General features: G+C 40.3%; 4 protein-coding genes across 8 annotated transcripts; all 4 read left to right on the top strand.

Annotated features, from left to right (window-relative positions):
* Nucleotides 1–668: 668 nt before the first annotated feature.
* LOC130428661 (nuclear pore complex protein DDB_G0274915-like) lies at nt 669–2915 on the top strand. Its single transcript, XM_056756843.1, has one exon. The coding sequence runs from the start codon at nt 669–671 to the stop codon at nt 2913–2915; it is 2247 nt and encodes a 748-aa protein (XP_056612821.1).
* A 10931-nt stretch (nt 2916–13846) lies between these two features.
* Nucleotides 13847–27479, top strand: LOC130429221 (splicing regulatory glutamine/lysine-rich protein 1-like). Of its 3 annotated transcripts, XM_056757665.1 has the most exons (7): nt 13847–13960; nt 14056–14216; nt 14769–14933; nt 18829–18934; nt 19017–19129; nt 19351–19506; nt 21038–21314. In XM_056757665.1, exons 1-4 carry the CDS (start codon nt 13939–13941, stop codon nt 18859–18861), a joined length of 381 nt encoding a protein of 126 aa, XP_056613643.1. In that variant the 5' UTR covers nt 13847–13938; the 3' UTR covers nt 18862–18934; nt 19017–19129; nt 19351–19506; nt 21038–21314. The 3 variants fall into 3 exon arrangements, with proteins under 3 accessions (XP_056613643.1, XP_056613644.1, XP_056613642.1); XM_056757666.1 differs by lacking the exon at nt 18829–18934; XM_056757664.1 differs by lacking the exons at nt 18829–18934; nt 19017–19129; nt 19351–19506; nt 21038–21314 and adding an exon at nt 26593–27479.
* A 983-nt stretch (nt 27480–28462) lies between these two features.
* Nucleotides 28463–31124, top strand: LOC130429078 (uncharacterized). The gene is made up of 4 exons (XM_056757445.1): nt 28463–28737; nt 28820–28920; nt 29132–29311; nt 30849–31124. Exons 1-4 carry the CDS (start codon nt 28716–28718, stop codon nt 30852–30854), a joined length of 309 nt encoding a protein of 102 aa, XP_056613423.1. The 5' UTR covers nt 28463–28715; the 3' UTR covers nt 30855–31124.
* Nucleotides 31125–33146: 2022 nt separating this feature from the next.
* igsf11 (immunoglobulin superfamily member 11) lies at nt 33147–181208 on the top strand. Of its 3 annotated transcripts, none has more exons than XM_056756566.1 (8): nt 33147–33699; nt 139995–140158; nt 151852–151965; nt 174256–174463; nt 174553–174708; nt 179397–179519; nt 179604–179751; nt 179868–181208. In XM_056756566.1, the coding sequence occupies exons 1-8, from the start codon at nt 33519–33521 to the stop codon at nt 180340–180342; spliced, it is 1569 nt and encodes a 522-aa protein (XP_056612544.1). In that variant the 5' UTR covers nt 33147–33518; the 3' UTR covers nt 180343–181208. The 3 variants fall into 3 exon arrangements, with proteins under 3 accessions (XP_056612544.1, XP_056612546.1, XP_056612547.1); XM_056756569.1 differs by lacking the exon at nt 33147–33699 and adding an exon at nt 151434–151489 and having other exon boundaries at nt 140019–140158; XM_056756568.1 differs by lacking the exon at nt 151852–151965 and having other exon boundaries at nt 33149–33699.
* Nucleotides 181209–205258: the final 24050 nt, after the last annotated feature.

Raw genomic sequence — 205258 nt, 5'->3', positions numbered from 1 at the left:
GCACACACAGCTCGGTTCCGGTTGAACATCCCCTGCAGCTGGGAAACTTTGTGACCGTGAGACGGCATAGTCGCAAGACAAAGCATCACTCAACCGTTCCGATTAAAGTCTCGAACAGGTTTGCCCCGCTCAGTGACGCACCGACTAAGAAACCTGCTGAAAGTGCCCAAGTGATCGGTGATTCTATTGTCCAGACCGTTAACACAGAGGCACCAGCCACCATAGTCAAATGTTTACCGGGAGCCAGAGTGCCTGACATCAAGTCAAATTTAAATGTGCTGGCTAAGGCCAATCGTAGATTCAGTAAGATTGTTATTCACGTCGGCACAAATGATGTTAGACTCCGTCAATCGGAGATCACTAAAGATAATATTAAAGAGGTGTGTGAGCTCGCAACCACGATGTCAGACACTGTAATATTCTCTGGCCCCCTCACTGTTTACCGTGGTGATGAGATTTATAGCAGATTATCATCACTAAATGATGTTTTATTAACAAAGTTCGGGAGGAGCACGTGCAAATAATTAAGCAAATGCACGGCATCAGAAATCACGCAGCTGCCCGGCATTAGCAATCACATCACTTATCCTTCCAAACCAGAACGAGCTCTATAAATCGTGAAACCTCCTTACCTCCTTCATTCATAGATTTTTGCAGCATACAGCAGCATGTCTGAGATCGACAATTCCGAAATGGAAAACAACGACTTCTTTGCCGACCAGGGTCCCTCAGAAAACTCGACCGCTCACCAAAGAACCAGCACAGGACAAGAAGCTGTTACGGGTAAGAGGACAGAGACACCAAGAGGCCGCCAGCCCTCCCGCACCGTCCGTCACACCCCAAAACGACGAAGCAACACGGCGTCATCTAGTCCGCCATCCAGGGCATCAGCAGCTTCTTCCGCCTCTTCCTACACCTCGGCTCAACGCTCGATTCCTGAGATGAGGAAATGGACAGTCGTAACCCTGAGACAGGCTCTAGAAAATGCAGACATCCCTTTCTCCAAGAAGGCAACAAAGGCGGAGTTAAACCACCTATACACCTCCAGCCTGCCCGGAGTTCTAACAACCGCTCCGACATCAAAACTAAAAGCCGCTGACAAGACCTGCAGCACCACAATCCTCCAACACCAGGAATCGTCTACTCCAACCGCGGCTAGGAAGAGGCGCCGTTCACCAAGCAAGCAAGGACGGCACTCGGCCAGCCTAAGCCACGCCCCGGACCACGCGGACACCAGCACCCAGCCGGCTGCAGGATCACCCGAGTCCAGCACCTCCGACGACTCCACGCCGGTCCATCACCACCACGGCGGCGCGAGCACGCGCCCGCCAGCGGCAACCCTCCCTACCCTATCCCACTATCCTCCGTCCCACTTTCCCTCCGGTCTCTGGCCTGCAGCCCCAATGCCTTCAGATACCGCGAGGTTGCCTCCGGCACAGGCGCAGGCCCAAACCTTTTTCAATTTTCCTATTGCCACAGGCTCTGGAGCCGCACAAAGCGTGATGCTGCATCCGTACGCGGCTCCAGCAGCCGCCCCCTTATTCCACAACACTCTATCCTACCCTAGCCACTGGCCTGCAGCCACACTGCCAATTGATAACGCGAGGCTGCCTCCGTTACAGGCACAGGCGCAGGTTCAAGCTTCCTCTCCATTTCCTATTGCCTCAGGCTCTGGAGCCGCCCAAAGCGTGATGCTGCATCCGTACGCGGCTCCAGCAGCCGCCCCTTTGTTCCCACACACCACATCCCGTGCCGCCTTCACCATTCACTCCGCAACACCAATAGCCATCCCCCCGAACGCACCAGCCTGGGAACCTCCTCCCGTAGCCAGCAACATTACGGACCAGATATTAGCCGAAGTTCAGGCAGCTAGTTTCAGAAGCAGTCCAACACCCCACCCTAGTACCTCCCTATTCGTAACCAATATTCCCCTAGGCCACCCACTGAAGCCCCTCCTTGACGTCTCTCTCAGCCACATCATCCTCTCAGTCTCCCCCAGGACCCTACAATCTTATCTCACAGCTTGGAAATGTTTCAAATCGTTCCACGCTAAATTCATCCTAACATTCCCAGACTTCTCAATGCTAGCCATCACCTCATTCATCTCCCACCTAAACACCTCAAAAAACCTCCAAGCCAGTTCCATTAAAGGATACCTAAGCGGATTACAATTTTTCCACAAACTCATTTTCGGATCACCTTCACCCCAAATAGCCAGCTCACAGACCTCCATGCTGATCAAAGGCATCCAAAGAGGCCACCCCTCCCGCCCTGACCCCAGAAAACCCATAACACTAGAAATACTAACTAAGTGCATAATCACTCTCCGCCAAGGCTACCACTCCACGCACACTGCCCGCACACTGGACGCCATGTTCCTATTAGCTTTTTTCGGTTTCCTCAGATGTTCAGAACTCACTATCACATCCAAATTCAATCCAGACATCCACCCCACCATTTCAGATCTCTCCGTAATGGATGACGACACAATATCTTACTTTATTAAACAGAGTAAGACAGACCAAACAAAGAGAGGCCATCTAATATACATATTTAATCTACCATCAGCTCTCCAACCATACCAAACCCTCCAAGCCTACCTCCAGCTCAGAAGCACACAAACCCTAAACCCCTCCGACCCTCTCTTCGTAGACGATTTCAACCGCCACACCACGCGTTTCTGGTTCCAGAAACACCTCAAGCTAGTCTTGATCCAATCAGGCATCCCAGCCGATAACTTTTCCAGCCACTCCTTCAGAATCGGAGCAGCCACAACAGCGGCCCAAAAAGGACTCTCCCAGCACCAAATCCAAACACTCGGCCGTTGGTCTTCAGAAGCTTTCAAAAGCTACATTCGTTCCGATCGTTCCCACATTAAAGAAGCACACCGAACCCTCATCAACCAAAACCGTTAACCCAAGCCCGCCGGCAATCCCCCACACACACCAGCAGCTCACAACCGCAGCCTTTTCCTATTTTTCCACACTGCCGCAGCAGTGCTACCCCAGCAGGGGTCCCTATCCATATCTCACACTGCAGCAGCAGTGCTACCCCAGCAGGGGTCCTTTCCTATATTTCACACTGCAGCAGCAGTGCTTCCCCAGCAGGGGGGCTTTCACCTGCATTTCACACCGCAACAGCAGTGACGCCCCTGCAGGGGCTTTTATCTCTATTTCACACTGCAGCAGCAGTGCCACCCCAGCAGGGGCCTTTACCTGTATTTCGCACCGCAGCAGCAGTGCCACCCCAGCAGGGGTCTTTATCTATATTTCACACTGCAGCAGCAGTGCTTCCCCAGCAGGGGCCTTCACCTGTATTTCCCACTGCAGCAGCAGTGACGCCCCAGCAGGGGCTTTTACCTATATTTCACACTGCAGCAGCAGTGCCACCCCAGGAGGGGTCTTTACCTGTATTTCCCACTGCAGCAGCAGCGCCACCCCAGCAGGGGTCTTTTTCTATATTTCACACTGCAGCAGCAGTGCTCCCCAGCAGGGGTTTCCATCTATATTTCCAACTGCAGCAGCAGTGCCACCCCAGCAGGGGTCTTTATCTACATTTCACACTGCAGCAGCAGTGCTTCCCCAGCAGGGGCCTTCACCTGTATTTCCCACCGCACCAGCAGTGACGCCCCAGCAGGGGCTTTTATTTCAACTGCAGCAGCAGTACCGCCTCAGCAGGGGCCTCTATCTCACACTGCCGCAGCAGTACAACCCCAGCAGGGGTCTTTATCTATCTCACACTGCCGCAGCAGTACAACCCCAGCAGGGGTCTTTATCTATCTCACACTGCCGCAGCAGTACAACCCCAGCAGGGGTCTTTATCTATCTCACACTGCCGCAGCAGTACAACCCCAGCAGGGGTCTTTATCTATCTCACACTGCCGCAGCAGTACAACCCCAGCAGGGGTCTTTATCTATCTCACACTGCCGCAGCAGTACAACCCCAGCAGGGGTCTTTATCTATCTCACACTGCCGCAGCAGTACAACCCCAGCAGGGGTCTTTATCTATCTCACACTGCCGCAGCAGTACAACCCCAGCAGGGGTCTTTATCTATCTCACACTGCCGCAGCAGTACAACCCCAGCAGGGGTCTTTATCTATCTCACACTGCCGCAGCAGTACAACCCCAGCAGGGGTCTTTATCTATCTCACACTGCCGCAGCAGTACAACCCCAGCAGGGGTCTTTATCTATCTCACACTGCAGCAGCAGTGCTTCCCGAGCAGGGGCCTTCACCTGTATTTCCCACTGCACCAGCAGTGACGCCCCAGCAGGGGCTTTTATTTCACACTGCAGCAGCAGTATCGCCTCAGCAGGGGCCTCTATCTCACACTGCCGCAGCAGTACCACCCCAGCAGGGGTCTCTATCTATATTTCACACTGCAGCAGCAGTGCTTCCCCAGCAGGGGCCTTCATCTGTATTTCCCACTGCACCAGCATTGACGCCCCAGCAGGGGTTCTACCTATATTCCACACTGCAGCAGCAGCGCAACCCCAGCAGGGGTCTCTCATCTACATTTTCACACCGCAGCAGCAACGCCACCCCAGCAGGGGCCTTTATCCGTTGTTTACACTACCGCAGCAGTGCTACCCCAGCCGGGGCCCCTTTTATCTATATCTAAATCCGCCGCAGCAACGCCGCCCCGGCAGTAGCTTTCTACCGCCTCAGACGTAGCGTCGTCCCAGTAGGGGTTCCCATACACGTCATTTAAACCACAGCAGCAGCACCTTCCGCACAGGGGCCTCATCCACGTTTCCAATGACCACACCAGTATCCATACCGCACAGAAGCCCACAGAAATAAAACCCCGCAGAGGCTCCAGCCGGGACCCTATTCAAAACGAAGGCCAGCAACTCACAGCTGTAAACCTTGCTAATTTTTGGGGGGGCAATAACGCCCAGCTTTGGCTGCTGTCCTGCACCAGTCGCATTTTTGGGGGAAAGCGCTCGGGGCACGGGCAAACATAGACCAGAGCCCTCGCCCCGAACAAAGGGGGAGCGCTCCGGGGTCGGGAGAGAATGCCGACCCCGGAGCCCTCTCCCCGGACAGCACGCCAAATACGCATACTAAATTCTCAGCGTATCCACGCTGCCCCCCCTTTAATTATTTGCTAAGGTGAACTCGTGAAATGATGTTTTATTAACAAAGTTCGGGAGGAGCACGTGCAAATAATTAAGCAGCTGCACGGCATCAGAAATCACGCAGCTGCCCGGCATTAGCAATCACATCACTTATCCTTCCAAACCAGAACGAGCTCTATAAATCGTGAAACCTCCTTACCTCCTTCATTCATAGATTTTTGCAGCATCCCACCTCCACCCCGACTCCTCACCATAAAAAACTATTTTCTACCCAAAAGGGGGGAAAGCGCTCAGGGCACGGGCAAACATAGACCAGAGCCCTCGCCCCGAACAAAGGGGGAGCGCTCCGGGGTCGGGAGAGAATGCCGACCCCGGAGCCCTCTCCCCGGACAGCACGCCAAATACGCATACTAAATTCTCAGCGTATCCACGCTGCCCCCCCTTTAATTATTTGCTAAGGTGAACTCGTGAAATGGCTGGTTGTCTGAGTGGTGCCTGCAGAATAATATAGATTTTAGTTTAGATTTTTAGAGTTTTGAGGGCAGACCTGACCTGTTGAAAAACAAGATGGTCTCCATCCCTCCTGGGATGGGGTTTCCCTCCTCTCTAGAAATTTGGCACACAGTCTTAATAATGCTAAAGGATGACTACCTGGAAGGAGACAGAATGGCTTAACCAACTGTCTGCTTGCCGTCTCACAATACAGAATACACAAAATATACAACATGTAATAATCCCTTCTCACAAACAGAGACTATGTCTGTCCCCCGGATTAGCAAACATAAGATAATGCGTAAACTCTTTGAAAGTAATTTAATAAATGTTAAACAAATCAGACATGAACAAAATACAGATAATCAACGGTTACGACTCTGATTGCTTAATATTAGATCCCTCTCAAATAAAGCACTTTTTGTTAACGATATGATAACCGATCATAAAATAGACATGCTCTGTTTGACAGAAACATGGCTAAAGCCAGATGATTATATTGCTCTAAATGAATAATTTAGTATATAGAATAATGAAGCTGCACTTCACAATAATTATTTTGCAACCTCTCAGAAGTCTAATTTTGAATACAATTCTTTTTAAGTCATGGTACTTCACGTATCAACAGCTAATACTAAGGACAAAACATTTTTAAAATGTATTCTAGCTATTGTATATAGGCCTCCAGGGCACCACACAGATTTTATTAAAGAATTTGGTGGGTTCTTATCAGAACTAGTACTGGCTGGAGATAGAGTCCTTGTCGTTGGTGACTTTAACATCCATTTAGATAATGATACAGATGCCTTGGGAATGGCTTTCGAAGACACTCTTAACTCCATGTGTCACGGTTCCGTCATTCATGTTTCGAGTTTGCATGCTTTGTGGACGGGACCTTGAAAGTACCATGTCTTGTTTGTGTTTTGTTATATGTGGAGACATGTGGCGGTATGTTTTGATTATTCGCCGCGTGTCCTCCTGTCTTCCGTGTAGCTCCGCCCCCTTGTTTCTCCGTTAGTGTTTCATATGTGTCACCTGTCTTCCTTTAATGTTTAGTATTGTCACCTCCCCGTCTCCTTCGCTGTGTAATCTCCCCTCGTTATCTGGTCTCTATTTTGTCCCTCTGTTTTCCCCTCACGGTTCATTGTAAATGTTACTGTGTTTGTGTTACGTTTGTGATTCATTGCATCAAGTTCTTGTATTGTCTTTTCGAGTCTTGCCCCCAGTTAACCTTCCTGAGGTTTTGTGGATTTACCCTTTTTGTGGGTTTACCTTTTTCCAGTTTTCCGCTTTGGATGTGTTTCCTGCCCGAGAATCCCGTCTCTGGATTTTGTGTGGACTTATTATTTATTTTCTGTTTTGTGAGTACGAGTCTCTGTTTTGCCCCATAGTGGGTTTTGTTTTGCTTTTATTAAAATAAACTATTGTTGTTACCTCCACCTGCCTGCATTTGGGTTCTGCCTTACACAATCCTGACATCCATGGGCGTTAGTCAACATGTGTCAGGACCTACTCACCTTCGTAATCATACTTTAGATTTAATACTATCTTATGGTATAAATATAAATCGTTCAGCAGAGTGAAGACATTTGGGATCATTATCTGATATTATGTTCGCTTCACTGCCCTACGGCTGCAAATCAAACTCCTTGTTACAAATATGGTAGAACGATTACTTCAACTACCAAGGTTGCGTTTCTCGACAATATGCCTGAATTGTCTCAAATATCTAGCATGAGTAAAAACGATGACGATCTTGACATTACTATTGAAAATTTTAACTCTACCTTCTCCGAAACATTAGACACAGTTGCTCCACTGCGTTTAAAAAATATAAAAAATGGCAGCCCAACACTGGGGTATAATGAACACACTCAGGCTATAAAGAAAGCGTCCTGTAAAATGGAGTGGAACTTTAAGAAAACTAATTTAGAGGAATTTCGTATAGCATGGAAGGATAGTACTCGAAAATACAGGAATGCCATAAAAACGTCTAGATCCGCCTACTTTTCATCACTAATAGAAGAAAACCATCACAACCCTAGGTTTTTATTTAACACCGTAGCTAAATGAACAAAAAATAAGTCATCAGCGACTTCAGATTCTGATTATCAGCATAACAGTGATGAATTTATGAACTACTTCACTGGTAAAATCCAAGACATTAGAGAAAAAATTATAACAATGTAACCAGAAGTGAAACCCGCTGAACAAACTAACTACAGCACCCCTAAGGAAAAATTGCAATTACTTTCTACAGTAGATCACGATGAACTCTCTAAAATCATTAGATCATCCAAATCAACAACATGCGTGCTAGACCCTATACCTACAAAACTACTGAAAGAAATGCTCCCGGAAATTATAGATTCTCTTCTTAGTTTTATTAACTCATCCTGACATTAGGAAATGTGCCTTAAGCATTTAAGGAGGCTGTTATAAAGCCCTTTGTCAAAAAAAAAAACTCGACCCAAGAGAACTAGGGAATTCCAGGCCTATATCGAATTTACCTTTTATATCTAAAGTTCTTGAAATAGTAGTTTCAACTCAGTTATGCTCCTTCCTCCAAAGGAATGACATTATTGAAGAATTCCAGTCTGGATTTCGAGCATGTCACAGCACAGAGATTGTTTTGATCAGAGTTACAAATGATCTGCTTTTAGCGTCTGACCGTGGCTGTATTTCGTTATTGGTGCAGCTAAACCTTAGTGCTGGATTTGACACCGTTGACAGAAGCATACTCCTACACAGACTCGAGAAGTACGTCGGCATTAATGGAATACCATTGAAATGGTTTAAGTCTTATTTATCTGAACGTTTTCAATTTGTAGCAAAAAACAATGACGTGTCCCGCAAATCGCAAGCCCAGTACAATGTACCACAGGGCTCAGTTTTAGGGCCTCTGCTCTTCGGATTATATATGCTACCTCTAGGAGATGTAATAAAGCGACACAGAATGAGCTTTCACTGTCATGCTGATGATTCTCAACTTTATATTTCCTCGAAGCCTCATGAAACCCAACAGTTCCATCGATATAAATAATAAAGGAATGCATAGTTGATTTAAAAAACTGGATGAGTAACAATTTTTTACTACTGAACTCGGACAAAACAGAAGTGTTCCTTACTGGACCAAAAACCGCCATATGTAACAACCAAGAATACTGCTTAACTATTGATGAAAGCTCCATAAAATCTTCGTCGTCAGCTAAGAATCTTGGCGTTGTATTCGATAGTAATCTGTCATTTGAGAGCCAAAGGCGCCAACACCTGTAAAATTGCATTTTTTTTATTTTAAGAATATATCTAAACTACGTCATATGCTGTCACTGTCAGATGCAGAGAAATTAATTCATGCATTCATGACATCAAGACTAGATTACTGTAATGCACTTTTAGGTGGTTGCCCTGCAGGCCTATTACAAAAACTACAACTGGTTCAAAACGTTGCGGCTCGAGTTCTTACACGTATAAAACAGTATGAGCATATAACCCCGGTTCTGTCAACCTTGCACTGGTTACCTATAAAGCATCGCATTAACTTTAAGATCTTGCTTATTACCTATAAAGCCCTACATGGTCTAGCGCTTCAGTATTTAAATGAACTTCTATAGTATTACAATCCTCCACGTGCATTACGCTCTCAGGCGTCCTGTCAGTTAGTAATACCTAGAATTTCAAAATCAAGTGCAGGTGGCAGATCCTTTTCTTATCTAGCGCCTAAACTTTGGAATGTTCTTCCCTGCACTGTCCGGGAGGCAGACACAATCTGTCAGTTTAAATCTAGACTAAAGACGCATTTTTTTAATCTTGCATACACTACAGTTCCATAATATTAATCCTCAACGGATTTAGGCTGCATTATTTAGATCAACCGGAACCAGGAACACATCCAACAACAAAATGATGTACTTGTTGCATCAAAGAGTGCAGAACAGTACTCTACTCTCAGCCAGTCTTGTCTTTTGTTGTTTTCACCTTTTTCTTGTTTTTTACAGGTATATGCCTTTAGTTGTTTTTCTTGTATTCAATGTGTACAGCTGCCTCGTAACAATGAAAATTGTAAAAGGGCTATATAAATAAAGTTGAGTTGAGTTGAGGAGGGTGTGAAAGTAAGCCGGTGCAGATCCAGTGATGGTCCTGTAGGCAAGCGTTAGTGACTTGAATCTGATATGGGCTTCAACCGGTAGCCAGTGGTGAGAGATGAAAAGGAGTGTCACATGAGCCCTTTTAGGCTGTTGGAAGACGAGGCGTGCTGCTGCGTTCTGAACCAGCTGGAGCGGTTTTATACTCTTTGCAGGAAGACCAGCAAGGAGAGCATTGCAGTAGTCCAACATGGAGATTACCAGGGCTTGGACAAGGAGTTGTGCCGCATGGTCAGTGAGATAGGGTCTAACCTTTCTAATGTTGAATAAGGCATATCGGCATGACCATGTTGTCTTTGCAATGTGATCATTGAAGGACAGCTGTTCATCAAATATGACTCTGAGGTTCCAGGCTGTTTTGGAAGGAATGATTGTGGTATTGCCAAGATGGATGTTGAGATCGTGTTGCACCTTAGGGTTCATCGGAAACACGAGTAATTCTGTCTTGGCATGGTTCAGCTGTAGGTGATGCCTTTTCATCCAAGCTGAGATGTCCTCAAGGCAAGCTGTAATGCGAGCTGCTACAGTGGCATCGTCTGGGTGAAACGAGATGTAGATCTGGGTGTCGTCAGCATAACAGTGATACGAGAATCCATGGGCCTGTATGATGGGTCCCAAGGATGTCCTGTCGATGGAAAGAAGCAGTGGTCCAAGCACCGATCCCTGAGGGACCCCAGTGATCAAGTGGTGAACAGTGGACAGCGAGCCCCTCCATGACACCCTGAAGGATCTGTTGGAGAGGTAGGATTTGAACCAGCGGAGAGGGGAGCCTGAGATTCCTAGTGATGACAAGGTTACTAGCAGTATCTGGTGATTGACAGTGTCAAACGCTGCAGATAAATCTAGCAGAATCAGCACCGAGGATTTAGAATCCACCTTGGCTAGCCGCAGTGCTTCTGTGACCGATAGCAGTGCGGTCTCAGTGAAGTGGTTCGTTTTAAAACCAGACTGCTTGTCATCCAGTTGTTTGATCGGGGATAGGATAGTAGAGGGGTCCAATGAGGGTTTCTTCAGTAGGGGCGTGACCTGGGCCTGTTTGAATGTGGATGGAAAAGTGCCGGTGAGCAGGCAGGTGTTGATGATGTGAGTGCAGTTGTGAGTATGCTGGATATGGCCTGAAGGAGATCGGAGGGGATTGGGTCAAGGGGACAGGTGGTGGGGTGGCTGGAGAGAAGTCTGATTACTTCAGTGTCCGTCAGTGGGGTGAAAGAGGAGAGTTCTGATCTGCCTTGTTGGTGTTTTGCTCGCTGGGGTCGCGGGTCTTTACACTCGTCGGTCTTCACACGAGGAGAGAAGTCTGATTACTTCAGTGTCCGTCAGTGGGGTGAAAGAGGAGAGTTCTGATCTGCCTTGCTGGTGCTTGCTCGGTGGGGTCGTGCATCTAGAGTCTTTACACTCGTCGGTCTTCACACGAGGAGAGAAGTCTGATTACTTCAGTGTCCGTCAGTGGGGTGAAAGAGGAATGTTCTGATCTGCCTTGCTGGTGTTTTGCTCGGTGGGGTCGCGCAGGTAGAGTCGGGGGTCTTTACACTTGTCGGTCTTCACACGAGGAGAGAAGTCTGATTACTTCAGTGTCCGTCAGTGGGGTGAAAGAGGAGAGTTCTGATCTGCCTTGCTGGTGTTTTGCTCGGTGGAGTTTGCTGGCCAATTAAGAACAGGGATACCATGGTCCTTTAACCAGGTACTGTTAGCTTTGGCACTGTGTGCAGGTGGCAAGTCCTGTTGGAAAATGAAATCTGCATCTCCATAAAGTTGGTCAGCAGCAGGAAGCATGAAGTGCTCTAAAACTTCCTGGTATACACTGACTCCAGCTGCAGTGAATCTCCCCCACATTTTTGAATGGGTTTTGTTTCACAATCCTTTCCAGGGTGCGGTTATCCCTATTGGTTGTATACTTTTTTCTACCACATCTTTTCCTTCCCTTCGCCTCTCTATTAATGTGCTTGGATACAGAGCTCTTTGAAAAGCCAGCCTCTTTTGCAATGACCTTTTGTGTCTTGCCCTCCTTGTGCAAAGTGTCAATGGTCGTCTTTTGGACAAGTGTCAAGTCAGCAGCCTTCCCCATGATTGTGTAGCCTTTAGAAACTAGACTGAGAGACCATTTAAAGGCCTTTGCAGATGTTTTGAGTTAATTAGCTGATTAGACTGTGGCACTAGGTGTCTTCAATATTGACCCTTTCCACAATATTCTAATTTTCTGAGATACTGAATTTGGGTTTTTTATTAGTTGTCAGTTATAATCATCAAAATTAAAAGAAATAAACACTTGAAATATATCAGTCTGTGTGGAATGCACGCATACATTATACAAGTTTCATTTTTTGAATGGAAATAGTAAAATTAATCAACTTTTTGATGATATTCTAATTACATGACCAGCACCTGTATATCATATACTGCAAATAAGATTTTATTAAGACCATATTAATAGGAGCCCTGATAGCAGGATAACGTATTAAAACCATTGAATCATTTGCTAATGCATCGATATTTCCTGTAGCTTAGTGGTTCAGTGGAGCATGGCACTAGCAACACCAATGTCATGGGTTCGATCCAAGGAATTGCACATGCTCAGTAACAAATGTATAGTACAATGTTATTTAAGTCACATTGGATAAAAGTGTATGTCAAATGCATAAATGTAAATGTCACTTTTGCACCAGCAAAAAAGGTTTATTTCATTTCAACAAATCACCATTATTTTGCTGAAACATCTATACAATTTTTTGTTTTGAGTTTTAATGAGATTTCTGGATGCAACACATGAAATAAGTCCAAGGCGTATTTAAATCCGACTGCTGTCTGTGCTGGCTGAAATCTCGAATCCCTACAAATGTACCAACATTATTATTTTTTTAAATTCAGAAAAACATTTATATTCTATAAAAGAAAACATTTCTAAACTTTAACTTGTTGACAAACTACAAAGATGTGATGTAGGGTCACATCACAAAAATATGTTACGTAATTTTATTTATAAAGAGCTTTACAAATTTTCATTGTTACAAAGCAGCTTTACATGAAACATATTGACTATAAGCAAAACATTTAAAGTTATAAAAGTACAAAAAAAAATGGTGAAAGCTCAGAAATCAGACACACAAACCGACTCAAACACCCCACAAACAAAACACTCCACACGCACAATATGCACACGCACTAACACACAGACACACACACAAAGGCGCACACACACAGACACGCTAAAACACATGTACACACAGTGGTTAATCACTGAGAAGCTCACATTTTAGATAAAGGAGATAGAATCATTTTAAGTAAAACTTTAAAATTCTAAAGCAGCCCCCCCGGCCAGTGCAAATCATTATGCAAACGGTGGCGAGGAACCCAAAACTCCAATAGAGAAAAAAAACTCAACCAGGGGATGTGACCAATCTGGAGAAGTTTTTTGGAATAAAAGTGAAAAATATATGTTTAAACTAACAAAATGTTAGTTCTGACATGACGTCAATGACTTTGAACATGCAAAACACACATTAGCACAAGATATCAAAACTTCACATGGATCTGTGTTGTATAAATCACACATCTGAGGTTAAAACCTGTTAGAAAACAGAGCATAAACAGCAAATCATAGAAAGTTTGAACAAAAGAACTGCATGAAATGAGACACACCTAAGCTCTTCTTCCATTTAAAGATACCAGACCTGTGCTGATGGCGGAGCTGGTTATAAACTGGTTTTGTTGGTTAATCCAGTTTATGTACAAGACCATTTTCAAACTTTCAGGATAAGTTTACTTTGACATACATCTCATAAACTTTGTCAAATATTTATATACCAATTCTGTGCAGGTGTACACTCTTGAAGAAACTGTTTGTCTGAATGGATCCATAAAGGACCTTTAACATCAGAGTTTCTGTGTTTCACAAAAATTTCCGAGTATGTTGAGTGAAAGTCTTGGGTGCGTCTCCATACAAAGTAGAATTTGACTTCAAATACACTTCATAAGTGTATTTGAATTGAGAGGGTTTGAAAGCTTTATCAAATAATAAAAAAAATGCCATGTTGTGAGGTCTTCATTGCAATTTACCAATCAGCTAGGTGAATGTCAGGTTTCTTCATTGATATTCATGAGCCGGGCGTGGACGTTTTCACATGCATGTGGGTGGAAACTCTGGGTTGGGTTCACACTGAATAACATAAATCATATAAATACTTCGGTAAAATAAATCCAATGATACCGAGAGCTGCTTTATCATGGAGTTCGATCTGGGGTCAGGTAAACTGAACAGGTTTTTTTTATTGATTGATTGATAGATTGATTGATTTCAAAAGTCAACTATTAGTTGTATTCCCTTTGTGTTTTTCTTCCAGCTGTTGGAGGTGAAGAAGGAGAGCTAAAGAAGGCAGAGGGCCAAGAGGTGGAGGGCATCTTTGGCTTTGGAAAAAAAGACAAGGACAAAGAGAAGGAGAAAGAAGATAAAGATAAAGAGAGCAAAGTCAAAGAACTCAAAGATAAAGAATGCACAGACAAGGTGAGAATATAGAAAACAAATATGAGCATTCAATTAGGTGTAATATAATTCATTAAAACAGCATGTGAAAACACCGTTGAGTGTGACTTTACACTGAAAAATGGTAGATTTTGATGTTAACGTTGACAACATGTTGATGCGGATGTTGATGTGAATGTTAATCAGATTTCTGAATCTCCCATGATATCAAAATCGATTCATATTTACTTTGAGATCATCTATATAGTGGTAAAGGGCTACAATTTGTCAAAATTAAGTGATAGACACAGCATTTAGGCTATCTTCTTAATACAAACCAAAACTATCTAAACAATTATTTAAATATAAAGAAAGATAATGTTTTCAACAGCTACTGAACACAGTTTAAGTTCGAGAATCCTGGCAAATGTCCATGACGAGACAAATTGAGCAACATTATTTATTCAAATTAATAATTTGACATTCCAATCTCAACATTTGATGAGATTCACAATTGAAATGCAGATTCAGAACCCTAAAGGAATGTGTAATAGATGAATGCTGTTGTGACTGTATATGTCAATGTGTCTTCAGAGTGACTGCAAAGAAAAAGACAAAGATAAGGACAAGGAGAAGTCTAAAAAGAAAGACAAGAAGAAAGATAAAGAACACAAAAAGGGTCACGGCCATGGTCATGGGCGTGGACACGGCCGGGGACGTGGTCGGGGACACAGGTCTTCCTCTTCATCCAGTGATGAGGTAAACCCTGTTATGTTACTCCTGAGGATTCTTTAGCTAAAGATTATTGTTTTAAATACATCAGTTACCCAGAGAATGTTGGGTTGGGCTGTGTGTCGTTTAACACGGGCTGAGGTGTGGTCGAAACATACATTTCAGATGAGTCAGGACAGGCATTTTATCCTTCAGGGGATCTTCTGACAGTTCTTTCCCTCTCACATAACATTCCAACAAAATAACAGGGTTGGACAGGATGATTAATTTTAGGTCAAGGTGTCAATGTTGAATATACACACATCCCAACAGCTGAACGCAAGAGCAACAATAAATAAATAATCTTCACTTTTCATTACACCTGTTTAAATATATCATCAGTGACAACTTTTGATGGTAAATTTTGTTTTGGCATCATATATTCTAAATAAGGTGTTAGATTTTTATACTGCAGTACTGTAAGCATTTATATATTTTTATATATAACACATTAACTACCATAATAGGAAAAATAACAATGGCAGAACTGTTTGCTGTCATACATTCTTTAAAATATCTTCCTTTGTGTTTGACAGAACAAAGACATTAATGTAGTAATTATATTGGCTTGACAGAGCCAGCATACTGTTCTTGTACTTAAACTTATTAGTGATGGTTTGAAGAAGCTTCAGAATTACTATCTTGCAAGCATATAATTAGTGATGCTTTGAAAAAGCATCAGTATTACTATCTTGAGAGTTTATTAGTGTTGCTTTAAAAATTTACTTCTTATTATTCTTATTCCGGCACTTTTTCGGTTATTAATGCGGCCTGCATTTTTGGTCGTAAACACATGAATGAGGGCTCAAATCGACATCCCATTAAGCAATGGTGTGCTATGACTTTTATAAGCGATCAGGTGGGGGGGGTGCGATAGGGGTGCAAAAAAACACCCGAAAAATCCCATTGACTCAACTTTGCCCAACTTTGTCGGGTCGCAGCTCTGAGCGAGGATCTCGTAGAAACTTGCGGGTTAGCACATTTGAAGACGATATCAGGCTCTGTAAGAACATCACAATGGGGTGTAAGTTGTACCCCTGGGATGTAAGAGCCTCCCAAAAATTCTGTACTTATACTTATTATGGGGCCACAGACCTCCATTAAAAAAAGAAAGAAAAACAAATATTTATTCGCACTAGACCCATCAATGAGGGCTCAAATCGAGCGTCCTGTTGAGGAATGGTGTGCTATGACTTGTGGAGGCGTCGGATGGGGGTTGTTCGATAGGGGGGAAAAAAACACCTGAAAAATTCCATTGACTTAGCATTGCGCTTAACTATGATGGGTGGTAGTTCCGAGCCAGAACATTGTTGAAACATGCGGTTCACCACATTTGAAGAGGCTATCAGGCTCTATTAGAACATACTTTACAATGGGGTGTAAGTAACAATTGACAGTAAACATGTCCAAATAAGGCGTAAATCTGTCCGTTGTTAAATATCGCTGCACCACAACCACTTAGAGACAAGGGGGTGGGCTCATTTTAATCAGGCAACATTTCAGTGTCACATGATCAATATGAAGCTATTAAGCCATGCCCATAGCAACCATTTACAGAAACCTAGCAACCGATCCCATAGACTCCCATTATAAAAAGTCCAGGTGGATATCTTTGTGACACAGTGTCCTAGAGAAAAGGGGTTGGGCTCGTTTTACTCGGGCAACCAACCAGTGTCCCAGGATCATCATGAAGCTTCGAAGCTAATCGTGTTAGCAGACATGCTAGCAACATTCTTATCATGCTAGCAAACATGCTAATCATGATAGGATTATGTAAGAAACATGCTTATCGTTTTGGCATTTTGCTAGCAAACATGCTAATCATGTTAGCATTATGCTAGAAACATGGCAATTGTGTTAGCCACATGCTAGCAACATGCTTAACATGCCAAAAAACTTGCTAATCGTGATAGCAAACATGCTAATCATGTTAGCATTATGCTAGACACATGGCAATTTTGTTAGCAGCATGCTAGCAACATGCTTATCATGCCAGAACACTTGCTAATCATAATAGCAAACATTCTAATCATGATAGAAAACATGCTAATCATGCTAGCATTATGCTAGAAACATGACAATTGTGTAAGAAACATGCTGGAAACATGCTTATCATGCCAGAAAACTTGCTAGTCACGATAGCAAACATGCTAATCATGTTAGCATTCTGCAAGAAACATGCTAATTGTGTTAACAACATGCTAGCAACATGCTACTCATGCCAGCAAACTTGCTTTTCGTGTTATCATAATTCTAGCAAACATGCTTATCATGCTAACAACTTACTAAGCCGGGTTTTAACACACTGGGGTCACATTATTTTTACCATTATGTTAGAATAAGTTTAACAATAAAACCTTTCAACTATTTTAAACTCTTCAGCACAGGCTTTGTCAAGACAACATAATGTTTGTGCTCTAACTTAACTTTCTAGGTGTTCCTACTATGGTAGTCAAAGGGGTTTAAGAACTGTCTGGTTACACAGCAAATTCAGCCGAGTTAAAATTATGTTAAAAAATGTTTCAATCATTTGTTCACCAATTTCAGATGTCTGCATGAAATGTCATTTTTCAAAACTATAGACTCAAAATTCACAACCGATGATCAAAATGCACAATTTTGAAAACTTGCTTCAATTGTTTGGATACAATACACACGAACCAAATATTATCTGGTCATTAAACTAAAACCACCTGTTCAAAATGACACAACTAACATCGATGTATTCCCATTTCAAAATGCATTTCAAACATTACATATGATGCAGACACTGTCTGTTCATTACATTACAATTATCTAACTTTCAATTGATACAATCTGTAAAATGATTAGCAAAGACTGCTTTATTTTTAATGCATGGTTTTTATGAACTAAGGAACAAATTAAGAACATTACATTTTCAGGATAACTAGATCACTTGACACCAATTATCAAAGAACATGGCCCGGCTGGACACCAATATTATAGATGTAGTATTTCAACATCATTCTTTAACAAACATAGTTTCTATGGTCTGATGCACCATTTTTTACAGACCACATTTTTATACTTGACATATACTGGAGTGGGTGAATGTGGAAGAGGTAAAGATCACTGACCTAAACACTGGCAGCAACAGCATAGGGTTTCTAATGAAATCAGAGCTATAGTTGTAGACTATGTCATTACTGTAAGAGCATAAGTAATTTACATTTACACATTTGGCCAGCTACAGCTATCCAGCTACATGAACAGCAAAATGGCTCTTGTGTATAATTTTCATGTTCATGTCATGTTCTTTAGAAAAAAAATCTTTCATTTCTGTGTGGCTGTGGATAAAACTATTTGTTAAATGAATGTATGAATGAATGAATGAATAAAAATAACGTGTCTAGTGACAAAAAAGTTTAGTTTTCTGTAATAACAGTGACATTTTTATCTCATCACTTATCACCTTTTAGATTTGTGCCAAAAGAGAGAACGAGTTCTGCTTAATACAGCCTGTGTTTTAATCAAATATTATTAAAGAGCATTTTACTAAAAACAATGTACTTGAACCCGCGAGTGACATGAGACGCCTTAACACAAGCATGTAATACTGCAATCAATTTGTATAGGCTATTTTGAATTGTATGCCTATTTTTGTGTGTAAAGTTGGAGTAATTGCAATCGTAACATTTGCCTCTATATCGCCATCTATGTCTTCAATATAACTTGTATTAATGATACATCATCGCGAATATAATGAGATGAGATATAGCCTAATATAATCATATAGCCTACATGTAATGTGTGACACAAAAATTCTAACTATAGATTTGCGTCTGACAACGTGACGACATCGATTTTAAGACAATCGTGTCGAACAAACAATGTAATGAATATTCATGATCCCCACGCTCAGCTGGTCAGGTGGAGGGAGGAGAAACTGATTTAAAAACACAAGTCGAGGAAGTCCTGTGAGGCGAGCGATAAGAAATCTTTCGTCATGTCTTTCGATCTGAACGCAGGTAACTTTTACGACACTCGCTGTTTTAATCCCTTGATTTCACACTGGAACGATTTTAATTATCTGTCTATATTTCTCTGCAGCTGTTGGAGGCGATGAGGTGAAGAAGAGTGAAGGGAAAGAGGTGCAGGGAATCTTCGGATTTGGAAAAAAAGATAAAGATAAAGACAAAGACAAAAGCCAAGGCAAAGATAAAGTGAGCGTGTTAAATTATTATAATGCGTTGAAACGATTGAATCAAAAACAAAACTATTGACATTGTAATTATATGAATCGATTAGCAGTTTCCCGACTGCAGTGTTTTCCTTCTGTTACAGTAACATCAACATGACAATCTGGCTATATTACATAAATAATGTTTATAATTAAAGTCTTAATTGTGCATCTTTAAAAATGTATATCGTTTTAAACATTTAGAGTGATTCCAAAGACAAGGACAAAGACAAACACAAAGAGCATAAAGACCAACACAAAGACAAAGAGCACAAAGACAAGGACAAGAAGAAGAAGAAGAAGAAGGATAAAGAGCACAAGAAGGGCGGCCACAGTTCATCTTCCTCCTCCAGTGATGAGGTAACGCACACATACGGATGTTATAAGTGTATTAGGGATTAATAAATAGTGTTGCACTTTGAAATAAGGAATCAAAGGTGCAGTCTCGGTTTATGAGCACAAAACACACATGTGACCCCAGAGAACCTACGGCAGATAAATGTCATGGCCAATGGATATGGGTTGGGCTCCATAAACACCTGTTCAAACTTTCTTGTAAAACCGGCCGATCTTGAGGTGTGGTCCTGACATGTTTTAGATCTGCTGATGGGTATTTCACCCCCATGCAACATTTAAATGTTTAAAACGTTATGAGATTCTGAGACGCACCGGCAAAAGAGTTTACAAAATAACTGCACTTTATTCAGATAGAGAGGGAGAGGTCTTTATGCAAACACGCTGAATAATGATGCGGAAAGCTTGTCAACAGAACAGTAACCTGTTCTTTCAGTATGCAAACGGTGTCTACTGCTGGACAGATGTCAAGTATTCTCAGTCATGGACCGCTGTGGTCTAAACCCTGGTATTGTGGACAGACTGGTTTATTCTACACGTCGTTTTGTTTTTATAATCGCAGTCACGCTGACAACAGCGCTCAATAATGCTGCACCTCCATACAGACTTTGGTCGTCCTGAAAACCCTTGATGTGTACCCATTATTTTTAGTCTTAACCCTTGGAAAAGTCAAAAATCAATAGGATTATATTGTGCAGATGCCTCTGCCGCATATTAAAAACAAAACGAAATGCGCTTTTGTCCTCCAGGGGGAAATTTGTGTTTGACTCAAGGTGTTTACATTGACCAATCTTTAAAAAGACAAAACGCAACAAAACAAAAGAAAAGAAATTACAACACTCATTCATCATTTAACATTTTGTTTGAAATATGTATAAAATACTTCTTAAAATGAATATACCTACACATTGGGAGTTTGTATCTTCTTCCAGATGGTAACAATTCGTACTCCATATGCAATACATGAAGTTGGTCAGCTAATATTTTATGTGCTTCTCTGGGAACAGACTGTTCATACATTTGAATCAACGGACAAATAGTCTTCATCGCTATTCAAAGTGTCTGCTATAATTGACTAAGTGTAGTTTTACCAAGCTTACCAATTTAAGTTTTACCTGAATTTTAAACGTGTATGAATCTGCAACGTTACAGAGAGATGACTTTTGAAAGAAATTGTACAGGTATCAGTCCAGTGAAGGGATTTTGTTTGTGTTATTTGCCCTTTCAGAATTCAGAGCACGTACTGCTGTGTTTTGTAGTCAACTCGTGTAGGACATTACAGCAAACAGATGCTGTAATGATAAAATCATGTCTGTCAGTAAATGTTCGCTGCTGAGAGAATGACAGAGCTCTCATAAAATCTCACTCTGATACCGTACAGACGCCTTCACGGTTTATTTGATCACTTTAGTAAGGATGCTGTGACTTAAAACACGGTATACAATAAGTTTTCTTTTTAATTGTTACAAATATCGAGACATTACTATGTGTGTGTTCTATTACTTAAATTTGACAATTTCTCTTCCTTTTTTTGTAGGAGTAAAGCAAGACTGAGGACATTAACACAATACTTGATTCCTGCATTTTAATTTATCTAGTTAAACACAATCTGATCATCTCAAATAAAATCAAACCAGTTGAAAGAAGTCCCAGGCCCCATGGAAGAGACCCAGGATGCAATTCAAAATACCTTCACAAGGTGGCGCCACTCACATGTGAAAACTTCACTGTCTCTGAACACTGAAGAAAATGTGGCTGATCTTTATTTTGTTTAAGTGCTTGCTGGTTAAATAAACATGGGTCCTTAAATATTCTGTTTCCATTTTGTCTTTTTATTAACTAATTTTACTGGCTGATAGTTGGTGAAGTTTTACTTCTGTGAGTTATGGAAGTTCTTACGTTCTTTTTTAATGAGATGCAAAATGTACACTTGTTCATCATTGGAAGCTGTTATAACAAAACATAAAACGAAATACAATGTTCAATGTGTAATGCAACGTAACTTTATATGTGGTGCTTAGAGAGTGGTTATATATACACTATGTAACATCATTGGAGGCTGAGCCACCCTAATATTGAAAACCTAGAATTGCCTCTGCCTGTAACGTTAGGCGATTGGTGCAGCGAAAAAAATTCGTGCCGCCTCAAACTCTCGCCAAAATTATGTCGGGTGCATTCAACAGACTGCCATTTATAAATGCAGTTGCGGCATAACGCCACAATGGGAGCGCTGTTTTGTTATCAGCACCAGTGACGCGCTGACGAGGCGCAGAACAAGAGCTATTACGAGCTGTATCCAATAGCATCTGGCTGCAGACGAGATGCACTGTCAGACACATGCACTGTCAGCCGCGCATGCTCACTCGTCACATGCACTCTCAGCCGCGCATGCGCACTCGTCCCATGCACGCTCTAACGTATTTCACAAGGTGAACTGTAAGATTCTATTAATAAAATGTTAAGGTCACTGCTTTTTAAGAGTACCGTGAATACTGGTGGTTCAGTTCAAGGCCAGGTATTTATTATAATTATAGCTGAAATACATTAATGTGCATCTGCACTAATAATGAAAATACATAACTTTATAAAACCTTTTCTTGTACACGTAATCTTCCACCCTAAAAATATAAACAAACCCACATATATACATAAATGTCTCATTCTACAATAAACAGGTGCTTGTTAATCAATGGTTTAATGATAAAGTTTTATTATATAGACATACTATATATATATATATATATATATATATATATATATATATATATATATATATATATAGTTTGTTTATATAAAAATAATTGTTCTAATATTAATTTGTTTTAATATTGCAGGTTAGTTTTGTTGTTTGAAATAAAACATAATTTATTATACAAAGAAACGTGAAGCATTTTAGAAATAATACAAGGGAAGTTGTTCATTTTGTAAAAATAAATCTTGAATAAATCGCATCGTGAGCTGAGTGAATCGTTACATCCCTATATTTGATAGATTTCAACGTCATATTAAATAATTTTGAGAAACACATTGTCAAAAAAATAACTATAAAGTGCAGGTCACCTACAAACGTTCCTGTGAGTTTTCAAGCAACGCTACAAAATTAATTTAGATAACGTTAGTTCTTCAATAAATTACTGTATGAAGAACATGTATCGTTAACCAAGTATCATAGATGCGATATATCTACCATTGATTATGAGGATTAAGTTAGGTTTCGAAAACATTATCTTATATATTAAAACGATACTTTACATCTATCTAATACTGTATGAATGAAATCAATATACTTACAACATTCGTCTGATAATGTTAAAGAACGTTTTCGATTATATTTGTCAAATAATTCATAATAACACTTTTACTTCGACTTGATCTTGTATGAGAATAAATAAATAAATAAATTGAATATTTAATAAATATACTTATAATTGGCCTGTAGGTGCATTTAATTCACACACGTGTCTGACAGTGCGTTTGTTTGAGTGCGCATGCGCGGCTGAGACTGCATGTGTCGGAGTGCGCATGCGCCGCTGACAGTGCATCTGGCCTGAGAGTGCATCTGGTCTGCAGCTAGACCCTTCTCGCTGTATCAGCTGTTTATCACTGCTGTTCATGTGAATCTTCTTACTTTCTTTTGCACTTAAAGTACATTCAATTTCTTGAAAAGGTTTCTTGCATTAAACTGCTGTACATCATTATAATGGTTAAAGCTGTGCACTTAGCTTGTTGAAACTGCGTTATACTGTACACAGCGAGTTCGCCAAACGCAAATTGTAGTCAGAACGATTTGCAAATGTATGCATACATGCCAACCCTCCCGATTTTTCCGGGAGACTCCCGAATTTCAAAGCCCTTCCCGAAAATCTCCCGGGCCGAACTTTCTCCCGAATTTCTCCCGATTTCCACCCGGACAACAATATTGCTACATCCGTCACTGGGCGCCGTTTCATATGAGGCGCGGAAGTTGACAAAAGTAAAGGGAATGCCAAGAGAGGGAGACAACGCGCGCGAGGGGGAGTGAAGGCGTGCGAGAGGGAGTGAATGCGCGCGAACGGGGGCGAATACGCGCGAGAGGGAGCGAGTGTGCACGAGAAAGAACGAGTGTGCACGAGGAGCAAATGCGCGTGAGAGGGAGAGTCAAATGAGTGAGAGTGTGCGCGCGCGCAAATTACCAAATTATAGAAACATTACTTTATTGTTTGATAAATTGTTCGAGATAAATCAAATTGTTTAGTTTTTGAGGTTTTATTTATTTTAGTATACGACCGGTGTTGGATAAGTTACTCTGAAAAAGTAATTAATTACTAGTTACTCATTACATATTCAATAGTGTAATTAGATTACTGTCCAAATTACTCTGTCCAAAAAGTATTTAGTTACTCATTACAAATTACTTTCTATATCCTACATCAACCTTGATTAGTTAAGTGATTCAAGGAGAGACATGAAACGGCTTATTTAATTCATTCAAATAAATAATATTATTAACTGATCAAATGTGAGAATTATACATTAAAGCACAGATTTTAAAGTAAGACTTAGAATTTTGATGTCAATTACACTATTGCACACGGATGTATCTCACAAAGTATTTAGTTTAATTACATCAAAAGTAACTGTAATTAAATTACAGTTACTAATTACTTAGTAACTAGTTACACCCAACATTGTATACAACAGTGTTCCTCCATTAACCTATGGCAATGCTCCATGCTGCGCACATACCCAACCATCCCCCCCCCCCCCCCCGTTGAATATCTCCCTAATTCTGAGGTCTCAAGGTTGGCAAGTATGAATGTATGACTCGTTTGAACACTTGGAATTAGTAATTTAAAGCTCAGTGAATTACAAGAGAACGCAGGATTTGAATGATCTTTGGTCATTTAGTTAAACTGGTCAATTCCTTTGGCTGAAAAATCCGTTTTTAATTTGAAGGAAATTCTGAACGTATAACATTTGCATTCATGTAAATTCACAATTTAGACAGTTTCATTAGACACACATGGATGGCACAAAGTTAACTTACATTTTGTGTTTATCGGTCTGGTTAGATGTTATAGCAGTAGTTCACCCCAATATGTATAACTTTCTTTGTTGGGCAGCACACAAAAACAATATGTTTTGAAGATTTTTGTTAGCCGAACATCGACGGCACCCATTCACTTGCATTGTTTTTATGTCCATACAATAGAAGTGAATGGGTGCCGCTTTTATTTGGTTACAACATTCTACAAAATATATTATTTTGTGGTTTGTAGAACAAAGAAAGTCATACAGGTTTAAATTGACATGGTGGCAACTACGTAATGACAGAATTTTAATTTTTTGGGTGAACTCCTTTAATAATATATTAATTTATATTATATTTAATTAATATTTGTTAGTTTTTTATTAATTGTAATAAAATAATCTACTCTACAGAGACTCTGTTGTTGTTGATTATTTGTGTAAGTCTACTGGTAGTTAAGTTTAGGCCACATAGGGTTTGTCTATTGCCACTGAAATTAATTTTACTGGGGCACCACAATTTTTTTTCAAGTTGTCTATCGTAAATCTACATACAATTTAATATGTATTTTATAAAACTGCAAAAGTATATTTGTAGTAGAGTAGGCGGGGCGAGACCGTGGTTCGAGTCCGGTGAGTAATTGTGAATTAGCGCCAGCTGTGCGCACACCGGCCTCGAATCACGTAGGAGATGGGAGAATATAAAAGGAACGAGCGACCGGACCGTCGAAGAGAGAGGACCGGGCCCGAACATATGTTATGTTTGTATTTATATTATGTTTTGTTCGCCGACGGTCGTCCTTGAGGGGCCGCCGGCTGTTATATTACTTTATTAAATGTTTGCCGGTTCCCGCCTCCTTCCTTCCATTTTATTGAGATTTGTTACATTGGTGCCGAAACCCGGGAGGAAGGAGAGACATGCTGTCGGAGAGTCCTCGCCGCCGAGTGGCCTCGCGGTGCCGGAGAGTTCGGGCGGCGCGGACGAAGGGCGTCCGCCAGTGGCTGCCCGAAGCGGTGGCTCTGGGGAAACGGAAGTGCACAGTGCGGCCACCGTCAAAACTTCGGTGGAACGGCGACCTTTGCTGCCGCGCCCCTGGGTCGAGGTGGGGTGGCTTTCGTCCAAGTGGGAGCGGGGGGGTTGCCGCCGTCCGCCAGAGGCCGGAGCCTGTGTCCGTCCCCCGAGGGGGAGGAGCAGGGGGCGGAAGTGCCGGGTGAGCCACCGCCTGCCAGAGGCCGGAGCCTGCGTCCGTCCGCCCAAGGGGGAGGAACAGGGGACGGGGAACCCGCCCCGACTCCCGGATAAAGGAGGAGCCACCGCCGGCCGCCAGGGGGCGGACGGTCGAGCCGTCCACCGAAGCCCCAGGGCCACCGCAAGGCACCGCGAAGGAGAGTACTCCGGCTGGTTGAGGAACGAGCGGCAGCATGTCGGGGAACCGGATTTTTTTTTTCCTCTCTCCCCTCTCTCTTTCCGGTCGCTCCGAGGGCTCCCGTCTCCGTTGTCTCGTCTCGTCGCTGCATACCCCCACCCCCCCCGAGGGAGGGGGAGGGAGCTTGCACAGTCGCGGGGGTACCCCCCGGCCTGTGAGGGGTGATGGGGGTATGTAGTAGAGTAGGCGGGGCGAGACCGTGGTTCGAGTCCGGTGAGTAATTGTGAATTAGTGCCAACTGTGCGCACACCGGCCTCGAATCACGTAGGAGATGGGAGAATATAAAAGGAACGAGCGACCGGACCGTCGAAGAGAGAGGACCGGGCCCGAACTTATGTTATGTTTGTATTTATATTATGTTTTGTTCGCCGGCGGTCGTCCGTGAGGGGCCGCCGGCTGTTATATTACTTTATTAAATGTTTAAATGTTTGCCGGTTCCCGCCTCCTTCCTTCCATTTTATTGAGATTTGTTACAATATTTTTTTATCGGAGTGCATTATTGAACAGTGTTTCTAGTATTCTTCCCTCATGTATGTACAGTATATGAAGGAGTCAAGATATTAGAAGAAATGCAATTATTTTATGTGCTGTTTATATATTGATGTAGCTCTCTTGAATCGTAATTTTAAAATCTGACTTTCTTTTCTTCCCCTGGAAGCTCTTTATGAGAAATTTGAAGGATACGCATAAAGGTATTGGCCAAAGGAATACCTTCAGGTACCTTATTCTAAATGAACTGGCAGTGCAAAACAAGCAGATTTGAATCAACAAAACGATTGAACCTCCTAAAACACTACAGATTGCAACATGGGGATTTTAGTCGAAACCTGTCCATACCCTGACTCCATACTGATTGTCCTTGTACCTTTAAGACCTGGGGTGCATCAAGGACACATTTGTCCAGGTTTCATCCTCACACCACTGAAACTGTCCACCTCCTTGAATTTACATGCATAATATGTAATTCATGTTTAAAGTGGTTTGGTTTGTGTTTCAATTTCTCCTAGTTTTGTTCATGTTGACCCTGTCAAACCACACCTGCAACTCACCTGTCGAGACCCATGGGCTCTTTTGTACTTTCATTGGTCAGTGTTTAATATAAAAAAAATGAAATGCATGTTTGTGTCCTCATAGCATGTCAATCCACAGAGGTAAATGTGATCGGCCTTTCATTACAGATCTAGTGTTGCAACCATTGCAGCACCACAATGCATTGGATAATAATTGCTTATTGTTTGAAAGGACAAAATGTTATAGTTGTAAGTATAGGAAATGTTGATTTTAATGTATATTCTGACATCCAGTAAAGACATAAGTTTGTTTTTAATTAAAACTTTTCATGAATTTGTAATGTGAACAATAGTTGTAATTCAACTTGAATGTAGAAGAGCTCTTTTGTACTTTTGAGCATTAGTGTTTAATGTTTAAAAGATGAAATGTTTGTGTCAGCAGTCCATGTTTATTTTGAAATGTACGATTTTCAAGGAGTAATTTGTAAAAGTGAAGTGGTATGTCATTAGAAACTGAATGTAAGAGGATTTCGGTATTTAAAAAATAAAGGGTTCATTAATTTTTTTTATTGCAATCACCTTTCACTGTGTTTATGTAAATTCAACCTTCTCTTAATGAGTAACATTTAATATTAATATATTACTAATAATAATTAGGTAGATGAGCAATACCTGCTGTCAAAGGGGAAACATTACCCCGTTTTATTAAGTATTAGCTTGTAATATAAATTAGGTAAAATTTATCCAATTTAAATTAGTTTGTTATAACTTATAAATTTAGGTGCTTTTTACTCAAAAATTAGGGGTAGAATATACTCTTTTAAAGTGAGTGCGAATTGTTAGCTCAATGTTATTGAGTAGATTTTATAGGTTTTTTTTACAGTGTAGTGACAAAAAGTTAAGTTTTCTGTAATAACAGTGACATTTTTATCTCATCACTTCTCACCTTTTAGATTTGTGCCAAAAGAGAGAACTAGTTCTGCTTTATACAGCCTGTGTTTTAATCAAATATTATTAAAGAGCATTTTAATAAAAACAATGTACTTGAACCCACGAGTGACATGAGACGCCTAAACACGAGCATGTAAAAATGCGATCAATTTTTATAGGCTATTTTGAATTGTATGCCTATTTTTGTTTGTAAAATTGGAGTAATTGCAATCGTTACATTTGCCTCTGTGAATTAACGACTCCTGCCTCTCTTGAGGAAACGGACTGTGTCCCGTTTATTAGATTATTTCCCCGGTAATTCGGGGTGGCGTAGTCACTACTAGTCGAGCCACATTTTGCTACATGATAGCAAAACGTGGCTCGACATTAAAACAGCTAAACCGTATGGCTCCGCGGTCTCTTGGGATGAAGGCAAGGGGCGGGCTTTCGACAATGACGCATCCTTGGAGTTATGAACACAGAGTCGATATACGCTAAGGGCCGTACCCCATTGGTTATATACATAATGAGGATGACGTGCAACGAGTCACTCACTTCACCACACCTCTATATCGCGGTCTATGTCTTGAATATAAACGTGTATTACTGATACATCATCGCTAATACGATGAGATATAGCCTAATATAATCATATAGCCTATAACATGTAATGTGTGACACAAAAATTCTAAATATAGATTTGCGTGTGTCGAACAAACAACGTAATGAATATTCAAGACGCCCATGCTCACCTGGTCAGGTGGAGGGAGGAGAAACTGATTTAAAAACACAAGAAATCCTATGAGGCGAGCGGTCAGGTTTCGATCAGAAATCTTTCGTCATGTCCTTCGATCTGAACGCAGGTAACTTTTTATGACACTCGATCGGTGTTTTAATCCCTTAATTTCACACTAGAAAGATTTCTCTGTGTATATTTCTCTGCAGCTGTTGGAGGCGATGAGGTGAAGAAGAGTGAAGGGAAAGAGGTGCAGGGAATCTTCGGATTTGGAAAAAAAGATAAAGACAAAAGTAAAAGCAAAGATAATGTGAGCTTTTTAAATTATTATAATCCATTGAAACGATTGAATCAGAAACAAAACTATCGACATTGTAATCATATGAGTCGATTTACCGACTGCAGTGTTTTCCTTCTGTTACAGTAACATCAACATGACAATCTTGATATATTACATAAATAATGTATATATTTGAAGTCTTAATTGTGCATCTTTAATGTGTATTGTTTTAAACATTTAGAGTGATTCCAAAGACAAGGACAGAGACAAACAAAAAGACCATAAAGACCAACACAAAGACAAAGAGCACAAAGACAAAGACAAAGACAAGGACAAGGACAAGATGAAGAAGAAGAAGAAGAAGAAGGATAAAGAGCACAAGAAGGGTGGCCACAGTTCATCTTCCTCCTCCAGTGATGAGGTAACGAACACATATGGATGTTATAAGTGTATTCGGGATTAATAAATAGTGTTGCACTTGATATAAGGAATCAAAGTTGCAGTCTCGGTTTATGAGCACAAAACACACCTGTGATCCCAGAGAACCTTCGGCAGATAAGTGTCATAACCAAATGGACACGGGTTGGGCTCAATAAACACCTGATAAAGCTTTCTTGTAAAACCTGCTGATCTTGAGGTGTGGTCCTGAAACGTTTTAGATGTGCTGATGCGTATTCCACCTCCAATGCAACATTTAAATGTTTATAACGTTGTGAGATACTGAGATGCACCGGCAAAAGAGTTTACAAAATAACTGAACTTTATTCAGATAGAGAGGGAGAGGTCTTTATGCAAACACGCTGAATAATGATGCGGAAAGCTTGTCAACGAAACAGTAACCTGTTCTGTCAGTATGCAAACGGTGTCTACTGCTGGACCGATGTCAAGTATTCTCAGTCATGGACCGCTGTGGTCTAACCCCTGGTATTGTGGACAGACTGGTTTATTCTACATATTTTGTTTTTATAATCGCAGTCACGCTCACAACAGCACTCAATAATGCTGCACCTCCATCCAGACTTTGGGTGTCCTCGTCACCCATGATGTGTACCCATGACTCTTAGTCTTAACCCTTGGAAAAGTAAAAAATCAATAGTAATATATTTTGCAGATGCCTCACTTGTTTTTTTTATTATTAAAAACAAAACTAAATGCAGTCTATTGTCCCCCAGGGGGGAATTTGTGTTGGACTCAAGGTGTTTACATTGACCAATCTTTAAAAAGACACAAACGCAACAAAACAAAAAAATTGCAACAGGCATTCATCATTTTACATTTTGATTGAAATGGGTATAAAATACTTCTTACAATGATTATACATACACATTGGGAGTTTGTATCTTCTCCCAGATGGTAACAATTCGTACTCCATATGCAATACATGAAGTGGGTCAGCTAATATTTTATGTGCTTCTCTGAGACCCGACTGTTTATACATTTGAATCAAGGGACAAATAGTCTTCATCACTATTCAAAGTGTCTGCTATAATTGACCAAGTGTATTTTTACCAAGCTTACCAATTTAAGTTTTACATGAATTTTAAACGTGTATGAATGTGCAACGTTACAGAGAGATGACTTTTGAAATAAATTGTAAAGATATCAGTCCAGTAAAGGGATTTTGTTCGTGTTATTTGCCCTTTCAGAATTCAGAGTACGTACTGCTGTGTTTTGTAGTCAACTCGTGTAGGACATTACAGCAAACAGATGCTGTAATGATAAAATCATGTCTGTCAGTAAATGCTCGCTGCTGAGAGAATGACAGAGCTCTCATAAAATCTCACTCTGATACCGTACAGACGCCTTCACGGTTTATTTGATCACTTTAGTAAGGATGCTGTGACTTAAAACACGGTATACAATAAGTTTTCTTTTTAATTGTTGCAAATATCGAGACATTACTATGTGTGTGTTCTATTACTTAAATTTGACAATTTCTCTTCCCTTTTGTGTTATAGGAGTAAAGCAAGACTGAGGAAATTTACACAATACTTGATTCCTGCATTTTAATTTATCTAGTGAAACACCATCTGATCATCTTAAATAAAATCAAACCAGTTGAAAGAAGTCCAAGGCCCCATGGAAGAGACCCAGGATGCAATCCAAAAGACCTTCACAAGGTGGCGCCACTCACATGTGAAAACTTTTCTGTCTCTGAACACTGAAGAAAATGTGGCTGATCTATATTTTGTGTAAATGTGCTTGCTGCTTAAATAAACATGGCTCCTTAAATATTCTGTTTCCATTTAGTCTTTTTATAAACTAATTTTACTGGCTGATAGTTGGTGACCTATTACTTCGGTGAGTTACGGTGTATGGTTTAATATTTAGAAATAAATTTTATTGATTTTTCTTTTTTAATGAGATGCAAAATTTACACTTGCTCATCATTGGTGCCTGTTATAACAAAACATAAACGAAATTCAATGCTTCACATCTTACAATCCAATCAAGTTCCTTTTTTTTAGACATTCTGAATTTGTCATGTTATGGGTTCTGAATGGCAACCTTCAGACAAGTTATTTACATTAAGCCATTTGGCAAAGCTTTTATCAAAAGCGACTTTCAGCGCATTGTGACATACATTTACACATAAGTATCTGCAACTATCTGGGATTGAACCCAGAACCTTGCGTTGTTAATGCAATGCTCTTAACACTGATAAATTATACAATCGAAGCAAACCTCTGTCCCAAATCTAACAAAGTTCACTAAAGTAATTTAGCATAACAGAGTTTTGATTCTTTGCTGAATTTCACTATATAAAGAAAATATTGCATGTCCATAATTTAGGTTAAAGCATAGATGCTAAAGTGTCTTCCCTTGTAAGGGTCAAGTAAAAGATCTCTTGGTGACCGGCTTGGCAGCATCATTTAGGCATTTGGCAGATGCTTTTATCCAAAGCGGCTTACATTGCTTTATCCTATACTTTTTACATAGGTATTTGCAATCCCCCGGGCTCGAACCCACAACCTTGCGTCTACTACACAGGAACGTTTCATTTTAGTGATTTTACCACAGATCTGTCTCTTTTAAGCACAATTTGTATGCTTATTCGTAAATATTTGAGACCAGCATAGATAATTCATCTGAACAGCAGGGCTTCAGCTTCCAACCTGTGTTTTAAACCTGTTGCTGGGCTAAGAAAAAACTGTGCCAAAGATAAGAGAATGGACCCATTGTTGCCCGTAGGCGTAGAAGAGAGAAATCTCTCTCTGTCCGTCAGACGATGACATGTCTTTTTCTCTCATTCCGTTTCAAATGTCCGCAGGATAAATACATGTTGCAGTGTTTTTTTTCCAGCCACACCCCGTCAATCTTCGGCTTGCATATTTTATTAAATAGAGCAGTAGAAATGCTAAAAGTTTAATCGGGAAAAAATAAATTCTGCTTGTTTAGGCATTCTGAGATCAGTGAAGTCTGATCAGAAATCAGAACATCAGCAAAATCACAACCCAGCACATGTGCAGAGTACCCTGAGATTTTTTTATTTGTAAGCTTGATGCTTAACAGGATATATTGATTCTCAGTTCAAACAGGTTTATTGATCAGCTCATTTATTGATCAGTTTTCGTTTTTAAAGGGTTAATTTTTGAGCTGTCAAAATTAGACCCTATTGTTTAATGATTAACCAATTGAACACAATTATGAACTTGCATGGTGCATGCATGTGTGCATGGTAAGGGTAAACGCTACATTATGGGAACCAATTAATGTCTCCACATAATCGTATTACCAAGAAATTAAAGATATTTGGTAAATTGCTTCCTTTTAATGGATACTTGACTAAATTGAGGTGACAAATGTTTCACATGATCTTTAAATGAGTGTTCTAGGCGTACGCTTAAATATTTAATATTATTTGTAAAAATTTAAAGATATGATATGATATTAGCAATATTATTCCAACTTTGAAAGGTACTTTAAAATGTGGAAAAAATAAAGAAATGACTGTATAGTACGTTTACATTTAGGTATTTTGCAGACGCTTTTATCCAAAGCGACTTACATTGCTTTATCCTATACATTTTAAATAGGTATTTGCAATTCTCTGGGATCGAACCCAAAACCTTGTTAACGCAATGGTCTTACCACTGAGCTACAGTAATATGTATACTTAATGTGTTTGTTAGGCCTTTTTTTGTTTTGCAAGTAAAATCCTAACCGCACATGTTATGGAAAGGCTCTATAGATTCACTATTAGACTTCCATAAAGTCTCATTCTCACCCATCCTGCGCGCACCTGGCGTGAAGCGCGGTCACACCGGGGCGCGGCACCGCCGCATTACGTACGTCTGTGCTTGCTTGCCTCTAGTCAAGCAAGAGGGGAGCACAGTTACCTCGCGCTTCGGATGGCGTCAGCGGTCTCCAGGCAACAGGCCAACCGTCAGTCAGTCAGTCAGTCAGTGAGTCAGTGAGGTTCTCAATCACGGCGGCAGCGGTCACGGTCCTCTCTCGGATCCAGCGCACGTTTCTTCGGTTCAGTCTCACAGTCATGTGAACGCAGCGCAGGAAACGGTTGGATGTGTGCTGTAGAACAGAATCGAACCCTCCGGTACACACTGAACCGGACACATTGTCGGCAGATCCGCGCGCGCTCCCGAGTTGTCTGAGGGAATTTTACGCGGATGGTAAAGACGCGTTGTCGCGAATTTAGGTGGACTTTTGACGCTTTGTGCTTTGTGGAGAACTGTGTAGAAATTCTGACTGACTTTGAATTTAACGACACGGCGACTTTCCGACAGAAAATGCTGAAATTTCACAATTCTGATCTACGGATTGCTTGGTTGTTCTTCTTTTGTGTCGACGGTAGGTTTATCACTTATGTGTTTTTTGAACCAAAAGTATATACATTTTAACTTGTGTATGAAAGATAAAAGTTCTGTCCACTGTGTGTGTGTACGTGTGTGTGTGGTATAATATTGCTTTAAATTTGTTCTGGCCAGCTCCTCTTAAAATCTCTTAAAATTACTTGTTAGTGATTTACACATACGCATACCCTGGATTTGATTGTTTGTATATTTTGGCACACAACTGTTGTGTGTATTATCTGAACAACACAAAGCTTTATTTTGTCAAATTGTGTCATGGATAGGAAGCAGATACACAGAGACACGGCTCAGAGACGGACGGCTCAAGTCTGAGAGCTTTAATCCAACGAGATTATGGAGAGCACTGCTCCACGTGACACACACACAAATACAAACACACAATTTCCTTTTGCCAACCACAGTGGAATTCAAGTTATAGCGTATGATAGACGCTATACGATTCCCTACTGGTGTCATGATGTCGTTTCTCTCAAAAGTCTCAGGTTGTGGATTTGTGTAGTGTTTTTCAGTTCATCATGGTTTGTTCAAGTTTGCATAATTGGTTGTTTAAAGCAGTTGGTTCTTGTTCAAATTTGTTGAGAAGAGAAAGTGACCGTCTTTTCTGTGGCAATCCATGAACTTTAAAATTGTCTCCTGTTACACGCGAGGAATATAGAATTAAATTTTCGACTGTTGCAGAGCAGGAGCATTTTTCAGTTTTCCTTGATTGTAAAATTTCCTAAATTGTAGAATTTCAAGTATTTGGAGGTGACAAATTCCCCAACCTTTCCACCCCTATCATTTATTGTTTGTTTGTTTCTCAGTGCAGCACAGTGTCTTTGATGACCTTATTGATTTTGTTTTATTGCCCATCTGATTGTCTTCATTATCGGAAAGGAAATAAAGTCTATTGTCCAAAATGAGTCATTATTGTGTATGCTTAACCAAGAATTCGTAATATCTTGGTGAATTTTGTGTATTTTTCTCTCTCTTTTGCCCCGTCTTGATATTAGATTAGATTCAACATTATTGTCATTACACGTATACAAGTACAGTGTAACTAAATGTAGTTTAGGTCTAACCAGAAGTGCAATTAGCAAGTGCAGGATATACAGTGTTAATAAATACAGAATACAATATTAGGAAAATACTATAAATGGGCTTGTACTATGAAAAAAAAAACTTTACAGAAGGAATGTTCTATGAAAATATGACAGTCGATATGTAATATGAACAATATATACAGAAGGCTATATACTGTGAACATTAATGTACAGGTGGTTATGTTCAGATATGTTTTTTTTTTTAGATATGTCTGATTAATACATGCATGTGTGTGATTCCATTTGCTGGAACATCCCTGTGACGACCCCAAAGAACAAATATGCGCTGTTGTCATATCTAGTGCACAGTCCATTTACAGAGCACTTCAAAGTGCTTACATGCGCTCATAATGTATCACGAGAGCTCAGATGAAGCCCCGGGAGTTTCTGCGTGTCTGATGTTATGGATCTCTTTGTGGGAAAGTCTTTGGATTCCATCTTCCAGAACTGCATTTCCCGCTTAACTGTCACTGTCAGTTTAGAGATGTGTCCCGCACATGGTCGCCGGATCTGCGGTCATTAATTTTGCATCTTCTGCCATTAGGAAATGGCCAGGCATGTATGAAGCCACAGAGAGGCTCCTTGAGGGGCATGTGAGATTAAATGGCCATGCTGGCCTCAAATTCAAATTAAAAAAGAAAAGTAGATTGGGCGAGTTACATTCTCTCACTGATCAAGTCGTTAGTAATAGAAGTAAGATGAAAGATTTGTTGCAGTGTTTTAAAAGAAAGAAAGAGAGAAAGCGAGAGAGAGAGAGAGAGAGAGAGGCTGTTATTTGCCAATGAGTCCTAATAATAATTTCTACTTTTTTGACGTATGATTTGCATTGTATATTTAGTTGATAGGTTTTTCAGAGAAAAAGGCTGTGAATAAATTCGAGCAGCCATGGATGTGTTTTATGGATTGTGATTTATGAAAAAAAATTAGCATGACTGTACAAATTTTATTAGCATACACAAATAATAAAAAAACTCTTGCGTATGAATCCTGGGTAGATCATCGTATGATTAAGTAAAGTTAGTTTGTATTTATTTAAGCTTTTGGCCTCTTATGAAACCGAGGTGTTATGTCCAAACATTACAAAACTAATGTGATGCTTTTAGGCGTTCGGTTTGTGTTTTTCAAAGCAAGGTTCAGGATTATGATGATGCCAATATGTGGCTTTTTCCCTAATTTTCTTTTTTTTCTGCTGAAAAGCGGAGCAGCTGGAATGTGCAGAGGACAGATGGAAGTTTCCACCTCGATTATCTTCATCTAAAAATATCCACTCAAAATTAAACGACCATTGGGTCTACTAGCAAAGTGCCTGAGAGAGAGACATTATAAGATTCAAGCCATCTAGCCATCTGTGGGTTCAGAGATGAGGAATGAATAAATTATTTGAGACTTTTGAGAAAGATGGCGAATCACCTTCAAGATGTCGATAGGGGCCGGAGTTCAGATTCTGTGGTCTCATCTCGCTAGAGTCTTACTGTAAAACACTTCATTCGTGATCGGTCCAAAACAATTTTCAAGCAGAGTGTCCTATCCGAGAGCCACCGTCCTCTGTAGAGTTGAATGTAGATAATTGTATGTAATCCTGAACCATGACCATGGGCCTAAATCTCATTTAATAGTAGGGGGGAACAATAAACATAAAATTTCTCAAGAGCAATTTTTGAAAGGGACACAAATAATACAGTCAAAATTGTACTTACTACGTCACAAAGCGACAATATGAGTTAGGTTCATCATGCAGACTTGCAGTCATATTATAACTGAACTGAAGTGTCACATACTGCAATATAAGTGAACACCTAATAAAGCTTTTTCCATTTACATCTTTTTTTGTCTCTGTTATCAAGACAGGAAACAAGTATAACACACTACCCATGATACTACATGTTAACAATGAGTCACTTTTGAAATTTTATCCTGATAAACTTCAACATCGTCTGAGAAAGTCACCATAAATCTACATTAAAGAGTGGTGGTTATTTACCATGTAGTGCACTAGTAGTGGCCTCGGTCATCGAACTATGTTCATGTTTGTGTACCCAAACAGTCAGAAACAGTGACAGATGCTTAAATTCTGTGTTGTACGAAATGTTTATCTTATCTGCTGCGCACACACTGCACAAAATAGATGCTGAGAAAATAGATGCCTTTTTTTTCGACAAAAGGATTCTGAAATTCACTAAATTGTCACGGGTATGTGCGCGACTGTGTGTGACACAGGACCTAAATGGCAAGGATCGGTGGCTTATTGTGGCCGTTAATGTTAACATCATGCCAGGTCACCACAAATAAAACTATGCATGGGAAGCTTAGTAATGTTTTAATCGCTAACATAGCAGATCCATGGAAAAATACATCGGTAATCAGTCTTTTTTGCCACAGCTAATTTATTAATGAATCAGCATCAACTACATTAAAGAGAATCACTTTATTTAAAGTGAATAAATTAGCCTTCTTACTGTAGTTTAACAGCCCCTGACAAACTGACCCGCATACCTGAATAATGTGTAGCCAGGTGAGATGAATGGGGAGAGCAGGCAGTTGGCCAAACCACTGTGAGGCAGGGGAGGGGGAACTCAACTGTTTCTAAACTTAAAACACATTTTTATTGTTTGTTTATTTTTTCTAATTACACAATTAGCTTAGTTATACATAAATATCTTTATCACAATAGACTGTGTGAGTTTTAATGACTTGGGGGGACAACCCCTAGGATAGGGGGGACATGTCCCCTCCGTCACCCCCGGGATTTACGCCCATGACTAACTACATGTGTTTGATCAGGTTTAGAGCAAAAACAACTTTAAACATCTCTAGATAGAGTGAACTTAGTTTAAAATCATTGTCTGTACGGTTGAGTTTAGCTCACTTTAAAAAACAATAAAACTTTAAATGAACTCGCTTTAGAGAAAATTATGCACTATGATATAGTTTACACTCTCCCTCTCTCTCTCTCTTGAAACACATCTCCATTGAATAGGGTTTTCTGAAGTTTGAAAGATCAAAGATCAGCTCTCTTTTGTCTTTTGTTCAAAAATGTAGATGTTCATGGATTCCAGAGGAAGAATTCTCTCTCTCTCTCTCTCTCTCTCCCTCTCTCTCTCTCTGAGAGGGTCAGTCTTTCATGACTAACGTTGTCACTAGTCAGTCCGGTTGAAAACATGTTCATCGGTTTGTCCTTTGCATTTCTATGTTAGCAAGACATTGTATTACGATCTTTAATAATCAACAAACTCAAAAGAGCCACACGTTAGATTGGAAAGAGAGAAGCAAGATTTGATCGCAAGGACAATCTGACATCTGTCATTTTATGGAAGTCTAATACATTTTACACTGCCGTAATTCCTAAGGATTACACATGCATGAAGAGTCACGCTTTATTTAGAAATTCAGAACAATGACAATGTGAAATATCTATTTGGAGGAGACAAGCTGTTGTGATTGTTGTGGCTGTATTTAACTACATTTTATATTTGGATGTGAAGATATTCTAGTTTAAAAAAAAAAAAAACGCAAAGATGTTGAAGCTGTTGTTGGTGGGTGTGATTGAAGAGGCTGATATAGATCAATCGGCCAGAAGTGAGTTTTTAATAATACTGTCTTGTGCTAAATTTCTTATATCTCATTACAGTTTTCTAATTTATAACAAAGACAGCCCACTGTCACAATACTTCATCTGCAGTGTTCAGGAAGAATCTGAAATGTGACTAGCAACACCTTCAGTATTGTTTTAGTATGCAAGCAAAGTGGCACCCTGCGTAGAACACATAATCCCACAATGCAATGCGCTCCATTTTTACTTACGTTGTAGTTGACCAGAATTTATATCGCACATCATTTTCTATTTGTGCTATTTTAATATGCCGGAGGAGAGTTTTGGTTCCTTGCCACTGGCTTACTCACTGGGAGACTACTGATTTAATTTAATCCATAAATATTAACAATTTGCGTTTAACAACACACATGCAGGTTAACATATTTTTACAAATGTATTCTATCCGCGCCTTTTTTATTTAAATAAATGAATTAAATGATGAAAATTCAAATCAGATTAACAATTTCATTAAACATAACTGAATTTTTACGAAGGATTTTAATATTGCTAACGCAATATTTCTGACACAATTCAAATAAAAATGTAAAGTTAGATTTTTATCTTCTCATTTATTTCATTTTCGTTTTCATTTTCAAAGTCATGCAAAACTCACGTAATCAATTCAATTCAAGTTTATTTATATAGCGCTTTTCATAATGTGCATTGTTCGAAAGCAGCTTTACAGGAAAAACAGAAAAGGTTAAACACAGCACAGTGTGTTGTGTTTATAGAACGAGCAAGATCATTCTAATAAATAATATCTAATTAAAAAAATAAATGCAGTCTCCCAGTGAGCAAGGCAACGCTGCCCTGCTGTGGCGACGAAAACAAACTCCAAAGATTGATTAATGGAGAAAAAAAAACTTGGGAGAAACCAGGCTCAGCTGGGAGGGCCAGATCCCCACTGACGTATAATAGCTGCACTCAGTGACCCCAACCAAAAGCCACCGAGCAAATATCCACGAGGAAGAGGGAGAGCCCACCATCCGCAACCCAGAAAGTCCCATTCGTTGAAAACCGTGCAGGTTCAACCCTCTCCCACTCCACGATCGACACCAGAAAACGGAGGAACAACCAGGGGAAACAGTAATGGCATGTTGTAACTTTATTCCTCTGTTGTCCGACATCGACCACAAAACAACACCAAACCGGACCCACACAGCCCCAGCAAATGAATCCCCCGACCACAACCAACAAGCCCCCCCAACCACAACCAACAAGCCCCCCCACTCCCCACAAACACTCACCCAGGAACCTCCAATCAGGGCCACTGAATGCAGCTATAACTTCAAACTGCTGACATGGGATGTAAGTTTAGCATTAAATACCAAGTATTTTAACTTCAGCATTAATGTGACATGCATCCTTAGGCGGAGGCAGAAAGAGAATAATTAGCATAGCTGCTGTTCATTAACCATGCATTAAGTGAAAGCTTGGCTGTAAAGTAGTGTCTCTAATCTAGATTTAAATTGGGAGAGTGTGTCTGACCCTCGAATAGTATCAGGAATAGGGCTGCAACAAACGATTATTTTGATAGTCGACTAATCCAACGATTATTAGATAGATTAATCGACTAATCGGCTATTATTTCGTTGACTAATCAGTACATTTTTAATGATTATTCAGCTTTTGCAACTAGTTAAAACATTGAGTTATAGATAATTTACGTAATGAATAAAATCAATTCAGCTTTTGAAATTTGCTTTAATGAACTTGAACCAACTGGTTACTCTCTTTAAGTTTGCTGATTCTGTCCAACTCGAATCACACAAATACTCTCTCTCTAGAAACTTTTAAATAAAAATAAAAATAAATAAATCAGGTACATTAAAGGCATTTTTTTTTAAAATGTAAACAAATCTCTTGACAGAAGCATTAAGCAGCATTTATATGAAAACAGTTCAGTTTAACTCTATCCCCGTCAGCCTTTTTTAAAAAAAAAGTTGCCAGCCTACGCCAGCGTTTTTTTACATTTTAACCAAACTTTGATGGCTCACACTACATTTTCTGTAAAGAATATATGGACAAACAATATGTCCAATGAAAGAACACAGTCTCTGCTTTTAAACAAACAAAACCGTATTCTTCAATCTTGATTAGATCTTTTTTTATCACTCCTTAGATGTGGGTAGGTTTCTTCAAAAATGCATCACTTTGATTAAAAGATAATTTTGAGTCAATTAGTTTTTTTTTTGTCAAAGATTCCGCACAGATTACACTCAGAACAATCATTAAAAACCGATAAGAAATAAACTTAGGTTCTAGGATTCTGTATTTTCCCGAAATGTGTGTAACAGCGCCACCTGCCGTACAACAGTATAACCACTCATTGCCGTTATAACTCGTTTGGCGGGGAACCGTTTTTTTTAAATGACGAGATAAATCATCAATGATGTCTGTGAAAGAGTTATTGAAAAAGAGCAAGAAACAGAAGAAAATATTTTAAAATAAAGTCAAGATTATATAAGATAATATAAGACTCCAATCACTTAACTTCCCTCTCTTATAATCATTTTCCGCTCATGTAATACCTAATAGTGTTATAATAATCAAAACAGGCTTGACTTTTAAACTCGATCAAAGCTTTTTACTTTGCAAAACAAATAAAAACATAACTGTAATTATATGATTATTGTTGTTATTATCATTACTGTTATTATTGCATTCTCTCATAAAAAGATTTACCGTTAAATTAGTTAGTTAGGTCTAGATTGAGAACACTCGCCTCTCTTCGGCTCATTCTCCGGGATGTTTCCTTTTAAATACTCCAGCATGCAGGTTGTGCTGATGTGAAAGGCAAGTTCTGCCTTGCTTGCATTACACAACCGCATTTTTTTGTTTTCAATTTGGTAAATCTTTCCCACACTTTACTCGTTCACATTCGTTTGTACTCCGCCATAATTCTCGCTGCGTGTCCTTCTACTGCGATAGCATTCGGGAAGGCTGCATTACACTCTAGCGCTGCAGTGCCGTAGCGGTCAAATTGTGATATTGCAGGCCCTTAAATTAAGTCACGTAATCAAACGACTACTCGACAACAAGAATATTTGTCGACAATTTTTTATTGTCGACGTTGTCGACAATGTCGACTAATCGTTTCAGCCCTATTTGATGATTCCCCATTTAAATGGAAATATTGATATCTGTCTGATAAGTAAGATCTGAACCATTGTAGTTCCTGTCCCTGAAAACCGGTATGATTGTGTAGACGATTTAATAGTATTTTTTGGTCTAGACTCTAGAGTATCGAAAGCAGCACTAAGGTCAAGCAGGACTAAGAGTGAGATGTTATCTTTATCTGATGCAATAAGAAGGCCATTTGTAATTCTAACGAGCACAGTTTCAGTGCTATGATGCGGTCTAAAGCCAGACTGAAACTTTTCGTGTATGTCATTATTTTGTAGGAAAGTACACAACTGAGTGCACAATACTTTTTCTAGTATTTTAGACAAGTACGGGAGATTTGAAATCGGTCTATAACTTCCAAGTTCATTGGGGTCTAAGTTTGTTTTCTTGATAAGTGGCTTAATTACGGCAAGTTTAAAGGGTCCTTGGACATGGCCTAGATTAATTGACGAGTTGATAATGCTATAAATGGGCTCAATTGCAACAGGTAGTAACTCTTTTAATAAAGTAGTCAGAATGGGGTCTAATAAGCATGTTGTCGGTTTGGGTGCTGCAATAAGTTTGATTAAATCTTCCTGCTTTATAGGAGAAAATCACTGTAGCTTTTCTTTTTGGGTGATGGTCGTTTTTACTATGTTGTGTCATATTTTTCGATTTTCTCTGTAAAAAATTCATGAATTCATTGCTCCCAAGGTCCGGCAGAATAGCCAGGTCAGGTGAAGTCTGTTTGTTTGTTAGTTTAGCAATTGTACTAAATAAAATCCTTGGATTGTCTTTGTTAGTTTCTATGAGGTTACGGAAGTGCTCGGCTTTTGCTGCTTTTACTGCCTTTTGTAACAGTTTGCACTCTCTTTCCATGCAATTGTAAAGACCTCTAATTGGGTTTGTTTCCATTTGAGCTCCAGTTTACGTGTTTCTCTTTTTAGGGCGCCGGTGGTGCTATTGTACCATGGTGCTATGATCTTTTCATTAATCTTTTTTGACTAAATAAATGCAACCTCTTCAAAAGTATTGGAGAAAATAGTGCCCATGTTGCTGGTCATGTCATCGAGCGATTCTGTATTTGTTGGCAAGGTTATTAAATGAGTCAGATCTGGCAAGTTCTTTACGAAACTATCTTTAGTAGTTGAGGTGATTGTTCTACCCTGTCGATAACGAGATATACGACTGATTTCTGCAGTGCGCAGTGTACATGTTATAAGATGTTGATTGTAACATTGTCGCTTTGAGGTATAATATCAATATTGGTTAGATCGACTCCGTGAGATATAATCAAGTCTAGTGTATGATTAAGTCGATGAGTAGGTCTATTGATGTATTGTGTTACTCCAAAAGAGTGTAGTAGCTGGTGTGGGTGTGGATCAGCATCTGCATTGCTGGGAACGCCCACAAAAACGTCATATCTCTTTATTCGATTGAACGTGTGTAGACGTTGGCAGGCGCTTGGTCTTAGTTCTTTATAATGATTCTGACTGACTGTGCCTGGCGCAAAACCGAAAAGTTGCAGTGTGGTGTTCTTCATCTCTGATAAGTTAACAGATGTCTGAACAGACGAACAAACTAAAGCATTGGAGAGCCCAACATCTATAGTGTGCCCTGAACCATGCCGGAGCGTCAATTTCCCCCGCTGGCCTGCGCTTACATTGTACATTACCATCCATTACCAACCATTACATTGTGACTTCTTTTAAGATAACATAATCAAATTGATCTTTCTCAGCAAAATAGAATCCATCATAATGTTCAGGTTGAGGGTTATTAGGTGTGTTTAATGTGACTTGTGCGATGGGCAGACCAATCCATTTATAATATCACAGTCATACTAGAGCGATATGAGAGTAATGGGCTAGTGTTCAATCGATTATCGAACTGGCCGATTATCGGCGTCGATGTTAAGGATTTAGCCGATAATTGATATCGGTCATTTTCAAAACCGATTTGCCTATAAAGTCAATTAATTTTGAAATGCGCTGTAGTAGAGTAGGCGGGGCGAGACCGTGGTTCGAGTAATTGTGAATTAGTACCAGCTGTGCGCTCACCGGGCTCAAATCACGTAGGAGATAGGGAGCATATAAAAGGAACGAGCGACCGGACCGTCGAAGGGAGAGGTCTGGGCACGAAGTGTTTGTATATGTATTTATGTTCTTGTGTTTTGTATTTATGTTTTGTTCGCCGGCGGTCGTCCGTGAGGGGCCATCGGTTTTTATTATTTCTGTTATTAAATGTTTAAATGTTTGCCGGTTCCCGCCTCCTTCCTTGCCTTTTATGGAGATTTTCTACATGCGCTATTTGGCTTTGATGCAGCCAAGGATTTAGTGAGAGCAGTCGGAAAACACGTCACTCTAGTTTGTTGCCTAGAGTAATGCCCGCCCACTGCCCCTCTGATTTGTTGGGACTAAGTCACGAGTCCGATCAACGCGGAAAAAACATTTGCAGTCTTTTCAACAACATAGACAATAAAGCTATGAAGGCAATTCAATTATTGACACTTATATAAATTCAAATTGTGCTAGTTAATCCAATGATGAGCAAAATGATTAATTGAATAGTTCTAGTATTGTATGCAATGTTTAGGCCTAAGTCATTAGAACATAGTTTTTTCCATAAATACATTTAATTTATTCCATTCAATTCATTTTTTTATTTAGTGGTTTTTACAATGCATTTTGCTTTCCAAGCATCTTTACATGAGGTAAGACAAATAAAACACAGAAAGAGGCAGAATACAATGCGGTGCAATAAATAAAGCAGTGGTGGTTTACAAAATGTTCACAGAATTCTGCTGGGTACTCCCATCTTTCTTTTCTTATTATTAATATGTTTTTTCATAAACATGTTATTGTCATAATAAGTGTTATGATTAAGATTTCTCAGTCACAATTAAAAATGTTTCAAATGTTTCAGAGCCCGTGTTCTTAATTTTTATATAAATTTACGTTTTTACACCATATATATATATATATATATATATATATCGGTTATCGGTCGAATTCACATGTAAATAATCGGTATCGGTAATCAACCCTGAAAAACGCATATCGGTCGACATCTACTCAGTATGCATTTCAAATGAGCCCAGCATACTTAATTATGATAAAGCCAATAGTTATACGAAGCACTGCACTATGTTATGAATGTATGTTTTAAGTTATGCACCTGTTTAAATTCCTCCCTGAAGTTCAGCTGTCATAGCAAAAACACATCTAATACGGATTATTAAGTGCAGGCATGTGCCACCGTGCCATGGGGGAAAAGAAAACATTCATATGAACGTGTGTAGACCTTGTTAAGCACTTACTCTTAGCTCTTTGTAATTATTATGACTGACTGTGCCTGGTGCAATACCGAAAAGTTGTTGCGTGGTGTTCTGTGTCATGAAACTGAGGGAAGAACCCAAATGCAGGCAGCGGTACGGGGTAACAAAAAGACTTTAATAAAACACAAAACAAAGACCCACGAGGGGGTAAAAAAAGACAAGATAACAATAACAATGACAGTACACAGGAACTAGACTAACTACACTTGAACTAACAAAGACTTAATACAATACTTGACAGGACTACAATGGACTAACACACAACTACACTTACTTGAATACAGGGAGAGACACAGATACAGGACATGGAATAAACACACACAAATGTATGTGCTGACGCAATGACCAACACAGGACAATGAAACAAGAGGAGTATTTAAAGGGAACAAACACAGGATCATTAACAAGAGATCAGGTGTGGGTAATGAAACACTAAGGCAAAGCTAACGAGACAAAAGTGCGGAAACATCGACGAGACACGGAGAGAGAGTGAGAGGATCACTAAGGTCCAACCCCTCTCTCTACAAAGAACCTTAGACTATGTCATGGCTCCGCCCCAAGATCAAGAATAAACAAGACAAGATGGCGGAACCATGACAGTTCTGCATCTCTGATAAGTTAACAGACGTCTTAACAGACGAACAAACTAAAGCTTGGACAGCCTCTATAGCGTGTCCTGAACCATGCAACAAATTCGAATAATATGACGTTTTTGTGGGCATTCCCAGTAATGCAGACGCTCATCCACACCCACTGATTAACATGTAGTTTGCATGACTTCGAAAATGAAAATCAAATCAACCCATCAATAATGTTGAATATTTCCATTTGTTTTTAAAATATCGCTTGTAAACAGAACAGCTGCACAAGTATAGCAATTGCAAGTTCGCATTACGTTATATTAAATATACTTACAAACAAACATTTTCAAAAAACGATCGTGTTCCCCTCATATCTGCTCAATATAAGCATATAATATGATGTGTTTTTAGTTTGAACTGTTTCTCTATATATGCTATGATTAGAAATAAGGGTCAGTAATGAGGATTGACTGCATGATCCGATCACTTACCTCCCACATATCTAATTTAAGCCTTTGTTTTATGATTTAAAAATTTGATTTCAGGAAATCACGAATCCATTGTGACTTTGTAAAACACAACAGACATCACATGCATGTTTAATGGTACAATTGTTGTTACTATTTTGTTTTCAACTACACATTTTTGGGTGGATACTCCTAACTCTTGAAATTGGGAGCACCAGTGCTTCTAAGGAAAAAAGTTCATTTCTTGCCCTCGTCTCTATTTATTTGCTTAAATATTATGTATGCAAGTTACCTTTGCGTGCCATTCATTTGTTAGAGAATTCTAAACTTTGCAGTTAGGATAGGGGATACTGTCACCATGACAGTAAACAAGGGCATATTAAGTTAATCAACAGCACTATATCCTCCCTCAGTCAGTAGAAAATTTGTTTTTAAAAATACCGCCATGTACCTGGAGAACACTGTTATATACATTTTTGGTTATACTGCCCAGCCCTAAGGTCATAGGCGTATTATCAGTGTGGTTCATATATAAAACCTCTGCTCGTTCTGCTGTGATTTTTGAAGGAAGGGTTTTGTCAAATCATCTAGCAGATGTGTTTGAGAACATGTTCTGCTGTGTGCTTGTTTGCTTACAGACATGTTTAATGCAAGGTCTTGCTGGCAGTGGGTGAAGAGAGGTCCCGATCGGATTTGGGCAACCTTCCAGTAATGATGCTGAATTCCGTTCTTCCTCAAGTTCTGTATATTCAGAATTTGTAATTTTGGTGAAGTGATTTTGGTCAGGATAAGAATGATGTGTCGGCCGGTTTATAATAATAATTGGTACAGTTTTCAAATTAGGCTATTGCTATTGCCTTTATTTTATAACACAAAAATGACAAAATAACACAATGATAAACAATTCCTCTTAAAACAAAGATCAGGATCACGTCCACCTGTCTTGTGTAGTATTTACACTTGTTGTGTCTACCATGAGTAATCAATATGTTACCACAGAGAGCACTTGATTTGGGTAGTTAACATGAAAACTGCGTAAGGGTCTGATCAATAGCCCTGACTGATATAAATAGATCATTAGTGCAAGTGGACGTTTGCCTCTTCATTTGTGATGCTGCGGTTTTAGGGCACAATGTTAACTTTACTGCTGTACTCCGTTCACCCGGAAGAAAGCGTGGTTTATCAGAGGTTGCTCTTTCATTTTGCATTCTTAATTAAAGAATTTTTTCTTAGGTGAAATGTAAACATGGTCTTGGCAGAATGTGAGAAATGTTGGAATTTCCCATTAGAGTTTATATCTTTTAATTAAAACTTGAAGTTCTATAGACCGCATCAGAAGATGGAAACAAAGCTTGTCCAACGCTGGCCCAGAAGAACTTCCTGTTTCGGTTTTTAACAAACACAAATGTCTGAAACGATGAAGGGTCATTTTTTCTATTTTTTTTCATCATCTGAAAGCTGAAGTAATAAGCTTTCCATTGATGTATGGTGTGTTAGGATAGGAAGATATAATGATATGGTACAACTATTTAGAACTCTGGAATCTGAGGTTGTAAAAAAATATAAATAATAATACCTTGCATTTATAATGTGCTTTTCTTACACCCCAATCGCTACACAATAAAAATACCATTACAACAATATAGCATTACAAAATACTGAGAAAATTGCCTTTAATGTTGTACAGAAGCAGACTTTGGGATAGCATATTACTCACAAAAATAAAGTTTTTATATGTTTACGGTATAAAATTTACAAAATATTCTCATGGAACATGATCTTTACTTAAGGGGGTCATATGACATGGCTAAAACGAATATTATCATTTGTTTCAGATGTAATGCAATGTGACACGATTTTAAGGTTCAAAAATGCTGTATTTTCTACATACCTTGCATGATTGTATCTTCTCTTTGCCCCGCCTCTCAGAAACGCAGAGATTTTTTACAAAGATCAGCTCTTATAAGTGAGGTGTGCTACTGTTATGATTGGCCATTTAACTAGTGTGTAGTGGTTGGTCGAATACCGCAAGCGTGTGACGGAAATGTAACGCTCTTACAATATATGGAACTTCAGGTTCCAAAGCTATTGTAGTGACATGTACGGCCACCTTATTTGCATACACTTGGACGGTCTTAATCAAATTTAAGTAGATTTGTGGGGTGTGGTTACATGAGGCGTTTCAGGCATGTTTTACAAATTATTCTCAGTGTAATCCATCAAAATGACGTAGGGCTGTTTAGATTTTCCGTCACTGGTAAAAATAATCTGTCAATAAAGGAGATGTTTCGATTAATGCAATCTCCGTCTTCTAAACGTCTGTCTGAATTATCACATGATTTATACCGACACAGAGAGACAGATTTCATAACTCTCTCTCATCCCTTCACCATATGGAAATATTGAACAGCAGAGGATCATCTGTTTTGTCAGACCAGTCGTTCCTTCTTCAATCTGTTGATTCTGACACAGGAACCTCATTTGTAAAGGGGCGGGGGGCGAACGGATGGCTCTTTTCTGACTCAAGACCTTGTAAGAGTGCAGCAGAGTCTTTATGTCTGCTTACACCAGTATTTGAAAATAACGCAGAATGGTTTTACAATGGAACACAGCATTTTTATTTTTTAAATCCAATTATAATGTTAGTCCAGGTTTTCTGCAGCAAAACTTTTCTTTGAAAATGATCTTCCCAATGGAAGTGACAAAGAATAAAAGTTTTTTGTTCTAAACAGCCACAACTGTGACTGCTTTAAAAGAGCAAAAATCTTGTTTGACATGATATGAGCCTTTAAAAAAAAGAGCGATATCTCACTTTTGAAGTGTGAGACGTGTTGACAGAATCTGTTAATGAAACTTTCCAGCACATTCACTGCCAAACACAGATGAAAGCACAGAAATGGTCTACTTTTCTGAGACACATATTGAATAGTGTGTGAGGGTGCGTGTGTGTATGTGCCTGTATTGTTTTTCTGCTATATGAGTCATTTGTCTTCATGTTCACACAGGCAATTCATTTGTAGAACATGAACAATCTCAAAGACATTTTACCATCATTGTCTTTCTGTTTCTCTGAATCTGATACACGCACACACACACACACTAACACATTAGTCTCATGAGGGCCATTTATAACCAAATTCACAAACTGCTTTGTCACTTTGACATTCAGTTACACAATTGGAGAAGAATTGACCAGAAGAACTGAGATCATTACGAAGATAATGAAGGAACTAATGACACCAGAACACACACACACAAATGGCAGATATTAATGTCATTGATCTTTATGTGACCATTAGTGTAATCCTAAACAGAAAGGCTTTTTTTAAGTAGATTCAGAGTGTTGAAGAGGCTTTAGTGAGCAGTTGTGTCTGTGTGTAAGATAAAAATGGTATTTTATCAGACAGTAAAGTGCTCCTCTGTGAATTCGGACCAGATATTTTGCTAAAACAGGCTCAGATGAACAGATTAGTGCTCATTGATTTATAGATTATGGATCATTTGTGGATTTGATGTATCATTCAGGCCGATCAAGGCTTTAACATTGATCTGCTGTGCACTTTCTCTGTCTCTATAAAAAGCGTCTGCCAAATGACTAAATGTAAATTTATTACTTGTCTATGGGCCTTACTGTTTCATTTTGCTTCTTATACCACCACAGAAAATAAAATAAGCAAACCTGCAAACTAGTCTAAGTCATCTACTCTCGAGTGTCTGAAATGTCTTTGGTCCAGCACCTAGATTCGTTTGGCCAACCAGAATCAAGATAACAGCTAACCGCGTTGTTTTTTTTGGTCCTCGGGCCAACCAGAATCATGTTCTAAACGTCATGTTTGGGCCAGTGCTGAAAGGGACGACTGCAAAGTGTCTGTCAAAGAGAAAACGGCATTGATATTTATTATTCAGGTCACCCGTTTGATTGAAACGGCTATTTTATGAGAGACAGTTGCTAATGTCCCTTTCGAATATCCACTTTGAGAGCTCTACTTTTCTGAGTGAGTAAGGTTGCACTTGGGTGCAATTGATATTCGTCCGAAGTTTCAGTTGCAGAAGCTGTAGTTTACAGATGATATTTAATAATTATTTTAGAGACTGATCAATTTGCTTCAAAATACGTCAATGTTTTGTCTGGAGCTGCCGGGATTACTTTTGTATTGCTTGTATCTGCTTTTTGACCTTTCTTATTTATGAAAGCTCTAATAACTCGCATCCCTGCACTTTATCTCTCTTAATAACCCTCTTTATTTTCTCAATCCTCCATGTTTTAAAACCAAAACACCAGACACACAAACGCTTTGCTTCCGATGGACACGCATCCAGTTTGTATAAGGAAAGGTGCACCTTTCAGAAAACTTAAACAACTGCAGATCATTTTAGAAGTTTAATTATGACTTGGAGCATTGGGATCGTGAGACGAGTGCAACATATTTAATTTTCATGATAATCTGAAATTCCAACAAAATCCATATTTTTCATTTGATTAGCTGCTGTTCCATTGGTGTCGTGTTTTGCACTTAAAAATCTTATTAAAAAATGACAATACAACCCCCTTATATCCACCCCACAACCCATCCCAACAAACACCACCACAACCCTAACACCCCCCCCCCCGCGTATGGCTGATGTAATCATCAGTATTGTGGTGATTGCAGTCCATTGTGTGTTAAATTTCATCAAAGTCAAAGCCTGTGAGTGGCATAAAGACTAACAGCATGACAAGACACATGAAATCACATGTGATCAAAATCAAGGTTATCACATAAAAAATATATAGCTAAAAAATTAAGCTAAAAAGCTAAAGATAGCTAAAAAAGCTTTATATTATAGCTTTAAAGTGAATCTGCATTTGTTTTCTTTGCATTAAAATTAGTGGTGGGCATAGATTAATCTTGGAATTAATATAGATTAATCTAGATTAAAATGGCTCATTTGAATTCTGCCGAAGGCATTCAGAATATGTGTGCTACCCAAATAATGACTAAAAGTAAGTCTTTGAGAACGGGTGTCTCAAGCCAGGTGGCGCATTAGACCAGGGGCTCATCTCCTGTTTCCAAAATGCATCACAAACTGCTTGAGAAAGCTGTTCTACTATGATAATTGGTGATAAAAATTAATTATGTTCAATAAAATGTACTTGTGTCTACTTCCGCATTAGCTAAGGGATGCTTTGCGTTTAGGTGGTACTTGAGACTGGAAGAGCTCCTACAGTACATTTACATTTAATCATTTAGCAGAAGCTTTTATCCAAAACAACTTACAAAGAGTTAGGGAGCAACAAGCGATATGTCATACAGGAGCCATAATACATTAGGTGCCAATACAAATTTACTGGTTTCAACTAAAGCTAGACCACTACCTGTTGAGAGAAAGTTTTTTTTAAACCAATTTCGCATTGCACAAGGTGAAAACAACCTTAGTCTTGTCGATGTTTCCATTGGGAAGCTTCTTAAAAATAAATTGTCCCTGAAGCAACCCGGCGGCTTCAAAGCTGCATCCATGTTAGCACGTCACGTTTGATGTGGTAATTTCACAGTAACGTTATGTTGTGTTCAGACCAAATGCGAATGGCGCGTCAAGCGCAAGTGATTTACATGTTAAGTCAATGCAAAGACGCGATAGACCTACTTGCGGCGCGAATCGCACGAATGAAGCCCTGGTCATGAGATGATGAGGCGGCCCGAATGACGCAAATTGAAAAATCTCGTTCTCGCCCGGTACAGTGCAATTCAGCTAGGTATACATCCGCGCGACAATATCAAGGTGAAAGTCATCATAGCTTGCGTAGTATAGACCCAGCTCCCAACCCAACTTTGAGAATAGATTAACGGCAACATTTTTTTTATCGCGCTATAAGAGTCTCACGTTAACGCAGCACGTTAACGGCCCACCACTAATTAAAATACAGATTAACTTTTATTTTATTTTCACATGTCTCTGCAGTTTTCATTTTGGGCAAATAATAAAAATAGAAACAAGATTTTTATTTAAAATTTGGAAGAAATAATGTAAGTTGTTCACAGAATGAAAGAAAAATAATAATTTTACCTAAACACATACCCAAAAATAGTACATTTCAAAAGCAGAAAAAAATATTTTGAAGTGGTCTTCAAAAAGAAAGTCAAAGAGAAAAACATGGGGAAATATATATTTACTTATTTTTAGCATTAGTATTTTCTGGATACCTCCTGTGATTTATAAATTACCTCCCCACATAAGTATTTCATGTGACGCATTCACACGGGATGATTTTACTCAAATTTATTGACTTATTTCCTGGATATGATGGCAAGGCTTTGCGTATAGTTTGCATGGCCTATACTTGTATTGCGTTTAATAATATATGACTGTAACTTTCAAATGTTACGAGAGTTTCCATGATAAATAAACAAATGGAAGACTCCCGGTAACTTATGGATATCACCCAGCACTCGAAATAATACCAAAACACTTCAAAACAGCCTCCATTATTCGCAAACATTTGATAAAAAAATTATATATGAGCCCACCAAATCACAGAGATCCCGATTTGCACGGGCTTAAGATCACAGACAACCTCTACAATTAAAACAAATGACTAGAGGTCCCCACGTAATACTTATCTCATGCGAATAGTGCTCAGGGCACATCAAGCGATCTCTAACAAAGCAATAGTGACGCATAGTACACAAATGTTTTACTCACATAAGATTGCTACGTTTTAATTTTAAACTCTCCACAAATTCAGTGTCGACCTGTGCCTTGTTCACAAAGAAATCCTCAGAGAAATGAAACGAACAAACGCTCCATGTTTTTCCCACATGATCTTTAAAAATTTTGACCCTGCATTCCTAATATCGGAATCTGAAGGAAGGTTATGCAGTACTGTATTTTTCCACAACCAGGGATGGCACAATATTTAGCTATCTTTAACGGCATGTTTGTTTATTGCTTGCTCGCTCTATCTGGTTCTGCGCCACTTGTGTTACTTCAGTTCTGTCATGCGCGAACCAGGGAGTGGGGCTAGAGAAGTAGTTGATGATATTTTTCTGTCGAGGTGGTGTTCAACCTATCAATGTAGGTGCATTCCAGAACCTGGCGTTCGCTGGGCCTGGTGTCACTAACAGATGTAATCTCAGTAACAAGGGTGTTTTCAGTTCTGACACTAAAATGATGTTCGCGTGAATACGATTCCCTCTTATATAACAAAAGCTTGGGTTAAAATTGTGATTTTAATTCATGCCTCGTTTAAAATGTTTCTTACACAGGCAAAAAGTACAGGACTAACTTTATAGTGTTTGTTTGTTTCATCAATTCTACAGTAATACTTTGGGTTTTTATTTTGTTTTCTTGCTTTCTTACTTGTCTAGCTTTGTTTTCTGAACTTGATATCTCAGACGTTTCTTTCTGCAGTAAAAACAAAGTACCGTGATGGATGTATTTTCGGATCTCTATACCCAGCTCACTTCCATCCAAGAATATATAGACAGATTTTTCTCATCCTTTCTGTACTAGCTTTTAATTCACTTTCACAAAGTTGTTTGTTATGTGATTTGTATACTTTTGTAAGCAAGACAGCATCTGCTAGAACAGAAAAGCATATGTAAATGACTCGCAGAAACGCAGGGTGACTGACCGTGCATAAATTAGTCTGTTAAAGAGCGAGCTGCTAAAATAAAAAGGTACAACACCATTGAAAAGCAGAGCGAGAACCTGCCGTTCCATGAGCTCTGACTGCAGCACATTACAGCACGTGAGCGGTGCATGAACGCTCCTATTATAGATTCTAAAAACTACTGATAAGTGTGATAAAAGCTTGACTCCCCTTCAAATGATTACACGGCCTCACTCGATGAAAATGAGCCCAATTATAATTAATCCTGCTTTAAATACTGCTGCAGGAATTAATTATACATTAACATAAGCTTGAGTTCTTTGAAAGTCTGTGTAGAGTACAGAGAGAAGAGAGAAAGAGAACACAGTTTGGAGATAAGCTTATATTAATATTTCAGTATTACAACAGATATAGATGTCGGGAGCTGCTATAGGATGTGAAGAAGTTGAGCTTTCTGTGTTCTTGTGAAAGCAGATGGGGATGAGAGAACGAGAGACTCAACCAGGGTTTTGAGTTTTAAGAATGCATTCAAGCGGCTTCTAAAATACTTGTATCCCTAGTCTTAGCACTAGGCATGCAACAAATCAGTAAACAATCAAACCTCAGCTTTTTACCCACAGTTTTCGGTTTGGTTCTGATGGCTTGGCATATTAAAGTGTTTTTTCATTATTCTATGCTTATGTGACAGGAACATTAAGAAGATAAAATACTTTATTGCAATTCTCTTTATTTCACTTGACTTATTTTATTCTCTGTAAGCAAAAATCAACTTGTACAAATTCCTGTTGTACTGAAAAATATAAAATAAAGATATATAGAAGATTCACTCTTGCAGCTCACAGCAGTTCTTTGTTTACCGTTCATCAACAAGCCAGTAAAATAAGCTTCTTGAATAGGTTTATGCGCTTCAGTGTGTTTAAAATATTCTGTATGTCTGTCAATGGGGACAGTGTTGTAGATACTCTCCCTGCATGTGCTGGGTGAGCAGCGCGAACATGCTGCTTTCGTAATGCAGTTTAAAACAGATGAAAAACATTCTTGATTTGCCAAATTCTGACATAATCATATCACTTTGGTACAATGGGCATACAATAAAGCTACTAGGTTCCAGTGCTTCCGATGGCCAGCCCACATCTGTTCATTGCAGGCAGCCTCTTTTCACCACTCAACCTGTGTGAAATTTGTCATCAGCATCTCAAATGTCCCTCACTTTAGTGCATTGTTATTAGATATTTACTTGTGGTGCCTTGTTTATCTTTACAGACAAACATGGACAGAGCCAATTCAGAGAGCAAATTGTTTAAACGAAAAACCTGAAAAAAAACGCAATTCATATGTGTGTATTGAACCATGGAGGTTTTATCGAATGGTTCAATAATATATTGAGAATTGTGGCATTCTTCACAAGTCACATGCTTGAAATTATTTATTTTGGTGTATGTTTATTCACTAGCTTCGCTATTATTTATGATTAAGGGGCTAAACAATTTTTTAGTTTGTATTTGTGCTAAATAATACCTCACGTTTTCAGCTTGTGATGGAGAGGGATGCTGTTGCATTTCACCTGTCGATACAAAGGAATTCAAATCTATGTGACCTGAGCCGTATCTTGAACCAGAATATCAAAGGCTTTCATAGCAACCGCCCAGGACACCCTAGCAACCACATAGCATGGCTTAATTTAAAGTTATTTATTATTCAGTATTGCACTTTGATTTCAGCTGTCTTTTTCGTGGAATATTCAATTTCAGAAATTTTCTTGTAACATTTATTCAACAGTAAATTAAATGTTTATAAGCCACATGTTAATAAGTGATTGTATTAAATCACATTGCATTAAAACCCAGGAAGGCCATGTGAGCATTAGTAATATGTGTTAGGGATGGGTATTTGAATGTTCTGTAGGGATAAAATACCTGCTACTGCTGTACGTTTGTTAAAATGTGTAATAAACAACGAACACATAGTATGAATTACTGTATTATACAATGCACTTGACCTTTAATGTCCAATGTGATGAATGAACCAGAAGTTAGATTTAAATTTCACTCTTCTTCATTATTGAACTAGCCTGAAAAGGTTTCAGAAAATGTTAGACTGATAGTTGGCACATCTCTAATATAGAGTTCAGTATATGCTCTGTTAAATCTGCAGTATGATAGCAGGGCTTGACACTAAAGAGCAAGTAACATTAGATCATGAAAATTACATTTCATGCAGTCGTTTATGTTGCCGTGTTTGAAAGTAAGTCCGAAGGTGAATGAATAACAAAGTTATTGGCCTGTAAAAAAGCGAGTCGACTCTGAATCTTGGCGCGTTCACTGCATGATATGTTTAACAACTATCCATTAAAGATGGGAAAATACCAACTTTATTTGGACCTGTTAGCTCCGCTGAATCAGAACCTGTAAGTGTGAAAGTTACAACCCTAGGTGGAATCTAAGGGTTTTGATGGGGCAAATTTAAATTGAATGAATGAATTCCGTGGTTGTGGGTGGGTGCTGTGGCGATCACAAATGCTACAACCGAATAAAGTGTCACAATTAATTAAACACAAAGGTGCAAGTAGCAATGTATAATGAACATAATATAGTTGTGGGCATAGATTTTTTTTTTTTAATCTAGATTAATCTAGATTAATCTTGGAATTAATCTAGATTAATCTAGATTAAAATGGCTCATTTGAATTCTGCCGAAGGCATTCAGAATATGTGTGCTACCCAAATAATGACTAAAAGTAAGTCTTTGAGAACGGGTTTCTCAAGCCAGGTGGCGCATTAGACCAGGGGCTCATCTCCTGTTTCCAAAATGCATCACAAACTGCTTGAGAAAGCTGTTCTACTATGATAATTTGTGATGAAAATTAAATTATGTTCAATAAGATGTACTTGTGTTACTTCCGCAATAGCTAAGGGATGCTTTGCGTTTAGGTGGTACTTGAGACTGGAAGAGCTCCTATAGTACATTTACATTTACATTTAGTCATTTAGCAGACGCTTTTATCCAAAGCGACTTACAAAGAGTTAGGGAGCAACAAGCGATATGTCATACAGGAGCCATAATACATTAGGTGCCAATACAAATGTACTGGTTTCAACTAAAGCTAGACCACTACCTGTTGAGAGAAAGTTTTTTTTTCTCTCAACAAATCCGGCGGCTTCATAGATTCATCCATGTTAGCACGTCACGTTTGATGTGGTCATTTCACAGTAACATTATGTTGTGTTCAGACCAAACACTAATGGCGCGTCAAGCGCGAGTGATTTACATGTTAAGTCAATGCAAAGACGCGATAGACCTACTTGCTGCACTAGTCGCGCGAATGAAGCCCTGGTTATGAGATGATGAGGCGGCGCGAATGACGCGAATGAAGCCCTGGTTATGAGATGATGAGGCGGCGGGAATCGCGTGAATCCCGCGAGTTGAAAAATCTCGTTCTCGCCCCCTACAGTGCAAGTAAGCTAGGTATACATCCGCGCTAAAATATCAAGGTGAAAGTCATCATAGCTTGCGTAGTATAGACCCAGCTCCCAACCCAACTTTGAGAATAGATTAACGGCAACATTTTTTTTATCGCGCGATAAGAGTCTCGCGTTAACGCAGCGCTTTAACGCCGTTAACGGCCCACCACTAACATAATTATATAATTAAGAAAATTAATATAAAACTAAATGTTATTAATAAAGCAGGATGTCAATAAGAAGAAAATGTGTCTATTTACAGTATATATACATAGTAAATGAAATGCACAAGACCAATTGGAATCAGGAGTGGTGCCAAATCAAAGAAATCAACAAAATAGTGGAACTAACTAGTTATCATTCTCTCTAACCTAAACTAATAACAAAGAAACAAACAGTTTGTGTGTTTTCCGATAGGCAGCTTCACTCAAACAGTAAAACACTCTTAAAATAAACTCTCAGAGCAACTCGGGAGATAAGGTTCATGTGTTCATATCCCCATACAGTGCAGACGCAGATAAATCCTCGACCATCATGTGTAACTGTGCACATAATAAATCAGACAAGCAGAACAGCCAGATGACATCTTTAAATATCAGGATTCCACTTCTGCTCTGGTTGTATGGACTCAGTGCAGTGCACCATTGACTATTGTCATACACAAACAAGCACAACCACGACAAACGCACTTCACACAAACATGCAGCTCTGTCTGATGCACCTTTTCTTATCATTCTACATATTTTTTATTTCTTTTTCAAGTCACTCTCTCTTGCCCATACAAAACATTCACTTGTCCCGGACAAGCTTCAATGTCGAGCCCTTGTGTAAGGTTGGGCTGATGGACGATGACATAGTCCATTGCCGATGCTTTACAGCCATCACGATGTTGGGCTGGCATCGTTGTTCCCCTACATGACGTAATTTTCGTCATCAGGGGGTTCCACGGTCGTCCGCACATCCCGTATGCATATAGCATAACAAATGTTGACAGCCGAGTCCACAGTATGACATTCTGCGCATGTGTCGACGTCGTCCATTCACGCTTTTTTGCGGTCGAGTATGATTTGGTAGCTGCGAAACACGTGTGCGCGCGAGACTTGACAGACTTAGAAAGTGAAAGCAAACAGTGAATCGTAGTAAAGCGCTCACGCTGTGTATGTGTAAACTTGTCAATGACGACCTGAACTGTGCGCGTATGTGATGGCAGCAGGAAACATCAGTGACGCGTGACACGCTCAGTTGACTATACACACACACACACACTGCCTACACTGGTGGGCTCAAGAACTACTCGTCTCTCCACGTGAAATAACAAATGGAAGAAATTCAAAATCTGCAGGTCGTACATGCGCAAATACTTGTTGAAAAGTACGCTGTCTTGAAAACTGGTCGCAAAATGCGATTTGGTGGCAGTCTGGAGCCCTGATAGGTTAATGATTAATGGCCTAATGGTTAGAGAGTCGGACTCGTGACCAGAAGGTTGCCGGTTCGATCCTCAGGGCCGACGGGTAACGATTGTGGTGCACTTGAGCAAGGCCGGGCGTTCAGTGATAGCTGCCCACTGCTCCTGGTGTACGTGTGTTCACCACTTGCTGTGCGTGTGTACGTTTAGTCATTTAGCAGACGATTTTAATCCAAAGCGACATACAGGTGGGGTAAGCAATGGAAGCAATTGGGATAGCATAAGTACAACAAAAGCATAAGTGCAATCAAACAAAGAAGACTGGTCTCATAACACAGTATACAGAGCTAAGTTAGAGTTTTTTTGTTTTTTTTCAAGAGTAGAGAAGAAATAGAAGTCAGAACTGATCAGTCAGGTTTGACGGAAGAGATGTGTTTTCAGACGTTTCTTAAAGATGGCTACAGAATCTGCAGATCTTGTAGCAGCAGGCAATCATTCCACATAGGTAAACCGATCCGGAGAAGGTACGTGAGAGAGATTTTTTGCCTTTATGGGATGGCACCACAAGACGTTGTTCGTTTGCAGCGCGTAGGGATTTGGTGGGTACATATTAGGGATGGGCATTTAAAGATCGATGAGAATTATTCGAAAATTATTCGCACCCCTCCACCACATGGACGCATTTACAGTATTACACACACACAAACGGACAGAGAGAGAGAACATTTACGCTTTAAATCCATATGACTGCACACTGCTTTATGTATTACGGAATAGGCAATCTTACATCAAGCAATACATTGAAATAACGCGCTGAAACATTAATATATCAACAACCGAATGATGGCACTTATTAACAGTACGTCGATCAGCATCAACCACTCATAATGCTAGAACATTTCCTTGTAAAATATGTGCATGCACATTTATACAAACTAAAAAACAGTGTGATTGATCAGGAAAATATATTAAAGCCATAAAGATTTTAGACCAGACTTAACACGCGTTAAAACATATTAACCGAATGACGGCATTTATTAACAGTTCGGAGCGAACTGTTAATAAATTATGTCATCATTTATTAACCCCCTGATGTCATCGTCCATAACGATGTTTCACTGTAGGCATCTTCCGATGCCAATTTGGTAGACATCTCCCAACCCTACCCTGTGATAGTATTTCATTAGAAACCTTAGTATTCATTACAGGGACTGGCAGATTTCTGTGTTTGTTCCTCCAGTTTCTCTCGTGGATTTGTCACATCACTGCTTTGGCCTCAGGTGTTCTTCCATTAAAAGAGCATCAGCTGATATCATTCTGGTGAAAATGCATCATGCCAGCAAGGATTGTTTTGTTCAATCTGTAAAGCTGTGGATTTCAGCTGCAATTAAATTCAAATGCATCGTTTTATATCTTTTGATATCTAGACTAATAATCTATTCATTAAGATGATTTTTTTGCAGTAAAGTTGTTAAATTTTAACTGTAGTTAGTAATAAACCGCAATCTCGAGAACAATTTTGCTTTAACAAAATGGTCTGTGAGAGCCAGGCGCTCCGAATAATGTGGCATTTTCTTCGTACCCTTAACCATGTCAGACATTCTGTTCTTGAGCCGGTTTCCGTGGCGATTGAGAGTTGTCTCCGTGGCAATGGTTGTCCTAGTCCAGACTTTGGAGCCAGACACTGCCTGTGTGCTTTGTTCACTTTATTACCATGTGAATGAATCTCTGAAGCAAAGGTTCCCTGAAACAACGGCTCCCCTGTTCATGCTGCCCCTGCTGCCTTATGGGCGAGGGGTAAACATAAAACTTTAAAACTCTTCATGACGCTCAGTCCTGCGCCTTTAGGGTCTGTTTAACACTCAAAAGTGCAAATTAATTTACTGATCCTTATGTTGTGACTTTTGTTTTCCCATAGAACATAAAAGATGTTTCAGTCTCAGTCAGCATTCAGTTTCATTTTATAAGTCAATGAGAGTGATGAGAGTAAATGAGAACAGAGTCGAATATCATTGCTGTGTAAGAGATTCAGATGAGCTTTATGTATAGCGCATGTATAGATACTTTATATAAATAGTGCTTCATAAATAGTGCTTATATAGATAGAGCTGTATAAATAGTGCTTTACATAGATGGAGCTTTATATATATATAATACTTTATAACGATAAAGCTTTATATATAGTGTTTTATATAGATATAGCTTTATATATAGTGCTTCATATATATTGCTTCATATAAATAGTGCATATATAGATAAAGCTGAATATATAGTGCTTTATAAATAGTGCTTAGATAGAGCTGTATATAGTACTTTATATAGATAGATCTTTGTAAATTGTACTTATATAGATAGAGCTTTATATATAGTACTTTAAATAGCTTTATATACATATAGTGCTTTATATAGGCAGAGCTTTATTAATAGTGCTTATATAGATACAGCTTTATATATAGAGCTAATAAAGACAGAGCTTTATAAGAAAGAATCCCTGACAGAATTTTCTAGGAGTGCAAGTAAAAAAAGAAAGGGGCACACTTTAAATTAGCCTGCAATGCAATTATTCAATTATTTTCCCGTAAAACAAAGCGAAAGGTCTCGTGTTATTACATTCTTATGATGATTCTTATGATGAGTCTCTAGTAATCAACAGATAAATTACGTTTCCTACACTCTTTCTTGGTCAGTTTCGTTTTAAACGTATCTTATATCAAATCGTTTGTTCCTGGGCTCAGGAAATCAGTCATAGCAAACAGCGTGTGTGTGTGTGTAAACTTTACAATGACGACCTGGATTGTGCGTGGCAGTGGGAAACATCAGTGACGCGAGTGACCCGCACAGTTGACTATCACAAACAGCCTGCAGGGGTGGCGGGGTTGTTGTTATACTAGTCTTTCCACATGAAACAACAACTAGAAGAAATTCCAAATTTGTAAGGTCACAAATGTGCGAGTACTTGTAAAAAATGCTTCCGCTGTATATACACTTCAGAGTCAATCCAGAAAAACAAAAGTAATTCCGCCCAGCGAGGGCCAAAGAAAAATCCACCTGCTGAAAACAGGTCAAATGAAAGTAAATCCGCCCAGCGAGGGCCAAGGAAAATCCCACTTGATGATGATGGGTCACTTGTGTAATTCTGCCCAGCGAGAGACTCGAGACGATCTGCTTACGGCAACTTCGAGCGGAAGGCGATGAGCATAACCCTGGCGTTCCCTCTCTATTGAAAGTGGAAGTCCGTAACCTCAATCCCCTCAACCCACAGCCGGCAGAGAACCGAGAAACAGGATGACAGGACTGCGGTCACCAGTGTGGAAAACCAGAGGATTCCACGGGCAATAGGAGGTAGCAGAGAGATCCCTCGAGCAGCGATAACGGCAGCCGGAGATTCTGGAGTTAACAGAGAGCAAGGCAGAGGTAGATACCAGGTGCAGACAAACAGCTCTGGAGCCTAGACAAGACAAGGTGATATCAAAGATGTGCACTCGAACTACAAGACAAGACTAAGCGTGGACAACCTTCGGGTAATTAAACCAAAATGGACTGATGCCGGAGAAGAGGAAACATAAGGAATATAAGGGAAAGTGAACTGAGAGAAAACGAGGTTCAGCTGGAGAAAGAGCGGGAAAATCAGAAAACCCAGGTAAAGAGTGGAAACTAATTATGAAAGAGCAAACCAGGTAATGAGAGGGGTGGGTGAAACGCGGACAGGAATAACAAAATCCACGTGCCCGACAAAACATATCAAGACATAAGTGACCAGAGACTTGACACTATTGGGCAATTAAACTGTGCTGAAATAGTTGGATTATAACACCTAGTCCTATGATGCAAATCATATAGTGCTTTATAAATAGTGCTCATTTAGCTTTATATATATATACAGTGCTTTATATAGATAGAGCATTATATATAGTGCTTATATTGCTTTGGGTAGACCCTTATATAAAATGCTTATATAGATAAAGCATCATATATAGTGATTTATTTATATATTGCTTATAAAAAGGGAGCTTTATATTTAGTGCTTATATGAATTAAGCTTTATATATAGTGATTTCCCAATTCACTTTTTTTAATAATTATATATGAAGAGTTGAGATCCAAAAATGAGATCACTTGTTCTAGTTAGCCGTATTATTTTGTTATTATTGCTTAAATCAAAACAAACCAACTGCAGTTTGATTGTTATTAATTGGGTATGCACAATAAAAAAACATGATCTTTGTAAAATTTTAAAAGGATTATGTGGCACAAATACGCATTTGTCTTTGTTTTTGGTGTGTTATATGCAGTGTTGGGTAAGTTACTCTGAAAAAGTAATTAATTACTAGTTACTCACTACATATTCAATAGTGTAATTAGATTACTGTCCAAATTACTCTGTCCAAAAAGTATTTAGTTTCTCATTACTAATTACTTTCTATATCCTACATCGACCTTGATTAGTTAAGTGATTCAAGGATTTAATTCATTCAAATAAATAATATTATTAACTGACCAAAGTATTACAAATGTGAGCACAGATTTTAAAGTTAGACTTGAATTTTGATGTCAATTACACTATTGGACACGCATATATTTCACAAAGTATTTAGTTTAAGTACATCAAAAGTAACTGTAATTAAATTACAGAAAACATATGAGTAATCCCTTACTTTACTTTTTCAAGGGAAAAGTAATTAAAATACAGTAACTAATTACTTAGTAACTAGTTACACCCAACACTGGTTATAAGTTGCCCATGCATGTATTTGACACGTAAAATTGCAAAAACTAAGGTGTTGAAACAAAAAATGCATTCCGTCTAAAAGCAAATGCTAACCCGGAACTGCCTGAAACTCCTCACCACACCGCTCCAAATCAACATCAGTTTGTGGTATAATTTGACTAAGACTGCCCAAATGTATACGCAAATAAGGTGGGTGTTCCTGTCAGTACAATTGCTTCGGAACCTGATGTTCCAAATATGGTAAGAAGCATTAAATTTCTGTCAAAAGCTTACAGTATTCGACCAATCATTATGCACTGGTTAAATGGCCAATCATAGCACACCTAACTTTTCAGAACGATGAGCGTTCTAAAAGATCCACACGTTTCAGAGGCCGGCCAAAGAGGAGATACAACCATCCATAGTGCGTGAAAAATTCAGTATTTTTTAACCTGCGTGTATACACATTGCATTACATCTAAAACAAATGATAATATTCGTTTTAGCTGTGTCATATGAGCCCTTTAAAAATGGAGTTATCATTTTTTAACTCTTTCCCTGCCAGCCTTTAAAAAACAAGTTGCCAGCCAGCGCCAGCATTTTTTAACATTTTCACTAAATTTTGATGGCTCACAGTATATTTTCTGTAATCAATTTATGGACAAACATTATCACCCCTTAAATGTGGGTACATTTCTTCAAAAATGCATCACTTTGATTAAACAGCTGAGATAATAAAAAAATTGGTCAAAGACTCCACCCAGATTACGCTAAGAACAATCATTAAAAAAAGATAAAACATACAGTATATGTTTAAGGTTCAGAGCTTCTGTACCTTTTTACCAAAGGTGTGGAACAGCGCCACCTGCCGTAGAACAGTACAAACAGCGATTACTGTAATAACTTGTCTTTGGCGGGGAACGTTTTTTTTAATGGTGAGATAACTGAGATGTACATAGCTCTAAGATTCATACTTAACTGTATATTGACCTTCTGGAGATCTGTTTAGGAGAACTCATTTCAGTCAGTCCCACAAATACATCCCATAAATCAGATCCACGTTCACACAAAGGGCCGAGATCAATGACAAACATCAATGACGATGAAGCTGTTGTTTGCTATGATCCAGCAGGAGTCTGTTACAGAGGACACAAGCTGAGAGCGTTTGAATTTCTCTTTATTGATTTACAGACACAGAGACGGAACCACAAACAGACCGATTTTACAGGGACGAATTAAGAGTTGCCATTGATGAGGTGCCATGAGCCTGCTTTTACTGAAGTTTAAAAAAATCCCAGTTTTGCAGTGTAGCAAACTCTTCAGGATATAAAGTTGACCATCGAGGTTTGAGAATATGCATGTTCTGAATACTTTCCAACTTTTCAACAATACTTTATTGTTTTATACTGTTGTATGAGGTCTACTTATGACGGTCACATGGTTTTTACATTAAAAAACATAAACATCAATAAGTAAATAGGCTATTTTCTACCCGGGTTTTGAGGCCAGCTCTACCAACGCTCGGTTTTAAATGGCTGTGCTGCATTGAAGACACTTGAAAGTAAAGGCCCCCCTTTTTGATTGGATAGCAGTTTGCATAGTTGGAGCCTTCTGTGAATTTGGTTAGAGCCATAACGTTAGGTAACACATTAGCACCATTCACAGTTTTTCGCACGGCATTAGAATTATCTTGAGACCTCCTGTGATTTCATAAATGACCTCCCCACATCAGTATTTCATGTGGTGCATTCTAGGGCTGAAAAATTGTTGACAAATATTCTTGCTGTCGAGTAGACGTTTGATTTAAGTGACTTAATGTAAGGGCTGCTATATCACAATTTGACCACTACGGCACTGTAGCGCTAGAGTGTAATGCTTCCCGAATGCTATCGCAGTAGAAGGACACACAGCGAGGATTATGGCGGAGTAAAAATTAATGCGAACAAGTAAAGTGCGGGAAAGCTTTACGAATTGAAAACAATTTTTTTTTGATTTTGTGCAATGCATGCAAGGCACAACCTGCATGCAGGCACAACATGTATGCTAGAGCATTTAAAAAGGAAACATCCCGGAGCAGGAGAGAGGTGACTGTTCTCCATCTAGAGCTAACTAACTAATTTATCTGTAAATCTTTTTATGAGAGAATGCAATAATAATAATAGCAATGATAATAACAACAATAATCATATAATTACAGTAATGTTATTATTTATTTTGCAAAGTACACTCACCTAAAGGATTATTAGGAACACCATACTAATACTGTGTTTGACCCCCTAATTCTACGTGGCATTGAACAATGTCAGAAACAATGCTCAGGTAGGCCGTGGCATTTAAACGATGCCCAATTGGCACTAAGGGCACTAAAGTGTGCAAGACATCCCAAACACCATTACACCACCACCATAATAACATTAATGAGAAATTGAACAGGTGTTCCTAATAATCCTATAGGTGAGTGTATAAAGCTTTGATATAGTTTAGGAGTCAAGCCAGTTTTGATTATTATAACACTATTAGGTATTACATGAGAGGAAAATGATTATAAGAGAGGGACGTTAAGTGATAGGAGTCTCATATTTTGCCTTTATTTTGAAAATATTTTCTTCTGGTACTTGCTCTTTTTCATTAACCGACATTGATGATTTATCTAGTCATTTGAAAAAAAAAAACGGTTCCCCGCCAAAAACAAGTTATTACGGCAATCAGTGTTTATACTGTTGTACAGCTGGTGGCGCTGTTACACACATTTGGTAAAAAGTACAGAATCCCAGAACCTAGAACGTATATTTGTTATCGGTTTTTAATGATTGTTCTGAGTGTAATCTGGGCGGAATCTTTGACAAAAAACGATAAATATCTCAAAATGATCTTTAAATTAAAGTGATGCATTTTTGAAGAAACATACCCACATCTAAGGAGTGATCAAGATTGAAGAATTAAAGATTAAAAATTGGTCTGTAATGTACCTGATTTATTTATTTGTTTTTGTATTTAAAAGTTTGTAGAAAGTATTTGTGTGATTCGAGTTGGACAGAATCAGCAAATTTAAAGAGAGTAACCAGTTGGTTCAAGTTTATTAAAACAAATTTCAAAAGCTGAAATGATTTTATTCCAAAATGTTTTACTCACATAAGGATGTGCGTCATTCCTATCGGATCCAATATTGATGGCACAGCACTGCTTTTTAATTTTAGTCTCTCCACAAATCCAGTACCGACCTGTGCCTTGTTCACAAAGGAATCCTCAGAGAAATTAAACAAACAAATGCTCCATGTTTTTGCCATATGAGCTAGAACATCTTTAAAAATAAAGTTTAACCACGCATTCCTAATAGCGGAGATGGTTATGCAGCTAGTGTATTCTTCCATAACCAGGGATGGCACAATATATAGCTATCTTTAACGGCATTTTTGTTTATTGCTTGCTCGCTCTGTCTGGTTCCACGCCACTTGTTTTACTTCAGAATTGTCAATAACAGTTGTAATCTCAGTAACAAGGTAATTTCAGTTCTGACACTTTCAGTTCTGTGCACTTAAATAAAATTCCCTCTTATATTACAAAAGCTCAAGGTAAAATTGTGGTTTAACCTTTAAAGAACAGTCTGATTAGATACTCAGTTTGACACACGCGTGCACTTTCCTACCTTCAATCTCTGTCCTAAACACACTTTCACAGGTGACATGGTCCATTTGCGTGCACTTGATGCGTGGCTTAATAAAGGTTGTAACTTGACAGTAATGATTTTGACGACAGAAGCAACAATAGAGGTTAAGACGGACACAGTCATTTGCTCAGTGGAGTAACAAAGAACATCACCTGAATCCTAATGAAGCTCCCGCCTCTCATTCTCACCTCATGTTCCTTCTGCTGGCTGTCATTTTATATTTAACTGTGATGAAAATATACGTGCGTATAGCTCGCTTACGTCTAAATTAAGCTTGCATTAACTGTTCTGAGAGGTATTTTGAATGATTAATGATCTTTGTGGTTGAATCTAGGTTGGGTCTCAGGGGATTTAAATGATAACAATATTCATAGGGGAAAAACTTGTATAAGGAGCTCGCAAATATTATTACTAATTTACACAAAAAGATTCATAGGTGAGTACATTATGTTCAAATGTGTTTGGAATTGTCTTCTGTCATTATGAACTAAGAACTTGGCCAAGAAAGTTTTATTTGGGCCAAAAGTGTTGGCCAAATTCTACACGCTTTACCTCAGTAAAAGAGCTGGCATTTCAACACAATTAGTGGAAGAAATTAAGTGTGTCTGACTGAGAATCAGGCTTTTTTGCAATGATATCAGTAACAAAGTGTTAATGTCACATCATGCCCATGCATCGCAACGGCGTGCACGATCTAATGCGCAAACCTCTTTTTGGAGACAGTACTCCCCTTTAATGATCTCCTGTACAGACAAGGAGCTGCTCAGAGCTCCTAACGGATGGGGTTGGGTCTTCCATCAGCCTGCAAGCTCACCATAACGTAAGAGTCTTCGGGACTGAATTCTAGGCAATCAGTGGACACGCAGAATGCTTGTAGGTCCCGGTCCCCTACCCCCTTGATGGAGGCCAGCGCCACAAGGAGAGCCGTCTTCATCGTAAGAGCATTTCCCTGGGGCTCGAAAGGGGCTCGATGTCTTCTCCCGGGGGGCCGCCTGTATAGGGGGCAACAAAGCCGGAGTCTGCGTTGAAGAAGGCCGTGGCTGCTGAGGAGGTGAATGAATGCAGCAAATTTCATTTGCCAATTTCAGTGGCCATTTCTAAGCTACTCACAAGTTGATAGGTTCTCAAGAAGAACCCTATCTATCGGTTTGACACAACGTCGAGAGGGAAGAGGAAGAGCGTTTGTCTCTCCGTTGAGTCTCATTGCTTTCTAGGACAAACACTTGTGATTTCCAAACCGCTTTCAGAGCAAAGAAACGCGCAAAAAAACCTTTGTCACAGTGATGTCTGAAGCTACTGATTTGTGCTCCATCAGTGTAAGAGTACATGGGGGTCTGCGCTAGTGTGCTGCCGTTACCATGGCAACAGACGTTCTTCTGGAGCCGAGCACTGTTAGCAGCTATTGTTTGCTGTGGTTATGGGCTGGAATTCTTGCTAAAGTGAATCAGGAACTGAAATTAACTTAAGCGGCAGAGCAGACATTCAAACATGGTGTACTTACCACAATGCCAGTGACAATAAAGTGAGACATCACTAGAAAAGGCATTCCTGAAAATAAGCATCTGAAAAAAGAGACTGGAAGTGATTCATTAAGTGAATAGGATAGCATGCAACGAAACATAAAAAGACAGAGTGACAGAAACAGAGAGGTGTCTCCCTGGTGATTCCTACTTTGTTTTCTGCCAAGAAATTAGTGTTTGTTAGTAGGCAGCGCTCCAGAGAGCATTCAACTCCGAAGATAGTGGTACCTGGTACCTTTCATAGGAGCATCCGCCTTAAAATACATTTTGATTGACAGACCCTCAAATAATCTGCTCCAGCAACAGATATATAAAGAAATGAAATGTCTAACGTACTTATTAAATATTTTATTATATTGTTATTATTATTTTAAATAATATGCTTAATAAATATAATTTGATAATGGTTTACATTAAAATGTTACCAATCAATACAAAGTCACTTTGTTTTAAGGAATAGGTGTGGGGCTTCATAACTGCTTTGTTCGTTTTCTTATACGATTCACATTGTACAAAATCCTTCTGAAATGATTCTGAAATATATTTTTATTACATTTTAAACACATCCACAGTGAGTCATGCAACGGGTAGCGTTCACATCTGATGAAGGTCCGCTCCAATTCTTCAAACTCCCCTTTTTTTTAAAACCAAGTGCAATTTACAGCCCGTCTGCAGGTCTGTCAGCTTCGATGGGAAATCTGTTAAATCTGTCTGCTTTAAGCATTCATTCATTTTTAAACTCTGGTTGAGCCATTGGGCTGTTTGCTCTAGTGCAGGGGTTCCCAAACTTTTCAGCCCGCGACCCCCAAAATAACAGTGCCAGTGACTCGAGACCCATACTATCCTCGAGGTAGGTAAAGTATACTTTACATTATTCACAACTGTACACATGCACCTATTACTGTAGGTACTGTAGGTCTATCCAAACACGCGCTCAATGACAACACAAAAGAACACAGTCTAACATAATAATATTTTATAGTTTTTTACTCATTACTTCACTTGTTGTTATACATAAACTATGAACTATTACTACCGTTGGTTGAATTTCATCAAACTGATTTGAGTGCTGATGGATGTAGTCTTTATGCAAACTTTTTATCATACCTGAGGACAATGACTTTTCTGACTGCTGCACTTATCCACCCTCCTCTGGTGACCTCCCTGCATTGTCTTTGGTTGATATTAACCAATGTTTAATTTCGACAAATACAATTATTCTAAACTTGAAGCCTGAAAATAAAAACTGTGTGCACATGAGACTGTTAACATGTTGCTGGATAATGACTTGCTAAACCTTACCTAATGCGGATTCTACTGTTGTTAATGTGACGTAATCACTTCAGGGTTCACGATCAATGGGTAGGAAATTCCAAGGGCTGATGGCTTTTTATTTGCATGGTTTTATTTTTAACCTAACTAATAATTTTATATTTTGTTACACTTAGGGGCGGTTTCCCGGACAGGCCTTGAGGCTAGTCCCATACTTACTGAAATGTTAGAGGCGTCTTTAACAAAAACAATTTAAGGATTCAAGGATTCAAAGTGTTTTTTGTCATATGCCCAGTGAGGAAACAAGATTCCCTAAGCAATGAAATTCTTACTTTGCTGACCACAATGAATACCAAGACAGTGCAACGCTCTGCACACACATACACAAACTATATATACTTTACATATATACATATATAAGCTTGACCGACTCTTGCCTGAGATGGGTAATCCTTAGTGAGATCCACTAACTAGCTACCTGTTTAAGACTCTAATAGCTGAGGGGAAGAATGAGTTCCTTTATCTGGAAGTCCTACAATTTACACTCCTGTTCCTCCGTCACGAGGGTAGGAGTGTGAACAGTCTGTGTTGGGGGTGGGCGGGGTCTTTTATGATGGATGCAGCTCTTCTGTGGACTCTGCGATGGTAAATGGAATAAAGAGAGGGCAGTGGAGTCCTGATGATCTTCTCAGCAGTCTTCACCACTCTCTGCAGCTGTTTGCGGTCCCTCACTGTAGTGCTACCATACCACGCAGTGATGCAGCTGGTCAAGACGCTCTCAACAACACAGCTGTAGAAGTTGTTAAGGATCTTTGCTGACATGCCAAATTTTCTCAGCCCGCTCAGGAAGTACAGCCGCTGTTGTGCCTTCTTAACCAGCTGGGGGGTGTTGAGTGTCCAGGTGAGGTCAACGCTGATGTGACCTGTTGGGGCGATATGCGTACTGCAGTGGGTCTAATATGTCCGGCATATTGCTCTGAATATGAGTCAGCACGACTCTCTCAAAACACTTCATGATGATTGGAGTGAGTGCTACTGGGCTGTAGTCATTCAGACAGGTCGGGGGGCCCTTCTTGGGAAGGGGGAAAATGTTTGTGGTCTTGAAGCAGGTGGGGAAGATCCACTGACTGAGGGAGATGTTGAAGATGGAAGTGAGTACATCAGCTAGCTCCGTAGCAAAAGCTTTGAGGGCCCGACCAGGGATGTTGTCTGTTCCTGCTGCTTTTCGAGGGTTGATTTTCCTCAGCTCTTTGTGTACCACAGCTGATGAGACCGTAGGAAGGGGGGGGCATTGAGTGGTCCAAGTGTGTGTCTGCCTCCTCTCTGTGTCAATGCTGGAGGTCTCAAAGCGAGTGTAGAAGGTGTTGAGGTCATCAGGCAGGCTGTCTGTGGAGCTGATAGTAGTGCTTGTAGTGGTCCTGCAGTCTGTGATGTGCTGCATGCCTTGCCATTTCCGCCCGGCGTCACCTTTTGAGTAGAAACTGTCCAGCTTCTCTCTGTACTCAACTCAACTCTATTTATATAGCGCTTTTTACAATTTTCATTGTTACAAAGCAGCTGTACATGAGACACATTGAATACAAATATGAATTCTAAAGCAGCCCCCCCGGCCAGGCAGATAGTGCAAAACAATATGCTGTACTGTCTCTTGGCCGGTGCAATGGCTTTTCTCAGTCCGTACTTACCAGCTATGTACTCTGCCTCGTTGCTTGGTGTAAATGCAAGAGCATTGTACGCAGCATGTGGCGTACCTGACTGTTTATCCAGGGCTTCTGGTTGGGGAACTTCCTGACTTGTATGGTGAGTACAATGTTGTCAACACACGTGGTGATGTACTCAGTCACATACTTAGCATAATCCTGTATGCTAACAGAGGAGTCCTCCGAAGTGGCTGCAACTTTAAACACATCCCAGTCTGTCAGAGCAAAACAGTCCTTCAAGATTCCCTCAGTTTGTATGGTCCACAGATTAACCTGTGTGGTTACAGGGTTTGTTTGTTTGAGTCTTTGTCTGTAAGCTGGGTACATGAACAAAGAGATGTGGTCTGAGTATCCAATGTGGGGCGAGGTGCAGCCCTGTAAGCATTGCGCATGTTGCTGTAAACATTGTCCAGTGTGTGTAACAAGGTTCAATAAAAGGAAGGAGGCGGGAACCGGCAAACATTTAAATAAAATTTAATCAAAATAAACAGACAACCCACCTCCCCTTTAGCCTTACCAGAGGCTGCGGTCCGGTCTCCACGGTGTATGGAGCGAATCTGTAGGTGAATAGAGGATTCCGGAACTTTCTCTGAGAGCCAGGTCTTGGTGAAAATCAGAGCTCACTATTCTGTTATTTCCCGCTGTGATGTAACCCCTGCTCTTAGCTCGTCCAGTTTGTTTTCCAGAGATTGCACATTAGCTAACAACAGGTTGGGTACCGGTGGTCGGATAGCGCAAGCTTTTAGCTTAGGATGTAGTCCTCCCCTCTTGCCACGATGGTGTCGCCGTGTAACGGCAGGCCAGAGAGTTAGGGTCCAACGGTACCCGGAATTAAACCGCTGGCCGGAGGAGAAGAATGAACACGAGTCCATTAGATAGGCATTTCCAAAACCTTTAATAGCGGTGTTCACCCGCGCTCTTTGAATACACATACAAAAGGAGCGGGTACAGAAAAGGGAAACCAAAAACACTCTGGTACCGTCACAAACAAAGAAAATAATGTACACACGTGGTCAGCGGTAGAGCTAAACACAACCATCACTCTCCGTCACCTCTCTGCAACCACGCGTACTCGCACACGAGCCCGTGCATGCGCATCACAGCATCATCTTAAAGGCACATGCACACTAAAACATTAGGTGGCCGTTACAGATTCCCCCTGGCAAAAAAAAGCTGTCCCCAGCTGCACACAACAGAAAACAAGCACAGCTTAAAACAAAATGAAAAGTTGTTGAAATAACCCCACAGGAGATATAATGGAGGACGTATCAATCAGGCACACATAAGCATACATGACAGCATAAACAGACAAAAAAAACCCATAGTTTACTACAACACATGGTTAATGAAAAAAAACATGTAAACAATCAACCGAAGGCACAAACACAGTCTTCACAAGACATTGTTTAGTTGCAATAACACATGAACACAATTTGAACAGTGTCCATTTTTTCAATGGCAAAATTCAGTATTTGTTTAGCTTACCTAGAAAAAGTAAACATCAAGGCCACAGCATTACCAAACATATGAACTCACATTTGCACAATATACATACTATTTAAGGTCCAGCCTGTCAGTGTGGTACACATTCGTCCACCTATTTGTTGACCAATCAGAGGTGATTCTCGGAGCATCCCGGGGTCTCAAGTCATAGCGGCAAATGTCAGGACAGGCGCCAGCATCAAGCAAATTGACGTTTTGAGCATTAAAGGTTTCCTGCGGGTCAGCCACTCCTTCAACACTGTCCACAACAGATGACAGATCGCAAACCTTGGTGCTCCCAGGGGCCGCACACTCATCGTCCAGTTGCAATTCAGAGACATACATGTCAACAGGATCAGCACTAGCGTCATAAGGCACGTCTGACAACAAAACATCAGCCAACGCATCCACAGCAGAACCGTCCGTAGGCTCAGTCTCGGTTTCAACACCCGAGTCCCAGGTACGAAAAGGTAACAGATTCACCACATGAAATACACCTGCGTCCCTTCCTGTGTCCACATCAATGAGCTTATAGTTCACTTCTGAGAGTTTTTGCGAAACACGAAAAGGGCCAGAATAGACAGGCGCCAGCTTAGCAGTGAAGTTTGCCAGAGCATCCGAGCGGGGATGGGTTTTTACTCTGACCAAGTCATCTACAGCGTGAGAAACAGGACGACGCCTCCGATCATAGTACTTTTTCCTTTTGGCATGGCTGTCCTCCAAAATGGATCGGGCATGATCATGTGCTTCCCTGAGGGATGACTCCAAGCTTTCTGGATATGGAATGCCAGGCTCATCGGTGCCATCACAGTTCGGCTGAGTGATAACGTCAAGAGGAGTATTCAGTTCACGTCCATACAGCAACATGGAAGGGCTGTGGCCAGTACTTTCGTGACGAGCCGTTCTCAACGCAAAGCAAATTTGGGGTAGGTAACGATCCCAAGCAGTGTGCTTGTTACCAACATAAGCACGGATGGCGGTCTTCAATGAGCGATTCACCCTCTCTGTTGCATTAGTCTGTGGGTGATAAGCAGTCGTAAGTCTGTGTTCCGACCCCAGGGTAGCGAGTACATGGTTAAAGAGCTCACTGACAAACGGAGACCCCCTGTCTGAGATCAGGTAAGTAGGCGCACCGTGCCGCGCAAAGACCTCGCTTAGCAACTTGCTGGCGGCCACTTGAGCAGTAGCCTCTCTCACGGCACAGACCTCCACCCACTTTGAAAAGTAGTCCACAAAGACCAGGATATAGGCGTTCCCACAAGATGAGCGAGGCAATGGCCCAACGAAGTCTACCCCCGTATATTCCCAGGGTTTTTTCGGGCAGATGGGAATCATAAACCCAGCGGGTTTCTTCTGACTTGGTTTTGTGAACTGGCATACAGAGCAGGAGGCGACATATGACTTAACATCAGATGCCAACTTCGGCCAGTAAAATCTGAGCTTAAGCCTCGCTACAGTCTTTGACATCCCTAAGTGACCAGCCATAGGGTGATCATGGAAATATTCCAGCAGACTCCTTTTCATGGCCATAGGCGCATAAAGTTTCAGGCGCTTCATAGGATGAAGATTACAGGATGCTTTGTCATCCACAAAGTACAAGAGTCCGTCTTGAATCTCAAACTGAGACAACTCTTCACCATTACTCTCATCCGTTCCCTCCAACATCCGCAGAAGGCCACCTGTGACGGGATCATTCAGTTGCATTTGTCTGAGGTGTCCCCGATCCGAAAAAAATCACTGGAGGTAACGTACGTAGATCAAGGCCCCCAATAATGGCGTAATCGGGGAGAATTTCCAAGGGCGCCTCACACGAAGGAACCGGGTTTCGGGAAAGAGCATCAGGCACACGATTGGTAGAACCAGGTTTATGAATGATGGCAAAGTCAAAGTCCTGCAACCGGAGAGACCATCTAGCCAGCCGGCCAGACGGGTTTGGGCGAGACATTAGCCATCTGAGGCTGCTGTGGTCCGAAAAAATAGTCACGTGAAGACCCTCGATATACGGCCGGAAATGTTCCAGAGCCCATATGACAGCCAAACACTCTTTTTCCGGCGTGGAATAAGGCCTTTCAGACTTGTGGAGGGAGCGGCTCGCATAGGCTACCACAACCTCTCTGCCATTGTCGTCTCTCTGCATGAGGGCAGCACCAAGCCCAACGTCACACGCGTCTGCATGGATAAAGAAAGGATTCGAAAAGTCCGGAAATCTCAAAACAGGTGCAGAAGTCAGCCTGTCTTTAAGAAAAGTCATGGCCGCCTGACATTCACCAGACCAAACAAAGGGCATGTCGGTTCTGGTGAGCGCGAAAAGTGGCTCGGCATGGCGGGCGTAATCAAGGATAAAGCGTCTATAGTAGCTTGTTAGTCCCAGAAATTGTCGGACCTGCTTTACACTGGTAGGGGCTTTGAAATCAATCACTGCCTTTACTTTTTCCGAGTTAGGCAGGATACCTCCCGCAGTTATGTTGTACCCAAGGAACGTGAACTCGCTTCTGCAGAACTGGCACTTTGCCAGCTTAACAGACAGCCCGGCAGATTCCAGCCTGGTAAGAACATCTCTTAGGTCAACAAGGTGCTGCTCAAAAGTAGGCGAGGCCACCACGATATCGTCCAAGTAAACGGCGCATGATTTGTATATAAGACCCGCAAGGACAGTGTTCATAAGCCTCTGGAATGTGGCAGGTGCGTTGCACAATCCAAAAGGTTAGACACGAAACTGGAATAAGCCACAATGAGAAATGAAAGCGGTCTTATGCTTAGAACCTTCTGCCACGGACACCTGCCAATAGCCTCTGGCCAAATCAAGGGTGGAAATGAAGTTACCCCTAGCCAGAAAATCGAGAGATTCGTCAATCCTCGGAAGAGGATATGAGTCCTTAACCGTGAGCTTATTCAATGCGCGATAGTCCACGCAGAACCTTGGCTCCCCTGACTGCTTTGGGACAATTACGACAGGAGCAGCCCAAGGACCCGAAGCAGGTTCGATTATCCCTTCATTTAACATGTCCTTGATTTGGGACTCAATGAGTTCTTTTTTTGCAGGAGAAGTACGGTAAGGGGCCAGGTGAGCAGGCTTTGCATCACCTGTATCGATATCATGTTCCACAAATGAGGTCCGTCCCAATCGTCCATCAAATAACCCACTGAAGGTCTCCAGAAGGTCAGATAATTCTACTTTCTGCTCAATGTTTAGAGATGATTCTTCCAGTTTCTCTGACAGACCAGAAGCGCTGACCCCCAAGCATGTTAGATCATGACCAGGAATCAAGTCGGTACCCTCTAGCTCCTCAAGGGGCCCTGGCACATCCCCAAGGACCACTGTCCTGGATGGGACATGAAGTGTGACAGAAGATCTCAACATAAAATCCATACCAAGTATGACAGGAGAAGAAAGATTTTCGAGAACAGCAAAACGATGATAGAAACGTTGACCCATGAAACCCAAAGACAGCCAGAGCATACCCAGTGGGCAGCAGGATGCGCCATCTGCAAGCTGAAGGGGAGGTGCGGACCATGGTTTCGTTTTAGTGTCCCCCCCGGGAATAGTATGTAGAACTACTGACTGTACCGCAGACAGGGACGCGCCAGTATCCAGGGTGGCATCAAAAGCTCGGCCGTAAAGGTTCACTTTCACTCTGAACGGAGTGTTCCAATGGGACGTGGAAACAACATCCTCCATATGACACAGAGTAGGTCGGACATTTATTGAAGCATCATAGAAACGAGGCACACTTACTTCCTGGAGGGAGGATTGCCCCGTCTGAACGTCCTCCCCCCTCTGAAGTTTCCCCCTTGGTCAAAGTCTGAGGCAACATTTCCTTCCACATAGGCCTGATCAGAGCCATCCATTCTTGCTAATTCAGGCACCCTATTTTTAGTGTCACCACGTAGTTGCTGAGGTTCCAATGGGGGCAACTGCGACTTCGCCCTTGGACCACAGTTAGGGCAAGTCCGAGCAGTAAAACCAGGCAAAGAGCATCTGAAACAATAAACAGCCTCTGAGGGTGCAACACCACCACATGTCTGTGATGGAAACCCAGAACTTGGGCCGAGGACTGTATGAAGCTTGTGAGCCCGCAAAAGGAGGTCCATGACTGACTGTATGGGTGCACCATATAGGGCGACTCTGTATTTCTCAAGTACATGTTTCCTTATCAAGTCTATTTGTTCTTGTTGGGGTGGAGGGGACTTTAACTTGCGAAATTCACCCAACATGTGAGCAACAAAAGTTGGAAGTGGCTCGTCCGGCATTTGCATGCGGTCGAGAATGCCTCTTAAGATACGTTCTTGGTTGTCTGAAGGTAGAAAGACAGTTCGAAAGAACTCACAGAACTGTGCCCAGGTGGTCACATGTGTGCTTAGGATTTTAAACCATTTCCTTGGCTCCTTCGACAGGAAACGAGGGAGCTCAAGAAGAATCTGTGCATCCGTTAGATCCAAGGAAGTTCTGTAAGTATTAAGCAACTCAAGCCATTCTTCGGGATTTAGGGAGCCATCAGCTGCAAACACCGGTGGTTCGAGTCGCGATTGGAAGAGCATAGAGTTCAGCACATTGGCAGTGGTATTCATATCCACCGCAAGTGGAATGGTACATATGGGTGTGTTTCCATGAGCAGCACTGACAGGCACTGACCTTAGGGCTGCAGGAGCCAGACCGGCATTGTAAGGCGTTGAGCTGGCCCTTGGAGGCGGTTGTGAAGTAATAGGTTTATCACACTCTTGACGAACCAAACAGCCTTTTTGTAGGTCAAGTGACTCGCGAAGGCATCGCTCCAGCACTGCCATCTCTGCTTGCAACAGCTTAACTTGGGCATGTAGATCATCCCCAGAGTGCCGTGGCCTCACCTGTTGTGGAAGAGAGTCATCGACTGCGGAACAATCAGATATAGTTAGATCATTCTCAAAATCAGGGTGAGTAGCCATTGCGTACAATTAAAATGTCGAATAATCAATGCTACACAATGTTTTTTTTTTCCTCACAAATAAAATTAGTCAAACCCAGCAATACGCCATAGCATAGTGTGCACACCCACAAGAAATATCTGCAATAATTTTTCAGAAATATTTTCAGACAGTTATCATGTCAGGTTCAGAAAAAGTCAGCAAAACAATTATGATTGCACCCCAAAGGTCCTTGGAAGAGGGGATATAGTCCAGAAAAAAAAACAGGGGTGTATGTTTCACGCACAATTTCGCTTGAAAATTCCACAAAGTCCACTTTAAACTGCCGCCCGGAGACTTGTTGCACGTAGCGACGGACAGCAAAAACAAATGTCCTCAATCTTCAGGTAATCCAAAAAACAATATAGGTGAACCGTCGAAAAAAATATAAACACAGTACATTCACATCAATCAAACGCCAACCGCATGCTCTCCATAGTTAGCAAGCTAGTCGCGACACGGTCCGGTGCAGCGGCTTCAGCGCGATCAAAACAACAGCAATGTTCGAGGATGGAATCAAAAAAAATTAAAATAATGGTCGGTAAGAATCCAGTTGTTCGGGCGCCAATTTGTAACGGCAGGCCAGAGAGTTAGGGTCCAACGGTACCCGGAATTAAACCGCTGGCCGGAGGAGAAGAATGAACACGAGTCCATTAGATAGGCATTTCCAAAACCTTTAATAGCGGTGTTCACCCGCGCTCTTTGAATACACATACAAAAGGAGCGGGTACAGAAAAGGGAAACCAAAAACACTCTGGTACCGTCACAAACAAAGAAAATAATGTACACACGTGGTCAGCGGTAGAGCTAAACACAACCATCACTCTCCGTCACCTCTCTGCAACCACGCGTACTCGCACACGAGCCCGTGCATGCGCATCACAGCATCATCTTAAAGGCACATGCACACTAAAACATTAGGTGGCCGTTACAGCCGTCGAGTCAGCTATATGCTCTATGCTTCGGGGCCTTTCTGGGGGTGGTGGTGGTGACTGTAGGAGCAGCTAGTGTGTTGTAGCTCCGGGGTTATAGAACCATGTGACGAGGTGCCGTTCTGGGATCAGCGTCACCTGGGAAACGGCCCAGCAGCTAATGCTGATTGAGATCACCTGACGCCGATTAGCTGCCGGGCATAAAAGCTGCGTGCTCCCAGCACTCTGGGTCCCGAACCATAAGACGCCTAATGCTGGGTCCTTTCTAGATCCCCCACGAGAGAGAGTGCGAGAGGCCAGCGAGGGAAACACAGGACACCAGACTGCAAGAGCACAGATCGGACGACAGCACACCACGAGCACCCCGGACATCACAGTTTTTGACATTCTTTTATGTTTTGTAATAAATTCCCCACTGGGGTTGCTCTGACTTACCAGTTGTGTCTATCATATTCTCTTACCCCGTCACAAACCAGTAAATTCAAGGTGGTTGGCTGAGTTAGCATTGTCCAGTAGTGCCTGTCTGTTGTATGTTAGCAGTGCACCGCATTTGTGCACGGCAGATAAACCAAATAAAATAAAATAAATAAAAAACGACATTCGAGAGTAGAGCGAGCAAACACATCTGCCTCGGGGGGCGCCATCTCTGCAATGGCATATCTTTAAATGTATAAGTGCTTTTTTATCAAGATGCACACCAGTAATGTTTTTTTGTAAAGTATGATTTTTAACACAACTTGAATATCCTAATTTAACTAAGGCCTTGTCTAAGCTTAAGTTTATCCTTGTTCGGGAAACCACTCCTTATTGATTTCATACACTATCTCTAGTAATAATAAAATTTTGCCTTGCGACCCCCTACTTTGGGAACCCATGTTCTGATGTTCTGAGGACATCATACTGCATACTACCCACAGAATATACAGTTGAAAGAAAAAGTATGTGAACCCTTTGGGCTTACTTGGATTTCTTCATAAATTGGTCATAAAATGTGTTCTGGTCTTCATCGAAGTCACAACAATAGAGAAACACAGTCTGCTTAAACTAATACCGCACAAACATTATACGTTTTCATGTTTTTATTGAACACAACATGTAAACATTCATAGTGCAGGGTGGAAAAAGTATGTGAACCTTTGGGTTTAATAACTGGTTGACCCTCCTTTGGCAGCAATAACCTCAACCAAACGTTTCCTATAGTTGCAGATCAGACCTGTACAACGGTCAGGAGAAATTTTGGACCATTCCTCTTTACAAAAGTGTTTCAGTTCAGCAATATTCTTGGGATGTCTGGTGTGAATCGCTCTCTTGAGGTCATGCCACAGCATCTCAATCGGGTTGAGGTCAGGACTCTGACTGGGCCACTCCAGAAGGCGTATTTTCTTCTGTTGAAGCCATTCTGTTGTTGATTTACTTCTATGCTTTGGGTCGTTGTCCTGTTGCATCGTCCATCCTCTGTTAAGCTTCAGTTGGCGGACAGATGGTCTTAAGTTTTCCTGCAAAATGTCTTGATAAACTTTGGAATTCATTTTTCCATCAATGACAGTAATCCGTGCAGGGCCTGAGGCAGCAAAGCAGCCCCAAACCATGATGCCCCCTCCACCACAGTTGGGATGAGGTTTTGATGTTGGTGTGCTGTGCCTTTTGTTCTCCACACATAGCGTTGTGTGTTCTTTCCAAACAACTCAATTTTGGTTTCATCTGTCCACAGAATGTTTTGCCAGTAGTGCTGTGGAACATCCAGGTGCTCTTTTGCAAACTTCAAACGTGCTGCAATGTTTTTTTTGGACAGCAGTGGCTTCCTCCGTGGTGTCCTCCCATGAAGTCAATTCTTGTTTAATGTTTTCCTTATTGTAGATTTGTCAACAAAAATGTTAGCATGTGCCAGAGATTTCTGTAAGTGTTTAGCTGACTCTCTAGGATTCTTCTTCACCTCATTGAGCATTCTGCGCTGTGCTCTTGCAGTCATCTTTACAGGACGACCACGCCTAGGGAGTGTAGCAACAGTGCTGAACTTTCTCCATTTGTAGACAATCTGTCTTACCGTGGACACATGGACATGGGCTTTTAGATATACTTTTGTAGCCCTTTCCAGCTTTATGTAAGTCAACAATTCTTGATCGTAGGTCTTCTGAGAGCTCTTTTGTGCGAGGCATGGTTCACATCAGACAACGCTTCTTCAGAACAGCAAACTCAAAACTGGTGTGTGTTTTTTATTGGACAGGCCAGCTTTAATCAACACATCCAATCTCATCACATTGATTGGACCCCAGGTTGGCTGACTCCTGTCTCCAATTAGCTCTTGGAGAAGTTATTAGCCTAGGGTTTCACATACTTTTTCCACCCTGCACTATGAATGTTTACATGCTGTGTTCAATAAAAACATGAAAACGTATAATGTTTGTGCGGTATTAGTTTAAGCAGACTGTGTTTCTCTATTGTTGTGACTTAGATGAAGATCAGAACACATTTTATGAAGAAATCCAAGTAAGCCCAAAGGGTTCACATACTTTTTCTTTCAACTGTACATACAGTTTTTATAAGCAGCATGTGAAACGTTATGAATTATGCAGTTTCATGTTTTAATAGTCATGCTTTTAATAGTCGGTAGTGTCCAGATATCTCAGAAATAAAAACTTTTGTCATGCATTTTTATTAATTCAGTTTTGTGGCTCTTTTGGCAGTCATATGAAATAAGAAAAAAAGGTGTTAAAAATCAAGCAGATATTAATTTGTGTTTATCAGAAAAGTTGGGCACATTGCATTGTGGGATGCTCTGTTGCATACTGCAGATTTAGAGAAATATAATTGGGCTTTGCTGTACGAAAATGTACATACTATGCACAGAATACAATATATTTGCAGTATATTTGGTGTGGATTTGCAGACGTGGTCCCAGCTGCTGAATCGCACATGGAGAACTAGCAGAGATGAGTTGAGTTTACGCTGCTGTAAGAAACATTTCACCTTCTCATTATATTCCTCCATCTGCATGAAGGAAAGATGTGTGAAGCATATATTTAAAAACACTCATTATTCAGCCCGGAGATGTTTCACTTCAGTTTTAAGTGAATTCTGAGGTTTTCCTGCAGTGTTAATGCAGGTCCTGCGGTTATTAAGAAGGGTGCCTTACAAAGCCAAGCGCTGCAGCCTTTTCTTTGATGATGTACTTCTAACAAACATCTCCATGTTTATTTCTGTTTGTCTCATTTTGTTTATTTGTTAATACAGATGACAATGCAAAGCATTTTATTTTTCATTATATATTTTGACTTCCTTGTTCATGAAAGTAAAGCATATAAATATTATTGCTGCTGTCCTTCTGAAACCTCGGTCCTCCAAATTTTGTCATTTGTCTTTTTTGCCATAAAACATTATTATTAGTCACTCTTTATTTGTATCTTTAGGTTTTGCAAATATCTAAATAAAACATATTAAAAAGTGCTTGGCAACTTTAACAACACAGTATCTAATCATTTAAAAACTTCAGTGTTTTTTTTTCCATTTTTTGGGAACAGTGAATTTGCACATACAAGGTTTCGGAAGGACAGTGACATTATGTGAAATTGTAATGTGTAATCATCATCACCGGGTGTTTGAGGTGTTAATTAACCTGGTGGCTCATCACAGATGAATGTGACCCGACAACCGTACCAAACACGATCAATAACATCCAGTCGCGTTACACACAGCGTTGATTATTCTATGGACAGCTGACAGGAATCCTCACCGCGTCCACAGCTGCCGGAGCTAAACGGAGACCCAGCTGAGACACGCTGCTGATCGTTGGCTGATAATTACATTATGAACTGGAATAGTTTTAATTAGCTGTACAATGAAGAGCATGGCAGAAAAAGTCAATATTTGTCTTGTATTGAGGCCGGTGTAGGCAACATATTGTGTTCTGAAGGAGTGCCATGTTTTTTACCCTAAGGCTCTTTCATGTACAGAGCCTGTGATGTGTTTCCAACAGGAGAGGGAAATCACTGTTCTCTTTAACATCTCGATCGCACTTCCTAGACAGTAGTGAGATTAAGTAGAGATCATATTAAGAGGTTTCGCACTCAAGAGTTTCAGCAGAGATTCATATCTCATTTACTTATTTTTCTATTTCTTAAATTGATGAAACAGAGAACTGCAGTGATGAGCTAAGGGCAGGTTTGTTTAGACAGTAGATGTTGTAATTGCTCTTAATCACTATCGTTTACATCTTGTTAGCGTGACACTTATTTTGTGCTTTCAAAACACTTGTGTGCTTTCACTGTGCGTGCCTGTCTGTGTGTGTGTGTGTGTGTGTGTGTGTGTTTGTGCGTGCGTGTCTGTATGCCTGCTTGTCTATGCATGCCTGTCCGTGTGTCTGCGCATCCTTGTGTGTGTGTGTGTGTGTCTGTGTATATGCCTATGTGTGTTAGTACATGTGCATATAGTGTGTGGAGTGTTTGTACGGAATGTGGGTATGTCTGTTTTCTGTGTTTTCTCCCTTTTCTTGCTTTCACAGGTATAACATTAATTGTTTTTGCTTATAGTCAATATGTCTCATGTACAGCTGCTTTGTTACAATGCAAATTAGAAAAAGCGCTATATAAATAAATTCGATTTGAGTTTTAGGAGTATGAAAACACACTCTTCGCTCAGTGTTTAGACACAAAACGATACACGCTAGAGATCACAAATATATTTTTTCTGTCTCATCTGTATCCTCTGTTTGTTTTCAATCACGTGTAATGTCATATATTCTGTGAGTTACTGACTGTTTTCCGAACTCACTGAAGCTTCGTGACAATGAGAGAAAAAAGCAAGAGGGAAAGTATAATGATATCTCATTCGTGTGTACATCCGTCATTCTGTCTCTCTCTTTTACTCACTCACACATGTACACTCACTCACGATTAATCGTTTAACAGCCCTCACTCTCTCAATCGCTCACTCACTCTCTCTCTCTCGCCCATTCACTTTTGCTCACTAACTTTCTATTTTACTCTCTTTCACTCACTAAATGTGTTCAATTTCAAGATACTTTATTGGCATGATTGGGTGATTAGGGCTGTCGTGGCCTATTGTTCATAGAGTCGGACTCGTGACCAGAAGGTTACTGGTTCGATTCCCAGGGCCGGCAGGTAAGGACTGAGGTGCCCTTGAGCAAGGCACCTTACTCCTACTTGCTCCCCGGGCGATGCAGTGATAGCTGCCCACTGCTCCAGGTTATAGTGTTCACGACTTGCTGTGCATGTGTTCACTACTCTGGAATAGTTAAAAGCAGTGGTCACATTTCGGGTATGGGTCACCATATCAGACTAATAGGTCACTTTCCCTTTTTTTTTTGCTTACAATTTTGCCAAAGCATTGAACATTGTACAATAAGTACAAACATTAGAGTAATATTAAAATACGGTGCTAAGGAAGAGATACAATTAAAATGAAATATAAAATAAAATAAAGTATATGATAATAAACAAATGAAATATAGAAAATAAAAAATGGCAGTAGTTTGTTTCTGAGGATGTGCAGCTGATAGATGAATTCCATGAAAATGTCAACCTTACCATGAAAAAGTTAAGTTTTTACTAACGCTTTTTACTATGGTAACAGCACACATATTAACATTTGGTGGGGTTCAAATACCCATGTGAGATCTCTCTTCAAATTTGTAAAGCATTTCTTTAATTTTTAATGCATGATTTTTCATAGTCAGGTAAGTGCCATTTTCAGGATTGCCACACATTACTCATAAATGCACAGCACTCTGCTGTGAAAATTTAAATAAAATAACTATTTATGTTCTATAAAGAGGCATCTCTTCTCTATTTGTTAGGTATTAATGCTTCAGGATTTTGCATTTTATTTCTCAGAAGTCCTACAGTTTGTCGTCTCCCAAAAAACGTGTCCTTTTTTTGTCACGTCCATAACGCGTTTATTTATTTTTTTAAACAGATTTTTTTTTCACATACTGAATTTTTTATGTTTACACTCTATCAACAAGGGTTTAGTAAAATATAAACAGATGGTTCAATATATCTTTAACAAATTCATTCTCTGAGCATTTTTATGTCACGTCCATACCGCAAAATGTCACGTCCATAATGTTGTACTTGCCCAGCAGCAGCTGATGTGTTTCTCTTCTCCCCCAGTAACATCTGCATTTGCTCTGTTTCTGAAGAGCTATGGAACTGGTATGAGCTTTGAGATTTTGTGGACCCCAAACCTTGCCGCCATAAAGGGCAAAGGGCATGGTAATGCTATCAAAGATTTTACACCAGACTGTAACTGCATTCACTGCCAGACCAAAACCTCCTAACGCTCTGAATTTTAGGCCGAGATAATCTAAGTGTAAAGTGTGTTCTACTGTAGTGTTTTCCAGAGTGAATGTGTATCTGTTTGTTATCCTGTAATCTCTTTTTTTTTCCTGGGAATTCATAATTTTTGTATTTTTTCAGATTGACTATCAGGGCCCAGTTTTGACAGTATTTCTCTAGCAGGTGTAGGTGTTGCTGTAGACCTTCGGCAGTATCTGACAGCAGCACCAGATCATCAGCATACAGAAGACATTTCACCTCGGAGTTGTTTAACGTGAGACCGGCTGTTGCAGACTGTTTCAGTAACTCGGCTAAGTCATTTATATACAAGCTAAACAGTTGGACTCAAATTGCATCCCTGTCTTAATCATTTAGATTTACATTTATGCATTTAGCATACACTTTTATCCAAAGCGACTTACATTGCAATATCCTATACATTTATACTTAGGTATATGCAATCCCTGGGATCGAACTTGAAAATATTAATTCCAAGGGTTTTATACAGTGTTGCAGTGATTATTACGAATAATTTATCCGTGCACACCATTATAAAATATATATAATCTGTACTTGTAATCTTTAATCAAAAACGTTAAACTCATCGCCCCCTCTCAACAACAACTCTTTACCTTTTTTCTAATTTCAGAATCTGTTACACTCGGATTCACGTCACAATACGGAAAAGAAGTCAGTCGCAACTTCCGTTTCTGGTTACTCTAAGACATTTTGTTTGTTAAATAAAGCTTGAATTCAAGTATTCAGGAATTACAGAAAGTCTTCCCCAGATTACTGTTCACACAGATTCCTCAGTAGTTATTTGGGTCCATTTAATCTCCAATCTTTTGTATAATGGCTCTATTAAGACTGTATTCCACGATTCAGGAAAGTGTCTATTATGTTAAATCAGATTAAATAGTTTAAGCACGGCCTCCAGCAGTAATGTAGCACTGTGCTTCAACATTTCTGTTCTGATGTTGTCTAAACCACATGCCTTCCTGGGTTTTATACGGAAGCCGATAGGTTTCTACTAGCTCTATACTGTAACTCTAGCAATATGAAAATACATTTTAATTATGTCAACCATGAACATGTTAGGTTTCATCCTGTGTTTTTTTTCCACATATGTGCAGCCATATGTTTAGGTAAACCTAAAATAATAAAAAACAATGTCTTCTTCGCTTTCGGCTTTAGTGTAACAGGCTGAGGAACAGAATTCCAGAGTAAAATAGCCATTTAATCTTGTTTTCTCATCAAGAACATGCATGTCAACAATATGCAAAATAAATAATATAGGCTACCACAGGATGTCAATTAACATTCTGTTTTGTCTGTTTTTTGTACGTTCTTCTGTTTAATGATTTTGCCACGCGTGGGTTTAAACACAGTTTTTATGCATTTGTCTATTCTAGCCGGCCGATTTGAACAATTTAACGATCAAAGAAAACCATGAAACGATTAAAAGAAACCATGAAACATATTGTAAGCTGCCCGACATGCTTTCACAATCATAACAAACTTTGAAGGACGAAAAAAATTATATTGTTTAATCAATTATTACGTACAATTAACACGATCGACAACAAAGAAAATCGGACCCCAATAATCGTTCTTTATTTATAACTCCACCTACGAATATGGCATCACTGAAATGAAGGGCGTTCCAGCCATTGTGCTTCAGTTAATTGAGTCCCCTGGAAACACTTCCGTTGTGTTGTTGCCAGTTTGCAGCACGTTTCTGTTTTTGTTTGTGTTGCGAGAATTTGCAGCACATAGCCTTAATTGTATGTGTTGCGAGGATTTTCAATGCATTTTTGTGTTTGTTTGTATTGCGAGTATTTGCAGGGCATCTGTCACCAAACTAATGAATAGGCTATGTGAATTTGATGGTGTTTTTCGTAGTTTTAGTTTGTTTAGTGCTTCGTTTAATTGTTTCAAACTATTCAGATAATCTAAAGGATTTTGGTTGTTTTTGATTATCGATTCTATCTGGTTATGTTTGTTTTGTAGGTTTTTCTGATCAGGTGTAAGATTATCTGAGGAGATTTCTCTGAACAAATTTTTATAGAAGTTTTTCCATAGTTCTCCTTTCTGTATCGGTACAGTATAACCTGGTTTTGTTGTTTATTTAGACTATTCCATTTTTCCCAGAATTGATTATTATTAATAGAGTATTGAATTTCATTGAGGGTAGGGTTACGGTAATGTCTATATCACAGTCTATAATGCCTCATTTGAGCTTAAGCCAGATTTATGTTGAGTCCTCTTCTGTATGGATAAATTGTTTTTTAAAGTTTCTTTTTTGATTACCCCTCCAGAGTCTCTTCCATGTTTTAGATTGTAGTTCTTGATGGATGGCAATCCAAGTTCCATGTATCCTGAAGGGCAGTAAGTGTCGATGTCTGATCTGCACCATGTTTCTTGCAGGACAATCATGTTTTTTAGAAACTCAGTTTTAAGAGTCTTGGCCCCCAAGGTTGTGGAGTAGAGGCTTTGTTCATTTCAAGAGCTAGGTCGCTCACTCACTCACTTTCTCTCTTTTACTCTCTCTTTTTCTCTCTTTCACTCTCTCCCTCACTTTCTCTCTTTTGCTCACTCACTTACTTTCTCTCTTTTACTCCCTCTCTCTCTGTCTTGTAAGGGCATTTCTGACAGATGGAGTTTTTCTGGATGGATTTCACTCAGAGAATCGTGGGTGTATTTTAGTCCAGAGTAATCCTGACCATCTGCTGTCTCACTCTCTGCCTCCAACTGCCCCTCTGAGAATCCCTCTACTGCCCATCCGTCCACTTCCCCAACACTTTACTGCCCCAGCCAATTCTGCTTCCTCAATTAATTAATAACCCAAACTTATTATACTACCCCATCTCTTCACCTACTCTCCTGCCCCATCCAGTTCATTCTGTTAAACTGCCCTATGCTTCTGACCTGCTTCTACCGTACAGTATTGTTGCGGTCGCTTTTTTTATATTAGCTAATCTGTTGAACTGCACTATCCTCTAATGGGTTCCCAAATTATTATTTATTATCTGTCTCTAGACGGAATATGAGCTCTCTCATTGGCTGGAGTGATATGGTTTTAAAGAGTATGTAGATACTGTACATCACTGGTGTAATATCTGTTTCTCAATATATCAAAACTTTATTTCTGCAATTCATGTGACATATCAAATGAACACAACCATCCATCATCAAATCAAATGAACTGTGAATGATAATCTACTTATGATAATTACGTCTCTGAAAGTGATATGACATTTACATTTAGTCATTTAGCAAACGCTAATGACAATTAGCAATGGAAGCAATTGGGACATCATAAGTACAACAAAAGCATAAGTGCAATCAAAAAAGAAGACTGGTCTCATATAACCTAACACAGTATACAGAACCATTCATTCATTCATATATATATATATATTTTTTTTTTTTTTAAAGAGTAGAGAAGAAAATAGAGTTAGAACAGATCAGTCAGATGTTGACGGAAGAGATGTGTTTTCAGACGTTTCTTAAAGATGGCTACAGAATCTGCAGATCTTGTAGCAGCGGGTAGATCATTCCACATAGGTTGAACAGATCCGGAGAATGTGCGCGAGAGAGCTTTTTTACCTTTTTGGGATGGAACCACAAGACGCTGTTCGTTTGCAGAGCGTAGGGATCTGGCGGGTACATATGTCTGCAGTAGCGAGTGAAGATAAGGTGGTGCCGAACCAGTGGTGGTCTTGTAGGCCAGGAGCAGAGTCTTGAATTTAATGCGAGCAACTATAGGGAGCCTATGTAGCTTAATGAATAGAGGAGTGACGTGTGCTCTCTTCGGTTTATTAAAGATAACTCTTGCCGCAGCATTCTGGATCATCTGTAGAGGTTTGGTTGTGCAAGCTGGAAGTCCACCCAGTAGCGCATTGCAGTAGTCTAGTCTGGACAGGACCAGAGCCTGTACTAGGACTTGCGTAGGATGCTCTGATAGGAAGGGTCTAATTTTCCTAATATTGTAGAGGATGAATCTACAGGACCGGGCGGTGCTAGCAATTTGATCTGTGAAGTTGAGCTTTTCATCGATCACCACTCCCAGGTTTCGTGCCTATCTGGAAGATGTGATGGTTGATGAGCACAGTTGAATGGAGAGGCTGTGATTAGTCTTTGTATCAGCCGGGATTGCAAGCAGTTCTGTTTTTGAAAGGTTCAGCTGCAGGTGATGGTCATTCATTCAGAGCGAGGTGTCGGCTAGGCAAGCTGAGATGCATGCAGAAACAGTCGGATCGTCTGGGCGAAAAGAAAGGTAGAGTTGTGTATCATCTGCATAGCAGTGATAGGAAAAGCCATGTTTCCGGATGACAGAGCCTAGGGATGACATGTATACAGAGAATAGCAACGGACCAAGCACTGAGCCCTGAGGCACACCTGTGTCGAGATGTTGGGACTCAGACACCTCTCCCAGATACTCTAAAGGACCTACCCGAGAGGTAAGACCTGAACCATTGTAGCACCACGGTTCCCCCATAGTCCGGAGACCCCCATAGTCTTGAGTGTGGACAGGAGAATGTGATGGTTAACGGTGTCAAAGGCGGCAGATAGATCCATATATGATATCTGACTCACAGGAGAAGATGAGTCTAATGTTTATTTCTTCAGATGTAAAGCTACGGCCATGAGGTCTGCTAAATGTGCAGAAAGTTGCTTTTTAATGTGATTCTCTTCAGATCTAATCTATCTGACTGAGTATACCACGTAATTAAATTTTCATGCCTTCATTTTCTTTCAAATATACTGGCTTAAAATGTTTTCGAATGGCTGTGTTTAAATTTTTTAATCCTAATCAAACTTTTGAATCGTTATCATTATAGACAAACACCCACATTTCACAACCTTAATGTCCTAAATTTTGTAAAAAATTTTAATCGATTGGATTAAAATATAATGTCTTTTCCTCAAGGGGAAATCAGTCTTTGGTGAGTGCTCAACATGTACACACTGCATTATCATTTGCCTACATCTGTATTTCCTGTGCAGCACTTAAAACTCATGTTCAAGGACTATACATTGAAGGAATGACATTTAATGATTTTACTTAAAAACAGCTTAATAAACATATTTAGATTTTGAGTATGATTGCACTCTTATTTGATTTTTAAATCTGATGTGTTATGTGTTGTGTTACGTGTGTTCTCCCTCAAGGGAGTGAATGCTAATTTCTGCATACTACATAATTGTTTTCATATTGCAGCAACCTAACAAAAGCAATAACTGTTTGTAATACAGATTCATTAAAAGTGAAGGAAGGAGTCGGGAACCGGCAAACATTCAAAACATTTAATAAAGTAATTTAACAGCCGGCGGCCCCTCACCGATGACAGCCGGCGAACAAAATATGAACATAAATATAAATACAAACATAAGTTCGGGCCCGGTCCTCTCTCTTCGACGGTCCGGTCGCTCGTTCCTTTTATATGCTCCCATCTCCAACGTGATTCGAGGCCGGTGTGCGCACAGCTGGCGCTAATTCACAATTACTCACCGGACTCGAACCACGGTCTCGCCCCGCCTACTCTACTACACTGTTGTTAAAATGTTCAGTTAGAGAAACACAATGTTGATCCTGACACACAGACCTATAACACAACAATCCCACATACAGTAACAATACAGAGCACATGGAACTGGACAATTGACTGTATAGTAGGGCATGTCACCAAAACAATGACAGTTATACCCAGAGAAGGACCAGGCAGTGAACCTCACAGATAATTGAGGTACAATACCACTATTGTCACACATTTTACCACGATATCCCATCATAGATCACAGTAGGCCTATACAGTACACACACTTAATGACAATGATTCAGCATGTAACAGCAGAGAGAGAGAGAGAGAGAGAGAGAGAGAGAGATGGAAAGAATAGCACAAAACATTACAAAACAAAAGAAATACACTTTATCTTGCCTCTATTACCTTTGTTCCGCTGGGTTGGAATGGTAACTCTTATTTTATAAAGAAGCACTGGAACCACAACGTTTATCTTAATGTTTCAGGCAAATTTCTTTTAGGTTTTTGACAAGTATACCGTATAGGGGTGGTTGGCAAAAACACTGTACTGTGTGTTATGGTGCAACAGCAAAAATGTTGAAAACAAACTGTTAATAATATACTATTTTAGAATTTTGTATAATATAAAATAGCATTAGAGAGATTTATCAGATGGTTTTTTTATTTTTATTTGTGATTATATCATTACCATAGGACACATTTATTTGTCAACCACCCATATATATAAAACTACTGTTGAAAAGTTTAATTATGGTTTATTTATATTTTCCCCACATGTTAGACTTATGGAATATACTAGGAACATTGTAAGTTATGTGACTAAACGTCTAAAAGAAATCACAATTTAAATACTTTACTGTACATTTGAACATCTTCAGTGTAGTTATTTTGTGTAGAATTTGCAGAATTGTTTTCTTGTTATTTTATGAAGCACCCTCATGTGGTCTCAGCCTGAGATAATTTTTAAACAGTTAACATCTATTCTGAGCTCTTAACTGCTTTCTCTTTATTTTTCAAGTTGAAAAGGTTTTAATGAATTAAATGTTTAGTTTTGTAATAAATGATCAAAGAAGTACAAAATATATTTTACGTTATGTTATGTTGTGATATGTTACTATTTTTCATTACAAAACTTAACACATACAATGCCGGCCAGAAGTTTTGGGACACTTGAGTAAAATGTTTCTCGTTATTCAAAAAAAAACAATTTATGAATAATGAAGAAAGAGCAGCCAATAAGAACAGAATAGATTAGAACTCCTTTAATATTGTTTAAAAAGCATCTCAGGGTGAGATCAAGAAGCTGCTTGATAAAAACAAGAAAACATTGCTCCTAATTCAAGTAAAAAGGGGACTACAATGAGGATTATAAATAGGATTATTTTTTTACAACATAATTCCCATAGTTGCCTTTATTTTATTTCGTAATTTTAATGAGTTCATTATTATTCTAAAATATTATGTGAGTAAGTGTCCAAAAAGCAGAAGTCTATTTCGTACTATAATGACAACATATTTATAGAGAGAATTTAGATTTTTTATTTGATAGAACAGATTGATAAATAGTTTTGTATTTGTTGTTTTGTGTGAGGAGAACATTTTTCTGCTCTTCCTTCACTGACGTTGGTGGTTCCTGGTTCAACGCCAGAAGGTTTAAATGGAGCCAGTTTCTCTAGCTCAGAACCACCTGTTCTTCAATGGAGGAAACATGTAGAATGACGCTCGATTGGACTGTCATCAGCACTGATACTGAGGCGATTATACGAGTGTGTGAGGGAACACACACACAAGTGATTTAGCATTTTCTGCCGTGCGTTTTCATTAAGACGTTACTTGTAGGTTTATTAAGTCTTGTGATCTTATGATCACGGCCCACTGTGTAGCTGTTTTCAGGTTTATATTTTGCAAGTAAAACCTCACACACACACAATGAGGTTTGACTTCTCTGTCCTCCCGCTATGAAATATTTATCTTCCTGCATGCACAGCATGTGCTGATTATTGTTGAAAATGTCTGTGTGAGATGTCAGTGGCCTTGTTGTCTCAGACAGATGCTCCACAGGCGTGTGTTACAGGAGAGTTCTGCTCTCTCCTGCTGTAGTGTGTCTGCAGAACCGCTTCTGTCCTGACACGCAGATGCTCTGCGAAGACGCTCACTGTACAGGACTTCATTTCTCATAGATGTCACACCTTGATTTCACCTGTTGTTCTGTGTACTCATACTGTGTCCTGCTGTGTTACTGCTCGCATCTGCCTCACACAGACACACACACACACACAAACAGTCTGAGGTTGATTTAGCTCTCTTGCTCTGTCACAGTAATGAGATCTGTGATCTGTCGCTCTGTTTCTGTACTCAGAGATAGACAGCTGTCTTAGAATGCTGTGTGTGAGTGGCCGTTTCTTTACTGCCACATGCAACATGTTTTAACAGTTTAACAGTAATACCAGAACAAGGTGCTTAGGTTTCTTCTGAATAGTTTCATATTTAAGTTAATATTTAATTGTCAATATAATAAATGATTTAAGATATATTTTAAAATGCATAGAATAATACAATATATTACAGTATATTCAATTATCCAATTGTACCTGGTTCCAGTATTCAGTATTTATTATTTTACCTATAGCATTATATGTTTTTGCATATTATCCATGTATTTTGTTCCGTAAGTGTATATACTAATGTCCTACGATTTCAAATAATAAGAAAGGTCTCGTGAACCATACTTGTTTATTGTTTTATACTGTTATATGAGGTCTACTTATGACATTCGGGTGGTTTTTAAATCCAAAAACATCAATAACTAATATGCTATTTTCTACCCATGTTTTGAGGCCAGCTCTGCAAACGCTCGGTTTTAATGGGCGTGACTCATTGAAGACACTTGAAAGTAAATGCCCACCGCTTTGATTAGATAGCAGTTTGTGTAGCTGTGAATTTGGTTCGAGACGTAACGTTAGGTTACACATAAGCACCATTCACAGTTTTCGCAGGGGATTAGTATTATCTAGAGACCTCATGTGATTTAAAAATGACCTCCCCACGTCAGTATTTCATGTGACGATGGTGGAAAAGTACAAAAATATAATACTCAAGTAAAAGTACTACTTCTTTGATGAAATTGTTCTTGAGTACAAGTAAAGTTACCGGTAAAAAAATCTACTCGTTATAGTAAAAAGTAGCTTGTTTACTCCTGTTTTGTGCAACACCAACATTATTCATAGTGCCTTATTTTAAAAACAGGTACATCTTAAAAAAAATGGAATATCGTGAAATAGGTCAATATTTTGTGTAACTCGTTTCAGAAAGTGAAACCCATATATTATATAGATTCATTACACATAGAGTGAAATATTTCTAGCCTTTATTTCTTGAAATTTTGATGATTATGGCTCACAGATGATGAAAACTCAAAATTCATTGTCTCAGAAAATTAGAATATTACATAAGATCAATAAGAAAGTATATTTTAATCAGAAATGTTAGGCTTCTGAAAATGTCTAGGTGTAATGGAAGCCCAGGTTGCTTTGATTGCGGCCTTCCGGTCATCTGCATTGTTGGGGCTGGTGTTTCTCATCAAATATTCTCTATGGGGTTCAGGTAGGGCGGGTTTGATGGCCAATCAAGCACAATACCACCATGGTCATTGAACCAGCTTTTGGTACCTTTGACAGTGTGGGTAGGTGCCAAGTCTTGCTGGAAAATGAAATGAGCATCTCCATAAAGTTTGTCAGCAGAAGGAAGCATGAAGTGCTGTAAAATTTCCTGGTAGATGGCTGTGTTGACTTTGGACTTCAGAAAAGACAGTGGACCAACACCAGCAGACGACATGGCATCCCACATCATCACTGACTGTCAAAACTTCACCCTGGACTTTTAGCAACATGGATTCTGTGCCTTTCCACTCTTCCTCCACTCTGCAAAATGTACTTTCATCTGAAAAGAGGACTTTGGTCAACTGTGTTTTCTTAAATCCACAGTCAAGGCAGCAATCTACAAGGACATTTTACAGCACTTCATGCTGACAAGCTTTATGGAGATGCTCATTTCATTTTCCAGAAGGACTTGGCATATAATAAATAAAGGCTTGAAATATTTCACTCTATTTGTAATGATTCTATATATGTGAGTTTCACTTTCTGAAATGAGTAACCAAAAATATTCCTTTTTAAGATGTAGCTACCTGTATTAAAATGGGTTAAAAGTGCACTGCAACAAAGACAGATTTTTTTGCCTTGTATTGCAGTAATATCCAAATTTTAAAATATAATAGCTTACCTGTAGCTCAGTTGTATGAGCATTGCGTTAACAACACAAGGTTGTGGGTTCGATCACAGGGGATTGCAAATACCTTTGGATAAAAGCATCTGCCAAAATGCCTAAATGTAAATGTAAATGTAATATCGGCCATTATTCACTAGAGTAATATCCGGTAGCGTTTTTTCCCTTGCAATGTTCGCAATTCGCACTGGCTTAAGATCACAGACAACCTCTGCAATTAATACAAATGACTAGTGGTCCGAATTGTGCTCAGGGTACATCAAGCGGTCTCTAACAAAGCATAGTTACGCGTAGTACAAATTCAAAAATGTTTTACCCACATAAGTTGCTGCACCATTCCTATCGGATCCAATTGAAGGCACAGCAGTGCTTTTTAATTTTAAACTCTCCACAAATTCAGCGTCGACCTTTGCCTTGTTCACGAAGGAATCCTAAGAGAAATGAAACGAACGTAAGCTCCTAGTTTTTCCCACATGAGCTGGAACGTCTTTAAAAATAAACTTTAACCATGCATGAATAATATCGGAATCCGAAGGAAGGTTATTTAGCGAATATATTCTTCCACAACCATGGGTGACACAATATTTACCTATCTTTAACGGCATGTTTGTTTATTGCTTGCTCGTTCTATCTGGTTCCGCGCCACTAGTTCTGTCATGAGCGAACCAGTGGGCGGTGCTAGAGAAGTAGTCATTGCTGTTTTTCTGTGGAGGTGGTGTTCAACCTATCAATGTCGTCATAGATAGGTGCATTCCAGAACCTGGCCTTCCAATAACAGATGTAATCTCAGTAACAACAGCGTTTTAAGTTCTGACACTTACATGACGTTCGCTTGAATACAATTCGCTCTTAAATAACAAATGTTTGGGTTAAAATTGTGATTTTAATTCATGCCTCCTTTAAAATCTCTGTTGCACGTTTCCATTAGGCGGTTACAAACTTCAACATTGAATAAAATCATGCTCGCTGTATTGTATTTCTTATAGCATCTTAATTTGTTTCGAAGCTTGTGTTAGTCTCTTTACATCTGAGCAAGTTAAATCATTTTCTGTAATGGATAAAGTAATGGACTGAATTCTAGAACCATGAGTTACTTAACAATTAATTAAAACATTTGCTCAAACGCGCCATGGGGCCTCATTTATAAAGCATGTGTACTGTCAAACGGATTAGATCATAGAGTAGCGTACATATTAAATCATACATTTATCTGGCATCATCAAAACACCATATAGACACGAGAACATCATCCGCTATAGACGCGTGTGTGTCTAAGAGAGAGAGAGAGTTTTGCATTTGATTTTTCTCATCCTTCTTGCTCTTTTGTGTTCAAAACCTCTCATGTCTTTCGCTCGTTCTTTGAATCCCCTCAGTGTTTCTCCTCACAATCTCAGACTGTCTAATCACAGCGCAGTTCTCTGGATGATCTGGGGTGGTGCTGGTCTCCCCACGAGTCACTTACGGCTTCAGCGAACAGGATCCTTGTAAGACTAGAAAACTGACAAATGAGATCTCCTTCATATCACACCCATCGCTGTGTATTCCGTTTATGTTCTGTATCGCTCCATTGATGCAGATTTAGGATTTGTACTTGATTTTTTAAAACCGGAATCAACCGCTGATCATTACAGAAGTTTAACAGAGGAGAAAGATCTTTGATGCAGGATACTTCAATAGAGGTCTTGGAGAGATATATCTCATGTGATTTTACTTTCTTATGGGCATCATTTATCAGAAACGTGATGGTGTTTTTAAGTTTAAATGTGTTACTTTAAAGATTTGTAAAGTTGACCTCATCGCTGTGTTAATTCAGCGTTTTGTGCCGCTTTGTGTTTTGTGCCGTTTGTGTAATCTAGTCATGAAAGCAGAATGAAATTAACACGCGCTCCTGTGCTCTACTCCTCTCTGTCCTTCTGTTTCATCTGAGTCACAAGTTCTCAGGGTTTCATTCCAACACAAAACCAGCATGAAAAGACAAATCAGCGTTTGCTTACAGAGAAAGAGAGCGAGGAATGAATTTAATGTCCTCGGGGGCTTCATTTCATCAAGACATCTTGCAAACGGGACAGATGTTTATATCATAAAAGCCAAAACACAGTCTGTGGGTATAGCTAGAGAAATCTTTAATTGTTTACAGAGAAAGATGTTCTCCTGAGCCTAAATTATTGTCCCCTAGCAACATATCAAATCCACTGACGTATGTTCAATGTTGTTTCAGGAAGATTTAATTGTTTCCAAAAAAAAATGTTTTACTAGAAGCTGCAAAGTTGCGGTTTTATCTAAAACCAGAGATTTTCTTTAAAAAACATAAGTGATACTAATTTTGTGTCAGTGATTTTGTATTTTCACTGCATTTAGCTTACATAATTGACAGATTTATGAGAAAAATAAACATATTCAGCGAATAATATTGACTTTAATCCATTAAATTGAATTGTATATCATGAAAACGGTGCTTGTAAAGTACAGTATCACATTATTTATATTTGTAGAACATTTGGGTTTGTTATTATACATGAACCCTAAATGCTTAAAGGGCAAGTTCAACCAAAAATGAAAACTCTGTCATGAATTACTCAACCCCATATTGTTTCAAAGCTGTATACATTTTTGTATATACATAACTGTATACACAGTTTTGTTGAACACAAAGAAAGGTACTGGGAAGAATATTGGCAAATGAGATTTCTAGGGCACCATTGACTACCATAGTAGAAAAAAATCATTGTATATGGTTCTGTTGAACACAAAATTTTTCAATTTAAGTTGCCTTTCTCTGCTTCTTATCAGATGCTTTATCGTGCGGCACTCAAAACCCACCATCTCCTCCATATCTGTCTGAATATGTCGGATCATTTTAATTTAATCCTGTCACGAATGAACTGTTCTGGTTCCCCAGGTGGGTGGACATGTATTGGCAGGCGGAGAGTTTGCTCAGAACAGTTTAATTAAATATTCCTAAATATTTCTATTGTTTAAATATTTTACGACAGTGGTCCTGACAGAATTACACTGAGATTTTGTTTTGTTTGTTATTGACACCAGACCCAGCAAACTCTAGGTGTCATGGTTCCACTATCATGTCATGTTTTATTCTTGTTTTGTTGTGGAGCCATGGCATAGCCTTTAGTCATGTGGTGGGAGAGAGACTATTTTGGCACCTATTTGGCCATACTCTCTCTCTCTCCGGTCTGCGTCTTTGTTCCCATCATCTCGTTCCTTGTCAGCCTCTCCTTAGTGCTTAATCCCCAGCACCTGTTCCTCGTTAATGATCCTGTGTTCGTCACCCTTTAAAACATCCTCGTGTTCATTGTCCTGTGTTCGTTCATTGTAAACTGTAGCTGTATGCTGTAGCTGTCCTATAGCTGTTTGGTGTCTTGCCTTGCCTTGCCTTGCCTTGCCTTGCCTTGTCTTGTCTTGTCTTGTCTTGCCTTGATAAATACCCCTGTTTAACCCCTACATCTGAGTGTGCCTGCAATTGGGTTCTCCTGCCATGTCTTCCCTGAAGAACCGTAACAGAATGAACGAGCCCCTTGTCATGTTTGCCTTGTCTGTTTGGTTCTTGTCACGGTACCAGTCAATCTTGTCTTGATAATCTACCCCTTGATGAACACCTGGAGGTGTTCATTTAAGGGGGGGCTTATGTCATGGTTCCACTATCATGTCATGTTTTATTCTTGTTTTGTCGTGGAGCCATGGCATAGCCTTTAGTTATGTGGTGGGAGAGAGACTATTTTGGCACCTATTTGGCCATACTCTCTCTCTCTCTGGTCTGCGTCTTTGTTGCCATCATCTCGTTCCTCGTCAGCCTCTCCTTAGTGCCCAGCACTTAGTGCACTTAGTGCTCTCCTTAATCCCCAGCACCTGTTCCTCGTTAATGATCCTGTGTTTGTCACTCTTTAAAACATCCTCGTGTTCATTGTCCTGTGCTCGTTCATTGTAAACTGTAATTTGTACGCTGTCGTATGCTGTCGTTTCGTAGCTGTTCATTGTACCTGTTCATTGTACCTGTTCATTGTACCTGTAGCTGTGTGCCAAGTCGTTGTTCCTGTTTCCCGTTACCCCTGTGTCTTAGTAAGTGTTAGTTTAGTGTTCATATCAAGTGTTTGTTTTTTCATAGTCTAGTCAGTCCGTGTCAGGTACCCTGTCTCGTTTTCCCCTCGCGGGGTTTGTTTGCCTTTTGTATAGTCTTGTTTGTATTATAAATCTTTGTTCACCCCTTCGTCAGTGTGTGCCTGCAATTGGGTTCTCCTGACATATCTTGCTCCATGAACCGTGACACTAGGTTCTGGAATTCACCTATCTATGACGATAGTGATAGGTTGAACACCGCCAACAACTACTTCTCTAGCGCCGCCTACTGGTTTCCGCATGAAAATTCTGAAGTAACGCAGGTGGCGCGGAACCAGATAGAGCGAGCAAGCATTAAACAAACAAACATGCCGTTAAAGATAGCTAAATATTGTGCCACCCCTGGTTGTGGAAGAATACAGTCGCTACATAACCTTCCTTCGGATTCGGACATTAGTAATGCGTGGTTAAAGTTTATTTTTAAAGACGTTCCAGCTCATGTGGGAAAAACATGGAGCGTTTGTTTGTTTCATTTCTCCGGGGATTCCTTCATAAACAAGGCAGAGATCGACGCTGGATTTGTGGAATGACTAAAATTAAAAAGTAGTGGTGTCCCATCAATATTGGATCCAATAGGAATGGTACAGCAGTCTTAAAAAATGTTGTACTATGCATCACTATTGCTTTGTTAGAGATCGCTTGATGTGAGCACTATTCTTACGTGATTAGTATTACCTGGGGACCTTTAGGCATTTGTAATACTTGCAGAGGTTGTCTGTGATCTTAAGTATGTGCGAATCGGCATCCTTGTGATTTGGCGGGCTCATATATCATTTTTAAAGGTTTTATCCACCATTTGCGAATAATGGAGGCTGTTTTGAAGTGGTCTGGTATTATTTCAAGTAGGGATGAGTCACGAATTTCGAATATTCGAATAGTATATTTAACTCTAGAATTTCGAATAGTGTGTGCGATCTTAAAAAATTCGCAGTGTTTTTACGTGTAACGCGTTCATGTAACCAAAGGGTGGCGCTGCCAATAACGACGCACCTAAAACCTAAAGGCTGTCAATCAAGAGACAGTAGAGCAAAACATTTTCCCAAAAGAATTGGTAACGAAGTTACGCACACTGTAGACCCGCGTGACATAACGGAAACGATAAATTGAGACGATGTCAAAAATGTGTTCTGTGTGGGGTCCTTTAATAAAACGAATGACAATAAAGTGCAGTGCAAACTCTGGAATGCAAAGCTGACTTATCATGGATACACAACTACGATGCACAATCATTTGAGGGCGAAGCACCAAGCAGGTCCATCCACAGGTCAGCAATCAGTTGCTAGTTTATGGTCAGAACAACCAATTTGGATGCCAGACGGGCGGAGCAAATAACGGCACTAACTAGCAAGATGATCGCTAAAGATATGATTCCGATCGGCTTTGTCGGAGGAGAGTGTTTTAAAAATCTTATGGAGTTTGTACAGCCTGAATTTACTGTTCCATCTAGAAAAACCATCACTGCCAGACTGGAGAAACGTTTTCAGGACAATAGAAACTGAAGCCTTTTGAGCTGTTAATTCATCAAATCGCTCCGAACTGTTAATAAATGACGTCATTCGGCTAATATGTTTTAACGCGTGTTAAGTCTGGTCTAAAATCTTTATGGCTTTAATATATTTTCTTTGATCAATCGCACTGTTTTTAAGTTGGTATAAATGTGCATGCTCATATTTGACAAGGTAATGTTCTAGCATTATAAGAGGTTGATTCTGATCGACGTACTGTTAATAAGTGCCGTCATTCGGTTGTTAATATATTAATGTTTCAGCACGTTATTTTAATGTATTGCTTTATGTAAGATTGCCTATTCCATAATACATAAAGCAGTGTGCCGTCATACGGATTTAAAGCGCAAATGTTCTCTCTCTCTCTCCGTCTGTGTGTGTATAAAACTGTAAATGCGTCCATGTGGGGGAGGGGTGCGAATTTCGAATAATTTTCGAATAGTTCTCATCGATCTTCGAATATTATTTTTGCTTTAAATGCCCATCCCTAATTTCAAGTGAAGGGTGATATCCTTAAGTTACAGGGAGTCTCCTGTTTGTTTATTTATCATTGAGACTCTTTTGTCCAGTTCGTGATCACAGGTCTCAAAGGCTGACTGGTACGGTCATATATCATTAAACACCATACAACTATAAGCTATACAAACTATATGCAAAGCCTTGCCAGCACATATGGGAAATAAGTCAGTACATTTGAGTAAATCTTGCGAATGTGTCACATGAAATACTGATGTAAGGAGGTCATTTATAAATCACTGGAGGTCTCCAGATAATACTAATGCCGTGCGAAAACTGTGAATGGTGCTGATGTGTAACCTAATGTTACGTCTCTAATCAAATTCACAGAAGGCTCCAACTATGCAAACTGCTATCCAATCGAAGCATTGGGCATTTACTTATAAAGTCTTCAATGCGGCACTCCCAAACCGATCTTTGTAGACCTTGCCTCAAAACCAATGTAGAAAATAGCCTATTACTTCTGGATTTTTATGTTTTTAATAGTAAAAATCACACAAATGTTAGAACTAGACATCATACAACAGTATAAAACAATAAACAAAGGCCAATAAATGAGAACATTAACAGTCTATGTTATAGTTGATCATTACAGTAGTTTTCCACTGTCTCGCTCTTCATATCTCAGACTTTTTTGTGCATGAAAGCCGCAATTATCTGGCCACCCAGCGAGTGGATTTATTTATTCATACGCAGAGCCGAGTGCTGTCAGAATAACCTCGACCCTGCGGCTGAGGAGCAGTTATTCCTCTGAAGCACCACTTCATGCTACATCTCGACCCTCACAGCACCGTATTAGAGGCCTGAAACACGCAGAAATCTCACGAACTTTCCCCTCAGGAGTGCGTCGATTTCAGTGTATTTAAATGCAGTCTGACATACACATTCCAGAAACAATATTAACATGTGAAAACTTTTTTCAAATAGTCATTCTGGTTGGGATTATGGTTGTGTGTGACGCTGGATGAGTGGAGCGCTGAAAAAGCTTTTCCTTTCATGTTGAATATAAAGGAGAGATTGTGTGCTGTGAAATTCCTCACAATGTGATTTAGGACTGACTCGATCACATGTACACCAATCAGCAGAGAGGCCTCACAACTGTCTCCCCATCGTCTTCTCACACACCCGAGCACGAGCTCATACACACATTTAGTCCTTTTTTTTTTAAACACACGTGCTTACTGATGACATGTGTCTCAAAAGTGTGTGACCCAAATTTACTCAGTTTGAGAACTGGACCGTGTCACTCGAGGGTTTGGTCATTAGACGTGTCTCGCTTTCATTGAGTTCAAGGTGACATTCACACCTGGTTCAGCCACACATTCACAATACTCACGTATATCATCATAATTTCTCTGCAAAATACATAAGATTTCAGTGAAAATAAAACAACAGTTTAATGAAAAGAAAGAATATTAGACATCCGTTTGTTTGGCTGCTTAAGCAGATTAATTCCAAAATACAGAAATGATGTATAATGACGTTTTTCTTTTTTTTTCTTTATTTTGTTCTTTGTGAAGAAACGAAGGTTTAAGTATACATTTAGTGATGCTTATTCTCTGTAAAAGTGAAATGTAAAGGTGTTCTCTGTAATTTTCTGCCATCGCTCATGTGATTCTGCTCTTGGGTTTAATTTTATAGTTTGCGAAAAGATTTTTTTCTTTTTCAGTGTTTCTTTCCCAAATGCCCTGCAATCTCATATCAACACCTTAGCACCACCTACAACATCCGATCCGCCGTGTGTCTGTATAACACTGTCTGAGGCAGTGGAGAGATGTTTCATAATGATGAACAGATGGTTAGAGAGCAATATAAAACAACACAACTTCACGTCTGGAGGCATTATGAGCAGAACAGATGAGAGAGAGAGAGAGAGAGAGAGAGAGAGAGAGAGAGAGAGAGAGAAAGAGAAAAAAGTTTTTTATGAGACTCTCATGGGCTATGTTGAGGAGCAGTGATGGACTTTGGGATTGCAGACCTGCACCATTCTCTCTCTCTCTTTCTCTCTCTCTCTCTCACTCGCTCTCTGGTGCCTGGGGCACTCTCGAGTCTCTTCTGCATGGATTGAGGTGATTTTGTGTTCAACTGGCCTGCATGATTTGATTTGAATGCTGCTGTAGTTTTACAAACTTGTATTCTTATTATGCTGTTACCCTGACAAGCAGTCAATGTGAACTATAATATTATCACACACACAAATATATAACAGCAATGACATTTTTATTTATCCTTCATCTTCCAAGGTATGTCCAATTGAGATCAAAAGAAATCTATTCTTCAAAGGACAGTACAAAAATAACAAAGAAGAGAATTAAAGTTCACTCATTGTCTTCTAATTGCCGTTTAAAGACTTGTGAATGAATCACTGACCACGTTTACATGGACATCAGCAATCAAATTATTTGTCTTATTCTGAGGTAAGGTAATATTATGATTAAGGTGTTTACATGAGTTGCTTTAAGAATATACCTTTCATGTTACCGTTTTACATGTAAATCTACATATGGCATACAGTTGAAAGAAAAAGTATGTGAACCCTTTGGGCTTACTTGGATTTCTTCATAAATTGGTCATAAAATGTGTTCTGATCTTCATCTTCAAGTCACAACAATAGAGAAACACAGTCTGCTTAAACTAATACCGCACAAACATTATACGTTTTCATGTTTTTATTGAACACAACATGTAAACATTCATAGTGCAGGGTGGAAAAAGTATGTGAACCTTTGGGTTTAATAACTGGTTGACCCTCCTTTGGCAGCAATAACCTCAACCAAACGTTTTCTATAGTTGCAGATCAGACCTGCACAACGGTCAGGAGAAATTTTGGACCATTCCTCTTTACAAAAGTGTTTCAGTTCAGCAATATTCTTGGGATGTCTGGTGTGAATCGCTCTCTTGAGGTCATGACACAGCATCTCAATCGGGTTGAGGTCAGGACTCTGACTGGGCCACTCCAGAAGGCGTATTTTCTTCTTTTGAAGATTTACTTCTATGCTTTGGGTTCGTTGTGCTGTTGCATCGTCCATCCTCTGTTAAGCTTCAGTTGGCGGACAGATGGTCTTAAGTGTTCCTGCAAAATGTCTTGATAAACTTTGGAATTCATTTTTCCATCGATGACAGTAATCCGTCCAGGGCCTGAGGCAGCAAAGCAGCCCCAAACCATGATGCCCCCTCCACCATATTTCACAGTTGGGATGAGGTTTTGATGTTGGTGTGCTGTGCCTTTTGTTCTCCACACATAGCGTTGTGTGTTCTTTCCAAACAACTCAATTTTGGTTTCATCTGTCCACAGAATGTTTTGCCAGTAGTGCTGTGGAACATCCAGGTGCTCTTTTGCAAACTTCAAACGTGCTGCAATGTTTTTTTTGGACAGCAGTGGCTTCCTCTGTGGTGTCCTCCCATGAAGTCCATTCTTGTTTAATGTTTTCCTTATTGTAGATTTGTCAACAAAAATGTTAGCATGTTCCAGAGATTTCTGTAAGTGTTTAAGTGACACTCTAGGATTCTTCTTCACCTCATTGAGCATTCTGTGCTCTTGCAGTCATCTTTACAGGACGACCACGCCTAGGGAGTGTAGCAACAGTGCTGAACTTTCTCCATTTGTAGACAATCTGTCTTACCGTGGACACATGGACATCAAGGCTTTTAGATTTCCCTTTCCAGCTTTATGTAAGTCAACAATTCTTGATCGTAGGTCTTCTAAGAGCTCTTTTGTGTGAGGCATGGTTCACATATCACACAACGCTTCTTCAGAACAGCAAACTCAAAACTGGTGTGTGTTTTTTATTGGACAGGCCAGCTTTAATCAACACATCCAATCTCATCACATTGATTGGACCCCAGGTTGGCTCCAATTGGCTCCAATTAGCTCTTGGAGAAGTCATTAGCCTAGGGTTTCACATACTTTTTCCACCCTGCACTATGAATGTTTACATGTTGTGTTCAATAAAAACATGAAAACGTATAATGTTTGTGAGGTATTAGTTTAAGCAGACTGTGTTTCTCTATTGTTGCGACTTAGATGAAGATCAGAACACATTTTATGACCAATTTATGAAGAAATCCAACTTTTTCTTTCAACTGTATGTCATTACGTCCCTAAGAACCGCCGTTTTACGTCCCTCCATAATTTCATGTATCAACAGTTTGTCTGCGCCATGGTACCACATACAGTTTTTTGTGTTTCATTTATTTTCTAGAATTGTTGGCATCTTTCTTGTTTCCCGTTCAGACCAAAAATGTGTTTTCTTGCTTGAAGTCATGTTGTTTGCTGTAAAACAAAACGGCTGTCCACAGCCGTTTACGTGAAACCTGTCACTAAGTGCTGCAAAAGTTCCTATGTGCTGGTAATAGTGGGATTAAGTTGTGTACATGTCTATACCGCACTTCGATAATGCGACTAAAATAGAAGTACTCCACCCTTCTTAATTCAATTTGTGTTTACACAATACTGAGTTTAGATGGATTAAGCTAATCAAAAACCTCTCTTTACATGGTCCATTCTTAATCAAATTATTGTCTTAATCGTATTAATATAGGATTATCGTTGTCCAAGTAAACATGGTCAATGACTATGTTTACATGCGCACCAATAATGCGATTATTTCAAATAATCAGAGTAAGAACTTCATTGCAGTATTATGTTTACGTGACATGAGAACACCTCTTTGCTCCCGTTTACATGAGAGTTTTATTAGTCTGACTATTTGCTTTAATAAACAGCACAAATGATGATCTCAGTGACAGCAGGCGTGTGTTACTGGATATCGTTTTAATTTATTCGCGTCAAATGCAAAACACTGTTATGTGGACATATTTTATGGTTATTTGTTACCGTGATGAATATAGAAGAATGATGTAAATGCCTCTGCAATGGTGGTGTACGCTGTCATTGCGTTCGCGCAGTTTCTGTATGATGAAAAGGATCAGAGAATGCTGACAGAGAGTTGACGGTAAAACTTACCATTAATTTGCGCTTAAGATACGTGACAAGCACACGGTAAGAGCAGCATGAATGCGATCAATGTGTTAACATTCCTTCTTATTGCAATTAAAACCGGCATACATTTCTTCGATTATGCTTACTGCGATTATGATCTTAATCACATTATTTGGATCGAATTATTGTGTTTACATGAGGTCAAGTGTAATCGCAATATTGCCAAAATCCTATTATAAACACATAATGAGGGTGCATGTAAACGTAGTCATTTACGTCCTTTGTCTCATTTGAGATCACTATAATGTTTGTCTGACAGATCAGAGTCGACTGATCTGAGAACAGTGTCTATGTTCTTCTGCTGTGTCTAGAGACCCATAACACCCGTATCTGCAAAATTTCTCAAGGCTCATTTAACAGAGGCAGTTTGTGGATATGTGTATGTGCAAGTGTGTTTGTGTATGTCCTTTAATCTCCGGTCGCATGACTGTTGATCCGCACCGGCTCTAGACTCCAGCTGTCCGGACGAGTAGCAAAGTACAGTTCCACTGTTTCTCTTTTTAACTGTCTCTCGATCTTTGTAAGTTCTGCATGCAGACACGTGTCAGACAGTCTCGTCAGATACTGTGTATCAACATTCAGCTACAATATGTATAAATTTGCTACCAATATGTACTATTAAGGTCCTAATATACACTCGTTAGGTTTAAATGTATAGTTATTGAAAGGGTACTGCTCTCGTACAGTGACTGTTTTTGTACATTTTTTATAAGAATGCATGATGTAAATTTATATTAAATGAGGACTTTGGTTCCAGAATGAGATAGATTTTTTAATTTTTTTATGTCTTTTATTATGTTACCTTGTTTTTATTGTGTTAGTAAGCTGTATGTTTTTAGTGGCTTAAATCCAAACAAACCAAATGCATTTTGATTGATATTAATTGGAATACACAATAAAAAAGACAACATTTTGGAACCAAACTCTTAAATACATTAAATTAAGCTTTAAATACAGAAAGGTTTGTGCGAGGGTCCATCAGATCAGTATCAAAACAGTCTGGCAAGACCCCATGAAGAATCAAGTATCAACATTTAAGGTGTTTCTCTTACATTCTCTTGAGAGACATAAAGCCAGATGCAATGAACTCATGATAGATCCTAGCGCAGATCATGAGGTTTGGATAGTAAAGCAATAATGTCATATTGTCATTTGATATTGGACTCTTTGGCAAATCAGAGCACAGTGTGAGACCTGTTTGAGATGTCTGATTCTAGATGCTTTCCTGTAGCTCAGTGGTAAGAGCAACAACGCAAGGTCGTGGGTTCGATCCCAGGAGGATTGCAAATACCTATGTTAAATGTATAGGATAAAGCAATGTAAGTCGCTTTGGATAAAAGCGTCTGCCAAATGCCTTAATATAAATGTAGATGAGACACATGTGATATCAGTGAACTTGTGAGATTTTAATGATAAAAATTTAACAATTCACGATGCGATGCGATACACAATAGGATGTGTTTAAAATTTTTTTTATCGATAATCGACTTTAAAATCTTCACGATGTCCGATAATATCGAGTGTGTTTGACTTCATGCAACGTTGCTCCGAGGATCAATCTGCGGATACAGAGCGGGAGGGAATTCGTCCCAGGACCTGCCAAACAAACACAAAGGCGTGCACACACGCACACACACACGCACACACACACACACACACAGGCGTGCCACGCGCACAAACTAGAGTTGCAGTGACTTCTTTCATTAGGTAGGCCTAAAGCACGCAGATTCACCAAAGCTTTTTACTGTAGAAAAATTAATACTACCAGGCTCACGCACATCAATGTTACGTCATTTTTTTAGCTATAAATAAATATTTATAGAGTGTTGCAGTGTAAATAAATCCTTTGTTTCTTTTATGCTGGAAGGATAATCTGTCAGGGTATTTACGCTGTTAATTTATTTTATGTGTTTATTTTAAGATGGTAGGACTATCTATATGACAGGGTATTTTGCATTGTAAAATCATCCTTTTGTTACCTATTTATATTGACAATCTGGTTTAGATTAAATTAAATTTTGCCCTGCCGTAGGATATATCTGACAGGGTAAGAGAATTTGAACACGGGAACAGCCTCGCGAGCGTTAGATCTGCTTTGCCGAGGCAGCTCGTCTTTCTCTTGGTCTGTATCCCTGCAGTGACTGGCAGAAAACAGCAGCGCATTCAACTGACCCAACAAAATAGCATTTCCAAACTTATGTCACTGATAATGACTGCCTGTGCATATGAACATTAACGTTCACGCTAAAGCCTACATCGCATGATAACGCGTATTTTCCATGATAAATTATCGTCTGGAATCTGTCTGATGTAATCGACATCGAGATATTTGCGAGACATCGGCGATATACGATAACATTGTTACATCGCCCAGCCCTAATTCACAATACTGTTCTCACAATACAATTTTCCAAATGAGTTGAGACAAATTAGAAACGAACAACTGCCCTTTTATTATTTTTCAAATGCTGTGCATTTCTTTGTAAAATAAAAATATATTTTATGTCAAATAGCACTACCAAATTGCTATTTTAAAACAAAACAAGTAAAATAAAAAAATGAATAATACACCTCTTTAATGAATAAGACATCAGACTTTGTCTGTGCTTTTCCTAACTTGGATTTATGTTACATTTAAGAAATATCAGAATATCCACATATACCAAGTTTGCATTACACAATGCGGCCCCTGCTGTTCAAAATATGTATTGCGATTCAAAGGACATCTCAACCGGCTTGTATCATCACATATTATAATCGATTTTCAGCCCGCTCAGAGTGAATCGTTATATCCCTAATAAAAACAGAAGTTTAAGTTGTCCATCTGCTCTCCATCAAATTACTGTAGAAACAAGTGAGACGTTTAAGAGATTTTGTCTTTCAGTATGTAAAAAGGTCAGACTAGATCTGTGTTTTCTCAGAGTTATTTTTAATCCAAAACAGCTGCAACATTTCACAAGCAGAAGGAACATTTGTGTCAACAGTTATTTACAGAGAGAGTAAACTGGCACGGATGCGATCAACGTATGAGCATTACGTCTCTGAAGTGTGTGACTGAAGGAGCTTCCCGTCTTCAGTGTTTCAAACAGTTTCATGTTTCGGGGTCTCGGGTGGTAGCGCTATTCCAGGGTACAGGGTTTAAGATTTCATCTTTGTAACGTTGGAATACCAAGGAGGGTAAGCGTGTCTCCAGAGCATCTAAATCTGATATTGCTAGACGTCGTCTCTCTCTCTCTAGAGTTCTCTCTGCTATTTTCACCTCCGCTCAGAGCCGACAGACCCGATACTGACTGTGTCCAAACAAGGTTACTGAGAAACACATACAAGCAGAGAAACGTCTGCGTCTCAGTTTTTTTCTCCTGAGAAAGAGTCTGAAATCTGACAAATGTCTCTGTCATTAGAGTTTCAGAAGAGATGTCAACAATGTGTCAAACAGAGCTCTGATTTGTCAAATCTGTAATCAAAAGTGATTATTATTGAAGATCTCAAATTGGATTAGATTGGATTAACTTTATTGTCCATTCTGTTTGTCACAGAGCGGGAAATTGTCTTTGACACTGGTGGCATGGTTCAATACAGTGACGTAAACATTACACATAACGTAACAATACATTAACATAAACATTGCACATATCACACATAACTCCCCAATTCCGCAAACACATAATATTTAAAAGAAATCCTTAAAAAGTCATATGATTTAAAAAGATTACTGGACATCGGGACAAATTATTTTTTGTATACATTTCTTATGGCCGAAGGGACTTTAAGTCCTTCAAGGTTAAAATGAAGAGGATGAGTGAGATCTTTAAAAATTGGAATTGCAGTTTTTTCCATAGAACAGTCAAATAAACACTGAATTAATAAACACAAAACATGTCCTGTTATCTTATTTGCTTGGTTTATAATTTGTGATACTTTGTTTTTCTGTTTGACTGTTAGATGACCATACCATGAGACAATATTATATGTAAGGATACTTTCAGTCAAGGACCGGTATACCATAGTCAGGGTGCGTGTACTGGTTTGAATTCTCCTCAGTTTTCAGCGAAGACCAAGGCATTGACTTGCATTCTTATGAATGGATTCTACGTTTAGTTCAAAGTTAAGCTTAGCGTCGATGATTATGCCTAAATATTTGAAATTGGACACCTGTTCTACAATTTTTCCTTTTATGTCAAGTGGTTGGAATACAGGTATTTTACACATTCTCATTTCATTCGGTTTTTATTTCTCCTGAGAGAAACATCTGAGACTAAAATTAAACACAATTGAATTGAAAGATCATGAGTTTAGAGATGTGAAGGTTTTTCTTTGTGTTTCAGTGAGAGTGATGTTTTTAGATCTAACAGAGAATATAAAGATCACATTTTGCATGTATTCAAGGCAGTGATGAAGCAGACGCTTGTTGCTGGCCGTAACGTGTGATGTTTCACAGAAAACGCGTGAAATCTTGCAGACGAGGTTAAAATTACACCGCGTGTGAGCATGCCAGAAATCTTCTTCTGCTCGACACCTGCGTCAGGAGCCCAGTAAAAAACTACATAAAAATACATTCAATGGATTTTTCATATCATAACGATTTTGCGCCGAGTGCTGGACGAGACTTTTGTCTTAAATCTGCCACGTTGTCACGCTGGGTTTGTAATTTGTTTGATGTGATATTATTATTCAGAAACACTGGTCTCAATGTCTCAACCTGTTAGGACACATGTATATGCGCCTGATTGATTTCAACATTTTATATGCACAAAGGCTGCTTGAGAGTCACACCTGATTAAAAATCAGAAGAAATGTGCACTCAGGTGTTGTGTAAGAATGATACTACATCATAAAAATTATGAAATACAGCGTCATTCTTTATTCCTGCCCTCATGTGTTTTCACATCTCTTCTTGTTTTGAGGTTTAATACAGCAGATTGCAGTAATTTATATTCTGAAGTGATTTCAAGGCCTTGAGCGAAATCTGTTTTATTCAAACTTTTCTTGATTATCCAGCTGAATTTTAAAGGTACTTTAACTCAGCAGGTAGAGCGTCTCTTATGAAACATTTCGAGATTCATTATCTTTCAAAGCTCCAAACATAATATTACAGATATAATTTCTCTCTGTCGTGTCAGTCATGTTTATTATTGTTTGCTGCTGATGTTTTGTGACATAGTTTTTCCCTAAATTCCCTTGTTTCATCTCCAAATATACAGTGGTATGCAAAAGTTTTACACACCCCTTGGAGAATCTGGAAAAAGCTGAAACTTTTGGAAAAATAAGAGGATTTTTGAAAATTAAGGTATATTTTTTATTTAGTCCTGCCTTGAGCAAGTTATTAAAAAAAATCTAAGACAGATGAGACTAGAAAACTTTTTCATTTGCTATCTATTAAATCTCTGTGGTGTATAGGATAAATAATTGAGACATTCAAGAGATCTCACCTGTGAGTTTTCTTTATATATGGACAGCAGTTGATCTAATTGTGAAACATATTGATAAAATGATTTATTGCAATTAAAATGGACTGTTTTACCCATTACTGTAGAAATATTTGTAGAATGACCGAAGGAAAAGATCTGGGGGCTTAAACACATGAAAACATATTTCACTTGTCAGAGTCATAGCCTAGGGTGAAGCATGTAGCTTCTGAAGATAACATGGTTTTCAATTCCATCTATTGATTTTTTTTGTGTTATATGTCAGATTTGGACAGAACAATACTGTCAGTCGTGAATTTGTTTACAGACAGGCCCCCATATCACTACCCATCATCCTCCTCTCTTTCACAGCATGTGGCGCTTGTATCAGCAGAAGAAACAGCCGCTGTAATAACAGAACACATTTCTGTGTGTATAAACTCCAGGTTTCCCCATCTGATGTCCTCTCTCTCTGTCGCTCAGCGTTCAAAGGCTCACAAATTATACAAGGGGACGTTGGGCCCTAATAGTGCATAAAACCAGATTACAGGCGATTATGTTTTCCTGTGACCCACCCTTTGTCACTCTCACTCCACCTCTCGGTGGGGCGGAGCTTCTGTGAGTCATACTGTAAACAGACCATGCAGATGGGCCCATGTTAAGAAGCTTAGATTCACATTAATCAAGTGGTTAAGTTGCCATCGCTGGCTCCCCACATACGTGCGTATCAGTTAATGCTGGCGACACAATATGGCTGTTTGTGTCATGCCAGCCTGAACATCAGCTAGCTGATAATAAACATGTTCTCATGATTCCCAAAATGCCACGGTGCAGAATCAATTCTGTAAGGAGCTTTATATTTCACCAGGGAATGGTGACTGATCTCCTTCTCTCTGAAAAAAAAACACTAACCCTTTCTCTCAACAGGTAGTGGTCTAGCTTTTGTTGAAACCAGTAACTTTGTATTGGCACCTAATGTATTATGGCTCCTGTATGAACTATCGCTTATTGCTCCTAAACTCTTTGTAAGTCGCTTTGGATAAAAGCGTCTGCTAAATGTCTAAATGTAAATGTAAATGTTTATATTACCATTACGCATTGTTTGTGCTGACCCGGGTCTTTAGATTCATCCTGACACACAACCTGCAAAAAACATTTATTTCTGACTTTCTTTGTGTGCGCATTTGTGTACAGCTTGAAAGTACACAGTCTGCCGTTTTTATTCAGAAACTAAACATCATCAAAAAGGTATGCTTTGGCAATGATCACTCGCTTGCTTGTGTGATAACTGTATAGGCCCTATTTTAACGATCTAAACGCATGGTTTAAAGCTAACATGCACTCAGGGTGTTTACAAATCTAGTTTTGCTAGTTTAACAATGAAACACGGTTTACGCGCTCGAGCGCATGGTCGAAACAGGTTTTCCCGATTCTCTTAATACGTAATGGGTGTTTTGGGGACCTAACGTGCAGATATCCAATCAGAGTCTTGTGTTTCATTCCCTTTAAGAGCCAGTGCCTGGGTGCATAAATCACCTTAAGTTTTCCACTTAAGTATGAGACTTAAGGGACAATAGGAGAATAGCTTCAGTAAAACTTAAGGTATATTTAAGGGCACACTTAAGGGAAAATGACACTTAAGGTGGTTTTTTCAACAGGGCCCAGTTGCACTCGGGCCATGACGGATTTGCTATTAACACGGTGGAATTTGCAAGGGCAAATTCTTCTCTGCTCATCTGTTTGTTCGTTAGGTTCAAGCGTTTGTGTGATGCTGCGCCTCACTCTATGTAATAGGTACAGTAAGTGCGTTGTGGACCCGCCTAGAGGTGCATTTTCTACTAACACACTCTTTAAATAACAAAAAAATAGCAATTCCCAAAAATAGTAACGCGCCGACAATGCACCTGAAAACACCTCTTTTTTAGACCAACACATCCATGAGCAAAAATATATTTGTTATTTAAAACAACGCGGCGCAGGACGGGAAAAAGAGAACTGCGTCAGGCTGAAACTAGCAATAACACTTTGCGCGGGTGTACGATAGGGCCCTTTATGTTTATTTATACAATAAACTTTATGTGTGTAACAAGCACCTTGAATTCTTATATACCCTGTATGTATTACATTTATGCATTTGGCAGACGCCTTTAGCGACTAACATTGCATTATTCTATACATTTATACATAGGTATGTGCAATCCCCTGGGATCTAACCCACAACCTTGCGTTGTTAAAACAATGCTCTTACCACTGAGCTACAGGAAAGCTATTAAGCATTAGCAGTATTAAGTTAGCTAAAATGTTATCAATTGTTAAAAAGTTAAAAGCACATATCTGTGAGGGAGGGGCATCTGTAGGGAGCTGTTTTCATTTCCATGGTAACAGATACAGTGAGGGAAATAATTATTTGATCCCCTACCGATTTTGTAAGTTTGCCTGCTTACAATAAAATGTAACAATTATGTTTATTTTAACTGATATAAGTATGAGTAAAGATGATTATGAGAAAGGTAAAAGATCAGCCCAGAATTACACAGAAGATTAATGATTTCAAGACAGTTGGGACCACAGTTAACAAGCAAACCATAGGTTACACACTATGCCACAATAGATTGAAATCCTAAAGTACCCGCAAGGTCCTCCTGCCCACGAATGTCTGCCTGGCTCATCTGAAGTTTGACAATGAACATCACAAAGATTCAGAAAAGGGTTTGGCGAAAGTACTGTGACTGCTGTGAGACCAAAATTGACTTTTGGAATTTTTGAACCAACCTGTCTTTATAATTTTTTGTCTTTGTATTTACGTGTGAAGCAACTGCAGGATCTCATTAGAATGTGTGAATCTCAGATTGACTCTGGAAGAGTCGTCTGCCACATCTTAACACGCAGAAGATGTCAAAGATCTTTTGAGCATCTGTGACAGAAATAGCGCGATGAATGCTGAATATGAGCAGGGCAATTATAAAATGAATACAGGCGTTCTTTCACCGGGCCCTCAGAGAGATAAAGACTTGAAAGGTTTAAGCAGTCAGATGATGAATGGATTCTGTGATTGAGGAGGACAGAATGAAAGACAAGAGCATCTCAAGTGTGTGTGTGTGTGTGTGTGTGTGTTCATGCATGTGCTGATATCTGATGTGCTGAATCATATATATATTCCTTCTGCTTTGTGTGTTAAAGCTGCTTTAATATACAGATAAACTAGAGCCGAACTGCACATAACACTCACTGTTTCTTGTTCTTTCCATAAAGCTTCATAGCATTTATACATTTTATTTTTGAAGTCAATTCTCTCGGTATACCCGTGACAATGTTTCAATTAATTTTCTAGAAATTATAGTGTTTTTGATACTCTCTCTTTAAAAGCAAATATAAGCTATGGTTCTTACTGTTTTTAACATACACTTTTAAAAAATAAAGTAATGCATGGGATCTCCTCCAAAGAATTACTTCTTTCTTACCTTTTTATAGGATGAAAAATCGTTTTGCTCTATATAGAAGCTTTTATTCAACACAAAGCTTTTTAAAGGTTCTTTATGGAACCATTCAGCCTGACAATGAACCATTTAAGAAGGTGTATTAGTACGAGTTTACTCTCAATCATGTATGAGTTGTCTGAGCTTGGACTGTTCTCGCTGCACACAGTATCTTATCAAGAGCTCTCACGTGTTATTCCTCATGAATATTAGTAAGTGGGATCTATTGGAAATACAGTCAGGTCCATAAATATAGGGACATTGACACAATTCTAACATTTTTGGTTCTATACACCACCACAATGAATTTCAAATGAAACAAACAAGATGTGCTTTCACTGCTGACTCTCAGCTTTAATTTTAGGGTATTTACATCCAAATAAGGTGAATGGTGTAGGATTTACAACAGTTTGCATATGTGCCTCCCACTTGTTAAGGGACCAAAAGTAACGGGACAGAATAATAATCATAAATCAAACTTTCACTTTTTAATACTTCGTTATAAATCCTTTGCAGTCAATTACAGTCTGAATTCTGGAACGCATAGACATCACCAAACGCTGGGTTTCATCCCTGGTGATGCTCTGCCAGGCCTCCTGCAACAGTCTTCAGTTCCTGCTTGTTCTTTGCGTATTTTCCCTTCAGTTTTGTCTACAGCAAGTGAAATGAATGCTCAATCGGATTCAGGTCAAGTGATTGACTTGGCCATTGCATAACAGTCCACTTCTTTCCCTTCAAAAACTCTTTGGTCGCTTTTGCAGTATGCTTTGGGTCATTGTCCATCTGCACCGTGAAGCGTCGTCCAATGAGTTCTGAAGCATTTTGCTGAATATGAGCAGATAATATTGCCTGAAACACTTCAGAATTAATCCTGCTGCTTTTGTCAGCAGTCATATCATCAATAAATACAAGAGAACCAGTTCCACTGGCAGCCATACATGCCCACGCCAACACACTAACACCACCATGCTTCACTGATGAGGTGGTATGCTTAGGATCATGAGCAGTTCCTTTCCTTCAGTTCCGTACTCTTCTCTTCCCATCACTCTGGTACAAGTTGATCTTGGTCTCATCTGTCCATAGGATGTTGTTCCAGGACTGTGAAGGCTTTTTTAGATGTCGTTTGGCAAACTCTAATCTGGCCTTCCTGTTTTTGAGGCTCACCGATGGTTTACATCTTGTGGTGAACCCTTTGTATTCACTCTGGTGAAGTCTTCTCTTGATTGTTGACTTTGACACACATACATCTACATCCTGGAGAGTGTTCTTGGTCTGGCCAACTGTTGTGAAGGGTTTTCTTCACCAGGGAAAGAATTCTTCGGTCATCCACCACAGTTGTTTTCCATGGTCTTCCGGGTCTTTTGGTGTTGCTGAGCTCAGCGGTGTGTTCCTTCTTTTTAACAATGTTCCAAACAGTTGTTTTGGCCACGCCTAATGTTTTTGCTATCTCTCTGATGGATTTGTTTTTTGTTTTTTCAGCCTAATGATGGCTTGCTTCACTGATAGTTACAGCTCTTTGGATCTCATCTTGACAGTTGACAGCAACATATTCCAAATGCAAATAGCACACTTGAAATTAACTCATGACCTTTTATCTGCTCATTGTAATTGGGATAGTGAGTGAATAACGTACACCTGGTCATGGAACAGCTGAGAAACCAATTGTCCCATTACTTTTGGTCCCTTAACCATTGGGAGGCACATATGGAAACTGTTGTAATTCCTACACCGTTCACCTGATTTGGATGTAAATACCAAATTTGTATTTAAATATAATTTTATTTCCAAATCTATCACTTTAATATTTTTTTTCTAACAACTAGTTATAGTATTGACAAAATTCATTACTGATTAATGCACATTTAATAGGTCTGCAAAACTTAATGATATACAGGGTTTATATGGAAATTTTACCATAAATAAGTCAATTTATTGGTAAAAACACTATAAACTAGTGGTGGGCATAGATTAATTTTTTTAATCTAGATTAATCTAGATTTAATTCCAAGATTAATCTAGATTAATTCCAAGATTAATCTAGATTAATCTAGATTAAAATGGCTCATTTGAATTCTGCCGAAGGCATTCAGAATGTGTGCTACCCAAATAATGACTAAAAGTAAGTCTTTGAGAACGGGTGTCTAAAGCCAGGTGGCGCATTAGACCAGGGGCTCATCTCCTGTTTCCAAAATGCATCACAAACTGCTTGAGAAAGCTGTTCTACTATGATAATTGGTGATGAAAATTAAATTATGTTCAATAAAATGAACTTGTGACTCCTGAGATAGGCGCAGGCTCCCCGTGACCCGAGGTAGTTCGGATAAGCGGTAGAAAATGGATGGATGGAAAATGAACTTGTGTTTACTTCCGCATTAGCTAAGGGATTCTTTGCGTTTAGGTGGTACTTGAGACTGGAAGAGCTCCTACAGTACATTTACATTTAGTCATTTAGCAGACGCTTTTATCCAAAGCGACTTACAAAGAGTGAGGGACCAACAAGCGATATGTCATACAGGAGCCATAATACATTACATCTCAATACAAAGTTACTGATTTTAACTAAAGCTAGACCACTACCTGTTGAGAGAAAGTGTTTTTTTAAACCAATTCCGCATTGCACAAGGTGCAAACAACCTTAGTCTTGTCGATGTTTCCATTGGGAAGCTTTTTTAAAATTAATATTCCCTGAAGCAAACCCGGCGGCTTCATAGCTGCATCCATGTTAGCACGTCACGTTTGATGCGGTAATTTCACAGTAACGTTATGTTGTGTTCAGACCAAACGCGAATGGCGTGTAAAGCGCGAGTGATTTATATGTTAATGCAAAGAGCCAATATACCTACTTGCTGCGCGAATCGCGCGAATGAAGCCCTGGTTATGAGATGATGAGGCGGCTTCCGCTTCCGCGAATGACGCGAATGACGCGAGTTGAAAAATCTCGTTCTCGCTCCGTACAGTGCAGTTAAGCTGGTATACATCCGCGCTAAAATATCAAGGTGAAAGTCATCATAGCTTGCGTAGTATAGACCCAGCTCCCAACCCAACTTTGAGAATAGATTAACGGCGACAATTTTTTTAACGCGTGATAATAGTCTCACTGCGTTAACGCCGTTAACGCCGTTAACGGCCCACCACTACTATAAACACTATACTTAATAGGGATGCACCGAATGTTCAGCCACCGAAAACGTTCGGCCAAAAATAGCAAAAACGCATGTTCGGATAATCGTGAAACGATAAAGTAGCAACTAGCGCAAGATCGCCCGTGGGAGCTTACTCCAGCCGGGGTATAGCCTCCTCATGGACACTGGCTCAGCACGCCTCTTTGGCAGACATCTGCAGAGCTGTGGGTTGGGCGGGTTGTGCAATAGAGAGAAAATGGCTTAATAAATAGAAGTAATGCAAAAAAAACATGTTCGGTGTTCTGTATTATTCGGCCAAGAGTTTCACATCATCTTCGGCTGTGGCCAAGAATTTTCCTTTCCGTGCATCCCTAATACTTCACATTCTGCAGATTTTCCTCTTGAATGATTTTAAGTCTTATTTTCGTTCACTGCGTAACAATTCTTGAATTGTCTTTATGTTTACGTCAGATATTATCAGACAAACAAAATAATTGCTTGTGTTATTGTGTTTGGTTTCTCTTAACTCCTTCTTCAGATGGATCATACTCCTTCACTCTTCCTTTTCTTTTTCTCCCACTTCCCTCCATCAAGCCATGATAGACTGTAGATGTGTGTTTAGGTCAATGGCTCTTCATATTCAAGACTTTGATGTTTGTTATTGGTCTCTGTCCTGCACAAAGGAAGCTGACAGTCGAGAGGTGTGACGGTGGAGGCAGTGAACTTCAAATGAGATTTCTGCTCTGGATTCAAGAGAAGCTTAAGTAGTCGATTCATGGCTTGCATTCTTGTCGCAGGTTTACTAGTCATGTACAGTGTATGAACAATCGACAGCTTTTCAAGACATTTAACTCTCTTCTTTGCCCCAATCCTCCCCCGCCCACTTCATCATTGACTGCGGAAGACTTTGCTGTATTTTTCACTGACAAAACATCATCCATCAGCAAACAATTCTCGGTACCTCAGACCTTGGGAAACACCTCCCACACTTCAGCCATCGAACTCTCCTCTTTCACCCCACTTAAGGACACTGAAGTCACCAGGCTTCTCTCCAGCCACCCCACCACCTGTCCCCTTGACCCTATCCCCTCTGATCTCCTTCAGGACATATCCAGCTCGCTCACACCTGCACTCACACACATCATCAACACCTCCCTGCTCACCGGCACTTTTCCATCCACATTCAAACAGGCCCAGGTCACGCCCCTACAGAAGAAACCAACATTGGACCCTTCTACTCCCGACAGTTACAGACCTGTCTCTCTCCTCCCATTTATAGCAAAAACACTTGAAAGGGCAGCTTTCAACCAGGTGTCTTCCTACCTGTTCCAGAATAAACTACTGGATGACAAGCAGTCTGGCTTCAAAACAAACCACTCCACTGAGACGGCATTGCTATCGGTCACAGAAGCACTGCGGCTAGCCGAGGCGGAATCTAAATCCTCGGTCCTGATTCTGCTAGACCTATCTGCAGCGTTTGACACTGTCAATCACCAGATACTGCTAGCAACCCTGTCATCACTAGGAATCACAGGCTCTACCCTCTGCTGGTTCAAATCCTACCTCTCCGACAGATCCTTCAGGGTGTCATGGAGGGGCTCGCTGTCCACGGCTCACCACATGATCACTGGGGTCCCTCAGGGGTCGGTGCTTGGACCGCTGCTTTTTTCCATCTACACGACATCACTGGGACCCATCATACAGGCACATGGCTTCTCATATCACTGTTATGCCGACGACACCCAGATCTACATCTCGTTTCACCCAGACGATACCACTGTAGCAGCTCGCATTACAGCCTGCCTCGAGGACATCTCAGCTTGGATGAAAGACCATCACCTCCAGCTGAACCCTGCCAAAAACGAACTACTCGTGTTTCCGGCACACCCTACGGTCCAACACGATTTCAACATCCATCTTGGCAATACCACAATCACCCATTCCAAAACAGCCAGGAACCTCGGAGTCATATTTGATGAACAGCTGTCCTTCAATGATCACATTGCAAAGACAACACGGTCATGCCGATATGCCTTATTCAACATTAGAAAGATCAGACCATATCTCACGGAGCATGCGGCACAACTCCTTGTCCAGGCCCTGGTAATCTCAAGGTTGGACTACAGCAGTGCTCTCCTTGCTGGTCTTCCTGCAAAGGCTATCAAACCACTTCAGCTGGTTCAGAACGCAGCAGCACGCCTCGTCTTCCAACAGCCCAAAAGGGCTCACGTGACTCCCCTTTTCATCTCTCTCCACTGGCTACCGGTTGCAGCCCGTATCAGATTCAAGTCACTAATGCTTGCCTACAGGACTATCAGTGGATCTGCACCGGCTTACTTCCACTCTCTCCTGCACTCCTACACCCCATCGAGATCCCTGCGTTCAGCAAACCAGCGGCGGCTTGTATTGCCTTCCCAAAAGGGCAGTAAATCGCTCTCCCGCTCTTTCTCATTCACAACTCCTTCCTGGTGGAACATTCTTCCTATCTCTGTCCGTTCAACCACATCTCTCACAACATCAAAAAACTACTTAAAACCCATCTCTTATGTGAATACTTGACAAACAAATGAGGAAAAAATAATACACTAACCCTTTCTCTCAACAGGTAGTTGACTACCTGTTGACTACTTTCGTTTATTGCTCCTAAACTCTTTGTAAGTCGCTTTGGATAAAAGCGTCTGCTAAATGTCTAAATGTAAATGTAAATGTAATGTGTGATGAATGGAGAGAATATTGAAGCTCTTTCACAGATTCGAGTCACAGGTCGTGTTGCCCTTCTGAACTGTGAATATTCACTAGCGTGTATAAAGATTGTGTTGTGTATCCACACACACAAACCCACAAAACTCTTGTGCTTCCATCCACGTCAGCAGAAACACAGAAGTTGAATATTGTCTTCTGCGAACTAGTCAACAGCATCAGGAAACATTGTACATCCCCGATCGCTGTTTGGTAAATGAAAGTCATTAATCAAAACTCTCAAATGAGTCTCATTACACACCGGAGTAAAGTATCCGCTCATAACACATCCCAAACAAACACCAGCATCACCACCGGTTAGCTCAGATTTATCTTCATGAGAGCCGAACATGAGGTGTTTCAGCCGAGACAACACCTTCCCGAGACAAAATCTGACAAAAATGCTAATTCTGCTAACGTGTGAGCAAAAAGCGTGAGCTGAGGTGGCATCTTCCTCGTAAAGCCCTGAGAGAGAAACATCAAATAAATCAAAGCGCGGAACATGCTTCTTAATACTGCAGGAACTCTCTCTTCGCCATTACTGTAAGAGCCTTATTAGAGATCCTGAAGCGTGGCCGAGAGAGCCCCTGACTCAACCCAATGTATATTCATCTTTATCAAAATCTCCTTAATGGATCCTCATAAATAACAAACTAGATGTTCAGATGTAGTCATTTATTTTTTACTTGACTGAACTAGAATCTCACCAGAAACTCCAGCTTTTAAAGGTTAACCTAAATACTGAATCTGTACGTTGGGAAAGCTACTTATCAAGTTACTGAAGGAGTGTAAACTCTTTCCTCAACAGAGTTTCTGTAAAATCAAAGCTGCCAGACATTTTTCATCGCCCAGAATATTTTGTTGTATAAATATACAGCCACAGAAAAAAATATTAACTCAACTCAACTTTATTTATATAGCGCTTTTTACAATTTTCATTGTTACAAAGCAGCTGTACATGAGATACATTGAATACAAGTATGAATTCTAAAGCAGCCCCCCCGGCCAGGCAGATAATGCAAAACAATATGCAAACGCTGGTGAGGAACCCAAAACTCCCATCGAGAAAAAAAACCTCAGGGGATCCCAGGCCCAACCAGGGGATTCCAGTTCCCCCCTGGCAAAAGCGGCTGCCTCTGCATAAGCTCAACAGTGCTTGCACAACAAGGCTTAATAAAAATATAAAAATTAAGGATTTAAGATTATCATTAACAATCTAATAGCATTTGAAATGTTGTAGGAAAAACAAAGTTGTCGCGTCCTTTATCCAGCTCTATCCTCTTAGCTCTTGTCAGGTCACCGCTTCCCATTCTCAGCTCTGCCATCAGGTCTGGGCATGAACTGCATCCTGCGGTAACCTTGGAACAAAGAGACAAGACTGGCTGAGAGTAGAGTACTGTTCTGCACTCTTTGATGCAACAAGTACATCATTTGTTGTTGGATGTGTTACTGGTTCCGGTTGATCTAAATAATGCAGCCTAAATCCTCTGAGGATTAATATTATGGAAGTGTAGTGTATGCAAGATTAAAAAGATGAGTCTTTAGTCTAGATTTAAACTGACAGAGTGTGTCTGCCTCCCGGACAGTGCAGGGAAGAATATTCCAAAGATTAGGCGCTAGATAAGAAAAGCTTCTACCACCTGTACTTGATTTTGAAATTCTAGATATTTTAAAAACTGACAGGACGCCTGAGAGCGTAATGTACGTGGAGGTCTGTAATACAATAGAAGTTCATTCAAATACTGCGGCGCTAGACCATGTAGGGCTTTATAGGTAATAAGCAAGATCTTAAAGTTAATGCGATGCTTTATAGGTAACCAGTGCGAGGTTGACAGAACCGGGATAATATGCTCATACTTTTTTTCACACAGAGTTTGCAGATCTGGAGACAAAGTTTGACACAGACACCAGGTGCTTGTTCAATCAGAGTCCAAAGTTTATTATTTTAGGACTAATACTTATAAGTTTGCATCAGGAGGCGTCATATAAAACCACCAAAACAGTGGAAAATCACCAGACTTTCTGTTTAGTCTTTCCTCCTGAACAATCAGATATGATTACATATTTAATATTACAATAACAAAACAATCGTCCATAGGCATCATTAGGAACCTTGATATGGTTAACAACAGATGCTTATATCAACATAAGACAGCATAAGATCCGATACAACTTTCAACGAGGTTAAACAACAAGAAAGTAAGGAGCAAATATTATGAAATAGCAGTGAATAATATGAATACATATGATGAATATTGGAATAAACACAGATGCAGTATTTGTGGAGGACAGGACGAAATCCAGATTCTCACAATGGCCACTTTCAGACCAACGGTTTTACAAGCCGTCCTGTGTCCCTTTAAAGAACAAATATATATAGAGTAGTACAAAAGGTTAATACAAAATTTTTAATAAAAGGATAGTTGCATTTGCGTATTTTTATGTGGTTTTCTGGTTTGCAAGCTGCTCTTTGAGGTAAAAGATCAATCGGACTGATTTGTAATAAGAACATAACAACACCAATCACCCTCAATAAAAACGAAAACATAAACATAATTATATCTACACTTCATCATCTACCGTGCCAATCTCAATTACCGAATCGTCAAGCCCATTATCTCCTTCCATTACATTGTCACGTTCATCAACATTTCTTGGTTCTTCTATCACCGGTATTGGTTCTGGTTCTAACTCATGTGTTTGAACACAATCATTATCATCCTCGTCCGTATCGCTGTTATGATCAAATATGGATCCCCAAGTTTGATTCTGATCTTTCGGACGACAACCTTTAGATGTGTGTCTAACCAGCATAGCCTGGTTGACGTCAGTCGTTCTTTTTGCTAACATCATTGGATCGCATCATTGGACACAGATCTTTTAACACATCCGACCACACACTGCAACATGCATGGCAAAAATAATAACAAGGCTAAGATGGTCATCACAACTGGAATTACTTTACCGGTTTTCCAATATCCCCATCCCCCGGATAGGCTGTCCAACCATTGAAACCATGTTGCATCTACCGGTGTGGGTTCACGAACTGATTCTCTCATGTGCTTCACAACGTCGGTGACATTGTCTGCATAATCTGGAATTGAAAAACAACAAGATACTCCTAGCATTTTGCACACTCCTCCTTTCTCTGCTGTTAATATATCCAAAGCAAGTCTATGTTGCACGACGGCAACTCTCATTTTCTTTAATTCGTTAGAGATTAAGTTTAAAGCTTGTGCTGTGTCATTTTCCAAAGAAAGAACTTCCCATGCCAGACCATTAATTTTGTTCAGAGCAACAGTAGTACCGGTTCCTGAAAACAAACCTGCTAGGGACCATCCCACGTTTTCCCAAGGAGTAGTCCATGGATCACTTATCTTATGGCCTGCATAATAATTTGGCAGTTTTACTTCCCTTTTATGTCTATTCAAAGATGTGGCCAGATTTGTCTTTTCCATTATGCTAGTTCCTGTGGACAAAATATCAGCATAACAACAACCTTTCCATTCCCCTGCATCTAAATGGTAATATGTAGTTTCACCACAAACCCACACCATTCCTGGTGAACTGTCTAAGTGTGAAAATGGACATTCAAATCCCTCAGTAGTTTTATTGAGATATTGTATGGTGCAATTATGATGTCCGCTATTTGATTGAGACAAAGTAATTTCATTTCTACAATCGGACATCCCTACTATATATCTGCCTGATTTGGAACACACACATAATTCTGCGGGACGAGCATTTACATAAAATGCAGGACCTTGAAAAGGTTCTCCTGTATACGAACAGTTATAGTCTCGCATTACAGATGTTGGTGGTCTTCCTTCTCGAATATTCAGAGTCATTTGTTCAATTAAAGACATTTGTTTTGGCATATTGCAGTCACCCTTATCATTTACTAGCATGTCTGCTGTAAGCTCCAGCGTTCTCCACATTGAGTGGAGCAGTATACATTCCCATGATTAGGATAATTTCAATGATTCAATTTGGCCCTCAATGCACCTCAGGGGAAGCTACGGAGTCAGCACTGTTGGCTCAATGGGCCTACTATCTTCTTGCTTTGGGTGGCCCCTACCTCACAAAAGGTAGTTCTGTCCTCAGCTTAGTCAGTGCTTTCTCTACCCTGAGATGTATTAAGGTGAATCCCCTGTTGAGATTCTATGTTAAATTGGAGCTTGCCTGCTCTCCTGCAGAACACAACTTCAGTCTGGAAGCGTGTATCCACTGTGGCTGGTAGTCCGTCAGAACTCCTGTCCGTGTTACGGCAATTACAGTCGCCGGTCCGTGGTACTTTGGTTCTCCAACCTTTGTTGGCTTCAGATTCCTCACAAAAACTTTTTGTCCTGTAACAAAGTTATGAGTAGGGTTTTCTGAGGGAAGAGGAAGGCACAAAGCAACATCAGCACATATCGAATTTAACTTTTCGACTAGGGAGGTCACGTAGTCTTCCTGGATCACCTGAAGATCACCTAAACAAGAAATACCAGGCCGGCCTTTGACCCACGGGGTCGGGAAAGGTCTACCCATTAGTACCTCGAACGGTGACAATTTTGTCGTGGAAGATGGGGTCATTCTTATTTCTGCCAAGACTGCGGGCAATAAACCAACCCACTTTCTTCCTGTATCGAGTACAGCTTTTGTTAGTCGTGTTTTCAGTGTTCGATTACATCTCTCCACGACTGCTGCACTTTGCGGATGATATGGAATATTAAAATGCCAATCAATAGACAATGTTTTTGCTAAGAGCTGTGTTACCTTTGACGTGAAACTCGTCCCGTTATCCGATTCCAATCTGGCCGGTACGCCCCACCTTGGCACAATCTCCTTCGTTAAGATTTTACCACTGTTTTAGCATCTTCCTTTGCGCATGGAAATGCTTCAGGCCATTTTGAGAATCGATCAACAATTACCAAAAGATATTTTAAGTTACCTATTGGCGGCATGTGCGTAAAATCAATTTGTAAATGTTGAAAAGGAGCTTCCGGATGTGTCAATGCATCGTGCTTAGCTGATTTGTGCGGATTTACCTGAGCACATGTTAAGCATGCATCCAAAACAAGCTTTGCTGTTCTATGAACATCGGCTATACAGTACAATTGATTAATTGCTTGAACTACTTTTGCACAACTGGTGTGAGATAACCCATGGTAATGTCTAATTAGGATGATTAACCCTAATTTCGGTAGTGCTATTCTACCCTGTCCATCTCTTACAATCCCTTCCTTATCAGGAGTGCAAACATTTTTTCTCCAATGCTCTAAGCCTCCCTGTGTTGTTTGACTTTGCAGGAATTTGATATCAATGTCAGATACATTCGTTATGTGCACCGTCATTGCTACCTTTGATTCATTTTTTGGATGAAATGGTGATTTAATCTGAGCTTGGGCTGCTGCCTTTGCGGCTTCATCAGCCCTTCTGTTGCCTATAGTCTGTTCATCCTCCCCCGAAGCGTGACCCTTGACCTTTACTATGACCACTTCGAGCGGAAGCTGAACTGCATCAGTTAACTGTCCTATCAGATTTGCATGTGCAATTGGCTTTCCATCAGCAGTTTTAAAACTTCTCGCTTACCACATTCTGGCATAATGGTGAAAAACACTCCAAGCATACCGAGAATCGGTGTGAATTGTTACTCTCTTTCCTGTCATCAGCTCACAGGCCCGGATTAATGCTATCAACTCTGCAGCTTGAGCCAAATTGTAATCTAGAGCAAAAGCTTCTTTTACCTGTCCTGACTCGGAAACCACAGCATAGCCACAGAGGTAGACACCGTCAGATGGCTTTGAACAAGACCCATCAACATAAATGTGTTCTCCCCCCTCTAGGGGCGTATCCAACAGATCGAACCTAGAAGAGTAAGAGGTGGTCAGTTCAAAGATGCAATCATGTTCAACATTAAAATCTGCCATGTCTACCATACCCAAAATACCCAGCAAAGCAGGATTAATGTTTGCTGTAGTTTGAATGCTAAGATTTTTTGTTGCCAACAGAGTAGCCTCGTAACCTGAGCGTCGTTACGCTGTCATGTGTTGTGTTTGCATGTTGTGTAAAATTACACCTACCTGATGGGATGCATATAATATTAAAGGGTGTGACAGCACAGTTTTCTCAGCCATCTGTACAATCAGAGCAGCTGCAGCCACAGCACGAAGACATGCTGGCATACCTGTGACTATGTTATCTAACTTTTTAGACAGATATGCAACTGGCCTATATGTTGAGCCATGAAGTTGCAATAGGACCCCTAAGGCGGCACCCGCTGTCTCCCTAACATGCAAGTGAAAAGGCTTGGTGTAGTCCGACAGGCCCAATGCTGGTGCTGTCGTGATGGCTGCTTACAAAGCATTGAAATGTTCATCAGCTTTCCGCAGTCCACTCCAATGCTGTGTTTGGCGTAGCTTTGTGATCTATCAGACCCCTCAGGTGCCTATCGTGAATCGCACAGTCAGGTATCCACTGTCTACAATAGTTAATTAGTCCCAGAAAGCTTTGTAGCTCCTGTATTGTTTGTGGGGACTTAACCTTTCTGATCAGCTGGACCCTATCTGTAGATATTGCTCTGAGACCCTGCATCAACACATGTCCCAGATAGGTTACCTTGGATTGAACCCATTGCAGTTTCTCTTTCGAGGCTCTAAAACCTGTTTCGGCAAGTACATTGCAAACAATTATAAATGCTTTTTCACAGTCCTCCTCCGTCTCCCCCGACACGAGTATGTCATCTGCAAACTGAAGCACACACACGGTTGACGGCAAATAAGTCATTTTGGCCAAAGTTCTGTGCACTGCTGCAGAAAAGTCAGCGGGTGAGTCTACATAGCCCTGAGCAAGGCGTTTCCATGAATATTGCTGCCCCTTAAATGTAAATCAAGGCTGAGTATCTGGGTGTACAGGTACAGAGAAAAAGGCTGCACACAAATCAATTTCTGTGAAATACTTGTGCGAATGTGGCACTGAATTCATAACAGTCAAAACATCAGGCACAATTGGTGCGAGTGGTATGATTAACTGATTAACTGCCCTTAAATCTTGAGTTAATCTCCAAGTTTTCCCATCCGCTTTCAAAACAGGATTAATTGGTGTGTTAAATGGTGAGTGTGTTTGTTCGAGGACACCCTGCTTGACAAAGTTTTCAATCAAATGTTGAATGCCTTGTTCCTTATCTTTAGACAAAGGGTATTGTTTAATGTAGACAGGTTTGTTTGTTTTAAGTTTAGCCCGATAAGGTTCCATGTCAATGAAACCAGTTTCATCCCTGAACTGAGACCATAACAAAGGGTTAATCATGGTGTCCGCCCCTATAGATATGCTGCTACCGGAGGGAGTAACCCTTGAGCCGCTTATCAGTCCACTCGTAGGCAGAGGATCGACGGATGCCTGTAAACTAGACAGAAAGGAAAAAACAACCTTGTTATCAGTAAACTTAATGTCCATGCCTAATTTATGCATCATATCACAATCAAAAGATTTAGTGGAGCACCTGGAATAATTGTGAATTTGTGGAAAAATGGTTTAAGACCATTGGCCTCCACATTACTCGAAAATGTTAGGGTTATCTCACATAAATTAGAACCGACATCTCTCTGTGAGTATCCCTATGCTTGATTTGAATGGCACCTGTGTTCTCATGTCTGCTCTGTGGTGTGTGTGTGCGAAACTTGTGCAACTGTCTGCACTCTCGTTTGTAATGGCCCCTCCTTCGCAATGAAAGCAGATTATTTCTGACTTCTTCCTTTGGCTAGGGTTTACAGCTGTTTGTGATTTTATCATTGTCAAGTAATAATGCGGGACATTTTTCAATCAGCATTTCCTCTGTTACATCTTTCTCTAGTGTTCTTAACAACACCGCTCGGAAATCTCTACCTGTAAAATGCCCATATTTTGTATGCGTTTGCAAAATTGATACATATTTACCCGCATCCTGTGGAGAAGGCAAGCTTTTACAGATCGCCTCCATATCAGACATTCTTAACGGTCTTTCATTTAGCATGTTTCCAGCTCTTACCCAAACCATTGAATTTTGAGGGTTTGTAGTTACATTAGGTTTATCAATTAACTTTTCCGGTTTTATCTCTTTTGGTTTTATCGGCAGTGATGGTGCAGAGGGAGAAAACTGTGTCTGGCAAGGGTTCGTATATCCCGGTGGCTTTTCAAATGGCCACTGGTTTTGATTTGCATACGCAATAATTTTAGATTTTTCCGGACCCTGGTCCCAAACCTTTTTCATGTCTTTCCATACTGCATAAGCTTTATTCATGTATGGATAATCCCATGTTGGGTCTCCCCAACCTCCATTTGACATGCCCCCTGCTAGTAACATACTCTCATCAGCAAATGAACCTTCCCTCGGATAGGGAAAATCAATTTTCGGTTTTATTCCCTTCGACCATCCTGCGATATTGCTAACATATGGATCTGTATAAAATCCTTGATTATTTCTGTACATAAATGCGACTGGCGTTTCGCCCGGCATTGGCCTCGAAACAGAATTTCCCATCTTAACTCTATATATACCCGGCGGTGATAAACAGTACAGTACAGACAAAACAAAGAAAAACCCTCGTGTTCAATCGACCAACAGTTTCAACAGTGCTGCATGTATTATATTGTGTTCAGAGGGGGATATTATATTCACCGTCCTTTTCTGACACCAATATTTCAATACATGCAGTAACAGTTTTTTTTTTTTTTTTTGTAACAAAACCTCCTCAAAGCTAACACTTCGATCCCAAATTACAGTGTGATCAAGACTGCATTAACCATTCATATTCGTGCGTTAATAATTATTTTATTAATTACTGTTGCCAGCCTCGCTGTCACAACAATGGGAGAACCAACTCCCACTAACATGAATTTAAACACACAAGAATCCTACAGGGTAAGCGTTAGATTTCTGTAAGTCATAAAGAACTGTATAGAAAAACACTTACCCCTTTTAATGTAGGTCTGTGACCGATCGTCAGTGCGCCCCAGAGGTCTTTGTTCTCTTTGGTTCAATGAGAGAAGAGTCTCCCCTCAGACGAGCCCCCAACTGAAAGAATGTAAACTTCTTACGTCCCCTTGTCTAACAATATTCTATGGTTGAAGAGTCTAGTCGACGGAACACAAAGAGTTTGCAGATCTGGAGACAAAGTTTGACACAGACACCAGGTGCTTGTTCAATCAGAGTCCAAAGTTTATTATTTTAGGACTAATACTTATAAGTTTGCATCAGGAGGCGTCATATAAAACCACCAAAACAGTGGAAAATCACCAGACTTTCTGTTTAGTCTTTCCTCCTGAACAATCAGATATGATTACATATTTAATATTACAATAACAAAACAATCGTCCATAGGCATCATTAGGATCCTTGATATGGTTAACAACAGATGCTTATATCAACATAAGACAGCATAAGATCCGATACAACTTTCAACGAGGTTAAACAACAAGAAAGTAAGGAGCAAATATTATGAAATAGCAGTGAATAATATGAATACATATGATGAATATTGTAATAAACACAGATGCAGTATTTGTGGAGGACAGGACGAAATCCAGATTCTCACAGCTACCCACAAAACTACTTTCACTTTCATTTACTTTCACAGTAAATGTTTTATAACTACCTTAATTAATCATGAATTACAGCAGGAATGTGTGTTAAAAAAGCATTTATTAACAAATTAAGTAAATGTTACTATATGTCAGAATAATAAGATGTATAAATGTGCATTCAAAGAGTTTATTAATCATTTACTTACACTTTCTTAATGATCTCATGAACCACTGACAACTCCTAACTAACTGGTTTGTAAGTAATGTAATCCTTAATTTAGAAATGATGAATTCATCCTTAATAAAGTATGAAAATTTGATTATTTTGCATATTATATACATGCTAGTAAACTGCTTACTAATGTCTATTAATGTGGGGCCAATGCTTCATAAATGATTAAGTAACTATGTTCTGATGCTTAACTAATGATTCATAGCGTGTAGTTATTATAAAGTGTTACCGTTTCATACAGACCAGGGGTATTCAATTTAACTTCCAAGAGGTCCGGTCTTTGTATTTTCTTCCAAACGAATGTCCAGAGAATAATATTTTAAAATAAAATGTAGCCCTGTTGAATGAAATGTATTAAAGATATGATATTTTATCATATCAAATTTTTTATATTTTGATATTCACAGTATGTATGTATTGTAGGCGCTGTGGCTTTAGGGGAATGCCCTCATAATAGAAGTCTGATAATTCTAATTTGTAAGTAAAAAAACTGCTGACAATATGCAAACAGCAAATGCAATGTAGCAATTTAAATGCTGATCATAAACAGAAAACAAAGTTACTTACTAAATAAGTATTTCGATGCCATTCATACCAGAACTAGTTATATCTTTAAATAATTTCCCAATTTAATCGTTGTTCATTACAAAATGTGACCCTGCTTATGAAAACCCAGCAAAAGTCACAGAATATTCTTTGAAAATATAACAATATCTTCAATATTGACTGAATAATTCCAAAATCTTTGTGAAATGAATGCTTGAAATTAATCTTTGATGCTTGATATCTAATAATCAATTAGATTATGAGACTTTAGCCTGGGTTTTCACAGGGTCACAAATGTTTACATGCTGGTTGTAACACAGTTCAAAGTAGGGAAGGCAGGAGGCGGGAAATGGCGAACATTGAACATATAAGCTGCAAGCTATATTAAAAATATAGCTGCAAGCAGGAATTACAGAGTTCGAGCAGTTTAAGGCCGCATATTCACCTTTGCCGACTAGGCCCAGGACCTTGACTACTCCCTACAGTAAACAGTGAACACAGCCAAGAAGATCATCCTTGTCCCTCTCCCTTTTATTCTAGATATATTTATCTTTGTTGCTATGTCTGTCTTGGCATCTGTCAATTGAGGAAAACAAACCAACTCTTGTGCAGCTACGATGTTCTACTGCAGAGATATAGGTTCAGCTAAACGATTGCTAAATTAATCTGTTTGGTTGCTATCGGCGTGGAATGGCACTTGCCAATTGATAATTCACTAAGCCACGAGGAAAACAAACCAACCCCATTGCCTCTACGATGTTCTAAGGCAGAGATATAGATCTGGCTAAACGTTTGCTAAGCTAATCTGTTTGGTTGCTATGGGCATGTCATATGACAATTGATAATTCATTAAACCATGAGAAAAACGTGCCTCTACGATAGGGGTGCTCCGACCAGGATTTTTGGAGCCGATCACCGATCCTCGATCACTGAAAGCTGTATCGGCCGATACCGATCACCGATTACAGGAGCTATTTGAAGCTTTCTCAGTACCAGAAGAGAAAGTCTCATGAATTAACAAATGAATATTAGTAAGTAACATATTTGGTATCACTTTCCTTGAAGCATGTGTGTATGATGCATTATAAAGAGTTATTAAAGGGTAAAATGCATTATTATTATTCATAATGTGTGTTGTAATGCATTATATGTAGTTGTAAAGAATTATAACCAATTTAAAATGTGTAGTGTAACAATGAATTGCTTAGTGTTATAATGTATTAACTGTAATAACAATTATCTATAAGACATTACGATGCATTAAAATGTGCATTACAATGCTTTAAAACTACTTTTAAAATGCATTAAACATAAATGCTTCAAGGAAAGTGTAACCACATATTTTCATAAAATTTAGCAGCCTGTGACATGAGTCCAGGAAACGTCTTGATTACGCATGTAACCTCAGTTCCCTGATGGAGGGAACGAGACGTTGTGTCGAGAACGACAGATGGGGTTCGCCCTTGAGAACCAATCAACTCTGACTACTATAGAAAAGGCCAATGAAATTTGGCGAATGAAATTTGCATGCCGGTCTCCGCCCCCGGATGTCAGGTATAAAAGGAAGCCGGCGTGCAGCATTAATTTACCTCTTGTTCTGAAGAGCCTGCGAGCCTCTCACGACTGCAGCAGAATACGATACGTGTTTGTGGCATAAGGGACACAACGTCTCGTTCCCTCCATCAGGGAACTGAGGTTACATACGTAACCAAGACGTTCCCTTTCTGTCGGTTTCTCGACGTTGTTTCGAGAACGACAGATGGGGTTGCCTATTTAAAACGCCACAATGCTGTATCGCGTCACAATCTCTAGGGAAGCAAAGGTAACAGGCCTGGGCGTGTCAGCTCGATGCTTTTGCAAAACTGTAATCTTCCAGTGTGGTGGTCGGGGGTTCCAGAGCTTTCTTGGCGAAAGATGGGTACAGCCCTGACCGGTAACCTTTCACAGACGGAGGCCTTAGCTCTCTACTGGCGAGGGGCCATCCGGCTCGGGTTTACACCTCGTAAGCGCAACTTCCATAAATAGGGATCCGCTGCAGATGCCACCTCCTACCCGTGGGGAGGAATATGGTGGATATAGGTATGGCCTCGTCCTTGGAGGAGAACGCAAGGAACGTGCGGACTGAGTTGTTAACCGCGAGGTCCACCTTGGGAAGCTCATGGGTTACCAGGAGTGGGAACCATTCTCATGAGGATACATCAGACGGAACAGCCCACGGAGGGGCTGTTACAGACGTCCGGTAGCACTAGGTCCGGTTAGAGCTATCTGTGATAGTTCATATGGTATCCCGGCCTAAGGGGGAAGGCTGCTCTGCAGTGATGGATGTATGGCCTGTTCTTAACCAGTATTTGGGTAAGAAGGGAGGTTGGTGAGATACCTATTCTTAGCCATATGTTTGGCTACTGGGCTACTGGAGGGTGAAAAGGTGCTTTTGCAGGCATACGCCCCCCCGGATGCCAGTCCTACATGTCGCCACGCAGGACATGGGCTGACAACGGGTTAACGCAAAGGTTGTTAACCCTTGTGAAGGTGTTTGGGCATAGCCCAACCCGCAGCTCTACAGATGTCCGCTAGAAGGGGCTTCTGGCCAGTGCCCAGGAGGTGGCTAAACCCTGTGCGGAGTGAGCCCTCACTGCCAATGGGCATGGGAGATTCTGAGATCGGAATGCCGTTGTAATGGCATCCATGACCCAGTGCGCCAGCCTCTGCTTGGAAACAGCCTTCCCCTTCTGCTGTCCTCCAACACAGACAAGGAGCTGGTCAGAGCTTATGAGCTCTGCCTGCGGTCCAGGTAGAGGCGCAATGCACGTACTGGACACAACACGGATGGGGTTGGGTCTTCCTCCCTTATGGGGAGCGCCTGCAAGTTCACCATTATGCCCCGGAAGGGAGTAGTGGGAACTTTTTGGGCACTCATACGGGCCTGGGTCCCAAGAGGGTATGGAGCGGAGATGAGGCGGATTCCACGATCTTCGTGAAGGGAAAGACCGAAAGGGAGTACTCCTTCAGGTCGAGTGTCACGAACCAATCCTGACACCTGATAGATGTCAGGATGCGCCTCTGCGTGAGCATCCTGAACGGCAGCTTGTGAAGGTGCTTTGTTCAGGGACGCAGACCTATGGGGTTGTAACCCACTGAACATCTTGGTTTTGAGGGACGAACTCAATGCCTGTTTTGCCAGAAGGGTGGTGACCTCTACCCGAAGTATGTATTTAACACTCTCATTAACACTCACTCACCGGCCTCGATTCACGTTCTCTCCTCGCCTACTCCACTACAGTATGGTTTATTAGGATAGGACAATAATTTTCTGAGATAGAACTATGTAAAACTCTGGAATCTGAGGGTGCAAAAAAATCTAAATATTGAGAAAATCGCCTTTGAAGTTGTTCATCAGAGGCACTGTAGCAGGCCGTTGTTATGAAAAAACAGGTTTGTTTTAACGCTCTCTATAGGCTAACCTCTGTAATGATGTTGTGGAGCGTATATGAATCTGAAAGCTGTATTTTTAAGCTTTACAGAGATTCCAAACTTCAGTGGGTAATTCCCAAAGAGCAGACAACAACAAGAGAAGTTTGTTGTCGTGTAACTGGACATTTTTGTTTGCTATTTTGCTGCATCCACTCACAAAAATAACGTTTTTATATATATACGGTTGGACATTTACAAAATATCTTCATGGAACATGATCTTTACCAGGGGCATCGCTAGACACCTTTTACCAGGGCAAATGCTCCAGTATAAATTTTAAGTTTTAACAATTTACTTTATTTGTCAGTGTAATCATTTACATTGATTTTAAATCCAAAAATGGATCTGTATGCAATAGTTACCTAATTCACGCTTGTAAAAGCAACGCAGTCGCTTAACTGATCCGAAAACATCAACTCCTTCATACTTTGCCGCAGAAATCCATGTCCACGCACGTCTCTCTGTTTCTTTGCAACAGCTGTAGCACTTATTTGGACTCGATCATTAATAGCCCCTGTAGATGGAAATCAGAATTTGTAATAGTGCAAACCAGGGAGATGGAAGCGGAACGGGGAGATGATGAGTTTGAGGGAGGTAAGTCTTGATAAGCAAACTAATGTACATCCCCAGCCAGTCATGTCCCAGACATTATAGGAAAATGTTTGTCAAGTAACTATGGCTGAGTTAACTACGCCCTAGCCTATTATAGGCATCAATGTTTAATGCAGTAGGCGACAGTTGGATCAAAAAATGAACCAACTTTGTTTGGACTCGGCTGTGAAACAATTTTTTTTTTTTTATAAATATGTTCGCTTTATTAGTAGTAGCCATAGAATGATTGGTTTCTTGAAATATTTTAATTATAAATTCTTGAAAATATGTAATTATTGATTGCTATCATTGTGTAATGTAGAATGAATGCCGATGTGCAAGAAAAAAAATCGCTCTGCTTTCATATGTTGACCATACATATATAGGAATATGTTTTTAAGCAAGGGAAGTTTTAACAGGGCATTGTGTTGCATACTTCTTGCACACAGCAGATTTTCTAAGAAAAACATGATAGAAAACGTAATTGGGGCCTGTGCCCCAGCAGAGCTTTAGAAGAAACAGTTGGAGGCCCCCCATTTATTTCATAAACACTATATTTAAATTTTTTTAAAATTCTATATACTCTGTATTTTATTTGTTTAAACAGAACTAAATTACAATTACTATGTAGCGATTTTAGCTGCATGTTAAAATAACGATGAGTTTAACTCACTAAATATGATTCTCCACCAGATCTATCAAGATCACATCCATGAAATTAGTTATTTAAAGCGTCAATTGCAGTCAAGGAATTAGTTTAGCTCAACGGAAAATAAGTATAATAATCGTCATTACACATACACATTTTACAATTTCTGATAAGCAGTTAGTGATAAAAATCCTTTATGTATTCGTCCAGCAAATGCATCATTGATTTTATACACTAATGTTATCTCATGACCATAAGTAACGTGACTTTACCAGACCGAATTAAGAGCAGAGGTATCATAGATCAAAACACAGTTTTGCCTTTTTGTTTTTTTACTAAACTCTACTCTACATGGTAAACATACTGACTTTCACATATTCACAAACAAATACATGAAACCTGAAACACAAATGCGCTAGGAAGCTCAGAGAGAGAGAGAGTGAGAGTGAGAGAGAGAGAGAGAGAGAGAGAGAGGGCATGGCCCTGAGGCAGGTAAAACATGTCTGAAAACCAATGCCATGGAAGCGATAAGTGGGCCAGAGAAAGTTCCTTTGTTTCTCATGGCGCCTCATTTGCATAGCTCTGACAGTATGGTCAGCTTGCATTTAATACCTAAACTTAGTTATGGACATAGTGTCATGATTTTCAAGGCGAGAACCCAAGTGCAGGCAGACTCGATGGTAACGGGTTTAAACAGGGAATTTATTGACAAAAAACACTACAAAAAGGCAAAGCAAAACCCACGAGGGGGAAAACACAAGACAAGATGACTACAAAGAAATCAAAGACACGGACTGACTGACTAGAAAATAAACACTTTGAATAACTAAGACTAAACTTACAAGACACGGTTAAACAAGAACAAGGTCAAAGTTTTCAGGGATAAGGGGTACAGGGTACAGGAACAAGAGACGGCTTCGAGGAAGTTGACAGCACAGGGACAAGGTACACCATACAATGTCAAACAATCAAAGAGCACAAGACAAAGAACATGAGGGTGTTTTATAGGGGAACAAACACAGGATAATAGGCAAGGGAACAGGTGTGGGTAATGAAACACTAAGGGAAAGCTAACGAAACGGAAAGGGCGGGAACAGACGAGACTCGGGGAGAGTGTGGAAAGGCACAAGGCCAAAAACGTCTCTCCCCACATAAAACAGGAAATTCTGTTTTGGTTCTGCCTCAAGACCAAGAATTAGCCAACAATGATAGGCAGAACCGTGAAAGAACCCCCGCCTTAAGGAGCGACATCCTGATGCTCCTCAAGGAGACTCACAGGACAAGACAGACTGGGACATAGACAAGACTAAACAGAACATGGAGAACAAAATCAAGGGCAGGCAGTACAGAATAACACATGGACTGGGGTGAGACTGTAAAAACAAAACAAAACATTGGTGTGGCTAAACAAGAGATCAAAAGGGTTGGGACAGGGCGGGACAGTCTTAGTCCGGGGTGGCGCGGAACCCCGGAGGGCTCGACAGGAGTTCCGGAGAAAGCCATAGTCCTTGGCTGGACTGCCGGAACAGACCCCGGCTGGACTGCCGGAACAGACCCCGGCTGGACTGCCGAACCTGACAAGGGCTGGACGGCCGGCTGGACTGCCGGACCTGACTAGGGCTGGACGGCCGGCTGGACTGCCGGACCTGACTAGGGCTGGACGGCCGGCTGGACTGCCGGACCTCACAAGGGCTGGACCGGGCTTGGTGCCGGATGCTGGACCAGGCTTGGTGCCGGCTGCTGGACCGGGCTTGGTGCAGGCTGCTGGACCAAGCTGGTACCGGACCCTCTGGGAACACCATACAACGTCAAACAATCCAAGAGCACAAGACAAAGAATATGAGGGTGTTTTATAGGGGAACAAACACAGGATAATAGGCAAGGGAACAGGTGTGGGTAATGAAACACTAAGGGAAAGCTAACGAGACGGAAAGGGCGGGAGCAGATGAGACTCGGGGAGAGTGTGGAAACCCACAAGGCAAAAAACGTCTCTCCCCAGATAAAAAAGGGAATTCTGTTTTGGTTCTGCCTGAAGACCAAGAATTAGCCAACAATGATAGCAGAACCGTGACACATAGTATGATGCATGCTATGTTTTTTTAACATAGCTCATCATATAGGGGATTCAGAGAGGTGAAGTTACATAGGAAACATGCAAGGCTTTGAGCTGTGAATCATCCCAAACCATGAATACATTGAATTAACCCTAAATCAAAACTTGTATTTCTAACAGTTACAGACTATTTAAAATGGCACGAGCGCCAACACACAACCTAGACATTTAGATACATTTATAGAAAAGGATAGTTTAAATCACATATGTTCCTATTTGTCAGAGAAGTTTCTCTGGTTAGCCTCAGATGTTGAGTAAGAGATGAGATACAGAGACTTCTCGCCAATGCTTGAAGCTTAGGAGTCGTAAATATCCTACGGAGAAACCAAAGGGTTATCACACTCTCGGTGAGAGTTCAAAACCTAAAACCAGACCCCTGGAGCCAGGTTTTGCTATGGTCTTTTGATGATGGTCTCTAGAAACCAGGATAAATGGGAGTGAGGGGGTTTATGGCCTTCCTCTCAATGATCCAGTCACTACAACTACAAGATTCCTTTTTATAGAAATGAACCATGTACATTCAGTTATGTTGGACTTAGATAAATTTAGCCGCGTCTGCTCCAAAATAAAGCGGGTGCTGTGCAGTTTATTTTTAAAGTCAGGTACATCAGGAAGATGGCGGAAACAAAATGGCAAGAGAAGGGTTGTTAATATTTGTTTATTTTATATCAGGGAATTTGTCTTGGTTATTGTTTATTTATTTAAATAACAATTATTTTCTTTTATGTTGTAACGCACAAGTCATGTAATATCCATCTTATTTGATTTTATTCATAAAACTACATCAAATATAAGCGGATTTGTACTGTTTTATTGTTTATTGATGATTTTTTAGGACAAAAATGAGCAAACATTTTGAGCATAATTTTGTAAAAAAAAATGTAAGCTGTAAAGATCTAATGTTAAAGATCAAAAATGTTGTCAAAAGTGTATTAGTCGGTGGAGAACATATTCATACCTAATTAATACAAATAACATAGTTTCCCACTACCACATTTAGAACATTCTGAGTGCTTCAAAAGATTTCCTTTATCCAGCCATCTCATAACGTTGTGTTTAATGGCATGGTGGCATATAGCTCAATTAAAAGCTCGATTTTTTGCCCCCTATCTTGAAACAAATTTTTGTTTAAGTTTATTTTTTAAGTAATTTTGACGACGAATATTGTAATTGTAAAGTACACTTTACATTTAACCCTGGTGCATGCGCTGTGTGATGGCAGGGGGAAATTCTCTTTTTCAAGTGTAAGTGGAGGCCCCTTCTGTTGTGAGGCCTGTTCAAAACGAAACATAGCAAATTCGGCTACTGATCTTTATTTAATGTCCTAATGATTTTGGGCATTAAAGAAGAATAGATAATTTTTACCCATTCAATGTTTTGTTGGCTATTGCCACAAATATTGCCGTGATCCAGGGTCACATTTGCGATTTATAGATTTTACATCTGAAAAAGAGGTCCACTCTTTTTTTCTGTGCATACGTACGCACATCTATGAGTCACGTGTATGCACTTTTAGAAATTATATTCAAATCAAATTTAGGACGTTTTTAACACAGCATTTTATAAATGAGGCCCCAGGTCTCATTGCCTCTCTCCACCTGTGTGTTTGTGTGTGTTTGTGTATGTATCTTGTTTTCTCTCTTTTTCAGTCTCTCTCTTTCTTGGGTTTGTCTCATTTCTATTAATAAACATATATGTAGACATATGTTTTAAGAATGAAAGCATGAGATTCTCTTCTCTCTCAAACCTCTGCAGGGGCCTCCAGCAAGGTGGGGGGTGACAATTAAAGCAGAGAGAGAGATAGAAGTGCAAACTTAACGAAACACACAGAAAGTGTGCACGAGTGGGTCACTGTAACAAACATTGTGTTGTTCTCTGTAGAAACACACACACACATACCTGGATACCTGGATGTGATTTAGACCTCAGATGACGCAGATGTTTACTCCATTTACTGTTAAATTTCAAGATTGTAAATCATGTTGATTGTATTTGAGGTAATCTCACCATGAAAACAGGACGATGAAGATCATCAGAGTGTGCTGTGAGGAATGATGTTGAAAAATGTCAGTGTTATGTTAAGAGAAGACAGATGCTGATCACACCACAAACAACACTGACACTAATTCAATAACCTTCAGTCATGTCTAAAAATAAATCTGAAATGAAAACAGATGAACAAACAGACATGAATGAAAAATGGAATAATCAACTGTGTTTCTCTCTGCTCTCTGTGTGCATTCAGTTGTGTGTTTTACTCTGCAGTGTGTGTTCAGGCTCTGGAGGTGACAGTGAGTCAGAGCAGTGTTCAGGTGGCCAGAGGTCAGGCTGTCATCTTGCCGTGTACGTTCACCACCAGTGCTGCTCTCAATAATCTCTACATCATATGGATGGTCACACCCCTCGCCAATGCCAACCAACCAGAGCAGGTAATAAATCACCACACAACACAAGGAGCTTTTACAAAAAACACTATTTAAAAACAACAGATTTTTTTTTATCTGGTTTGATTGTTATTTTAAAAAATGCTTAAAAATGAGACCATTGCATCTGAAATAATATGCAATGCCTTTTCCATCTTGCTGGTTTGTAGTCATTTTGATACTGCTTGCGCTATAGTTGATGGTTGATTTTAATCAGAGCGAAGACATTTAGTTTGTTTTGGTTTTATTATGTATGCCCCTCTTCATCATGCCCAGGAAATTAAAACTTTCAGTTTGATGATGGTGTCAAAACAACACTCTAAAAATGGCTGGGTTATCTTTTAACCCATACCGCTGGGTTGATTCCCTATTGTTGTTTTGCTGGGTTATTTTTCCACATGTTAAACACTTTTTGGGTAGTTTTAGTTTTCAAGGTGTTGGGTTAAACCCGCTGGGTTATTGTGCTGGGTTGTTTCTGCCGCTGGGTTGTTTGAAGAGTCTCGCGCGTTTACCGCCCTGAAGGCGTTGAGTGTACTACGCAACTTTCATTTTAATAATGAACAAAGGGACAAAGTCACTGGTTGGAGCAATTTAAAGGTAGCCTACGTTTTTTAAGTTTTAAGGGAATATTTATTGAAATGGGCAGAATTTTTAACATTTTGCAAGTCTTAACTAACGTTAGTGATGTAATTTTGAAGACCAGCAACTGTTACCTCTGATGTAAATTGACTCGCATAGTCCTGTGAACATGCGCGACAATGCGAATTAATACAATTTAAGTGAACCCCATCACATGTAAGCTAAGTTATGAACTTTAGTGAGAATTTAACAAAATTTGAGTCAAACCGGCGAGTGCCCCTCGAGCGCGGTCAAGCATTCATGGTTCATGAACGCCTCTCTCGGTGTTCACTCTGGATATTAAGCGGCCATTCAATTATATTTCTCCCTCTGTTTTAAACAAAACATTTCAAGGTTTTTGCATATATTAAAGAAAGACGAGTGTGGTAGCCTGTATTTAATAAGTTGATTTGCTACACGGTTGGTTTCTTAATGTATTAAGTGGTGTAATTCATAATGTATTATACATAATTTATATGTATTTAGTTAGTTTTATTAATTGACATTTGTTGGTACATATTGTGGAGATTTTTATTAGTTATTTTGTAATGTTATTTATAATGCTTGTTAATGTTTGATATGAACATTTTTTATTTATTATAATTAAACCATTTTCTTTAAATCATGCAAATCTAAAAATATTGCTGTTATTGGCTGTAAAAGTTAAAACATTTCTTAACAATTATTTTTACAGTCAAATAAAAATGAATTTTTAAAAATAAATGTCAATTGTCTTGATTGACAATGAAGTACAGAAGAAATTAAGAATAACCCAGCAAGAACAACCCAGAATTAAACACATGAATAGTTAAAATGACAACATTTTGGGTTTTTTCAATAACATAGCATGCTGGGTTAACATGTGTAACCCAGTGTGCTGGGTTACTTTAACCCAGCATGTGTTCTGTCCAATATTTACCCAGCGCTTGGGTTGCCAATTGGGTTGTTTTTTAACCCAGCCATTTTTAGAGTGAAGGACACAGGACTGTGAGAATGTTATTGTTGTCTGTTTGTTTAAGTGATGTGATGTGAGGCCAGGTATGGTGTTCCATAATCGGAATTTGAGCTCTGCATTAACACACACTGTGAACACACATCCAGAAAAGTGAGCTGGGTGTTTTATTAAAATGCATATATTAAAGTGCATGAATATATTAAAATAAATCAAATATAATCATGCACAACATTTATTAATTACAGACTAATTCAAATGAGACTTTGTTGCAATGAAATTTGAATAACCTCAGATGATAAGAAGTGTAAAGTGATATTTTTAGTGTTTTCTCATTAGAGATGGTTGTGCTGAGACAGCTGTTTCTACATCACAAACCTTTACACTCTCGTGTGTTTTTTATTCTGGAACGAATTTACACCTGCTATGTGTGAAGAATTCAGACATGTAATTCCTTATCTACACCTAATAATAATAATGATAATAATATGTTTTATTTATATAGTGCCTTTTCAGGGCTCAAGGAAGGTTTTCAAATGAGGCAAACAGCAGTACAAGTAGAACAGAACACAGACATCAAGTAAAAAAGAGTTTATGAGAAGTAACAATCAGAATTTTTTTAGTTTTGAGCAGTGTTTTGAATTCAGACAAGTTATTTGCACAGCAGAGTGAACTTTAAATTTAATTCCATAATTTGGGAGCAACGATACAACATGATCTACCCCCCATGGAGGTGAGATGATACCGAGGGACAGAGAAGAGACTGGAGTCAGAAGACAGAAGTGAGCGAGACGGAGTATAAGGGAGGAACAAGTCACTGAGACGTCGAGGAGCCAAACCATGCAGACATTTAAAAGTTAGCAGGACAATATCAAATTTGATATGATATGCCACTGGTAGCAGGTGCAGATCTGCCAAAATAGGGGTGATATGGGCAGAACGTTCAGTACCAGTGAGTATCCGTGCAACAGAGTTTTGAATGTACTGCAATTTGGCAATTGAGGTGGTGGGTAGTCCAATGAAAATGGCATTACATGAAAACAAAAAGCATGTACAACCTTTTCTGCATCTTTTACACTAATGAATGATCGAAGCTCGGCAATACGACATAGATGGTAAAATGCTGATTTAGAAATGGAGTTGCTATGAAACTGAAAGGAGAGGGAGGAATCTAAAATGATACCAAGGTTTTTAACAGTAACTGATGGAGTGAGGAGAGTGCCAGTGATGTTACAGACAGTCACAAAGATTTTTTTAATTAAGGGACAGAGTACCAATAATAATTATCTCTGTCTCCTCCATATTGAGTTTAAGAACATTTGAGTTAACTTAAACAACAACATTTTGAACTAAGCGAGAAGCCTCACAAACGTTTATCAAGACAACTTAGACACTCCCAAGCATCCAGACCCATCCACAAGATCCGTACGAGGAGTGGGGAGATAATAACAGACCCATTAAAGATCAATGAATCCTTTGTTGATTTTTTTAAAGAGGTGTACAAATCTAAAGGACAGGTTGATACAAACGACTTAAATCAATTTCTAGACAACATAAATCTTCCACGACTGCCTGAAGAGGCATTCCAGAGACTAGAGGCAGAAATTACTTTATGCGAAATTATTGAAGTGGTCTCTAGCCTCCCAAATAATAAATGTGCAGGGCCGGATGGCTATACCGCTGAATTTTATAAAAAGTTTTGGGAAGATCTCTCCCCATGTTACTTCGTATGATAAATCATTCACTATCCCAGTTATGTCTTACCCCTACATTATATAAAGCTAACATAGTTTTAATACCTAAACCCGAAAAGGATAAAATGGAGATCTTCGAACGCGGAATCTAGCTCTAGGGACATGGAACGTCACCTCTCTGACGGGGAAGGAGCCGGAGCTTGTGCGTGAGGTTCAGAGATTCCGACTAGAGATAGTCGGGATCACCTCTACGCACAGCTTGGGCTCTGGAACCACACTCCTCGAGGGAGGATGGACTCTTTACCACTCTGGAGTTGCCAAGGGTGAGAGGCGGCGGGCTGGTGTGGGTTTGCTTATAGCCCCCCAGCTCAGCCGCCATGTGTTGGAGTTTACCCCGGTGAACGAGAGGGTCGCTTCCCTGCGCCTCCGGGTCGGGGATAGGTCTCTCACTGTCGTTTGCGCCTATGGGCCAAATGGCAGTGTAGAGTACCCGGCCTTCTTGGAGTCTCTGGGAGGGGTGCTGGAAAGCGCCCCGACTGGGGACTCCGTCGTTCTGCTGGGTGACTTCAACGCCCACGTGGGCAGCGACAGTGACACCTGGAGGGGCGTGATTGGGAGGAACGGCCCCCCTGATCTGAACCCGAGTGGTGTTCTGTTATTGGACTTCTGTGCTAGTTACAGTTTGGCCATAATGAACACCATGTTCAAGCATAAGGGTGTCCATCAGTGCACATGGCACCAGGACACCCTTAGCCGGAGGTCAATGATCGACTTTGTTGTTGTTTCATCTGACCTACGGCCGTATGTCTTGGACACTCGGGTGAAGAGAGGGGCGGAGCTGTCAACCGATCACCACCTGGTGGTGAGTTGGATCCGATGGCGGGGGAGGAAGCTGGACAGACTCGGCAGACCCAAACGTACTGTGAGGGTCTGTTGGGAACGTTTGGCCGAATCGCCTGTCAGAGAGATCTTCAACTTCCACCTCCGGCAGAGCTTCGACCAGATCCCGAGGGAGTCTGGAGATATTGAGTCCGAGTGGACCATGTCATCCACCTCCATTGTCAACGCAGCCACTCGGAGCTGTGGCCGTAAGGTCTCCGGTGCCTGTCGAGGCAGCAATCCCCGAACCCGGTGGTGGACACCGGAAGTAAGGGATGCCGTCAAGCTGAAGAAGGAGTCCTATCGGGCCTGGCTGGCTTGTGGGACTCCCGAGGCAGCTGACAGGTACCGACAGGCCAAGCGGACTGCAGCCCGGGTGGTTGGGGAGGCAAAAACTCGGGCCTGGGAGGAGTTCGGCGAGGCCATGGAGAAAGACTATCGGTCGGCCTCGAAGAGATTCTGGCAAACCGTCCGACGCCTCAGGAGGGGGAAGCAATGCCCCACCAACGCTGTTTACAGTGGAGGGGGGCAGCTGTTGACCTCGACCGGGGATATCATCGGGCGGTGGAAGGAATACTTCGAGGATCTCCTCAATCCCGCCGTCACGTCTTCCATTGAGGAAGCAGAGGCCGAGGGCTCAGAGGCGGACTCGCCCATCACCCGGGATGAAGTCACCGAGGTAGTCAAGAAACTCCTCGGTGGCAGGGCACCGGGGGTGGATGAGATCCATCCTGAGTACCTCAAGTCTCTGGACGTTGTGGGGCTGTCTTGGCTGACACGCCTCTGCAGCATCGCGTGGCGGTCGGGGACAGTGCCCTTGGACTGGCAGACCGGGGTGGTGGTCCCTCTTTTTAAGAAGGGGGACCGGAGGGTGTGCTCCAACTACCGGGGGATCACACTTCTCAGCCTCCCCGGGAAATGCCAGGGTACTGGAGAGGAGAATCCGGCCGATAGTAGAACCTCGGATTCAGGAGGAACAGTGTGGTTTCCGTCCCGGTCGTGGAACACTGGACCAGCTCTATACCCTCTTCAGGGTGCTGGAGGTTTCATGGGAGTTTGCCCAACCAATCCACATGTGTTTTGTGGATTTGGAGAAGGCATTCGACTGTGTCCCTCGCGACATCTTGTGGAGGGTGCTCCGGGAGTATGGGATTTGGGACCCTTTGCTAAGGGCCATCCGGTCCCTGTACGACCGGAGCAGGAGCTTGGTTCGCATTGCCGGCAGTAAGTCAGACTTGTTCCCGGTGCATGTTGGACTCCGGCAGGGCTGCCCTTTGTCGCCGGTTCTGTTCATAATTTTTATGGACAGAATTTCTAGGCGCAGCCAGGGGCCGGAGGGCGTCGGGTTTGGTGACCACACGATTGCATCTCTGCTCTTTGCGGATGATGTCGTCGTGCTGGCCCCATCAGACCATTACCTTCAGCATGCACTGGGACGGTTTGCAGCCAAGTGTGAAGCGGCTGGGATGAGAATCAGCACCTCCAAATCTGAGGCCATGGTTCTCACCCGGAAAAGGGTTGCTTGCTCACTTCAGGTAGGTGGAGAGTTCCTGCCTCAAGTGGAGGAGTTCAAGTATCTGGGGGTCTTGTTCACGAGTGAGGGAAGGATGGAGCGGGAGATTGACAGACGGATCGGTGCAGCTTCTGCAGTAATGCAGTCGCTGTACCGGTCTGTCGTGGTGGCTAAATTAACAAAAAATAAGTCGTCATCGACGTCAGATTCTGATTATCAGCATAACAGTGATGAATTTATGAACTACTTCACAAGTAAAATCCAAGATATAAGAGAAAAAATTATAACAATGCAACCTGTAGTGAAATCCGCTGAACAAACTAACTACAGCACCCCTAAGGAGAAATTGCAATTATTTTCTACAGTAGATCACGATGAACTGTCTAAAATCATTAAATCATCTAAATCATCAACATGCATGCTAGACCCTATACCTACAGAACTACTGAAAGAAATGCTCCCCGAAATTATAGATCCTCTTCTTAGTATTATTAACTCATCTCTGACATTAGGACATGTGCCTAAAGCATTTAAGGTGGCTGTTATAAGGCCTCTTTTAAAAAAACCCAAACTCGACCCTAAAGAACTAGGGAATTACAGGCCTATATCGAATTTACCTTTTATATCTAAAGTTCTGGAAAAAGTAGTTTCAACTCAATTATGCTCCTTCCTCCAAAGGAATGACATTAATGATGAATTCCAGTCTGGATTTCGAGCATGTCACAGTACAGAGACTGCTTTGATCAGAGTTACAAATGATCTGCTTTTAGCGTCTGACCGTGGCTGTATTTCGTTATTGGTGCTGCTAGACCTCAGTGCTGCATTTGACACCATTGACCACAGCATACTTCTACATAGACTCGAAAATTACGTCGGCATTAACGGAATAGCATTGAAATGGTTTAAGTCTTATTTATCCGACCGTTTTCAATTTGTAGCAATAAACAATGAGGTGTCCCGCAAATCACAAGTCCAGTACGGTGTACCACAGGGCTCAGTCTTGGGACCCCTGCTCTTCGCATTATACATGCTACCTCTAGGAGATATAATAAAGCGACACGGAATTAGCTTTCACTGTTATGCTGATGATACTCAACTTTATATTTCCTCGATGCCTCATGAAACCCAGCAGTTTCATCGAATAAAGGATTGCATAGTTGACTTAAAAATGTGGATGAGTAACAATTTTTTACTACTAAACTCGGACAAAACAGAAGTGTTACTTACTGGACCGAAAACTGCTATGCGTAACAACCAAGAATACTGCTTAACGATTGACGGATGCTCCATAAAATCCTCGTCATCAGCTAAGAATCTTGGCGTTGTATTTGACAGTACTCTCTCATTTGAAAGCCATGTCGCAAACACCTGTAAAATTGCATTTTTCCATCTTAAGAATATATCTAAATTACGTCATATGCTGTCACTGTCAGATGCAGAGAAATTAATTCATGCATTCATGACATCAAGACTAGATTACTGTAATGCACTTCTAGGTGGTTGCCCTGCGGGCCTATTACAAAAACTGCAACTGGTTCAAAATGCGGCAGCTCGAGTTCTTACACGTACAAAAAAGTATGAGCATATAACCCAGGTTCTGTCAACCTTGCACTGGTTACCTATAAAGCATCGCATTAACTTTAAGATCTTGCTTATTACCTATAAAGCCCTACATGGTCTAGCGCCGCAGTATTTGAATGAACTTCTATTGTATTACAGACCACCACGTACATTACGCTCTAAGGGGTCCTGTCAGTTGGTAATACCTAGAATTTCAAAATCAAGTGCAGGTGGTAGATCCTTTTCTTATCTAGCGCCTAAACTTTGGAATATTCTTCCCTGCACGGTCCGGGAGGCAGACACACTCTGTCAGTTTAAATCTAGACTAAAGACTCATCTTTTTAATCTTGCATACACTACACCTCCATAATATTAATCCTCAGAGGATTTAGGCTGCATTATTTAGATCAACCGGAACCAGGAACACATCCAACAACAAATGATGTACTTGTTGCATCAAAGAGTGCAGAACAGTACTCTACTCTCAGCCAGTCTTGTCTCTTTGTTCCAAGGTTACCGCAGGATGCAGTTCATGCCCAGACCTGATGGCAGAGCTGAGAATGGGAAGCGGTGACCTGACAAGTGCTAAGAGGATAGAGCTGGATAAAGGACGCGACAACTTTGTTTTTTTCTACAACATTTCAAATGCTATTAGATTGTTAATGATAATCTTTAATTTTTATATTTTTATTAAGCCTTGTTGTGCAAGCACTGATGAGCTTGTGCAGAGGCAGCAGCTTTTGCCAGAGGGGAACTGGAATCCCCTGGTTGGGCCTGGGTTCCCCTGAGGTTTTTTTTCTCGATGGGAGTTTTGGGTTCCTCACCACCGTTTGCATATTGTTTTGCACTATCTGCCTGGCCGGGGGGGCTGCTTTAGAATTCATACTTGTATTAAATGTGTCTCATGTACAGCTGCTTTGTAACAATGAAAATTGTAAAAAGCGCTATATAAATAAAGTTGAGTTGAGTTGAGTTGAAGAAGGAGCTGAGCCGCAAGGCGAAGCTCTCGATTTACCGGTCAATCTAGGTTCCTACTCTCACCTATTGTCATGAGCTGTGGGTCATGACCGAAAGGACAAGATCCCGGATACAGGCGGCCGAAATGAGCTTTCTCCGCAGGGTGGCCGGGCGATCCCTTAGAGATAGGGTGAGAAGCTCGGTCACTCGGGAGGAGCTCAGAGTAGATCCGCTGCTCCTCCACATCGAGAGGGGCCAGCTGAGGTGGCTCGGGCATCTTTTCCGGATGCCCCCTGGACGCCTTCCCGGTAAGGTGTTCCGGGCATGTCCCACCGGGAGAAGACCCCGGGGAAGACCTAGGACACGCTGGAGGGACTATGTCTCCCGGCTGGCCTGGGAACGCCTCGGTGTCCCCCCGGAAGAGCTGGAGGAAGTGTCTAGGGAGAGGGAAGTCTGGGCATCCCTGCTTAGACTGCTGCCCCCGCGACCCGGCCCCGGATAAGCGGTAGAAAATGGATGGATGGATGGATGGATGGAGATCTTCTCATATCGCCCTATCTCTCTTCTCCCAATCGAAAAAAAAAAGATTAGTAATGTGTTGGCCAATAGGCTGAACGATTATATATGTTCAATTATACATGAGGATCAAACGGGTTTTATGCCGAACCGTCATATACAGTCTAACCTGAGATGTCTTCATAATATAATGTACACTAAACATGCAACCAGAACATCCTTAATATCACTAGATGCACACCGTGCATTTGACCAAATCGAATCGAAATATTAAAAAATTTGGATTTGGGTCCACATTCATTCAGTGGATCTAAATTTTATATAATAACCCGGAAGCATCTATTCTTACTAATTCTACGTTGTCTGGCTCATTCACATTGTATAGGGGAACACGACAAGGTTGCCCACTTTCTCCTTACCTATTCGCACTAGCGATAGAACCCCTAGCAGAAAGTATGAGATAGAGCAGGGTTACTCAAATCTTACCCTGGAGGTCCGGAGCACTGGAGAGTTTAGCTCCAGCCCTGATCAAACACACCTGAGCAAGCTAATCAAGTTGTTCAGTATCACTAGAAAATCACAGGTATGCAAGTTTGATCAGGATTGGAGCTAAACTCTGCAGTGCTCCGGACCTTCAGGGTAAGATTTGAGTAACCCTGAGATAGAGTATTGAAATTGCTCCTATTTTAATTAATGGTAGGGCTCAAAGTATATCTCTGTATGCAGACGACATGCTCCTGTATATAGTGAATCCAGAATCTTCTATCCACCCCTGTTAAAACTATCAGATACGTTTAAAAACGTGTCGGTATTTGCAATAAACTGGGATTAAAGTGAGTTAATGCCTCTAGCCCCAATATAGATAAAGATTTTCTAAATTCTACTCCCTTTAAATTAGCTCACAAATCGTTCTAACATCTGGGCATCGTAATTACAACACAGGCGGAGGACTTAAAACAAACTAGCAAAAAAAATTAGTCAGCTGAACGAAAACCTTAAATTTTGGAAGACTATACCTATGTCTATAGCAGGAAAGATAAACACAATCAAAATGGTGACGCTTCCTCATTTTCTATACTTATTTCTCTGTATACCAGCCCTTATACCATCAAAGTTATTTACAAAATTGGGCTCTACTATTATTCCGTTTATCTGGGATTACAAAACGGTCAGGAAATCTAAAAAACATCACTGTAAAATGAGAGCTAATGGTGGTTTTGCCCTTCCTTTTTTCAAAGGTTATTATTTACCGGCAAATCTGCGACCACTTTCCTGGTGGAAACATCCTTTGGAATCAAAGGAGACACCAGAGTGGGCTTGGCTTGAAAGAACATCTTGTATAGAGAGGTGTTTGGAGGCTTTGCTGAATAGCCGGTGAAAATTGATTGTATAACGGGTATATAATAATAAGCAACTCCCTTAAAATATGGAAGCAAATCAAATCTTTTCTAGATTTTCCCCATGTATATGTGGACAGCCCAATATGCTATAATCACGCCTTTTCACCGGGGCTACAAGATTCCTCCAATGGACACAGAAGGGTTTAATTTCGGTGAGGGATTTGTATATTGACAATATATTTGGTTCATTTAGTCAAATCAAAGAAAAACATAACCTTCTACCCACTGATTTTTTCCGGAACTTAAAAGTTAGAAATTTTACTAGGACACACTTTACGGGATTTGTAAACCTATCGACACATCATACTCTTGAATCTCTAATAAACCGCACTCCGACAGATCGTGGCATTGTGTCTTTCTTATACACCTTACTTTTAGAAAAGGTGAACACGAACACTGAGGGAGTCAAGCGAGCCTGGGAAAAGGACCTTGAGATGGATTTGACCGATGAATCATGGGAGAACTGTCTTAAAAGTATTCAGGACTGTTTCTATCAATGTCAGACACGCTGTGATTCAATTTAAAGTAGTACATAGACTTCATTACTCAAGGGCTAAACTCCATAGAATCTACCCAAATGTATCCCCTATATGTATTAAGTGTAAAACTGCTGTGAGCACATTAGCCCACATTTTCTGGTTTTGTGAATAGATATGGCCATTCTGGAAGAAGATATTTGAATTCCTTTCAGAGGCATATACAATCCCCTTAACATCTCAACAAGAAGTTGCAATTGTTGGAATTTTAGCAGGAATTTTAAATAAATATCAATCACTAGCTGTTTCACTGTGCATGATCCTGGCTAAAAAGGCAATTTTACAGAAATGGAAAAACAAATCAGGACCGACATTTGAAAGTTGGCTTTGAGAATTAGCTAATGTGTTGCCTCTGGAGGAATTGAAGACACATGCGTGCCCTGTGTGTTTTGTATGTGTCATGCTTATTGTGCTAAGAAAAAATTCTCATAACATCTTAATATTTGGAACCGCATATAGAACGACTAACTGGTAGCTTTCTGTGTTCTTGGGAGAGTTCTGGGAGGGAGATGCTCCGACATCATTGTGTAGGTTGAATTTATTATTGTTTATCACCATAATCCTTACTAGTGTTATTATTATTATTACTAGTACTAATATAATTATTGTTATTATTATTATTTTTTTGCCCTGCGATGGGTTGGCACTCCATCCAGGGTGTATCCTGCCTTGATGCCCGATGACTCCTGAGTCTTTGAATGCCCAATCACCGGTATGTTAAGACACGAAAATGACATGTTTCACAATACTATGGGCGTATTTGTGAAAATTATATAATCTGTATACTTATCGTACTATTGTATACAAATCTTTCAACTCTAATGTTTAGGTTTTTTTTTTTCATGTGTAAACATATAATATGTTTCATTCTTTCTTTCTTTCTTTATCTATTTATTTATAATTATTATTTGCTTTTTGGGGGGGGACCCTATACTTTGTATGTTGGATGCTCTTATTTTTTCTGTTTCTTTGAAAAAAAAAAGATAATTAGAGTTGAGCCATTAGAGTTCTATTAATAATGGCCGAGATGTAACCAGAGCGAGCTGTATGTAAGGCTGATTTTTATTTTTTTAGATGCTCTTGAAAAGCCAAATGATGAACAGTAAGGCCAGTTTTCTTGTAAAGATGCTCAAGCTGCTGACCAGATACCTTGAGGATACGAAATTCAGGAGAAAACCAGGGAGAAGTGTGAGTGGCGTGAACAGTCCAATCTTAACAGCATGCTCAGATATAGTGTCAGAGATAATAGAGTGATATTTGGATAATATTAAAGGAGTAGATAAATCAAAAACGGTAGGGCAGCGGTACCAGGGTTGACAAAAGGTTTTTTATTTAAACAAAGAACAAAAAAGAAAGACCCACGATGGGGTATAACCAAACACACAAAAGAAAACCGGTCGAAGACTAATTGACTCTTAAACTGAACTAAACACTAGACATGAACTAAACTTAAACACTTAATAGGACTAGACAGGAGCTACGAAAAACAGGAACAAGGTAGACAGGAATTAACACTCAGGAACTAGGCAAGAAGCACGACACGGGGGAGTACAGCAACAAGTATATTCAAGTATATTCAGATACATTCAACGACCGACCACAGGACAATAGACATGAGGATGTTTTATAGGGGAGACAGACAAAGGATAATTAACAAGGACCAGGTGATAGGGATGAACACTCAAGGAAAGCTAACGAGGAAACGAGATGGCGGGAACAAAGACACAGACCAGATAGTGAGTATCGCAAGCCGATAGGATCACTATCTCTCCCTCCACGCACAATCTAAGGATATGTCATGACTCTGCACCAAGACTAAGAATAGACATGACATGATGGCCGACTCATGACATAGGCCCCCCCTTAAATGAACACCCCCAGGTGTTCATCAAGGGGAAGACTAACAAGACAGGACCACCTGGGTAACAGACAAGACCAGACAAAACATGGTGAACAAGACTAGGTGCAGACACGAATACAAGATGACAAAGTTATGGTGACACAGTCTTTGTACAGGGTGGCGCTCTGGAGCACGCCACCTTTTGGTGGCGTTCATTTACCTTTTGTTCTTCAGAGCCATACCTGCAGCGACCTTCCCCTGGGCGTCTCGGTGGTTCCGGAGGTGTTAGAGATTTTTTCTAAAAAGGTCCTTTTCAGGACTGAGCATTCTCCTGCGCGGCATGTCCCGCTGTTCTCTTGGGTGCGGCACCCTCATCGAGGAGGGGGATGGACACAATCACTGCATTAGGTGTCTGGGCGTCCAGCACGCTGAAGCAGTGTTCGTTGACATCTTGCCCGCACTGTGGGCAGATTGTCATTCAGAAGTTGCGGTCACGGGTGGCTGTCTTCCTAAGGGAACCAGCCACCATTTCGTCTGCTACTCGGAGCTCCACCCCCAGCGGTCGAGCTCAGGAGGAAGCAGAAGTGATGTCAACCCTTACATCCCTCGATGGTGAGGCAGCCAAAGGCTAAGTCGAGATCCTTCCAGGTAGCCCAGGACCCCTTCGACATTGGCTCCGGTTCCTGTGCCCCCACAGGCAGCACCCTGGAAGTGAAGGTTGAGGGGGAAACCTCCACCCCGTCAGCAACCTTCTCGCGAGAAGGGACACTGATGGGAAGACACCAGGGAGAACAACATTGGGCCTGACCTTCACAGCCACGGCTCTGATCGGTCGGTACGGGACCCCTCCTGCCTCGTCTCCAAAGCAGGGCCCTTTTTAGGGCCTGGCGCCCACTTACTCACAGAGTTTTTTTGTTTTCCCGGGTGTACTTGCAGCCAATCGCACACTCCACTGGACTGTGCCCGGCAACCCGACCTCACGCCCTGTCGAGGCGTAGGGTCGTACACACAAAAGCTGCCACCACTCTCAAACCGACAGTGCGTGCAGTTGTCCCGCCAGGCAGGCAAAAAGGCGGAGCCAACCTTCCCTCCGGGGAACCCCTGCGACATATGGTTAGCTCCGCCAGCCAACGAGCCACCCCCTGTGGGAATGATGAAGCAGACCTTCCCCTTGGTCCCCCTGTTACAGTCCCTGGGAGCTCGAGAGCTGCCCACACTGTCTCGGTGGCTAATGAGGACGGTCCGTCTTGGTTACTCGATCCAGTTCCCCAGAGAATCTCCCAGGTTTTTGGGCATCATTTCTTCCTCTGTCAGAGGCAGGGACGCCTCCATACTTCGGGTAGTGGTCACCACCCTTCTAGTGAAACGGGTATCGAGTCCTTCCCTCAAAACCATGTTGTTCAGTGGGTTACAGCCCCGCACTTCATCGTTCCCAAGAAAAATGGCGGGTAACGCCCCATTCGTCTGCGTACCCTGAACAAAGCACCTTCACAAGCTGCCGTTAAGGATGCTCACGCAGAGGTGCATCCAGACATCTTTCAGGTGTGGCAATCAACCTGCTCTTCCTTTCGGTCTGTCCCTGTCCCCACGGTCTTCACGAAGATCGTGGAAGCCGCCCTATCTCCCTGAGGGGTGGAAGGTGTGCGGGTACTAAACTAGCTCGATGACTGGCTTATCTTTGCACACTCGCGAGATCTGCTATGTACACAAAGGGACCTGGTGCTCCGGCACCTAGATCGGTTGGGATTACAGGTCAACCGATAGAAGAACAAGCTCTCCCGAGTGCAGAGCATCCTCTTTCTCGGTATGAAACTTAACTCTGTCAATGACGGCAAGACTGTCCGCAGCACGCGCCCAGTCGGTGTTGAACTGCCTGGAACACTTAAATGAATGCTGGACGCCGGCATCCTTTTATACCGGACATCCGGGGGCGGAGACCGGCATGCAAATTTCATTCGCCAAATTTCATTGGCGTTTTCTATAGTAGTCAGAGTTGATTGGTTCTCAAGGGCGAACCCAATCTGTCATTCTCTACACAACGTCTTGTTCGCTCCATCAGGGAACTGAGGTTACATACGTAACCAAGACGTTATCACTGAAGTAGGCTCAACTATAGCTGAAGTATTCCTGTTGAAATAAAAACAATAGAACCCTGCCCGAAATTCAACATAAAATGTAATGGATTTAATGGTTATAATGGGAATAGTACTATGGATACTTGTCTACTTGTATGTGATGGATTCTATTGGTTGGATGATAAATCCTATTGGAATAAACCCAAAACACACTACAAAGAGGAAATTCATTTAAAAATCTCATTCTAATAAAAAAAAACATTGTTTTTTTTCAGCAGGGATGGTATTTGCAGTAAAACCACAGTATCCAAAAATTTTCCATTTTCTATATAGGAACCACACTCCAATTAATAATTTTTAATAAAACCACTGCAACTAAAAACACCATAGTTTTATATTACTAGCTATATTTTATGTTTGTAGTTAAATTATGGTAATACAAATGGTAATAAATCCAACAAACACATGGCTTCTACACTTTACTATTTACAAGAACCTTACAACTTATTGGTATATTGCTGATAAAACTGGTAAAGGGAATATGCAAACACTGCTCATTAATACATATAAGCCTAGGGGACTAATGAGGAAAATTAGGCTATATGATCATACAGGATTATATCTAAACTAAACATATATGTGCTCATACCACTGATACTGTGAGCTACTCTTTGAATTCAGTAGGTTGCTTCAGAGGCATAAGGTATACGACAATAAAACAATGCACAACTGACATAAAGGAAATTTACTTTTATTGCTTGAGTACTTTTAAAATCAGTTACTTCTGTACTTTTACTTGTAGTGGAGTAATATTTGACCAGTAGTATCTGTACTTTCACTCAAGTAAGGAAGTTGTGTACTTCGTCCACCTCTGCCTATCTCTAACTCTATGAAAACACCCTAATCACAGATACACATATACACATACTAATAGACACACACACACACACACACACACCTGTGTGTTTCAATCTGGCCCGCAGAACAAACAAATCTTCTGCACTAATTAACCCTAGAGTCACAGAGGCCAGAACTACAGCTGCTCAACAAACGCACGCACACACAAGCGTGTACACACAAACACACATTATTGCTCATTTCACTGTTCATATCCCTGCTGAACAATCCGTCATGCTTCACAGATCTAGCGCTTCATTTACACTTATTTAGTATTTAAGTTTATTTTTCCTCCTATAAAGCACATGAATATGTAGTGTAATTTTGAGCTGAAACGTGAAGTGTTACCCTTTTGTAGTTTATTCAAAGTAAAATGCGTTGTTGCCTTTAACATGACTAAAGGTGTTTGTATGTTGGCAGGTGTTTTTGTGTGTCAAAAACATTACATCTGCAGTATTTAAAGCGACTTCATAAATCTTCCGTTCAGTAGCAGTGCTAGTGGGGGGGGGGGCTATAGCCCCATAGGCTTTATAAACTCTAACTACCAGTTTCTGGTTGGAATAGAAACGATGTAAGAATGACGCTGGCCAACAAGCGCCTCCAATGGCGTAGAGAGTAAACTTGACTACTTCTTATCGTCTGAGGTGTGAATTTGCCTCCTGTTGATTTTTTTCCCTATAGCAAATTTATTCTTTCATTCAAAGATGGAAATAGGCTAACCGCGTCTTTCACACAGCTTTTTTCTAATGGGATTGTCCCATTGCCCCGCGCCGCATCTGGTGTGGACAGTTTTTTTATAATGGGTTCTAATTCTAATGCTTCTATTGTCTTTTGTTGCATCGCGCTGCGTCCGGTGTAGAACGTGTAACGAGTGTTTAATAATTAAGTTGTAGGATAAGCTTGGGGTGAATGACTGGGAACATAACTAAACAGACTTGAAGGTTATATTGTCCCTCCCACCAATGATGAACAGTCCCACAGATATTTTTATATAGTGGAGACATATTACCACTGAATGGGGGCGGGGCAAATTTTTATGTAAAGGGAGGGGCTTTATGATTGGCATCTCACAGTCTTAGCACCAATGACCATCTGTACACAGCGGATGACCTCTTTTCAACATCTCACTCGAAACATCCCCACAGTGTGTGTGCGCAAATCTGCTTGGTTGTATCCTTCTCTCTCTCTCTCTTTCTCTCCGTGTGGCTTACACTCATAATATTGAAATTATGTATACAGTGTACTTTTCAGGCTATTATTATTGCTCATAATTGTTTGGGGTGAGGTGAGATCATTGACCCTGTGTGTAAGTATAACAGTGATGCCATTCTTATTCAACAGCACTAATGAGGGCACATTTTCTGCTCTGTACACTACTGAGACATTATGATGAAAACTTTATATGATAGTTTGTGAGATGTGTTATAACAACACTAATTTTTCTCTCTGTCTTACTGTCATGTATATCCGTACACTCGTATCTGTCGTTATTACACACACACGTACGAATGTACACACACGCATTCTTTTTTAAGATTGCTCTGTGGCCAATGATGTTTCACGCCCTTTTCTTTCTTTATCAGGTTAAACCGAGCCTCATCTATGAAGCTAAATTTTTGTGGGACTGGTAGTATTTCTGTGCTTGATACACTTCCCCAGGAATCATACAGGTTTCTGAAAGTTTTTTTCGAACATATAAAACTATTTTGAAATAACTTTTCTTTGTCCCTTATTGGACAATTCTCCCGGAAAAGCATGCGGCATGGCCACACGGCAGCATGGAGAGCAGGAGAAGGAGCATGCGCAGACGTCACTTTTACTTGTAAGCAGGAGAGAGAGATCGAAGTTCAGGTGTTTGTTTGCTCACTGCATTTGGGTGATGAATGTTATATAAACTGTGGATATTATGCTGGAATTGGAGATAGTTTGAAACTGATATATGGAGCCGTCCCAGCGCTAAAAGATGCTGGACATGTGGTGACTGAAACTGATGTCTGTGTTTTGTTGACAAGGGGTGCGCACGTGCTTTGGTTGAAAGCACGTCCTTCCCCCCCACATGCGCCGAATTTATTCTGAAACAATCGTAAAGCTGTATCTATCTTTAATAAATGTGATCAAACTAAATACTCTTCGAAGATACAAAGTATACAATGTTACTCTATAGGTACTCAAGATTAATATGAGATTGGCAGAATCTTGTGTGTTACGCCCGCTGTGCCACTTACGAGTCGCTATCCATTTGTCAGGTGCAGTAATATCACCTAATAAAATGGCTAGTTTTTGTAGCACGCGCTTGTTTGGGCTAATTATTTTCACCCGATGTGCATGTGGTAGGTGAATATTGTTCAATGTTGTTCTACATTTTTTTATGCAACGTGTAATACTTTTTCTAGGTGTATAGGACTTATCTACAGTAATTCTCCAATGTATTTAACACGTTCTAGGAAAAATACAATGTGAAAATCAAAAGTAAAAAATGAAACCTTATGAAACTTCTGGGTGGTGTGGTGGTGGCAATTTCAAGTTAAGTTTTTTTTGTGCCTATGTATTATCTAGCTTTCTAGCTCCAAACAAAATGTTTATTGTACTCATACATTACCAGCACTTTATTAATAAAAAGCACAAATTGTTTTCATTATTAATATAAACCTTTCAATTAGAGAACACAAAAGGGAAGAGCTAATCAATCCAATTTCTCAGCAAATCAGGCATTCTGTTTCTTTAAGTTTTGCCTACTGCCGTTGTTGGAACATATGATAAGCAGTGTGTAATATAAAAGGCTTGTAACAGCCTGAAAACCTTAAATCACATGGTTCCACAGCAGCAGGAGAAAGACACTAACAACCACCAAGTTTTGACCATTTCTCTTTTAAAAACAAAATTTTTGATTCGCATAAAATGTGGAGTCACTTTAAAGATCCCATTCCCTGCGATCCCATTTTTAAACCTTTAGTTTGTGTGTAATGTTGCTGTTAATAAACAATACCTGGAAAAGGATAAAGCAAAAAAGTTCAGTTCCAAGCGAGATATTGTCTTGAACAGAATTTGCTTTTCAAGGACTAAAGAGAACAGTAGGAATCGGACAATAGCCCTTTACTTCCAGAGTACATTTTGTCACTATTCCAAGTGTTTTTAATAACCTGAAAGAATGTAAACTTCTTATGTCCCCTTGTCTAACAATATTCTACGGTTGAAGAGTCTAGTCGACGGAACACACAGAGTTTCTGGATCCAGGAGACAAAGTTTGACACAGACACAAGTGCTTGTTCAATCAGAGTCCAATGTTTATTGTTTTAGGACTAATACTTATAATTTTGTCTTAGGAGGCGTCATATAAAACCACCAAAACAGTGGAAAATCACCAGACTTTCTGTTTAGTCTTTCCTCCTGAACAATCAGATATGATTACATATTCATTATTACAATAACAGAACAATCGTCCATAGGCATCATTAGGAACCTTGATATGGAGAACAACAGATACTTATATCAACATAAGACAGCATGACATGATAGAACTTCCAACGAGGTTAAACAACAAGAATGAAAGGCACATCTTATATGAATAGAAGCTAATATTAATAGGAATTAATAGGAATGAATACATATGATACATGAACTTTGTATTAAACACAGATGCAATATTTGTAGAGGACAGGACGAAATCCAGATTCTCACATAACCTTTGCCCAAAGAAATACGCTAAAAAAGGGGCGAGGCCTTCCTTAGAGAAGAGGGAGAGCCGCTAGAGTAGTGTTTGGTTATCAGAGATTGTAAACATTTGACTGAGCTACGCGCTAAACTACTTTCACTTTCATCACATTGCTTAATATATCAGAAGAATACGTGAAACCTATATCTAACTAAATGTATAATTTTATATAAGAAAAATCAATACTATAATTAGACATCTTAAATGTATTATTTTATATAAGAAAAATCAGTAATGTATTTAGGAAAAACACCAGTCCACTAAATAGAAAAAAACTAAAATTACATAAATGAAAAATAGACAAGGAAAAATTGATTTTTGCAATGTCATGGCCCAAACTACCTTGAATCACATAATATAGCTTTTAATGGCTTCTTTTCAAGTTGACCACCACCCCTCATACTAAATAATAATAATAATAATACCTTTATTTAACCAGGAAAAAGACTCACTGAGATTAAAATCTCTTTTCCAGGAGTATCCTGCCCAAGATTGGCAGCCGAGTATGCATATACAAATAAACAACACTTACAACAAACATTACAAACCAACATTTAACCAGTTAAACAATTACACACCGTTAAATTGCTCTCTAGATTACATTGAAAGGACTTAAAATACTTACTCGCGTTCTGAAACCAAAAATCCTGAGTATTCCGTTTTCTGGGGTTGACTTACTCTGAGTTTGCACTTACCCTGCTTTCTGAAACGGCCCCGGGTAACTTATGGATATCACCCAGCACTTGAAATAATACCAAAACACTTCAAAACAGCTTCCATTATTCGCAAAGGGTGGATAAAACCCTAATATGGGCCCGCCAAATCACAGAGATGCTGATTCGCACGGACCTAAGATCAAAGACAACCTCTGCAAGTATTAGAACGTAAATACGACCTCATAAATCTGTCTTCCTACGATGCACTTTGGGCTTTACGATGACTCCAGAGCACTCGTAGATCTACATTGATTTTCAAGTGGTTCTCAAGTAAAGGTCCTTTTGGAAAACAGACCATAACATAACGATCACTCGTAGGATCCTTTTTACAATCAATTTAGGCTTATGATGCTTTTGGGAAACCCAGCCATGAAGGGTACATTACTTTCCTCCACATATTCATGCCACAGGTCCTTTTCTCTTCAGAATTCCTTTCAAATGGCACTAGGTAGCGTTGATTAATCTGCATGTGATGTTTTTTAAAGAGTACCTAGCATATGTTCTTTTAGGTCCTACTTTGGTTTATGGAGTGTCCAACAACAAGTTTATCTACAATGTGTAAAAACACTATAATGTCGTAATAATAGGCAGTTATTCTTACTTGACTGACTCTCAAGTGATTTGTTCCGCCCTTCATCCTAGGCCCCGCCTACCCTCTAACCTTGTGTCATGTGATTGGTCAGATGGTGTAGTCTGTTGTTATTGGTCAAACGCGTTCATCATTTGTCGCAAATGGAACGCCCCTACCATTATTACAGGATTACGGTTTACATGTGGTTGGATGTCATGTATATTATATGTGTGGCTAGAGATGGCGGCGATTTTACCATACCAATTTGAGCCTGAGTCTGACGCGGAAGAAGACACTAATCCACAACAAACTCCACCACGACTGGAGCAGGATGTTTGTCAGTGTTAAGTGACAACTCTTGTCATAAAAACTCCAAGTGTGACAACATGCATGTTGTGCTTTTGCTCATCAATGAAATAAAATATATTTTTTTCTTAAAATACTGTTAATACGTTTGTAATACTATTATTTCATCTTAACTGTGCGTTGTCGTGGTAAATAGAGCATTTCAGAAAGTCGACATTATGAAAAATGATATATATGAAACCCAAATATATCTATATAGGTGCACGTTCGGCAAATGTGTCAAAATGCAAAGTTAATAACAAGATAAACAAACTGTTACACCCCAAAAATAACAGTACATGCTAATGTTACATGCATTAGCTAAACACAGACATAAAGTATGAAAATATTTCTTGAAATTAAGACAAAAATCAAAGGTCACACTTACAGGTTGGGATGCGGTGGAGCTAACAGGTCCAAACGTTCTTCCTTTGGTAGTTAAAATAAGATGGACTTAGTTTCACACCGTAGAACGTCTTGGTTACGTATGTAACCTCAGTTCCTTGATGGAGGGAACGAGACTTTGTCGAGAACGACAGATTGGGTTCGCCCTTGAGAACCAATCAACTCTGCAGCAGAATACGATACGTGTTTGTGGCATAAGGGACACAACGTCCCGTTCCCTCCATCAGGGAACTAAGGTTACATACGTAACCAAGACGTTCCCTTTCTGTCGGTCTCTCGACGTTGTGTCGAGAACGACAGATGGGATTGCCTATGGAAAACGCCACAACTCTGTATCGCGTCACAATCTCTAGCAAAGTGACGGTAACAGGCGACGTAACTGACACCGGGATTTATGCGAAGGTTGTTAACCCTTGCGAAGGTGTTTGGGCGTAGCCCAACCCGCAGCTCTAGAGATGTCTGCTAGAGAGGCTCTTCTGCCAGTGCCCAGGAGGTGCCTATACTCCGTGTTGAGTGAGCCCTCACTGCCAATGGGCATGGGAGATTCTGAGATCGGAATGCCGTCGTAACGGCGTCTACGACCCCGTGCGCCAGCCTCTGTTTTCTGCTGTCCTCCAACAGACACGGAGCTGGTCAGAGCTTCAGAGCTCTGCTCTGATCTGGGATGCCAGAACGTGTCCTGAGCATCAGCTCTGAAGCCAAGTGCGGTTAGACCGGTGTGGTGTAACCAATAACACTTGGTGCTCCTGCTCCCTGACCTTGCACAGTGTCTGTGCAAGGATGCTCCTGGGGGGCGGAAGGTGTGCTCCCGCCCATCCCGCGGTCAGCTGTGCGCAAGGATATCCGTGCCGAGGGCAGGGAATACCAAGCAGGCAAATGGTGGTGTTGCGGGAGGCGAACAGGTTTACCTGGGCCTACCCGAACAGCCTCCAAATGAGCTGGTCTGCGCGGGGGTGGAGTCGCCACTCTCCACGAGGCATAAACTGGTGAGAAAGTGCGTCGGCTGTCTAGTTCAGTTTGCCCGTGGTGTTTGTGTGGCCCGCAGGGAACGGGTCACCTGTTGACTCCACCGGAGGAGGCGTCGAGCAAGTTGTGTTAGCTGCTGTGAGCGAACGCCACCCTGACGATCTGTGTACGCTACAGCTGTAGTGCTGTCCTCCGACCGGCACGTGCTTGTCTCGCACCAGAGGCCGTAGCCTGCTAAGTGCAAGTAGCACAGCCCACAACTCTTGGCAATTGATATGCCAGCACAGGCGATGGTTCGACCAAAGCCCCGCCTGCGTGCCCGTTACACACTGCACCGCACCCCTGCAGGGAGACATCAGTCGTCACCACGACCTCTCTCATAACCTGCCCAGAGGGACCTGAGTCCGTCGAAAAAGTCATGGAAGACTAGGGGTTATGGGACAAGCAGTTTGTTGCAGTTTGAGAATCAACTGAAAGTCGTAAGTTTAATTTATTATTGTGAGTGTGTCTCATTGAGTCTAGCGCAGTTTCGCTTCCATTGTGTGCGTCCGGTGAGTCACGCTGAGTCACGTGTCAGCAGTTGCGTTTAATTGGCGTGTTATTGGGAGATTTTGGAAGGCGTGTCCTGCTGAATTCAAGTGCTAGACTAAAACGGGTATATATTTAAGACTATCCACCGCGTGCAGTGGTCGCGTGCAGCCCTCATGGCGTGAAGACCGAAGAGAGTAAAGACCATCGACTCTACTTGTGCGACTTTACCTGTGCGACTCTACCTGTGCGACTCTACCTGTGCGACTCTACCTCTGCGACTCTACCTGTGCGACTCTGCCTGTGCGACTACCTGTGCGACTCTACCTGTGCGACTCTACCTGTGCGACTCTACCTGTGCGACTCTACCTGTGCGACTCTACCTGTGCGACTACCTGTGCGACTCTACCTGTGCGACTCTACCTGTGCGACTCTACCTGTGCGACTCCACCGAGCAACGACACCGACAAGGCACTTGAGTATTACTGTTTGCACTTCGACTATTGCACTTATCTATTATCTTTATTTGTATTGTACATTCCTTCCTTTTTTACTATGTGTTTCCAAATCCACACTGTCATTACATCTCGTACACTCAACACATTTAATACAAGTATGAATTCTAAAGCAGCCCCCCCGGCCAGGCAGATAGTGCAAAACAATATGCAAACGGTGGTGAGGAACCCAAAACTCCCATCGAGAAAAAAAACCTCAGGGGAACCCAGGCCCAACCAGGGGATTCCAGTTCCCCTCTGGCAAAAGCTGCTGCCTCTGCACAAGCTCAACAGTGCTTGCACAACAAGGTTTAGTAAAAATATAAAAATGAAGGATTAAAGATTATAATTAACAATCTAATAGCATTTGAAATGTTGTAGGAAAAACAAAGTTGTCGCGTCCTTTATCCAGCTCTATCCTCTTAACACTTGTCAGGTCACCGCTTCCCATTCTCAGCTCTGCCATCAGGTCTGGGCATGAACTGCATCCTGCGGTAACCTTGGAACAAAGAGACAAGACTGGCTGAGAGTAGAGTACTGTTCTGCACTCTTTGATGCAACAAGTACATCATTTGTTGTTGGATGTGTTCCTGGTTCCGGTTGATCTAAATAATGCAGCCTAAATCCTCTGAGGATTAATATTATGGAGGTGTAGTGTATGCAAGATTAAAAAGATGAGTCTTTAGTCTAGATTTAAACTGACAGAGTGTGTCTGCCTCCCGGACCGTGCAGGGAAGAATATTCCAAAGTTTAGGCGCTAGATAAGAAAAGGATCTACAACCTGCACTTGATTTTGAAATTCTAGGTATTACCAACTGACAGGACCCCTTAGAGCGTAATGTACGTGGAGGTCTGTAATACAATAGAAGTTCATTCAAATACTGCGGCGTTAGACCATGTAGGGCTTTATAGGTAATAAGCAAGATCTTAAAGTTAATGCGATGCTTTATAGGTAACCAGTGCAAGGTTGACAGAACCGGGGTTATATGCTCATACTTTTTTGTACGTGTAAGTACTCGAGCTGCCGCGTTTTGAACCAGTTGCAGTTTTTGTAATAGGCCCGCAGGGCAACCACCTAGAAGTGCATTACAGTAATCTAGTCTTGATGTCATGAATGCATGAATTAATTTCTCTGCATCTGACAGTGACAGCATATGACGTAATTTAGATATATTCTTAAGATGGAAAAATGCAATTTTACAGGTGTTTGCGACATGGCTTTCAAATGAGAGAGTACTGTCGAATACAACGCCAAGATTCTTAGCTGATGACGAGGATTTTATGGAGCATCCGTCAATCGTTAAGCAGTATTCTTGGTTGTTACGCATAGCAGTTTTCGGTCCAGTAAGTAACACTTCTGTTTTGTCCGAGTTTAGTAGTAAAAAATTGTTACTCATCCACATTTTTAAGTCAACTATGCAATCCTTTATTCGATGAAACTGCTGGGTTTCATGAGGCATCGAGGAAATATAAAGTTGAGTATCATCAGCATAACAGTGAAAGCTAATTCCGTATCGCTTTATTATATCTCCTAGAGGTAGCATGTATAATGCGAAGAGCAGGGGTCCCAAGACTGAGCCCTGTGGTACACCGTACTGGACTTGTGATTTGCGGGACACCTCATTGTTTATTGCTACAAATTGAAAACGGTCGGATAAATAAGACTTAAACCATTTCAATGCTATTCCGTTAATGCCGACGTAATTTTCGAGTCTATGTAGAAGTATGCTGTGGTCAATGGTGTCAAATGGAGCACTGAGGTCTAGCAGCACCAATAACGAAATACAGCCACGGTCAGACGCTAAAAGCAGATCATTTGTAACTCTGATCAAAGCAGTCTCTGTACTGTGACATACTCGAAATCCAGACTGGAATTCATCATTAATGTCATTCCTTTGGAGGAAGGAGCATAATTGAGTTGAAACTACTTTTTCCAGAACTTTAGATATAAAAGGTAAATTCGATATAGGCCTGTAATTCCCTAGTTCTTTAGGGTCGAGTTTTTTTTTTTTTTAAAAGAGGCCTTATAACAGCCACCTTAAATGCTTTAGGCACATGTCCTAATGTCAGAGATGAGTTAATAATACTAAGAAGAGGATCTATAATTTCTGGGAGCATTTCTTTCAGTAGTTTTGTAGGTATAGGGTCTAGCATGCATGTTGATGATTTAGATGATCTAATGATTTTAGACAGTTCGTCGTGATCTACTGTAGAAAATAATTGCAATTTCTCCTTAGGGGTGCTGTAGTTAGTTTGTTCAGCGGATTTCACTACAGGTTGCATTGTTATAATTTTTTCTCTTATATCTTGGATTTTACTCGTGAAGTAGTTCATAAATTCATCACTGTTATGCTGATAATCAGAATCTGACGTCGATGACAACTTATTTTTTGTTAATTTAGCCACGGTGTTAAATAAGAACCTAGGGTTGTGATGGTTTTCCTCTATTAGTGTTGAAAAGTAGGCGGATCTAGACGTTTTTATTGCATTCCTGTAATTTCGAGTACTATCCTTCCATGCTATACGAAATACCTCTAAATTCGTTTTCTTAAAGTTGCGCTCCATTTTACGGGATGCTTTTTTTATAGTCTGAGTGTGTTCATTATACCACGGTGTTGGGCTGCTATTTTTAATTTTCTTTAAACGCAGAGGAGCAACTATGTCTAATATTTCCGAGAAAGTAGAGTTAAAATTTTCAATAGTAGTGTCAAAATCGTCAACGTTATTACTCATGCTAGATATTTTAGACAATTCAGGCAGATTATCGAGAAACGCATCTTTGGTAGTTGAAGTAATCGTTCTACCATATTTGTAACAAGGAGTTTGATTTGCAGCCGTAGGCCATTGAAGCAAACATAATATCAGATAATGATCCGAAATATCTTCACTCTACTGAACGATTATAACATCGTCCACATTTATACCATAAGAAAGTATTAAATCTAAAGTATGATTACGAAGGTGAGTGGGTCCTGACACATGTTGACTAACGCCCATGGAGTTAAGAGTGTCTTTGAAAGCCAGTCCCAAGGCATCTGTATCATTGTCTACATGGATATTAAAGTCACCGACAACAAGGACTCTATCTGCGGCCAGTACTAGTTCTGATAAGAACCCACCAAAATCTTTAATAAAATCTGTGCGGTGCCCTGGAGGCCTATATACAATAGCTAGAATAAATTTAAAAAATGTTTTGTCCTTAGTATTAGGTGTCGATACGTGAGGTACCATGACTTCAAAAGAATTGTATTTAAAATTAGACTTCTGAGAGCTAATAAAATAATTCTTGTAAAGTGCAGCGACACCTCCCCCTCTACCTTTTAGACGAGGCTCGTGTTTATAGTAATAATCATGGGGAACGGATTCATTTAGAGTAATAAAATCGTCTGGCTTTTTCCATGTTTCTGTCAAACAAAGCATGTCTATTTTATGATCGGTTATCAAATCGTTAACAAAAAGTGCTTTATTTGAGAGAGATCTAATATTAAGCAATCCGAGTCGTAACAGCTGATTATCTGTATTTTGTTCATGTTTGATTTGTTTAACGTTTATTAAATTACTTTCAAGAGGTTTACGCAATATCTTATGTTTGCTAATCCGGGGGACAGACACAGTCTCTATTTTATGTTGTTTGTAAGAAGGGATTATTACATGTTGTATATTTTGTGTATTCTGTAACGCGAGACGGCAAGCAGACAGTTGGTTAATCCATTCTGTCTCCTTCCTGACCTGGGCCCTAGGTAGTCAGACTTTAGCATTATTAAGACTGTGTGCCAAATTTCTAGAGAGGAGGGAAACCCCATCCCAGGAGGGATGGAGACCATCTCGTTTCAACAGGTCAGGTCTGCCCTCAAAACTCTTCCAGTTATTTATAAAATCTATATTATTCTGCAGGCACCACTCAGACCACCAGCCATTTAGTGATGATAATCTGCTATAAATCTCATCACCACGGTAAGCAGTGAGGGGGCCAGAGAATATTACAGTGTCTGACATCGTTTTTGCAAGCTCACACACCTCTTTAATATTATCTTTAGTGATCTCCGATTGACGGAGTCTAACATCATTTGTGCCGACATGAATAACAATCTTACTGTATTTACGATTAGCCTTAGCCAGCACATTTAAATTTGACTTGATGTCAGGCGCTCTGGCTCCCGGTAAACATTTGACTATGGTGGCTGGTGCCTCTATGTTAACGTTACGGACAATAGAATCACCGATCACTAGGGCACTTTCAGCAGGTTTCTCAGTCGGTGCGTCATTGAGCGGGGCAAACCTGTTCGAGACTTTAATCGGAACGGTTGAGTGATGTTTTGTCCTGCGACTATGCCGTCTCACCGTCACAAAGTTTCCCAGCTGCAGGGGATTTTCAACCGGAACCGAGCTGTGTGCGCTAACATTGCTCGCATCCGAAGTGTTTTCTACAGTCCTAACACTCTTACTATCCTCAAATAAAGATTGGATGCGAGACTCTAATTCTAAGATCTTCTCCGTCAGCCTAACTACTTCCCTGCATTTATCACATGTAAAACCCTCGCCGCTGACAGAGAAGGCTAAACTAAACGTATGACATGAGGTGCAAGTAACAACAATAGGAATAGAAGCCATAACTCACCGGGTATGAAGTGCAATCCTAACTTACCAAGGTTGCTTGATGAGTCTTAGTATATACGCTTAAAAAGAGAAACAGTTAGCACACAAGACAAATAGGGGGAGATGATATTCCACACTGTAAACAGAAGGCAAGCTAACACGCTAATATGCTAGCGGCGTTACGCTTCAATTAATATAGATTTAGAAAATAAAGTTATAAATAATTCGGCAACGACAATGATAGGTAACTATAGTAAAATACACTAATATTTAGACCAGGAACAAATGTGATGTGAAGCAAGTGTCAGAGGATACAAACTAGCCGCCGGCAGCGATGCAATCAGGTGTGCAATAGGTGTACACAAACGGTTACTCGCAGAAGGCCACGCATGGCTAATGCTAACAACCTGCGTACTCTTTCAGCATCCAGCACTACCTCTATTACCTTTCCTATTGGTTTATGGAACTGCCAATCCGCTGTAAACAAGGCAGATTTCATCATAGCTATTGCCAAACATTATGGTCTTTCTCTTTTAGCACTTACTTAAACCTGGATCAAACCCGAGGACACTGCCACACCGGCTGCACTCTCCAATAATTGCACTTTCTCCCACAGCCCACGCATATCAGGGAGGGGCGGAGGAACTGGTCTACTTATTCCTAATGACTGGAAATTCAAACAGCTTGCACCCTCATGCAACAACACCGCCTTTGAGTTTCATGCTGTCACTGTCATCTACCCTGTTAAAACGCATGTTGTAGTTATATATCGTCCCCCAGGGCACCTTGGACTCTTCTTGGAGGAATTGGATATCTGGTACCCTGGTTATCGGATGTTCTCCGTGAGCATCACACATCTCTCAGGTCTGCTGAGAGAAAGTGGCGCAAATCAAAATTACCCACTGACCTCTCTCTCTACCAGTCTATTCTCTCTTCCTTCTCTGCGGATGTCTCCTCTGCGAAAACCCAATACTACCACACTTAAATCAACAACTCTCCTGACCCTCGTACTCTCTTTAAAACCTTTTCTGCTCTCCTCTGCCCGCCTTCCCCCTTACCTCCATCAGACTTAACAGCTGACGATTTCGCATCGTTCTTTGTAAAGAAAACGAGCACCATCAGCAATCAATTTTCTGCGCCACCGCCTCTTGACCACAGTCAATCCCCTGACACATGCTTGTTCCCTTCGTTCTCTCTCCTATCTGAAGAGGAAGTTTCCAAGGTAATTTCTTCCAAACACCCGACTACCTGCCCTCTAGATCCCATCCCCACCCATCTCCTCCAGGCCATCTCTCCATCGGTTGTTCCCTCTCCGACTCACATTATCAACTCGTCTCTCACCACTGGCACATTTCCTACACTCTTCAAAGAGGCCCGTATTACCCCACTATTAAAGAAGCCTACTCTTAATCCTGCACTGTTAGAAAACTATAGACCAGTATCCCTACTCCCCTTCGCTGCTAAAACTCTAGAACGTGTTGTTTGTAACCAGCTCTCATCTTTCCTCACCCAGAACAACCTCCTGGACAGCCACCAGTCTGGGTTCAAGAGCGGTCATTCCACTGAGACTGCGCTGCTCTCTGTTATTGAAGCCCTGAGACTGGAAAGAGCCTCCTCTAACTCATCTGTTCTTATCCTACTAGATCTATCTGCCGCCTTTGACACCGTTAACCATCACCCTCAAGGCGATGGGGGTCTCTGGAATGGTGCTACAATGGTTCAGGTCTTACCTCTCGGGTAGGTCCTTTAGAGTATCTTGGAGAGGTGAGGTGTCGGAGTCCCATCATCTCGACACAGGTGTGCCTCAGGGCTCAGTGCTTGGTCCGTTGCTATTCTCTGTATACATGACATCCCTTGACTCTGTCATTAGGAAACATGGCTTTTCCTATCACTGCTATACGGATGATACACAACTATACATGTCTTTTCGCCCTGACGATCCGACTGTCTCTGCACGCATCTCAGCTTGCCTAGCCGACATCTCACTCTGGATGAACGCCCATCACCTGCAGCTGAACCTTCCAAAAACAGAACTGCTTGTAATCCCGGCTGACACGAAGACTCATCACAACCTTTCCATTCAACTGGGCTCATCAACCATCACACCTTCCAGAAAAGCAAGAAACCTGGGAGTGGTGATCGATGATCAGCTCAACTTCACTGATCAAGTTGCCAGCACCGCCCGGTCCTGTAGATTCATCCTCTACAATATCAGGAAAATTAGACCCTTCCTATCAGAGCATACTACACAAATCCTTGTCCAGGCTCTTGTCCTGGCCAGACAGGACTACAGCAATGCACTACTGGGAGGACTTCCAGCTTGCACAACCAAACCTCTACAGATGATCCAGAATGCTGCGGCAAGAGTTATCTTTAATGAACCAAAGAGAGCACACGTCACTCCTCTACTCATTAAGCTACATTGGCTTCCCGTAGTCGCTCGCATCAAATTCAAGACTCTGCTCCTGGCCTACAAGACCTCTACTGGTTCGGCACCACCTCATCTTAAATCGCTAATGCAAACATATGTACCCGCCAGATCCCTACGCTCTGCAAACGAACGACGTCTTGTGGTGCCATCTCATAAAGGTAAAAAATCTCTCTCGCGCACCTTCTCCGGATCTGTTCCACCTATGTGGAATGATCTGCCCACTGCTACAAGATCTGCAGATTCTGTAGCCATCTTTAAGAAACGCCTGAAAACACATCTCTTCCGCCAACATCTGACTGATCTGTTCTGACTCTTTTCTTCTCTACTCTTTTTTTCTCTACTCTAAAAAAAAAAAAAAAAGTATGAATGAATGGTTCCGTATACTGTGTTAGGCTATATGAGACTAGTCTTCTTTTTGATTGCACTTATGCTTCTGTTTTACTTATGCTGTCCTAATTGCTTCCATTATCTACCCCACTTGTAAGTCGCTTTGGATAAAAGCGTCTGCTAAATGACTAAATGTAAATGTAAATGGTGCGTCGGAAGCAGGGCGTCATCATCATGCGCCTGCTGCCGGTGTGCCTCACTCTCCTCGGAACTCGACTCTGAAACCAGTGTTGGAGCGGTCTCATGTGCATCAACCCGGGGGGTATTAACCCGTGAGGACGCCATGTCCCAGGAGCCTCTGAATTGTTTCAGGGGGGCCACTGTCTGCCTGAAATTTTCTTTTCAGGCAGTTCAACACTGGTTGGGCGTGTACTGCGGACAGTTACGCCGACATGGTGACAGAGTTGAGTTCCATACCAAGAAAGAGGATGCTCTGCACTGGGGAGAGCCTGCCCCTCTCTCGGTTGACCTGGAGTCTCATTCGATCTAGGTGCCGGAGCACCAGGTCATTTTGTGTACATAACAGATCTCACAAGTGTGCCAAGATAGGCCAGTTGTTGAGATAGTTTAGTACCCGCACACATTCCTCCCCTCAGGGAGAAAGGGCGGCTTCCACGATCTTCGTGAAGACCCGTGGAGACAGGGACAGACCGAAAGGGAGAAGTCTGTACTGATATGCCCGCCCCTCGAACGCGAACCGTGGGAGCGGCCAGTATCGAGGAGGATCGAGACATGAAAGTAAGCGTCCTTCAGGTCGATTGCCACGAACCCATCCTGACACCTGATAGATGTCAGGATGTGCCTCTGCATGAGCACCCTGAACGGCAGCTTGTGAAGGCGCAACCCGCCGTCTTTCTTGGGAACAATGAAGTGCGGGTCTTGACCCACTGAACATCTTGGTTTTGAGGGACGAACTCGATGCCCGTTTTGCCAGAAGGGTGGTGACCTCTACCCGAAGTACGGAGGCGTCCCTGCCTCTGATAGAGGGAGAGATGATGCCCCGAAACTCTGGGAGAGTCTCTGGCGAACTGGCTTGAGTAACCAAGATAGACCGCCCTCATTAGCGAGCGAGACAGTGTGGGCAGCTCTCGAGCTCCCAGGGACTGTGACAGGGTGACCAAGGGGGCGGTCTGCTTCATCATTCAACTGGGGGTGTTTAGTTGGCTGGCGGAGCTAACCGCATGTGATGGGGGGCCCGGAGGGTAGGTTGGCTCCGCCTACTTACCTGCCTGGCGAGACAGCTGCACGCACTGTCGGTTTGAGAGTGGTAGTAGCTGTGTGCGATCGGCTGCAAGTACACCTGGGGATAACCAAAAAACTATGCGAGTAAGTGGGCGCCAGGCCCTGAAAAGGGTCCGGCTTTGGTGACGAGGCAGGACCCGTCCCGTACCGACCGATCACAGCCTTAGCTGTGAAGGTTTGGGCCCGATTTTGTTCTCCCTGGGGTATTCCTGTCAGTATCCCTTCTCGCGAGAAGGTTGCTGACGGAGTTGAGGTTTCCCCCTTGGCTTCGCTTCCGGGGTGCCGCCAGTGGGGGCACAGGAACCGGAGCCGAAGTCGAAGGGGTCCTGGGCTGCCGGGAAGCAGACATCACGCGAGATCTCGGAGACCTCTGGGCGGCCGAGTCACAACACGGTAAGGTGTGGCTAATTGCCACTGTATGCTTCTTCACCATCAAAAACTGCTGAGCGCAGTCCTCGACGATATTACCAACAACCCACCCTGTGAGACGGATGCATCAAGAAAGCAGACTTTCTCGGTGTCATTCATCTGCGCAAGGTTCAGCCGGGGCTGTCTCTCCTGGACCACTACCGTGGACATCGTCCGACCCAGTCCCGCGCCGCCACCTTAGTCGCCCGTACAGCGCTGTCAGTGGCGGCAAGGAGATCCTGCAATATACCCGGGTCGGCCTTACCCTCGTGGAGCTCTCTCCACGCCCTGGCCTGGCGGACCTGCAGGATGGCCATGGCTTAGAGAGAGGAGGCAGCCTGGCCCGAGGCATCGCAAGCCTTCGACACCAGTGATGCCAAAGTCTTACGCGCTTTGGCCGGTAGGCGTGGCCGATTCCCCCCAGGTGGTAGCCGTCCACGGCACAGGTGCACCGCGGGCAAACGTTCGAACTGAGGGATCTCGACGTAGTCCTTGGCTGCCCCACCATCGAGGGAAGTAAGGGAGCCGGAGCTGGTTTCACTGGAACGGTCCGTGAGTGGAGCGTTCCAAGTTTTACACAGCTCCTCATGCAGAAAAAAAAACATCAACGTGAATGCTTTTGTCATTGATAATTACAGACACTATTGAAAAATGAACTAGCAAAACAGATGGCTGCTTTGGTAACTTGTTATATTGATAGTTATAGCTAAATACATTTCAATGGATTAGCTAGCTAACATATATGGTGTGTACTTTGCTATAATTACACAATATTCTCATACCTCATTCTCAGTACATGCTATTTATTCACCTTCGGACTTACAACTTGGCACAGTTTCAAACACGGCAACAGAACAGACTGCATGAAATGTCATTTTCATGATCTCATGCTACGTACTCTTTGAGGATTCATCCCAGTGTTGACAGAGAGACCTGATGGACATTATTGAAAACTGTGTGGTCACTGGTCATCCAGAATGTTTGTTTGAATTTCTCTGAGACGTAACGGATTATTGGCTAAAACCATGTTTATGATAGCTCCCTTTTGTTCCTCTGTGAATATGGGGCCCCTTCCTCCTCTATGTTCTTGACCCTCAATTCTATTTAGATCAATCAAAATACATGTTATGGTAAATGTCACAGGACATAATTTCAAACATGTTACACAGTGAATGGTACCAATTACTACTGATGGAGTATTTTTTTTTTATAAAGTAAAAACTTTAAAAGATACACACAAATCCATGAGACCATCATTCACTGGATCAAACTCCTTTTGTGTGTGTGATGTTACAGTGATTTTTCTGTCATATAGCCTCTCAAAAGATACGTAGACACGCACACACACTCACTCTGTGTGAGCGAGTGAAAGCAGGTTTCTTTTCATGTGTCAGATCACAGAAGCTTCTAACAAACATGAAAGTCCTTAAAAAATGCTTTATACTTAATTAATGTGTTTTTGTGTATGGAAATGTGTGTATCCGTCTGTGAGTTTTCAAGTGTGTGTGTATGCAAGTGTGTGTGTGTGTGTGTGTGTGTATGCAAGTGTGTGTAGATGCCTGTGTCTGTCTGTGTGGACGCACAAGTGTGTTTTTATGTGGCAGCATGTAAAAGCTTCACTCGCGTGTGCATATTAAACTCACTTCAATCACTTACAGTATGACCTGCACTTTCTTAACATTTAAACATGTTTTAAAAAGCAGATGCATTCAGTTATTTGTGTGTGGTCAATCTTTCAGCATTCAGGACTCGCTATCCTCTGGTAGTGTACATACAGTTCAGTAGTTATAATAGAGATATACCTGCTCATTGAACTGAAGTATTTTGCTGTAATATGAACATGTGTGATTGTTGTGTGTTCACAGGTGATCATCTATCAGGGTGGGCAGGTCTTCAGTTTAGCCAATCACATGAATGGGCGGGTGGGTTTTGTGTCCACTATGCCCAGCACAAGTGCCTCAATCTTCATCAATAACACACAACTGTCTGACACAGGAACGTATCAGTGTCTGGTTAATAACCTCCCGGACCGTGGGGGACGCAACATAGGCGTCATCGGCCTCACTGTTCTCGGTGAGACACACATTCACAAAATCTTCTGTATCTGAATCTGTGTATGTGTGTAAAAACAGAACAGAAATAACTTATAATGTCTTGTGTAGTTCCCCCGTCCACACCATCCTGTGGTATTCAGGGTTCACTGGATGTGGGCAGTGATGTCATGCTGTTGTGTTCTTCAGAGGAGGGCATCCCCACACCCACCTACTCCTGGGAAAAACTGGAGACAGTACCCAAACTTCCCCACAATGCCATGCAAGGTACTAAACCCCTGAGCGTGGCAATTCCATATTGCCCCATGTTCACTGATAAATCTGCAGCTCTTGACTCATGTGACAAGTTACTCCAATTTTGAAATCGAGTTCAAAGTTCTTCTCTTTGTTTTCAAATCTTTAAACAATCTGGCACCGAGCTACCTATCTGACCAGCTTCATCCCTACAATTCCATTCGAAGCCTGAGGTCTCAACTCAACTCAACTCAACTTGATTTATATAGCGCTTATTACAATTTTCATTGTTACAAAGCAGCTGTACATGAGACACATTGAATACAAGAAAAACAACTAAAGGCCTATACCCTATATGTAAAAACAAGAAAAGGTGAAAACAACAAAAGACAGACATACAAATGCTCCACACACACAATATGCATACATACTTACACACATTGACTTAGACGCACACACGCAAACACACTCGCACACACGCACAGTGAAAGCACACATTTGACATAAAGGAGAGAGAACCACAGCTCAAATATTAAAAAGACTATAAATTCTTATATCAATATTAATTATGTCAAACTTCTAAATTCTAAAGCAGCCCCCCCGGCCAGGCGAATAGTGCAAAACAATATGCAAACGGTGGCGAGGAACCCAAAACTCCAATCGGAGGTCTGGAAATCAAAGACTAATCTCTGTCCCCAGAGCATAGAGGGGACAGAGCTTTTGCGGTTGCGGGTCCCAGGTTGTGGAACAGTCTTCCAGCCTATATCAGATCGGCACAGTCTTTAACTGTTTTTAAATCATCTCTTAAAACGTATTTCTTTTCTTTGGCTTTTAACTCATTGTGAACGAATGTGTCGGTTGTCTTGTGTAATATGTCTCTGTTTGTACAGCACTTTTGTCAGCTGGGCTTGCTGTTTTTAAATGTGCTATAGAAATAATACAAACTTGAAACTTGAACTTGTGATTTCTATCCGCCCCTCTCCACCACATGTGTATGTGTGTATGTGTTTGAGTGCAGTGAGTTGACTGAACGTGATCTGTCCACACACTCATCTGATGCTTTACAAATAGACTACACAATCCCAACCCACATCATTTCTTTAAAGAGACAGTTCAACCGGAAATGAAAATTCTGTCATCATTTACTCATCATCATGTTGTGTAAACCTGTATGAGAAAACAGAAGATATTTTGAAGAACGTTGATAATCAAACAACATTGAACTCCATTGACTTACATTGAAAACCATTTTGACATTTCTCAAAAATCTATCGTTTGTGTTCCACTGAAGAAAGACTCTCATACAGGTTTTACAAGCACATGAGAGTAAATAAATTATGACAGAATTTTTATTTTTTGGCTGAACTGTGACCATGCGAACAAAAATATAATGAGAATTAAATATATGTTTATTAACACTTCAGTAGACCTATTTTAAAGACAAATGTTTATTTTTATATTCAAATAAAATCTGACTTTGATCTAATTCTATAATATCTAATATGTTCAACAGAAGTTCAGTGACCAGATCTAAAGCTATAACTACAGCTCTACTGTCATCTAGCTGACATTTCTGTTATTACGGCAGTGATTATCAATCTTTATAACATTTCCTCCACAACTCCATTAATAAAGCTCATTCATGAAGTATGTTTATTTGTTTAGTATACTGTATTTAAGCAGGAATAGAGCTGAAAAGGCCCGAGCTCAGTCTGATGATGGTATGAATTGTCATGTAAACATGAGGAACTGGTGAATATAGTATTTTGAATTAAAAAAAAAAACATTTCATCCACATTAATCAAACTTTTATTGCAAAAACATTACACTTCAATAAATTAAAATATAAATTTAAGTTACTGATAATTTAAGTGTTCAAACAAGTTAAAAAGCAGTAGCCCCTAGTTCGTTTGTACAATACAGACGATAAAAGTGATCGTGCATAGCAGTAGATTTAAAGTTATTTATATAGTCATTACTTGAAGTAACTTAACTCGTACAGATGGTGATAGACAAATGTTTGTTCACATTAAAGCATATAATGAAATGCACGTGGTCTTTTCACCTCAAAACTAACTGCGCGTCTTGGCGGTCATTAACAAAAATACAAACTAAAATAACACTCTTGTAACTTTACGTCTATATACGCATTAATAATTCTCTGGTCTTGGCTCATTTTGTTGCTATGTTGTTTACAGACTCGCCTAAACGAATCCTTGAATCAGTGAGTTGTTAACATTCAAAATCAAAAAGCGACCATCTGTGACCTGATTTCGAACAAAATCTGGTCAAAACCACTATTCGTTTCACTCGTTCGTTGCAGCAAACCAAACAGAACTCTCTTGGAAAGTTTGTGTTGACCGTTAAACAACCTCGAGCCACCATTGGTCCATGGCAATTACGTAATAGTTGGGTGTGTTATGTAGCGCCACCCGGTATGTGGGAAATAATGCGTCATTTTACTTACCTGAGGGGTGTTGGATTGTTCGGCATAGTCCAGGCGAATTGCAATTTCGTTCTGCGTTTTGGGGTAAAACGAAGCTCGATAATATTGAGGGAGGGTATTGTGTTTTCAAGCTTCGTTTTTACCCCTAAACGCAGAACGAAAGCGCAATTCGTCTGGCCTATGCCGAGCCCTTAAGAATCGAGCTGCGTCCCAAATCGCGCACTCATGCACTATTCTACTCCATTTTGTAGTGTAAGTAGTGTGAGGAGTGAGTGTAAATTGAAAATTATTTTAAAAAGAAGTGCATTTTAAGTGCACGTCTTTGTGATGCAGTTTTTCAACCAAAAATATGAAGTGTGGAACTCCTGTTCACTCAACGGTCATAGTTTCGGATGGGAAGGTGGAGCTATCAGACGCTGCTCGAGGAAAATTTCCTGCAAAATGATAACGATCAATCTGAAGTATTGCTGGGCAAAATTAAAACTACATAAATTCTACAATGGGCAAATTGATTTTTATTCACACACATTGTGCAGTGCGATTGACCTCATTTTGCGCTCGTCTGGGAAACCGATATACTTCCGGTTAGTATAAAACCATTTAGTGTTCCATTTAGGACAATACTACCCTTCTAAAATGCTTACACTACATGGTTAAGTGCATAGTACATAGTATGTCATTTGAGACACAGCTTGGCTCTGATCGAATCATTGAATCAGTGATTTTCAATAACCATAAAACCATTCACACGGTGTGACTATTAAACATATTCAGGTGGTTCGTTGAAAAGAATCAGCTCGCTCAAGAATCACACGTCACCATGGGCGTCGCTAGCATTATTTAATTTGATAGCAAAAATTACTTTGATCAATTTGTGATGCATTATTTTTACGAGGACAATGCACAGATGTTGCCTGTCGCTCATGAGTGGTCTGTGTGAACCTTTCTTACCTGGCTGCTGCCTCAGATAATGTGCCTAGTACCGGACGAAGCAATCTTCTCTTTCAGGCTTATTCCTTGAATGGTAAAATACACATAATTATGTCAAAATTTCCGTCAAGGTTTTTTTAACACAACGGGTATGAAGTAAACAAACAGTTTTGGAGAGAAACTCTTTGGGACGTGCATCACTGGATCCGCGCTTTACTAGTCCTAGCAGCTCAGTCACACTAGCACTTCGTAGTGCTACTGGCTGTTTTTGTTTACTTAAAAATTTACTTCAAAACCTTTCATTTTTAATTTATATTAGGTTAAGCATTATCAATTATAGTTATTAGGTATTTCTATTCATATAAATACTTGTAGTATTTAATTAATAACAGTTGTAAAAGAAAACATATTTACAAACAAGGAATTTCATGTTAATTTCATGCATTATTATCGCCCAGCTAATAAACGTGAAAACACTAACGCATTACAAACATCATCATATGCTTTTTTTTCTCATGTCAAGTCTCAGAGATACTCTCTGATTATTCCAGCATCAAAAAAATTAACAGGAAATTAACATGGATAAAAGAATCATAAAGAACTATGAAAAGTCCACAAGAGAAGGAAGTACAGTAGACATAAGTAGCTCGACATGGAAAACAATGGGTCAGATGTATAAAGATACATATTTTGTGTTTGATAATATATTGCATAAATGTGTTCATGCAAGCATGTTTTCCTTGAGAAGAAGAAACTTAAATGTATGTGATTATTTTGTGTTTGTTAATAATCAATATAACATTAAAAAGTTAATGCAAAGCATATTTTCCTTGAAAAAAATACTCCTTACAACCTAATCCAAATTCCCAACATTTGCTCAAAATGTTTTAGGCTCAGCCCCTGATGGTTTTATATCCTAAATACACCCCTGCACATCACTATCACATGTGTGAACGATTTGTGGAGTATATTAACTACAATATTATGCCTCATAGTTTATATAAAATAAAAATATTTTCAAAATACCAAAGAAACTCTGTACACTTGAAAAATGCATCTTACTAAGTACAAAGAAAAATAAAGTTACTCTCCACTACTACTAATTTTAAATAACATTTCAAATGATTATTATTTCAATGATTTATTCACAACAATCAATGCTGTGTGTGTGCACAAAAAACAAAAGATGTAGGACTACAGTTGGTATAAAAATGAACTGGTTGAGAATAACTGCTAGATACAACAGAAATATAATTTACTGTATCTTTAGTTCTGAAATCTAATGCATGTGTTAAGCGAACAGATTAATGAAATGTGTAAATAATAGTGGTGTTGCTGTTCTCAGATCAGATGCAGGGAAGAGTCACACTGAGAAACATCAGCAGCAGTTTGTCCGGTCTGTATCAGTGCACTGCATCAAATGCCATAGGAAAGAGCACATGTGTCATCAACCTGCAGGTTATAACACGTAAGTCATTAGAGACACACGCTGCTGTCTGTCACGTCATTAGATATTTGTGAGATCTGATAACCGATCTGTGTCTTATCACAGCTCAGCCGCAGAGAGTGGGTCTGATCGCCGGCACTATCGCCACAGCTGTCCTGTCTGTGATCATCTGCTGTCTGCTGGTGCTACTCACTCTTTTCTACTGGAGAAACAAGAAGAATTATGAAGAAGATGAAATTCCTAATGAGATCAGGTGACTCTTTATCTTACAAAAATATTACAACATCACCTCTTTGTGCTTACATTTTTTTTTCTGATCTTCATTGATTTAAATGAATGTTTTTATATTTAATTACCCACAATCCTCAGGGAGGACGATCTTCCGCCGAAAAGATCTTCATCGGTCAAGGCTTTCCACGCTGATGCCTCGTCTTCAGAGAACGACACGCTGACCTCCACCAACACCTACAACAGCCGCTACTGGCACAACCCCAAACCAAACTACGACACCAACTCCTACACGCGCTACAATGGTGACACGCGTCAGACCTTCACGGGCGGAGCCAACATGATGGGAAATGTCCCCTCATGCCCAACCTATTGTAACGGCACCCACACCCTGCCCCCACCCAAGACTCTGGTGGTCACCACTAACTCCTCCCCACCCGTCATTACTCGGAGTAATGGCTCTCTGAGTCTGCGCCCCACCGTCGCCACGATGCCCACAGCGACTCATGGGCAACAACACACGCATTCATACGCCGTGAGTCAGGCCACGCTGGAGCGCATGGGAGCAGTGCCTGTCATGTTGCCCGCTCAGAGCAGAGCTGGATCACTCGTTTGATGACAAAAATAAAAACACTGCATAAATCAAACTGTTTTAAAACCGAGTTCAGCTGATGCCAACTTAAACTGATCCACAACACAATTAACACCCCTCACATTTAACATCAACTGTTTACTTGTTTAAGTCTTGATAATAAACAGGTTTGGCTGCAGCTCGAGTGACAAATAAACTCTAATGACATGTTTCCTGATCCCTGTCACCCTCAGAGAAGATTTATGAATGTGCATGATACTTTGTTTTATTAGATCAACACAAACTTTTTTACTTCCGTTTTTACCGCTTTTTAACACTGGAAGTGTTGATAAATTTCAATTAAGAATTCTCTCTCTGATGAATTTCAGCTCACAGTGTTTGATTGAGAAACTTCTAGAATGCGATGTTCGATTTTGAAATTTTGTTTTAGACGGATGAGTTTCACTTCATAACTTCACAAGAATCATCTCTATTCACTTACATCAAAGTGCTCCTCATATATATTTAATTTCAATTGTAAGAAAAGTCTTGGATGTGTCTTAACAATCATGCATCAACACTAGTGCTAGTCTACAGATGAAACAGATTTGTTATCTTGTGAATACTGGAGTTAAATATGGAGTCAGAGAAAGAGTATGAAATGATCTAAAGATCACAGTAAATTCACTTCAGTCGAGTGCTGCTGTCACAGGAGATACATCAACATTCTTCTCGCAAACATATTAACACTCACTCTTTATTTTCTTTAGTTCATGCTTAGTTTTTTTTAATACTGTAAATAATTTCATGACTTGTAGAAAAGAATGTGAATTAAAACATTATTTTGCCCAAATCTCACTTTTGATTTTTTAAAATCATCTTTTCAAATAAAAAAGTGTTTGAATAATGAATTACTCGTGTTATTCCTTTCATTCTTTTTTTATATTTTATTTGTCATTTTTTAACCCGTTCTTTTTTATATTTTTTTTCTGGTAGAGTGAATTTATTTTGATCACATAATCGCTCTTGTGTGCTGGTGAGATGGTTTGAGAAGGAAGTGCATATTCATGTGAATCAGTTGACCAATCACTGCTCTCACATAATCATTAAAGCAGCAAAACCTGAAAGAATCAGCAAATGAAACACAATAAACACACAACAGTGATGGGACAACTTTAAAACATAAAAACTTTTTAACTATCAGAAAGGTGAAGAATTAAAAAGATCACAATTCATCATTCATGATTGCAGCATAAAATACAAAAACACATACAGAAAACTAAACGCGCACAATATATACAATCAATAACATATCAACTGTTTAAGTTGTAAAATTATATAATGCATTGTAGTGATATGAATGTTAATGAAAATGATTATTTTTCATATTGCAGTATTTCTAATGTATTACTGTTGGATGGAGGGTCAGTCTTCAATTTAACTATGTGTCATTTCAGATTATTCTCTCAGAGGTTCAGTTGTTTCTTGTTTGAGGGGTTTGATCTCAGAGCTGATTTGAGTGCAGCACAACCTTTAGATGTCATATAACACTTACACAAGCTGTAAAGAACAACAACACACTTTTCAATTCAGACAAAAACATCAAATTCTGTGGAAATCGTGTCATTCATCTCTCACATCACATATTTTCACATGTAGACAAAACATTTCATCATTTCATGTCAGTTTATTTATTTGATAAGCAATCATGTTATAAGCAGGTTAAAGATAAAAAATGTCATAATTGGCTTAGACTTGTTGTATATGACTTTTGTCATATATACACAAAGTTGTATTTCTAATTGAAACGTGAATTAAGTTTTTAAAGCTCTTAATAACATTACTCGATTGATCTGCTCCTCACAGTCACAGCTGACCCACCCCCTCTTTAGACACACATATGATGGACTGACAGGATTTGATGTTCTGACATATTAAAGTGTCATCCTGTAATTATCTTTATTAATCACAATGTGCAAAACATTTATTTCTAATGGTCATAGTGCTCAGAAAGTGCTTTTGAACAAATGAGCGGCACTGCAAAAAGCACTATTTCATTATGCACCCAGCCAGTTTTATTCAAAATGCAGTTTTCATTGCAAAGCCCATGTTTTTCACTCTCCCAGCACTCAGAATGAGCATTTCAGAACACTGATTCTGATCCTTTCCTAAACGAACCCTTTCATTATGCAATACAGTCAGTTTTTAGCAAAAAAAAGTATTTAGTGCCAAATCCTTGTTTCTCACTCTCCCAGCACTCAGAATGCGCGTTTAAGAAAACTGACTGTGATCCCTTCCTTAACGCCCTTTTTCATTATGCACACAGCCAGTTTTACCTAAAATAAAGTATTCAGTGACAAATCCTTGTTTCTCAATCTCCCAGCACTCAGAATGAGCGTTTAAGAAAACTGATTCTGATCCTGTCCATAACGAACCCTTTCATTATGCACACAGCCAGTTTAACACAGAATGAAGTTTTCAGTGCCAAATCCTTGTTTCTCACTCTCCCAGCACTCAGAATGAGTGTTTAAGAAAACTGACTGTGATCCTTTATTTAACGCCCATTTTCATTATGCACACAGCCAGTTTTACACAAAATAAAGTATTTAGTGCCAAACCCTTGTTTCTCACACTCCCAGCACTCAGAATGAGCGTTTAAGAAAACTGATTCTGATCCTTTCCTAAACAAACCCTTTCATTATGCACACAGTCAGTTCTTAACAACATGCAGTTTTCAGTGCCAAATCCTTGTTTCTCACTCTCCCAGCACTCAGAATGAGCGTTTAAGAAAACTGATTCTGATCCCTTCCTTAATGCCCTTTTTCATTATGCACACAGCCAGTTTTACACAAAATAAAGTATTTAGTGCCAAACCCTTGTTTCTCACACTCCCAGCACTCAGAATGAGCGTTTAAGAAAACTGATTCTGATCCTTTCCGAAACAAACTTTTTCATTATGCACACAGCCAGTTTTACACAAAATAAAGTATTCAGTGCCAAATCCTTGTTTCTCACTCTCCCAGCACTCAGAATGACCGTTTAAGAAAATTGATTCTGATCCTTTCCTTAAAGCCCATTTTCATTATGCACACAGCCAGTTTTACACAAAATAAAGTATTCAGTGCCAAATCCTGGTCTCTCACTCTCCCAGCACTCAGAATGAGCGTTTAAGAAAACTGACTGTGATCCCTTCCTTAATGCCCATTTTCATTATGCCCACAGCCAGTTTTACACAAAATAAAGTATTCAGTGCCAAATCCTTGTCTCTCACTCTCCCAGCACTCTGAATGAGCGTTTAAGAAAACTGACTGTGATCCATTCCTTAATGCCCATTTTCATTATGCACACAGCCAGTTTTACACAAAATAAAGTATTCAGTGCCAAAACCTTGTTTCTCACTCTCCAAGCACTCAGAATGAGCGTTTAAGAAAATTGTTTCTGATCCTTTCCTAAACAAACTTTTTCATTATGCACACAACCAGTTTTACACAAAATGCAGTTTTCAGTACCAAATCCATGTTTCTCACTCTCCCAGCACTCAGAATGAGCGTTTAAGAAAACTGATTCTGATCCTTTCCTTAACGCCTATTTTCATTATGCACACAGCCAGTTTAACACAAAAAAAAGTATTTAGTGCCAAATCCTTGTTTCTCACTCTCCCAGCACTCAGAATGCGCGTTTAAGAAAACTGACTGTGATCCCTTCCTTAACGCCCTTTTTCATTATGCACACAGCCAGTTTTACCTAAAATAAAGTATTCAGTGACAAATCCTTGTTTCTCACTCTCCCAGCACTCAGAATGAGCGTTTAAGAAAACTGATTCTGATCCTGTCCATAACGAACCCTTTCATTATGCACACAGCCAGTTTAACACAGAATGAAGTTTTCAGTGCCAAATCCTTGTTTCTCACTCTCCCAGCACTCAGAATGAGCGTTTAAGAAAACTGACTGTGATCCTTTATTTAACGCCCTTTTTCATTATGCACACAGCCAGTTTTACACAAAATAAAGTATTTAGTGCCAAACCCTTGTTTCTCACACTCCCAGCACTCAGAATGAGCGTTTAAGAAAACTGATTCTGATCCTTTCCGAAACAAACTTTTTCATTATGCACGCAGCCAGTTTTACACAAAATAAAGTATTCAGTGCCAAATCCTTGTTTCTCACTCTCCCAGCACTCAGAATGACCGTTTAAGAAAATTGATTCTGATCCTTTCCTTAAAGCCCATTTTCATTATGCACACAGCCAGTTTTACACAAAATAAAGTATTCAGTGCCAAATCCTGGTCTCTCACTCTCCCAGCACTCAGAATGAGCGTTTAAGAAAACTGACTGTGATCCCTTCCTTAATGCCCATTTTCATTATGCCCACAGCCAGTTTTACACAAAATAAAGTATTCAGTGCCAAATCCTTGTTTCTCACTCTCCCAGCACTCAGAATGACCGTTTAAGAAATCTGACTGTGATCCTTTTTTTAACGCCCATTTTCATTATTCACACAGCCAGTTTTACACAAACTGCAGTTTTCAGTGCCAAATCCTTGTTTCTCACTCTCCCAGCACTCAGAATGAGCGTTTAAGAAAACTAATTCTGATCCTGTCCATAAAGAACCCTTTCATTATGCACACAGTCAGTTCTTAACAAAATGCAGTTTTCAGTGCCAAATCCTTGTTTCTCACTCTCCCAGCACTCATAATGAGCGTTTAAGAAAACTGACTGTGATCACTTCCTTAATGCCCTTTTTCATTATGCACACAGCCAGTTTTACACAAAATAAAGTATTCAGTGCCAAATCCTTGTCTCTCACTCTCCCAGCACTCAGAATGAGCGTTTAAGAAAACTGACTGTGATCCCTTCCTTAATGCCCATTTTCATTATGCACACAGCCAGTTTTACACAAAATAAAGTATTCAGTGCCAAAACCTTGTTTCTCACTCTCCCAGCACTCAGAATGACCGTTTAAGAAATCTGATTCTGATCCTTTCCTTAACGCCCATTTTCATTATGCACACAGTCAGTTTTACACAAAATAAAGTATTCAGTGCCAAATCCTTGTTTCTCACTCTCCCAGCACTCAGATTGAGCGTTTAAGAAAACTGATTCTGATCCTTTCCTTAACGCCTATTTTCATTATGCACACAGCCAGTTTAACACAAAATGAAGTATTCAGTGCCAAATCCCTGTTTCTCACTCTCCCAGCACTCAGATTGAGCGTTTAAGAAAACTGATTCTGATCCCTTCCTTAACGCCTATTTTCATTATGCACACAGCCAGTTTAACACAAAATGAAGTTTTCAGTGCCAAATTCTTGATTCTCCTCTCCCAGCACTCAGAATGAGCGTTTAAGAAAACTGATTCTGATCCTTTCCTTTACGCCCATTTTCATTATGCACACAGCCAGTTCTCACAAAATTAAGTTTTCAGTGCCAAATCCTTGTTTCTCACTCTCCCAGCACACAGAATGAGCGTTTAAGAAAACTGACTGTGATCCTTTCCTAAACAAACTTTTTCATTATGCACACGGCCAGTTTTACACAAAATGCAGTTTTCAGTGCCAAATCCTTGTTTCTCACTCTCCCAGCACTCAGAATGAGCGTTTAAGAAAACTGATTCTGATCCTGTCCATAAAGAACCCTTTCATTATGCACACAGTCAGTTCTTAACAAAATGCAGTTTTCAGTGCTAAATCCTTGTTTCTCACTCTCCCAGCACTCAGAATGAGCGTTTAAGAAAATTGATTCTGATCCTCTCCATAAAGAACCCTTTCATTATGCACACAGTCAGTTTTTATCAAAATGCAGTTTTCAGTACTAAATCCTTGTTTCTCACTCTCCCAGCACTCAGAATGAGCGTTTAAGAAAACTGACTGTGATCCCTTCCTTATCGCCCTTTTTCATTATGCACACAGCCAGTTTTACACAAAATAAAGTATTCAGTGCCAAATCCTGTTTTCTCACTCTCCCAGCACTCAGAATAAGCGTTTAAGAAAAGTGACTGTGATCCCTTCTTTTTCATTATGCACACAGCCAGTTTTACACAAAATAAAGTATTCAGTGCCAAATCCTTGTTTCTCACTCTCCAAGCACTCAGAATGTGCGTTTAAGAAAATTGTTTCTGATCCTTTGCTAAACAAACTTTTTCATTATGCACACAGCCAGTTTTACACAAAATGCAGTTTTCAGTACCAAATCCATGTTTCTCACTCTCTAGCACTCAGAATGAGCGTTTAAGAAAACTGATTCTGATCCTTTCCTTAACGCCTATTTTCATTATGCACACAGCCAGTTTAACACAAAATGAAGTTTTCAGTGCCAAATTCTTGATTCTCACTCTCCCAGCACTCAGACTGAGCGTTTAAGAAAACTGACTGTGATCCCTTCCTTAATGCCCTTTTTCATTATGCACACAGCCAGTTTTACACAAAATAAAGTATTCAGTGCCAAAACCTTGTTTCTCACTCTCCCAGCACTCAGAATGACCGTTTAAGAAATCTGATTCTGATCCTTTCCTTAACGCCCATTTTCATTATGCACACAATCAGTTTTACACAAAATAAAGTATTCAGTGCCAAATCCTTGTTTCTCACTCTCCCAGCACTCAGATTGAGCGTTTAAGAAAACTGATTCTGATCCTTTCCTTAACGCCTATTTTCATTATGCACACAGCCAGTTTAACACAAAATGAAGTATTCAGTGCCAAATCCCTGTTTCTCACTCTCCCAGCACTCAGATTGAGCGTTTAAGAAAACTGATTCTGATCCCTTCCTTAACGCCTATTTTCATTATGCACACAGCCAGTTTAACACAAAATGAAGTTTTCAGTGCCAAATTCTTGATTCTCCTCTCCCAGCACTCAGAATGAGCGTTTAAGAAAACTGATTCTGATCCTTTCCTTTACGCCCATTTTCATTATGCACACAGCCAGTTCTCACAAAATTAAGTTTTCAGTGCCAAATCCTTGTTTCTCACTCTCCCAGCACACAGAATGAGCGTTTAAGAAAACTGACTGTGATCCTTTCCTAAACAAACTTTTTCATTATGCACACGGCCAGTTTTACACAAAATGCAGTTTTCAGTGCCAAATCCTTGTTTCTCACTCTCCCAGCACTCAGAATGAGCGTTTAAGAAAACTGATTCTGATCCTGTCCATAAAGAACCCTTTCATTATGCACACAGTCAGTTCTTAACAAAATGCAGTTTTCAGTGCTAAATCCTTGTTTCTCACTCTCCCAGCACTCAGAATGAGCGTTTAAGAAAATTGATTCTGATCCTCTCCATAAAGAACCCTTTCATTATGCACACAGTCAGTTTTTATCAAAATGCAGTTTTCAGTACTAAATCCTTGTTTCTCACTCTCCCAGCACTCAGAATGAGCGTTTAAGAAAACTGACTGTGATCCCTTCCTTATCGCCCTTTTTCATTATGCACACAGCCAGTTTTACACAAAATAAAGTATTCAGTGCCAAATCCTGTTTTCTCACTCTCCCAGCACTCAGAATAAGCGTTTAAGAAAAGTGACTGTGATCCCTTCTTTTTCATTATGCACACAGCCAGTTTTACACAAAATAAAGTATTCAGTGCCAAATCCTTGTTTCTCACTCTCCAAGCACTCAGAATGTGCGTTTAAGAAAAAGGTTTCTGATCCTTTGCTAAACAAACTTTTTCATTATGCACACAGCCAGTTTTACACAAAATGCAGTTTTCAGTACCAAATCCATGTTTCTCACTCTCTTAGCACTCAGAATGAGCGTTTAAGAAAACTGATTCTGATCCTTTCCTTAACGCCTATTTTCATTATGCACACAGCCAGTTTAACACAAAATGAAGTTTTCAGTGCCAAATTCTTGATTCTCACTCTCCCAGCACTCAGACTGAGCGTTTAAGAAAACTGACTGTGATCCCTTCCTTAATGCCCTTTTTCATTATGCACACAGCCAGTTTTACACAAAATAAAGTATTCAGTGCCAAATCCTTGTTTCTCACTCTCCCAGCACTCAGAATGAGCGTTTAAGAAAACTGATTCTGATCCTTTCCTTAACGCCTATTTTCATTATGCACACAGCCAGTTTAACACAAAATGAAGTTTTCAGTGCCAAATTCTTGATTCTCACTCTCCCAGCACTCAGACTGAGCGTTTAAGAAAACTGACTGTGATCCCTTCCTTAATGCCCTTTTTCATTATGCACACAGCCAGTTTTACACAAAATAGAGTATCCAGTGCCAAATCCCTGTTTCTCACTCTCCCAGCACTCAGAATGAGCGTTTAAGAAAACTGATTCTGATCTTTTCCTTAACGCCTATTTTCATTATGCACACAGCCAGTTTAACACAAAATAAAGTATTTAGTGCGAAACTCTTGTTTCTCACTCTCCCAGCACTCAGAATGAGCGTTTAAGAAAACTGACTGTGATCCCTAATGCCCTTTTTCATTATGCACACAGCCAGTTTTACACAAAATAGAGTATCCAGTGCCAAATCCCTGTTTCTCACTCTCCCAGCACTCAGAATGAGCGTTTAAGAAAACTGATTCTGATCCTTTCCTTAACGCCTATTTTCATTATGCACACAGCCAGTTTAACACAAAATAAAGTATTTAGTGCGAAACTCTTGTTTCTCACTCTCCCAGCACTCAGAATGAGCGTTTAAGAAAACTGACTGTGATCCATAATGCCCTTTTTCATTATGCACACAGCCAGATTTACACAAAATAGAGTACCCAGTGCCAAATCCTTGTTTCTCACTCTCCCAGCACTCAGAATGAGCGTTTAAGAAAACTGATTCTGATCCTTTCCTTAACGCCTTTTTCATTATGCACACAGCCAGTTTTACACAAAATGAAGTTTTAGTGCCAAATCCTTGTTTCTCACTCTCCCAGCACTCAGAATGAGCGTTTAAGAAAACTGACTCTGATCCCTTCCTTAACGCCCTTTTTCATTATGCACACAGCCAGTTTTACACAAAATAAGTATTCAGTGCCAAATCCTTGTTTCTCACTCTCCCAGCACTCAGAATGAGCGTTTAAGAAAACTGATTCTGATCCTGTCCATAACGAACCCTTTCATTATGCACACAGTCAGTTTTTAAAAAATGCAGTTTTCAGTGCCAAACTCTTGTTTCTCACTCTCCCAGCACTCAGAATGAACGTTTAAGAACACTGATTCTGATCCCTTCCTTAATGCCTTTTTCATTATGCACACAGCCAGTTTTTAACAAAATGCAGTTTTTCAGGGCCAAATCCTTGTTTCTCACTCTCCCAGCACTCAGAATGAGCGTTTAAGAAAACTGATTCTGATCCTTTCCTTAACGCCCTTTTTCATTATGCACACAGCCAGTTTTACACAAAATAAAGTATTTAGTGCCAAACCTTGTTTCTCACTCTCTCAGCACTCAGAATGAGCGTTCAAGAAAACTGTTTCTGATCCTGTCCATAACGAACCCTTTCATTATGCACACAGTCAGTTTTAAAAAATGCAGTTTTCAGTGCCAAACTCTTGTTTCTCACTCTCCCAGCACTCAGAATGAGCGTTTAAGAAAACTGATTCTGATCCTGTCCATAACGACCCTTTTCATTATGCACACAGTCAGTTTTTAACAAAATGAAGTTTTCAGTGCCAAATCCTTGTTTCTCACTCTCCCAGCACTCAGAATGAGCGTTTAAGAAAACTGACTCTGATCCTTTCCTTAACTCCCTTTTCATTATGCACACAGCCAGTTTTACACAAAATGAAGTTTTCAGTGCCAAACTCTTGTTTCTCACTCTCTCAGCACTCAGAATGAGCGTTCAAGAAAACTGTTTCTGATCCTGTCCATAACGAACCCTTTCATTATGCACACAGTCAGTCTTTTAAAAAATGCAGTTTTCAGTGCCAAACTCTTGTTTCTCACTCTCCCAGCACTCAGAATGAACGTTTAAGAACACTGATTCTGATCCCTTCCTTAATGCCTTTTTCATTATGCACACAGCCAGTTTTTAACAAAATGCAGTTTTTCAGGGCCAAATCCTTTGTTTCTCACTCTCCCAGCACTCAGAATGAGCGTTTAAGAGAACTGAATCTGATCCTTTCCTTAACGCCCTTTTTCATTATGCACACAGCCAGTTTTACACAAAATAAAGTATTTAGTGCCAAACCCTTGTTTATCACTCTCCCAGCACTCAGAATGAGCGTTTAAGAAAACTGATTCTGATCCCTTCCTTAAAGCCCTTTTTCATTATGCACACAGCCAGTTTTACACAAAATGAAGTTTTAAGTGCCAAATCCTTGTTTCTCACTCTCCCAGCACTCAGAATGAGCGTTTAAGAAAACTGACTCTGATCCTTTCCTTAACTCCCTTTTTCATTATGCACACAGCCAGTTTTACACAAAATGAAGTTTTAAGTGCCAAATCCTTGTTTCTCACTCTCCCAGCACTCAGAATGAGCGTTTAAGAAAACTGACTCTGATCCTTTCCTTAACTCCCTTTTTCATTATGCACACAGCCAGTTTTACACAAAATGAAGTTTTCAGTGCCAAACTGTTGTTTCTCACTCTCCCAGCACTCAGAATGAGCGTTTAAGAAAACTGATTCTGATCCTGTCCATAACGAACCCTTTCATTATGCACACAGTCAGTTTTTAACAAAATGAAGTTTTCAGTGCCAAACCCTTGTTTCTCACTCTCCCAGCACTCAGAATGAACGTTTAAGAACACTGATTCTGATCCCTTCCTTAATGCCCTTTTTCATTATGCACACAGCCAGTTTTACACAAAATAAAGTATTTAGTGGCAAACTCTTGTTTCTCACTCTCCCAGCACTCAGAATGAGCGTTTAAGAAAACTGATTCTGATCCTGTCCATAACGAACCCTTTCATTATGCACACAGTCAGTTTTTAACAAAATGAAGTTTTCAGTGCCAAATCCTTGTATCTCACTCTCTCAGCACTCAGAATGAGCGTTTAAGAAAACTGTTTCTGATCCTGTCCATAACGCCCTTTTTCATTATGCACGCAGCCAGTTTTACACAAAATAAAGTATTCAGTGCCAAACTCTTGTTTCTCACTCTCCCAGCACTCAGAATGAGCGTTTAAGAAAACTGATTCTGATCCTGTCCATAAAGAACCCTTTCATTATGCACACAGTCAGTTTTTAACAAAATGAAGTTTTCAGTGCCAAACCCTTGTTTCTCACTCTCCCAGCACTCAGAATGACCGTTTAAGAAAACTGAATCTGATCCTTTCCTTAACGCCCTTTTTCATTATGCACACAGCCAGTTTTACACAAAATGAAGTCTTAAGTGCCAAATCCTTGTTTCTCACTCTCCCAGCACTCAGAATGAGCGTTTAAGAAAACTGACTCTGATCCTTTCCTTAACTCCCTTTTTCATTATGCACACAGCCAGTTTTACACAAAATGAAGTTTTCAGTGCCAAACTGTTGTTTCTCACTCTCTCAGCACTCAGAATGAGCGTTCAAGAAAACTGTTTCTGATCCTGTCCATAACGAACCCTTTCATTATGCACACAGCCAGTTTTACACAAAATAAAGTATTTAGTGCCAAACCCTTGTTTATCACTCTCCCAGCACTCAGAATGAGCGTTTAAGAAAACTGATTCTGATCCTGTCCATAAAGAACCCTTTCATTATGCACACAGTCAGTTTTTAACAAAATGAAGTTTTCAGTGCCAAACCCTTGTTTCTCACTCTCCCAGCACTCAGAATGACCGTTTAAGAGAACTGAATCTGATCCTTTCCTTAACGCCCTTTTTCATTATGCACACAGCCAGTTTTACACAAAATAAAGTATTTAGTGCCAAACCCTTGTTTATCACTCTCCCAGCACTCAGAATGAGCGTTTAAGAAAACTGATTCTGATCCCTTCCTTAAAGCCCTTTTTCATTATGCACACAGCCAGTTTTACACAAAATGAAGTTTTCAGTGCCAAACTGTTGTTTCTCACTCTCCCAGCACTCAGAATGAGCGTTTAAGAAAACTGATTCTGATCCTGTCCATAACGAACCCTTTCATTATGCACACAGTCAGTTTTTAACAAAATGAAGTTTTCAGTGCCAAACCCTTGTTTCTCACTCTCCCAGCACTCAGAATGAACGTTTAAGAACACTGATTCTGATCCCTTCCTTAATGCCCTTTTTCATTATGCACACAGCCAGTTTTACACAAAATAAAGTATTTAGTGGCAAACTCTTGTTTCTCACTCTCCCAGCACTCAGAATGAGCGTTTAAGAAAACTGATTCTGATCCTGTCCATAACGAACCCTTTCATTATGCACACAGTCAGTTTTTAACAAAATGAAGTTTTCAGTGCCAAACCCTTGTTTCTCACTCTCCCAGCACTCAGAATGAACGTTTAAGAACACTGATTCTGATCCCTTCCTTAATGCCCTTTTTCATTATGCACACAGCAAGTTTTACACAAAATAAAGTATTTAGTGGCAAACTCTTGTTTCTCACTCTCCCAGCACTCAGAATGAGCGTTTAAGAAAACTGATTCTGATCCTGTTCATAACGGACCCTTTCATTATGCACACAGTCAGTTTTTAACAAAATGAAGTTTTCAGTGCCAAATCCTTGTATCTCACTCTCTCAGCACTCAGAATGAGCGTTTAAGAAAACTGTTTCTGATCCTGTCCATAACGCCCTTTTTCATTATGCACGCAGCCAGTTTTACACAAAATAAAGTATTCAGTGCCAAACTCTTGTTTCTCACTCTCCCAGCACTCAGAATGAGCGTTTAAGAAAACTGATTCTGATCCTGTCCATAAAGAACCCTTTCATTATGCACACAGTCAGTTTTTAACAAAATGAAGTTTTCAGTGCCAAACCCTTGTTTCTCACTCTCCCAGCACTCAGAATGACCGTTTAAGAAAACTGAATCTGATCCTTTCCTTAACGCCCTTTTTCATTATGCACACAGCCAGTTTTACACAAAATGAAGTATTTAGTGCCAAACCCTTGTTTATCACTCTCCCAGCACTCAGAATGAGCGTTTAAGAAAACTGATTCTGATCCCTTCCTTAAAGCCCTTTTTCATTATGCACACAGCCAGTTTTACACAAAATGAAGTTTTCAGTGCCAAACTGTTGTTTCTCACTCTCTCAGCACTCAGAATGAGCGTTCAAGAAAACTGTTTCTGATCCTGTCCATAACGAACCCTTTCATTATGCACACAGTCAGTCTTTTAAAAAATGCAGTTTTCAGTGCCAAACTCTTGTTTCTCACTCTCCCAGCACTCAGAATGAACGTTTAAGAACACTGATTCTGATCCCTTCCTTAATGCCTTTTTCATTATGCACACAGCCAGTTTTTAACAAAATGCAGTTTTTCAGGGCCAAATCCTTTGTTTCTCACTCTCCCAGCACTCAGAATGAGCGTTTAAGAGAACTGAATCTGATCCTTTCCTTAACGCCCTTTTTCATTATGCACACAGCCAGTTTTACACAAAATAAAGTATTTAGTGCCAAACCCTTGTTTATCACTCTCCCAGCACTCAGAATGAGCGTTTAAGAAAACTGATTCTGATCCCTTCCTTAAAGCCCTTTTTCATTATGCACACAGCCAGTTTTACACAAAATGAAGTTTTAAGTGCCAAATCCTTGTTTCTCACTCTCCCAGCACTCAGAATGAGCGTTTAAGAAAACTGACTCTGATCCTTTCCTTAACTCCCTTTTTCATTATGCACACAGCCAGTTTTACACAAAATGAAGTTTTAAGTGCCAAATCCTTGTTTCTCACTCTCCCAGCACTCAGAATGAGCGTTTAAGAAAACTGACTCTGATCCTTTCCTTAACTCCCTTTTTCATTATGCACACAGCCAGTTTTACACAAAATGAAGTTTTCAGTGCCAAACTGTTGTTTCTCACTCTCCCAGCACTCAGAATGAGCGTTTAAGAAAACTGATTCTGATCCTGTCCATAACGAACCCTTTCATTATGCACACAGTCAGTTTTTAACAAAATGAAGTTTTCAGTGCCAAACCCTTGTTTCTCACTCTCCCAGCACTCAGAATGAACGTTTAAGAACACTGATTCTGATCCCTTCCTTAATGCCCTTTTTCATTATGCACACAGCCAGTTTTACACAAAATAAAGTATTTAGTGGCAAACTCTTGTTTCTCACTCTCCCAGCACTCAGAATGAGCGTTTAAGAAAACTGATTCTGATCCTGTCCATAACGAACCCTTTCATTATGCACACAGTCAGTTTTTAACAAAATGAAGTTTTCAGTGCCAAATCCTTGTTTCTCACTCTCTCAGCACTCAGAATGAGCGTTTAAGAAAACTGTTTCTGATCCTGTCCATAACGCCCTTTTTCATTATGCACGCAGCCAGTTTTACACAAAATAAAGTATTCAGTGCCAAACTCTTGTTTCTCACTCTCCCAGCACTCAGAATGAGCGTTTAAGAAAACTGATTCTGATCCTGTCCATAAAGAACCCTTTCATTATGCACACAGTCAGTTTTTAACAAAATGAAGTTTTCAGTGCCAAACCCTTGTTTCTCACTCTCCCAGCACTCAGAATGACCGTTTAAGAAAACTGAATCTGATCCTTTCCTTAACGCCCTTTTTCATTATGCACACAGCCAGTTTTACACAAAATGAAGTCTTAAGTGCCAAATCCTTGTTTCTCACTCTCCCAGCACTCAGAATGAGCGTTTAAGAAAACTGACTCTGATCCTTTCCTTAACTCCCTTTTTCATTATGCACACAGCCAGTTTTACACAAAATGAAGTTTTCAGTGCCAAACTGTTGTTTCTCACTCTCTCAGCACTCAGAATGAGCGTTCAAGAAAACTGTTTCTGATCCTGTCCATAACGAACCCTTTCATTATGCACACAGCCAGTTTTACACAAAATAAAGTATTTAGTGCCAAACCCTTGTTTATCACTCTCCCAGCACTCAGAATGAGCGTTTAAGAAAACTGATTCTGATCCTGTCCATAAAGAACCCTTTCATTATGCACACAGTCAGTTTTTAACAAAATGAAGTTTTCAGTGCCAAACCCTTGTTTCTCACTCTCCCAGCACTCAGAATGACCGTTTAAGAGAACTGAATCTGATCCTTTCCTTAACGCCCTTTTTCATTATGCACACAGCCAGTTTTACACAAAATAAAGTATTTAGTGCCAAACCCTTGTTTATCACTCTCCCAGCACTCAGAATGAGCGTTTAAGAAAACTGATTCTGATCCCTTCCTTAAAGCCCTTTTTCATTATGCACACAGCCAGTTTTACACAAAATGAAGTTTTCAGTGCCAAACTGTTGTTTCTCACTCTCCCAGCACTCAGAATGAGCGTTTAAGAAAACTGATTCTGATCCTGTCCATAACGAACCCTTTCATTATGCACACAGTCAGTTTTTAACAAAATGAAGTTTTCAGTGCCAAACCCTTGTTTCTCACTCTCCCAGCACTCAGAATGAACGTTTAAGAACACTGATTCTGATCCCTTCCTTAATGCCCTTTTTCATTATGCACACAGCCAGTTTTACACAAAATAAAGTATTTAGTGGCAAACTCTTGTTTCTCACTCTCCCAGCACTCAGAATGAGCGTTTAAGAAAACTGATTCTGATCCTGTCCATAACGAACCCTTTCATTATCAGTAACCTTTTTGTAACCTTAATAACTGCGTGTAACCTTAATAACTGCATTAACTCATCTACTGCACTGTAACTTTAATAACTGCACTAACTCACCTACTGCACTGTAACTCATCTATTGCATTATTGCATCTATCGCATAACAAACTGCATCTACTCATCTATTGCACTATAACTTCAATAACTGCATTAACTCATCTACTGCACTGTGACTGTATATCTGCATCTACTCATGTATTGCACCGTACCTTTAATAACCACATTAACTCATCTACTGCACTGTAACTTTAATAACTGCATTAACTCATCTACTGCACTGTAACTGTATATCTGCATCTACTCATGTATTGCACCGTACCTTTAATAACCACATTAACTCATCTACTGCACTGTAACTTTAATAGCTAATGTCTGTAACTAATGCACACTCAAGTCACTTGCACTATTGTATAGTCTATATTGTTATCTGTTCATAACCTCCTGTACATTAATGTTCACAGTATATAGCCTTCTGTATATATTGTTCATAGTACATACCGATTGTCATATTTTCATAGTACATGCCCAACGTAAATTATTTTCCTAATATTGTATTCTGTATTTATTCACACTGTATATCTGCACTTGCTAATTGCACTTCTGGTTAGACCTAAACTACATTTCGTTACACTGTACCTGTATATGTGTAATGACAATAAAGTTGAATCTAATCTAATCTAATCTAATTATGCACACAGTCAGTTTTTAACAAAATGAAGTTTTCAGTGCCAAACCCTTGTTTCTCACTCTCCCAGCACTCAGAATGAACGTTTAAGAACACTGATTCTGATCCCTTCCTTAATGCCCTTTTTCATTATGCACACAGCCAGTTTTACACAAAATAAAGTATTTAGTGGCAAACTCTTGTTTCTCACTCTCCCAGCACTCAGAATGAGCGTTTAAGAAAACTGATTCTGATCCTGTCCATAACGAACCCTTTCATTATGCACACAGTCAGTTTTTAACAAAATGAAGTTTTCAGTGCCAAATCCTTGTATCTCACTCTCTCAGCACTCAGAATGAGCGTTTAAGAAAACTGTTTCTGATCCTGTCCATAACGCCCTTTTTCATTATGCACGCAGCCAGTTTTACACAAAATAAAGTATTCAGTGCCAAACTCTTGTTTCTCACTCTCCCAGCACTCAGAATGAGCGTTTAAGAAAACTGATTCTGATCCTGTCCATAAAGAACCCTTTCATTATGCACACAGTCAGTTTTTAACAAAATGAAGTTTTCAGTGCCAAACCCTTGTTTCTCACTCTCCCAGCACTCAGAATGACCGTTTAAGAAAACTGAATCTGATCCTTTCCTTAACGCCCTTTTTCATTATGCACACAGCCAGTTTTACACAAAATAAAGTATTTAGTGCCAAACCCTTGTTTATCACTCTCCCAGCACTCAGAATGAGCGTTCAAGAAAACTGTTTCTGATCCTGTCCATAACGAACCCTTTCATTATGCACACAGTCAGTTTTTAACAAAATGCAGTTTTCAGTGCCAAACTCTTGTTTCTCACTCTCTCAGCACTCAGAATGAGCGTTTAAGAAAACTGACTCTGATCCTTTCCTTAACTCCCTTTTTCATTATGCTCACAGCCAGTTTTACACAAAATGAAGTTTTCAGTGCCAAACTGTTGTTTCTCACTCTCTCAGCACTCAGAATGAGCGTTCAAGAAAACTGTTTCTGATCCTGTCCATAACGAACCCTTTCATTATGCACACAGTCAGTTTTTTAAAAAATGCAGTTTTCAGTGCCAAACTCTTGTTTCTCACTCTCTCAGCACTCAGAATGAACGTTTAAGAACACTGATTCTGATCCCTTCCTTAATGCCTTTTTCATTATGCACACAGCCAGTTTTTAACAAAATGCAGTTTTTCAGGCCCAAATCCTTGTTTCTCACTCTCTCAGCACTCAGAATGAACGTTTAAGAACACTGATTCTGATCCTGTCCATAACGAACCCTTTCATTATGCACACAGCCAGTTTTACACAAAATGAAGTTTTCAGTGCCAACCTCTTGTTTCTCACTCTCTCAGCACTCAGAATGAGCGTTCAAGAAAACTGTTTCTGATTCTGTCCATAACGAACCCTTTCATTATGCACACAGTCAGTTTTTAACAAAATGCAGTTTTCAGTGCCAAATCCTTGTTTCTCACTCTCCCAGCACTCAGAATGAGCGTTTAAGAAAACTGACTCTGATCCTTTCCTTAACTCCCTTTTTCATTATGCACACAGCCAGTTTTACACAAAATGAAGTTTTCAGTGCCAAACTCTTGTTTCTCACTCTCTCAGCACTCAGAATGAGCGTTCAAGAAAACTGTTTCTGATCCTGTCCATAACGAACCCTTTCATTATGCACACAGTCAGTTTTTAAAAAAATGCAGTTTTCAGTGCCAAACTCTTGTTTCTCACTCTCCCAGCACTCAGAATGAACGTTTAAGAACACTGATTCTGATCCCTTCCTTAATGCCTTTTTCATTATGCACACAGCCAGTTTTTAAAAAAATGAAGTTTTCATGTCCCAAATCCTTGTTTCTCACTCTCCCAGCACTCAGAATGAACGTTTAAGAACACTGATTCTGATCCCTTCCTTAATGTCCTTTTTCATTATGCACACAGCCAGTTTTACACAAAATGAAGTTTTCATGTCCCAAATCCTTGTTTCTCACTCACCCAGCACTCAGAATGAGCGTATAAGAAAACTGATTCTGATTCTGTCCATAACGAACCCTTTCATTATGCACACAGTCAGTTTTTAACAAAATGCAGTTTTCAGTGCCAAACCCTTGTTTCTCACTCTCCCAGCACTCAGAATGAACGTTTAAGAACACTGATTCTGATCCCTTACTTAATGCCCTTTTTCATTATGCACACAGCCAGTTTTACACAAAATAAAGTATTTAGTGGCAAACTCTTGTATCTCACTCTCTCAGCACTCAGAATGAGCGTTTAAGAAAACTGTTTCTGATCCTGTCCATAACGCCCTTTTTCATTATGCACGCAGCCAGTTTTACACAAAATAAAGTATTCAGTGCCAAACTCTTGTTTCTCACTCTCCCAGCACTCAGAATGAGCGTTTAAGAAAACTGATTCTGATCCTGTCCATAAAGAACCCTTTCATTATGCACACAGTCAGTTTTTAACAAAATGAAGTTTTCAGTGCCAAACTCTTGTTTCTCACTCTCTCAGCACTCAGAATGAGCGTTCAAGAAAACTGTTTCTGATCCTGTCCATAACGAACCCTTTCATTATGCACACAATCAGTCTTTTAAAAAATGCAGTTTTCAGTGCCAAACTCTTGTTTCTCACTCTCCCAGCACTCAGAATGAACGTTTAAGAACACTGATTCTGATCCCTTCCTTAATGCCTTTTTCATTATGCACACAGCCAGTTTTTAACAAAATGCAGTTTTTCAGGGCCAAATCCTTTGTTTCTCACTCTCCCAGCACTCAGAATGAGCGTTTAAGAAAACTGATTCTGATCCTGTCCATAAAGAACCCTTTCATTATGCACACAGTCAGTTTTTAACAAAATGAAGTTTTCAGTGCCAAACCCTTGTTTCTCACTCTCCCAGCACTCAGAATGACCGTTTAAGAGAACTGAATCTGATCCTTTCCTTAACGCCCTTTTTCATTATGCACACAGCCAGTTTTACACAAAATAAAGTATTTAGTGCCAAACCCTTGTTTATCACTCTCCCAGCACTCAGAATGAGCGTTTAAGAAAACTGATTCTGATCCCTTCCTTAAAGCCCTTTTTCATTATGCACACAGCCAGTTTTACACAAAATGAAGTTTTAAGTGCCAAATCCTTGTTTCTCACTCTCCCAGCACTCAGAATGAGCGTTTAAGAAAACTGACTCTGATCCTTTCCTTAACTCCCTTTTTCATTATGCACACAGCCAGTTTTACACAAAATGAAGTTTTCAGTGCCAAATCCTTGTTTCTCACTCTCCCAGCACTCAGAATGAGCGTTTAAGAAAACTGACTCTGATCCTTTCCTTAACTCCCTTTTTCATTATGCACACAGCCAGTTTTACACAAAATGAAGTTTTCAGTGCCAAACTCTTGTTTCTCACTCTCCCAGCACTCAGAATGAGCGTTTAAGAAAACTGATTCTGATCCTGTCCATAACGAACCCTTTCATTATGCACACAGTCAGTTTTTAACAAAATGAAGTTTTCAGTGCCAAACCCTTGTTTCTCACTCTCCCAGCACTCAGAATGAACGTTTAAGAACACTGATTCTGATCCCTTCCTTAATGCCCTTTTTCATTATGCACACAGCCAGTTTTACACAAAATAAAGTATTTAGTGGCAAACTCTTGTTTCTCACTCTCCCAGCACTCAGAATGAGCGTTTAAGAAAACTGATTCTGATCCTGTCCATAACGAACCCTTTCATTATGCACACAGTCAGTTTTTAACAAAATGAAGTTTTCAGTGCCAAATCCTTGTATCTCACTCTCTCAGCACTCAGAATGAGCGTTTAAGAAAACTGATTCTGATCCTGTCCATAACGCCCTTTTTCATTATGCACACAGCCAGTTTTACACAAAATAAAGTATTCAGTGCCAAACTCTTGTTTCTCACTCTCCCAGCACTCAGAATGAGCGTTTAAGAAAACTGATTCTGATCCTGTCCATAAAGAACCCTTTCATTATGCACACAGTCAGTTTTTAACAAAATGAAGTTTTCAGTGCCAAACCCTTGTTTCTCACTCTCCCAGCACTCAGAATGACCGTTTAAGAAACTGAATCTGATCCTTTCCTTAACGCCCTTTTTCATTATGCACACAGCCAGTTTTACACAAAATAAAGTATTTAGTGCCAAACCCTTGTTTATCACTCTCCCAGCACTCAGAATGAGCGTTTAAGAAAACTGATTCTGATCCCTTCCTTAAAGCCCTTTTTCATTATGCACACAGCCAGTTTTACACAAAATGAAGTTTTAAGTGCCAAATCCTTGTTTCTCACTCTCCCAGCACTCAGAATGAGCGTTTAAGAAAACTGACTCTGATCCTTTCCTTAACTCCCTTTTTCATTATGCACACAGCCAGTTTTACACAAAATGAAGTTTTCAGTGCCAAACTGTTGTTTCTCACTCTCTCAGCACTCAGAATGAGCGTTCAAGAAAACTGTTTCTGATCCTGTCCATAACGAACCCTTTCATTATGCACACAGTCAGTTTTTAACAAAATGCAGTTTTCAGTGCCAAATCCTTGTTTCTCACTCTCCCAGCACTCAGAATGAGCGTTTAAGAAAACTGACTCTGATCCTTTCCTTAACTCCCTTTTCATTATGCACACAGCCAGTTTTACACAAAATGAAGTTTTCAGTGCCAAATCCTTGTTTCTCACTCTCCCAGCACTCAGAATGAGCGTTTAAGAAAACTGATTCTGATCCTGTCCATAACGAACCCTTTCATTATGCACACAGTCAGTTTTTAACAAAATGCAGTTTTCAGTGCCAAACTCTTGTTTCTCACTCTCCCAGCACTCAGAATGAACGTTTAAGAACACTGATTCTGATCCCTTCCTTAATGCCCTTTTTCATTATGCACACAGCCAGTTTTTAACAAAATGCAGTTTTTCAGGCCAAATCCTTGTTTCTCACTCTCCCAGCACTCAGAATGAACGTTTAAGAACACTGATTCTGATCCCTTCCTTAATGCCCTTTTTCATTATGCACACAGCCAGTTTTTAACAAAATGCAGTTTTCAGGGCCAAATCCTTGTTTCTCACTCTCCCAGCACTCAGAATGAACGTTTAAGAACACTGATTCTGATCCCTTCCTTAATGCCTTTTTCATTATGCACACAGCCAGTTTTACACAAAATGAAGTTTTCAGTGCCAAATCCTTGTTTCTCACTCTCCCAGCACTCAGAATGAGCGTTTAAGAAAACTGATTCTGATCCCTTCCTTAACGACCCTTTTTCATTATGCACACAGCCAGTTTTACACAAATGAAGTTTTCAGTGCCAAATCCTTGTTTCTCACTCTCCCAGCACTCAGAATGAGCGTTTAAGAAAACTGACTCTGATCCTTTCCTTAACTCCCTTTTTCATTATGCACACAGCCAGTTTTACACAAAATGAAGTTTTCAGTGCCAAACTCTTGTTTCTCACTCTCTCAGCACTCAGAATGAGCGTTCAAGAAAACTGTTTCTGATCCTGTCCATAACGAACCCTTTCATTATGCACACAGTCAGTTTTTAAAAAATGCAGTTTTCAGTGCCAAACTCTTGTTTCTCACTCTCCCAGCACTCAGAATGAACGTTTAAGAACACTGATTCTGATCCCTTCCTTAATGCCTTTTTCATTATGCACACAGCCAGTTTTTAACAAAATGCAGTTTTTCAGGCCCAAATCCTTGTTTCTCACTCTCTCAGCACTCAGAATGAACGTTTAAGAACACTGATTCTGATCCCTTCCTTAATGCCTTTTTCATTATGCACACAGCCAGTTTTTAACAAAATGCAGTTTTCAGGCCAAATCCTTGTTTCTCACTCTCTCAGCACTCAGAATGAACGTTTAAGAACACTGATTCTGATCCCTTCCTTAATGCCCTTTTTCATTATGCACACAGCCAGTTTTACACAAAATGAAGTTTTCAGTGCCAAACTCTTGTTTCTCACTCTCTCAGCACTCAGAATGAGCGTTCAAGAAAACTGTTTCTGATCCTGTCCATAACGAACCCTTTCATTATGCACACAGTCAGTTTTAACAAAATGCAGTTTTCAGTGCCAAATCCTTGTTTCTCACTCTCCCAGCACTCAGAATGAACGTTTAAGAACACTGATTCTGATCCCTTCCTTAATGCCTTTTTCATTATGCACACAGCCAGTTTTTAACAAAATGCAGTTTTTCAGGGCCAAATCCTTGTTTCTCACTCTCCCAGCACTCAGAATGAACGTTTAAGAACACTGATTCTGATCCCTTCCTTAATGCCCTTTTTCATTATGCACACAGCCAGTTTTACACAAAATGAAGTTTTCATGTCCAAATCCTTGTTTCTCACTCTCCCAGCACTCAGAATGAGCGTTTAAGAAAACTGATTCTGATCCTGTCCATAACGAACCCTTTCATTATGCACACAGTCAGTTTTTAACAAAATGAAGTTTTCAGTGCCAAACCTTGTTTCTCACTCTCCCAGCACTCAGAATGAACGTTTAAGAACACTGATTCTGATCCCTTCCTTAATGCCCTTTTTCATTATGCACACAGCCAGTTTTACACAAAATGAAGTTTTCAGTGCCAAATCCTTGTTTCTCACTCTCTCAGCACTCAGAATGAGCGTTTAAGAAAACTGATTCTGATCCTGTCCATAACGAACCCTTTCATTATGCACACAGCCAGTTTTACACAAAATGAAGTTTTCAGTGCCAAACTCTTGTTTCTCACTCTCCAGCACTCAGAATGAGCGTTTAAGAAAACTGATTCTGATCCTGTCCATAACGAACCCTTTCATTATGCACACAGTCAGTTTTTAACAAAATGAAGTTTTCAGTGCCAAATCCTTGTTTCTCACTCTCCCAGCACTCAGAATGAGCGTTTAAGAAAACTGACTCTGATCCTTCCTTAACTCCCTTTTTCATTATGCACACAGCCAGTTTTACACAAAATGAAGTTTTCAGTGCCAAACTCTTGTTTCTCACTCTCCAGCACTCAGAATGAGCGTTAAGAAAACTGATTCTGATCCTGTCCATAACGAACCCTTTCATTATGCACACAGTCAGTTTTTAAAAAAATGCAGTTTTCAGTGCCAAACTCTTGTTTCTCACTCTCCCAGCACTCAGAATGAACGTTTAAGAACACTGATTCTGATCCCTTCCTTAATGCCTTTTTCATTATGCACACAGCCAGTTTTTAACAAAATGAAGTTTTCAGTGCCAAATCCTTGTTTCTCACTCTCCCAGCACTCAGAATGAACGTTTAAGAACACTGATTCTGATCCCTTCCTTAATGCCCTTTTTCATTATGCACACAGCCAGTTTTACACAAAATGAAGTTTTCATGTCCAAATCCTTGTTTCTCACTCTCCCAGCACTCAGAATGAGCGTTTAAGAAAACTGATTCTGATCCTTTCCTTAACGACCCTTTTCATTATGCACACAGCCAGTTTTTAACAAAATGCAGTTTTCAGTGCCAAATCCTTGTTTCTCACTCTCCCAGCACTCAGAATGAACGTTTAAGAACACTGATTCTGATCCCTTCCTTAATGCCCTTTTTCATTATGCACACAGCCAGTTTTACACAAAATGAAGTTTTCAGTGCCAAATCCTTGTTTCTCACTCTCCCAGCACTCAGAATGAGCGTTTAAGAAAACTGATTCTGATCCTGTCCATAACGAACCCTTTCATTATGCACACAGTCAGTTTTAACAAAATGCAGTTTTCAGTGCCAAACTCTTGTTTCTCACTCTCCCAGCACTCAGAATGAACGTTTAAGAACACTGATTCTGATCCTTCCTTAATGCCTTTTTCATTATGCACACAGCCAGTTTTTAACAAAATGAAGTTTTCAGTGCCAAATCCTTGTTTCTCACTCTCCCAGCACTCAGAATGAACGTTTAAGAACACTGATTCTGATCCCTTCCTTAATGCCCTTTTTCATTATGCACACAGCCAGTTTTACACAAAATGAAGTTTTCATGTCCAAATCCTTGTTTCTCACTCTCCCAGCACTCAGAATGAGCGTTTAAGAAAACTGATTCTGATCCTGTCCATAACGAACCCTTTCATTATGCACACAGTCAGTTTTTAACAAAATGCAGTTTTCAGTGCCAAATCCTTGTTTCTCACTCTCCCAGCACTCAGAATGAGCGTTTAAGAAAACTGATTCTGATCCTTTCCTTAACTCCCTTTTTCATTATGCACACAGCCAGTTTTACACAAAATGAAGTTTTCAGTGCCAAATCCTTGTTTCTCACTCTCCCAGCACTCAGAATGAACGTTTAAGAACACTGATTCTGATCCCTTCCTTAATGCCCTTTTTCATTATGCACACAGCCAGTTTTACACAAAATGAAGTTTTCAGTGCCAAATCCTTGTTTCTCACTCGCCCAGCACTCAGAATGAGCGTATAAGAAAACTGATTCTGATCTGTCCATAACGAACCCTTTCATTATGCACACAGTCAGTTTTTAACAAAATGCAGTTTTCAGTGCCAAATCCTTGTTTCTCACTCTCCCAGCACTCAGAATGAGCGTTTAAGAAAACTGACTCTGATCCTTTCCTTAACTCCCTTTTTCATTATGCACACAGCCAGTTTTACACAAAATGAAGTTTTCAGTGCCAAACTCTTGTTTCTCACTCTCTCAGCACTCAGAATGAGCGTT

The sequence above is a fragment of the Triplophysa dalaica genome, chromosome 9, assembly GCF_015846415.1.
Source record: "Triplophysa dalaica isolate WHDGS20190420 chromosome 9, ASM1584641v1, whole genome shotgun sequence".
Taxonomy (NCBI): domain Eukaryota; kingdom Metazoa; phylum Chordata; class Actinopteri; order Cypriniformes; family Nemacheilidae; genus Triplophysa; species Triplophysa dalaica.
Note: the sequence above shows the minus strand (reverse complement) of the source record. Positions and strands in the feature narration are given on the sequence as shown.

Bases quoted from the DNA above. Each gene is read 5' to 3' on its own strand.
- LOC130429078 (XM_056757445.1), top strand. From the start codon at position 28,716: ATGTCCTTCGATCTGAACGCAG. The intron at 28,738-28,819 runs GTAACTTTTTAT...ATTTCTCTGCAG, and splicing joins GTCCTTCGATCTGAACGCAG to CTGTTGGAGGCGATGAGGTG. The intron at 28,921-29,131 runs GTGAGCTTTTTA...TTAAACATTTAG, and splicing joins AAAGTAAAAGCAAAGATAAT to AGTGATTCCAAAGACAAGGA.
- LOC130428661 (XM_056756843.1), top strand. From the start codon at position 669: ATGTCTGAGATCGACAATTCCGAAATGGAAAACAACGACTTCTTTGCC.
- LOC130429221 (XM_056757664.1), top strand. From the start codon at position 13,939: ATGGAGTTCGATCTGGGGTCAG. The intron at 13,961-14,055 runs GTAAACTGAACA...TTTTTCTTCCAG, and splicing joins GGAGTTCGATCTGGGGTCAG to CTGTTGGAGGTGAAGAAGGA. The intron at 14,934-26,592 runs GTAAACCCTGTT...TTCCCCTGGAAG, and splicing joins CCTCTTCATCCAGTGATGAG to CTCTTTATGAGAAATTTGAA.
- igsf11 (XM_056756566.1), top strand. From the start codon at position 33,519: ATGGTAAAGACGCGTTGTCGCGAATTTAGGTGGACTTTTGACGCTTTG. The intron at 33,700-139,994 runs GTAGGTTTATCA...TTTACTCTGCAG, and splicing joins GTTCTTCTTTTGTGTCGACG to TGTGTGTTCAGGCTCTGGAG. The intron at 179,752-179,867 runs GTGACTCTTTAT...CACAATCCTCAG, and splicing joins GAAATTCCTAATGAGATCAG to GGAGGACGATCTTCCGCCGA.